The sequence below is a fragment of the Panicum hallii genome, chromosome 4 (assembly GCF_002211085.1).
Source record: "Panicum hallii strain FIL2 chromosome 4, PHallii_v3.1, whole genome shotgun sequence".
NCBI classification, from domain to species: Eukaryota; Viridiplantae; Streptophyta; class Magnoliopsida; order Poales; family Poaceae; genus Panicum; species Panicum hallii.
The window spans coordinates 4,054,336-4,319,158 of NC_038045.1; the positions used below are offsets into that span (position 1 = coordinate 4,054,336).

The window sequence follows — 264,823 nt, forward strand, 5'->3', positions numbered from 1 at the left end:
CTGAGCCAATTGTCAGTTTAGCCGCTTTCGTTGTAGTCAGTTGAGCCGCTTTCGTTGTAACTCGCCCAGAAATTTCTTTACATGTTCAATTTCTAAATCTCTTACAGATCAAGATATCCGCATGATTTGAATTCTGAAATGCTCTCGAGAGTTCTCTTGTTCTCTTCTGAGGTATGTACGCTCTCGCGCCTGTGTTTAGGTTAAATATGGTTGATGTTTTGCGCCAGTTTGCCGTCCAACAGGTAGCTTACGTGAGAGTTTCCAGCTGTAACCTGGATCCGTCACCTTCGACGACGTCCCTTTTTTGATTCCACGGACTCGTGACAGCTGGGGACGCCCGGTCACCGCCTCGCAACGGCGTTCACCGCATCACGCCACCGTGCTCTCCACCTAAAATTCCACGCCCTGCGCTGCGATCCACTGATCCTGTATAGGCGCGCCACGTCACCCGTAAAACAAATTATCATTTCGTCGGCTAGTTACGGACTTCGTCGCACGCTAAACTGCACGACCAATGCGGCCGTGCCATCGACCCGGATAAGATGGCCATGCGGCTGCCTCGCTGCGCACGGCGCACCGGTGCACGCGCCGCGCCGATGGGGCTCTCCTGTGCGACGAATCTGGCCAGTGCGAAGCCTGACTCCGGCGTCGACCGGTCGCCGGAGCTGAGGTAGCCGCCGATGACCAACTGTACAGTGCACCGATCGCACTAGCCATCAAGATTAGAATGGTTTGAGTCGTTTTCAGATTCCAAAGTTCTTTCTCGACCTTTTTTTTGTTTCTTTTACTATGTTTTCTTTCATTCCCAGCTTCGTTTTCTAGCGGTAAGTTTGTTCCAATCATCTCGGCGATTTTCGATGAAATCCTTTTTCTTCTCGTATACTTTACTCCCAATCGTTCGGGAACATCTAAGTATCTAACACTACACCTGGGACTCTGGGACTGGGAAGAAGTTAAGGTTGTGCTAGGAAGACTCTGAAAGGATCGCTCGATCATGGCGTCACCTCGTCGAGCTGCTCTCTGCCTCGCTCTATGCCTTCTCGTCCTACCGCGCCCGCCGGCGGCCGCGGCGCAGATCACCAACCTGACGGCCGGGACGGCCCTGGCGCCGCCAGGATACATCACCAGCCCGTCGGGCGTCTTCGCGTTCGGCTTCCGCGCGCTCGACTCCGACCCCACGCAGTTCATCCTCGCCACGTGGTTCCGCCTCGACGGCGGCGCCGCCAACGGTAGCAGCGGAAACAGCAGCTCCCCCACCCCGCCGCAGAACGTGGTGTGGTTCGCCAAGAAGGCGGACACCGGCGCGACGCCGCTCGCCACGGCGCGGTCCGCGCTCAGCGTCACGCCCGACGGGCAGCTCGCGCTCATGGACGGCGCCAACGGGAGCAGCAGCGTGCTGTGGTCGCCGCCCGCGAACTCCAGCGTGAAGCGCGCCTCGGTCCTCGAGCTGCTCGACTCCGGCGACCTCCGGCTCATCGCGGACGGAGGCGGCGTGCTGTGGCAGAGCTTCGCGCACCCGAGGGACACGCTCCTGCTGGGCCAGTCCGTCGCCTGGGACGCCGGGGCCACCGGGAAGCTCGTGTCCAAGCGCGCCGACGCGGAGTTCACCACCGGACGGTTCAGCCTGGGCGTCCAGGCGGACGGCAACGTCGTCCTCTACGTGGACCTCCGCGACGGCAACGACCCCGACAACTCGTACTGGCAGGCGCACACCAACGGCGGCGGCGGCGGCACGGTCGTCTCCTTCGACGAGCCAGGACGCCTGTACTACACCCTCCGCAACGGCACCGTCCAGAACCTCGTGCCGCCCATGCCCAACTCCACCCTCGGCAAGTACTACCAGTTCGCGAGGATGAACCCCGATGGCATCGTCCGTGTCTACGCCCGCCCGAAGAACGGCGGCGGGAACGCGTCGTGGACCGTCTCCGGCGCGTTCCCCAGCAACGGCTGCAGCCGGAGGACGTCCGGGCTCCAGGGCCTGTGCGGCCCGGGGTCTTACTGCGTCGAGACCAAGGACCGGCTCAGCTGCGAGTGCCCGAGCGGGTACACCTACATCGACCCGCAGCACCGGGACACCGGCTGCGCGCCGGAGTTCGCGCCGCAGAGCTGCGGCGCGGAGGACGGCGACCCGGCCGCGTTCGCGCTCGTGGAGGTGCCGAACACTACCTGGGAGACGTCGTTGCACTACGAGGAGCTCTCGCCGGCCACGGCAGATCAGTGCCGGGACTACTGCCTCAACGACTGCTTCTGCGCCGCCGCCCTGATCACCGGCGGGACAAAGTGTATCGAGATGGCGGCGCTGACGAACGGGCGGCAGGCGAACGACCCTGCGACCAAGGCGCTGATCAAAGTGCGGACGACCAAGACTCCCGCCGCCTCCTCGCCGGGAACGCGAACCATACTGCACTACAGGATCATCGCCGGCTGCTTGGCGTTTCTATCGCTGGCAACCATCGGTGGGCTCCTGGCCCAGCACCACCTCAACAGGAAGAACACGGCGAGGCAGCGGCTGCTGGGCGTGAGAGCCTTCAGCTGGAAAGAGCTCTACCGCGCCACCAACGGCTTCGAGAAGCTGCTGGGCAGAGGGAGCTTCGGCGAGGTGTACCAGGGCGTGCTGAAATCTCCGGGGATGACGACGCAGCCCATCGCGGTGAAGAGGCTCGTCGCCTCGAACGAGTACAGCGAGCGGGAGTTCGCGAACGAGGTGCAGTCGCTGGGGCAGATCCACCACCGGAACCTTGTCCGCATGGTCGGGTACTGCAAAGAAGGCCGGCACCGGATGCTGGTGCTCGAGTTCATGCCGGGCGGGTCGCTCCGCGGCGCCCTCTTCAAGCCCGGGGCGCGGCCGCCATGGCGGTGGCGCGCCGAGGCCGCGCTCGGCATCGCCCGGGGGATCGAGTACCTCCACGACGGGTGCGCGTCCCCGATCATCCACTGCGACATCAAGCCCGACAACATCCTCCTCGACGGCGAGTGCGCGCCCAGGATCACCGACTTCGGCATCTCCAAGCTCCTCGGCGGGGAGCGGGTACACGCGACAGTGACCAACGTGAGGGGCACCCGCGGGTACATCGCGCCCGAGTGGCTCCGCGGCGAGGCGCGCGTGGACACCAAGGCGGACGTGTACAGCTTCGGCGTCGTGTTGCTGGAGATGATCTGCTGCCGGCGGTGCCAGGAGCCGGTGCCGGACCACCGGGGCGCCGGCGACGAGACGGTCACGCTGTTCGGGTGGGCGGGGCAGTTGGTGGGCGCGCGGAGGACCGAGCTGATGCTGCGTGGGGATGACGACGACGCCGCCGCCGCGGAGGAGGACCTGGCGAGGGTGGAGCGGTACGCGCGCGTGGCGCTCTGGTGCATGGAGCCCAACCCGGCGCTCCGGCCGACCATGCACCAGGTGGCGCGGACGCTGGAGGGCGCGGTGGACGCCGAGGCGCCGCCGGACCCTCCCGGCTGTTACCTGGAGTCCTCGCCATTGATCCCGATTGCTGACAAGAAACAATGAAGCGATCTCAGGCAAATGCTGCTTAATTGTGTTTGGGTTTTGTGAACAAACTGTAGTTTTGCTAGGGTGATCAGCAGTTCACCGCATGTATATTCAGCCAAATTTGCGGTTTTCAAATTTGAAGAAGTCACTGAAAATCCCCTTTGTTCAACCAAACTCGGGTTTTTCAAATGAAAAATCTAAGCTCTGAACCGAGTCTAGAGGATTTATGCCATTTTGCAACAGCGCTCACTGAACCCAACAACAGTAGACCATCAAACCACGAGGCTCTCATCCAAACAATCCGTTATTTGCACTCTGAATATACACGATGCTCTACCTGTGGGTGAGATGTTTCTTGAGATCAAGATAAGAAATTAACCTGTACTAACATTGATCTGAGCTTAATGATGCAAAGAAACATGTATGTGGGCCATGCTAGTTACCAGACATACGGACATGCATGCCCTGCTAGTTTTACACCTCCATATTCTCCAACATAGTTCTCTGATAGTTTCAAGTTTTTAGTGATTTCTTGTTCAGCCAAGGGTAGGGCCGTTCTTCTGTACATATCTCAGAACGCGCTGCGGGGGAATCCCATTCTCAAGCCAAGCAATTGATGCAAGATGAATCCTTGCTGCGTTCCGCTGCTCGGCGCGTGCTGCGGCCTGCTGCTACTCGCCGCGCGTTGGGGACCTGCCCCCAGCGGTGCAACTGCGACGCCGAGAGCAGGGCCGGCTCTAGGTCAAGAAGAGGGAACTAACTTTTAGTTACAAAATTACAGTATATAGTACGAATAATAAAAAATACTTTGCAATATATGTGTAGCTCATAAACATATAACAATAGTGTAATAAAAAATTAAAAATAATAACCATTATGAGGCTTGTGATGGACTTTCAAAGATTTATTATTTTAAATAGAAAATTATATATAATAATTATCTATACGATCTTGGAACCCTCAGCTAAATAAACCTTCGGCGGTCGCACTGCCTGCCCCCCTCTCCCCTGAGCCGGCCCTGGCCGAGAGGAGCACGGCCATCGTGCAGGCTGTTCGACAGGAGATACGCTGCCAGATGCGGTCGTATGGAGGGGACGCCTTTTGTGTGGCCTCGTGATCGCCTACTCCTGGCTTTGGTTCAAGACCCCTGAATCTGAAAAGACTTTGAAGGTAAGATGGGTCGGTTTCACTGGTTCCAAATCCGAACAAGCGTCGTCTGACGCAAACAAGGACTAGTGTTTGTTCTTGCTGAGACTATCCATCTTTTGCTTGGAGAGAGAGAGAGAGAGAGAGAGAGAGAGAGAGAGAGAGAGAGAGAGAGAGAGACAGGTGTTTGTCTCATGTCTGAACTTCAGTTCGTCTATGATGGAAATATGTTTACAATCCACTATTGAATGTTTGTGGACTATGCTTGCATCTCATGGAATCTAGTGATCCGGAGCCGTATTTGCAGGTTGATAAGGCAGTTAGTATTTGCATCTGTTATGGAGTATCAAAATCTAGAATAATGTGAATGAGTTACGTAATCTCATGCAAGTACATGCGCGGTCAGTTCCATCGCCATGGTACCTTATGTCGTCTTCAGGTCGCCTTAGTCGTTCATTTTGATCTCCAGCAGTTAACTTATTGATTCGATTTATGGATGCTTCGCCGTCAACAGTGGATGCTTTGCCGCAGTTGCTTGTCTGTTTTGACAGATACTTTGCTATATCATGATTTCTCTGTTGGTGGATGCTTTGCCACCCTCTTGCTGTTTGGGTGGATGTTTTGCCGCCGTTGATTGTGTCGTGTGGTGGATGGCTGTCATGGTGATGATTGTCTTTAGCAGGTCCAATTGTTTATCATCGTATTAGTGGTTTCGTGAGGCTGAGCATGTTCTCTCTTTCTCTGTTTTTCTTGCTTGATTGTTTTTCTAGGTCGCATGCCACAAGCTTAGTGGTGCTTTGTAACTCGGCACTAGAGGGTTCTCGTAGTTGCGTCGCTGTAACTCTCCTCCGAAAAACATGCTCACGTTCACGAAAAAAAAGTATATGCGCTGTCAGCTTTATGCCACTTTGCAACAGCGCTCAATGAACCCAACAACAGTAGAACAGCAAGCCACGAGGCCCCTTATCTAAACATTCCACGCCGCCGTGAGAGCGAGCAGGGGCTGCGCCATCGCCGTCGTCAGGAGCTCGATGTACCGTCCCGGCCGGCGCCGCCGATCGCGCCCAGGAACGCGACCAGCGTGAGCAGGAGCGATGCCATGGCCGCCGTGAGCAGCTCGACGTACAGCGCCGTGGCCGCGGGACGCGCCCACGTGCGCCGCGCCTCCGCGAGCAGGGCGGCGGCAGAGAGCCGGGTGCGGCGACGGCCGCCGTGGCGCGTGTCAGAGGCCCAGGCGGCGACGTACGCCGCGAGGACCGAGGACGCCACGGACGCCAGGTACCCCACCAGCTCGACGCGCCGCACCGAGGGGTCGTCGTCCCCCTCGCGCGTTGCCAGGACCCTTGAGATCAACCCCAGAGCGAGGCGGCAGAACGCGAGCACGAGCAGCGCGACGGTGACCGCCGTGCGCCTCGTCGTCTCGTCTGCCATGGCGACAGCGTAGCACGCGAGAGTGGGGTTCTGGCGTCGTGCGCCACGGTCTTCAGGACATTGTGGTGGTGGACGGCCGGGTCCTAGGCGCCGCGCCAATTGTTTGGCGGGAACGGCTGTACACCGTGACCCTGAACGCCAGGTGCGACTAGTTCACCGGCAGAAATTAACAGCGTGCTGCCGCTGTTGCTGCTTCAACCGGACTGGAACGAGTAAACAATTTACGACAGTCCAGCACGGCCATTTAGAGGGACAAAATGGTCCAAGGGCCCATACCGCGAAAGACAAACTCGACGATCTGGGCCGCGAATTACTGGGCCCGACGGCTCGCATGGGCCTGGCGGCGCGTCACCTGCAGCTCGGCCTGTGGAAGCGCCAAAAGCGACCCAAGGATAATGAGCCCACGAATTTGTGATGACACGAGGGAGAGAGGGGAAAAAGCTTCAGCACCATCGCGAGCTTGTGATGCTGCTGATTAGGGATTCTGGACTCTTCTCCCCGGAAGGAATTAGCACGGTAGTACCTTCCATTTTGTCCAGGGAGGCACACGGTAATGATGCAGCGCGATCTAAAATCCTAGGTTTCTGGTGTGAATGAGCGTGGCCTTTCGCTAATGAGCTAGCTCTGGGGCCGAGATCGAGCTCCATTTTCTCGGTGCCAAATTGGGTTTTCTCCAACAAGTTGCGTGCAAGCGATGGGCTAGGGAACATGCCAAGTGGTCGGCTGGCAGAGTGGTAGAGCAGCCTTGGCCCTTGGCGAGTGGAGTCACGTCAGGCGGTCAGGGTCAGGGACGAGGCCCATGCCATGCCGATGCGGCCATGGCCGTCCCATGTGGCTGGCTGTGGCCGGCGGCCGGCCACGGCCACTGGCTGCAGGCGCGCCACGAACCGGACACGTGAACGCTGGGCCGTATTTTTTGGCACACCGCCCTCTGGCCCGGCCCCGTACAATAATACGCGACGATCCAGCACCGCGCTGCCCCCCCGCCGGGCCCTCCTGTATTCATGCTCCATCTCCGTTCCCCACCGTACACGTACTGGCTGTCACGTGCCATGGTATACTGCGACGACGTACGGGACCATCGCCATCCGGTACGGTGTACGCGTACACGCGCCTACCCCGTATAATTCTACGTGCCTTTCTTGGATGACCTGTTGCTGGTAGGGTAGGGTGACCTACTTGTACAGTTGTTCTTGTACCTTAACGCGGCCATCATCATGGCGCCATGTTTATGAGAAAGGATAGCGATCACTGTCCGGAGATGGCAAGGCGTGGTGCGATTGTGTAGTGGTAGATGTCGTGTCGAGTGCCGACCTTGATGATCCGATGTGATTGATGCAGGATAAGCTAGTGTCGTGGCGTGGTGGTGCGTAACGTGCGCGCCACTGTGTTCTTTTGCAGCGAGATATAGTAAAGTAATGTAGTCGCAATAAATAAATAAATAAAAAAGATTACCACGTGCCAATTTTTTTTTAAAAAATACTACAGAACGAGCCAAGAACCCTGCAAGGCTGCAGGCTAACAATGCATGGTTGGTGGATCAAATCTGGCATCTCGATAAGCGCGGGATAATTACCAAATGGCGATTAGGGCACCACAGCGTGGGCACCGATGCTCAAAAAATTCTGACTGCATGATAGGTAACTGGGCATCGATCTTCGGTTCGGAGGCCGCAGCGTAGGTAGGTGCATGCCTGCGGGACCCACAGGTTCACTAAATAAAATCAATGATGGCTGCTTCCCTCGACTGAACAGTACCCGGTGATACGAACAGCGATGCTCTCGTACTTCACCCACGGTCATAAAATAGTTTTTTACCAATGAAGTATCGAGGAAAGAAGAGTCCCGGTGCCAGCATTTTCTGTCCAAGCATCACCCCGTGCGGTCTTTGGTGCTCGTGCCCTTGCTTGTCGTCAGAGGTTGACGGTTACAGGAGCTCAGCTGAAGAGAGACTAGCCCAACGTCAGGCTTGGGAACACACGCTCGATGACGGCTCGGCAAGCAGATGACGCTCCGCAAAGTTGCCGATCTAGCGCGCGGGCACGTCCATGTGAGCGCCATGTATGTGAGGCAGCGATCTGCCGGCCTTTCTCGGGGCACGCCGCGGCTTAAGGAAAGGGGACGAACCGCCGCTGCCGGCGCCCGGCCGCCGCCATCATCGTCCCCTTGTTCCCCGGAACTTTCCGGCGCAGAGCCACCATCTTCGTTCCAATTATTCCGATCCATTGCATTGCACATATGCCGACGCCTACCGGTTACCATGCTGATAAAGCCTTGTCTCTCCGGCGGAAAAGGATTAGTGTATGTCGCTATTAATTAATAAGCTTATTAATGTGTGGTGGTCAAATTGCCAATGCGTCGTCCTCTAGATGCTGCTCGACTGCAGATGCCGGTAGAGAAGCCAAGAGAGTAGCTAGCTGCAGCCCGCGATAGACGGCCGGATAGATGAGCATCTCTGCGCCTGCGTATCCGCAGAGCGCCCGGTCACATGCGCGTCAACCGCATCCCGATCCGCGGCCGCTGGCCCGCGCGCGCGCGCGCGCGGCGGCGAGCGCTGCCAAGTGCCCGGCCAGCGCGCGCTGACGCGACATGTGCCGCCATGTGCGCCTTGTCCGGCCCGATCCTCCAGCGCCCACCCCAGGCCCTCTCAGCTCCCCCCTCCAGGCTCCAGCGCCCGCAAACTCGCCTGACCACGACACGGAGCTAGCGACGGAAACCTTTCGCTGCCACCGGTCGGTTCGCGCACATGCGCGCGTACGCATCAGCTCTCGACGGACGACGACAAACTCCGTGGGCGTCTCGTTTTCGCCGTGCATGCTGTCACCGATTACATCCGGTCAGCTCATCCCGTGCACACAGATGTAGCCTGCATGAGCAGCATCGTGCTGTGCATGCATGTTACCTGTCACTGTACGATGGATTTGGCTGGCTGCTGGCGATGTTTAGGGCACATTGATCTTGCGGTTCATCAGACATTCATGCATGCATCTGCTAATCCGATTCTCCGACAGAGGCTATTAAACAAGAGGGGGCATGTTCCGTTTCGATGATCGCAGAGGTTAGCTAGACGGGATCCATGGGAGATTACTCGCATGTGCTGTCTCGGCTCCCAGCCACACGCCGTACGTGCTCCAGCGAGGCCGCACGACGCGACGTGCCGGCCGGCCGCCGAGGCACGGCCGCACAGCAGGCGGACAGCACGTATATATATAACAGCCATGGAGACCCTTCGAGCTGCTACCATCAGTCTACCAGCGTTCAGGGCTAGTCGGCTAGCACATTGCTTGCATCTCTTGCTTCTCAGGCAACAAAGCCAAGGAAGAAACATGCGAGGCCCTAGCGCTGCTAGCGCCGCGGACAAAGGCACCGTGGCCACCTTCAAGCGAGACCTGCTCAGGAACCTGCTGGTGGGCCTCCGGGCGCGCGCGGAGGCGTGCTCCTTCGACGCCATGAGCCTCCAGGAGCGGAAGCGCGCCGTCAAGTGCTCCGCCGACGAGGCCATGGCTGCAGCGCGCGAAGCAGCGCCCGGCGGCGCCCGCGCGAGGTGGACCAAGGCCGTCCTAGCGGCGGCGGCCGCCTCTTCCAGTTCCAGCCCCGGTGCCACATGCAAGGCGAGGAGGAGCAGGTGCAAGAGGGTGGTCAGGAGGTGCGTCGGCGCGAAGAGGATGGGGAGAGGCTGCTACGCTGCTGCAAAGAATGCGGCGGCGGCGAGCACCGACGTCGCGAGGAGGCTGGTGAGGAGGCGGACCATGGCGCTCAGGAAGGTGATTCCCGGAGGGGACGCCGCCAGGGACGAGGCCGCGCTGATCCGCGAGGCCATGGATTACGTCGTCCACCTGCGCGCCCAGGTCGACGTGCTCCGCCGCGTCTCGGCGGCCGTGCAGCGATCCACCATCCTCCGGTACGTACATGTGCTCTATTCGTCTTGCATTTTCTAGATCAAAAGACTAGTGTTGCATTTTGGTTTTAACTTGTTCATTGGCTTGGCATGCAGGGATCCTGCTCAAAGTACGGGAGAATCGTAGTGACTATTCTTGCTTCAGAAGATCGACAAGGGATGTGTATCGATTGGAAGGAAGATCATGGCGTCACGGGTGATCTGACGGTGATGAGAATGCAGATCTCTGAGCTCGTGCTAGTGGTCAGGAATTGATCAGGAGCTTGTCTTTGCTCCATTATTGGGAGATGAGTGTGGGGAGCTTGTAAGGTAGCTAGACAGCTACTGTTGTACGTGGAGGAAAGGGACGTGCTATTGTAGACCAACAGAGAAATGGGCGCCAATTTAGTCTCACTTGTGGCCACTCATTGCCCTGAAAAAAATTGAAAGAAAAAATGCAGAGAGGAAAACACCTAAAAGATGATTGACCAGTGGCTAATCTTTTGCCTGAATCCTCCATGCATGTGTGGTTTACGCTGAAGTTCAGTTGTTTTCAGCAATGTCGATTTTAGCTTTTGCAGAGTTTGGACAAGTTTTTCAGCGATGTTTGTTTTACATGTAGAATGATGCCGTTCTGTAATGTTGATGAAAATAAACCTCCCAGATAATGGCTGGTAATCTGGTATTCACAAATTGGCACCATGAATCGATCGAAACGATGCTAGCCACCAAGCTGCACACCGGCCATATGCTGAATTTCGTCAGTAAATCTGTATGCTTACATTCAGTAAAAGACGGGCTCTGAACTGAAGGAAACCCGTTCTGCATCCTGCGCGAGGCAAGCCCTTGCTCCCCTGCAGCCCGACGCCGCCTTGATTGTGAGCAGCTTCTCCTTGCGCTCGCCGGCTCGGCGCGGGTGGCGTCAAACTCCAACCCTGCGCCTTGAGCAGTTGAAGCCTCCCTTCACTCTGCTATCGTTTTATCATCAGCGCCAAGTCGCCACCGAGGGAGAGACCCGCTGCGGGCCTCGGCCGTGGCGCCGAGAGCACGCCGGAACGGAGTTCGTCGCTTGGATTGGATCTCACGCCGTCGAGGTTGATGCCCGCCGCCGCCGCGGGCACCTCATCGCGCCCCGTCTCCTTCTGTCTTTTCATTTGAGCGTGGGTGGGTGGATTGATCGGAGGCGGTGTCTGTCCGGGCAGAGAACGAACTGGAGCGCCAAGGCGGCGCTTCAGCGTGCTCGGAGAAGCCGGCCATGTCCCGGCGGCGGCGGTTCAAATTTATGCAGAAAGCCGCCTAAAATGGACCGCGATCCAATTTAGGGGGTTTTGTGTAAATAAGCGATCCGATTATTTACGTAAAACCCCCTGAACTGGATCGCGATTACGGATCGCGATCCGATTTAGGGGGTTTTGTGTAAAAAGGTGATCCAAATATTTACATAAACAGCCTAGAACGATTACATATGGCTGCTGTCGTCCCCTTGACCCCTTCCCGTCCGGCACCGGCGACGGCGGCCTCCTGGTCGCCCGTCCCCATGGACATGACTCCTCCTCATCCTCCTCCAGATCCCGCCCCCTTCCCCGTGGGATCCCCCCTGCTGCGTCCCTCACACACCCCGCCTCTTCGCCGCCATATGGCCAGCCCCGGTCGGCAGCATTGGCCGTCCGCCTCCGCTCCGGCCGTCGTCTGGCGCCGCAAGTACAGGGTGAAAAGCTCGTGCTGGCGCAGAGTGGAGTGCCAAGCCCATGGTACTCCCGCACTCCTGCTATGGACTGGCTGGGGCCAGGAATCTGAACGCTTGCGTCGCATGCTCATCGCTCCTTTCCGATAATTCATCCCGGAAATCGAAAAGCTCGCCAACCTGAAGAACGACTGGAAGAAGAAAGCAACCGTCAGCATCGTCTTCCTCATCGTCGTCTACTCCGTCGGTGCTGCGCATTCAGGGACAACCGGCAGGACAACTCGAGCCCGGGCTTGGAAATGAGGTGCGCGCCTGGGCGTGGCAATGTATGGCGCATGGCTGTGACATTATGATATGAGCAAGGTCAACAGGTCATGTCGGATGGAGTAGATCCAGAAAAACGAAAACGTCAATATATGCGTTAACTGACGGACATTGCAGAAAAAGGGATAGAAGCTGGGATTCCAAATGTTGGCAAGCAAACTGCATTTAGGAAAGACAACTGCTCAGCCAAAAATACTAGTTCATGCAGTGCAACATTTCCAAGGATGGGACAAAATTGACAGAACTCTTAAAATATGAATGAACATTCAGCTCATGAACTCTTATATGAACTAGATGACGGTCTGCATGTAAGAGTAACCCTGATCCACAAACCAGTATTAGCTGATACTCTTACATAGCAGTGCAAAAGTTTACAGTAACCATAAATAGCAGAAACCTCATATAAGAGGTGCTGCGAATGTCATTAGCAGTACACCATGACAGTTACAGATAGTAATCTGTACTTTTCACGGTCCAATTAAGTGTAGCACTATGGCACCGCACTTAAAACCGGGAGGCGGGGGGGGGGGGGGGGGGTACAACTGATAATCAAGGTCTACCAAAAGTCAGCATCATGCATTGGCAATTCGCAAAAGCTAGCATGACAATCTAAAAGCAAGCGCCCCTAGAAAAAGGAAGACTACAAGTTCAGTAAGTCATCGTCTGTATCACTGATAGATCAATGCCAAACTCAAAACATTTCAGAGGAGAGCTTGGAAATTGGTACCTCCCGAATCCAAGTTTTAGCCAGTGGTACCATAAACAAATTCTTCGGAAGGACATATCCCTAGATGCTAGAGAACAAATTACCATTCACCAACGCGTTGATATTTATGGGAGCATGTCACATAACTCTTGCTCCATCAGAACATTTTTACAATAAGACAGTTACTGAGTTACATGGACGTGCTGTGAAATTAAGTGGCATACATTCATCAAAACATCAATTCATAAGTCACTACCAAAAGACATCAACTGATCCTTTACCAACGAACTGGTATAACTGTGCACTGCAGTCAGAATTGCTTACTGTATCTATAGCCAAGTATGACACACTGAGAATGCAAGAGAAATTAACTAATTAACCGACAATGCAGCACATGAATAGCGGGGTACAGTTCGCCCACACTGAAATGGCAGTGGCATAGATTCATCAGAAACATCAATCTTTAGTCACTACTCACTACCAAAATACTGTAATCGATATTTACCAACAAACTAGTATAACAGCACAACGCAGTCAGAAATTGTTTATGCTGTATCTATTGCCAGGGAACTGCAGCAATGATTTGATAGTGCAAAAGGAATTAACATCCAGTATATGAATCGTGGGGTACAGTTAGTCAGAACTGAAATGTTACATGCACAAACTAATGAAAATAGAATCTAATTATTCTTGTAGGGATCCTATGCAAAATTCACCAAACCGTATCAGCCCCAAGTACACTAACAAATAAGCCTGTCCCCCTCCATCACTATAGCCTTGTGAATTCTTCTAACTTCATAACAAAAACTGGCAAACAGCTTCCCCACATTTCTCTGCACATGGCTGGAATTCCAGCAAGACTATGATGAATGACGTTGACGAGATTCCCAACTAACAAGAAGCTAAGGCATCTATGCGCATAAACCATCAAAACTTTCTGATCTCCCAAAGATAAACCTACTCATGCCCAATTCTCCACGTTCTTGAACCTCATCTGCAGCCAGGTGGAGTAGTCCGCCGTATGGGTAGTGCATCTATTTCTTCTGTTCAGAGCACAATAAGTACCAAGGCAATAATGACACCAGAATTTCTGTATTTGGCTACTTCAGCATATGTGCAACTGGTTATTGTCCCATCTACTTGGAAGATTTTCTTGTAGAGCAGATCCACTGCCGCGGCTTTTCAATATCATCACCAGTTGTCGTTGGTACATGCCAGCTTCCATCTTCAGATTCCTACATCATACGAGGGTAATAACATTGACTGTGCTGTTCAATTATCTTCATGCATGATTAGTCGTCAGAGGAATATAGAATTTGTACAAATTTAGATTCATCACCTGAATAACAATTGAATAAGGAGGCGGCAAATGAAGAGTAGGGCCATGCCCCGAGAAAGTTAGTCTGACCTGCATAGATAAAACAGAGCACATTGAAACTTTGACAGGGAAAGATAAAAGAGAGCAAAAGATCCATAGAATGTCTTAGGTTCCATAAAACTACAAAAGGGTCACTTATGACTCGCCTCAGCACTGGTGTACAATGCCTGAATTTATGAGTGAGTCTGTTGTGCTCTTCAAGTGGAACAGCTTCGAGTTCTAGACAATACAGACTTCATGGCTGTGTAGGAAACAAACCTGATGTTTCTCTTTCCACCTGGGAAAGAAACTAGTGCCAAGTAGTTGAAACAAGTGGTCTCGCATCTCATCATTTGTAACAAGCAACGATCGGCAACTGACAGCCGCATACAGCCAATACCTGCAGCAGAATAGGAAGAAATGGTTCGTGGATATGGAAAAATATATAAAAAGATCACATGTTAAAACAATATAGAGAACTGATCCTTTAAATGGGGTAACCAAACAATAGCAACCCTAAATCACTCCCTCAAGAGAGTCCACTCCCTACCATCTATGGGTACATGATCCAGCTCAGCTATTTTTACTTCATATGAATTTACTATTGCTAAGCAGAAGGGAAGAAGGTGCCCACCAATCATCATTGGAACCAGGAGGGGTAGCATACAAAGCTCCAGCTTTCCTCCAACTCTCTAGAATCTTCTGGTTGTGTGGAGCTTTTGCATTACCACCATTTACACGGTTCCTGTGCAAAATGATCAGTGGCAACTTCTTTGATTTAGTTACTCTCTGTATAGCATTTACGACAGAGTTCACCTGCAAGGAAAGAGATCCGATATTGGCAGTTAGCTCTGTCTGCCTGCCTGCCTTTGTGTCAAGAAGGATCAGATCATAGCTTTACACTGCTTGGCTGAACAGAAACCTCATACCTGGGAAAAACTGAAAGCTTTACTATTGTAAAGGCCTACATTAGCAGCATCTATAACAGCATCAAATGGTCCATGGCGACGTAGCCAGCTCTGCAGAGATGAGGTCCTCAGTTAGAAAGACAAGCTTACAACGTTGGAATGGAGGAGTATATATGTTGTAAGTAGTGGAGGAGGATGAAGAAAATGGATTGAAGAGTTGAAGACAAACCTGAAAGCCGAGGAAATCATCCCTGGTCTCACGCTTGATGGCCAGTTCGGTGAGGGAATTTGCGAAGTTGTCAGTCTCGGATGGATCAATGTCTATGCAGACAAGCCTCTCTCCGCAGCGTTGGCATGTCCCGTCCTTGTCCATCTCACTCCGATCAACGCTCCATGGCCCCTTGCCAAGCCATCCCTGGCCATGCCAGCCGCCGCCGCCCTTGATGACGCCTTCCTTGACCTTCCTGGGGTCCCACTTGTCCACCCCCGCTTCCGACGCCGCGTCGGACCGGAACCAGGCCTCGACGACCTGGGCCGTCGTGTCGCAGACCTGCCTGACGAGGGCGCGCGTCCTGTGCAGGAGCCTGTACACCTCATCGGCCCTACCCTTGTCCGCATTGACGCGGAGCAGCGCGGCGAGCTCGGGCTCCTCAGGCACGACTCCAGAGGCGTCCATGTGGGCCTCGACCTGCTGGGCCCCGTCGGCGTCTTTGGCTTCGCAGTAGGCGAAGAGGGCCGGGCCGTAGGAGCGGAGGCGCGGCGGGATGCCCGCGGTAGCCATGCGGCGGACGACGGAGAAGGCCATGGCGGGGTCGCGCGTGGCGGCGGCGAGGCGCGCGACGCTGGTGAGGGTGGCCTCGTTGGGCTGGACGCCGTCGGCCTCCATCCTGGCGAAGATGTCGAAGCCGCGCTGGGCGGCGTCGGCGGAGCTGTCGGGGTCGGAGGCGGCGGCGTTGGAGCAGAGGTAAAGCAGGCAGTTGTAGTGGTGGAGGGAGAGCGGGATGGGGGAGTCCGGGGAGAGGGCGGCGTCGTAGAGGCGGAGCGCGGTGGTGAGGTCGGCGTTGCGGGAGCACATGTCGAGCTGGTGGCGGAAGTTACCCTCGGGGGACTCGCGGGCGCGGCGGCGGCGGGCGGCCTTGCCCTCGGCTTCGCCTCCGGCACCGCCGGCGTCCTCCTGCTTCGGGATCGGGGCGGCGACCGTGGCGGTGGAGGAGTACGAGTCGCGGCGGCGGCGGGCGAAGGGGAGGTGCTGGGTGCCGCGGCGGTGGAGCGATATGAAGCGGCGGTGCTGGTGCGGCGGGGAGAAGAGGAGGGTAGCCGCCGTAGGGCGGAGGGCCCCCGCCGCCGCCGCCGCGGCGCCACGCATGGCTAAAGATGGCACGGCGGCGCGGAGGGCAGCCGAGACCGGGCGGGGATGGAAGAAGGCGCCGTGGATGGGCTTGGGGGGTTTGCTCGATTGGATTGGGTTGGGTTGGGTCTTTTGCTTCCTTGCAATTTGCAAAAGCGTTTTACCATATCTTTTTTTTTCTTTTTGAAAAACTGTTTTGCCAGATCTCTCCCACCATTATCATCTTGATTTTTGTTGGGTGCCAAAGCCAAATGGAGTGATGGATGGACTATGTAAACAGTTCATTCTTGACAAACAGCCCAATAGATCTAGAGAACCCAAAGAAATTCCTTCCGTCAGGTAGTCACAACCAGTCAACCACAAGGGACAATGCATACAAACACACCAGACAACTTTGTTCTTGGTACCAACCAATTCCATTGATGAAATGCAATAAAAAGTTTCCTCTATGCCGCCGATGTACAGTGCTAGTATGTTTGCATCACACTTCACGACACCCAAACAATGCTCATACTTTCTTTCACAGCCCCAAAGGCCTAAGCCTCAATCTAACGATAGTTTAGTCCTACGATTTATGGATGTTTGTATCCAAATGCTAATACCCCAAAGTGCCAAATCTTAGCACTAGTTTTTCCAAATGGGATACGTTAAACTTTAGCCAAGATTTAAAAATTTTAGCAAAAATAAAAGTGCTAATAGGTGCTAAAGTTTTTAGCACTCAACTTTAGCCCATCCAAATAGACCCTTACAAGGGGTTTATGTTTTAGCACATAAAAAAAACAGGTCCTTATAAGGTGTTGATGAGGTGTTCTCTCGTGCTTCATGGCTCAGTAGAACTTTACAGCTGATGAACAAAATGCTGTAAACTTTTGGTCGGTTCCTTGCAATCAAGACAGTAGCAACACACCTGTACTTCTTTCGATGAGCATCCTACTTTTTTTCGACGTTTCATCCAGCAAAATCGACAAGAATTTCCCTGCACGAATACATGAGCGTTCAGCACTGAAATTTCGAATAGAAGCGTTAAAACTCAAGCCCAGGGCAGCTGGTGGACAGACAAAGTTTTGACATATCTTGATTAGCAGGCTAGCAGCCTTCACAAATCATTTGCGCTCGAAAGCGACATAGCAGGCATCAACTACTGACGGTTGACACATAATCCGACACACTAAGGCATACGGTAACACCGAAACGCAGTTGCACAGCCTAACAACCTATACATAGCCACGCGCACCTCACTTCCAGGCCGGGTCCGAGTTGTCCTGCCGGTTGTTCCTGAACGCGCAGCACCCCACGGAGTAGATGACGATGAGGAAGATCAGGAAGACGATGTTGACGGTGGCGATCTTCTTCCAGTCGTTCTTCAGGTTTGCGAGCACGCCCGCCTTGCACGCCATGCAGTCATAGCAGAGCGCGGTCTGGTCGTTCGACCATGTGGTGCAGTCGGGGTCGTCGGTGGTAGTGTTGAAGCCATCGGGTTTGATCCAGACGGTCTCGCTCTGGTAGGTGAAGTTGCAGCCGGTTGGTGGCTTGCAGCATCCAGACTGGACATAAGATAGATTTATTAGCTGCAGAAAAAACAGTTTTCTTTATAATGAATGAAAAAAAAAAATGTAATGTTCAAGCAAAATTCAACTGGGTGGAGTAGGATATGGCTCAGGGGCTCAGGGCTGCGACGTTATAATATAGCAAGGTCAACAGGTCATCAGATTGAGTAAAATCAGAAGAATGAAAACGTCAAGGGTAAGCTATTCGTGTATGCATTTGCGAGGGAATTGTCAATTAAGAGACATTGCAAGAAAGACCTAGAAATTTAATGCAAAAAAAAGACCTAGAAACTGGCATCCCAAATGTTGGCAAACAAGCTGCATTTAAGAAAGTAGCTCAGCCAAAAATACTAATTCATGAAATGCAGCAAAAAAATATTCAAGGATGCCATTACTCATAGAACTCTTAAATCTTAATGAACATTCAGCTCACGAAGTCAAGATTGAAGTAGACACGTTGATTATATAAATTAGATGACGGTGTGCATGTAAGAGTACATCTGCTCCACAAACCAATACAGTATTAGCTGATACTCCTACATTGCAGAGTTTACAATAACTATAAATGGCAGGAACCTCATATAAGAGTTACTCTCAATGTGATTACAGTACACCATGACAATTGCAGATACTAATCTCTTACCAAGGTCAAATTAAATGTAGCACAAGTGGACTGCATTTAAAACAGAGAGGGGTCCACATGTTGTATTGATAAGCAAGGTCGATAAATGTCGGCATCATGCACTGGCAATTTGCAAAAGCTAGCATGGCACATTGGCACTCTAAAGCAAACACCCCTAGAAAAAGGAAGACTTCCAGTTCAGTAAGTCATCGTCTATCTCATTGATAGATCAATGCCAGATGTAAAACATGTCAGAATGGAACTTTTCTTAATCATCCTTGGAGAGGTACCAAGTGGTACCACAATTGTAACTTGGATTTGATGCCCCCCATGTCCAAGTTATAATCAGTGGTACCTCTTGGTACAAGGACAATAAACAAATTCTTCAGAAGAACATCATATCCCTAGTTGCATAACAAAAAATGGTCTCACCAACACAATGATATTTATGGGATTATGTAACATTGCTCTTGCTTCATCAGAACAACATACGATTAGACAGTTACTGAGTTACATGGACGTGTGAAATTCAGTGGCATAGATTCATCAGAGAAATCAATTCATCAGTCAGCATTTCTTTGCTGTATCAATGGCTAAGTAAATGTGCCACACTCAAAAAGTTGTAAAAGGAACTAACTAATTAACCGACAATGCAGCATATGAATAGTGGGGGTACCATTCGCCCAAACTGTAATGCCGGTGGCATGTATCCATTAGAAATTGCTTATACTGTATCGTGGAAAGTAACTGCAGCATCGATAAGCAAAATGCAAGAGGAATTGACAAATTAATCGACAATGCAGCACATGAAACGTAGGGTACAGTTAACTTGAACTGAAATGCCACATGCACAAACTTGTAAAAAATGGAATCTAACTATTCTTGTAAGGGTCCTACGCACAATTCACCAAACCGTACCAGCCCCATGTGCACTAACAGATAAGCCTGTCCCCCATCATTTACAAAACCTTGTGAATTCTAACAACAGAACAAAAAGTTGCAATCAGGTTCCGCACGTTCCTCCGCATGCGGCTGGAAATCCAGTATGACTATGATGACTGACGTTGACGAGATTCCCACCAAACAAGAAGCTAAGGCATCTACGTGCATAAACCGATCAAAACGATCGGATCTCCCGGAGACAAACCGTCTGAAGCCACCAAAATCTAAACTAATCACTAGGGGCAATCTAAACTTCCTCGCAGGGTGCCACCACCATCTAAATTAAAACTCAAGTCAGAAAGCATTGGCCAAAAAAATCTCCATCGGAATTTTGGTAAAATCCAACAACCCAGAGAGGAAAACTTAGAACAAGGAGAGGAAATCAGGAATCCATGTACCTGGATCGGGGAGAGGTTGCTGTTGACGAACTGGGTGACCGTCTCCTTCCTGTCCCCAAGCTTCTGGCAGACCTTGCCGTCATGGATGCAGCTCCGGATCTTGGCCCAATTCCCGGCGTTCTCGACCCTCCGCTGCAGCCAGGTGGAGTAGTCCCCGAGGCGGTACTCCTTGTACCCCCTGCCGGAGACGACCCACCCGGCGCCGCGGTTGGTGACGACGAATGCGAAGATGGTGAACGCGAAGAGGAGCACGATGAGGAGGAAGAGCGCGAGGAGGTAGAGCCAGAGGAGGCAGGACGCGCGGCAGAGCGCCCCCGCCAGGCCCGCGAGGGAGAGCGCGAGGAGGAGCACGCCCAGCGCGATGACGGGGCGCTCGAGGAACCGCTCGCAGTCGGTGGACGCGCGGTGGCTCAGCCACGCGCCGCCGCCCAGCGCGACGACGGCGAGGACCAGCACGCCCGCGTTGAGGAGGCCCAGGAGGCCGTTGCTGCACCGCACCATGGCCGAATCCGCCGCCGCCGCCGCTCCTCGGGGTTCGGGTGGGGTGGGGGTGGAAGTGAACCGCGGCGAGGGGGGGCGTGCGCTTCTGCCTGAGGCCGGAACGGATGGGTTGGGGTGGTTTTTATGGTGGTTTTCGAATTTTGGGCCTGTTTAGATCCTATGTAAAGGCAAAAATGTGTAAACGCAAAATGGTGTCTGTAAACGCAAAAAAGCTGTAAACGCAAAAAAGCCGTAAACGCAAAATTTTCGAAGGAATCTTGCCAATTTGAAGTATTAAATGAAGTCAATTTACAAAACTTTTTGTATGGATGGGCTGTAAATCGCGAGACGAATCTAATGAGCCTACTTAATCCATGTTTTGCAACAGTGATGCTACAGTAACCATCCGCTAATTATTGCTTAATCATGGATTAATTAGCACCATTAGATTCGTCTCGCGATTTACAGCCCATCTGTGCAAAAAGTTTTATAAATAGACTTCATTTAGTACTTCAAATTGGCAAGATTCCGTCGTAAAAAAATTTTGCGTTTACAGGGCCCAAATGCCAAAAAAAATACGCCGGTCCGTTTAGATGCATAAAGACAAAAACGCTGTAAAGGCAAAATAATTTTGCCTTTACGCGCCGATCTAAACAGGCCCTTTGAACTCGGAAAGGAGGCTCCCTTTTTGGCTTTCTTCCTTTTTGTCCCGTGGTCAGTTGTTTTTTCTGGGGAGATTTCCCAGGTGCGGTCTTGAGAAGCCTGTGGATTGGTTTGAGGACTCTGATTTGTGAAGCACTGAACCGTGGCAAATCTCAATAAGCAGTGTCCAAACACCCGTATAAAAAGGAAAACACTGACAGAGTCATGTACTGCAACGGAGAAACACCATGCGTGACAGTTTCGTCAGGTACGCAAATGACAAGCAGTGCAGCTAGGCAGGCACGCTTTGCGGTCCATCCTGCTCACGATGAAGTAAACGCTAGAGACAGGTTTGGTGGAATTTAAGGTTTGGAAGGTCACTGCAGCGAGCTACAGCCCAAAAGGAGCAGTGTACCCAGCCTGACTACTCTTCTGACTGGTCATGCGGGACCGTGATGTGTGGTGAGTTTTTATTTTTGGACCTGTTTAGATTGGGGCGTATAAACGCAAAAAAATTTTTTTGCAAAAGAATCTTGTCAATTTAAAGTATTAAATGAAGTCTATTTACAAAACTTTTTGCACAGATGGGTTGTAAATCGCGAGACGAATCTAATGATGCTAATTAATCCATAATTAAGCAATAATTAGCGGATGGTTACTGTAGCATCACTGTTGCAAAACATGGATTAAGTAGACCCATTAGATTCGTCTCGCGATTTACAGCCTATCCATGCAAAAAGTTTTGTAAATAGACTTCATTTAGTACTTCAAATTAGTAAAATTCCTTCAAAAATTTTGCATTTACGGTTTTTTTTACGTTTATGCGCCGGGAACTAAACAGACCCTTTTATCGGTGAGGCGGTGGCAAACGGTGAAAAGAGGATGAGCACGAACGCTCGGTTGCAAGGGTTAGCCATAGAGATTTCAGGTTGTTGTCACTGAGGACTGGGTATATTACTGACAGCGTCGCTTTCTCGTCTTTTTACCCGAGCTCCTCTGCTTCTTTTCATGGCAAGAATTTGAACCGGAGGGAATCACACACAGCTTTCACGCAAAGGATTCCTCAAGATTTGCTTCGATGCTCATCGTCGATCAGCCTGGCCCAACGGCAGCTTTCTCAGGGAACCTAATCTACTCGTCATTTGCCCATGGTGTTTGGTCCGGCTGCTTGGCACGTTGTCACGTTGCGCCTGCGCAGCAGGCCGACGAACCGGAACAGAAGAGGATTTTTGCTACCAACATGATGGGCTAGCACGCCCGTGTTCCGGCCGCAACACTGGGCCGACAGCTGCGACGATCCCGGCATCCAGCAAATATATATATATATATATATATATATATATATATGAAAAATCTATTCTAAACGTACTTGTAGCTATTCCCTTCAGAAAATATTCTGTCCCCTCTCGCATAATTTGAAAAAGCACGGCCTTGGTAATTTCAATCACTGTCTACTTTCATTTCTCATTTTTATTTGCTTGTCGAGATTTCAGATGGCCCTCCTTTAAATGTAAGACCCAAGCTATTATAAATATGGACATTCGGGTCTCCATGGAGCCGCATCAACAAGTTGCTTCTACAAGTTGGGGTGAACTCCGTCCTTCTTTTAGCTTCTACAAGTTGCTATATATTTTAGGTATAACGATCAGATGATGAGTTACGATATATCTAATTCTCTCTATCTCTATGTTGTTTCCAAGTGTAGTACTTAGCTAAGATGAAGAGTAACAGGTTCAGTAGGTATAATGATAGAAGAACAAATTCCCTTGGTGCCATGAAAATTTTGATAACTTCCCTCAATGCCATAGAAATTTTTGGATTCCCCTTAGTGCCATTGATCTAATATTTATCCCATCAATGCCATAACCATTTAGGGAGCTGTTATGCTCCAGTTAAATAGCCATGGAAAAGACTCATTTGCCCCTCCAAAAAGAGACGAAACATAATTTGGCTCGGCTCCCGTATATGCCATTCCAGGTTCATTTCACATTGAGCTCGTGTTTCATAGTCCAGGTTCATTTCACACTGAATTCAATGATCCTAAATCAAGTAAAAATGATGTATCACATAGAGATGAAAGAGGTGACATATGACTCACAAATTAATTTATGTTTTACCATAAAGACCAAATGCATGTCATATTAATCATGAAACATGATCCAAAGGATTCTCATACAAATGAGTTTATATTTTTCACCACACCATACAGACCACATGAGTACCAAATTTCTCATTACAAAAGATCACATAACCATGCCATACAGAGCAAAATAAGAGTTCTAGATAGGCCACATGAGTATCAAGTTTCTCAACACAAAATGAGCATGGCTTTGCCCTCACAGATCATTCAACTCTCATGACAGAAACAGCAAAAGGTGGGAATAGCTGAATATTCAATCCAGAATTTTCGCTTGCTTCTAGTGGATATTGCAGGGCTTTCTGGAGTCTTGCATCTGGTGCACATTGCAGGACTTTGAGGTGGCACTGGCACCATAGATTGCTTCTTACTTGTGACTGCAGCCTTTGTCTTTTTTGCTTTTGCCTTCCCTTCTCTCTTTCTCTTCCCTGTTGGTTGGGAGGGAGCAGGTGGTGGTGTTTCACTGGAAATTGCCAAAGGGAACCCAGTGGAGGGAGCATCAGCTTGGCTTGAGCCACATGCTGTCCTACAAAATTTTAATTTTGTTCTTTAAGTTGAGAAGGTAAACATGAACATATGAAAACTACACTAAAATTAAACTCACTTTTCAGTTTTCCCTGAGCTCAATTTAGTGGAGCATCCTTGGCTGCATTAGAGACAGATGTGTTAACATTTTAGAGCTGCATGGTAAATATTTATGAACTAATATTGTTGCTTTCAACTCACCTAGGAGGAAAATACATGGGTGTAGGTCCTGAGATAGCAAGTACAAGACTATTCTCAACTGATTCTTGAGTGGCTTCATTTGTTTTCTTCTTATTCTTTTTGGAGGCCCCCTGCATGAGCTACAAGAAATTATTGCAATATGTATAAATCTGTCATATTACTACAATATGGTATGAATTGGCTTACCTTTCAGCTAGTAGGGCGGCTTTGTCATCTGGGTTACCATCTTTACATGTGTACCATCAGTGTCCATATCCTTTACAAACATCACATCTATGCTGCCCTTTCTTGTGTGTTGTGCTTGTTCCGGTTTCAGTAAACCCTTTGAACCTCTCATTTTTTTCATCTACCAGCAGTGGATTTCAGATGTGATGGATGTATGAAGAAGCCATGATCTGATTGCTGCCATTGAGCCTTGTCAGTAAGGACAGGGATGAGATTTTCCTATGCTACTCTAAATTTCTCTACTGTATAATATGAGTCAACATAATTCTCCAAAGGCTGACCCATCTTAGTGATAAATGCAATGGCATGTAAACATTGAATGCCTGAAACTTCAAATTTTCTTCAAGAATGGTTTTTTTCTTGGAGGTTCACCACACACTTGTAGCCATTGCTCCCCTTCACACACACTTCTGCAACTTCATCTGAGCTTGCAAACACATCCGTATCCAAATTGAAGCTCTGTTCCTTCAACTTCTTCATGATATGTGGCAAAATAAGTCCTCCCATCTTTCTAGATACTGTCCTCCTTGTATACCACTTCTTCATAAGAAGATGTCTGATCTTATCCATGAAATCATCCAAATTCAAGCCTTTCCAACTTTTTACCCAATTATTGAAACTCTCTACTAGGTTGTTGGTGACATAATCCACCTTGCAGTGAGTTAAGAATTGGCTTCTTGTCCATATCTTACTATGGCATCGTCTTAGGTAATCCATTGCATCTGGTCTAGCTTCATCCATTGCTTTGCAATGATTGTCGAAAAAAATAAGGAGACCAAGAGTAAGCTGCTAACCATTGGTGGTCATCAAACAGCTTGCCCAACATCTGTACAAATGGCTAGACCATAAGGTGTTCCTATTGCTTCTCTCAACCTTGTCATAAACCAGATCCAATTATCATTTGTCTCAGCATCAAACACTCCAAAAGCAACTGGATACATCCAGTTGTGTCCATCTACTGTACATGCACATGCTAGCTGTCCTCTAAACTTCCTGTCAAAAAAGTGCTATATATTGCCAAATATGGTCGGCATCCCCTCAGGAAACCATCTATGCAGGGTTTCAAAGCAAAAAACATCCTGTTGAATCTAATCTTTTCTTGAATTGTGTGATGATCAATTACTACAACACTACCAGGGCATGACCTTTCCACCTCTGCCTTAAACCTATACAAGCTATCGAAGCTTCTGTCCCAATCACCAAATAATTGATTATGTGCTAGTTCTTTACCTGCATACACCCTCTTGTATGACACTTCTACTTTTCCTTAATCTTAGCCTGAAGTTCCTTTGCCCCCATCAAGAATCTCTAGAGAGCCAATCCTTCACAACATCACAAACCCAAAATTTGGTTGCATGCTTCACAACCTTGATAGAATTGCTCTGCCAAGATGAAGAGTAAAAGAACAGTTAATTTCTTTGTTAAATCAGCTGTTTCAAGCTCCCAAACCTAGTGTTGCATCAATGAACTTCAATCATTTTTCAGTCAGTGCACGTATTATCATTAGCTACTGTCTACAATAATATTGCTTATGCTAATTCAAAACTATGTACAATGAGTTTATGAGATAAGTGTTACAACAGCAAATTGCTATGCAGTAGCACAAAAATATGCATAAGCTGCAACCTTTCGTGAGCACATAAGCATCACCTATAATTCTGCATTCATTTAATCTGCGTCAATGGACAATGGTATCTCACCAGGCCACTTTTTTTTGTTGGGTGGGTAGGTTTGGGAGGGGATTCTTTTGGGAGACACTAACATACTCTTCTTGGATGGTGGGAGAATCTAAACGTCAAAAAAGACTTTATTTGTGAGGCTAATATATGAAGATTTATCGTTGCTCATTGCTATATTGAATAAATGTGACAAAAATGACCCCTCATTAATTTCTCAAGCAAAAAGAAAATGGTGAAAATGTAGAGGGGACAACAAGGGTAAACTGGAACGTTTTGGGAATGTTTGTCTCAAGTCCTTGTATCTGAGAACAAAATTTTGGTCAGTGTCAAGTACTTGAAAAGCAACGGCAGTAAAAATCTAATGTTCAATTTAATTTCCCTTTCATTAAGTGGGGCAAATTTATAGGACAGACTCCCATGATGGTCTCACACACTCTAGATAACAAGCAAAGGCAAGTCCTAGTTCAAATGAGTTGACGTAAAACTCTTGGTGACAAACAATCAGGCTGGAAGTGGTAATCTGAATTATGAGTTATAGGTGGAAAAAATTACACTAAATGATATCCAATAACTCTGATGCAAGTATGTTTGACCCTACCTTACAGGAACATCATAAATGAACAATATCAAATGACAGTGAATGGAGCCGTTAAGGTGATAGCCATGAAAATAAAGAAACAATGGGATCAATAACTATGAACAAAGGCTGGTTCCCCGCAAAAGGAACGTAATTTTCTTTGATCTTTGTTAGTTTGAACACATTACATACCTTCTTGTGAAAGGAAAGTAATAATGCAAACATGATAATCTACCTAAAGATATTAATATGCTTAGTTATTTTTCTCAAAAAGCAAATTTTCTTCACAAACTCACGATATTATATTGATTTTGTCACATTTCCAAGAAAATACAACTTAGCTGATGGCTAGAGATTGTTTTAGTGATCTGAAGTACAGAATACTCACAATGCTTCCACCAATTGCTAGGGCTACAAATGTATACTGCAAGCCCAAATAGTGTGTAATTGTGAAATGATCTAATCGCTTCAGACATTTTAAGAACAAAAAGAATTCCTCAACCATGCAAAGGGGTTTTCCTTAATGTATCTAACTTCAAAGCCATCTCTTGTGCCAAACTAATTCTTCCTCCTTCAACAAGAGCTTCCTTCAAATTACTAAACAGCTGACCAGGTGGCCTTATTCCTTTGTCCAACATCTCTTGGAAATATATACAAGCTTCTTCGAGCCTGTTCTCAAAGCATAACCCATTGATCAATGCCGAAAACATATGCATACATGGGAGGACACCTTTCTCCTTCATTTGCTTCCACACCTTTAATGCCATATCAACTCTTCCATTACTGCAGAACATGCCAACCATCATTGTATATGTATTGAGCTGAGGCTCACAGCTGTCCGACCCCATCCTATGGAATACATCATATGCCTCTTCGAATTTCTGCGATTTTATAAGATGATGAAGAATTATATCATAAGTCCGGGAATTGGGTCCAATTTTACACTTCCTCATCTCATCAACCATCTTGAAAGCATGCTGAAACTTTGAGGCTCTACAGTAAGCTCCAACAACCGCATTGCATGTAGGCACCTCCATGGGGAACCCACTTTCCTTATAAAGCTCAAAGTACTTCAAAGCTTCATCCAGTCTCTCCTCCGAACCAAGTCCATTGATAAGCATGCAGTACACATGAGGGCTCGGCATGCAACCACTCACTTCCATCTCGTGGAACACCTTGACGGCCTCATCACATTTGCCAGACTTGCAAAAGGCACTGATCAGCATTCCATACGCCACAACATCAGGCCTAATGCCTGCATCCAGCATTTCTTGGTACACTGTTTTGACCATCAACAGATCTTTCTCATGGCCCCAGCCTTCCATGAGGACTGTATAGGTCTTCAAATCAGGAACAAACCTGCCCTTCCTCTTCATCTCGTTGTAGACGGCGTGTCCCTTCTTCACTTGTTTGGATTTGCTTAATGTGTCAATCAACCAGTTGTAATCCGATAACTCAGTTTTGAGCCCAAAACTGCTCATCTTCTCGAATGTCTCCACAGCCTCCTTGACCTTCCTCGCCCGGGCATACCTCCGGACAATAAGCTTGAACGTGTCCTTAGAGAGCAAGCACCTGCAACGCATGGTCTCCACCAAGCTCCACACCAACCTGAACTGCTTGATCTTGCCAAGTGCTTCGATCAGATTGTGGAAGCTCTCGGCTGTGTACCTGAACCCCTCCTGCCTCTCTGCCCACCTGAAGAAGGCAAGTGCTAGCATGCCGGCATTGCTCAGGTTTTTTAGCACCTCGGCCACAAGCTCTGGCGACACAGCCACCCGGAGCGCATCAAGCGCTGACGCAATCCCCAATTCTGGCTGGGTTGACACGACGCGGCACACCCTCTCGGCAGCCTCTGACACGCCCACACCCGCACCTGTGCCTGGACCATCCACTGCAGTGTCGCCCGGTACCACTGTGAACCGTGGTGGCTCTGCGTCAGCTTGGTCATCCGCAGAACACCGAGCCACGCTGCAGAACCCCAAGGCGTGCGTTCCGCCGAGCACCTGGTGAGCATGGGCACCCCAAGATTTTCTTTTAGAGCAGATCCACTGCCGCGGCTTTTCAATATCATCGCCAGTTGTCGTTGGTACATGCCAGCTTCCATCTTCAGAATCCTACATCATACGAGGGTAATAACATTGACTGTACTGTTCAATTATCTTCATGCATGATTAATCGCTAGAGGAAAATAGAGTTTGTACAGATTTTGCCATTTAGATACATCACCTGAATAACAATTGAATAAGGAGGCGGCAAATGAAGAGTAGGGCCACGCCCTGAGAAGGTTAGTCTGACCTGCATAGAGTTGCGTAGTTCATTGACATTGAAACTTTGATAGGGAAAGATAAAAGAGAGCAAAAGATCCAGATAATGTCTTTGGTGTACAATGCCTGAAGTTATGAGTGATTTTTTTGCGCTCTTTAAGTGGAACAGCTTCGAGTTCTAGACAATAGATAATCCATGGCTGTGTAGGAAACAAACCTGATGTTTCTCTTTCCACCTGGGAAAGAAACTAGTGCCAAGTAGTTGAAACAAGTGGTCTCGCATCTCGTCATTTGTAACAAGCAACGATCGGCAACTGACAGCCGCATACAGCCAATACCTGCAACAGAATAGGAAGAAATGGTTTGTGGATATGGAAAAAATATATAAAAAGACCACGTGTTAAAACAATATATAGAACTGATCCTTTAAACGGGGTAAGCAAACAATAGCATACCCTAAATCACTCCCTCAAGAGAGTCCACTCACTACCATCTATGGGTACATGATCCAGCTCAACAGTTTTTACTTCATATGAATTTACTATTGCTAAGCAGAAAGGAAGAAGGTGCTCACCAATCATCATTGGAACCAGGAGGGGTAGCATACAAAGCTCCAGCTTTCCTCCAACTCTCTAGAATCTTCTGGTTGTATGGAGCTTTTGCATTACCGCCATTTACACGGTTCCAGTGCAAAATTATCAGTGGCAATTTGTTTGATTTAGTTATTCTCTGAATAGCATTTACAACAGAGTTCACCTGCAAGGAAAGAGATCCAATATTGGCAGTTAGCTCTGCCTGCCTGCCTGCCTTTGTGTCAAGAAAGGATCGGATCATAGCTTTACACTGCTTGGCTGAACAGAAGCCTCATACCTGAGAAAAACTGAAAGCTTTACTATTGTAAAGGCCTACATTAGCAGCATCTATAACAGCATCAAATGGTCCATGGCGACTTAGCCAGCTCTGCAGAGATGAGGTCCTCAGTAAGAAAGACAAGCTTACAACGTTGGAATGGAGGAGTATATATGTTGTAAGTAGTGGAGGAGGATGAAGAAAATGGATTGAAGTGTTGAAGAGGAACCTGAAAGCCGAGGAAATCATCCCTGGCCTCACGCTTGATGGCCAGTTCGGTGAGGGAATTCGCAAAGTCCATGGCGGGGTCGCGCGTGGCGGCGGCGAGGCGCGCGACGCTGGTGAGGGCGGCCTCGTTGGGCTGGACGCCGTCGGCCTCCATCCTGGCGAAGATGTTGAAGCCGCGCTGGTCGGCGTCGGCGGAGCTGTCGGGGTCGGAGGCGGCGGCGTTGGAGCATAGGTAGAGCAGGCAGTTGTAGTGGTGGAGGGACAGCGGTACGGGGGAATCCGGGGAGAGGGCGGCGTCGTAGAGGCGGAGGGCGGTGGTGAGGTCGGCGTTGCGGGAGCACATGTCGAGCTGGTGGCGGAGGTTACCCTCGGGGGACTCGCGGGCGCGGCGGCGGCGGGAGGCCTTGCCCTCGGCTTCGCCTCCGGCACCGCCGGAGTCCTCCTGCTGGGCGGCTACCGTGGCGGTGGAGTAGGAGTCGCGGCGCCGGCGGGCGAAGGGGAGGTGCTGGGTGACGCGGCGGTGGAGCGATAGGGGGCGGAGGTGCTGGTGCGGCGGGGAGAAGAGGAGGGTGGCCGCCGTGGGGCGGAGGGTCCCCGCCGCCGCCGCCGCGGCGACACGCATGGCTTAAGATGGCACGGCGGCGTAGGGGGCAGCGGGCAGCCGAGACCGGGCGGGGATGAAAGAAGGCGCCGTGGATGGGCTTGGGGTTTTGCTGGATTGGATTGGGTTGGGTCTTTTGCTTCCTTGCAATTTGTGGCTCAATCTGAATCCCAAAGCCACCAATTCTTTGAAACACACATGCTTTTGTGAGTATGTTGAATTGATTTCCCAATTATATGCTATGCTACACTAGCTCTACAAAGTCTACACAAAAAGGAACACCACCACCACGAAAAAGAGCTAAGGTACACCAACAAAATCCCTCCCGAAAACACCCCATAACTTGCTACTTTGCAAGCAGCTCTCATAGTAATGCTTCTATGTTAAATCGTATTTTTCTTCTTCAAAGGGCTTTGATGTCAGAGAAGCATAACTTGAAATGGTAGGATCTATAGGCAACTTATGCATACAAGATATGCAAAAACTGATGAGAAGTGCTGGGATTATAAAGAGTAGAGTTGGAGGATTCTGTGTCCGCAGGGCAGACTAGAAGACTTGGATCGTATGCCCACAGAATTAATGGACCGGACAAAAACAGCAGGGGAGAATCAGTGTGTGAAAGACCGGCTCGCCCGTGACCTGTTCGACTTCCAGAAGACCAATGGCGATATCTGGGACCTGGAGCTCCCCGACCACATGCAAGAGCTACTGGAGAAACATGTGTGGAAGAACTGGTGATGGTGACGGCAGTTTAGTCCTACGATTTATAAGGTGTTAGTGAGGTGTTCTCTTGTGCTTCATGACCCAGAATAACTTTTCCACTGATGAACAAGATGTTGTGAACTTTTGATCGGTTGCTTGCATCAAGAAAGTAGCAACACACCTGTACTTTTTTCAACGAGCATCCTACTTTTTGACGTTTCATCCAGCAAAATCGACAAGAATTTACCTGCACGAATCCATGTAGCGTTCAGCACTACAATTTCGAACAGAAGGGTTAATACTCAAAGCCAGAACAGCTGGTGGACAGAGAGAAATTTTCGGCATATCTTGATTAGCAGCGTTCACACATCATTCACGTTCGAGAGCAACATAGCAGGCATCAACTACTGACGGTTGACACATAATCCCCTCACACTAGACATAAGATAGCACCACGACGCAGTTACACATCCTAACAACATATACATAGCCAGGCACACCTTACTTCCAGGTCGGGTACGAGTTGTCCTGCCGGTTGTTCCTGAACGCGCAGCACCCCACAGAGTAGACGACGATGAGGAAGATCAGGAAGACGATGTTGACGGTGGCGATCTTTTTCCAGTCGTTCTTCAGGTTGGCGAGCACACCCGCCTTGCACGCCATGCAGTCATAGCAGAGCGCGGCCTGGTCGTTCGACCATGTGGTGCAGTCGGGATCGTCGGTGGTAGTGTTGAAGCCAGCGGGTTTGATCCAGACGGTCGCACTCTGGTAGGTGAAGTTGCAGCCGGTCGGTGGCTTGCAGCATCCAAAATGGACATAAGATAGATTTATTAGCTTCAGAAAAAGCAGTTTTTTTATAGTGAATGAAAATATGTAATGTTCAAGCAAAATTCAACTGGGTGGAGTAGCATATGTTTCGGGGCTGTGACATTATAATATAGCAAGGTCAACAGGCCATCGGATTGAGTAAATCAGGAGAACGAAATTGTCAATGATAAACTATTCACGTATGCATTTGCAAGGGAATTGTCAATTAAGGGACATTGCAGGAAAGACCTAGAAACTGGCATCCCAAATGTTGGCAAACAAATTGCATTAAAGAAAGGGACATTTGTGTTCTTACACCTACTTTGAAGTGTAATTATGATTTTACCCTTATTTTTTAAACTTTGTAATTTTGCCCTTTACTATTCACAGATCAATGCGATTTTACCCCTAGTCAACGGTCAAAACAGGTGCAAATATGCAAAGACCGAGGGAAAAATGGCAATGACTTGTGAAAAATAAAGGGTGAAATCACAAAGTTAAAAAATAAGGGCAAAACAACAATTGCACTTCAAAGCAGGGGCAAGAACACCAAAAAACCTTTCAGAAAATAGCACAGCCAAAAATACTAATTCATGCAATGCAGCCAAAAATATTCAAGGCCGCAAAACTGACGGAACTCTTAAATCTTAATGAACATTCAGGTAATGAAGTCAAGGTTGAAGTAGACAAATTGATTATATAAACTAGATGATGGTGTGCATGTAAGAGTACCCCTGCTCCACAAACCAATACAGTATGAGCTGATACTCCAACAGTGCAGTGCAGAAGTTTACAATAACCATAAATGGCAGGAACTTCATATAAGAGGTGCTCCAAATGTGATTAGCAGTACACCATGACAATTGCAGATAGTAATCTCTAACAAAGGTCGAATTAAGTATAGCACTAGTGAACTGCATTTAAAACAGGGAGGGGTCCACATGTTGTATTGATAAGCAAGGTCTATAAATGTCGGCATCATGCACTGGCAATTTGCAAATGCTAGCATGGCATTCTCAAGCAAACACCCCTAGAAAAAGGAAGACTGCCAGTTCAGTCATCGTCTATCACATTGATAGATCCATGCCAGACGTAAAACATTTCAGAATAGAACTTTTCTTAGCCATCCTTGGAGAGGTACCAAGTGGTACCACAATTATAACTTGGATTCGACAACCCCCATGTCCAAGTTATAATCAGCGGTGCCTCTTGGTACAATGACAATAAAAAAAATTCTTCAGAAGAACAGTGTGTCCCTAGTTGCAAAATAAAAAAAATGGTCTCACCAACACAGTGACATTTATGGGATTATGTCGCATTGTTCTTGCTACGTCAGAACAACGTACAGTTAGACAGTTACCGAGTCACATGGATGTGTGAAATTCAGTGGCATAGATTCATCAGAGACATCGATTCATCAGTCAGCATTTGCTTGCTGTATCTATGGCTAAGTGAATGCGCCAGACTCAAAGAGTTGTAAAAGGAATTAACTGACAATGCAGCATATGAATAGTGGGCAACAGTTCGCCCAAACTGTAACGCCAGTGGCATGTATCCAATAGAAACATGTACTCCTTCGTTCCTTCATTCCAAATTGTAGGTCGTTTTGGCAAATCTAGATGCATAAATTTTGCTATGTACCTAGACACAATGTTTATCTAGATGCATAGCAAAAGTTTTGTATCTAGATTTGCCAAAATACCCTATAATTTGGAAAGAGAGAGTATTCATTAGTCACTACCCAAACACTAATCGATATACCAACAAGCTGGTAACATAGGAATGTGTTATCGCCATAATTTGCAATCAGAAATTGCTTATACTGTATCGCGGAAAGTAACTGCAGTAACGATAAGCATATGAATCGTGGGGTACAGTTTACATGAACTGAAATGCCACATGCACAACCTTGTGAAAAATGGAATCTAAGTATTCTTGTAAGGCTATTCCCAGCAGCTATCGTATCTGGCACCTTATCCCGATTATGGGATCAAATTGTTACTGTTGTACCACCCAGCGGCTGTCCCATGTACGATCCCAAAATCCGAGCGCTCTCTTCCGACTCCCATTTTCGCACATTCTCTCTCCTGTTCGGATCTCAACTGCCGGTCCGTGTCTCGCCCCTGCCCAGTTCCAGATCGCGCTCGTCCGCCGCTTTGCCCCCTCCCTTGGCCGTCGTCCTCGCTCTGCTCCGCCTCCCCCGCTCGTCCGCCGCTCTGCTCCCCCTCCCCTGGCCGTCGTCCTCGCTCTGCTCCGCCTCCCCCGCTCGTCCGCCGCTCTGCTCCCCCTCCCCTGGCCGTCATCCTCGCTCTGCTCCGCCTCCCCCGCTCGTCCGCCGCTCTGCTCCCCCTCCCCTGGCCGTCATCCTCACTCTGCTCCCCCTCCCCCGCTCGTCCGCCGCTCTGCTCCCCCTCCCCTGGCCATCGTCCTCGCTCTGCTCCGCCTCCCCCGCTCGTCTGCCGCTCTGCTCCCCTCCCCTGGCCGTCGTCCTCGCTCTGCTCCCCCTCCCCCGCTCGTCCGCCGCTCTGCTCCCCCTCCCCTGGCCATCGTCCTCGCTCTGCTCCGCCTCCCCCGCTCGGGTCGTCCTCCTCGTCGTCTGCTGCTGAGATCCACCAGGCCCCGGTCGTCTTCCTCCTCCATGATATGCAGTACCCCTCCCCTCCCCTAGATGAGCAAGGCCGGAGATTGGCTACGGACTGGCTTGGATTTGGCCCAGATCCACACAATAAAACCTGTTGAAATGGATTATTTCGTCGAGTAGGCATGCATTTGTGCGTTGCTGTGTTTGCAAATATGATTCATCTACCTGTGACAAACATCGAGCAGATCATTATGTATGTGTCTTTATTAATCGTCCTGAACATCGAGCAGATGCATATACTTGCTATACATTGTGTGTCTTTATTAATTATGTATGTCTTGCTATGTTTTTAAGATGGCGAACATGTAGAATGACGCTGGTGCTGATGGAAGCCAGCCATATGCAGATGTAACATACACCCCAGGCTTTGAATTCAATGCCTGTGATTTTTCTGTTGCCGATGACCATGAGCATGAGCAGCAGGCCAACAGTTTGGTAACGTGTAATGTTAACATTGAGTTATATATATGCCAATGAGTTACAACTTGTGCATTTGATCCACTGATGTTTTCACTGATTTATATCACAGGAACCCGACCAGGCAACTGAAGCTGAGAACTCTTCACAAAGGAAGACAGAGGGAGTGGCCAAGCGAAACCAAAATTATTCTGGTAATGAGGATGAGACTTTAATTTCAGCGTACCTTAATGTTTCAAAGGATCAAGTGGTTGGCATAAATCAGCCAGCCAAGTCGTACTGGCAAATGATACTAGATTACTATAATGAGTTCAGAACGACTACTACCACTAGGACCCGGTCCTCTATTCAACATAGATGGGGTGAGATACAGAGAGACACTAACAAGTTTTGTGGATTTTATGATGAGATTGAAAGGAAAAATCAGAGTGGAAAGAGTGAGGATGACAAGGTATTCGTGTTGCTTTTAAATAATACATGCATAAAAAATTGTTGTGTGCTGAATACTTGCCTAATGTTGTATAAATTGTAGGTGAAAGATGCACTCCATATGTTTGAAGGATTGGAAAAGTCTCGATTTAAGTTTCTCCATTGCTGGATACTTCTTCGGAAGGAGCACAAGTAGCTTTGTTGGCTTGCAGAGAAGAGAGCCGAGCTAGCTGCCAATCCTACTGAAGCTGGAGATGGTACAAGTATGGATCCAATTAAAGTGATCAGCGAGGCACCAAAGTTTTCAAGGCCAATGGGTCGTGACAGGGCCAAGAGACTCCGAGGCAGCCCAGGTGTTGGTAGTTCTGCTAGTTTTACAGCTTGCCTTGAGGTGCTCCAGAAAATTCAGTCAGACCGAGCCAAATATGATGAAAGGCAGGAGATTGCTAGCAAAGATGAGGCACAGGAGATGGCTGCCCGATATGAGAGAAAACTAAGTCTTGTGCAGGAACAAGTTGATATTCAAGGAAGATGTTAGCGCTGCAGGAGAAAGACCGGGTGGACAAAATCATGTTCATGGATTTAGATAAGGTGCAGCCATGGGTGCGTGACTTCTACATTCGGGAGCAAAAAAAGATTGCAGGTTGGAACGACGAAGCTTCGGGTGCACCTCCTAGTTAGAATGCTTCGGGTGCACCATGGATTCTTGTACTAAAACTTAATTGTAGTGATGTAGTATGAGATTTGTACCAAACTTAGCTGTAATGCTGATGTATGAGAGTTGTACCAAACTTCACTGCTTCTGTTGAGAGTGGTTGTGATAAGACTATGGTGTATTGCTTCTGTTTATATAGCTGCTGCCCACAAAATATTTTACATTGCTTCTGTTTATATAGCTGCTGTCCACTGAAAGGATCGATGGACCAAGAGGGGGGGTGAATTGGGCCTTTTTCAATTTCTAAAACAAGATAAAGCAACCTTAACCTATGCAAAACTAGAAAGGCACCAATTCACCAACCGGATAACTAAACAACCTACACAAGCTAGATGAGATAAAAAGAGATAAAGCCTAGCAAGGTAGAGCTAACTAGTGATTCCTAAATCAAGCACATGAAAGAATTGCATGAAAGATAATGCTTGAAATAAGTAAAATGGACAAGGGACAACCGGATTTTTCCCGTGGTATCGATGTGTTGGCACACACCCCTAATCCACGTTGTGACACTCACAAAGAGTATTGTCACCTCCCAAGTCACCAAGACGAGGGCGCTCACTAAGAGTCTCCGTTCACCATCCCGGTGTGGTGGAGATCAAGCCACGTACAAATCTTTTCTCCGGGCTTCCACAATCCTTGGCAAGCTCCGCGTGAATCACCTCGATCACCAAGATCGCCTAGGTGATGCCAATCACCAAGAGTAACAAGCTAAGGCCTTCACTTGAGCAAGAACCAATCACTAAGAATGGATGCACACAAGCTTCTCTCTACTCAAGTCCTTAATCTTGCTTCTTGAATGATTGAATGAACAAGTGTATGAAATGTTGAAGCTCAAAGTGGCTCTTGGCTAAAGTATGTGTGTTTGGATGTTGCCTGGTGCCAAGAGTGGTAGAATGACCCATTTGAGGGGTATATATGGGCAGCTCACACGAATAGAGCCGTTGGAGAAAAAGCTGCCAGAAAACTGCGTAGCGCCGGTTAATCCGACGTCCCTCCAACAGTCATCGTCGGTTTAACCGGTGAATGTAAACTCCCCTTTTGAAAAACTAGCCGTTACTGTTTGGGAAGATTAACCGTCGTTGCATCGGTTTAACCGGTGAGTGTAATCATCCTTTGATCAACAGAAATACCAAGTCACTGGACAACTGCACCGACGTCCAATTTCAAATAACGTCGGTTTAACCGGTGAGTCTATTTGTCCACTGATCAACTGAAAACCGAGTCTCTGGACAACTGCACCGACGTCCCTTTTCAAATCACGTCGGTTTAACCGGTGTATTGACTTGTCCAGACCTGGTGACCTCGTTTAACCGACGTATAGAAAACTTGAGGCGTCGGTTAAACCGGTGAATAGGATTTTTCTGATTTTGCCTAATCTGACTTGAGTCTTGAATGAAGTCCAAATATTCTTGAGATATAAGTTGAGAACCACTTATTTGAGCTTCTAGAAACCTGAGTGACCATTGTGTGCATCCATTTTTAAATGACCATGTCCATGCTCAAGTTACTAAGCCTAAACCCCTCTTAATAGTGCGATCACTACAAAACTATAAAACCTATACTAACCTAAGTGTCCTTCTCAACCTTATGACACTTAGGACTAGAAAGATCCTTAGTCTTGACATGTTATAGAGTTGAATGCCGAGATCGCCTTTTTGAATAATGAGAATTAGGGGCCTCTTTTGACATATAACCAAATGAGCAATAATGATCTATAAAGCTGCACAAACTCATTAGTCACAATAATGGTTGTCATTAATCACCGAAACATACCTTAAGGGCCTAGATGCTTACATCCACACTTGTTGTCCAGAAAATAGTTCACATACTTGACGTCAAGAATGTTTGTTTGCTCGAAAATTTGCTAAGTGCCTTATGATCGAGTCTTTGCTTTGCATACCTTGAGAAACATGGCATATGAGAGAAAAGATGCACACATAACAAGAATTCCTGCACTTCACGCCTGAACTGGACAGTCCGGCTCGTTAGACCGGACAGTCCGGCTCGTTAGACCGGACAGTCCGGCACCACTGGGCAGTCCGGTTGCTGATGACGGACAGTCCGGTTTGTCTCCAGCATCTGAGTCAGAAGGTTTCGTCCAACCGGACTGTCCAGCCCTGTATGGCGGACTGTCCAGTTAGGCTGTAACGGCTAGTTCAGACCACGCCGTCTTTGCAACAGTTGTCCGTTGGGGATAAATTCTTGCATCTTGAGTATTGTTTCTTACCTTGCAATTTTTTACCGCATCTACTCTTGTGCAAGTTTACATTCCTAGATTCTAGCTTTGCTTGATCACCCTAGGTTGCAAACCCAACTTAGCTCAACTTAGACTAGAAATTTAATTCTCTTGCTGTACTAATTAAATTTCCCCTAGGTGCTTTATTTTTTTAGTTAAAACCGTCTATTCACCCCCTTCTAGCCGGTGTCCTTGATCCTACAATACTTCATGTCCAGAAATACAACAATTAGAGAGTACGTAAAACATTCAACTACAATTCTAGTACAATTAGAGAGAGAGTACAATTAACATTCTTCTATAATTAGAGAGTACATAAAATATTCTTCTACAATTAGAGAGTACATAAACCGTTCTACTACATTCCTAGCTTCTTCGGTAATGGTTCCGAACATGTTCTACCAAATCTAACTTGAGTTGTTCGTTGGCCAGTCGGCTTCTATGCGCCGGTGAGCATCGATCAGAGCTTCGACCTCTGGTACATTTCTATTAGGCAGCGATGTTTGGTTGTGTAGCACCCTCATAGTCCTCAATATGCAATTGGCCAACATCTTGCTCAAATTTGATTCCCATGTTGTGCAAAATGATCACATAATCAACTATAAACTTCATGTCCTCGGGTGACCAAATCTTTGAGGGCCTTTTAATGATATGGAACTTAGCTTGAAGCATACCAAACCCGTACTCAACATCTTTTCGGTAAGCAGATTGCAAATCTATAAATAATTTCTGTTTATTAGATTTTAGAATTGAAATACCACCTATAAGAGTTGCCCGGTGGGTACATTCCATCTGCTAAGTAGTACCCCAAATTATACTCTCTACCATTGACAACATAATGAACTTCAGGACCAGTCCCACTAGAAATCCTATCAAATACATGGGATCGGTGCAGCACATTTATGTCATTACAAGAACCCGGCATTCCGAAAAACCCGTGCCATATCCATAAGTCATGACTTGCCACTGCCTCTAAAATTATTGTTGGTTTCTTGAAATGACCTCGATATTGACCTTGTAGAGCCGTAGGGCAGTTCTCCCATTCCCAATGCGTACAATCTATACTTCCGAGCATTCCCGGGAATCCCCTTTGTTCTCCTACAGCAAGAAGTTTGGTAATGTCATTGTCATTTGGCTGCTTCAAGAACTCTGGACCATAGATGTCGACAATTGTATGAGTAAAGTGCTGCAAGGTTTCCATGATCGTTCTCTCACCCATGCGAATATACTCATCGAGCCGATCCACCGACCCTCCATATGCAAGTAATCTCAAAGCAGCTATAACTTTCTGAATTGGATGAAACCCAGCCTGACCGGCTGCATTGTGTCGAAGTCTGAAGTATACATTTCTTTGTTGGACACGAGCCAATATGTCATCAAACATTGCCCATCTCATCCGAAACCTGCAGGAAAACGTAACCAAAATCGTGAGCTAAACTTGGTGATTGGCAGGCAAAAGGTTAGGTAATTGGGATCAACAAACCTGCGATGGAACAAGTTTTCCCCATACACTGGATTTGCAACGAAATAATCTTCCATCAATCGTACATAACCGCTGTACCGATCGCGTGGAATGGTCCGACGACTAGGAATAGAACTAATGTATACACGTTCTTCATTCTCCTCCTCACCCATGCTCGCTAGGGTTGCCAGGCACATTATGTCATCCTCTGCAACCAAGCGTTGCCGCTCAGCAGCTCAGCGACGCGCTCTGTACCGGTGCCACATCGTCGACGACGCACGGTGGCACTGAAAAAACCGAGCAAATCAGTGACGAAAGGGGAAACTCAGGCGTGCTGCTTGATGGTACGGAAAAATCATCAGGAAAGGGGGGAAAACAAAGATGGGATTGGAAGAAAAATATCTTGCAAGGAGGCTGCCGTGAGGTCGCCGGAGTGCCGATCCGGCCGCACACCGTCACCACGCCGCCGGCAGCACCACGCCCGGCGCGGGAAGCAAACGGCCGCCTCGGCGGGGGAGCCAGCTGCGGTGCTGTTTCGGGAACCTGCTGGAGGCACGATGCGGAGATGGAAGGGGAGAAGTGGGCCGCATACTGATTCGATCGGTATTTACCGATCCGAACCCGCTCGCTGCTGGGAACAGCCTAAGGGTCCTACGCAAAATTCACCAAACCGTACCAGCCCCATGTGCACTAACAGATAAGCCTGTCCCCCATCATTTACAAAACCTTGTGAATTCTAACAACAGAACAAAATGCCATGTTCCGCACAGAATAAGTCAAAATCATTAGAGAAATATTCACCTCCTCGATCAGACCTAAGTCATTTGATCTTTTTCTCAAGTTGGGTTTCTACTTCAGCCTTATAGATTTTAAAGCAGTTAAGAGCCTCATCTTTCGTTTTCAGCAAGTACACATAGCAAAATCTAGTTGCATCGTCAATCAAGATCATGAAATATCTTTTTCCACCTTCTGTTAATACGCCATTCATCTCACAGATATCTGAATGGACGAGTTCTAGAGGTGCCAAATGTCTCTCCTCTGCTACCTTGTGAGGTTTTCGAGGTTGCTTAGACTGCACGCAACTATGGCACTTAGAACCTTTAACTATGGAAAAATTCGGAATTAAACTCATGGTGGAAAGTCGAAACATAGAGCCAAAATTCAGATGACATAAACGCGAGTGCCAAACAGATGCATCGCTCTCATTTATTCCATCTGAAATAAAGTTCACAGACTTATTGCAGTAATCTGAGACTGAAAAGCGGAACAGACCTCCGCACTCATAGCCTTTACCGATAAATTATCCACACTTAGACACGACAAATTTATTGGACTCAATCACTACTTTAAAACCATCCCTACACAAAAGGGATCCACTAACTAGATTCTTGCCGATAGTAGGGACATGCTGCACGTTCTTCAGCTGCACGATCTTTCCCGAAGTAAGTTTCAGATCGACCGTGCCAACACCATGAACAGTAGCATGCGACCCATTGCCCATCATCACGGTAGAATCCCGAGTGGTCTGGTAAGAAGAAAACAAGGTAGCATCAGAACACACATGAACATTTGCACCAGTATCAAGCCACCAACTAGTAGATTGAAACACTGAAAAAACCGAAGGTATAGAATTATACCCACTGGTTTCCACTCCAGCCATGGTGACCGTGTTCACAGTCTTCTGCTCAGGTGAAGGCTTTCTTCCTTTGCGGTGTGGGCACTTCTTTGCCCAATGATCAGTAGATCCACACACAAAACAGCCTTGACCTTCCTTAAATTTCTTCTTCTTGAAAGTAGTTGTAGGCTGCGGCTTGGTCTTCTTTCCCTTGCCCTTGCCTTTGCCATGAGACTTTTGCACCATGTTGACACTAGTCTGGCCCTCAGCAGCCTTAGATCGCCCATCCTTGGCCCGAGCTTTCTCCTCAACATCAAGAGATGCTATCAGATCAGACACTGATATCTCCATCCTCTTGTGTTTGAGTGTAGTGGCAAAATCCCTCCAGGAAGGAGGCAACTTGGCAATGATGCCACCAGCCACAAACTTGTCGGGTAGGTTGATCTTGAGGTGCTCAAGCTCCTTGGCCATGCACTGTATCTCATGATCCTGCACGACTACAGATTTCCCATCGGTCATCTTGTAGTCATGGTACTGCTCCATGATGTACAGCTCAGCGCCAGCATCTGTGCTGCCATAATCGGCTTCCAGGGCGTCCCACAACTTTTTAGCGTCTGTGTGATGTAGGTACACATCCTGTAGACGATCTACAAGTGTACCGATCACGGCGCCCACAAAAAGTGTGTTGGCCTCGGTAAAGGTCTTCTCCTGATCAGGGGTAAGAATCCCCTCAGGTTTGCCCTTAGACACCCACAGCACGTTCATGGTGGAGAGCCACAGAATCACTCTCGTTTGCCATCTTTTGAAGTGCTCGCCAGAGAACTTCTCGGGCCTCAGAGCATCAACAAATCCAGCCATGAAACTGAAATTCCTATAATAAGGTTTTTGGATTGTTGGAAAAATTAGGAGTTTCAGTTTTAAATTAATCCGAAGATAAATCATGACCACGATGAAAATTGTGTACAGAAAACGTATAGATCTAAACATGCTCATAACATGATAGAAGATAAAATATTGCAGCAGCAATATCAATCCTAACCAAATCATACTAGGTATGAAAAATATAGTTAGGAACAGAAAGTCGTACGTGTCTTGCGTGACTGGAATAACCAGGCAAAGATGACGACGTCGATGATCAGCACCTCCGCGCGCTTGACGACGCCGAGTCGCGCCCCATTGACGAGGAGGTAGGCGAGCCGTGGTGACGAGGATGCAGAGCCGATGTGGAAGCGTTCGAGCAGTCGCGCAGAGCGCTTCCCAAAAACCTTATTCGTCCTCTCCCGGTGTAGGATCGCTGAGGACGAGGTTCCGGAGACCTGCTCTCCGGATCGCCGGTGCACGCCGACGAACGGGATGAAGTAGCGTACGCGGCGGCGCAACAAGCAGGCTGAGGCGTGTTGTGCGTTGTAGGTTTTTCTCTACGCTGTTTTTCTTGTACTTGTTTCTGTGCTGGCACCCGTGCGTATTTATATGGGGAACCGCTAGGGTTTTGGCGTCCCAAAACCTAGTCAGTTACGAGTCCCAAAAATCCGCGCGTGAAATCCGTAACAGATTCAAAGTGGCAAAAAGGAAGGAAGCCGCCGGGCTTTCTACAGCCTTTTACCCGAGACTGGAGAGCCGATTCATAGGAAACAATCGGCTCTTTCACCCGAGTCTCGTAGTAGTTCGCCCGAGACCGAAGAACAATCGGCTCTTTCGCCCGCAAGAGACCGGAGAGAGCCGATCGGCAAAAAGAGGCCGCATGCCCGCAAGGGTTGGACCCGGATTTTGGCGGACCATTCACGCGCACGTGCGTGCGTGCGCGCGCCCTTCGCCCGAAGCCCGGCGAGGCGAGGCGAGGCGAGGCGAGCGAGCGCGCGCGTGTGTTCTTCCTTCTTCCTCTCACCCACACTTGCAAGAGCATGGAGAGCATCCAACTATTTAAGTTAGGTTCCCTCCACCTTCACTAGCAAGGTGGGACTAACTTGTTGCCATGCACCTATGCACTAATGGGTCTTTAAAATTTTACAGGAATTATTTGGATTTACATGGGCTAGGCCCAAATATTCCAACAGCTCAGACCCCTCTTCCACGCCAGAAGCTGATGAAACGACCACTCCCAGCGCCCCCCAGTTTTGTGTCGTCGGCGCAGCCAGCGAAGGAGACTCGACCCAGGCAAGTCTCGGCGGTTGTCTTGCTCGCGCTTCCAGCCTCGTCACCAGGTCCTCCAGCACGTTTGGGTCCTTGCACAGAACCGCCCATCTCCGCATCATCCTCGTCGCCTTGAACAGCACCATATTCACGTCCGACCACACCAAACCCTGAAAACACATAGCATTTCTTATATTCCACAAGCTCCAAAGAATAGCAGAAGTACAAATGTTATGGATGGCAGCTCCGGATCTTGGCCCAATTCCCCGCGTTCTCGACCCTCTGCTGCAGCCAGGTGGGGTAGTCCCCGAGGCGGTACTCCTTGTACCCCCTGCCGAAGACGACCCACCCGACGCCGCGGTTGGTGACGACGAAGGCGAAGATGGTGAATGCGAAGAGGAGCACGATGAGGAGGAAGAGCGCGAGGAGGTAGAGCCAAAGGAGGCAGGATGCGCGGCAGAGCGCCCCGGCGAGGCCCGCGAGGGAGAGCGCGAGGAGGAGCACGCCCAGCGCGACGACGGGCCGCTCGAGGAACAGCTCGCAGTCGGTGGAGACGCGGTGGCTGAGCCACGCGCCGCCGCCCAGCCCGACGACGGCGAGGACCAGCACGCCCGCGTTGAGGAGACCCAGGAGGCCGTTGGTGCACCGCACCATGGCCGAATCCGCCGCCGCCGCTCCTCGGGGTTGGGGTGGGATGGGGTGGAACTGCGGCGAGGGGGGGCGTGCGCTTCTGCCTGCTGCCGGAACGGATGGGCTGGGTGGTTGTTATGGTGGTTTTCGAATTTTGAACTTGGAAAGGAGGCTCCCTTTTGGCTTTCTTCCTTGTCCCGTGCTCAGTTGTTTTTTCTCGGGAGATTTCGCAGGTGGACTGGGAAAGCCTGTGGATTGCATGTATGGTTCGGGGGGCTTCTGAAATCTGAACGCAAGGTTTCTATACAAAATTTACAGAAATTTAATAGTAAAACTTCGATTTCCATAGAATTTGGGGGAAGGACTTTCGAAACGATGGGCCAAGGTATGAAACCGTCAGTTTATGTTACTACCAGTAATCATGGCCCCAGCTGTACATTGCGATGTAAATTTGGCAAGTAAATGAAGTACAAATTGCTAGGGATCTAATAATGATTTTCCTTGCAATAAACGAGACAGAAATGAGTACTGAATACTGAGATCGCATTTGCAGCGGAAAGAATGAGAGGAACGGCTGAAACTGCTGCATCACCGTCGGTACGAATTCCGGGGCAAGAAATCCATGATCAGAGCTCGAAGCTGGATTGTGGATGCAGATAGATATGAAGAAGCGGTGGCCTGACCTTTCTCCAGCTGACGAAACATTATGAAAAAGAACACTTTTGTTGCCTTGATGCCTCGGCATTCATCCGGAAGGCCGGGACTCAGGCCACCGGTTCAAAAAGAAGCTTTTGTTTGCTAATGAAGCATGGGCAAACTCCGAGGTTCATGGCTCTCTTTCCTTGTTCTGGCAGTGCCGTGATTGTGATTTGTGAAGTACTGAACCGTGGCAAATCTCAATAATGCAGATGTTCCAGGATTCTCGGGGCCCGTTTAGATCGCAAATCTTTATAACTTTTAGAACTTTTTGCTATTGTAGCGTTTTCGTTTGTATTTGACAAATTTTATCTAATCATGGACTAACTAGGCTTAAAAGATTCGTCTCATGATGTACAATTAAACTGTGCAATTAGTTATTTTTTTACATACATTTACTGCTCCATGCATGTGTCCCAAAATTGATGTGATGGAGAGAGAGTGTAAAAAGTTGGAAGTTGGAAGGGATCTAAACAAGGCCTCAGTGTTCATACGTATAGAATGGAAAACTCTGACAGTCATGTACTGCAACAGAGAAACACCATGCATGACAGTTTCGTCAGGTACGCAGATGACGAGCAGTGCAGCCAGGCCCAGGCAGGCACGCTCCTGCAGTCCTGCTGGCTGCTGCGCTGCGGTCCAGCCCGTTCGCGGTGAAGTGAACGCTAGAGACAGGTTTGGTGGAATTTAAGGTTTGGACTTTCGAAGGTCACTGCGGCGAACACCTTGACGGCCTTATCACATTTGCCAGACTTGCAAAAGGTACTGATCAGCATTCCATACGCCACAACATCGGGTCTAATGCCTGCATCCAGCATTTCTTGGTACACTGTTTTGACCATCAACAGATCTTTCTCATGGCCCCAGCCTTCCATAAGGACTGTGTAGGTCTTCAAATCAGGAACAAACCTGCCCTTTCTCTTCATCTTCTTGTAGACGGCGTGTCCCTTCTTCACTTGTTTGGATTTGCTTAATGTGTCGATCAATCAGTTGTAATCCGATAACTCAGTTTTGAGCCCACAACTGCTCATCTTCTCGAACGTCTCCACAGCCTCCTTGACCTTCCTCGCCCGGGCATACCTCCGGACAATAAGCTTGAACGTGTCCTTAGAGAGCAAGCACCTGCATCGCATGGTCTCCACCAAGCTCCACATCAGCCTGAACTGCTTGGTTTTGCCAAGTGCTTCGATCAGATTGTCGAAGCTCTCGGCCGTGTACCTGAACCCATCCCGCCTCTCTGCCCACCTGAAGAAGGCAAGCGCTAGCATGCCGGCATTGCTCAGGTTTTTTAGCACCTCGGCCACAAGCTCTGGCGACACGGCCACCCGGAGCGCATCAAGCGCTGACGCAATTCCCAATTCTGGCTGGGTTGACACGACGCGGCACACCCTCTCGGCAGCCTCTGACACGCCCACACCCGCACCTGTGCCCGGACCATTCACCGCAGTGTCGCCCGGTACCACTGTGAACCGTGGTGGCTCTACGCCAGCTTGGTCATCCGTAGAATGCCGAGCCGCGCTGCAGAACCCCAAGGCGTGCGTTCCGCCGAGCACCTGGTGAGCATGGGCAAACGGCGAGCGGCGAGGCAGTGCTGGTGACGCGGGAAGCGGAGGAGGCATTTCGTCGAACACCCCTGGGGCGTCCGTGGAGAGAGCACTGGGAGCGCCCCTCGTGGAGCTGCCGGGCGGCGGGAGGCTGGGTGGGCGAGGCGTCGCATTCTCGAATTCAGGATTTGGGCGGAGGGTTTGGGAGGATAATATCTTGGAGTGACGTGAGGGTATGGGAGGGTGATCAGGACGGGGAGGACAAGGCAACGCGAGCGTGAGACATGCGAGGATGGATGCGTTGCGCGCGGCGGATCGAAAAACACGGCAGGGGCGCATCCAAAAGAAAAATGAACAGAGGTTGGGTAGTCCTGTATTAGACCAACTCCAGCAAGGGTGCCCTTCCGGCCTACCATATTGGGGGAAAAGGGCGCGGGCCCCACGTTTATCCGCAAGTAGGCAGCCGAGCATTTCCAACGGTGGCTCGCATCCATCCTCCCATCCGGCTAGCGGTGCGGGCGGCCGTTGGTTCCCGCGGTGGCTCGCATCCGTCCCTCCTTCTCGAGCTCGCTGCAGATCCACGCCGGCGCGGCCAGTATCAGCAGGGGCAGGAGCTCCACGCCGGCCTCGGCCTCGGCCTCGAGCGCTGCCCCACCCGCCGCAGATCCATGCCGGCGCAGCCCGGAGCAGGGGGAGGAGCTCCACACCGGCGCGGTTCCGCCTCGAGCTCGCCGCCATCGAGGAGATCTTCCGCCTCGAGCTCGCCGCCTCTCCGTCGATTTGACGCCCAAGGCGGAGGAGGAGCTCGCGCGCGTGGCTGACGCGGCCAGATCCGGCGACGGCCACGGTGGATCTCGCGGCCAGGGAAGCCGGCGTTCTCCACCTCGGCCACGGCGGCGCGGCTCCACGGAGGTCCACGCCTGCGGCCTCCTCGGCAGTTCCAACGGCCAGCGGGCCCACTGCCCCACGTGTCGCAAGGAGAGAGGCGCGGCTCGGATGGGAGAGAGGATGGGAATCCCGTAGCTATGGGCAGTCGCGGGAGGCTCTCGGGAAATGGGGGGTGGGATGGGGGAGTTGCTGGAGCCATGAATAGTAGTTAAAATCCCCTATTTTCCTTTTAGGAGGCTAGATGGGGGAACTGCTGGAGTTGGTCTTACGGGAGCATGGCCGACCGACCGGACAAAGCAGAAGGCACTCGCGAAGGACTCGGAGCAATCGAGGAAATCACAGGGCTAGGGGACCTCCTATCCGGATATCTTCCGCAAGGCTGATAAGATCAGTCTCAATACAATTATTACGAGAGTTTGATAAATAAATATATTGATTAGCGTAGAAAAATGTATATATTTTTGGAAAAAAAATAGGAGGGGTGATCCCCCTACTGGATAGATATATTAAAAAGGGAAAAATACAACAGAGGACAAGCAGTCGAAAGGCCAAGAAGTCATTGACTGTAGATGCTTAGATTTTGCACCATGGATAACCAGTGCAAAGTTGGACTTAAAATGTTCAAAGATTCCTTGTAACGTCGGTCTTTTTGCATAAAAAATGAGACCATTCCGTGCCACCCAAATACTCCAGCTCATCAGGACAATTATTTCCATGAGGCTGGTGCCAACGGGGGCGGTACCGCCCCCCTATCGGCGCGGCGCAGGTGGGAGGCAGGCGAGTGGGAGAGAGAGGGCGGGATGGATCTCGCCGGGCGGGAGCAGGCGCTATCGCCCCGCTCTCGCCCGCGTTGGTAGGCGCGCGGGGGCAAGAGGCGGGCGGGAGCGAGGCGGCGTGCTGGCATCGGCGTGCGCGGGCGAGAGGGGTGGGGCGGGAGTGACGTGGCACGTTTCGATTGGTCCACGCGGACTATCTGTTGAACTAGCTGTTATTTGACCGTTTGAACTCCAAAAAATTCGAAAAAAATTGCAAAAAATTCTAAATTTCATCCCCAACCCCCCTATAAATACCCCACCCGGTTTTCACTCCTTCCACACCCCATTTGAGCTCATTTCTCTCCTCTATAATCCAAAATCTCTTCCACCATGACCGGTTGGTCTCCAGATTTCTATATCTTCACCGATCTCTTGCAGTCCGACGGATCACAAGCATCTCCCCAAGATGAGTCTTCTCCGATGCATCGCCACTCCGATGTCAATTCTTCGCCGCAACCCCGGGCATTATTCCCCCCTGCTGCATCTCCAGCTCCGGGGGCACCTCCACCGCCATATCATTATCCATACGGTCCGTACTCATACCCACCACCTCCATATGCTCCACCTCCAGGCACAAGGAGCGGGGATGAAGGTCCGTACCCACCACCTTCGTACACTCCACCTCGATATGCTCCACCTCCATATGCTCCAGCTCCATACGCTCCACCTCCATATGGTCCATACCCACCACCTCCACACGCGGCACCCACGGTTTCAAGCCCCGTCTCCATTGAGTCTCAAAATGAAGGAGCGGGAGCGACCGAACCAAAGTGTCCAAAGAGACTTGACTGGACGATTGCGGAGGAGGAAAAACTGGTAATTTAATTAGTGTTCATCTATTTAAATATCGTGTTTTTTTCAAATAACTAACAATATGTTCGGGCTAGGTACATGTTTGGGTTTATCACTCAAATGACTCTATCACCAACAACAACCAGACCGGTTTGAGTTTTTGGGGCCAAATAGCGGAGACCTTCAAATCTACCACGGAGCCGTCCCGTCGTCGCACCGCGAAGCAACTAAAGGATCATTGGAACGTGTACAACCACGAGGTGACCCTGTTTAATAGATACTACATCTAAGAAGAAAGAGTATGTCAGAGTGGAGCAGACGATGCAATGGTCATAGAGGGGGCAATGGCGAGGTACGAGAACGACCCGAAAGTGATGACAGCATTCAAGCGCCATCATTGGTGGAGAGCTGTTCACCATGAACCCAAGTGGGCAGCGAAACATGGTCCTGGTAGTGGATCCGATGTGAGTAGCAAGAGAACCCGTCTCGGAGTTTCGGGTGAGTACAGCTCTGGCGGAACAGAAGACACCGAGGAGGACAATGAGACTCATCCAATAGGCCGTGATAGGGCCAAGGCGGCTAAGCAGAAGGAGAAGGCTAAGGGGAAGGAGAAAGGGAAGGAATCCTCATCAAGCGGTGCGGTAGCAAGTAAAGCATTTGCAATGAAGAACATATAGGGTGGCTTAGTGAAGGCTAAACTATTCAAGCAATGGAACATAATGAAGTCCCGATCAACCGTGGATATGGATGAAGCAGAAAAATATACTCATTTCAAGACCGTCAAGATGGTGGAAAAAGAGCTTGGACTAGACGAGGATTCGGAGGAGGATTAGAATTTTTTTAATTATTATGTATTTTTGCTATTTTTAATTGCGATGTAATTTCCTTTTTTAACTATGGTGTAATTGGTAATTTTTTTAGTTGAATAAAATTAGTTTATTAAATTATTTTGCGTACGCGAACAAAAGAGAGTGAAATAATTAAATCTTGAAAAGAAAAGCTGTCATGGAGGAGAGAGAAGTGAGAGCTGACACTATAGCCTGTGCATTGAAGGGTTATGGTGAGAGTGGGGTGAGAGTGAGGGTGAGAGCAGACATGGCGGGGAGATATCTCCCCCATAACTGGACTCAGCCTGAAGAAAGGCAACTGTAGTCTGGTTTTGAATTCCTCCAGAATTTTGAACTGGTCCATATTCTGATTGCTTCTTAGGTTCAGTTTTGCCCAAAATTGTGTAGCAAAATTGCATTGCAAAAAAATATGGTCCAGTGTTTCAATGACTCCTGTTCCACAAAGAACACATCTGTAATCATCAAGCACCATATTTCTTCTTCTGAGTATGTCTCTGGTGCTAAGTCTATCTTTCAAGAGAAACCAAAAGAAAATTTTATGCTTTAATTGACAGCAAGATTTCCAGATCCAGCTGAAAGCAGCATGCACTTCGATGTGACCTTTCATATGCATATAGGCTTTGTTTGGAGCAAGTCTGGTCCCCATATACAAGTCCACTGATCATGTTCATCACTTGCAGGCATGCTAGAGAGTAAGTTCTGCAGTTGCACAAACTGAGAGAAAGCTTCATCAGACAAAGGAATATGAAATATGCTATGGAGGTGAGGCAACCTGCTGGCCTTTTGCAGAGTCATGCATTTGTTCCTTGCAAAGGAGTAGAGTTCAGGGAAACTGAATTTTGGGACAAAACCATTCCAAAGATCATCCCAGAGGAAGGTTGATGAGCCTGAGCGTACATTTGGGGAAGCCATTCCTTTGTAGGTGTTTAGGAGTTTCAGTAAATCACGCCACCAAAATGATCCTTTCTTTGTTGTATTGGATAACCTATCATTTCTGTAGTAGTTGTCCCACACCAAATTAAACCAAGGTAAATCATCCTTGTTGAAGAATTTGTGCAGATTTTTTAAGAGAAGGGCTTCATTTTGCACTCTTAGATCAATGACACCCAGGCCTCCTTCTATTGGTATGCAGACCATTTTCCATGCTGCTTTTGGTGGCTTCTTTGAATTGATGTCTGAGCCTCTCCATAGGCAGTGTCTTTTGTACTTGTCAATTTGTTCAATGATAGTGATTAGCACTTTCATAGAACACATCATGAATTGCTTCTTTGGTATCAAAGTGATGTACGAGCAATTTATATTCTGTAAGCAATGATCACCTTCATAAAAAGTATCCATTAATTTATAAAAGTCTATAAAAAGTATCCATTAATTTATAAAAGTCTGGAGCTATAATGTGCCAATATTTTTTAACAAAGTCAGTGTTGAAGCCATAATATATATATTATACACCATATATATTTTATAATAATATATAGTACGTGTTGGTCGAGGAATTCAATCTTTTTATATTTTACTCATCAAGCACTAATTTTAAATGGTTTCGGACCTTCAACTCAACATACGATCCCCTGGATTCCGATTAAAACTCCGATTGAGGGATAAAAAATCATTGCTTACTTTAGTAATAATAGAGATAGAGATAGAGATAGAGATAGAGATAGAGATAGAGATTTTCGTTGTTTCTTTCTTGATGAGGCGAGCCATTCTCGATCAACCATATTGGCTGGTTATGTTTCTCGGCTGTATCTTTCTATGTTGACACGCTTCATGATCATCGTCTTTCTCATGCCATGCGGTAACTAGACTGTGATCTTAGTAGATAAAAATTGTGTAAGATAGGTTACATTTTTTAAAAATGTTGGTACTAGTTTTATACTTTTATAATATAAAATAAATTACTTATAAATTTTTAAGTAAAGCTATTTTTTAATTTTAAAAAAGCAGATTGAACTTTGAAATCATTCTAAGGGTTAAATTTGTCTGGTTTAAACAATTGAACTGGCCTTGGTGTTCGGTTTACGGTTTAAACGGAACCCATGATGCCTCGTGCCAAATGTTGTGGTACACCGTACGTAAACACCAGTAGTATATATGTGAGCGAAGCAGGTTATCAACTCTATCGCGGCTGGTACACGGTATCACACCCGCACACACCCGTCCCAACACTGGAGCGAGAACAAATAGACGACGCGTTATTCCGGCCGGCGCCGCGCCGCCGTGCCTCCGTCCGCTCACGCCGGCGTGAGCCCGTGCTTGAGCGCCGCCTTCCACACGACGTCGATCCGGTCCACGTCGATGGCGCCCACCTCGTGGTGCCCCCACCCCTCCAGGCAGTGCACCACGCCGCCGGCGTGGCACGCGTGCACCACCCCGCGCTCCATCGTGTACTGCACGGTCGCATCGAGACGAAACGGTTAGCGAAAATGCAGCACGGTTTCGATTTGTTTGGTGCCGGCCGGCCGGCGTTGCGGCGGCGGCCGTTCTCGCGCTGCTCACCTCGCAGGAGCCGAGGCCCTCGACGTCCTTGGGGAGCCTCATGGCGGCGAGCTTGCCGTAGGTGCAGTCCCGGCGGAAGCCGATGATGGGCGGCACCACGAACTGGTGGAAGTGGGTGCCTGGCGGCGCCCACCGCTGCTCCCGCGGCGACAGCCACTTGCCCACGATCCATGTCTGCCACACACACAAGCAGAGAGAGTTCGCCGGCGTCAGTGCCGCACGCAGCACACTTACTCATCGGGGTTTGAGAAAAAAAGCTGCTGTCGTAACAGTGATCACTCTACCTTGCAGCTCTGCGCCGCCTGGTACTTGGTGACCTGCACGAGGTACTGCTGGGACTCGGCCGGTGCCTCCCTCTGGATCTTCAGGAACCTCTCCGTCGACAGCGTCAGCATCTGAAACCCAAAGACAGAAGATTCAGTCTTCCCTAACTAGTTTCAGATCGAACAGCACTGCAATCCGAGCTCCGTCATCAACAATTGCACGCACCAGGACCCTGATCTTCTTCCGGCAGAGGTAGAGCGCGATGGCCCTGCCGAGCTTGGACGTCGCGCCGGTGAGGAACACCTCCTTCACGTTGCTGGGGATCTCGTTGAGGATCACGGCGGCCGTCAGGGTGTTGCCGTGCACCACCCTCACCCGCAGGTTGGGGTGCTTGCTCACGAACAGTGTGCCGCCGCCATTGAGCGCCTCGTTCTGATGACGGAGGAGAAGAAAAACATGTTCAGTGAAATGTTTCGGTTGCTGCTTGTTCTGAACTGTATCCAAATTAGCAGAGAGCTGCCAATGGTGACCTTGTTGAGCGCAGCAAGGCTGATCACTTTGACGCCCATCTTGTCCGCCCTCAGGATGGCCAGCTCGATCTGCCTGTTGATCCCCTTCTTCGCCGACGGAATGAAGTACTGCAATTCCGGTCCACAGGGAAAAACAAACACAATCAGTGTGAATACAAGCTTTTTTCCTTTTTTTGCCGCCATCGATGTCGACCAACTCAAGAGAATGTTTGGAATCCAATCAGTTCAATTACAAAGCTAGGTAGCGCTAGTCGTGACCTGGAAGCCGTATCTGGGGACGCTCCAGGTCTGGTGGAGCCGGCCGCGGAGGAAGTAGAAGCTGACGGTGAAGGTCTTGGAGCAGAACCACTGGAGGAGCATGAAGGCGAAGGCGACGGGCCAGAGCGGCAGCAGTACGAGGCGGGTCGCGAACGGCAGCGAGCTGCAGGACCGGAATGCGAAGGGCACGTGCATCGACGACACCACGTCCACGACGTGCGCCAGGAACACGAAGTCCGGCACCCGATCGTTCATGCCTGCAAGCACATGGTTTCAGTTGTGCTAATAATCTGCTTACCAATTCTCTTCTCTCGATTCTCTTCTCTTACTTACTGTAAGTTACTAGTGGCAGTCAAAAAGCAAAATTTTCGGATCATCAGCAGAAGTACCTTGGTCGACCTCCTTCTGAAGCTCCCAGGACTTGGCGTTGATGGTCCCTCCGAGGGCGTCGAACAGAGGCATAAACAGGCAGAAATTGCTGTCCTTCTCCCTGTGATGCAGGCTCAAATACCTGCACAAATCATACCACATGGACGCATTGAATCACGTCAATCAGGCCCCCTAGCAGCTTCCATAAACCGGGCAAAAAAAAAGCTGCAAATTTCACATCGTTGCGAGGCCGTTTCGAGCCCATCAATGGTCTGCCCCACGCGTCCCTTAGAAGTTCGTGGACCAAGAGACCTTGTGGGCTGTCCAAAACGGCAAAACGAAGGAGCAGCAGTGGGCAAATGAAGTATGATCCATGGATCTTGATCGTCGCCTGCAAACTGATAGGACCCAGGACCGGTGGCTACCCCTACCGATCCGAGGATCATTGATTGCCCAAACATGGGCTGCTGCATGCTGATCCCTTGCCCCACCCGGTCGCCGTGGCGGCTGCCAACGCACGGCCGGCCGGCCGGCACCGCCGTAAAGCGAGCCGGCCACACGGGAGGACGGCGCGCCTCACATGCCCGGCCCGGCGGCGGCTCACCGCCGGCCCGGTGGCCGTCCCTGGCTGCCGCCGCAATCAAGAGAGACATGTGCGCGTACACGCTGATACGCCGTACGCGGCACGAACGACCATATATGCTGCGTGCCAGTGAGGCAGTGGCCCCAACAAGGCGGCACATGCCTGCGGCGTTACTACCGGACCCCCGCCGGTCGGCGTCGCACGGCCCTGTCGCCACCGCGAGCTGAAGCAGCGTGGCGTGGTGTGCACAGTGTGTCCTGCTCCGTGGTCTGTGACGACGGGGGAAGCCGTCTGGTCAGGCTGGCCTGAACGACAGTTGGAAACCGGTGTCGTCGTCGTCGTACATACAGGACTCGGTGCGGCGACATGAGCAGGAACATTCCGATCGGAACAGCTCATCTCCGATCCGCCGAGACTCAGCAGCACGTACTCGACTGGTGGGTGATGCTTGGTTTTCTAGGCTACGGCAAGCTGGCGTGAGACGACAAAGGGTTCAGACTAGCTGGCCTGAGCGTGTGATCGGTCCGGCCATGGACTGATCTCATCTCAAGAACAGTAGAGTCCTCTCCCCTTCCCCCATAAATACGGTAGTTGGCGTCCTGCCATCTCCGCCCGTCTCCTGGGCCGTGCGTGTGATCAGGTCTAGCTATAGCTAGCGCCTTTTGGCTTGTCCGGATGGCGCTGCCAATCAAGACCACGCACCGGCACCGACGACTGTTGGAGTGTTCGCACGCTCCGGCACTAGCGTACAAAGCCGCTACTACCTGCGCGTGCATCTTTGTACACGCACGAGTCCAACGTATGCGATCATGCACTGTGGCTGCAGTACACATGCTGCTCTACGTACGTATCCCAGACAAGTAGTATCTCAGATGAATTGAATGCATCATCCAGGAGAAAAAAAAATATTCTTAAAAGAAAGCTGATAAGGTTGCGTACGTGGGGGTGTAGATGAGGTATCTGAGCGCGGGGACGGCGGCGAAGGCCTTGTGGGAGACGACCTCCACGTTGCTGTACCCCATGCACCGGAGGTAGTCGAAGAGGAGGACGTGCCCGTAGACCAGGCTCACGGACCCGGCGCCGGCGGCGAAGGCGCCCGCCAGCGGGGCCCCCATCGCCGCCGTCAGGACCAGCGCCTCCAGCGGCGTGCCGAACCCGGCCGTGAGCGGCTGGGTGACGGCGGACGAGTGGTGCATGGCGTGGTACCGGCTGAAGAGCGGGCCCCGGTGGAGCGCCCTGTGGGCCCAGTAGAAGAGCGGCTCCGAGACGGTCACGTGCAGGAGCAGGGCCAGGGCCCACCCGCGCGGGTCCCACGCCCGGAGCTCCGCCACGCCCGGGGACGACGGGCTGTTGGCCACCATGGCCGCGATGAGGGTCTGCAGGATCACCATGTTATCCCTGCGAAGGCAACAATAAATCATTTCGCCAAATTAGCCCCACCGATTTATCACACGTAATATACCCCCTGTTTTCTCCTCCTTTCTTTTTTAAATAACGAGACGATGATGAGAATAAATTCTACATGGCAGAATACTAGTTGTGTAATAAATCTAATTATATTCATGGTATATGATTTTATATGCCATGCACGTATGTTTTTCTCTTCGAGGAAGAGAGGATGATGCATGATAATTCTAGGGTTGCCGTTCCATGTGCTTGTCAATCCTTCGAGCACATTAGAAGAGCATGGACTCACGCAAAGAACTAAAAAGAGCCAAAAGTTGGTTTCCATCCAAACAAAAAAAAAGATATGCAGATTCAGTCCAGACAGCAATAACAGTATCATGAAGCCTGAATGTTTCCCCGCTCACGCTGCATCGCCTTGCAATCAATTTAACGAGCACCCAAACGCGGATGTGCATTTACTGCCCCCTCGTGAATGGTCCGGTCCGGGGCCCCGGCGGCCCAACCAGTAAAGGAAACCCGGAGGAGGGTCCAGTCCAATCACGCACGAGAAGTGAGCAGATGTGGAACTGTACGCGGAGGCCATATATGGACGCCCCTGATCCGCCAGATGCAAAAACTAGAGGCGACGACGACAGCGCGTGCCCTGATAATTCCTTCTCCCTATTTCAGACACGCGTCTTTTTCGAAAATAAAAGGGAAATTGTCATGGACGCATGATTACATACTACTGTTCGTGTGAGAAGAAGAATCTCCAGCTATGTCAAGTAGCTGGGTCACGTCAGCACAATCATGTTACTGTCAGTGAAATTCCTGTGTCAGTTCCAAACGTGAGAGTTTCAATTTCGAGCGAGCGAGCTCAGGATCAAGAGCAAGAACGGCCATGGCAACAAGAAGCAGAGATCGAGCGGTGTGAGCCGGCCGGGTGCTAGCGAGCGAGGTATGCGACGGCTTACCAGTCCCACTCGGCGTCGATCTGGCGGAAGTCGACGCCGTCCTTGACGACGCGGCGGCGGCGGGTGAAGAAGAGCATGTTGCCGTAGGAGAACCAGAGCTGGAAGGTGAGCGAGCGGAGCGCCAGGAGGACCAGCAGGTGGAGGCACCACGAGCTCAGCGGCGGGCTCCCCGTCTCCCTCCACGCGTGCGCCACCTTCGCCGCCAGGGGCCCGTACAGCAGGTACTGCATGCACACGCGGACAAGATCGATCAGCTGCTGCTGATGCCTCTACCAATTAATCCAGCAAGAACATCGAGCTCGCGGCAATGGCGGCGCGACAGAAATGGATGGACAAGCCGCGCGCAGAGACCACGATGATCAGTAAGCTAGTAACAGGCAATAAGCTGGCTGCGTGCATTGATCTCCACGCGCGGCGTGGTCAGTGAGTCCTTGCCTTGTAGGAGCCGAGGCTCGCCCATGGCCAGGAAGCCAGCGGAGAACCCATGGCCGGGACGAGAGAGTCGCGGTGGTCGGGGGACAGAGAGAGGACGGGGGAGAGAGAGCTGGCCCGTTTGCGTTGGGATCTCTCTCGCCTCGAATGCGTCTTGGACGCCACCCCGTCGCTATTTATAACGAGAGAAATCCGCGGCCAAAAATTTTAAAAAAATAGCAGAGCTAATAAAAAAGAAAGGCCCAGCTGCTTCGTTCCCTTTTTCCACAAAAGTTATTTGGTAGGCAGCTGCTGAGCTACAGTGTGGTGTATCCTCGCTTTACAATTAAGTACACAGCACGGTGAACATTCAGTACTTTTTTTTGAACAGTGAACATTCAGTATCTGTTTCAACCTCAATCAGTATCTGGTCGTGGTAAACCTAGCTTCATTTTCAGAAGACGGATTTAATCAGAAGGACATCGAAAGTAACACTGTTTTGTGACTCGAGTGAGTACGTACGTACGTACTACCAATTAGCCGCTGGTGTAGTCCTATGAAAGGGGGGAAAAATCATAGCCGTGCAAAATCAACTTCTTCTTCTTCTTCTTGACTCGAGCAGTCCTGGTCATCCAGCATTGTTGCAACCGTTCAGCCCATTTCTGCTAGCGTCCAGCTAGGCGTAGAGGATTTTTTTGGTGTACGTACTGCGTGGCGGGCGTCGTGGTCCATCTGGTTCCGGGGCCGTCTGTGTTTTTGTGCGCCTGTTTAATGGAGGTTCCGGTTGATGCAATTTTCAGCACAACGTTCTTCCAGATTTGGTTGCGGTGGATAACTATAACCAGCGATCAGGAATGTATCATCTGACAACCCCAAATTAATGGGTGGACACTGGTGTGGTCCAATTCGGTACAGTTGGTCATGATTCTGCTTTTGTTTCCCCATCTTTTTTTTTCTTTTTGTTTATGGTAATGCTACTTGTTCCATGATTATTTTTGCAGGTATTGTTCCATGATATTAATAAGTTAGCTGTGGTAAATAAATATATAATTATATATATGTACTATATGCTATATCATTATAGACATTACTTGGAGTCTTAGCAATTGATGCGAAAATGCTCCATAATGTTAATCGTCGAAGAAAATGTTAGAATTCTCATGTCAATCGGTGAAATCTTGAGATTCCTAGATCAGTCACAAAAAAGAAGGAAAATATCTCATCATCCAATTTCACTATACCAAACTATAAAAAAGAAGGAGAATATTTAATAGAATTTCTCTACCAAAGTACAAAAAAGAAGGAACATATCTCACCTTCTAATTTCTCTGCCAAAGTACCTACGTCTACGACTTATCTATTTGACACATGTATCTTTATAGAATTTTATACAAAAAATATTAAATAGACATCATCAAAGAAGAGGTGTATACCGAACACTACTCATCCTGATTTCTACAAAACTCCTTAGTGCATACCTTTGAAGGGAGCTAAGCATAGACTCTAGATCCAATCTGTGATGCTAACTTGAGATGTTTTCAATTGAGTTATATTTATGCATGTCTTATCCTAATGATAATAAAATCATATAATAAATTGCATGAAGACAATGACCACTCCATTTTCCATAGAACAAGTAGTCCATACTGGCATTTTTTTTCTATTTCCATTAAATAGAATAATGATTACAAGAGATTTAAAACGGGTACATGACCAATGAGAAATCTTAGAAAAATGTCAAGGGAGAAATAACGTTTGCTAAAGGAGCAGGCGAAGAACAATCATACCAAAGTCTACCTAGGCATCAAAGATTAAAAAAATTATATTTAAGTTTTAGCTTTTATTTTAGTCAAGTATTAATTTTAAAATTGAAAAATATGTAAGAATCATTCTTCCAATAATTTCAAGATTTTTAAGTATAGCAAATAATAGAAATTTTAACAGTCAAAGTTCGTTTTTTACCGATGCGAAGTAGGCTTCTGCACTACTTCAAGAATAATGAGCATCATTTCAGGTTTACAGCAATTACTTTGGTATTATTAGTATGTATTAGCCTTCTAGTGTTTCTAATGGAACGATATGAAATTAAATTGGTCTGTGACCTGATCAGGATTCTCGATTTGGTTTTGCAGATTGCTTTGGTCACCTTCAGAACTACTGAAATTTGTGAAATTGGTGTAAAATTTCGGTCATGATCAAAATTAAAAATTTAAATACATAAAATATTCATCAAGTGTCTATACAAATATTATTCATATATCGGCTTATATCTCGATGGTCTGATCTTTCGACCATAAGTTGATTGTTTATTTTTCTAATATACCATGAACGTTAGGTTCACTCATCAATGAAAGTACAAATAATGTGAGCTCTTCAAGCACTATGCTAGAGGAGCTATAAGTTTGAGAGTGTTTATGCATGCTATATGAATATAACTTAAATTCAAAATTAGCAAAAATTTTGGTCAATAGTTACTCTTTTCGATCACCGACAAAACACAAATGAAATTCATTAAAATTATGAACCATGAGCACAATATTATATCGTGAAGGACTTGGATGATGACCAGACCCTATATGCAAAGTGAAGTTCATGTTTATATATTCTCTCTCCAATCAGACATCTCCGATATATATATATATATATATATATATATATATATATATATATATATATATATATATATGTGTGTGTGTGTGTGTGTGTGTGTGTGTGTGTGTGTGTGTGTGTGTGTGTGTGTGTGTGTAGTCCATGAAAGGTGAACAAATTACCCATATAGCTATTATGGGCATATTTGTACAAGTCTCTGCAGAAGCATTGAATGGTCACATCACATTTCACGACTTTGCTTTGCCTCAATTTAAACATTATGGTCGTATGACTAATGTGGCCAATGGTCCCACATGGCCGCCTTTGGTCCATCAGCATCAAGTCAACTTGTTCGTCCTTTGCCAACCTTTATCCATTGGCACAAACTTTACTTGTTATTTTTTTCACTAATCGTCGACCGCGTCCATCATCTGCACATTGGAAACAAAGATATATATTTCCACCGCTACCATAACACAAGAACCTCACGACCTCTTATTAACCATAACATAATCAAAGTCATTTTTAACCATAACATCCTCTGATTAACACAAGATACAAGATGAGGATTAACCATAACATCATCATTTTTCAATTTCTCAAGATGTAGTCTTGCTCTTCATATGACCAATGTGGCCAATGGTTCCACACAATTTCCTTTGGTCCATCGGCACCAAGCATACTTGTTCGTCCCTCAACATTTATCCATTGGCACAAACCTTAATTGTCATTTACCACTAATCGTTGACCACCATACCGCATGCATCATCTGCACATTGCAAGTAAAGATATATATTTCCAACGCTTCCATAACACAACAATCTCACCTTATCTGGTTAGCCATATAATATTATCAAAGTCGGTATGATTCACGTTTCCAAATCAAGGATTTCAATCAATCAATCAATCATCATCATCATCATCATCATCGTCGTCGTCGTCATCAAGATCGAGTCACATTTCAATTGGATCTCCTATACTATCAGCCAATGTTTGTTCAACGTATGGCACGGAGTTTATGTGGTTATGGTTCTTCCTATTACCTTTCGTTTGGCGCGCACACACAGGTTGTAGCTGAAGATATTTTCCATCTCACTAGGGTTTCACAGCAGGTCAGGAACCACGCTCCGTACCTCTAAAAGTCTAGAGTAAATACTGCGAGTAAACACTGCTTCGTACCTTCGTCCTGGCAAACCACATTATTGCCGTGACAAGATTCTGTAGCGATGCCCGTTCCATTGGCCATTCCGATTCATTCATTCATCAATGTCCCGGTACAGACTAAGACTGGCCTGTGGCCTGCACTGCGTAGTACCGTGCCTCGATTCAAGGCTCGCAGTCAGGCTCATGCAGGCCCGATCAAACGGGTCAGACACTTTGTAACAGAGCACAGTGTAGCAGTAATTGTGGGGTGGCCGAGCCACGACAGCTGAGTGAAACCTGCCTCGCCATGTTACTTAGGACTGACTACTCCGTGGTACTTACGCAGTTACAGTGCTGGTGATCAAACAGTAAGACTTTTACCGAGCCACTGACTCTGGCCTGGCTTGCTTGCCACAGATTCTAGGACGCTGTTGATAGGCTGAGGTAAAACTGCCATCGCAGTTTAGTCCGGGCTTCTTCAATTTTACCGCCAGCCTTATGAATTCAGAGCAACTACTACGTGCAAGAGGCAGTGCGGCCCCCTGCCACGCTGCGTCGCCTGGCCGTGGTCAGGGGCTCAGCGCGAGCTCCTGCAGCGGCAGAGCGGCCGCGGCCAGTGCCGTCGCCCCCGCGTGCCCACTGCCGACCGGCCTGGCGACGCCCCGCTGCCACCGCGTCCCGGCCGCCCGGACCTGGGGCTACAGCTACCGGCCGACCAATGAATACCCTGGCCGCCCGGCCGGCGCGCGCGGGCGGATTGGCTCGGCGTCGGCGAGCCAACCGCCGGCACGCAGCTTCCCTCGTCTCGTGTGCGGTTGGGGGTTGGATATTTCGCGTCGCCCGGCATGCGGCCGAACCCTCTGTCCCTTTCCCCTCATCCCCTGCCACCGTTTTTACTCGAGCGCAGGTGCTCGTCACCGGCTGCTCCTGCCCGGCCGGCATGGCTCCCTCCAGTCAAAACGCAGGCCGGCCCTGTCCCGACTCCTGTCCTGGCGCCCTGCCCCTCGCCATTGATTTCGTGTGGGCAGCACGCCTGACCGGCACCTGCGCTCGTACTTGCACCGGTAGCAGAGCGTGCTGCAGGCAGCAGGCAGGGGCGAGAGCGACGCGCACATGCGATGCCCGTGACTCTCCCGATGGCCGCGGGCGCCGGGGGGCGGGGGGGCCGGAGCCCGGGGGACCTGGTCAGCGAGCCCGGCCGGCGGCGGCAGAAACCCCCGCGTGAAACTTGAATTCGCTGGGGGGTGGCTGGGCTGGCCGGCCGGCGACCGCCTCACCTGCCACCCCCCCAACGAGTAACTGATCGAACGACCGCCCGTCCTGGTCGCCGGCTACCAGCCGCCATGCACGCCGTGGGCTAGCTCGGGTCTAGTCTGCCTCCCCGGTCACCGCCAGCCGCGGCTCCAGTGGTGTCGTCAATGATTCGGATCAATGGCGCAGCTTACAAGTTTGACATTCCTGTATAGGTAGGCATGGTTGGAGGTTGGCAGGCCGACTATAGCCTATAGCCTATAGGTAGCTGATGATAACCACTTGGATAAGATTCAATATTTGTTTTGAGAAAAATAGGATTCAAGATTAAACTCGAATCGACGAAGATAAACCGGTTCCTTATTTCTTTACCCTCGAATGAGAAAGCGGACTACTCACTTGTCACCCATGCGCGCGTGTCCGTGTCTGGTTGCACGACGCACGCGCGCGTCTTTGCTGGCCGTAGCGACTCTGCACGACGGTTGTGCAGGCGCTGTGCACGCTGAGGACTTGCACTGTTGCCAATCAATGTGCGGTGCGTGCCCATGGCCATCCGTGCCGGGCCCTGGGCGAACAAGCGATGCAAGCAGGTCACGTGGGTCAATGTTTTTTGAGCCGTGCGTGAGCTTGTCGGACCGACGGCAGAGGACGCCATGCACCACCGGACGCGGTCGACGCAGGCACCTGCCTGCCTGGTTCCTTCAATTTCTTTTTGCCCCAAAAATCTTCAGAGCCGCCGGAGGCCGGACACTTCCGAAACACGGGCACGTGCACGCTGAACTGACGGCGCTCGGCCGCACGAGCTGCCGGGAACCGGGCGCGTTTCATAGAGCGATCGGTGGCGTCAGCGCCCATCCATCCATGCGTCGTCGGTTGCACGGGGGGCACGCTGTTCCTGCGTGCGTGCCGTCACCGACTGCAGAAAGCACTCGGGTACGTACACGGTACACAATAACGTGAGACGCGTACGGAATCCTGGCAGGTTCGGACCCGCCACGTCGCTGTCCCAGCGCACGCTGAGCGGCATGCATGACCTTTCGCTGTTGCGCGATGCGCGCATGTGGTGATGTGCGCCCGCGGTGCGGTGCGGCCATGCGTGCCCGTCCGCGGTGCGAGCGCGGGACGGAGCCTGATCTGGCGCGGCGGTGCTGATCGTGTCCAGGTGAGAGGCAGCCAGCTGCCCAGCTCTCTCGTTCGGTCAGCGTTTCTCGCGCCGTGGGGACTGGGGAGCATGCCGGTGGCGGGCAACCGGGCCTTCAACCGAGCACGGGCCGGAACCGGACGTCGGAGGATTCGCCGCTTGTAACAAGACGACACGGCCTCCGGTCCGCAACGGCGAGCCCGTCGATCACATTCACATGCATGGTGATAATGGATTACGGTACTTATACTTTCTTCACAATCCAACTTAATCTTCAATATTTATATTAAAATTTAAAATATATAAAATTAGAATCCGACTTTTAAGACTAACTCTTAGATTATCTAGACTAAAAATCAAAACTTTTTACTACTCGTACGTACACGTCACAAACCAATCAAGGTGACACACTTCCACCGCCACTATAACTGAGCAACATCGTCATCGCCTTCGACCGGTCAAAGTCCCTACGATCGATCTACGTATGCACTGAGGACTTCAACATGTGTATCACTCACTCATCATCATCGAGACTGGTTAGTTCGATGCATGGTACGAGCTCAGGTCCGGTGTCAATGATTCGGATTAATGGTGCTTATTACAATTATTGTCATTCCTAGATAGGAAGACAACTAGACAAGCATATTTGAAGGTTGGCCAGCCGATTACAGTTAGCAGATAACCAAATTGACGGAGACAGGTGACAACTTTCTTTTTTTCCTCGAAGGAGAAAGTGGACTTCTCATCAAGTGTGTTTTGAGCTCTCAAGACATCTGATCTCGGACCGGCCACATGCATCATCAGCATGCACGCATGTCTTTTTCAGGTACACGGATAAAATTAAGCATGGCCGATGCGTACCGGTACTCCACCGCTTCAGTGTGTGTGCACGCTGACGGCTTGGCTTCATTGCCGCTGCGAATCAATGAGCCGGGGCCCTGGGCTGCGGCGCGATGTGAGCGGGGAAGCAAGCAAAAAAAAAACGATTTTTTCGGCCCACCAGCGGCAAGCGAGGCACGTGCCGAGCGAGCACCAGCCGGCGGAGGAAGCCGTGGATCGGACCCGATCGGTTGAGGCAGGGCAGCTGCCTCTATGGTTCCTTCGCTTTTCAAGGGGTTTCCCTCGCGCGCCGCTCTCGGAAACTGCTGGCCAATGGCCATGCCGCTATGCGGCTACGCCGGTGGGCGATGGCAGCGCGCACCGCCGTGCCCCACGGCGAACCGTCCGCGCCACCAGCTTCAGAGCCGCCGGCCGGGCACTCCCGGCCCACTCACGACCACCGCGCCTCGGCCTTCCCTGGTCACCACGTGCATGCCATCGTGTGCGTTTCATGCAGCAATTAGCGTTTTCCCCCCCCTTGTTTATCGAGAGGAGTAGAAATTCCATAAATGCAGCAATCGGCGTTTTCTTTTGTTTATTGAGAGGAATAGAAATTCCATTAAATGCATCAGTCAACTTTCTTATTTACCTCTACTAGGCATATATACCTGTGCGTTGCTACTTGGTATCATATAGGTTGTTCGTACGTTAATTTGTAGAAGTCTACGTGATCGAGTCGTGATGAAGAGCTGGTGTGACTCGCATATGGGATGGACCAAGGCCGATATATCGACGATAGAAGTTGGACCAAATAAAAAATTAAGTAAAAACGTTACATGCTTTAGAAATAAGTAAAGATAAGGCTATTCTCAATGGAAGTTCCATCAAAAGTTTTATGAGCATTAAATAACATACCACATCAACAGTCTTACTGACTTGACAGTGTCATTATAAGGAGAGATGAGATGGAGTTTCATGAGATGGGAGATAAATTTTATCCTCATAAAATACAGCTGGCACAGCTACCAAGTTGTCAGTTCAATTTACTCCCTTCAAGTATAGCCAAAGTTTAAATAACCACCTAAACTATAACTAGGTTCAATTTACTCTCTAAACTATTCTATTTAGTCCATTTTACTCCATAATACATTTTTTCTCCATACACAAGTTGAATTTTAATTTCAATTTTGCAGGATAGTTGTGGATATCGCAATGCATATTAAAAAAATATCATAATTTTTCATCATTATTTTTTATATAATTTTAAACTCCAATGCTTAATTTATTATTAAATATCCTAACCTATCAAAATAATAATAATAAATTATGATGTATTTTTTAAATATGTGTTATGATGCGTACTATCATCTTATAAATTTTCTAAACCTCCACATATGCATGGAGAAATGAGAAAGACAAATTTTATTAACGGGTAATTTGAAGTGAAGGGTATAGTTTGGGGGTAAAATGAAACCAACGATAGTTTAGAAGATTGTCCGAACTTTGGCTATAGTTGAGGGAAGTAATTTAGACTTTTTCCAAAACTATACCATGAAACTGACCTAATAATACTCACTCCAGACCTATCTACTCCTTCCATTCAGTTTTGATCACAATATTTCTAAAATTGAGAAATTGAGTATTGATCGTAGTATTTAGTATGCGCCTCGTGTTTCCGCGAGCAGTCCGTTTGGCTTCCTCGTCGCATTAACTCCTCCCGTCAACATGCGTGCCTCGGGACGGAGAGAAACATTAGATAAGGAGGAGAGAAAATTGATCTATTAGGCCCCGTTTGGCATGGCTTCGTCCAAAATAGTTTCACTAGCGAAGCTGAAGCTGGTGAAGCTGGAAAAATTAGCTTTATCTGACTTGTAATTTATTTTAGCACGGGCTTATAAAATAGTTTCACGTTGCGGTGTCTCAAATTACGTGAAACAGGTGAAGTTGAAGCTAAAATAAACTATACCAAATGGAGCCTATTTTTCAACGTGGGCCGTGGCAATTAATATTCGTGGGAATCGAGGAGTCTCACTGAAAAACTATTGTAGAAACATGGAAAGGATGGTTGTAGTGATTAATGGACTGATAAACATACTTATTGCCCTTGATCATTATGCCATGTGGAAATATTGTGATCATAACTTACTGGAGGGAGTATAAAGGCAACAATATTCCATGAATGCAACAATCAGCTTTTTTATAGAGAATCATACGATATTCCCTTAAATGTAGCAATCAGCTCTCTTTTTTTGGTTTATCGACAGAAATAGAAACTCCATTAAATGCAGAAGGTCGTCTTATTTCCTTTTGTTTTATCGTGGGGAATCGAAATTCCACTAAATAAATGCAGCAATCAGCTTTGGTCGCGGCGCAATCCACATGTGCCCATGCATGCCCCTCGTCCGCGGCGCGCGCGTGTGCCGGGGGAGTCGGGGAGGGAGACTGATCGACCCATCCATGATCTGATGATCAATCTAGCGCGGCGCCGGCGTGGCGGTGCTTATAGTATCCGGGTGGTGACGCAGCTAGGCACCTCTCTCTCCATCGGTCAATGTTTTTCGCGCCGTGGGGAGCACACCGGCGGCGGCATCGAACCGATCAGCGGCCGGAAGAGGACGCCGCAGGCTTCGACGCCGTCGGGTTCGCTCTTGCATTCCTTCGTGATTCCGCGATGAAAACGCGACGTGCCGGCCGCTTGCAAGGACACGACGTACGCGACCTCCGGCCGTCCAGACTGCACGTCACCTTGGAACGTTCCGAAAGCTCGGCGGCCATTACTACGCATCTGTGACTCAAACAGGACACCGGTCGCCGGAGGTTATGGACGAGGGCCCAGGCTGCCATTAGTGGCCGTTCCGCCGGTCCCTGCCGGCGGCGCGGCAAGCCAGTGACGTCCACCGCGCCACGCACGCGCGTGCGGCCACCTACCTGGCAGCTTCGCCGGATCGGGCGAAGCACCGCCGCACCGGCACGTACGCCACCCAGGGCCTGCCTGCCTGCGGTTGCGGAGCCCGCGCCGACCGGCGATACGTGGGAACTCCGAGTAATTCCGAATCGCCCGCTGGACGCGGCCGGTGCGCCGCCGCATCGGGAAGGGTTCGTTCGGCGCCCACCGGCGGTCGGCGCGCCGCTTTCAACGTGCCCGGGCACGGGGGACGCGACGCTTTCGGCTTTTTGTTGGTTTTCCGGATGCGGCTGGCGGGGTCAGGGGCGAGACGGAAATGCGGCGTTGGTGCTGGCCATTTCTGCTCCGATCGAGCTGAGATGCGGTGGAGGACGAGAGTGGTTGCCGCATGCCGGCGGTTGATGAGAGCTCTGCCGATCGGGTGCGTGGGGTATGGCATGGATTCGCTCCGGGTCGTCGTCGTCGATGCACGCCCAAGCAATGGCCTGTTTTGGAAGAAAGGACGGAGGCTACAAAGGAAGCGACTGCAAAAGTAACAGGAGAGACCTCTTTTTTTCTTTCCAAAGGAGTCCAGCTTTCTTTTCCACTCACGATGACACTTCACATTTGGTCACGAGGCCAAAAGAGCAACAGTGGCGACACACGATGGCGATTACATACACAAGCTTATTCCCTGGACCAACAACACTTCACGTTTTCAAAGTAGCCTAATGGTGCTTCTTAACCCAATCGGCGTTCCCGCCGCCAGCTCCAGCGCCGAACCTGTACCCAGCTCCAAACCCTCCGCCGCCGCCCATGCCGAGACCCCCCGGGCGGGCTCCAGGCCCAAACCCGCCTCCAAACCCTTGGCCCGCGCCAAAGCCCTGGCCAAACCCGTAACCTGAGCTGGACGTCGAGCCAGACGACGAGCTCGACCAGCTCGACGATCCGGCTCCTGAGAAGGAGCCGGAGTTAGTGCCGGAGCCGGACCAGGAGCTCGAACTCGAGCCAGCATTAGAGTTGGCACCAGAGTCGGGTCCTGAGCCGGATAATGTAGTTGAACTAGCCCCGGAGTTGGAGTTGGACCATGAGCCGGAGTTCGAGTTTGAGCCGGCGTTCGCACCGGAGAACGAGCCGGATTCGGAGCTCGAGCCTGCGCCTGCTTGAGCCACGTTGCCAGACGCAGCGTTGGATCCAGCGCTAGAGCCAGAGCCGGACCACGAGCTCGAGCCAGATGCGGCGTTGGACCCCGAGCTAGACATGGAGTTTGATCCACTGCCTGACACGCTGAATGAGCTAGAGCTTGAGCCGGTGTCTGAGTTTGCACCCGACACGGAGCCGGAGTTTGAATTGGAGCCGCTGCTCGCTCCACTCCACGTCGACGAACCCGAACCTGTAGAAAACAAGGGAAAATCCAATCAGAAGCATGCTACAATACGACAAGCAAACTGTAAGCTACACTCTGAACAATCACGTACTACTGCTAAACATTAACCTGAGGAGCCGTAGGACATTCCTGCAGAACCGGATGATGAGCTTGATCCAGCCATAGAGCTCGAACCAGAACCAGCTGCACCGAAGCCTGAGCCTGTGCTCATGCCAGACCCAGAGCCGGAGTTGGCGGATGAGCCAGAGCCACCAGCTGATCCCGAGTACGAGCCTCCAACAGTTCTCGAGCCCGACCCAGACCCATACCCACAATTCGAGCATCCACCGCTTGGGCCAACATTAGACCCACCACTAAGTCCACTTGATCCACCTAAACCAACCCCGGAACCCGAACCCAAACCAACATTGGAAGACCCACGCCCACGTGAACTGTACGAGCCTCCGCTCGATGCAGAGCCCGAGCCCGAGCCCGCACCAGAACCATAGTTTGAGCCAGAACCGGTATTACAATCTGCACCACCATTAGTTCCACCATTTGCACCAACACCGACACCGACGTTGATGGATGTGCCTAAGCCAACCGACCCGGAGCCGAAACCAGACCCCGAGCCCGAGCCCGAGCAAGATGATGTGCCCGAACCACAACCAGAGGCAGAGCCCCCATTCCCGGCTCCTCCATAGGCAGAGCCGGAGCCGGAGCCATAGCCAAACCCAGAACCCGTGCCCGACCCACGACCAGATGCGGTATACGAAGCACCATTTGGACCGGACCAGGCACCGTAACCCGATCCCTGGCCCGAGCTGGACGCCGAGGTAGCGCCACCCAACCCAAGATCAAGCCCAATGCCGAGGCCTCCGCCGGCGCCAATGCCAAGGCCCAGATTGCTCCTCACCGGCCTGCAGTTCGCAACGCCTACAGAGACTAGCACCACAAGAACAGCAAGAGCAAGGACTCTGCTCGAGGCCATTGCTGATCACTCATCAAGCTTGTGTTCCTGATGGCTGATGGTGTGCTCAGGGTGCGATCTATATTTATAGCCGCAGTTCTCGAATAATGTATATTCGCTGCACATGATGCTTACTGTAAAAGGTGGCTGGATTCCTTCACGGGCGCATGTGGAGGCGACCTAATGCTTTGGAGCTTCTCCATTGGCGGTTCGTCTTGTCCCAGGAGGTGAGGAGAGGTTTGTCTGAATCAGTGGGTGCTATTGCCAATTTTCTGCGCTAGAAAGCTCTTACACTGAGGAGAAGTTTCTAGGTTGGGCATGCTTCGTGGTGCCCGTAGACACGAAAAATGTCTACCAATTTTTGTTCGGGGTCAGTTTCTGATTAGTCTTCATGAGGAACTCAAGTAAGTTGCAAAGATTTCTTCCTTCAGAAACCTTATAAAAAATGTCCATCACTGACAATTTTTTAATAAAAATAAAAGAAAAGCAATTAAGTTGTTAAAGGCAAAAAAATAATACAATGATTTTGAAGTGTCCAAGTGCACCCCACGGAATCCAAGTAATTGCTGTCGTGTCATTGGATGCTGACGTGGAGGTCTTGATCACCACTAATGTAATCAAGGACAAAACACTTGGAGCTTAATTTTTGTCTTCAGAGCCGCCTACAGAATCAACGTACAATTCTACACCAACTCCTCATTCTTTTACAGCCACTAGCAGAATATTTTTGCTTCAGTATACATTGGACTGCAATGCTGAGCCACTCAAGCTGAATCAGACTCTTTTTCTGAGAAAAATGATATCCAAACAACTCAGTTAGGATCATGAGTCATGGCAGTCATGAAAGCTTTCAAAGATACGAAAAAAGAATACCAATAGGTTAGTGAGCTTGCAGCTTTGCAGAACAAAATTGGACCTGCTAATTCTAAGGTAGAATAATTTTGCCGGCAATCTGAAACTTTGAATGTACTCTCAATTTGCTCTCATTGACGTTTTGTTCTCCCTGCACAAATAGATGAAAGACCGGTAAATAGTAGTACCGTTCAAAATTCAGAATCTACAGGCAGAAAGCATACCTCTTGTTTAATTTTCTTCTCACTTGTTGTTTGAGCACCTCGGTATTCAATCGCGTAAGACTTGGTTTTGCAGAAAGGACAGCTGCATCGTTAGCTAAGGACCTCCAAGGGTTTAGATGGAAAATTTGAACAAGCCAGTAGTTTCATCCATGTATCATTGTCTCAACTTAAGGTTACATGTCTAAAACCCCAATCAAACTGAAAATTCTTCAGGATTAATGCCATGCAAGTGAAGCGTTGAACATCTCTGAAAATTTGAGTTCACGTCAATGGGACACCAAATGTACTACACTGTACATAGCAGAGATATCAAATCAATTGTTCAAATCATAAGTTGCAAAATAGGATACTGGACAGCTTTAGAAGTCTTGGATGGCATCAGCTGTAAGAAGCATTCTGCAGGCAGAAGAAACATGGAGCAACTTAGTGTCCAGAAGCCTTTATAAGGATGTAACACTCGTTAAGCACGAGGGAAACTGACGATGTGAATTCTTTGTGGACAAAACCATATATGCGAGTACTAGTAATAGGGCAATATCATCAGTATAGGAAAAGAAAATGGGCACGATTTTAAGATTGAACATGGTCTAAAAAAGTGCATTCACTAATGTTTTTGGCCTGAATTAGCCTCTTGGTTACTTTTAGATGCCCGTAATTTGTCAGGTGCTGATGGAAAGTGCCTCCGCAAATTAATCGAAGTATGATGATCATACGGGAATATGACAAAACATTTAAAAGAAAAAAATAACAAGTTTTGGCAGAGCTGGAAGCTGGTGCTAGCCTGCTAGGAGCCCAGGAGCCGAAATGGGCCCATGTATTCTTTACTACTAGTAAGTTGTTTAGTTCAATGTCATTGTTGCTGGAAATTTTAAATTAAGGAAAATATAAGGACGCTGCTTGCTTCCATGTTTGAACAGTTGGCAAGTGGTAACCCAACAAATACACAGCACGTATCAGTATTGTGGCGTTGCTGAATGAAAAAAATATAGGGAACATGGAAACTCACCGGTGCAGATCCCTTTGCCGCAACACTTGGATCTATTCAGACTCGGATAGAACTGCATGGACAGCAAAGACCGAGAAAAAAAAACCCCATTAGAACGAGAAACAGGGAGGAGTTCTGGTCTTCTGGAGGAGCGAGTGATCGATCGTACGTAGAAGCAAATGGGGCACTCCTCCGCTCGCCCGTCGCCGGCGTCATCGGCCGCGTCGAAGCACGGCGCGAGGTCGCCACTGCGGATGAGGCGATGCAGGCGGCCGGCGTCAAGGTCGGGCAGCTCCCGGACGAGGCGGCGCGGGCGCGTGAGCCGCTCCTCCACCGTAGGCACCAGCCGGCGACGGATCTGCACGCCCGAGACGACGTTGCCCATGCCTGCGGTGCGCTTGCGAAGGAAGCCGTGGCAGACTGGCAGGAGCCGTGGTTTATAGCCTTTGCAGCGGCCGCAGTTCAGCTGCATAGCCGATGCAGGTGTGGACGGAGACGAGGATCATGGAGTGTGGCTGGCTGCGCTTTTTGAGCTGAGGAGGCAAAGGGGAAATGGAGGGAAGGAAGCAAGGCATCCTTTTTCTTCTCCCTTTTGAAATGCGTTGGTGACCTGGTGCCCCATTATCACACTCAGGACTGAGGTGTCTAAAGCTGAAGCATCAAAGTTCAACGAAGAACGGAAGAATTACATGAGGCAAAAACTCAGAAAAGTGTAGGACCAGAAAATGGAAAACAAAAAAAAAACTAAAAATTTCCGTTGCCGGGACTCGAACCCGGGTCTCTCGGGTGAGAGCCGAGTATCCTAACCAGCTAGACTACAACGGAGCTTGCAAACCACCGGATTCAGCTCTTTTAAAACCTTGTGTCATCATTCAACGTAGCTCCTCCTGCTCTTGGTACCTGCCCGCTGAAGTGATTCCAGACATAACAGCTGAGCAGCCCAGTTCAGTTTCCAGTTTGTTCAGTACTTGCAATTTGTATCAGCGACCCGGCAGTATATTTCCCAATTCGATGTACAAAATAGATTGTTCCAAGTTCAAACACAAAAATACGAGCCTTGACCTCCTAGACCAAACTGGGCATTATCGTTTGAGGAAACATACACCATATGACTAGAAGCTACACATGAAATGGGGAATTTTTGACTTTCATCATAAGTCTGAAATCCGAATGATCTGGCATATTGGTATCTCAATGAAAAAGGAAGACTTGAGGCTGAAGGTTACTATGTTGAGTCAGGCAGCATATCTTGGCCATCCAGTTTGCTCATTTTTATGACACGCTTGCTATCTGCTTTAGCTTAAACCAAATAATGTTCTTATTCCAAGAAAAAGTAAAAAGTTCAAAATTTTGCTGCCATGAGCCCAAGGGATTTCTGCTGCTTTAAAATTACTGATGAAGAAACAAAAGAGATTCCAATACTGATTACAGGTTGTGCTTTCCTAGGTCATACAAAAAGGTCCACTGCAGCCCCTTTTCTTCAGTAAATTTGCCAAGATATCTGCAGTCCAGTTAATTTCCTATACGATGAACATATAAGAAGGGGGATAGGCTTCTACTGTAATATCACATTACGAAGCACGCAGTCACAGACAACTGAATGCCTCATCCAGAAAATGGTTCCCCCCTTCTGAGTTTTTCTAGTTACTTCAGCTGAAGGCTAACTTTCACCATTTTCAGAAGACAAAGTTACATTCTGAGTGGATAAAGTGCTTACCCAAACCTAGTAGGTTACAATAATGTTCGACAAAAGATGGTGTTAACAGAGTGCTTACTCAAACAGAAGAGCAAAACTCAATTCTTAAGCAAACTACTCTTTGTCGACATACTGAACCTTTCTATTAATGGCATCAAAATCAGTTGAAGGCAACATCTTTGAATAAAAGTTCCTCTCAAATAGTCAAATCTCAATAGTCATCAGTAGAGTACAAACTGAAGGAAATACTGATTTTTTTCCTGAATACATTGTGATTGATATTCCACAAATCAAACAGAGCTTGCTCAATCAACAAGCAGTTGTTTCCAGGCCAAGAACATCCATCCATCAGTTTTGGTCGTTAAACTTTCTAATCAACAAAAAGTGTTCAGGATCAATTATGATCCTAGCAGTATACGAATTTGACCCACAGATTATTCAGCCACCACATAACATTATAACAAAACTCTTCTATGTGGGTTAACTTACAGTAACACTAGAAATCATGGCACCAACTTGCAAGAGTAGCAACGGTGAGCAAGACACCACCACTGGCAAGCAAGGCTCTACTTCTCGTCCGAGACAACATTCTCAACATACCATTTGTAGGTTTCGACGAGGCCCTCCTTGAGGGCGATCTTGGGCTTCCACCCCATCCCTTGTATCTTGGAGCTATCCATGAGCTTCCTGGGTGTGCCGTCCGGCTTGCTGGAATCCCACACCAGCTTCCCCTGGAACCCCACCACCTCCTTCACCAGCTCCGCGAGCTCCTTGATGGTGACCTCGCTCCCACTCCCCACATTGACGTGCTCCAGCCCGGAGTACTGATCCATCAAGAAGATGACCGCGTCGGCGAGGTCATCGACGTGCAGGAATTCCCGCAGCGGCGAACCCGAGCCCCACACGACGACCTCAGGGGCGTTGGTCGTCTTGGCCTCGTGGAACCTGCGGATGAGTGCGGGCAGGACGTGCGAGTTCTCCGGGTGGAAGTTGTCGTGCGGGCCGTAGAGGTTGGTGGGCATGGCGGAGACGGCGTCGAGCCCGTGCTGGATGCGGTAGGCCTGGCACATCTTGATTCCGGCGATCTTGGCGACGGCGTACCACTCGTTGGTGGGCTCGAGCGGGCCGGAGAGGAGCGCGCCCTCGGTGATGGGCTGCGGCGCAAACTTCGGGTAGATGCAGGAGGAGCCCAGGAAGAGGAGCTTGCGGACGGAGCCGCAGCGCAGCGCGGCGTCGACGACGTTGGTCTGGATCTGGAGGTTGGCGGCGATGAAGTCGGCGGGGAAGGTGGAGTTGGCGTGGATGCCGCCGACCTTGGCGGCGGCGAGGACGACGTAGCGCGGGCGCTCGGCGGCTAAGAAGGCCTCGACGTCGGCCTGGCGGGTGAGGTCGAGCTCGGCATGGGTCCGGACGACGACGGAGGTGAAGCCGAGCGCGAGGAGGCGGCGCAGGACCGCGGACCCGACGAGGCCCCGGTGCCCGGCGACGAAGACCTTGGCGTCCTTGTCGGCGAGGAAGGAGGGGTGCGGATCTGCGGGGAGCCGCGCGAGAACGGGGTCAGAGTCAGAGGTAAGCGTCGTCGCGGGGAGACCGGGTCTCCGGAGGGGGAGAGAGCGTCGGGGGGTTTACCGGCGGCGGTGACGGTGCCCATGTCGCCGGAGGGACGGGCGGGCGGAGGCGCGGCGGCCGGAGATGGTCGGATGGAGAACCGCCGGACCGGGTACTGTGCTGCAGGTTCAGAACTTCAGGCTATTCTCAAGCACAGAGTCAGTCAGGGTAAGGCCAGTGCTCGTGGTCGTGGGCCGGGCCAGGAATTGTGGCATGCCAAGTACATCGAGCCGAGCCGTTGACCCTTTTACTTCTCATTTTTTAAGGGGGGAAAAGAGAGAATTCTTTTTTTTTCGTTTATAAGTTTCTTGAAATCGGTTGGCCCGCCAGAGGCCCAAATCAGTCGGTGCTGCTGTTTAAGTAGATTAGATCGTTCCGTCGCATCTCGTAGTGTTGGGGTTCTCATGTTTCAAGTGGAGCTTGGGATACGCATCCTGCCATACGAGAAGAGATCGGGGAGGAAGGAGGGGCACATGAGGCCGCACGATATCCAAGAGAGTGAGCAGCGTGCACGTTGCTAGTTTGCTACTTGCACTTGCACGCAATCCTTGGTCAATTGCGTAGCACGATGGCTGCACTTGATCTGAGACTGAAAGGCCAGCCCATCCGAAACCGTCCGCGGGCCAGATTGTTCGGGCCAGACGCGCCTAACAACCCCCAGGTCCGAGAAGGGAGGGGAGGGGTCCGGACCATCGCGCACACCACATTCACGGGCCGGATGATACCGGGCAGAGGCGCAACCCGCCGCTGTGGGCCGCAGTGCTGCCGCTGCTCGGCTGGGCCCGATCGAACAAGGGGCCGGGCGCTTTTGTCCCGCAAAGTCGCACGCGCTCACCGTCTCGCGTGCTGACATACATATACTCTGTGTTTGTTTGTTTTTTTTAAACCAACCATGCAAACTCCACGAGCTCACGATAGCTCAACGGCTTTGGTCGCCTAGCGTCCTTGCCAGAGCAACACACCAAAACACACAAAACCACTAGCTCAACAACATGACACAAACATCTGTTGGACACCACAAATCAGCCACTCTAACACCACCCCGATGCTAGCCGATAGCAAACCTTCACCGGATGACAAAGCCCTCACATTGATATGCCATCATCACTGCTTGCACCGTCATCGCCAACGTTGTCCTGCACCTAGATAGCCACAGTCACGCGGAGCTGGCCGCCGCAGCCCGCTGCAAGCCGCGTAGCCATCACGCCATCAGATCCGCTTGCATCACCTCTCAGCGTTGTCCTACACCAAACTAACCACTGCCAAGCAGAGTTAGCCACCGTAGTCCGCTGCAAGCCGCCAAATAAATACGTAAGTAGCTGTCTAACTATCGCCATACCAACTGTAAGAACCGTCCAATTTGCACTCGGTTTATGTGAAATCATGGATTAATTCATCAAGATGAGAGCTAGTAGTGTCCGTCTCTTGACACGCCACGTGCTAATCCACATCTAGAGGTGTTTGACCAATGCAAATTCACATAAAACGAAAGCAAATCCAGTAGTCTCGGCATATGTTCCACAACATGTCCAAGATCAAGCATACACATACCGTTTATAAATACACATATCACCAATAAACCACAAAGAGCAATTTCAGTCATTACATGAGTTCAACATTAAATATTACAAGTTCAATACATAGGGTTTAAAACATGGAATAAAATTAGTTCAAGCTTCAATTACAAACCTTTGGCTCACGAATAACATAAAAGAGACATGAAATTAAAGTTTAGCATTTCAACATGCTCTCACAAAAGATAAATTACGCAGCGGATAAAATGATAAAAGTGCAACAAAGCAATGGCATCTTGCTCAAGGGCACCATTGCAGCCACAACAACCTACTCCTCCCCCATACCGGGTTTGGTGGGGTAGAAGTGGCCGAACACAACTTCCGGCTTACCTGCAATTTAGTTTCAAAAGCAATATGAGTACAAAGGTATTCACAAGACTTACACGAATAAATCGACAAGGATTATGCAAGGGGGCTCAACAAAGGTGAGGCTTTATGGTTAAATATTTATTGCATGAGCGTGAGCTCTCTAAACTAACATCTAGCTCTCTAATCAAATTCAGTTAATCTTGCCCAACACACAACATAAATTTTAGTTGCTATGAGAAGAACAAATAAGTGATCATAAAGGTGCTATGAACCATTTCCAACATAACCGAAACTTCTCCGAAGAATTCATTAGATATACTGGGCTTGCTAAGAACTGAGAGCGCGGCAATTCAAATTGATTAATAGCCTTGCAAAGTTTTATTTCTTTACCCACATGACGTAAGGACCATGCGGCTCACCCAACCGATCACGTTGGATGAGGGGGTACTCGCATCTACCGTTCCCTACAAGCCTTGGCCATTGAGGGTACACCTACCTTACGCGGACAGTCACCTGGATCCACCGGGAACACCCATAAGTCTCTCTACATAGCCCTATGGCCACATATAGGATCAGACCTCAATGACCAAGACAAAGGAGGGAATAGGCTCATCCTTACCATAATTGGATATGTGGTAGCACGTTAAGTTGCTCAAAACCGAGGTCATCCACGGACGGTCCTTAATCAATCCAAGCGGACTATGCCTCCGAAACTTCTTTCTCTAGGTCCTACCATTCCGCTCGAACCACAAACCACTATTCCAACATAAGCTAAAGTCGTACAAGTGTGATCAAGGATTTCCAAGTGAATGTAGTGTGACTCTAATCCATTCTTTCCTTTCAAGTTATAAAAATACTTTAAGCATAGCTAAACAACTAGTCAAGTTATTTATCTAACTAGCTAACATGTGACATGGATAAGGAATAACAAATCAAGGAAGGTAAATGCATGAAAAGTCGGTACAATGATGCAATAAATAGATATAAATCCATAACCATAAATACTCAAGTGAGATAACTAAATTTAAACCAATTTAGTTGGGTAAGAAATTCATGCTTAGCTGCTTGCCTTAATTTTCTTCCGAAACTACGTACTCAACACCGGGTTCGGGCTCAACGGTGTCGGTGGACTCAACGGGATCGCTTTCTGACATTTCGGTCACTAGAATGTTAGTATAATGCCATGTTTACATGAAATGATATGCAATGAAGAGTGAATGGCACATCATGCAATGATACGCAATTACAAGCACTAACATTAAACAACCAAGCATCCTCATGCACTAAAGCAATAAAACTTTAAGCAAGAACTATCAACAAGAAATTTATACAGCAAGCATAAATTATAAAATAAATTGAGCATACAGAGGGCATAAACACAAATTCATGAGTGTTGAATTTGCAGCAAAAGTAATTTTATAGAATTATTTCTTAGTATGATAATTTTCAGCTACTCTAAACAAGTTAAATCTTAAAAGATAAGCAAATAAATTCAAACGCTTTCCAGAAAAATTACCATAAGCACTACACAGAGAAAAGAAGATAACACAAGTGGATTTACCATTTTGGCATTTTTCAGTTAAAAGTTATGTAATAAAAAATTTCAAGTTGCAAACATGAAATAAAGTTAAAACCCTAATAAACATTTGGGTTCCATCCAAACAAATTTTACCACTAGATATATCTTTTCATCAGGAATCTAACAAAGTTAAGTTTGGTATTTTTAGATCATCAGAGAAATTACCAAATATTTAAATCATTTTTACAAACACAAAACATAACTAATTTTCTGTATAAGCAACAAGCAAACCACCAAATCTATAACAAAATAAATTTCATATTTTACTCAGATCTACATAATTTCTTATGACTTTTACAAGATCATAGCCAAGCAAAACACACTAAAAACAACACTTAGATCTATCTAGCTACAACCACCCCCAGGCGCCGACAGGTGGGCCCGGGGGTCAACCAAGCCCGGCCGGGTCCGGGTCAGGGCGGATCTGGGGCTGTGGCCATCATGCGCAAGCACGCGCTCGTGACGCGCACGGCGCAACGGCCGGCAGGGGAAACGGCCGTGGAGGACCGAGGCGGGGCAGGCGCACGGCGTGTCCCCAGGGGTGGCGAGACTCACCCCGACGAGGAGGAGGTGGGGAAGCAGGGGTGATGAGGCTGCAGCGACACTGACGACGGAGAAGAAGCGGAGCTCCGGCGAGAGCCCTGCACGGCGAGGGAAAGGAGGGGGTTAGGGTGGGAATGGGTCAAGGAGGGTGAGGGGAGGCTGTAGCCTCAAGGAATCGGAGGGAAGCTCACCAGAGGGGTGAATCGACGGTGGCCAGAGTTGGGGAAGAAGAGGAGGAGGCGGCGGCATTGGAGAAAAAGGCTAGGGTTTCGACCGGTGGCCGGCTTTCGGGCTTAAAATGGGGCGAGGGCGAGGGGCAAGGGTTGCTTTTCGCGCGGGCCTGAGCCACGGTGGCCAACGGGTGGTTGCCGGCATGGAGACGTGGTCCATGGTGGCCAACCAGGACGCAAGCTCCAGCAGGAGAAGGGGAGGGTGCCACTGACGAATGGGCTCGGGGAAGGAGAAAGGAGTGAAGACGTCAGTTGAGATTCAAAATTCACAAACTAAAGCTTCCCGAGCTCCAAAAATCACCAAAATTTAACAGGTGCATGATAAAATCATCAAGAACACACTGCAACAATAATCACTCAAAATTTTGTTCTATATTAATCACAGAAAAATAAACAAATTGACAATTTTTAATCCTTCCAAGAATTTTATGACTCGGGTTAGTTGACACAAAATTGAGAAAAAATACTTTAAATTCATAATTTTATGCATAGTATTTAAATATATTATTTGCAGGCACAGTTGTAAAGCAAAAATTAAACTTACTTCACAACCAACACACAAACAAAACAAGGAATTTAATAAACTCATGCACAACACATGCACATGATGCTATGTTATGCTTTAATGATGCTTATGATGGTGTGGTTTAAATGTTAATCATGCTTAGAACATTTGGGACATGACACCAACCTCGTCTCCAAGATCCGAGCGTGAGCACCGAGTCTCATGGTGACCCAGTCGCTGTGGCAGAACCGCTTGAATTATTCCGGCTCAAGTGCGTTATTGACCGCCGCACCAACTGCAATCAGCTTAACGCACTTCAAACGGAACAATCCTTTGGTCTGTCGGGTCTCCGCCCGATACAACCACGGTTCAGCAGGATCGAAGTAGGTTTATCTCGCACGAAGGCGAGTTCACATCACAGAATAGCTCATCAACTTTTTAATTTACAACCATACAACATTATTACAACCGAGTTTCAAAGACAAGTAAACTCATACATAACTATGTTCAACTGACAAGCATAACAGCTTGTTCAACTTACAGCGGAAGAAAAAGTTTTGCGCGACTACAGACGTCGCGAAGGCAAACACCAAGCCTAGCCCAGAGCCTGGTGTCACTCCGAAGGGTCAGTGCCAGCCGGGGACGGGTCCCATTCCACGGACCAGCCAAACGGAACGGACGTTGGCCACCCAAGGTTGTCCGTGGGGTTCTCGTAGGATATACCTGAAACAATTATAGGCAAGGCTGAGTATTCTAATACTCAGCAAGGCTTACCCGGGGTTGGGTATACTTAGCCCATAATTAGACTTATGAAGGCTCTGTAAAGGTTCTGGGTTTATTTTCAGCTGAAAAGTAACAAAGAATATGAACTATTTTCAAGTTTTAGCTGTCAGATTCTAACTTGATTAGCCATTCTAGGTAAGCACCTATACTAAGCAAGCAAGGTAGAGATTATCATTCACCAAGATTATCTCTTTAACAGTTACCCTTCTTACTCAATGTGGCAGAAGTGATAAGCAATCTCAAGCTTCGTGAGAGGCGGACGATTCGAATCGAATTTAACCTTGCAAGGTAAACCTAACACACACGCTTGGGATTACCGGCAGGGCTTTCCGAAGCAACCGTTTACCTTTCATTCCGACTCGTGGGCAGGCCACCACACGCGACTTGCAGGACCGTACGCACATCACTCGTGCAGGACATACGTCTGTAGCGCGACTACAAAACCCGTATTCCTGTCTGCCATGCAGAACGTACTCCCACAGGTCGGTGCGTGAAAAGAACCAAATAGATCGAGTGGTGGGAATATACCCACTTGCCGGGCCGATCGGTTACTAGGCTTACCGCTTTACACCATTTCACGGCATGTGGCTAGTACTGTTCAACCGCTTAGCCACCACTACCAAACATTTCGGCCTTAAAACTTTTCATCGAAACAGACAGGGTAAACTTCCAGGTCATGGTACAGCACATGACCCTGTCCGTCATCCTTATAGTGACTGCGGAAATGTAAACATGTAACTCCTATATCGCGCGAGTGACAGGAAATCACTCGACTTCTACCGGTCCTATTAGCGAAGCATTTAGTCGTTAAGGACTCGGGTTCAATACATTGGACCCCTAGGGTTCATGCATTTAGGGTTTCACTTCAACTCCTAGACTTAATGCAAGATATAATATAGATAAGCATAGATTGCAGTGTAATTAAAGTAATGGGATATGTCCGGGGCTTGCCTTCTGCAGTGGGGGTAGGGGCAGGAGAGTCAGAGATTTCCGAACTCGGGTTCGGAACTTCAGTTAGTCCTTCGACGACTTGTGCAGGATCTTCTGGAAAGCCTTGGTCTTGTCCTAAGATCAGTTCGTAATCTCCGTCGTCGAGTGTCGTTGATTCTATATGAAATGCAATAAGTTAACAAGGTGAAATTTAAATTTGGGAATTCACATTTCAAATATTATAACTCATTCAATTAACACACAAACATGCATAAATAAAGAGGGTTTGGATTTGAAATACTATTTATGGTAGAATTTATTGTAATAAGAATTAAAACATTTAAATTAAATTTGAAATGAATTAAAATTTGGATTAAAAACTTTTAAATAAAAGATTATAGGAATTAATTATAAAATATCACATTAGAGACTAACAGTAGTGTTAATTTAGAAGAGGTTATATAATAGGTTTATTTAATATTTTAAATTTGAGAGTTCAAATAAAAGAAGTTAAATTTAAAACAAGTCTGAGTTTGCAACTTTACACAAGTTAACTAGAAACCACTAAACATTCATACTATACTCTAAGAAAAATAAAAGAACATGAAATAACAAGATGGAGTGTATTTTACCCCTTAACTTTAAATTTAAAACACAGGTAGAAATATTTCGTTTCAAACTAAACTCTATTAACAAAAGTCATAGAGTTTGAAATCTACTTTCTAACAAAACTAGTTTTGCTATTTTTAGATTTCTCTGTGATTTGTTATGAATTTTACAAGACAGGGAAGACTCTCACATGAAATAACAAATACCCTTTACAACCTAGTCCTCACATTTAGCAGATAACCCCCTGGAAGAAAAACAATCAAAGCAATCAAGTCCAGGGGCTATGGCCGGCGGGGAGGAGGCACATGTCCGGCCAAATTCCGGCCGGGGATGTCGCCGGCGGTGAGGGGAAAAGAGAGGGGGAGTATGAGGAGGTCCTGCGCTACCTGTGGACGGTTTTGGGGAGGCTCGGGGTGGCCGGAATCGGGCTGCCCACGGAGGGCCGGGCCGGCGGCCGGAGGCGCACGGCGGCGGGGTAATTCCGGCGAACGAAGGAGGGAGAGGGCTGGCTGGGGAGGTTCTGTAAGGCACGGGGAAGCTCACGGTGCGGTCGATTTGGGGAGGAAAAGAACGGAGGAGGGAGTTCCACGGTGACCCGAGCTCACGGCGGCGACAATAGAGGAGCGGCGGGCTCTGTACGCGCGCGAGGTGCCCCGGGCGACTCCTTTTATAGACAAATTGAGAGGAGAGGAGGGGGAACACGGACGAGCAGAGCCTTATCGGGGAATTGCTACGGGGGAGAAGAATCTCGGAGGTGCGGCGGCGGCAGGGAAACCCGTGGCGGTGCGGCAGTACCGCAGGCGCCGTGGCGCGGGGTCAAGACGCCAGCAAGGGGGGGGTGGAGCGGTGGCCGAGCAGAGGGGCGACGCGTGGACCGGGGGGCACAGGAGATGGCCGGCGGTGAACCAGGGGCGGCGCATTACGCCGGCGGCAGAAGATCAGGGGAGGCAGAGCAGAGCGCAGGGAGGAAGAAGGGGATGAACTGATTTGTGGACTGATCTGTAATTTCAGAGAAAGGCAGGGGCCTTACTGAAAAGGGCTTGCAACTTTTAAACCAATGCTCAAATGGAGATGGTCCAAAAAGCAAAAGTGCATGGTTTTTCAAACTCTACAACTTCTCTTTAAGGTTCATCTACATTTGAGCAATAGTTTTGGAAATAAACTAGACTTAGTAATAATTTCATATTTTGTGTAAATCCTTAAGTAAAATTACTTTTACACATATACCCTATGGTAATTTCATACATATTTTTGAAATTTAACCACTGATATCACTTTTTGCAAAATAACCCTTATACTTTTAAACTTTTCCCCTCATCTCCATCCAATTTGCATAAAAGGACCTTTAGTTAATATTAATTACATAAACATCCCTTCTTCCATAACATTACATGCATAAAGCATACATTTGCCATACTTTGGTCATAAAAGCCTACCCAAACTCTAAGGTGTGACCAAGCTAATTACCTGAGTGTCACAGTCGCCTCATTGAAGCCGATGAAAATGACACACAAGACCTCCAACTATCACAAGAAGTTCACACCGCGCTTTTGCTAGCCACCTCCTACCATGTCGGCCTCATGCCAACTCTGTAATCACCACTTACATATGGTCCAACCATACCATTGTCCTCAACTGCAAGCAGAAGTCAAGCGCCAACGCCCTCTTCTGACCGCCATCCGCCACCATGGACATCCTCATCCCAATTCCTCGACTTTGTCCCCACAAGCCTCGACATAATTCCGGCTTTACCACCGCCTCGCCAACATGTGTTTTTTTGTTCTTCTAGTACAGTGGAAACATCATGTGCTACCTCCTCCTCTAACTACTATCACGACTACTCAAATAGCCGAGGTGGAGACAATGAAAGCGACATCTTCATTGGTCGGCAACAATTATGCACCCTGCGGTTGTGGCTGCAGCAGTGCTGACGATGGCCCAGTCACGTCATGCGGATGCACATTTGATGAACATCCACGTCAACCCTATTCGCGTGGAAAGGTCAAGGCATTTCTAGCCCTAGATCGGATCACACTCGCACCTCGAACGGTTCACAATCGCTCACTTGCGGTACCACGTACTTGTGGTGACATAACAGTATTTTGAAGAAAATCAGAAATGGTATGGGTGCTTTTCGATGCGACGCAAGCTCTTTTATTGATATGTGTTGAGGTAGTATGTTTCTTAAAAAAGTACACGTGTTCAGATTTGATTTATGGTAGAACTAAATGTTACTTCCTCCATCCTAAATTTTCATGCTAAATTATTAGTTATTTTAACTTTTCTACGTATATAAATTTTACTATGCTATAATGTATATCTAGATGTATACAACAAAAACTATATATCTAGAAATACCAAAGCAACTAATAATTTGTAATATAGGGAGTACTATATGTTGTACGATAGAGAGAGAAGCACTTTTTGAGTTTTTTCTTTATCATGGATATTTTGAGCCGTAAACTATCAGAAACACCATTCATATGTCACCCGACACGGGTAGCGTGTAAGTAAATGACAATTTCGACCTTTAGTCTCAACCAGCCTCACAAGGTCTAAACTTAAAAAATTTAGAATGGAGGGGTATTACATAAAAGTTATTACTAATCAAAGTCACATTCCGACAACGAATCATGTCAGTGTGTCCAGAATTCTTTTTTAAAAGAAAGAATGTGTCCGGAAAATTTGAACCAGTAATATTTGAATTGGTGCATATTATGTTATGCACCATCAGCGGTAAGACAACGAGACTATTTTTGCGGAGCCCGACATGTGCGGCAACAAAAAACAAACGTGTCAATTCTAGAAACCACCGGTGCTTTTCTAGATATATAATAAAACATAGCATATATATATATATCAAAATATATGTATATATTGAAAAGCTAAAACAATCTATAATTTAAAATGAAGGGATATTTTAGAAAGAAATAGCACGTGCACACATAGGTGGTTCAACGGTCTACGCACGTGCTCATGTTATTGTGAGTGGGTTTTTAACCTTGCAATTAGTAAAAAAAAATTGGCTGCTTCCAAAATCTAGAGAACTAGAGTTTTAGACATCCATTCCTATAGAAAACGCTTCCTCTCCAGTCTGGAGAATTTTACTGATCCTTGGGGCTACTTACCACTAGGCTTATGTGTTAGGAAATACGAGTCCCTCTGCGTAGCTGCAAAGAAGACTCTGTCCCCTATTTAAGGCCAAGCCACGGCACGGCCGAACACATGCACTGATACATCTCAGCTTTCAAGCGCGAAGAATTCAGAATGCCTTCCCACGAGGCTCCACATGCTGCCACTGGCAACGATGGCTCGTCATCGTTCCTCGCCGACAAGTCCGCCAAAGTCTTCCTCGCTGGCCACAAAGGCATGCTGGGCTCCGCCGTGCACCGGCGCCTGACCGCGCTGGGCTTCACCAACGTCGTCGGCCGCTCCCGCGCGGAGCTGGACCTCACCTGCGAGGCCGCGGTGCGCAAGTTCTTCGACGCCGAGCGGATCCGCTACGTGATCCTCGCCGCGGGCAAGGTGGGCGGCCTGCACGCCAGCTCGGCCGCGCCGGTCGACTTCATGACCGAGAACCTCCGCATCACCACGAACGTCCTCGCTGCCGCCCGCCTCTGCGGCACCGTGCGCAAGCTGCTCTTCCTCGCCACCTCCGCCGTCTACCCCGTGGACGCCCCCCAGCCGATCCCGGAGTCCACGCTCCTCGCCGGCCCGCCGGCGCCGGGGAACGAGTGGTGCGTACGTGACAGCCCCTGCAAGTGTGCACGGCTGCAAGCATGAGCAGAGGTAGGACATTAACACGGGAGGAATTGCGTGCAGGTATGCCATCCCCAAGATCGTGGGCATCAAGATGTGCCAGGCCTACCGCGCCGAGCTCGGCATGGACGCCATCGTGGCGGCGCCCAACAACCTGTACGGCCCGCGAGAGCCGTTCCCGTCGGAGAGCTCCCACGTCATCCCGGCGCTCATCCGCCGCTTCCACCGCGCCAAGGCCGCCGGCGCCCCCGAGGTCGCCGTCTGGGGCTCTGGCCTCCAGCTGCGCGAGTTCACGCACGCCGACGACGCCGCGGACACCATCGTGCTGCTGATGGACAGGTACTCGGGCGCCGAGCACATCAATGTCGGGAGCGGGCGCGAGGTGACGGTGCGCGAGCTCGCGGAGATGGTGAGGGAGGTGGTGGGGTACCAGGGGCGGATCGTCTGGGACACGAGCCGGCCGGACGGCGTGATGAGGCGGCTGCTGGATAGCTCCAAGATGAGGGCGATGGGGTGGGAGCCCAAGGTGGAGCTGCGGGATGGGCTCAAGAAGCTGTACGAGGGGTACCTGCGTGGCAGCGTCGTCACCAACGTTGAAAGCATGAACAGATGAACTCGATCAAGCGTACATGGACTCCGTGTATCTGAGAGACTGTGAGACTCAACTGGTGCAGCTTGCTCTGTAATAAACTGGTTAAAATATTTGAATTGCATGGAGAGGATTATTCAATATAAGTGGCGTACACTGTATATAGAAATCTGATTTAATTCAGTGATAAAATCCCTCTGCGTCACGCTGATCACACTGTATATAGAAAAAGAACACCAAATTTAATTTAAGACAGCACTGACGAGGTAGGGACATTATGGAGGACAATCATCCATAGAATCAACCTGAGAGTTTAGTCGATCCTTGCCAGCCATAGGATATGCATCGAATCAGCTGATTTTGTCTCTTCTTCCTCGTGGCTGATCTGCATCATTCTCCTGTGTATATAGTGTCAACGTCACACGTAATCTCAACTTACCACTGTTTTCTCAGCGTCACTAGATCTTTCCCACCATTAGTACGTCTCTCTAACGACTCATTTGACACCGGATGCACTGTCATACTAAAAATTCTGATTTTATTTCACCAAGTTGTCCTCCGATTCGGTGCAGGGTGGATCTAGCATGGGGCAAGTGGGCTCAAGCCCCCCTACCCGCTGCAGCTCCACCTCAAGGAAAGAGCTGGAGGGAGAGGGAAGAGGGAAGAAAAGAAGAGGTTCGAGAAGAAGGAAAGGAAATGAGCGCTAAATTATTTTTATTGCTTCTGAACGTTAACAATCCAACTCCTTTTGTTCTCTAACCACCTCGATCACTTTGGGCAGTCCCAACGCTAAAACTAGAAACCGGTATACATAGTGATACAGTACTGGTCCCATCTTCCGATGGTCCCATCTTCCGATAGATATGGTAATTTCGATCAGTGGAGTCTCGACGTTAGCGATTCGGGCTTCTAATCAGACGTGATTCGAACCCCTGCAACCGTTACACCACTGCTCCATTGGTTATCAACCAAGTACAACTCGATTGATCTCGCCAAGAAGACTTTTCCCTGAAAACGAATCAAAGAACACAACTAAGAAAGAATAAACACGCAATCTAAAATTGTAGATATGTATGAAGCAAAGATAAATATGGAATTCAAGCTCTAAACACAAAAAGACTAATTGTCATAGTGGTGTAGAACAAGAACGAGAGTCCTGATTCATAGCAAAAGGACTCGACGTCACAGTATGTTTGTTTTTCGTTGGAAAACTAGAACTAAAACAAAACACAATCCTAATATGACGGTGGATACCGAGTTTATACCAAGAAGGATAAAGCTAGGTTCACAACATGGGCTTAAGGCCTAATACGATACAAAGGCCGTTAAGGTGTAAAATTGGTGACGCAGCAACTTGTCGTGGTCACACAGGATGATCCACTAACCTTCTAGAGCTAGGAGTGGAACCAAAAGAAAGCTTATGTGGTTAGCTTTCCAACGCATCAAAGAACGCCTCGTTTCGATGTTGTATGTGGGAGATGTTGCCGATTCTATCCAGCTTGGTGTGCTGAATCCGAACCGGAGTCCAAGTTGATGATGACATGCAACTTGACTCAAATGGCTCGTGCATATTCACCTTGATGATATCTTCATCATATAGCAACCACGAGGTATTGGAAAAATACGCAAGAAGCATATCCACACGTATGTAGACCATTTATAAATGTGCGTGTTGCAAGGCGGGCAAACAAACAACGGCTCAATCGGACCAGGCCACATGCATGCTGTCATCCAAACAAAAGGCTCACGTGCGAACTCGGCCGGGCCAGCGGGAGCCTGGTTCTCAGGAACGAGCCAGGCTCAGCAGAGAAGCAAACCAATCACACTCTAAGCATCCTTCTCACCATCATGTATCAAGATAGACCGCGTCAATTTCAGCCACACGATCGATGTGATTTCTTCAGGTCTTAGTCGACTTGCATTTCTTCTCTCTCCCTCTCTCAAAGGGTGACCCACAGTACCTCCTAGAAACACACGTAACAAGCGGATACTCCAAACGTGCATTATTAATTCCCATGATGGAACAAAGAAATCGTACTCCCTGTCACAATCTTAGACACTGGCAGGATCATTAGAACATAAATGTTGGCTAATATTCTTTGTTGTTGTATACTTGTAAAGCATAGCAAAGTATTCAAACTCAGCAGATGGCATATTATTTCTAAATAATGTTTAAAACGACTTACCAGCCCAGCCAGAAAGAAGTTCGGTACCCCGCGCTGGACGCGTGCTCCGCGTCCGCGAGCGGAGCACGCCACGGCACGGGCCGGTGCACGCCGAGATGTTCGCTCGCTCGTCGCGCGTGCCGGGCCCGCCGCCCACTCGATCCCGCGTCAACAACAAACTCGTGCCCGGTTCCTCGTCGCCATCATCATCCCCATCCACGTGGGCGCCGCGGCGAACGCCATGCTGGTCGCCACTCGCCACGACCCTCTCGAGACCCCTCGTTCACATGCACGGGTGCGGGCCGGTCACCGTCCCCCGTGCCGTGCGACGCGCCCTCCCTCCACGTCTTCCGTTGGGCAGCGGCCCGCCGAACCGTGCAACGCCCACCTCCAACCCGAAGTCCGCGACCCGCGGAAACTTCGCTCGCAAACCCCTCTCGAGTTTGAACCCCGTCGAATTCAATGCAAGCCCAAACACGAGTCAACCCGAGGTCGTTTTCGTGTCCAACACCAACACCCTCTCCGCTCCGCTCCAGGCGCCATGGATGGATCCATCCCCGACCGCTTTCTGATGCCAGTGTCATCCGCCACGTCAGCGGCGCGAGTCCACGGTCAAACCGCGACCCGGCCCAACCCTGCCCGTCTAGAACACGCGAGCCTCCCGCGTGGCCGCCATGCCACAGGCGGCAACGAAGCCGCCACAGGCCCCACCCGCGCCCCGAGCCGCAGCCGCCCGGCCGCCCGTCGCGCCAACTCGGCCAACCTCCCCACCCGCCCTCGCCGCCCGCCCACGCCACGGCCGCGGGAGCGACCAAGATGCTGGTATAAACGTGCCCGTGACGGATGCCTCCCGGCGCCAGCGTGAGCGAGTTCGAGACGGCGCCGGCCGCAGGGGGTGCGCCTCGCGGGTTGCCGAGACGGAACCGGACCGCCCGGGGGCTCTCGGAATCCGAGTGGTAACGGCGCGCTGCCCAGAGCCCCTCGCTCCCTCTACTCTACAAAAGCCCGCCCGGCGTGCGCGGCTCGGCCGCAAGCCCAAAGACAAAGAGACACGAGTTCCCCTGTCCGGCCTCCGTGCGCGCCGTCTCCCACGCACGCCAGGGTCACGGTTCGCGCGCGCGCGGGGGGAGGAGGAGGAGGCGAGATGGCGACGGAGACGGAGACGGTGACGATGACGACGAGCGCGCGGGAGGAGCGGCACGGCGGGGGCTGCTGCGTGCACGCGGCCACCGGCGTGGTGCTCTCGTCGCGGGAGGAGGGGGGCAAGGGGCGGCTGCCGCGGCTGGTGCGGTTCGAGGAGCTGCCGGACTACCTGCGCGACAACGAGTACATCCACGCGCACTACCGCTGCGAATGGTCCATCCGCGACGCGCTGCGCAGCGTCTTCGCGTGGCACAACGAGACCCTCAACGTCTGGAGGTGAGCACACCAGACACCCGCCCCCGCGGCGCCGCCACCCCTTCTCGCCCGGCCGGCCGTCGTCGCGCCGGCCGAGGCGCCTCCTCTCATCTACTCCGCTTTCTGATCTGACCCCGCCGCATTGCGGATGTGCGCTTGCAGCCACCTCGGCGGCTTCTTCCTGTTCCTCTACCTCGCCGTCGCCAAGGAGACGGGGAGGGTGGCAGCCGCCGCCGCCCGCGCCGCCCCCAGCATCGTGACGTTCGTGCTGACGTCGGCCAACGCGTCGTGGGAGACCCGCAGCGGCAACTCGGTAAGCAACGCAACGAAACCTTCAAACTTTCTTTTCCGTCTCCGACTTAAGACTTTTTCACAAACCATAGCGTAATATTAGCTCCCCGATGAGAAAGCAGCCAAGAACAGATACCCCCCAGCTGTGCAAATCATTGGCAGCTAGCTCGGCGCCACTAACCCAGCAGAATCTCCATGCGCCCACAACTGCATCCACTCCACCGCTTCTCCGGCAACCATAGTATAGTATCACACAGAGAACATATAATATATTTATAAAAAATAGGACTAGTGGTGTAGCATACAGCTAGAAAAAAAAAAGAGAGTGTAATCACAAAGCGCTGGACCGCGAGGCCCAGATCGCATCCCATGAGCTGTCGACACAGAGACTAGACTAGGCGCCAAACAGAGGGCCAGGCCACGCCCAGTTGTCCACCACGCTCCACGAATCCAGAAAAGAGGTCAGGTTGTTGTTGCATGCTGATGGCCAGCCATCTGTTGGGGCCTGGTGAGACTCAATCCCAGGCACAGCTCATGGCAATGCCTGATAACGGTTAGGTACCACGAGCCTGAATGTGAGGTCCTAGATTACATCATTATCTATGTCATCATCAGGAACAACAATCTGGCAGGAAAACGGTTGCACTGTGCGTTAGTCTCCTCTAGCTGGACGACTGTTTCCTAATCGATCGATCAATCCCCACTTACCTAACTGCATTCATCGAGCTGTTCCGTTGAGACTTTCAGCTTCCGGCCAGCTAACTGAAAACGCAATCATCGCGTCCCGGGTCTTCAGGCACCAACCTGCAGGCCTTTTGTCTCATTAAAAATCCGTGTCGTTTGTTGCACATGGCGAGATCGATCGAGTGACGCAGCATTTTTTTAAAAAAAATCACGCATGCTGCCAACAAAATTCCAGATTTGTTTCAGTGGTCTTTAAAGCTGCAAAATTTCTTCAGTAATCGCCATGGTTAACAGCTTACTAGTTGTGTAGCTGTAGTGGTTTTTTTTTAAAAAAAGATGTGTAATTGTTGATGCTAACCAACCTGATGATGTTTTTTATTTTTTATTCCAGAGCTTGGTGGCGAGCACGGACTTCTCGGCCGTGCTGGCGAGCGGGAGCAGCGGCCTCGGCCAGGCGGTGCCGAGGTGGCCGCGGACGGTGTTCCTGGCGGGCGCGATGACGTGCCTGGCGGTGAGCGCGGCAGCGCACCTGCTGGCGTGCCACTCGCGGCGCTTCACCCGCCTCTTCTGGCAGCTCGACTACGCGGGGATCGCCGTCATGATCGTCGCCTCCTTCTTCCCGCCGGTCTACTACGCCTTCCTCGGCGACGCCCGCACGCAGCTCTCCTACCTGTCCCTGATCACCGCGCTGGGCCTGCTCGTGGTGGGGCTCATGCTGTCTCCGGCGCGGTCCTCGCCGCGCCTCCGCCACCTCCGCGCCGGCCTGTTCGTGTGCATGGCGCTGTCGGGGGCGCTGCCGGCGCTGCACGCGCTGGCGCTCCACTGGGGGCACCGCGAGTGCCACCTCGCCCTGGCGCTCGAGCTCGTCATGGGGCTCGTCTACGCGGCGGGCGCCGGGTTCTACGTCAGCCGGGTGCCGGAGAGGTGGAGGCCGGGCAAGTTCGACTGCGTCGGCCACAGCCACCAGATCTTCCATGTGCTCGTGCTCGTCGGCGCGATCACGCACTACGCCGCCACGGACATCCTCATCAACTGGCGGGAGGCCTTGGCCGCCGTCGCCGCCGCCGGTGGGGCGCCGGCGTTGACATTGTGACTTCTGGTTCGCTTGCAGGGTAATGTATATGTAGGCAAAGGGCGCGCAATTGATTCATTCATTCATTCTTTGTACTCGATATGCATCAATCAAAAATATTTGATCTTGGCATTTCATATGGAAATTATATATGGAGTCGCCAACGCCCATGCCGTGACATTAATCTCGCCATCATCAACTCTACTAAGTTTTCCTATTTTCAGGAGTGCGATGAATATGAGACAAAACAGAGCAAAGTTGCAGCACTAAATGAATGAATTAGAATGATAAGATTTCATATACATTTCGAAACCGTCTTATTTTTTCGCACCAAAGGCACCAAAATCAGTGGAATGCATTTTAAAAAACAAAAACTACGGATTTCAGTGAAGATGCAGCAAGTTCTTAGAAACAGGGCGTGTCTGAAGCAGAGAGCGAACCTAATTTACCCGATCGGTCAAAGACGATGAGCTTCTGGTACTCCGGCCCGGAGATGGCCTTCTCCATTATGGCTCTCGGTGATATCATCCCAACGTTGTCAAGTAACAGCTTCACCATGTTCTTCGAGAAGCCGCTCACCAGCGCAACCCCTTTCTCCCCGCCGGTCACCGGCACGGACATGGAGTCCCTCAGGTTCCAGAGCACTATTTCCGGCACCACCGGGCCATACCCGGCCTCCGTGAACTTCCTCGTGACGCCTCGTCGAATTCCATGTCGCTGAACACGAACAGTTTCCTCACCATCCGCTCCGGGGGCAGGTTGCCGGCGACCGCGACACAGAGGAGTTTGTCGAACACCGCCTGGAAGTCGGTGTTCATGTCCCAGCGCATCTAACGGATGAAGTTCGTGTTGGAAAAAGTAGAAGTTTCAGTTTTAAATTAATCCGAAGATAAATCATGACCACGATGAAAATTGTGTACAGAAAATATATAGATCTAAACATGCTCATAACATGATAGAAGATGAAATATTGCAGCAGCAATATTAACCCTAACCAGATCATACTCGATATGAAAATCATAGTTAGGGACGAAAAGTCGTACGTGTTTTGCGTGACTGGAATAACCAGACAAAGATGCCGACGGCGATGATCAGCACCTCCGCGCGCTTGACGACGCCGAGTCGCGCCCCACTGACGAGGAGGTAGACGAGCCGTGGCGACGAGGATGCAGAGCCGATGTGGAAGCGTTCGAGCAGTCGCGCAGAGCGCTTCCCAAAAACCTTATTCGCCCTCTCCCGGTGCAGGATCGCTGAGGACGAGGTTCCGGAGACCTGCTCTCCCGATCGCCGGTGCACGCCGACGAACGGGATGAAGTAGCGTACGCGGCGGCGTAACAGGCAGGTTGAGGCGTATTGTGCGTTGTAGGTTTTCTCTACGTTATATTTTATCTGTGCCGGCACCCGCGCGTATTTATCAGGAGAACTGCTAGGGTTTTGGCGTCCCAAAACCTAGTCGGTTGCGAGTCCCAAAAAATCCGCGCGTGAAATCCGTAACAGATTCAAAGTGGCAAAAGGAAGGAAGCCGCCGGGCTTTCTACAGCCTTTACTCGAGACCGGAGAGCCGATTCATAGGAAACAATCGGCTCTTTTGCCCGAGTCTGAAGAGTCGATCATGGGAACGATCGGCTCTTTTACAGCCGTAGCAGTTCGCCCGAGTCCGAAGAACAATCGGCTCTTTCGCACGCCCGAGACCGGAGAGAGCCAATCGGCTCTTTACCGGATCGGCAAAAAGAAGCCGCACGCCCGCAAGGGTTGGACCCGGATTTGACGGACCATTCACGCGCACGTCGCGTGCGCGCGCCCTTCGCCCGGCCCGGCCCGGCCCGGCGAGGCGAGGCGAGCGAGCGCGCGCGTGTTCTTCCTTCTTCCTCTCACCCACACTTGCAAGAGCATGAAGAGCATCCAACTATTTAAGTTAGGTTCCCTCCACCTCCACTAGCAAGGTGGGACTAACTTGTTGCCATGCACCTATGCACTAATGGGCCTTTGAGATTTTACAGGAATTATTTGGATTTACATGGGCTAGGCCCAAATATTCCAACAATCCCCCACCAGATCTCAAAGTCTCATTATGATTTTTCCTCAACCCACTGTTGTTTGATATACCAGTGTTTCAATGGAGACTGTTAAGTTGAACTTCCATCTAGAACAGCAAGCTACACTCATTCACAACTTGAACAATGGACTAAGCCTTGAATTGCAAATTTTGTGCAAATGAGTTTTACTTACAGTCAAGCTGATACTTGACCTCCAGTAGACTACTTCGCGGTTGGAGCATATCGGTCGTACTCCCTGGTCTCTTCATGAGCTTAATAGAGATCACCTGAATCTCACAGACTGCGACCGTCCAACAGTCGGGCTCACATAGGTGTATTCTTTCAAGAACGTTCTGCAGGATAACGTCTTTGCTAATTAAAGCCAACAGAATACATTAAGGCCAACGCCAACCTGCCATGCAGTGATCGAGAGTATTGCATCCTTCTCGAGTGAGTATAAAATTTTACTCTCATGCTAACCTCTAGCTTGTTCTTCCCAGATCCTAATTCACGGGATCTCCGATCACATAGGTTGGGTTACCACTAGGGAATAGCTTATACAGGTCTCAGACCCATCTCCTTGGATGCATTGTCTATCACATTACGTGACAGCCCCTTGGTAAACGGATCAGCCAGATTTTTCTCAGTGTGGACATAGCCCACAGTGATAACTCCGGAGTTTCTCATTTTCCTGACTGATTTTAACCGTCTCTTGATATGTCTTGAAGACTTCATATTGTCCTTTGAACTGTCTACCTTGACAATCACAGTTTGATTATCACAGTTCATCATTATTGCCGGCAATGGTTTCTCGACAATAGGTAAGTCCATCAAGAGCTCACGAAGCCAATCGGCTTCCACTGTAGCTGTATCTAGTGCTGTGAGTTCTGCCTCCATAGTAGATCTCGTCAGGATCGTCTGTTTGCATGATCTCCATGAAACAGCAGCACCGCCAAGAGTGAAGACGTATCCACTAGTGGCATACAGCTCATCTAGATCCGATATCCAATTAGCATCACTGTATCCTTCCAGTACTGCAGGAAAACCGGAATAGTGAATCCCGTATTCCATAGTACCCACCAGGTAGTGCATTACGCGCTCAAGCGCACGCCAATGATCATCTCCCGGATTACTAGTAAACCGGCTCAACTTGCTAACAGCAAAAGAGATGTCAGGCCTCGTTGCACTCGCAAGATACATGAGTGAGCCAATTATCTGTGAATATCTCAATTGGTCTCTGCCAATTCTTTTGTTCTTTCGAAGGATCAGGCTCGGATCATAGGGAGTTGGACTAGATTTGCTATCCTTATAGCCAAACCGATTCAACATTTTCTCCACATAATGGGATTGTGAAAGAGTAATCCCATTCTCCCCCTTGATCAGCTTGATGTTGAGAATAACATCAGCTTCACCAAGATCTTTCATATCAAAGTTCTGACACAAGAAAATCTTGACCTCGTTGATTACATCAAGACTAGTGCCAAAGATCAGTATGTCATCGACATACAGACACAATATAACTCCTTGACCCCCACCATAGCGGTAATACACACATCGATCAGCCTCATTGACACTAAAGCCTGCTGATATGAGTGTCGAGTTGAATTTCTCATGCCATTGCTTAGGTGCTTGCTTCAGGCCATACAAAGATTTATACAACTTGCACACCTTGTTCTCATGACCCTCTACTACAAACCCATCAGGCTGTGTCATGTAGATTTCCTCTTCCAGCTCTCCATTTAGGAAAGCTGTCTTAACATCCATCTGATGGATGAGAAGACCATGCGAGGCAGCCAGGGAGAGTAGAACACGAATAGTGGTCAATCTCGCAACAGGTGAGTAAGTATCAAAGAAATCTTCGCCTTCTTTCTGGGTGTAACCCTTAGCCACAAGACGAGCCTTGTACTTATCAATAGTACCATCAGGCTTAAGTTTCCTTTTGAACACCCACTTGCAACCCACAGGTTTGCAACCGTACGGTCTTTCGACCAGCTCCCAAGTTCCATTGGAGAGAATGGAGTCCATCTCGCTACGTACAGCTTCTTTCCAATCATCCGCATCAGGAGATGAGAATGCCTCAGAAATTGTTTTGGGAGAATCATCTATGAGATATACAGTGAAATCATCACCAAAAGACTTCACAGTCTTTTGTCTCTTGCTCCTCCTAAGAGCATCACTGTGAATCTCCTCATGATTTGATTCAAGTGTGTGTTCATCATGCTCAGAAAAATCAACAGATTCAGGAGTTGTATTCACTGTTTTATTTAGAGGTAATGAACATATAGCATGCGTGGCTTTCATAGGAAAAATATTCTCAAAGAAAGTTGCATCACGAGACTCAAGCAGAGAATTTACAAGCATATCAGGCACCTCAGATTTAACTACTAGAAATCTATAAGCAACGCTATGATGTGCATAACCCAAAAAGACACAATCCACAGTTTTAGGTCCCAACTTGCGCTTTTTGTTGATTGGCACATTCACCTTGGCCAAACAACCCCAAGTGCGCAAGTAAGAGAGTGAAGATCTTCTCCCAATCCACTCCTCGTAAGGAGTCTTTTCCTTATTCTTCATGGGAACTCTATTCAGGACATGACATGCAGTCAATACTGCCTCCCCCCACCATGCCTTAGATAATCCAGCGGTGTCTAACATGGCATTAACCAAGTCAGACAACGTGCGATTCTTCCTTTCGGCAATCCCGTTTGATTCGGGTGAATAGGGAGGCGTCCTCTCGTGAATAATGCCATGTTCCGCACAGAATAAGTCAAAATCATTAGAGAAAAATTCACCTCCTCGATCGGACCTAAGTCGTTTGATCTTTTTCTCAAGTTGGGTTTCTACTTCAGCCTTATAGATTTTAAAGCAGTTAAGAGCCTCATCTTTCGTTTTCAGCAAGTACACATAGCAAAATCTAGCTGCATCGTCAATCAAGGTCATGAAATATCTTTTTCCACCTTCTGTTAACACGCCATTCATCTCACAGATATCTGAATGGACGAGTTCTAGAGGTGCCAAATGTCTCTCCTCTGCTACCTTGTGAGGTTTTCGAGGTTGCTTAGACTGCACGCAACTATGGCACTTAGAACCTTTAACTATGGAAAAATTCGGAATTAAACTCATGGTGGAAAGTCGAAACATAGAGCCAAAATTCAGATGACATAAACGCGAGTGCCAAACAGATGCATCGCTCTCATTAATTCCATCTGAAATAAAGTTCACAGACTTATTGCAGTAATCTGAGACTGAAAAGCGGAACAGACCTCCGCACTCATAGCCTTTACCGATAAATTGTCCACACTTAGACACGACAAATTTATTGGACTCAATCACTACTTTAAAACCATCCCTACACAAAAGGGATCCACTAACTAGATTCTTGCCGATAGTAGGGACATGCTGCACGTTCTTCAGCTGCACGATCTTTCCCGAAGTAAGTTTCAGATCGACCGTGCCAACACCATGAACAGTAGCATGCGACCCATTGCCCATCATCACGGTAGAATCCCGAGCGGTCTGGTAAGAAGAAAACAAGGTAGCATCAGAACACACATGAACATTTGCACCAGTATCAAGCCACCAACTAGTAGATTGAAACACTGAAAAAACCGAAGGTATAGAATTATATCCACTGGTTTCCACTCCAGCCATGGTGACCGTGTTCACAGTCTTCTGCTTAGGTGAAGGATTTCTTCCTTTGCGGTTCTTTGCCCAATGATCAGTAGATCCACACACAAAACAGCCTTGACCTTCCTTAAATTTCTTCTTCTTGAAAGTAGTTGTAGGCTGCGGCTTGGTTTTCTTTCCCTTGCCCTTGCCTTTGCCATGAGACTTTTGCACCATGTTGACACTAGTCTGGCCCTCAGCAGCCTTAGATCGCCCATCCTTGGCCCGAGCTTTCTCCTCAACATCAAGAGATGCTATCAGATCAGATACTGATATCTCCATCCTCTTGTGTTTGAGTGTAGTGGCAAAATCCCTCCAGGAAGGAGGCAACTTGGCAATGATGCCACCAGCCACAAACTTGTCGGGTAGGTTGATCTTGAGATGCTCAAGCTCCTTGGCCATGCACTGTATCTCATGAGCCTGCACGACTACAGATTTCCCATCGGTCATCTTGTAGTCATGGTACTGCTCCATGATGTACAGCTCAGCGCCAGCATCTGTGCCGCCATAATCGGCTTCCAGGGCGTCCCACAACTTTTTAGCGTCTGTGTGATGTAGGTACACATCCTGTAGACGATCTACAAGTGTACCGATCACAGCGCCCACAAAAAGTGTGTTGGCCTCGGTAAAGGCCTTCTCCTGATCAGGGGTAAGAATCCCCTCAGGTTTGCCCTTAGACACCCACAGCACGTTCATGGCGGAGAGCCACAGAATCACTCTCGTTTGCCATCTTTTGAAGTGCTCGCCAGAGAACTTCTCGGGCCTCAGAGCATCAACAAATCCAGCCATGAAACTGAAATTCCTATAATAAGGTTTTTGGATTGTTGGAAAAAGTAGAAGTTTCAGTTTTAAATTAATCCGAAGATAAATCATGACCACGATGGAAATTGTGTACAGAAAATATATAGATCTAAACATGCTCATAACATGATAGAAGATGAAATATTGCAGCAGCAATATTAACCCTAACCAGATCATACTCGATATGAAAATCATAGTTAGGGACGAAAAGTCGTACGTGTTTTGCGTGACTGGAATAACCAGACAAAGATGCCGACGGCGATGATCAGCACCTCCGCGCGCTTGACGACGCCGAGTCGCGCCCCACTGACGAGGAGGTAGACGAGCCGTGGCGACGAGGATGCAGAGCCGATGTGGAAGCGTTCGAGCAGTCGCGCAGAGCGCTTCCCAAAAACCTTATTCGCCCTCTCCCGGTGCAGGATCGCTGAGGACGAGGTTCCGGAGACCTGCTCTCCCGATCGCCGGTGCACGCCGACGAACGGGATGAAGTAGCGTACGCGGCGGCGTAACAGGCAGGTTGAGGCGTATTGTGCGTTGTAGGTTTTCTCTACGTTATATTTTATCTGTGCCGGCACCCGCGCGTATTTATCAGGAGAACTGCTAGGGTTTTGGCGTCCCAAAACCTAGTCGGTTGCGAGTCCCAAAAAATCCGCGCGTGAAATCCGTAACAGATTCAAAGTGGCAAAAGGAAGGAAGCCGCCGGGCTTTCTACAGCCTTTACTCGAGACCGGAGAGCCGATTCATAGGAAACAATCGGCTCTTTTGCCCGAGTCTGAAGAGTCGATCATGGGAACGATCGGCTCTTTTACAGCCGTAGCAGTTCGCCCGAGTCCGAAGAACAATCGGCTCTTTCGCACGCCCGAGACCGGAGAGAGCCAATCGGCTCTTTACCGGATCGGCAAAAAGAAGCCGCACGCCCGCAAGGGTTGGACCCGGATTTGACGGACCATTCACGCGCACGTCGCGTGCGCGCGCCCTTCGCCCGGCCCGGCCCGGCCCGGCGAGGCGAGGCGAGCGAGCGCGCGCGTGTTCTTCCTTCTTCCTCTCACCCACACTTGCAAGAGCATGAAGAGCATCCAACTATTTAAGTTAGGTTCCCTCCACCTCCACTAGCAAGGTGGGACTAACTTGTTGCCATGCACCTATGCACTAATGGGCCTTTGAGATTTTACAGGAATTATTTGGATTTACATGGGCTAGGCCCAAATATTCCAACAGTTCGTCTTCTCCCCTAGGGTCTTGCCAGTGATCAGGTGCATCTCAGCCCGCTCGCTGAAGGTGATGAGCGGGTGGTGCCACGGCTCGTCGCTAAGCTCGGAGATGAGGAGGCCGAGCGCGACGCAGATGTCCATGGGCAGGCCGGACATGCTGCCCGACACGTCGCAGATGGCGAAGCAGTTGCTGAGCTTGCCGAGCGCCCGCAGATCGTCGACCATGCGCTCCCACTGCAGGTCGGCGACGCCGTCGCCGTCGACGGAAGCGAGGATGTCGTGCGGGAGCAGGGCGCCCGCCGCGATCTTCGCCTTGCCGGCCTCGACGTCGGCGGGGTAGAGCTTGAAGCGCTCGGCGTCGTGCTTGAAGAAAAGTTCCCTGTATTTCCTCATCGCCCTGGAGGCGACGCGCGGGTACACCACGTCCCCCCACGCCCGAGCCGTGATGAAGTTCTCCGGGAGCTGGAGGGCGCGGCGCAGGGGCGCCAGCGCCTTGCGGAGGCGGTTGCGGACCTGGTAGACGTAGTGCACGTCCGCCATGTCCTCGGGGAGATCGGGCGCCGGCCCCTTGGGGAAGAGGCGGCGCGCGATGGCCTCACTAAGGAGCGTGGAGCGGTCGTAGCGGCAGTTCAGAGACGGGCACCATTTCCCGGCGAGGGAGATCTCGTCGAGCTTGCCGTCCGCGAGCTTCTGCAAGTCCCTGGCGAGGAGGTCGGCGAACATGTCCGACGTGCAGTCGTGCAGGAACCGGTAGTACGGGTCACGGCTGTACCTCTCGACGGTCCTTGCCGCGGCCTCCGCGCGTCACCTCCTCTCGATCTTCCGTTCGAGCTCCTAGAAAGCGGCGGCGCACTCCTCCGTGTCTAGGAGGAGCAGCCCCTGCGCGGCGCCGGTGAAGCGAGCCTCGACCTTCTTCCCCGGTCTCTTCGCGGAGACGGCGCCGCGGACGATGCGGTGGAGGATCTCGGGGAGGACCTTGAGGTAGCCGAGCTCCACGATGGCGGGCGCGTTGAGGGCGAGCGTGGCCGGGTGGCACTCGTGCATCCAGAGCGCGGCGGCGTAGAACCCCCTCCGGTCGGACTTGCCCGTGCTGCGCACGCCGAGGAGGTTGCACGCGAGGCGGAGCGCGGTGTTGGGCTCGGCGGCCCACGCGTCGGCGAGGAGGGAGGCGACCGTCGCGGCCGGCGTACCGGGGACCACGTGGAAGAAGAAGTCGAGGCAGGGGTCCCCTGAGGAGGCGAACGTGGGCGACGAGTTCTGCGTGAGCCGCTTCGCCGGCGGCGGCTTCGTGGCCGCGGACGCCGCCGGGATCGCGGCCGCGGCCGCGGCGCGCAGGAATTCCCCCGGTGGGCCGACGAGGCTGGAGGAGACGGCTCGCCGGCATGCCGCCATTGGTTCGCGGCTAGGGTTTAATCACGAGATTTTCCTTTAATTTTGTCGATTAGGCGATGGGCGCGGTGAGTACTGAGGAGAGGACCTGATGGTGTGGGGCCGGACGTGATTTCGAAGTTCGAACACAGACATGAAGACAGTAAACAACAAAAGAGTTACATTGCCATTTGCCAATTGTCTGTCAAGTCTCATAATCATCATCCATCCATGGTTTCACTAACTGGACTGGGCCAGTTGCATGAAGTTGATGGGAGTGGTATACTTGGCCGGCCCGTCATAGAACGCCTGGGCCGCGAGGAAAGCGGCCCGCTGGGACGGGTGCGCGCGGTCCCAGAACACGTGCTGGTCGCGGTCGGCGCAGAGCGTGGCGTTGGGGAAGCACTCGGCCTCCGCGCCGAGCCGCCCGCTCCCGCAGCACGCGGCGGCGACGTCGGTGTACCCCGACGCCCGCGGTTCGGCGAGGGCGTCCCGCGTGAAGCCGAAGGAGTCGGCGAGGGAGTAGGCGAGGCCCGGCAGCCTCGGGGCGAGCCCGGCGAGCAGGGACTCGAGGGCGTCGTTGAAGCCGGCGGCGAGCTGGTTGAGGAGCGCCGAGCACGCGCCCGCCGGGCTCAGCACCCGCACCGCCGGCACGCACCCCAGCGTCCACACGTTGATGACGGCGAACTTCCTGGCGCCCATCGAGTACAGCTCCTGCATATGCATCCGTAATTAATAAGGGAATCAAATTCATTAATGGTTCTTTAATTTTGAGAGGAAAAAAAGAAGATTGGAGCAAAGAAAATGGTTGGTGTGTATGGTCGGACCGTGACGGCGGCGGAGTAGTTGGAGAGGAGGCTGGCGTAGAGCGCGGCGGCGTCCCTCCGCTGGTCCGCGGCCGACCTGTTCCGCGCCAGCTCCGCGGCCGCGAAGACGTAGAAGTCGTTGTTGCCGGCGTTGACGAGGAAGATGGACCTCGAGAGCAGAGCGTCCACCGCGCCGGCGCCCGCCGCGGCGACCATCTTGGCCTTGGTGGCCTCGAAGTACTCCACCTGCTTCGACAATGGGATGGTGTTCCCGGCGTTCTGCGTCGATCGGTGGATGTAAATTGGTTATTACTAATTACGGTGGAGTAGTTTTCAGTTTGATCGATCATTCGATCTGAAGATGAATTGATGCAATACTTACGGTGGAGTCGAGGATTCCAGCTCCTCCGGAAGCATAGTTGACGCCATTGCTGACAGCGGTCGGCACCAGAGGGCCGGAGGAGGAGGCCGGTGCCAGCGACAGGTAGGCCGGAGGGCTCAACGCGAACCCCATGTTCTTCGCTGCAGCGCATCGATAAAATCTAGCATGCAGTTCATGTTCATAATTGTATATATGCATATATACATCATATGTACCGACCGACGTAGTCGGCGGTGTTGTAGCCGTTGCTGAACCTCCCGGTGGGGATGGAGCCCGGGAAGTCGATGCCGTTGTAGGGCCTGTTGGCCCTGGGGACGCCCGGCCCCGGCAGGTAGTTGTTGTTGCCGACGTCCACTATCGAGGACCCGAACACGAACATCGCCGGCGGCCGAGCGGCGACGCCGGTGCCGGCGGCGAGCACCGGCAGACATACCACAAGGCATAGCACAAGACGAGCCCCCATGGCCAACTACTTGTCGTCGTAGCTATACTGCTAGCCCACAGCTCTCTGTAGGACAATATATATAAGCTGATGATGCACTGGCAGTTGCCAGTAGGTGCTCCGTCAATAGAGCTTTTAATTCGCTGTGACTTAGTGACTTTGACACACTTTGTGAGTCGTCGATGGGGAAGGGCCGGCTAACCTGCGTCCAAGCACGGACGTAACGTACAGCGCCCATCGTTGAAGATGCAACAGTACTGCCAATGCTTGGAGCAGGATTAGGAAGTTCTCACCATTTGATGGAAGAGAGGAAAGTGGAAACGCCCATGCTTGCACGCATGTGCTACACGGCCGGATATGCATGCGATCGACTTTGATCAACTGCAGAGAATGCCGGGCTGGCTTGTTGGACGCCTACCATCGGTCGTTAGCGTGGCTGCTATCTCTTTTTTGTTTTGTTACTAAATTCGACATGTTGGTTAGGTGCAATTTTTCAGTACTTGACGTGGACAACAATTCTAAGATACATGGGGTCATCATTATTCCGGAGGTATTCATAAAGGTAGAATGCATATGTGGCTGTATGGATGCATATGTGCCTGTGTTAGACTATGTTTGGAAAAGGAGGTTGAATGTATCTTGTTAGTACATTATTTCTTTGCTTCCTCCATTTCCATTTTTGCGTGCACTAGGATTTGAACAAACTATTTTATTGATTGGTATAAACCCAACATCTTAATAAAAGATATATAAAATGTGTATAAAATGTGAATTCACAATGATACATATGTTATACGCTTAGCATGCACATAAAATTTGATTAATTATTATTAATCAATGTTTATCAATTTGATTTATTTGCTACCCTGCCGACTTCCTAAAAACTATATATTTTTCAAATCCTAATACTTTTTATATTTAAAATCGAAAGGAGTAATATGTTATTGTTATTTGAAAGGATCGTGGCCAAGAAGGAGACCAAAACCTTAAACTACAACTAGTATTGCCCAATCTATAAATTTAAATCCTATCAACTAGAGCACACTAGCAGTAAGAAAGACCCTAGTTAGGTAAACATAGTAACATGCTCATATTGCCTAGAGAGGATCACATTGTCGAGTATATTTTCTAGTCAAGAGAGCACACTAGCAATCAAAGATCCTACTCAACAAGCAAGCAAATAAAGGAGAAAACAAGTAAAGCTAAAGTAAATGCTTGAATGTAAAGAGAGCGCTACTACAGATTGGGCCTTTAGTCCTGGCTCTTAAAGCACTTTAGTCCCGGTTCCTCAACCAGGACTACGAATTCGGGACTAAAGGTCCCGGATCTTTAGTCTCGGGTCCAGCAACCAGGACTAAAGACCCTACCAGTCCAAAAAATTAATTGGCGCAAGCACACCCAACCCTACGGTCCAAAGAATTCAAACTCAAGTCCTCTTGCCTCGCGCATAGATTACTTACCATCCCACTTACACAGCACATGTGACTCTACACGAGATGTTTTCCTTTTAAACTAACATGGCGGAGACCCCTTTAGTCCCGGTTGGTAACCCGAACCAGGACTGACCCTATCGTCCTGATTGGAGCCTCCAACCGGGACTAAAAGGTGACCCTTTAATCCTGGGTGATGTTACCAACCGGGACAAAAGAGAGACTTTTAATCTTGGTTGGAGAGCCCTCCCGCCACCTAGCTGTTGGAACCGTGACTAATGCCTTCACTAGTTCTGGATCCAATCTCAACCGGGACTAAAGGAAAAAACTAATATGGGATTATGTAGTAGTGGAGGGACACGGAATAACCAGATTTTTTTTCCCGTGGTATCTAGGAGTTGACGCTCCCCCTAATCTACGTTGGAGCACCACTAAGGGTTGAGCTCCCTTGCATCACTAAGAAGCAAGTGTTCGTTAAGAATACTCCTCCATCTCCAGAGCGGTGAGCTTCAAACCGCGTACAATCTTCTTCTTCTTGGAGCTCCCACAAACTCCACGAGCTCACCAAAAGCCTCCTGGTCACCAAGATTGTCTAGATGCCGTCAAACATGTCAAACAGCAAGAGTAACAAGTCCTAAGAATACACTTGACCTACACTAAGCTGGCCGTAAGCTCAAGCACACTTGCCATCTCAAATGGATTATTTGTTCTTGTTTGGATCAACTCCTCAAACTCAATGATCTTTTCATGGCTTCAAGTCTTTCTCTTCTTCTCTAGAGTGGCCTCAGGTATTTAGGGTGTCAAAGGCCGCTCAAGTGACCCGGGGCAACTCAATTTATAGGCTAGAGAACCAGCCATAGCTGTTACCTACCACTTTCCTGAAAAGCTTAAAGCGTCAGAAGATCTGGTCGAAGGTGTCGGTTCAACTGGTCACTCTGAGCTTGAGTAGTAGCCGTTAAACTCTAGTTGTCCCCTTTTGCTGGCGTCATTGCACCGATGCATTGCACTGATGGGTATCGGATTATCCGGTGCTGAAGACATTTCTGAGAAAACCTTCTGGAGCCAAAATATGCTCTCTGATCAATCAAACGATGATTCGTCGGATTATCCGGTGCTAATCCAATTTCTTGAGCCCAACTGACCATTGCACCGACGCTTGAAAACCACAGCGTCGGTTGATCTTTCTGCCTTGATCGCTGTATCAATTTTCTGTTGCACCGACCCGTTGAAAATAAGGGGAGTCAGATTATCCGACGCATTGAACTTTGTTGTATCTTGTGCAAATGACTTTGAGTTGATTTTTCTTTGATTTTTTTCTTCTTTCAAATGTTGCTCTGACTTCTTTGAGGTGTCTAGAACTGAGCTTGAGCAGGTGTGTATGATTTCAAAGCCAAGCTAGGCTAGTTCAAGCTACTAACTCAAAAATCCCTCTTAATAGTATGGTCAAAGACTAAAAATTATAAAACCTGAACAAAATCAAGTTCCTTCATCTCCTTATGACACTTGATACTAGAAAGGTCCTTAATCTTCGTATCCAAATCCTTAGCATGCATTTCCATGCAAATTGAGGGGTCTCCTTTCATATTTCATATGAAACATAACCAATAAAAGATATTTTCTTCAAAACACACATTATCATTAATCTCCAAAACTTATTGTATGCATCTGTCGGCCTACATGCTTTCATTATTCATCATCAAGTATATTCATCAAAGGTCACAAGGCTATCGGTTGAGTATAGTTCGATATATATATGAAAAATTCATTCTACACGTGCTTGCACCTGCTCCTACATGTGTATCTTATGATGTAGGGCGCATCTGATCTAACGAAAGGTATGTACGAGGTGTATGTGGTCATATTAGACCATCTGTGATGGTATATACTTATTTTTAAGTATGTGACCATACATGGAGTATATGGATATACTTATTTTTTATACTAGTACTAATATATAATCATGATATATTTAAAAAATAGAGATGCTTTTGAAAATTTTCATACATATCCCTTTAAAGTATCTTAGAATTAGTATATAAACATACTTAAAGTGATAAATGAGTACGTGGATATATGTATGATGGTATACTGATAGTGAGAGTAGGTACAAGCGGGTATAGATAAAACTTATCATATATATATATATATATATATATATATAAAAGTAAGAGCGGTAGGCAATGTATCATTCGATACGCAACCGCGAGTTGTTTCTGGTGATTTGTCAATCTTTAGTTCTGCCATCATAATATCTTAGAAGTACGTATAGAGGTAAGGCGCGCGTGGGTGCATTTAAAGGAGTAGATGTACGTGCGTATGTGAGCATATGTATTGTTTTTTAAAAAATAATACGAAGATGACTCTTTCGATTATGTTATGTATGTTTGGTTGCTTGAAAGCAATGCAAATGAATATGAACTAGACCTATCACCAAGAAGATAGCAGACGCTTGACTTTGACTATTTCCATTCCCTAAATCCTGCATTAATGTTACGTCACCGTACCTATGCAACTAGTTTTAGTAGCTAGCATTTTTTTTTTTGCCAAGAATAGGCAGAGTATGTATATTTGAGAAAAAATATTGGTTAGGAATGAGCATCGTGCCACTAGGTATATACCTTTAATGCCGTTTGTGAATCGGTTAACAATTATCAGTTGTGCGTTTTTAGTGTTCTTATAAGAGCAAGCCCAATAGACAATAGTACAACTAAAAGCTTAGCTATAAGTCAAGATGTAATAATCAAGCCGCCCAATATATATACCTCACATTCTCTTTCCTATATATTCCCCCTCACATCCACCTGTCACCTGGGCCCTCCTCTGCCTAAAAGCACTTTTTACCTCCACATGTACTGGCTAGTTTGGCTATAAGCGTATTGTTACACTTGCTCTAACTTAACGAGGCAGGGGAATTTTCTTGATTTTCAGGGCAGAGGCAAGAAATAAAATTTCACGGGTTGATTAGTAGGCTAATGCACTACGATGAAAAATGGTCAAAAGTGACACAAGATCAGTGACGGGCGCAGGAGACGCGTCAGTAGTCTCCAACGTATGGACGGACAATATAGACGATTGACAAGCCATTGAGTGTTTTTTCGCCGAAATGTACGAGCTGGAACATAGTACTGAAACTGGGGGTCTTGTCTTGAACTCCTCAAGCAACTGGACCGAAACATGGAGTCAAAATGCCGAGAAGCAGTCAAGCAGAACGCTAGGCATAAGCGTCGCCAGAGACTGACACCTACTCTTGAACAAACAATGCAACTGCCAACTGCAGCCGGCGAGAGATGTTTTCTACATAGTGACAGAACACGAATGCAGGATCCTCTGTTTACAGCCTACAGCATAACAGAGATCTGATCATAAAATGTTTATTAGCTAGGGAAATTTGAATTGCCGTAGCGAACACACAAAAAAAAGTTTTAGAACGAACTGAACTAGGAGAAACAGAGCAGGCCGGAGATGGCCTTCTCCATGATGGCCCTCGGCAACACGATCCCGTCGTTGTCGAGGAACATCTTCACCATGTTCTTGGAGAAGCCGCTCACCAGCGCTACCCCTTTCTCCCCGGCGGTCACCGGCACGGACTTGGAGTCCCGCAGGTTCCAGAACACTACCTCCGGTATCGCCGCGCCGTGGCCAGCCTCCTCGAACTTCCTCGTGATCGCCTCGTGGTCTGTCTCCCACGGATTCGTCGACGCCTCGTCGCTCTTTTTGCCGGCGACGCGACGGCGGGGCCCCGTGGTGGGGGCGCCGCCGTGGATGATCCGGTGGAGGATCTCCGGTAGGTCCTTGAGGTAGCCGAACCCCGCGACGGCGCGGGCGTTGAGCGCGAGCGTCCTGGGGTGGCGCTCGTGCATCCAGAGCGCGGCGGCGTAGAACCCCTCCCGGTCGGACTTGCCCGTGCCGCGCACGCCGTGGAGGTTGCACGCGAGGTGGAGCGCGGTGAGCGGCTCGGCGGCCCACGCGTCGGCGAAGCGGGATGCCACGGACTCGGCCGGGGTGTCCGGGACGACGTGGAAGAAGAAGTCGAGGCACGGGTCCCCCGAGGAGGCGAACGTCGGCGAGTTGTTCTCCGTGCGCGTCTTCGCCGGCGGCGGCGGGGTGTCCGGCGTTTTGAACCCGGCGTCCAGCAGTTGCGCGTACTTGTCGCTGGCGCTGGCCGCGGCCGCTGCTGGTGCCCGCGCCTTGTCGACAGTGGTGGCCGCGGCCGCGACGCGGAAGAACTCTGCCGGTGGGCCGGTGAGGGTGTAGGACGCGGCCCTCCTGCACGCCGCGGCGACGGCAGCGGCAGCCGCCGCCATTTCGTAGCCCGGTAGGATTTTGGGATTTGTTTTCCCCTCGAGTCCCTACTCCCTACGTCAGCTAGGTGGAGGATGACGTTGTGGAAGGGCGGTGTATTCATCGCATCGAGGATCCGGAGGTGACGTCAGCAACATGATCGATCTGTGTAGGAGAGAGAATGTTTCGAAGGGAGCCGGGAAATCCTCAGGATTTTCCATTCGCTATCGTGGTCGCAGTCCCACTGACTTGTGGGTCCCGGTTCATGAGTTTGTTATTTTGCAATATTTGGTCAACACAACAACATTTGGGGAAGAGATACGGCAATGCTGTGTTCCCCACTGGCATCGAGAACACGGCAAAGTTTAAGCAAGAAATCAACTAGAAAAAAGTATTGTAATTGTAATGGAGAAAATGTTGATTATAGAGTATTTAGAATCCACATCGAGATATTATGGGTTGTAAAGTGTAGTTTTTAAAGATAGTATTTTGATGATATGATAATATAAATACTATTTATAGATAGAAACTATGGGACATTAAGCATTGTATGCGTGTAGAGCACGGCAGTTTGCAGCTTTTAGATCAGCTGTCTTTGGTTCGCGTGGGACTTGTGGTTCGTGGTGTTCAGAGTTTGTCGATTGACAATTAGTATTTACACGTGCCATTCTTAGCTTCAAACACAATACTTGCTAACCAGTTGAATCAAAGGCGCTGTACTAGTCGGCATGGCCCGTAAAGTAAGATTATTGTGTAATCTTTGCAGTAAAAATGTATAGTAGTAAAACGTAGATGAGATAACGAGATCAGAACAGGACAGAGTAATATATATACTACGTCACGAGATACACATGTAGAAATAGCTATAAGCGCGTGTAGAATGGATTTTTCATTTTATATATATACAGCGCCTATAGCTACTTCTACATGTGTATCTCGTGACGTAGGACGTATCTGACCCAACAAAAGATATGTAACCATACTAGACCATCTGTGATGGTATATATTTTAAGCATGTGACCAAATATGGAGTATATGGACATACTCATTTTTATATACTAGTATTAATGTATAATCGTGGTATATTTAAAATATAAAGATGCTTTTGAATTTTTCGTACATTTCCCTTTGTTAGAATTAGTATATGAACATATTCACACACATATATATATAGGATGAGTTTTTTCTACACTCACGTGTAGCTATTCTCACTATCAGTATACCACCGTGCGTATATCGGCATACTCATTTATCGCTTTGAGTATGTTCATATACTAATTCTAAAATACTTCAAAGGGATATGTACGAAAAATTTTAAAAGCATCCCTATTCTTTAAATATATCATGATTATACATCAGTATAGTATGTTCATATACTCCATGTATGGTCACATACTTAAAATATATACCATCACAGATGGTCTAGTATGATCATATACACCTCGTACGTATCTTTCGTTGGGTCAGATACATACTACATCATAAGATACACATATAGGAGTAGCTATAAGCGCGTGTAGAATGGATTTTTCATATATATATATATATATATATTCTAATATACTTCAATGGATATGTACGAAAAATTTGAAAAGCACCCCTACTTTTTTAAATATATTATGATTATATATTAGTACTAGTATATAAAATTGAGTATATACTCCATGTATGGTCACATACTTAAAGTATATACCATCACAGATGGTCTAGTATGATCATGTACATCTCGTACATACCTTTCGTTGGGTCAGATATGTTGTACATCATGAGATATACATGTAGAAGTAACTACGGACGTGTGTAGAATGGATTTTTCATATATATATATAAGTGGATTTCATACAAGCGTGTAGAAATGTATAGTAATACTATAAAATACTGCATAATTAAAATATAACTGAAAAAATAAATAGAAAGAAACATAAAAATATAGGGTGGCTACCTTACTGCAGCTGGCAGCCTCTTACCTCCCGGTTGGGGGTCCGGGTTGACGGACAACAAAGGTTTCCCACCGGTACCGGTAAGCTTTTATGTACTAGTGCTATTTTGGGTCACGGGCGTACCAGTCGACCGCTTTCGCCGCGTACTCCGCGCGCTTCTTCCTGCGCTCGACGGCCGCGTCGGGCGAGGTCTTGCGGTCCTGTTCGTTGGCGGCAGCGACGCGCGCCTCCCTCGTCTCTGGCAGCGTGGTGCGTTCCCCTTGCGCCGAGGGGCGCGCGCCTGGCGGTGGTGGACGAAGCGACGGGTGCCATCGCGGCGATAGACGACGAAGCCTCCCAGGGCGGCGAGGCGGGCCTTCTTCCCGGGGGTCCTCGTCGAGACGCCGCCGTGGATGGTGCGGTGGAGGATCTCGGGGAGGTCCTTGAGGTAGCCGAACGCCGCAACGGGGCCCGCGTTGAGGGCGAGGGTGGCGGGGTGGCAGCCGTGCATCCAGAGCGCGGCGGCGTAGAAGCCCTCGCGGTCGGACTTGCCGGTGCCGCGCACGCCACGGAGGTTGCAGGCGAGGCGGAGCGCGGTGGCCGGCTCCGCGGACCACGCGGTGGCGAGGAGGGAGGCGACGGACGCGGCGGGCGTCCCGGGCACGACGTGGAAGAAGAAGTCGAGGCTGGGGTCCCCCGAGGACACGAACATCGGCGAGTTGTTCTCCGTGCGCGCCTTCTTCGGCGCCGGCGTTGGCTTCGGTGCCGGCTTGTTGAAGTTGGCGTCCATCAGGTCGAGGGACGCGTCACCGGTCGTGGGCATGGCCGCGGCAGCCATCGTCGCCGCCGCCGCCGCCGCCGCCGCGGTGCGGAGGCTCTCCGCCGGTGAGCCGAGGAGGGTGTAGGACACGGCCATTGGGTGGTGGGATTGGGCTATGGGTTTTGGGAGATTTTCCTTTGGTCGATAACGATGCGCGTGATTTGGGGATGATCTGGTATGCATCGAGAGGGGATGGCTTCATTTTAAAGGTTGGGTTGAGGCGATTGGCGGTGGCTTGAGGGCCAAGTCGGTGCTATGAACCGATTCTATGGTTCCGGGCATGTGATTTAATTTGCTTGCTATAGTTGATCAGTTCTTCTTTTTTTTTGTGGAGAAACACAGTGACTGAACACAAATTGAAAATTGCCAATCTATTTTTACATCGATATTTGTGAGAGTTGCAGTATGGCAGTTGTTGTATTCATCGTGTCTTGCTTGCACCTGCACAAGATTTGATGGAATTTAATGTCTATGTTCGCAGCAATTGACACCAGTGGCTGCTCATGGCAAGTTCAATTCACGCTGAGTCGTTTCAAATTTTGAATTCGAATCTCCTGATGCATAGAACGTTACTATCCAAGTAATAAATAGCCCCCATACAAAGTTTGAAATATAAAAAGGGAAAATGATCATCGGAAGGAATCAGATGTAATAATAAGGTACTTCCTTTGTTACTAAATATTTGTCACCTTTGACTTTAGGACACGACAATTAACCATTGTCATCCTGTAAAAAAAATATGTAAATACCATTTTTTTTTGGGGGGGGGGGGTGGTGGGGGCAAGGATTGTTTCAGCATGCATTCATGCCAAGGTTCTTTAAGCTTGATTTATATTTTTGCATACTCACACTAATTTTTAAATCAAGATGTGTGAGTATATATGGTTTGACGGTTTACAATCAAGATGTGTTTACCTTTTTGACAAAAGAAATCCTGCACTCCCTCCTCACCATCATCCCTTTGAATGTCATGCTCACTACTCTCCACTCTCATTGTTCTTTGCATCTTTTTTTTAATCTCAAATACAATTTTTTTCCTGTCTGGTCTATTGACATTTATAACTAGCGTCCATTGAGGTTATGCTGCTCTTGGCTCTAAATAGTTGGTAATAAGAGGGTTCAGTAAAATTTTAGCCGTAGGTGATATAACCGTTATCAACTAGGCACCTATATTGAGTTCATCATTCTCAAGATCTACAAGTTCCAGTCTTGCATAGAGGTTCATGGACGAGTACTGTGTGCGCGTGTGTACTTTTGAAAAACAAGGTACAAATACCTCAAACAGGTTTGAACTACGTACTGGATATACATAACCCTCCTTTCAGTTATTAATCCAACTAGGATCATACATGCACACATATGAGTATGCATCTGTCTATTTCTACTGTGTGCGCATCCTTCTTCTTAGTAGGAAAGGACCAAATACAAAAAAAGTATTTTTGTTACAAATCTTGTATATGCCATGAAGCCTGTTTGGCTGTTACTAATTCTCGAGAATAGGGCACATTTCTTCATGAAAAAGTACATTTTACAAAAAGTAATAAAAATGTTTTTGTTATATATATTTGTATATGATGTGAAGCTTAATTTTGAGTGTAGCTCCAAATTCTCAGGAATGGTTCTTTTATACAGTACATTTCACTTTGGATTTTGTAGTATACACGTTGATCACAGTGTGATTCTGAAATATTATGCTACCAAATATACTACCTCTGTTCAGAAAGACCAGCCATACTTTATTTATCAAACTTGTTGTGACTACACCAGAACACTTTTCACACTACTGATTTTGTAGCTATACAGGTGATGGTGAAAAAATAATTGGGTCAAGGTCGTAATGTTCAAGACTGAGCCAAAACAAAATATGTCTTTATTTTCGCACGGCAGAGAGCAAGCACTAATAGTGACGTCGGAAACTTCCCCAGCAAAGTAATTGCAAAGCAAATTCAAAATGCAGAGCAACGAAATATTAGGTGTAAGCAACTATAGCAATTACCACGGCAGAAGGAAGACATTGCAAGTACAATACGCAGACTGACAAGAGACGAGGAATACGAGATGCACAATGCTCGCTCTGTTTATGGCTTGCAGCAAAACAGAGACCAGATCAAACTACTTGAAATCCGAATTTACATAGAGAACATACGTACACGAAATCAACGAGAAACAGAGTTCATTCCGTTCCTAAACAGTCCACATTATCTCCAATTCTATTGTAGGACCGACACAAAAGACAAGAAACAAGATAGAAAACAGGGTATTCAGTTCATCCAGTGAGGCAGCACGAAGTTCCTAGGACAGCATAAGCCGATCAATCGAAGACGATGAGCTTCTCATACTCCGGCCATGAGATGGCCTTATCCATGACTTCCCTCGGCGTCGAGATCTTGTCTGGCACGACCTCCTCGCCGTCAAGGAACAGCTTAATCATGTTCTTGGAGTAGCCACTCACCAGCGCCACCCCCTTCTGCTCCGAGGTCACCGGCACGGATCGTGAGTCGCGCAGGTTCCAGAACACTATCTCCGGGATCGCCTCGCCGTACCCAGCCTCCGTGAACTTCCTCGTGATCGCCTCGTAGTCTGTCTCCCACGGATTCGACGACGCCTGGTCGAACTCCATGTCGCTGAACACGAACACCTTCTTCACCATTCGCTCTGGGGGCAGCTTGCCGGCGACAGCGACGCTGAGGAGCTTGTCGAACACTGCCTGGAAGTTGGTGTTATAGCCCCAGTGCATATGACGGATGAAGCCTGACTTCTCCCAAAGGGTATTGCCAGTGATCTGATGTATCTCAGGCCGGGCGCTGAAGGTGATGACACGGTGGTGCCACGGCTCTTCGCTGAGTTCGGAGATGAGGAGACCGAGCGCGATGCAGACGTCCATGGGGAGGCCGTACATGCTGCCCGACACGTCGCACACAGCGATGCAGTTGTTGAGCTTGCCGAGCCCCCGAACATCGGAGACCATGCGCTCCCACTGCAGTGCGGCGACCTCGTCGCCGAATGACTGCAGCATCTCGTGGGGAAGAAGGGCGCCCGCCGCGATTTTCACCTTGCCGGACTTCACGTCGGCGAGGTATAGCCCGAAGCGCTCGGCGTCGTGCTTGAGGAAGAATTCCTTGTAGTTGTTCATGGCCACGGAGGCCACACGCGGGTACACAACGTCGCCCCACGCGTTCGCGGAGATGAAGATCTCGGGGAGCTTGAGGGCGCGACGGAGAGGCACGAGCGCCGCCTTGTGGAGAAGTTTGCGCACGCGGTAGGCATAGTACTCGTCCTCCAAGTCCTCGGGGAGCTCGGAGGACGAGCCCTTGGAGAAGAGGCGGCGCGCGATGGCCTCGCAAATGAGCGTGGAGCGGTCGTAGCAGCTGTCCACCGACGGGCACCACTTCGCGGCGAGCGAGATATCGTTGACCTTGCCGTCGGCGAGCTTCTTCATGTCCTCGGCGAGGAGGTCGGCGAACAAGTCCGCCGTGCAGTCGTGCAGTTGCCGGTAGGTTGGGTCACGGGAATACCTGTCGACGGCTCTGGCCGAGGCCTCCGCGCGCCTCTTCCTGCGCTCGACGGCCGCGTCGGCCGCGATCTTCCGGTCGCGCTCGTTGGCGGCAGCGACGCGCTCCTCCCTCGTGCCGAAGCGGCGTGGCTTCTTCCCCGTGCATCGAGTCGAATGCGCCTGGCGGGAACCAAAGAAGCGATGGCAGCCGCCGCGGGCACCCCGGAAGCCGACCCCGCCGCGAGCGACGAAGCCACCTCCTGAGGCGGCGAGGCGGGCCTTCTTCCCGGGGGTCCTCGTCGAGACGCCGCCGTGGATGATGCGGTGGAGGATCTCGGGGAGGTCCTTGAGGTAGCCGAACTCCGCGATGGGGCGCGCGTTGAGGGCGAGCGTGGCGGGGTGGCAGCCATGCATCCAGAGCGCGGCGGCGTAGAAGCCCTCGCGGTCGGACTTGCCCGTGCCGCGCACGCCGCGGAGGTTGCACGCGAGGCGGAGCGCGGTGACCGGCTCCGCGGACCACGCGTCGGCGAGGAGGGAGATGATGGACGACGCCGGGGTCCCGGGCACGACGTGGAAGAAGAAGTCGAGGCAGGGGTCCCCCGAGGTGACGAACGTCGGCGACGCGTTCTCCGTGCGCGCCTTCGCCGGCTGCGGGTTCGCCTTGTTGAAGTTGGCGTCGAGCAGATCGGGGAACATGTCGCCGATCGCGGGCGCGGTCGCCCTCGCCGCGGCGCGGAGGCTCTCCGCTGGCGGGCCGAGGAGGGTGTAGGACACGGCTCGCCGGCACGCTGCAGCCGCCGCCGCCGCCGCCATTGGCCTTCGGGTAGGGTTCGGGGGAAGGGAGAAGAGATTGTGTGGGGACAAGCGGGGCGGATGATGTGGGTGAAATGAGGGAGAACTATATAAAGCTAGGTGTGAGGCGGTTGCTTGCAGCTTACTTGGTGGCGAAGTCGGCGTGCTCAACCGACCTCGAGGCTATCGCTCCCGGAAATGCTTAATTAACGAAATTTAATTGAACGTTGACACAGAAAATGTCAAGGGAATTTTGAAAATTTGCTTCGATCCTTAGATGGAATTTTTGAAAATTGCTACCGCAAGTGTCTTGAATCTTTTAGGATTGGCAGCGTTACGAATGCCATGTTGCATGTGCATAACAGATGGCGTGGAATGGTTATCACTTGCAGGGCTAAATCAAATTTACAGCGCTTAGGCATTTCAGATTTCAAATAGCTTGATCATAAAAAAAGGTCATCCGGAACGTAGTTTACAGGATCGGTAAATGTAAACGCTTCGGCAGACCAAAACAAAGGTACACGATTGCCACAGGAAGAGAGCAGAATATCAATGAACTGAAGTCCACCTATTTTTCATGTGTATTTCTCTGTTACAAAACTTGCTGCCAACAGCAACTACAATTCTCGTATACATTTATCTTTGGCTACTGGATTTTATACATTTTATTACAAGGGCGATGCCGCAACATTATGCGACCATGATGATGATACACGTATATACATCTAACTTATTGTTCGACTGTCGCCTATGATCAATCAGGTCAGCACGATCAGCAGGACTTCTATCAGTCAAGTATTTGAATCAGCGGCAGGACTGTTGCCTATGCTTATGCTTTGTCTTGGAAGCCAGTTGCTGTCTGACTTACATGAAGCCGGAACACATCCTGGTAGATCCTGCATCAACCTAAAAACTTCAGCAGAAACTACTTGAGGCTTGTTCATCTCAGATCCCTTGGAACCATTCGGCTTGCGCTGGGGTCCGGATCATTTCTGCTGTTCTCTAGCTTCTTATGCTAAAGAAAGCCTATGCACAGGCGGTTTCTGTATCAGAATTTATACTTGGCTCTGGCACATCAACGGTGTAATGATATGGAGGCTAGTCCAACAGCACCGTAACTTTCAGAATGTTGCATGTACAGAGGTTCCCCTGGTATGCTAGTTGAAGAAGTATGTGGAAGTCAGAACTTCTCTCACATCAAAGTTCCCTTGTGGCGGACAGGGGGGGAATTCTAGTGTCGGAAATGACTTCTGAAACTCCTCCAGCAACTGAATCGTAAACATATTCAAAACGCAGAAAACAAAACATTAGGCACACAAAATCACCAGTGATACAGTTGAAAAATGAAGAGATTACTTAAGGTTCTATGGAGAGGACAGTTCCAATAGCATACATTTTCAAGGATTGGCATGCTGTAAAGCTCCACAAATTGTTCTCTCAAGATCTGATTCATTTGATCAACGTCACATGCATGCACCCAAAATGAGTCATGCACCCCTGAATCCAAAGTAGATAACAGAAAGCAGCATTAATAACAAATTGAACACAGAATGTAGAAATGCAAGCCTGTAAGCTTCATATGAGCTCGTAGGAGATGCTTGCGGACAAAATTCATATGCGCATAACACATGAGAATAGGCAATGATCTCTCGCAGCATTCAAAACAGACTCAAGATAAGACATTTTCTATTGGTTGTTTGGAAATCCAGCACCACCCAAAACAAGAAATTTGCATATTAAAGTTACATCAAATAAATAACTAATGGTGAAAGGCTTCAGGGCTGTCAGGTTTGGAAACCAAAGTTGCACCTAAAAAGATGGTGCAGCTTCTGCACATTTTTCAGGTCAAATTTTATTGTAGTTTCAAGACTTTATGCTAGGAATCTAACAGGCATTAAGGGAAAAAATAATTCCATCTGAAATGGGGATGAGAAGATGATTTCGGGCCTAAACCCATTTCACCAGTTTTTAGCAGTTTTAAGAATCATGCTCCCATCCTTTTCAAAAAAAAAAAATGATGCTCCCACTCACTTCTAAATTCTCATAAGTTCTCCAGGAAATCTGTCCCATGCCACATGATATGATACTGCTCAATATATGTGCCTTGCAATACAAAACAGTTTTTTATGCCAATAAGAAACAAACCTGCAAAATGAAGACCAGCCTCCTTGCAAGCAATCGCTGTCATCATCATATGTGAACTATCCAGGGAGTGCACAAAATTCGGTGGAAAAGCTGCCTTTTGCCGATGGATTGCAATCTGAAAATTATGGCATTTAAATTAGCTAAGAGAACTGAAAACAAACAGAAAGAAGTTTAACAAAATAACTTTATCTTACCGCATCACCCTCACGCCGTAAAGCCAGACATTGCAAGGAAGTTCGTATCTGTATGATAGGTGAAGCAAATCGTGTTCAAAAAATGAAAATGTAATTGACTATAAGGGCAGCTGTGGTTGAAGGCAAAAAAAGAAGTTAAATCAAGTGTGTCTGAATCTGAGCCTTGTCAAACTATAATAACATCAAACCATGCAATATTTAATCAAGTTGTTCATATGATCTTACAAAGATATGGAACCAATTTGTGTTTCAGCTTTTCTCAAGCATGTATATATTCAAAGAAAGTAATATAATTAATTCATACATGAATAAAAAGGGGGGGTGAACTAGTGATTGTGATCCTGTTGCATGCTTGGTGCCAGCGTTAGCTACCACAAGTGTCCAAGTCCAACATAGGACCCAAACAGCTTTCACCCAGCCACAGGAAGCAAGTACTAGAGGAATAAGACACGATAGCTTCTATTTTATAAAATAGAAAAATAAAGCACATTGAAATCATATATGTGTTTATTTTTCTAGATTCGTTTCCCAACATATGTAAAATCATCTTCAATCAGATTATCAAGGTTCAGGGAGGCATTATGCGCCATGCTGTTGCAAAAATCTAGTTAGTGCAAACAAAGAAAAAGAAGATTGATAACTGACCATGTAGTTCTTATATTTCTTGTAGGGCTGAACAACTGGAAGACCAACTGGACTCGTCCACTTGACTGGTTGGTTTTTTGAAGCAATCATCTATAAGGAATTGAAAGCAATAATCAATGCCCCAAATACCAAAAATGATTACATGTAGGGTGGGCAAAGTGCCACAAGTGTGAGAGAACGGATGTCTACGTCAACACATTTTAGATGATTGAAATAGAATCACTTCATAGGAGAAAAGCTGGGAGTGGAGGTATACCTTTGCACAATCACCCAGCCAGGCCATTATACCACGAGCAGATTGGAACATTTGACCCAGTGCATCCAAAGTTACCTTCATCAGAAATTCGAAAGTCACAGCACATCCTCGTCTCTCTAAAGCAATCAATATGAAATCACAAATACACCAGAATATGCTAAATACTAGTATATCGCTTACCCTAGTAGCGTAACAGGATACATCGTAGAGTAATTTGTCATCTGTGATCAGCCCTTTCTCTTGAAGTCTCTTTGTAATCTGCTGACGAGCACCAATGTATGTAACACCATAGACTGATGTCATGACTGTCTGCTTAACAAGCTTCCTATCCACCTGTAAGCTACCAATGCTCAAGTCCTCAACTGTTTGTTTGACGATATGGAGTGTTCAAGAATATTTCTTTTATAAAAATAGAGGAAGATTGGAAAGAAGGCTAACCTGATCAACTAAAACTCTTGCTAATGAAGCATTTGGATTAGTAGCAGGATCCTTCAATGAATCTCCACGTACAACATCATGTACCCTTCAGTCAATTTTGCTGACAACTGTTATTAATCCACACCCTCAATAGTATTCTAACACTAGGATAATATATTTATGCTACAAATCATCTATATGCTATAAACTACAGAGTTGATCATCCTATACACTAGTACCTGACAAGTCAATTTCTCAGACACATTCTATTTTGGCAATTTACCAAGTACAGAGGCAAGGTACTTGACTTTTGTGTATATAGAAATAATACTCAGTTTACCACAAGTTACTTCACTTTTTAGAAGCCAAATATTTAATTCAGGGATTACTTTGTTTTACACGATTTGCATTTTGCAGAACCTACATTTTACCAAAGGAGGATTTTCGAGATCTGATAAAAAAATGTTCACTTTTACATGTGAAGAATAGTTTAATTTAAAAATACAGATGAAAAACAGTATTTCAAATACATTTGGTACAGAATTGAAATAAGAACAAACAAGTTGCAAGCAAGAAGTTTTGAACTACATGAACTGTGGATTAAATAGACCTTGTTGCTTCATCGTTGTGTAAGCATTCAAAGGACATCAAGAACCAATAGCTAGGCAAAATTAACAAGCAACCATCCTGGACTGTTGTGCTCACAAGGGAACTAGCAAGAAGAAACCCACCTAGCAGCTATTTCTGAGTAGATATCTGCAGGCTTCTCTCCAGGAACAAGGTTGACAGCAACCGCGCCCATCTATTGCGGAGCATAAATTAGTCTTAGCAATAAATTATCCGAAGTTTATATCTGGGTAATTGCAGTCTAGAAGTTCATGAAATAACAAGCAATTGAGAGCTCTGTAAGTTGAGGTTTCAAACGAACAATCCAGAAAGTGTTCTCTATTGATTACTTGCAGATTTTTGGATCCAAAGAAGAAGAATAAAATTGGCAAATGGTTTGACACATTCAAGGCTGGCTCTAGCGTATCGACAGCATCAACCATGTACATATGAGGATTTCAAGGGCATCAACATGCTTATAAACCAGAGGATGATCATAAGCTTCACAAACTTAGTCCTCTCAGTTGAAAAAATGCATGCAGAAAATCATACTATTAGCTATATTCAAGAATTTGTTAGAGATAACAGAAGATTCCTGTGATTATCAAAAAGCTGTAAAAAGGGTAATCAGACCATATGACAACAGATAAGCACAAAGTGCTAATTCTACCCTAACCACATCATGAGGTGGGTAAAAAGGCTAAAGGCTTAATGAAACACAGAATGTGCAACAGAGCACAACACTTACGTAGTCCCTCCCAAGAGCGGCATAGTGTTGTAAACCATTGCATGAACCGTCCTGACAAGGAAACCAATGCAGCCAACAGTTAGTAAGTTCATGGAAATGTAGGCCATGCAGAATGCTGAGAGCATCATCAAATGCCCCTTTAGTAGAATTAGTGTGCTCCAACTGATTAACCAGACTTTCAACATAAAAGGAAGTTGAAAATGTCATATGCTAATGATATAAAGCAACTGTCTTTGAAACATGAAGCATATCAGTGATCGCCGAGTAGGCATATGACATTAACTATATTAACAAACTAGGGTACCCTTCTATTTATCTACATCATAAGTGAATAATTAATCCCAAAATCGACACAAGCATGCACCTCGTTGTCAGTGAAGCAAAGGAACATCATATAGTGCAGGAATAGTCCAAGGATATACAGCACAAACCAATACCTGATGAATAGGCAGGTGAGAGACCGCACGGTAAGGTGATGAACTTTTTAAGGCATCAGAAAGATCCATGCATGCTGCTAAACACTGAAAAGGATCCTCAGCATTAATCCACCAGCAGTTTCCATCAACAGGATTTGCTGCTGAATCAAATATATCAAGCAGTTGGTTCTCCACAAATGCTAGCTTGCCCTCATGAGAAAGCTTTTCAACACCTCCACCATATTTGTTAGCCAAATGTATCTTCAACCAGCACAATCCAGACTTTCCTAGTGGCCGCCCTTCAGCATACTCTAGAACACCTCGGCATAGATCTGAGCCTAGGTGACTCAAATGTGGATGCATAGGGTATGCACGACCACGGAAATCTAAATTGTGAGGGTAATAAAATCCATCCTCCTCTCTCATTTTACGAGCAACCTGTTTACAAAAAAAAGGAATAAATATAGCTCCAGCGATGCAGCAGCATATGAATTACACCACCAGTATCTCAAGAAGTATGACTGGTGATTTTTTATATTGAGTACCGAGAGTTTAAGTTCAGTATCACATCGCTCAGCATGCAGTTCACGGTTTGTTTTCTTTGCCTTCTTTAAACTCCATTTCCATTTCTGCACTTCATCTGGGTCCTCCAATTCTGGTCGTTCAGGTAGAGGAATCTATAAACAAAAGAGAATAAATAGAAAGAATGTTCAAAAAGGGACGTGGAAGAGAATATGAACAGACTGGGAAAGGAAACCAGCCCTCCAAATGCTAACCAAATGCAATCACTCACATTTGTCTTGTCAACCAGCCCTGCAATGCCTCCACCTCGACTCCAGATAGTCTCAACAACATCATGAACTCTACGATTGACCCTCCATTTAGTACTTCCAAGGATATCTAATGCCTGGCAACATGTTAATACTTTAGGGTTGATATTTGACTCATTCACTAGAAATTAAGCAGGCATTACAAGTACTGATCCAAGGCCCAAGGGATATAATCACGTGAAGCATGGAGTGTACTTGTAGACCTGGGAAAATGATTTTAGCTTTTGAACAAAACAAATATAATTTGATAAAGATTTATATAATTATCATGGCTCACTGCGCCTGCTATCATCAGGCTAATACTCAGTAGAGCAACAAAGAGCCGACGTGAAGTATCAATCACAAGGACAACAACATTAAGAAACATAAATGCATGTTCTGACATAGATGGGTGGTCAGCAAACCTCAAATACTTTTCGCAGCTGTTTCCTAGGAACACTCTTAATGGCATCCTTTTGGTCCTTCACACCATGTGTACGCATAATGTAAGAGGGAAGAAAAAGGTGGCCACCTTTATCATAACTGCAACAAAATACAGGCAACATGATTCAAATTACTAGCAACAAGATAGGGTAAGTTCTAGAATGAATCCAATCATGAATTGTTTCATGTTACAAGAACTTGCTGGAAAGGTCCAAAACATGAACACCAACATACCCCTTCCATTTTTTTGGAGGTACCAGCATAGGAAGGTAGGGTATATCAACATGTCTAGCCTGCAAGAAATTCAAATTCAAATAATCATCACATTCAAACAAAACAATAGTCAAGCAGAAAAAGGAGATTTGTAATGTCGTCCCCACATTTTAAAGCTTTAGACAACATTAAGCCCACAGAAAAAGCGAGCTGAACAGAACTGTTTTCCAATAAATCTTTTATTTGTCATGACCAAAAAATCTATTTGGGGTCAGAAAAATTGACATGGCTGATAATGCAAAATAAACTTACAGTGCTTTCAAACCCCTCATGCACAAGATGGTCACATTCTATCACCCAATGTTTCTTCTTTAACCTCCTGCAGGTTGAAGAGAAATGTCACGGAAGAATCATCATACATCCATAAATACATGCCTAAGCAAGCAGAGGATGTTGATGGAACAAGGCATGCTAGTGCAACCTACGCAGCACAATTGTAAAGAAGAAGCATAGCCCTACCCATTTTCTATTATAGGCTGTCGTAGTACATGCTTAAATGCAGGTCGAATATCTGGAGAGCTATCTGGTGTTTGATCAGCTGGTGATTGCACAAATGCTGAATCCAGTAATAATTCAATCAGACGAGTTCCCAACTGTAGACATGAAATAAGTATTAGAATCTTAGAATATGAGTGAAAAAGCTTGTGTTTCTGTGTGCACCGTGCAGAAAACAAACCTTCACTTGGGCTTCTGTGCCCCATTCCTCCAATTCCAACTCCTGCTGAACCAGCTTCTGCGCGTCACTCATCTTCCGCCTCCTAACTAAACTCTTAACATGTTTCCGGCATTTTGCTTGCTCCTTCTCCAATGCTGGATCATTTTCACCTTGATCTTTCTTCTTCCTACTTTTCTGAAAGAATGTTTGGACTTTGAACTGTAAAGAAAGGAAGGGAAAAATACCAGCTCTCAGTGGACTGCCAAATAAACTTCCACTACGGGACATGAATGGGAACGCAAGGAACCAAAAATAGTATTAAGTTACTCCAAATGATGTAGTCGAACTTCAGTACTTTACCAAAAGTATGGAAGCTAAACTCTAGTGCACAAGGTCAACTGACTCTACAAGAAGACAGATTCTAAATCACTTTAATAGTTCCAAATTCTTAACTCTCCTAAGCTTTTTCATGCACAGACACAAATACGCAATATGCTAGCTATCGCACACAATGTCAAGTAGGCTAAATTACCATCATTATTCAGTGATCAAATTACAGACTACAGGGCATGTATGCATGTATTGATGGATAAGGTAGGTCAAAATTCAGATCGTGGTCGCATCATAGCACAGTTCTGAGATTATATAATTGCACATTTTAGTTTAGGTTGCACATGTTACTTGGATAATGCCCTCATCAGTTCCTCTACCTCCAGTTAGCTATCCAAGCTTGATTAACCCTCTTGTTTTGTCAAATCAAAAACAATATCAGATGGAATCCTGCCCGACCACCAAAAAACACTGCAAGTGTCTACTGTCAAATTCTCTAAGGCACAGATCATCAATCAAAGGAAATGTGGCAGACAATGGTAAGTCCCACATTGATGTCTATGAGCGGCTCACGAATCATCAAAATGGTCTAGCATTGTTCCCACTCCCAGTCTCCTAAACATAGCAGTAAACAAGCCAATCACCTCGCGCTCAACAGCCTCGCCGATGCAGTGCGCGGCCTGGACGACGCGGACGCTGCCGGTGCCGTCCTTACTGGACATGAGCAGGCCCATCATCTTATGCATGACGATGACGGCGACCTTGTCGGCGGGGAGCAAGAGCAGGTACTTGGCATAGACGTGCTTGACCCGCTTCCGCCGCTGCACGTCCTGGTCCCTGGCGATGGCGTCGCGCAGGGGCTCGAACCATCCGACGAAGAGCGACTTGACGTAGGGCAGCGCGGGCGCGAGCCTGCGGTCGAGCATCTCCCGCTCGATCTCGCGGTACTCCTCAGCGGCCCGCGCCCAGGCCTCCGTCTCCGCCTTCACCTGCCGCTGCCGCAGCCGCCGGTGCTGCGCCTTCCGCGCTCGCTCCCGCTGCCTCTCCACCTCGGCGTGCCTCTCCAGCTCGAGCTCGAGCTCGAGCTCGAGCCCCGCCTCCAGCTCCTCCTCCTCCCCGCCCTGCTGGGGGATCTGGTGGTAGGTGTCGGCGGGGGAGTTGAGGAACGCGAAGAGGTCGAGCCAGTGGAAGTCGTCGGTGGCGGGGGGCGGGAGCGGCGGGAGGTCGAGCGCGCCCATCGAGGGGAGTATCCTCACGGCGGGCGGCGGCGGCGCGACGGCCGCCATGGGCGGCGGCGGCGAGAGGCGGCGGAGCAGCGCCCGCGGCGGCGGCACGCACGCGGAGAACGGGTAGAGAAGGAGCGGCATGCGCGCCTAGCGTCCTGCCTCGGGCTCTGGCTCCAATGGCGACCTCGGGTAGTCGGATTGGATTGTGGGTGGTTGGGTAGAGGGAAAGGGGCGTGAGTGGGTAGCTGGTAGGAGGGGGAGGAGGAGAGAAACCTCGGCAGAACCTTGGGGAGCGACGACGAGCGAGGAGGGCGGAGGCGATAAGGGGAAGGGGAAATATCGGAGGTAGGAGAACGTTTCCGCAGATTGTGGCCGTTGGATCGCCTTCTCAGGGTCGCATCGGACGGTGAGATGAGGCTCCGTGTCAACGAGCTGGGGCCCGTCCGGGCCATAGATGACAAGCTAGCCTTTCTGCAAACTGCGCTTAGACCAATAGGATCCTCTAATATTTAGCTCTTATGGATTCAAACAGTTAATGGACCAGCTAATAATATTCTAGCTAACTGAAATAGTGTTATGTTATCTCATTAGCTGATTGAACCTAGTTAATCCCAGCTAAAAAGTTCAAAAACCATATTACTCCCCAACCCAACCCTTCTGTTGATACAGGTAGCATGGTCTATTCAAATTAACAATTAGCAATTAATTGGTTGATTCAAACACACCTAGCTAATGACTATGACTAGTAAGCTAATCTTTAGCTAGCTAAAAATACTATTACCAATTAGCTAGCTAATTATTAGTTGGGAATGATCAAATAGCGCCTTAGTTAACAAAATTTTATCTTATACTCTAGTCCTATATGCGGTCGACGATTAGATTAACCAATCTATGCGATTTCCAATCTAGATTTGAGATAGAAGGAGAACACGCACGCTCGCATTGTTGAACGTGCGTTGCTCCGAAGATGGAGAGTTTTCTGAATTTTGTAAGCCTAGCATGTTACTGGCAAAACTCTGAGCACTGGTTAAGCACGTAAGCTCCAGCATTAGCATCAGCGTTGACTTTCTGAAATCGTAGCATTAGCATGACAACTTGAGCCATGTTCTTGGCAGACAAGTTTAGCTGACAGCAAAGACTGTTCAAATAGTGTTCCAGAAGCTTCCAAAGAAAGCATTCCTCTCAAATGTATAAAGCCAGCGTCGTGACAACTGAGGACCAACTGTGCCGTTGCCATCAGATCTCATTGTACTCGGATAGATAGCTCCATCCGCCCCGCCCCCCCCCCCCCCCCCCCCCCCCCAGGAGTTGGAGTAGTATCACGGGTATCGGAGATGCTCGTTCCATCAACTTCAACCGTATGATTGGACTATTGGACTAACTACTGCACGTCACTGAGTTACCGTCCGAGACTCCAAGAAAGCTCTGCGCAAAGCCTTCTTGGAGTTCTTTGTATTTTTGTGCTCCTTTTTACTAGCCTCGACAACTCCCGTCCTGCATCCTGACAGAAATCAGAAACTGGGATTGGTCGGTAACTCTGCACTTGCAGCAACCCACAAACACAAGTACGTACATCAGCAGATGGGCTGTCTGAACAAATTGGCTTGATGTAATTGCTGGTGTAGCCTGCTGCTGCTGGATCTAACATTGAACAGATCGGATACTCCCTGTGGCAATCTGTTCGCAGAGTGTTGCCTTCAGTTTGGGTTAATCAGTGTCTCTTTTCAAGTACATAATTCTGCAGAAAGATATATTAATCAACTCTTCTGATCAGGCACATTAAGTCCATAAGTAAACCAGTTGATCACAATATAAAATTATCGAAGTTTCTGCACAAAGATATCGAATCTCATCTCCAAAGCTGAGGTTATCATAAGTTAATAATTGATATCGGCTTCTTCAAAAAAAAATGACAACGGTTTGATTTATACTTCCTCTATAGTTTGTTAGGTACTACATCCGTTTTTTTAAATATGATGTTTTTAGAACAATTTTAATATATGATACTTAGGACAATCTAATTAATTCATGTCCAAATTTCATAAAGTACTTAAAAACTGATGGACTGCATCTCAAGCCTTTAGAACCGTGAATTGGCTGTAAGTCAGAAGTCTGAACTTGTAAAGTCAACTCAGCTCTTGAACAGAACCAAATAAAACCACAATTCAGACCCCCAAACTGTATTATTAGATTTGTATAGGATTATTTCCTTTTACTAAAATACATGCTCAGGCACGTTCGTGAAAAAAAATTTGTACATGATTATATATATGTACCTTATCAGAATATTTATCGGTTACCAATTAGCAACTGCTGCATATATAGACAAATGAACTATCATCCCTCCCTTACCGACAATACACCCATAAGTCATGACCTCCAAAGAATAGAAATACTAGAAACCGAAAAACCAATTACACAAAGCATACCATCAACCCGAACAATTGTACTGGAAGAATGGAAGAATAGGGACGCAGAAAAATACAGCCAGGAATGTCTTGAACCAACTACCCGCTACCTACAGCTCATCACGAACGGCGACGAAAAGTACAGCAAAACTACAGCGGTGTGTGTTGCGCAGGGGCCCTATGTGTTGGATGGTGATGTACAGCAGAACAGGCCTCCGTCAGGCGAGCATGTCGTACGGCCGCTCCCCATCGATGCCCGGCGGCTCCGGCGGCGTCCGGAGGATGACGTAGAGGGAGTACACGATGCCGGGGGCGTAGCCCAGTACCGTCAGCACGAGGGAGATGAAGAACTCCGACTGCAGAAACAGCAACAGAATTGGAACTTGGAAGTTAATTAACAGCTGGCACTAGTGAGGTTTCCGCCATTTCTCATCAAGCCATCGCGTGCGGAGGCGAAGAAATGCTTACGCTGCAGCAGCCGAAGCGGAAGAAGACGCCGAGCGGCGGGAGGACGACGGCGAAGATGACCTCGAGGCAGGTCGAGCAGCCGCCGGAGCTCATCCTGCCGCCGCCGCCGCCGGGATGTCTCCAGCTCGCAGGCCTCGGAAGTCAGAGGGCCCGGAGGTCAGCTTGGCTAAGCTAAGCTAGTGCGCGGGGTCTGGGGCTGCTTGCTGGTGCCTTCTTTGTACGAGGGGGCCTAAGGAATGATGCGGAATCCGACGATGGCTGCCAGGAGAAGATGCCGATGGTAGCGTGGTATACCTCTCACGTCTCACGGGGGCGAGCGAGACTACGGCAAGAGTCGTGAGCGTGCCGCCACACAGCACACATGCGGCCAGGTCAGCACGGTTAGCTGCGGATCTCGGCAGCCGGGCGCGGTATAACGGGTCGGGATCGGATCCAAACCGGCAGTCAGCTCGCTGCGTTTTTTCTCTCCATCTTTTTCTTTCGAAATATTTTTTTTTCACACTTGTTGTATAAGTACAACAAGTACGAACTTGTTGTATAAGTACTTGTTGTATAAGTAAAAGTCCGATCGCACTTGTTGTATAAGTACGAACTTCCTCTACGGAACGGCTGGGGACTCGTCTCACTGATACATGAGCTATAGTGCGATCGGACTTTTACTGTTTTACATGAGTGAAAATGAATTTCTCTACAATGATGCTGAGGAACCTTTTCTCCTGTACACATGGACGGAGACGAATAGCTAGAAAAATATAGTAATCCAGACATCGTGGACAAATCTTGAGTGCGTCTTGCCTATCCCGTCTGTTAATAAGAAAAAAAATGCACGGAAATTATACTTCCCAAGACGTGGGGATTTTGCAAGCGGGCTAGAGGGTTGACGGACTCTCTGTAATCCGGCATCTCCCCGGTGTTGACCGGGATGGAGAACCATGAACCATCCGCCAAATGCCACGCTGGCACGCCAGCATTCACAACAATGCGAATTCCCGTTTCAGAATATTCCCAGCCTTTTCCTGGTCGAGATGCGATCTGGTTTATCCCTTTTCATCTGTGAGTTCATCATCAATTTATCGTCATTATATATATTAGCCAACTGACAAAATTCGATTTACAAATCGGGGCGTTTGTTGGCAGCACGGATCGTTAACTTGCTGGATAGCAAACGCATTTCTTTATCGCCATCTTTTTTTTTTTGTTTTCTTAACGGTCGTGACAGAACGTGCAGCCTCTCGAGCTCAATATGGATCCGACATCTGAGATCCGCATGGCCGCATCGAGATTCGGGCACCGCGCACCGGACCGTGCTTCGGATCATGCCGTCATGCGGGCGTAACGTGTTTTAACTACAGGTCACATGTGAAGCATGGTAATTTTAAAATCTTTGCAAAAGCTGATTCAGATCTGGAGTTGCTTGGGTGCTCCGGGCTCGTGCTCGTGCTGTGCTGATGCATGTGATTAGGTGAAACCACGGTTCTTTACCTCCGACTCGCCGCCGATGGTTAACATGATTGATGACACCGGAGTAAAGGGCAAACAGTACGGTTGTTGGGCTGGGGAGCACCCACGGCCGGTCTCTGTGGCAACGTGGGCTCCTTACCATGTCACATAATGATGGGCCTAGCACAGGGTGATCCTTCCTGGCCTCGTTAACATGGGCCGCATGGACCAGGCCGCGGGGCTCTTGCTCAAAGAAATCCATCCATTTCCTTTCCTTTTACAAGGCGCAATTCAATATTCAAACCTTAATTTTCAACCAACGATTAGTGAAGTAGAATGCACTTTTTTGCGACATTTTGTTACATAAAAGCGATATTATTGTAAAATATTATCATTTTCATTTTATTGATACAAACGCTATACTATAAGAGAAATTATAGATCATGAATTTAATTTTCCTTTAGCTAAGTATAACGCATTCATTTTTCTCGCCTATTTTTGCCAACATTCAAATAGGATGTTCGTTTGAAGAAAAGTTTGAATCATGTTGTTGTTTGTAGCTTTACGAAATTTAATCTCTTTAATTTGCTAGATCCAGACTAACAAATCGCTTAAAACCGTTTAGTTTGGGTTTAATAATTTCAAAATGTTTGAAGCAGTGAACTCTCCGTTCTTCACGCCAGACGAAACCGCAGCCTCGCTAGGACGGCAGCAAGAAAAGCAGCCGGGCAAAGATGCGATCTGAAACGCACGGCAATTCGCGGGGACAACAATCTCATCAGGCATCACCATTCACCAACAACCGGTCACTCACCAAACTCATCCGTAGATACCATCAGGTTTGGCCCGTGCTACCCAATCATCAACATCCTTTCGATCACGGCCTGACGGAAGTGTGCCATCCATTTCTCCTCCTTCAGAAATCAGAAATGCCTTTTTCTGGTGGATCCTGGACTCACTGCAGCAGCATCAGTGCTCACCAGTCACCACCACTCGCCACCTGCAGGCTGCAGCTGCTGTCCTCCTGGTTGCGGTTTCCAAAGGGATTGCTGCAAAACCACAGCATGCAACCTTCCAGTCCAGTATACTGTAGAAAACATCGAAGCAGCCGGAATCCGCCGTCGCCTTTCGCTGTCAGAAAACTGCCGCTATTTTCTTCGGACAGCGGAGCTGAAACAGCCGGTTGTTTTCGTGGCCGATTTCCTCCGTCAGAAATGGTTTGTTTCCACGATTAGCTGGTCCAGTCGTTATCTCTTCTTTAAGAGGCGCCTCATGTCATATCCGGGGAAAAGTAGACGCGGAGCGTGAAGTCCAAGTTGTGTGCGTATAAAAGCTGGACAACTAATTTTCTCTGACGGAAACGAGCTACGATTTGGCAGACATCTAGTGCCAGCCACGCCTTACTTTAGCTTGGTTTGCGCGAGCTGGCAGCTTGAGAATTTGCACCAAAACTATGTGCGCCCATAATAAGAAGCAACTCATGGGTAAGAGTGGAGCGGTCGCCACTCACCACCCAAAACTGATGTTGATTTAAGCTACGTAAGTTGAGAGGGCTCTTCTCGAGTCACCTCCTTATCTTTTTTCCTCTAAACGTTTTGCTCCCGAACCTGTGGCTACAAAACTTGTCACAACCTGGAACTCAATGACCCTTGCTGCCTGCATCTTCAGTTCATCTTCATCCTCTCGGCTCCTCGTTCGTCTCGAAGTCTGGCACCATCGTCAGCACGCCCCATTTCCGTTCCGTTGAACAGCACGCCACCAGCCAGCCCTGTCCACGCGCTCGAAGACTTGAGTGCGGTCGACGGGTTCCGACTGGTGGGTCCGCTGGGCGCTGCTGCGGGGAAGCTCTTGCCTGGCCCACGTTGTCATAGAGTGAGTTACTGTGTAGGAAGAAATCGCCGCGTCTCCACTCTCCTGTCTCCTCCGGGTCCTTCGTCCTCCTCCCCTGGCCCGCTCGTGTCATCCTCCGATTTTCTCCCCAAATTCTTCCCGTGCACGTCTCCGGTCCCCGGATTCGCTCTTCCATCCCCCAGAAACCTGCCGTGCCTAGCCGTCGGCGACCTCACCGCCGGCGAAGGGATACGGCACCAGACACGGCCGCACCAACCCGAAGTCTTCTCTCGTCGAGAGGCGCGGTCACCTCCTAGTCCGTCTCCGCCTCCTACTGGTGCTGCACTGGCGTGGACCGGGGACTGGAGATCCATCCGGGCTCGGATTACCTCTCTCGCTGGTGAGTAGCGCTTTGCTTGGATGGGTTGTCTAGGAGTAGAGTAGGCGACCCTGTTTCCTTTGCTGTGATTGTGAGCAAATAAATCCAGTCCAGGCAGCTATATCTATACAGTTAGCTACGGATTTGGCTAACTGCGTGGTATCCTACTAATCTAGTCCAGCCACCTACGGTCCATATTGGTGCGGGTGCGTTTATTTCCTGAAAATTTGAAGGTTTAGCTGACCCACAACATCCCTCGTTAAAGCTGGCGGGATTTTTGTACAGTTATTATATTCGCATGGTCATGGTTGAATGTTTTCCCATCCGTATCTACATTAATTGCTCTCTTATTCTGAGTCGGTAGCATGAAAGGGAATGCCAAACTGTATTGTCGGATATGTATAGCTAATGTCTCTATATTCCTGATTTGGCAATCTCTTTCTGAACTTAGTTCTTTACTATGTGATCTTCCATTTCACGGGGGTTGCTGAACTTATGTTTACGGTTTTCTGTGTACTTATGGAAGCAATTGTGTCATTTTTTACTTCTTAAAATAATCTCCTTAACTTAATATTGAGCAGTAGATCTCTTTTCCATTTGACCTATGTCAGGTACATTTGGGAGAATGGGGGTTTACCTTAGCACTCCAAAAACTGAGAAGCTATCTGAAGATGGTGAAAATGATAAGCTTAAATTCGGCCTTTCATCTATGCAAGGATGGCGTGCAACTATGGAAGATTCTGTGAGTTCCTATTTATCAATTACTGTGTTGATGTTCCTGGTCTTGTAAGACTTACTTGGATACAGATGCTGAGTGTTGGACTCCAACTCAGACTTTTGTATCCAACTCAACAAAATTTTACTGCACTCATCAAATATAACTTGGAATCCAACTTGAGTGTCAAGAGTCTGATTAAGTACAAGAAATTTGCACGCAGTACAACCAGGTGTACTTATGGAAACTTAAAAGATGTTCTAGAAAGTAATAAAAAAGAAGGAAATACCAAATATTGCTATGATGAATGTAGTTTTTACCCTTGAATACTAGATAGCTGAGGGGTTACATGGCTATTAACTGCGATGGTTAGCAGAGCTACGCACCTGAGAGAACCGGCGGCTTGTGATTTTGACCTTAAAGGAACGATCGCCTCTTAGTCTCCACATGTCACTTTCCCTTAAAAATAAATTATCTGTTGAACTTAGAAACATAATTCTTGAGTTGAATGGTGAACTTTAGTTTCTGTCTTGCTAGTTGCTACTGTGCCAACACAAAATGGTCTAACTGTTTTTTTTCATTGACCTCACCATGTTCTTGGATAGACAATGCTTCATAAGTTAAACAATGTGTTTGACATTGTACTGAAAAGTTGGCTATGCTTGAACCTTAAGACTGGAAACCATGAATATGCATGATATTCCTTGTTGAGTAATAGTATTATTCATGGAGAATCTATGATTTGTTTTCTTAGCATAGTACTCATACAATTCTTTATGTGCTTTATTAGTATCTTTTGAGCGTATGGAATCTCACTGGTTTTATTAGTTATGGTCGTGTTTGATCAGTATTGACAATTTCTAAGCCTTTATGCAATTTTCCAGCACTCGGCTTTGCTAGATCTTGATAACGACACTGCCTTCTTTGGCGTTTTTGATGGACATGGAGGTAACTTAGATGCAAAAAACAGTGCCTTTTCAGTGTCTATGATTGACTACACATCATACCAAAATGGGCTGTTGACCCCTTTGTAACACCTTCTTGCCTCAGGAAAAGTAGTTGCCAAGTTCTGTGCAAAATATCTACACAGAGAAGTTCTAAACAGTGAAGCCTATGCAGCTGGCGACCTGGGTGCTGCTGTCCACAGAGCTTTCTTCAGGTATAATAACTTCTTTTGTTGTTAGCATGACTGCCTATTCACTTCTCCATTGCTAATCTGGAGAAAATGATGTGAACAGAAATTATGGTTGAATTGTTTCAGAATGGATGAGATGATGCAAGGTCAAAGAGGATGGCGGGAACTTCAAGCACTTGGAGATAAAATAAATCAGTTTACTGGCATAATAGAAGGCCTGATTTGGTCCCCTAAAGGAAGTGATTCAAACGATAGACATAATGATTGGGCTTTTGAGGAGGTACTTGTGGAACCTGCATGGATTCGCAATTGTCTATTCCTTTTGCCATGTATAGGAGAGCATGGCATCTGCCTTTTTTAAAAATTAATTTGGCACAGTCCTTAGATTTCTGTCTAAAAATTTTTCTTCACTTTTTTGTTTTGGCTAACATCACACATGCTGAAATGTGTGTAAGGTGGTTTAAAGCCGAAAAAGGATACCTATGCAAAGAAGGAAATTCATTCTTTTAACATCTAAAATTGATGGCCATGTTACCTAACAATGCTAACTCTTGAAAAGGATACCATACATAAGAAGGAAATTTATTCTTTTAACTTTGACATCTAAAATTGATGGCTGTATCGCCTAACAATGCTAACTCTTGAAAAGTGGGTTTCATTTTCCTGAACTAGGATCCTATTCTTGCTGTTGTGCTGGGAAGCGACTTTATCATTTTGAAAGTTTTCTTTAATGCCGATGCTTACTTCTTTTGTTGGAAATGAGCATTCCATCCACTAAAGCATAGCAGTCTTACAGCTATTTATTTTATCAGGGACCACATTCTGATTTTACTGGGCCAAATTGTGGGAGTACAGCCTGTGTAGCATTAGTCAGGAATAGGCAACTCATTGTGGCAAATGCTGGTGATTCGCGCTGTGTCATCTCAAGGAATGGCCAGGTCAGTTGTTCTTGTTACTCCTTGTGTTAATATTTCAACATAAAGTTTTATGTACAATCATCTCATTTATACTTCTTCCACATAACACAGGCATACAATTTGTCCAGAGACCATAAACCAGAGCTTGAGGCAGAGAGAGAAAGGATACAAAATGCAGGGGGTTACATCCAAATGGGGCGTGTAAATGGAACTTTAAACTTGTCAAGGGCTATTGGTATGCATTTTTAACTTCTTTGGTTTTTGTTAATACCTGGCACCTTACATGGATGTCTTACATACTCAAATGCTTTTTTAGGAGACATGGAATTTAAACAAAACAAGTTCTTGACCCCTGATAAGCAAATTTTGACCGCAAATCCTGACATAAACATCGTAAGTTAATTCTGCAGTTGCTCCACATTCCTCCAGCTAATCACAGTTTACTATGGGCTATTGTGTTACCATTTCCTTCTCGTTGATATAGTTCTTGTAATTTGTTCTTTTCTGCAGGTGGAGCTTTGTGATGATGATGACTTCCTTGTTTTGGCTTGTGATGGCATTTGGTAAGTTCCTCTAGATTAATATTCTCTGGCATCACATGATTATTGTTTGTGTTAGAAGTAACAGCCATATATACTCTTATGACTATCAGGGACTGCATGTCAAACCAACAGTTGGTTGATTTCATCCGTGAGCATATAAACACAGTGAGTACCAAGTTATATTTAATGTTGATATTTGGATGTCTTGTCTTTGGCTATACTCATGGAAGGAAACAAAAATTACAAAATGCAGGAGGAAAGCCTTTCTGCAGTATGTGAAAGAGTGCTTGATAGATGCCTGGCTCCATCGACCATGGGGGGCGAGGGATGCGATAACATGACAATGATCCTGGTGCAGTTCAAGAAGCCGATTACTCAGAACAAGGACGACAGTGGTGCAGAACAGTCAGCTGGAGACACAGAACCCTCCGAGGCGCAGTGAGTCACGTCTGATGATGGCACCTATCATTATTCTTCGCTGCCGGTATTTCTTCCTTCCGCACGTTCTGACCCAAGCTCTTTATGATCAGCGTGGCCGAGGAGAATGGCTCATGATGAACAGGTACGGCGAGGAAATGGCTCTTGAAGCATGGCCCCTGATGCCTGGACCTGGCTAAAACAGGTGTACAATGTTGCAATGTACATACATACCAACCATGTGTCGAATTGGCGTGAACGCTATTCTTTGCCCCATTGTTGTCTCTTGTCTGTAACCCTACCTGCTGTTGTCTTCCGGTTGTAATTTTGGCCATCTAACATCACCTAACTGTATATTTGTGGGTGGAAATGGTGTTGCAATAGCTCATTTTGTTCAAGTCAAGCGGATCCTTAGTTGTGCCCTTTTGTCACCTGCACCTGTACAGGTTCAGAACTTCAGATATTCTTGTGGCAGAATTGCCTCCTTTCCTTTCCCTTCTGAGAATATGCCCTGACGCCCTGCGCAAGTTTGATACCTGCTGCACTGAACTATCTACCAGATCTGCACCTAGTTTAGTTGGGCTACCTCAGGATTGTTCGAGACATTAGAAACGTCACTCTCGCAGGCGTTTACATCCCCAAGCTTTTCACGCGCCCGGGCGCACCGGACGGGGGCGGGGCCTCTGCAGCAGCAGCACTGTACAGGCTGTCACAGCAGGCTGGAAAAGCCGCGCACCGATCCCGAAACCCTACAGCCGCAGCCATGGAGCTCTGCTTCCGCGCCGGCGACCGCAGGCCGCGGAGTCCGTCGTCCCCCACCCGGATCTCCAGCGCCTGCGACTCGCGCTTCTCACCGCGAGGTAAGCATCCTACACCCATCCCCCCAGCTCGAGACACCCCTAGCTTCCAGATTCCGACGGTCTCCGCTCCCGCGCAGCCGGGCCGAGCCGCCACTGCTCCCGCTCCCGCCCCCGCCGTTCGAGTGGGAGGCTGTGGCGTGGCGCGAGCGGATCATCCGCGGAGAGGTGGAGCGGCGGCTAGTCGAGGAGGCGTGGCTCATCGAAGTGGAGGTCCGACGCCGGCTTCGTTTGGGGAGCGGGAGGGGTTTGACCGGTCCGTGGGACTTAGCAACCGATGCTCGTCAACAGGAGGCCCCTGCCGCCTCCGAACCCAAAGCACAAGCTCGAGCGGCGCGAGATCAAGCCAAGCGAGAGCTCCGAGGTCTGTATGCAAATGTAGGCAAATAAGAGTATTACCATTTACAGTGCCCATGCATGATGTTGAAGTAGGAGAAAAAGGACTTGTTCAAATCATTTTCCGTATTTGGCAGTTGGCACAAAAAGCCATTACTAGCTACCAACCATGAATTTGTTCTAAGTCAAACTTTATCAATTTTTCGGTCAATATCTAAAACTTTGAGAGCGTCTGTATAACTCCTTAGTGATTTAGAGGCTCCCAACACTTAATTTCAGCTATCCAACTTTAAGATCTATGACTTAGATTAGATCTAGCGTTGTGCTAACAAAAAAAATGAACTTTGAGATCTATGACTCAGGTTAAGATCTTACTTTGTGCTAAAAAAAGGTGTCATGGGAGGTTCTAGCATATTAATTTTTACTACACCATCTATTATGAAAAAATTACACCCTAAAAGTGATTGTAACTTATGTACTGTGATTTCGATGTAAACTAGCTGCAACGAGGTATAAGAAAAAATTCATGTGTTGGCGGGCTATAAAACACTTGAATTTTCCTTACCCTACACACACACACACACACACTATATCATAGCACACAAATATGCGCCATTAAAATTCATGTGTTTACTTGAGCGCAAAACTTTCCCCAAAACGGAGTCTTCTAAAACACTCAGGTGAAATTTAGCTTTCCCCAAAACTTTAAATAGGTAGATTGCACATGATTGGTATTACTAGATTCATTATGAAGACTACTTTTATAATATATATCTCTTTCTATTTAAAGTAGTATATTTTATAGATATTGCTAGTTAAAGTTGAAAAAAAACTGATTTTCAGAGGCAGTGGCGGACTGTGGCAAAAAAGCAAGGGGGGCCAAATTGCCAAAAACTGTTTATCAAGAGGCTAATAGCTGAACAAATATTAGATTTCTCATGGCCCTTTGTTGATTGCTTCAGGACTTCCATCAGGGAAGGGGGGGGGGGGGGGGGGGCAGAACCCAGTTTCGCCTCCACTGGGTTCCGCCCCTGGTCAGAGGAAGGATTGGCTAATATTCCCAAATTCCTTATCATTTTTTCCCCAATATGTTACTTCATATTGTACTTTCCGTGCCATTTTAGCTTAAAAACGCAATATACAATGTTTCTTCTGGTAATCATTTAAAGCCCAATTTGTAGTCATTTTGCTTTGGTTGTAACGTTGTGTGAAAGTATGTATAAACGTCAAATCCTTGCCATTTATTCAATACAGTATAATTTATGTCTCATAATAATCATTTGTTTTGTTTGATTTGATTGGACACCAAGCCTCGGGTCCAGATAGCAGCTATTGCGAACCTCATTTAGGTAACAGGCTGAAGAACAATGCCCTTTTAAATCACAAGAGCACTTGAACTCCGAAGTCAAATATACAATTTCGACACATCTGGTGAACTTGAACGGAAAAGATGAGTAGTCCCTTTGGAGAGCAAAGCTAGGATGGCGGTGTAACAAAGTGAAAAGACTTAATTCCTAATCCGTCATTGATACAGGCGAATATTCAGGGTTCAGAATAGGGGTTTTTAAGGAATTACCTGTGGATTTAAGTTTCGATTTGTGGCAAGAGTTGGAATCTGCTGTCATCTTAATCTGATCCCTCCTGCCCCAGCACTGGTTGCTGATGCATCTCTCCATTGATTGTCCATATATTAATTTAGTTGGTGCCCCTAAATAATTCAGTCAGGCTCTTGTTCCAGAGAAGCGGTTCATTCTACATTTAGTTTGTTATATATGAATGCTCCATTTCACTAATTCTGCCCTAAATTTTTATTTTAGATTCTTTCACCAGAAACGAAGGTTTCTGGTGTGAAGAGGAAGGCCGATGTGATTTCTGCAAGTACCGAGCCAACAGAACTACAAAACGCGACTTCTGCAACTATTGAACCAGCAGAACTACAAAATGTGATTTTTGCACATACTGAGCCAGCAAAACTACAAAATGCTGCCAGGCACTGGAGTTGCGCACTCTGTCAAGTGAGTGCAACTAGTAGGGCTAATCTGAACGAACATTATAAAGGAAGAAGGCACTTGGCCAAGCTGGTTCACTCTAGAGGCATCCAGGTGATTTATGATTGTAAAAGTGGTGCAGGCCCTAGTGATGCACCTAAGAAAATCTGCATCTTGGTCAATGGAGCAATACATGAAGTTGTTCAAAAAAGCATCGTTTTGACTTCTGCAACTAATGAGCCAACAGAACTACAAAATGTGATTCCAGGATCTACTGAACCAGATGAACTACAAAATGTGAGTTCTGCAACTACTGAGCCAACAGAACTACAAAATGTGATTCCAGGATCTACTGTACTAGATGAACTACAAAATGTGAGTTCTGCAACTACTGAGCCAACAGAACTACAAAATGTTGCCAAGTACTGGAGCTGTGCAGTCTGTCAAGTAGTGAGAGCAACTAGTAAGGCTAATCATAAAAAACATCTTAAAGGGGAAAAACATCTGAAAAAAAAGCTGGCTTTGTATGGTGCGAGTGTTGCAGCATCAGGTGCAGGCCCTAGCGGTGCACCTAAGAAAATCCACATCCTGATCGATGGAGAAATGCATGAAGTTGTTCAACAAGGCGACTTCGTATGGTGTGAGCGCTGCAGCATCAGGTGATCAACACCGCCGCCATGGCTGAGCATCCGCGGGGCAATAAGCACAGTTTATTGAATAAAGTTTGGAGGTCAATAAAGGCTGTGAGAATGAAAAACAAAAGTAAGCAAGACTCAGCTGCTGGATGTGAGGGAAAGGCAAATGAGGATGGTCCTCGGAATTCCTAGAGGAAGATAAGAAGAAAGGCGCATACATGGGCTGTGAATTTAGTGAAAATGGTCGTTTTTGAAATTCTTATGGAAATCAAGGAGGAAACAACTGACATGTCCGAAGAAGTAAATGAAAGTAGTCATATTGAAATTCCTGTGGGAATCAAGAGGGAAGGCACTGCCATGTGCCCATGAAATCAAGCAGGAAGGCACTGACAAGATCATGGGTTCAAATAAAAACTGCTCTTCTGAAAGAAACAACAGAAATGAAGAAGGCCGCACAGAAATGGCCGGGGATGCAAACGGAAATAGCTCTACAGAAATTCCAGCGGAAAAAGTAACGAAACCGTGGATGGCTGGATACAGCCACTGATTTGACAGAAACCTGTGCCAAAGGAGGAACAACACCTTGCATTGGTTCATTTTCCTATTAACATGCTTCAGCTTCCTTACTACTTAGAAAAAGCATGTTAATAGAATAATAGAGACTGTCATTGCTTGTTTTCCGCTTTCCCATCATCCCCACACCTTGCATTGGTGCTATTCTCTCGTTAACACTAGTTTTATGCTAAAACAATGCCAAACCTCATCTTCATGTTGGATCTAACAGTCTTGTGGACAATGCCATCTTGGAGAGTAGGTTTACTACTGGTGATGAAGTATAGAATGTATCTGTGTTGCGTATTCATGTCGGGTAGGTACTCTAGGTGCTCAACATATATACATGGTGCCACCGTAGATGGCTTGTGCTTCTAGGGTTTGAGTATCTGTCTGTCCAAGCAGCAGTTTGCATGAGAGTTTGTTACTCTTTGCAAGGCTCATGCACCCTGGTATAGGGTTAAAAAAAGGGTAACAGGTTAACAGAAGGGATTTGCTGCATTCTCGAATGCTGTCGTATGCGTCCCAAGTGTCGGGACATGCCCTGTGGTGACGTTGAGGAAGGTGGTGGCTTCCCAGTGCTGAGCCAGGGCCTGCGTTGAGCTTTGGAAAGAAACCGACTCTGACTGGTGTGTGTATTAGGACGGGTCGTCTCTCCTTGTAAATTGTAATCTTAGGTGTCAGGTGCGTTTTTTCTTATCTGCTTGTTTCAGGTTTGATACTCGTGAGGTTTCATCAGAACGGTGGGTTCGGGATCCTGCATCTGTTTCTGATGGCTTTTAGGTGCAGGGTGAATGGGTGATGACTCGGTAGCCGTAGCCTCTTGCGTGCTAAGACATGGAGCTCAGTGCCTCGAGAGTTTCAGATCGGAGTTGTGCCAGCTTTTGGTTAGATAGCTGTTAGTTTTGACTGCATCGTCGCTTGTTCCTCTCAATATCCAATTCTCAATGGTCATGTGCTCTTCCAAAGTTCCAAGGTCGCATCCACCCCGAGGAGGAAAAACAAGCCCAGAGGATCAGGCGCCTCATCTAATCCCAAGTTAAAACACTGAAGTTCCTCTTACAATGATAAGTGGTAGATGATGATGATTCATGTTACAACGACCTAACAGACAGCAAGCAAGAAGTCCAGAATCTGTCACCGTCACACGATCGACGACACCGTTTCAGCTACTCCGGATTACAATACAGCATCAAGCAAAAGCAAACAGCGAGGTGCTAGTTTTTAGTCCAATCTACACAAGTCGGGGTCATCATCCATCAGCGATCAGCCGAGCCGCTTCTTCTTGGCCTCCGCCTCGTCGGTCGCCTCCACCTGCGCCTTGGCCGCCATCATGTCCGCCTCCGCCGCCTCCTGCTCGCTCCTCGCCGTCACCTTCCGAACCTGAAAACGCGCGCACACAGATCAACCCTCCATGACGCGCGCAGAGCAATCGGGAGCCGAGACGAAGCGTTCGCTCTCCATGGCTGGCTAACCGTTGCTTACCAGGCCGAGGAAGGAGGCCTTGACGTGCTGCAGCCACTCGTGCACGGAGACGCCGGCCGCCGCGGCCTCCCTCTGCGCCTTGGACGCCCCCGCCGCCGTCTCCTGCTGCCTCCTCCCGCCGCCGGCGTCCTCCATCCCCGGACACGCGCGACAAGAACCGGATCACTTGAGATGGACTGATACGAGGATCGCACTCACAATTATGCGAATGCCCGCGCGGTCTCTGGATGGAGCTGCTTGCTGATAAAGACGGGCGCGGGGCGATGACGTGTTGGTTCTTCCTGAGAGCGCACCGGCGTGCGCAGCAAAGCGAAGCATCGTACGGCGGCCGGCGCCGACGCCGATGCCTCCGCCGCCGCACACGTGTCCGCGCTGGGTGACACGTGCCGGGACCGGGCCTCCGCGAAGTCAGAGGCCGGAACACGTCGGCGGTCGGCCGCATCAGGAATGACCTGGTCCGCGCCAGGATCGTGGCGAGTCGTCCATCAACCTGGGCTACGCGCTGGGCCTATCAGTTTGGGCCGATCCGGGCTGGTTGGTCATGAACAGACTACATTTGGCCCACGAAAGGACTAGCGGTCGTCCCACCAAATCAAATGACATCCCACCATTCACAATTGTTCCACACTCCCACCAGTCACCAATCAAACGATCAATTCAGATTATCAGGTCCAATAAAACTCAAATTCCACAGCCGAAAGTCAAACAGACTACTCGTCTGTAGTACTGCGCCAAAGATCAATAAATGTGCCGACTCGAGGCTTTCTGCTACCATCTTATCTTCTCGCTAGTGGCCAGGGCCCGTGCATCTCCACTTCTCCACAGGCAGCTTCCACCTGGGCAGCAATGGAGGAGAGCATGAACAGCAGCGGCAGCAACGGAGTGCGGATGTGCGTCACCGGAGGCGCCGGGTTCATCGCCTCCTGGCTCGTTAAGAAGCTCCTCGAGAGAGGCTACACCGTCCACGCCACCCTCCGGGACACCGGTTCGTACGAGCGCGCGGATTAGCCACTGATTTCGTGGTTGCTTGGGAGCTGCCCATCATCCGAAGATTTGATCGCAGGCGACGAGGAGAAGGTGGGGCTGCTGCGGCGGCTCGTCCCCGGCGCGGCGGAGTCGGGGCGGCTGGTGCTGTTCGAGGCCGACCTCTACGACGCCGCCACGTTCGCGCCGGCCATCGCGGGGTGCCGGTTCGTCTTCCTCGTCGCCACGCCGTTCCAGCACGACGCCACCAGCACCAAGGTGAGTAGCCTGCTGGCTTGGGCGCGGATGTGGAGATAATTTCTCTTCACGGTTGATTCGGCACGCAGCACAAGAGCACGGCGGAGGCGGCTCTGGACGCGGCGCGGGTGATCCTTCGGCAGTGCGCCGCCTCCAGGACGGTGAGGCGCGTGATCCACACCGGCACCATGGGGGCGTGCTCGCCGCTCAGGGAGGACTCCGCCGGGTTCAAGGACGCCATCGACGAATCCTGCTGGACGCCGCTCGACGTCGACTACCCTCTCCGGAACGCGCAATTCCATGTGCGCAACAACCAGCTCCGAACCCTGATCGAAACCAACAAAATCTCAGAGCCATAGACAACGAGTGATGTATATGACGAGCAGTACTGATCACGCCTGCAGGAGTACATCCTGTCGAAGCTGGTGTCGGAGCAGGAGCTGCTGGCCTACAACGCCGGCGAGAGCCCGGCGTTCGAGGTGGTCACCGTGCCCTGCCCCGTCGTGGCCGGCGACACGCTGCAGGGCCGCAACTCGGAGTCCCTGGAGTGCGCCGCGTCGCCGGTGACCCGGGACGAGCGCCGCTTCGGGGACCTCAGGATGCTGCAGCGGCTGATGGGGTCGGTGCCGCTGGCGCACGTGGACGACGTCTGCGACGCGCTCGTCTTCTGCATGGAGCGCCCGTCCATGGCTGGCCGGTTCCTCTGCGCCGCCGCATACCCGACTGTCGCCGACATCGTCGATCACTTCGCCGCCAAGTATCCTCACCTCGACCTCCTGAAAGAGTATGTCATCGCCGGTGATGTCACATACATGAGATGCTTTTTTCATCAAGTGCTTTTCTCATGAAAATGTATGAGCATTCCTACTGAATTGGTGTCAGGACTGAGCTTGGGTTGCTGAGCGTTCAAGCTCACAGCGACAAGCTGGGCGAGCTGGGGTTCAGATACAAGTACGGGATGGAGGAGATACTGGACGGCAGCATCGACTGCGCCGTGAGATTTGGCAGCCTCGATGCGTCCAAGCTCATCGTGCAAGGATGACAACAAATCAGGCAGTGACATCTACCGATACAGCAGATATATGTGATACATCCGAAAAATAATTCCACTGTTATGAAGCCTCGAACCAGGGCAGCCTGGGCTTGTGAAATCTTGCTCTACGGCATCTCCGGGTACAGGGTCCAGCATGCAGTGCTGTAATGCGATGCGACCACACCAACCTGAAACTGCACTTTCAAAACCAAACATTGATACAGAGGGATGTAAATGGACAGACTTTTTACTGTTTCTATCAATTTTCATCTTCAGCAAAGCCAACAGAATCATTTACATTCTTTACCTTGTTGGCTTCTTAACAAATGAATTAGATTTGGGGGATGGCTGTTTCCCCACCTAACAACTTGGGCAAACAGCAGTCCCATTCCAGCATTAATTTTGCTGTACAAGCAAAAGAGAAGCGATATAGAAGGGAAAAAAAAAAAGAAACAATCCCCACCAATCACCATTCTGATACAAATGACACGCTAAGAAATTTACAACTGCTTTCACCACTACATTCATCAACAAGTCGAGAAACTTCATCTTCAGGCTTCAGCCTAGCCTAATCCAAGGCAAACCTAAGCACGGGTCTCTTTTTTAATCCACAGAATGGTGATTCCTAAAACGAAGATAACCGGAGTATTTACTGATAGCTGATTCTGAGGAACTGTTACTTCATCCGGAAATCATGTCTAAATGTAGTCAGATTTTGAGTGAATCTGTCTCGGTTCTTAGGTTCCAAGTTCCTGTTGACATCGGTCATCAGCTTATCAAAGCATTGGGAAAGGCGTTGTTGTTGGTCGACAGCCTGCAAACAAAACCGACCTTTTGAGCATTCAACAAAAAAATATTAAAGGTTCCAATAAATCTCAGCCTTCATTATAATTATCTAGCGTTATTCAGGTCAATCAATTGAAACCATACAATGGAGAATGCTAAATACTAATGGAGAAAAAAACAGTCCACTCAATGTGACTCAAGAAACCATTATCCAAGAGTTGCTGGTTATGCAATGTGAGTATCAAGCCAAAAGAAAATCCTAAAGCTTTGATGATATCTTCATAATTTTGCCCATTACAGTTAATAAAGCCACTTAATGTTTCTGGAAACTGTTCGGAAGATTCAAAAGTCAACTAAGAACACTGTAAACAAAAAAAAATCTTGCTTGCTTGAACTATTTCAGGAACTTTATATAAGAGCATCTTCTCAGGTTTTCTGCTCCTACCACTTCACAGAACGAAATAAAATCATGTGCATCCAAAGGAAACCCATGCGATCGGTATTCCAGTGTGACCATCAATTTGGTAGTGCAGCTTATCTATGGCCGATAGTTAACCACAAAATGGATAGTCGAAAAGTACCGCCCCAGTTATAAAGAAAATATGGCTTTCAAGGTGAGTCATAAAAAAGATCTTATTGAACCGATGCAGTTAGACCAATTTAGAATCTTAACTCTTCACCTTACATTTTTTTCTAAAGAAAAAGAAAACAATGATGACAAGGTTGGTCTCAACAAGAGAAGAAAACAAAGTAACATGGAATATGAAACTTTGAGCAGAGGACAACTCTAACCTGTGATGCTAATATGTGCGCTCTCAGGTCACTGAACATCTGCACAAAAAGAAAACAAAAGGAAAGAAATCAATGATAGGAAACAAGCTTAAAAGCATAAAGTGAGAAAAATAATAAGTATTACTATTAAAAAAAAGCACCTGTTCACTAGTCATTATCAAGCTCAATATTGGCCTACTGAGACTCCACTGGTTACCAGCATCCTCAAAGAGGATGATCTCAAAAAGTGTCCTCAGTATCTATACAACAACAAAAACAGCACCTTTAGCCTCAAGCAAGTTCAGTATTTATCACAAATAAAATATTATAACTGTAAAACCTTTCATAATATAGTACATGTGATTTGGTAACACAAACCTGAGGAAACAAACTAGGGAACTCTCCAATATGCCGAGCGAGATTTAATGCAGCTGGTGACGGAGGTGTGTCACCAGCTGTAATGTTGTTGAAATAAAAGGCTGCCAGGCTGTCAATGGCAGAAGCACACTGCCAAAAGGAGATAAGCATGACGTAAATCAGCCTAAATAATACAATAGCCAATGGTTTCACCCTAAGTGCATACTATCTACTTTACTCAAAAAGTATTGAGCTAAGTGATTCAGGTAAAGAAATACTATGTGCACGCACCCTATGTCCATCACTAGTGCCATATCGTTGCAACAGGAAAAATGAACAAAAGATCGCAGAAACAAACCTGTGTTGATATCCCTGTATCTAGACCTTTTAAGCCAGACTCAAGAGAGCTGACAATATGTACGAATGTGTTTGTGTCCAAATTGAGAACAAACTTGATATGGTTGTTGAACAGAACTTCCATATATCCAAAGTATGCTTTCGACAGCTGAAAACAATAGCTCATTCTTAATATAGCTACAGATGAAACAGAAGAAATTTAAGTATTAAGGTTGTTGGACCAAGGATAAAGGCCCCCACCCCTCCCACTATAACACCTGGGTTTTATGGTCGGGTTGGTTAGGTGGGGCGTTCTAACTTGGTACCAGAGCCGAGGTCCTGGGTTCGATCCCTCCCGGCCACGCATTTCCGCTGCGCGATTTCCCCTGCGCCTCTCGTGTGCTGAGACCTACTGCGGGCTACGCCGGGCTCGCACGCTGTAGGGGGAATGTTGGACCAAGGATAAAGGCCCCCACCCCTCCCACTATAACACCTGGGTTTTATGGTCGGGTTGGTTAGGTGGGGCGTTCTAACTAAGGTGAACAAAGTCACAAAGAAGTGTGGGTTGACACAAGAACCGAATCTCCGAAACACGTCGTCCAGATTGCATGTTACAATGTGACCAAGAAATCGGAAACATACAACTTATATCTTGCATAGAGGTACCAGATGGTAATCTCCTAGGATTTGAACTAAATAAATAAATTCTTAAAAGAACTTGAGCTGTCAATCTATCATAGTTAGCACTCTGAGAAATAGAAGGAAATACACACATAGGCTACTCCTTACTATTCTGATGTTTGCTTATGTTTCAAGAACCAGATTTCAACCCAGGCTGCACCTACAGTAAGACTGCATAATAATGTAACGGTTCTGATACATGGGGCTCCATGAGCAAAACCGTCAAACACCTGACTCAACAACAGTAAGGGCAAAACCAATTGAATATTTCTGATTAGTGAACAATTATCTCTGCTAAATTGATTTGGCTCCATGTTCCTGCCCACATTCTATGTGAGAACTGACAAATTTAATGCATTGAGAAATTAGCACCAGTATTTTGATATCAATGGAAACAATGGACTAAGACAAATAATAAACAAAACTTTATACATGTACCTTTCTGAATGCCAATACATCAGATAATGGAACTGAGAGGGTCATCTTTAGAGATATATCAAGGGCATCTGCAAGTGCTCTGTCACCATAGAGCTCAAATACACCAAAATTGACATAGTTCCCACACAAAGCTGCAAGTTCCAGGAAAATGGTATTCAAAATAACAATACATAACCAGCAAGAAGATTACAAAGTCTAAAGCCCGCAAGAAATAAAACATGGTACAACTATTGTAAAAAAAACATGACATAATTGAATCATAAAGATGCAAACAAACCTAAGAATCAAATGATAGCTAACATCTAGAAGATCAGGGCTAAGTTAGATCCCAGTCTAAAGTTCCCTAGAAACTATCCAAGAACTGGTGGTGGTGGTTCCCGTTTACTGGAGTAACCGTAAAACTGTACACAGTTAGCTTAAATTCTTTGGAATCTGTTATACCTCAAGTAACTCATTGAATAAGAAACAAAAAATCATTTGGGAATAGATAACGCTGATGTCTGATTTCATCAGAAACCGGAGGAAGCAGTTGTTCCAATGTTTTTTTTTTAGTATGAACACTAATGGAACAACCAACAAGTTTCCAGTCCAAAATGATAATTCAGTAATAACATCTTTTTTTTTTGTTTGGGTTGAACATAAGAAGAAGCACATATACGTGGGTCTAACTCTGTGATTGCATGCATGCGATATGTCGACATAACAAAGTTGATTACAAGAAAAACTGAAAAGCCTCAGTAAATACTCATGTTTCACATTCATATAATCAGTAACATAGAGCCATCTAAAATATAGCCTGCACATACCAGCTGTCCCGAGGGAACCAGCAGTCAACTCACTTGCAGGATACTCCCTCCGTTTCAAATTATTAGTCGTTTTGGCTTTTCTAGATACGTAGATTTTAATATGCACCTAGACATAATATATATCTAGATGCATAATAAAAACTATACACCTAGAAAGAATTAAACGACTAATAATTTGGGATGGAGGGAGTATTAAATTAGCAAACCGAAATATAGACTCACCCCTTGAAAGAACAGTCAGAGAGATCCATATGCCTTTGTATTTACTTCCATAAATATCTGTGCCATTGGGAAGCAATAGAATTCGCGACCCGTAAGCCACAATTATCTTGCTAACCTCTCGGAACAAAAGGATTCCATTTGGTGATGCTGAATCAAATGTCAACCTTTGAGCTTTGTTCAAAACAAATTCACACATGAACTTGAGCAAGGGTGTGGTGACCTGCATTGAATGATCTTTAGGGGGTCACTGAACACAATTTAGAAACATCAGATTATGGGTAATGAAGTTAGGCTTAGGTAGCATATTTGGGCAAAAACATGCAACAGGTGCGCAAGGATATAAAGATATTTACAAAAATAAAGGGTTATACATAATAAAATCAGGCAGATACGCAGCAAAAACATGCAATATGTGCACAAGGGTGTAAAGTGATTGTAGAGAACATATTGGTAACAGACGACAACCTCTGGTTCATCTGCCCACAGTGTGATGGCTCTCAACAGAAGTGGCATGCGAGATGGATACAGCCAGTCAAATAGGAGGCCATAGGTCTTGCGGCTGGATCATATCAGCAAAGGTATAGTTAGTTTCAAAACTATAGGAGCTGTAATATCCTTACAGTGTACAACAACAGATAATACACCTGTTGGTGGCCATCGCAATGCCTCGTAGATCTCTCATCCAACCAATAAATGCACGCTTAGCAACATCATTCCAGAAAGCAGCATCAGGAGTTGCCTCCAGGTTAAATGCAACCTAAGGTCAAAAAGGAGTTAAACCAGATAAGAGTTTAAAACTATCCATGTTTCTCTCTGAAAAGAAAAGATATAAGTCAGTGCACCTGCTGAAGTGGTTCCATGAAAGTCCTGAATTTTACAGGGCTGTCTTCCATGAAGACTAAGGAGCCAAGGATGTAATAGAACGTAGTTCTACTACGGGAACATCTGTACTCTGCAAGAAATGGGAAATTCTCCTGCTGCAAGGATAATAAAATAACAAATTATTTCTAAGACTGAGTGCAGGGATAGTATAACAAAAGCTACTGGGAAGACTTTACAGAATGACTTGCGATGATGAACTTTACACTCTCCAGCTTGAGCAGCAGCTTTCCAGTCATATAGCTGACTTGGCAAAAAAAAATGAAGAATTGTCATCACCCTAATTGAGAAAAAAAGGAAAATGAAAAAATATAGCCACAACTTTACCCAGATGCAAGCTCCAGGAATAGGGACAGAGTATGATCAATAACATCCTCACACTGTAACCACAACAAAAGTCAGTAAAGCTAAAAGGTCAAAGTTAAAGCTGAAATCAGTAGATGAATAGTCACCTCAGCATAGCACTTCAGATTTGTAGCAATTTTCCCAATGATAACATTGAGTAAAACTAAATGGTCATTCAGCCCTAGAAGCTCAGACAATCTTGTATACAACTGCTGCAGCAAAGAAGCATTGGTTTATGGCATTTAACAAGCAGGTATATCGACCACACTTGGGCAAATCTTGGCAAGAAGATGTAGGAATGTGCAAAGAGGTGATGGCTTGCCAATCATTGGTAATGTTGCCAAAGTTTGGCAAGGTTGGTCTGGGCATAAACCAAAACAAGTCCGTCAAGAGAGAAAAGGAGTTTTGAATTTCCTAACCTTTGAAGAATGCATGGCTTGGTCTCCTACATATGACCTTCTGAAATTTTGCACAAAGATTAGAATAGCTCGATCAAGCCTTTGCTTACTTAATTCTTTGTATCTCTGCAAAGACAATAAAATCAGTTAATATTTTTTCCTCGAATATGCAGGAGAGCTGCAGATCTTTGCATTAAGAAGAAGAAACACAAGAGTACAATCAGTTAATATTTACATAATGAGTTTGCGCCCCACATCTGAGAACATAACACCAAGTAGAAAAAGAGGAATAACAAAACAGAAATCATGTGTAAGTTCATCACTTTCACAAGTACAGTGAGCAAGTGTTGATTAGCACCATAGCTAAAAAGTAAGCATTAATGCTCTTCTAATAATGGAGCTGGCAAAAAACTTCATTTTTAGGGGAAAATTTGCAGTTGTTATCCATGCTGTGCCATATTGCGGAACCTAGATAGTACAGGAATCTTTAATATTTATGTTAGTATCTTGCTGTTATGGCTCCAAAAGGTGCCTTAAACTAATTGCTGAATCCAAAAGTAGAAAATTAGGAGTTTTTTTAGCCAGTTGATACAGTAAGGAGCCTTGGTGAGGCCACCAAAACCAACCAACCCAATGTGGATGAACAACATAAACGTAAGCAATAGCTAGATCCGGCAAGTAAAAGAAATGTAATTCCCTACAAGTAGGTTGCCTGCTTTTGGAACAAACAAATAAGATAAAGTTCGAAAGTCATCTTGAACTATACTTTGCATCTTGAAAAATGGTGGCAGTAAGTGCTGACTGTTTAAAAATCACATTTGCATTGGTACAATTCTAATTTTGCCAGTTAATTGATAAATGAGTTTATATCATGTAATTCGCAAATACTAAAAGCTGTTGACCTGTGAAAGTTCTTCAAAAACAAAATGTTGAAAGAAGAAAGAATTGTCCAACACTAGGCATGCACTCATTCTACATCAACGAATAATACTCAGGGAATGTGAATACCATAGCTCCTCATTCATATTAAGTGAACAAATCAATTTCATCGAACCTGTGCGTGGGCCCCTGTATCAGTCATACTTATCAACTTTAACACACGGGCAGATAGTTCTGCATCAATTAATTCTTGTGATTCTTGGCTGCAGAAGAAAATGGAAAATCCCATCCATGAAAAGAATAACAAAACAAAGTAAACAAATAAGGAAAACAATATTTCTCACCTAACACCAACGGTCTGCCTAATTTTGAGAATGGCTGCAATTATGTGGACCATCCATGCAATTTGTCCTTCAATGACAGAGAGCTCATCAGCATCTCCAGGAGCGGGTAATCTTGACCTTTCCTGTAACAGGTATTTCACTTTTAATAACATCATTCCCAAAGAAAAAGATCACGCTGAACAGCATTAACATACCGTGTAAGCTTGCAGAAGAGGTTCCATGATGTTTATGATGTACAGACTACTGTTTTGGTACTGCAACTCATTGAAATAAAAGATCAATCGGGTTGTGTAATTGAAACATTATAGGAAAATATCAAGATCCGAATTCAAATAAATAGTAACGTGTTATGGGACCAAAGCCCGCAAGCAGCCCAGGAGGGTGGCGACATGCCCTAGGGCAGTCTCCACCGGACCCCAAGCCCGCACTAGGAGGCTGCCAATACTACCGATGACTAGCCCCTGAAGCCAAGTTATCTCCTATTTAGAAGGTTTATTTTTTGTAAGTGTGGAAAGATTGGATCATATCTATAAGATCACATCTATAGATTTACTTAAAGGGCCTAACCCCCTTCTGTTCTCTGCTCTTTGACCCCTTCTCATGGCCGCCGCACATCTTCTCTTCTCATTTAACTATGTTTTTCCGGTTGCTATGCAGATTGCAATTTTTTTGCTGATTTAAGCAACCAAAAAAATCCAGTTAAAAGTAGCACATACATATTCAGGGGAAATTTAATACAAAGATTCAGGAAAATCTATTATCCAGCAATTTTTCACTTTTTCTGATAAGCTGGAACAAAACCTAAATATCTTCTACAGAAAGATCTCAAATTAGTCAATTAAGGATTTAAGGTATCTTATTTCCTGCTGGAGATGATTTCAAAGATGAGATTCAGATGAATATTTCCTAAAAAAATTGTTCCTAAAAATAAGACACCAAAATTCATGAAGTAGCAGCAACCTGGAATCTGCAAAGGTAAGGAAGAAACTCCAACTGGTCCTGGAGAACTTCCACGCTATCCAAAGGATTTTCCAATGAGTTGTCAGCAAGGATGGCCTGAGATGGGTAGAAACAACAACCAATAAGAATGGCAACAATCCCTTTGTTGGATTGAAATAGTAGTAGTAGCATCTTTAGTATAAACTAATACCTGAACAGAATTAATTCTAGAAGTGATGAAACCCTCTGTGATTTTGGGAACGGTTTCATCAAGCAGACTTGGCGTTTCACCTTTCAAGTAAGGCACAGATGTCACCAGCCTTGACCAAAGACTTAGAAGATAGTAGACACTATTGCTGGCCCACTACACAACAATAACAAATAGCATAATTGTCATTAAACTTGCAGTATGATAATTGAAAGAACCAATGGCCGGCAATTAAACAATAAGAAAAGACAAACCTGCCATGACAGCAAGGATCTAGTTGTAAATTCAGCTACTAGACCAATCCATTCACCATAAAACTCAACACTCAGAAGCTCTGCCAGCTGCACAGTACAATATGTCAAAATTGGAGAGGGTTCATTCCTAGTATGAAAATATGGCAATTAGATCAATAAAACCTTTACAATCATGAAGTAATTTATCTGATACTTATTGCTACCATTGACAACGGTCAAATCATCAGGCAGCTAATGTTGTACAAAATTCTGAAGATTTTACAATGTACATGTAGAATGAAAAAAGAACAGGAAAAGAACAAATATAGAACAGTTTGATTTATACTAATTCAATGATTAATGAAGGATAGGGTACATAGTTGTAACAGAACAAATTTCTAAATAAAAGGGAGGTGCCAGTCCTAACAAAACATAATACTGTTACAAAATGTAGTGCCTTAAATTCATTCTTTTGCACTTTAAACCACTCTACAGATTTATTTAGACAGATATACACAATTCAGGGATTATTTAGGTACATTTAGGTTTTTTTTCCTATAAAAAATAACTCAATAAGAGAAGTTGGCAAAAGCTCATCAAGTGTCCATCCCTAGTTAAGAACAAAAACTTTGGCACCAAGTGTCCATCAGGCAACAAAAGTTCAGAAACAAAGGACACAGATGTTATAACACTTAACGCATTTTCTTGTACATGAGGCGGCCAAGCAATAGTACACTGCTTGTGACAAATAAGATAAGCTTGTAAACATAGTACGTCTGTTCCATCTACTCCAGTGATGCTTTTAGATGGTTATTAAATAAATAGCACAGAGCAAACAATAGCAGGCTCACCAATAAGTTAAGTATATGTTTGTACAACTAAATAACTGGTTCTCTTCACTGGCAAAACTAAAAAAAAATAGGAGAAATTAAAAAAACAAGTTTGTACCACTATTCCTTTGACATGGAATAAATCACAATAGCTACCAAACAACAACAAAGGAGAGATGAAAACAAACAGGTTTGACTATTTCCTAATGCATGCTTAAATAAAAAAAATAAAGAAATATCCTTGGTTGCCAATCAAATAAAAAGTTAAGTAGGCTCATTCTTCATATAACAGGATTGGAACCTGGTAGTTCACTTTGAAACGTCCCAAAAGACGGCAGAACTCATGGTAGTTGTCATGATCAGCAAGACCTGCAAATTGGAAGTTAAAATAAATTGCATAAAGCCGCCTATTTTGCCCGCATCAGTGCATCAACAAACTTATCTACTTGGAAAAAGGGGTAAAGCTGGCATCGAAATCAAGGTGGTACAAGCACTCATTGCACATTAAGCAACGTATAAATTTTCCATGTGATATGAGATAAATTTGGTCAATTTACTAACAACATTTTGTTGCACCCTGATGCACAGGCACCAGGTAAGATAACCTGGCAGCGCCCCTGATTGGAAAGGGTAGTAACTGCAAGCATATGAAACCAAAAGAAACCATTTCTCTGCTAGCATGTTTGTTTTTGCTTAAAACACACAATGCGATTGCAACTTGCTATGGTCAATTTAAGCTAATCAATTCCTGTTGGATTAACCAAAAAAATAGATTTTACAGGGTGTACAAGGACTTCAATAGAGACTATTGTTATTTCTTTTTCATAAACGAAAGGGTATCGATCTATTATCCGTGAAAAACGTAAGGGGAACAACACTATAATCAAACACTAACTTCACCATGAAAATGTTTAAGCGTGGTAAACCTTGGCCAGTTTGAAGTATTTCCTTTGTGCCTGACATCAGATGAGAAAGAAACTGGGACCTTGCAGGGTCCTCAACAAAAATACTGCGCCTGACAGAAGCAAGTCGCACCAGACATTCCAAAGCCTGTTGAATCAAAGAGCTTGCACATAAAAGTACAGAAGGAAAAGAAAGAGAAATATATGAAAGGTTAATGGAAGTATAACTTATGGTACTAGACTGAACCTCAGCTGAGGTGAGATCTAGTGGAAGAGGCCCAGAAAAAGAAAAAAAGAGAGAGAGGAAGCAAACTTCTGAGCCAGACTCTAGTTGATGTTAAATTCATAACCAAGGGCCTAAAGAACATACTTCTAAGAGAGTTGGGCAAACATTAAAAAATTTCGTTACTGCTGCATCTTGCATGGAAGTCAAAACTTCCATACCAGCTCTTGAGCTTGCCTATAGTAGTACACTAGTACCCACTAAATTACAAAATTTGCAGGTCGCGTTAATTACCAGGCCACCAAATATAAAGGAAAATAGTGATCGGTCTCTAAAGGGATACTAGGAATACACTGAACCACCTACTCAGCAGAATATTATACAGAAATAGCCTGGCTAACATACTAGAGAAAATGTTGTTCCTGATCCATCGTGTGCAGGTTTCTCGAGGCCACACATCGGCCATAATTCTGTGCATGTTAACGTGGACATAACAAGAAAACTCTCAAACAAAACTAGCTTGAACTATTAACAAATTACTCAAACCATTACATCAATGGATACCTCTTTAGAAACACGTGAGTCATTAACTTTGTAGTAATCAAAAAAGATCTGGACAGTGGAAGGATCTTGTAGGAGAGGCCTCCAAGATGCAGGAAGCTGCGCCAAAATAAAATATTCAATAACTAGAACGGAAGAGCTAAATTGTGGTACAATGACAGATTAATTGCTGAATATAATAAGCCATGAATCGTGGGGCCAATATACCTGCACCGTTCCAAATTCTTCAGAGCTTTCGTCCACTGGAGAACCAACAAAGTCAAATGACAAGCACTTCAATGCAAGGTCAAGAGGAACATGTCCAAAGTCATCCGGAGCTGCCGTTTAGGGGGGGGGACAGTTTAGGAATTGCAGTAGTCTACTGGAATGGAAGAAAAATATGCCCACCAAACATCTTACACATACCTTCACTCTTCAGTTGGTTTAGTGAGGTTAGTGAAATTTGGAAAATCTGTAGAAGGAACTGGTCCTTGAATGAGCTCGCAATTTTCCTATGATGTGTCATAGGCATCGCAGGGTTTGGCTATATGAATAAACCAACATATGAGCATTAAAGTACAGTTGGCATGGCAATTCAAACAGTACTGAAAATAAATGAAATCCAAATAAAAACCTCGAGCGGAGGTGAAGTTAATTACATGAACCAAAAGGCAAAATCAGTTTGGAAAATGTATACGGTACTACATTACATAGTAAACTTTAATCCATCTATCTTGTACTGAAAATGCCATGTTAAATACAAAAGAGAAGATACCACCTATGGAGCGTGTACGGACTTTAGGGTCTCACCTGGTTCATTTCTGTTACGAGATTGTTTAGTATCTTCAATCCTATGAAATAATGATCCTGAGATGCCTGAAACGATGTAGCCACAACAAAGATTAGCAAAATGTATCAGTCACGTGCAAAAGAACTTGGAACCAAAAGTATACCACCTCCGATCACAATGTTGCTTTGCTCGCATTGTCAAACTCTCAAAATATATTTACAAAACCCAATAAAACTGGAATATTACCAATGATAAATCTAAACGTGATTTGCATGTTTCCAATATAAATATTTTAAAAGTTATAGACAATCATGTCCAAAATGACAAACACTGTATAAACCCTTTCAATGACAGAATCTAGGTTACCATTTCATGTACCTTTTCAGAAAACAAATCTATTATAGTAAACAGATGCTTATGTGGAGTGTGGGTGTTGGGGGGGGGGGGGGGGGGGGGGGGGGGGGGGGGGCTCTATTCTTACTCCCTTTCTTCCTCTAGAAATGATGTCAGAAAGAATTGTTCTTTTATAAATAATGATTTACATTTTAAAGGGAACACATAGATACATCTCATCTTCTCAGACCGCCGTGCACCTATGCATACTATCGTTGTGAGAGACCATAAATTTTGGGAGATATTCTTATGTAGTTGAACTAAAGAGTGCTATGCTGGTGGAAGAACAAACCAACAGATTTTGTGAACAGTTGAAGAGAAAGATTTTATAGTTGTATGAACACAATCTAGCATGTCATCTTAATAAGTCACGTGACGCAAAACATCATTTATAGAAGAACAGAAGTGGTGGTATATATCAACTAAATGAATAAAAAAGATGAAGAAGGTATAGTATAATGAGCAGGCAGTGCGACTATTGTAGAAAGCTTAAAATAACCTCGGCAGAACTGAAAGAAAATGTTTTTGTTCTATGAGATGAGGGTTAAGACAGAATACGGGAAGCCTACTTATTATAGTAATTGTAACCATACATCAATGATAGGGTCACACAATTCCATAAATAGTCTGTATTTTCCTTGTGAGTTACATTTCTTTGAGTCCAATATGTTAAAAGTCCAAATAAGTCATTGCATTCATGTGTATAGAAACAGGAATGGTGTCTGCAGGTTAATTGTGCGCATCTTCTGAAGTTCATTGATCCCGAAAAACGGGCTTCAGTCCTCAAGCTGGCTAAGTTTCACATGATGACAAAACTCCAAAATACGTAGTCAATCAGATAATTCTTATCTCAACATTTACAGAATGCAAGATATACTTACAAGACCTAAGAAATCCGTTGCTTCCTTCACAGTCTCTCTGAATCTGTCATCATCAAACCATCCAAATTTTGTGATTCGACAAACCAGCTGAATTAGGGACACAATGACAAAGTTCTGCAATTTGGGCCCCCTTGAAGCAAGATAGTTTATGACATAACTCCCTTCATACAGATTACAAAAAAGGTTAGGCTTAAATAAGCAACAGGAAGGAACACAAAAGCATGCAAGAAAGAAACAGTCACATATTATAAACTCCAGCTGAAGCATAAAAAAATGATAAAATGGAGATAAAAACTATCTTTCCAGCAATGCCATGAACGCATAAAAAAATATTAAGGATAACATGAAAATGTAAGATTTGCATTCTTTAGCTATGTCACAAGCATAAGGAGACAAATTTTGAGGAGCAAGGAAACGACAAAAGTTGCAAGTTATATTGAACATCACCGTGAACAAGTTAAGTCTACCCTGTATGGCTGCATACCTCGTGTGTCACACAACTCAATTTTGTTTATCGTAAAGGGACATAAATGCTAAAGGCCATGCAGATGTAACCGAACAGAAGCAACACAGGTAAAATTTTATTAACATAAAGGGAAATAAATAAATGCTAAGATGCCACGTGTACGCAACAGAACAGAAGCGACAAAAACTTAACTATAATGCCATGCAATATGTTTACAGAAAGAAACATTACGTATATCGAGGCGGAGCTGCAAAGAAAGACTGCGGTCCGAAACTTGCTTCAACAAGCTTGAACTCGCCAACATCAGAGCGTATGGAGTTGAAGCATTGTCCAAAATGTATTGACACTGTGAAATGTACTCGCTGTTCTCTGAGAAGCACTTGAGGGTGCTTTCTGCATGCGCTCTCTCAGCCGAGTCTCTAGAATTATAAAGCTTTTCACACAGCACCTCTAACTGTGCTAGGCTCTCCATTGATGACATGAACACGAAGCTCCAAGTTTGCAGTTGACCAAGTATCCAAGATTAATATGCCACCAGGTTCTGAATTAATATCCAAGAATTTGCATGAATGTTTGTCACAAACCCCGAACTAATGCATTGGGTATTCGGTACAATAGGAAATTTGCAATGCACTGTAAGAGCTTAGAAGCTAAAATATGTTATTCTAGCATAGGAAGAAGGATTGTCACAGTACATTTATATTACAGGAGAGAAATGTTTGAACAAAAGAGTTTTCTCATGCACAGTCTCCTCAATGACGCTTAATCAAAGACCCAGGACCAAAGATAAAACAGCTAATGAGCGCTTATATCGCCAATACCAGCCACAATTCAGCCTGGGGGACAGTGATCTGCAATAATGGAAATGCCAAACTTAGAGACAGCCAAAACAGCAAAACAAGAGCATAACAACAATATAGTTACTTTCCGCTTCGTTTGTTAAGCGAAGCCCTTTCATGACACGTGCACGCGTATTTAGAGTCATTTATATGATGCCATAATAATCAGCTAACAAGAGCTACATGCTGCATTTGCAGGGCCATTCTATTTCGATAGCCCATGCGTACAAACACAAAATCTGCACAGTACTCCACAACATAGGACCATTTAAACCGAGCTAACAGAGTAACAGGTATGCACGACACGACACAGGAACAGAGATCATTTAAAGCGAATTATGTGCTGCAATTTCTAAGACAGCCTATTCGATGGGGCTCCCCTGCATTTCTGTGTACATAAATATAGCGTAGCAAAATAAGTATGGCAGTGGCAAAACAACCATGTAAACAGAAATGCTTGCTGCATTTGTCAAACAATTCTACTTGTTCCATAAAGGACATACAAAACATCAACAAAAGTATCACCCAGATACAAGCTCATGGTTGAATCCCCTAATCACTGAGTAACCTATCAGATAAGAGGATGTGACAAGGGTCGTCTACATCAAAATCGCGCTATTACGGATCAGGAACGGAAATGGGGGATTCCCCCGCCGGGGGTTGCTTCCCGATCCCCGTCCCCGCCCCCGCCCCCGCCACCGGGGAGAGTTTTCCCCCATCCCCATCGCCGCGCGAGGAATTATCTCCGATGGGGTTCCCGTCCCCGCTTCTGCTGCGTGCTACTGCCCTCCTCCGCCTCCGCGTACTCGCACTCCTCCACGGCCGCCTCCGCACGCTCGACGCCCCGTGACCGGCCGCTCAACGCCGCTGATTAGAGCTTGCCCGGGAGATACGTAGAGCAGCAGAGGAAGAAGGGGGCGAGCACTGTGCTGACCTGCGGATCGGACGACGAGCTTGGCGATGAGGATCACGAGCGTCGCCGCGCTAGGGGACGGACAGGACAGGACGAGGACACCGCCGGTGGCAGTTGCCTTCGGAGATCAGGAGCGGCGCAACGGCAGGTGGATCTGCTGCCAGGCGAGGCCAGCGACGGGCGGGCAGCGGTGGAAGCGAGCGGCGAGCGGCGAGCCGCGTGCGCGGATTGCGGCTGCCGATGATGATGAGGCGGCGGCAGGCGGCGGTGGAAATGTGTGGGGAGACGGACAGAGAGACGGAGAGAGAAAGCGGAGTGGTAGTAGTAGAAGAAAACGGAAGCGAAACAAACCCTCAAGTCATTCTCGCCCCCCACGATTATTTCTGCGGATTTCCAGTTGTGCCCCTAGATCAGCGGCAGCCGGCAGCCGTCACGGCAGGCACGATAACCCAATCATTTTCGGGCGCTAGGCAAAACTGCCCCGTCCCGGCACGTTCTTCTCACCCTCTTTCTTGAAGCTGGAATAAATCTTCTCTCTCGTACAGATATGCAAGCAATTCATTGAGCTTGCATCCGTCTATTTCAAGATACCTTTCTTTTTCTTGCAAGCATTTGCTATTTTGCTTATCCTTTTCGAAAAAATAATATTTTGCTTAGCGGCACGTTGAAAAAGTTTGTTAGGTCACCTGAAAATACAAAAATGAGATTCCGTGGGAGTTGCACTTTGAAATGGACGAGCTTATTAATCATACCTTTTTTTTATTTGCTTGGTGAACCTTCTCATGTCGAGGATATCTGTTATGTAATGTTTGGTGTCAGCATAAAAATATTCATAACTAGAAGTGATTGCGATGTTTTAATTTGTCATTTCAGTATGAAATTTGGGACCATTAGTAAAAAGAAGAGTATTAATTATAATCCTGCATACTGTCTTCGTATTTTAGACATTTCACGCTTCATATTTAATGTATTTTATTAGTCAGGTTGTCACATAAGAGCATCTCCAACAATACTCAATACAAGTGCTAAAAATTTCGTTTCGGGAAAAACCGTGAAAATCCGAGCTCCAGCCTATGCCTATCCCAGCTCCCAATATTCTCTCACGTCCAAAAACTACCACATCTGGAGCCATATTTCCACCGCTACGATGAGCTTCTAATAATTCCCTGCGCTCTACTACTGGTCCCACATATTCATCTCTTTGTCTTGGCTGTGCCATGCTTCTCTGTGTTCTGAGACTGGTAGCCGCACACCGCAGGGCACGCCGTCGACAACAAGCGCCCCCATTGCCGGCAACGAGCCCTGCGTCTGCGCGTGATGTCCTATGCCTGTACCCGGGATTGGATTGACATCCAAAATCCAATTGAAATCCAGCTAAACTGAGGCAGCCATCCATCCAATCCTAATAATTAGCACCTAGCATCCAATCCAGTCCAATCCAACTCCACTTAATCCAAATCCATCCAACACAATCCAAATTTCGAGCATGTCCAGCTGACTGCAAGAGTGGGAGGTACAGCGAGCCGCAAGGCCCAAACAGGCAGCCGCAAAAGCATCATGATGGAGGTTCCCCTCGGTCCCTGGCTCCTGCGAGCTCCCCACCGCCGCCACCATCAGCCATCACCGTCCTACGAGCATGCGACGCACCGGCAGGCGGCATCGCGGAGCAGGTTCTCGGCGAGGGCGGCGACCTCGATCTGGCGGTCGGCGGCGTGCGCGGCCGAGATGAGACGCGGAGAAGAGCTCGATGCCAAGGAACACGTGGAGGTTGTGTTAGTGGTCGCCGTCGTCGTGTACTTGTACCTGAGGAGATCACCGGTCATCAGATGCGCCCAGTCCGCCAACGCGGTGTCACGCGAGGTGAGGCGCTCCTCGGCCGCGGTGTGTAGCGACACCAGCAGCGCGCCCATCCTCTTATTTGTGTGCTTGGGAAGTCCAATATAAGTTGGATTATCCAGTTGTTTTTATCCATTAGAATCCAACGTTAATGGATATTAAATCAATGGATGTTCAAATTCAACTAAGTCCAAATCCAATTGAGACTATGTACTTAAATCCAATTGGGTATTGGATTAGACCCAATCCAATCCCAGGACTAGGCGCCAGGCCTCGGGATGCACGCTCGTGGCCAAAAATGAATAGATAAGAACAAGAATTAGCATGATATATTGCGGTAATGGATAGGTGCTATATTACCGTCTGAGTAGGAACCATCTTGAATTATCTACGGCTCACGGTGGCAATGACAGCGGCTTGTGCCAGGCGAATTCGAGTTCAAGATGATCCACTTACGATGAGTGGCATATTTCAAAATTTTGCAATAAAATATAGGACCACTGTTGGAGAGGGTTGTATTTTCTATGCCTAAAACTTTTTAGAAAGAACCCAATTTGAAAATATTACTACTATATTAGGTACTCTTGAATATGCTCTAAGTTAGGTTCTTAAAGTAGCCTTTTTTTCCGGATCAGCGGCTTTTTAGACCAGCGAGTGAGCATAACAGACCAGCAACTTCTAAAAAATCCCAAAACATGACTATAGTCCTACGAAAATACTTTCAGCAATTAGGGGCAATTCTACAATTAACTATCAAAAACTTATCTGCTATGGACCAAGCTACTAGGGGATCAAGTGAATTTTTATTCCTCTCTTCTACCTCTCCCCATCTCCTTCCTTTCTAATCGGACTTGCCGTGCGCGGACTCCGGGACGGTGAAGCGCATGAACAGAATGGCGGCATGCTCCACATCGAGCCTTCGAAATAAGCCAGAAGTACATCCTGTCCAAAGTCATGCCTGACCATCTCCAGAGGTACATCCTGTCGAAGCTGGTGTCGGAGAAGGAGCTGCTTACAACGCCGGCGAGAGCCCGGCGTTCGAGGTGGTCACCGACTCACCGCGCCCTGCTCCGTCGTCGCCGGCGCCACACGCTCCAGGGCGACGGCGCCAAGGTGTCACGTCGAGTCGCCGGTGACGCGCGACGAGCGCCGGTTCGGGGTGCCGAGGATGCTGCGGCAGCTGCCGGGCTCGGTGCCGCTGGCGCACGTGGACGACGTCCCCGACGCGCTCGTCTTCTGCATGGAGCGGCCGTCGTCCATGGCCGGGCGGTTCCTCTGCGCCGCCGCGTACCCGACCGTCACCGACATCGTCGATCAGTTCGCGGGCAAGTACCCGCACCTCGACCTCCTCGGAGAATGAGTCTTTGCTACTAGCATCGTATCGACTATCGAGAAGAGCTTGGCAATGCAATGCAAACAATGTGGCAACACGTTTTTCTTGGATTTTTCGGTCGAGTTGGCGTCAGGACTCGGGACACGGAGGCTGTGCCGAGCGTACACGCGCACAGCGACAGGTTGGGCGAGCTGGGGTTCAGAAACAAGTACGGGATGGGAGGAGATACTGGATGGCAGCATCGACTGCGCGGTGAGATTTAGCTTGCTCAATGCATCCAAGCTCATCGTCCAAGAATGATCACAAATCAAGCACTGCCATTTGTCAGTGCAGCGCATATGTGTTGTGTGATGTATCTGGATCCAGGTAAGCAGGAAATGCAAATGAGCGTACATGCTCCAAGCAGAAACCTGAATTTTTCTTATTTCTATTCTACTCCTGCTGTCGGGAAAAAAAGAGAGGAGAAACTAGCAGAATGGAATGGCGTGGCGTGGCAAACTCTCTCTACTATGGTCATACGGTGGTGTTTGCAGGGCCCATCTCTAAGGGCGTAAGCACCCCCAAAAGGCCAAAACCAACATGAATTGGACCGGGCCATATGCCAGCCCACTCGTCACTCGTGGCCTCTCCTCCTCCAAGCTCGTCTTGGTGGGCCAAGCAATTTCAGGCGGTGCGCTCCTGTTCGTTGTCCGCGGCGCATCGCGCATCCGCGCATGGCCCCGTGCGCACGCCGCGGCAACGCTGCCGCCCCGTCCCGGCGGCGCCACGTTCCTCGCGTCCGCGCGCTCATGCGCTGTGACCCTGGTCTCCCTCCCGCAGGCTGGGGGCTTGCTGCAACGAATCGGAGTCCGAGGTCTGCCGCGGCTGGATCGCAAGCGAAGTGACGATGGAGAGGAAGGGAAATATTGCGCCGTCGCCCGCACGTCGGCGGAACCAGCCTCATCGTTGGCCGCTGACTCTGTGCACATGTCCTTGAATGTTGACTTGCGCCGGGATGAGGTATAACCTCTGCTGTTCTTTAGGTCTTCATTCAGCCCTGGTCCGTCTGATATCAGCAGCGACATTGCCACTTTGGAGTCAGCTCTATTATTCAAGTTATTGGGAGCCACAAGTTTGCTGTATTCTAGCAGCCGCAAGGGCTGCTTGCTGCTGTAGACTACAAATATGAACGGTTTCAAGATGCATCAGGCTGAAAATGACACGAAAACGAAAATGCCACTCTCAAAACTTAACAAACTGTGGTACATGAACGTGCATTTTCAAAGCTCGAACAGATTGGCTGAGTCGTGGTCATCCGTTCAGCTCTTCTTTTTGAGGATTTTGGGAGCCGCCGGCCATGTCCCGGCCGGCTCCCATGTATATGATGAAGACGACGCGACCTGTCCCGACTCCCGAGCTCCACTCGTAGCCTCAGGCGCGCACGCCGGTGTGTTCCCGCCAGCTGCACGCGCCGGTCGACGCCATGCACCACTCCGTCGCCACCGTCCCGCTGGCGGTCACCGCCGGCATGCTATACGCGCGCGCCGCCGCCGCGTCCACCCGCCCGGGCCCGGGCCGCCTCTTTGCTTTCACCCCGGTGCTCGCCCTTCTCCTCGTGCTCCCCTTCTCCGTCCCGCTCTACGGCGCCCGGGGCCTCGCCGCCTTCTTCCTGGTCTGGCTCGGCGAGTTCAAGCTCCTCCTCCTCGCCTTCGGCCGCGGCCCGCTCGACCCGGCCCTCCGCCCCCTCCCGTTCGTGTTCACCGCCTCGCTCCCCGTCAAGCTCCGGCAGTCGCGGAGCCAAGCGGCGGACGCTGCCGTTACCACGGCGGGGACGGTCGCTCTGCCCCTCCTGTCGTCCGGCATCAAGGTCGCCGTCATGGCGTCCGTTTTCAGCCTCCTCTTCCGCTCCAAGGACACGCTGCACCCCTACGCCGCCTTCGCCCTCTACGGCGTCGTCATGTACTGCGTCCTCGACTCCCTCCTGCCGTGCCTCGCCGTGGCGGGGAGGGCGCTGGGCATGGAGATGGAGCCGCAGTTCGACCGGCCGTACCTCTCGGCCTCGCTCGGGGACTTCTGGGGCCGACGGTGGAACCTGGTGGCGTCCGCGGCGCTCCGCGCGGCGGTCCACGACCCCGTCCGGGCACGCCTCGGCGCCCCCGCCGGCGTGCTCGCCGCGTTCCTCGTGTCGGGCCTCATGCACGAGGTGGTGCTCTACTACCTCACGTTCCGGGCGCCCACGGGGCGGGTCACGGCCTTCTTCGCGCTGCACGGCGCGTGCGTCTGCGCCGAGCGGTGGTGCGCGCGCCGGTGCGTCGGGCGGGCGAGGCCGCCGCGCGTGGTGGCGACGCCGCTCGTCATGGGGTTCGTGGTGGGCACGGCGTTCTGGCTGTTCTTCCCGGCTATCTTCGGCGACGGGATGGACGACCTCTACCTCGCCGAGAACGCTGCGCTGGCGTCGTTGTTCCTTGATGCGGGGGCATGGTTGCTACGGCTGGTCGGCCTCGGCCAGTGAGCGCCCGGGGCATAGGCGTCGTCGAGACTCAAGAGGCTTGATCGCTTGGGTGCTTGGCCGGCCGACAAGTATATGAAACCAATTGTATAAGGTACTGTTGGAAATGACTTTGAGGCTTTGACTTCTGTGTACTGCGTAGTTGTGGAATTTGTATATCACGTCTAGAAAATAGTTTTGGATTTTTTTTTTGCTGAAGTGAAGCGATGCCCTCTTGCACGAATAAGAAGCTCATCCACGAAGCTCAAAACCAATCAGCCCAGTAAGTACTAAGTACTCTCGCTCTTCGTTCACTTTTTGCACGCGATGAATTTTGTTTCACAAGACAAGCCAAAAGCCAGCGAAACCAGCGAGCCGTAAATTGGCGCTGGGCAAGGCTTTTAGCCGTTGGTCTCGAGCCGTGGTCTCAGGCCGGGCCGCCGGGCCGGACCTGACTTATTTTTCTCACGTCAGTCACAGGCCTTACAATATCCGTCCAATTTTTTTGCGGGCTACATATCTAAACATAAACAGAAGATTATGGCCCAGCTATGCCAAATCGATAATTACAAGTTGGGCTGGCTTGGGCCAGGCTACACGTGACGTGGCCTCCCTTTATATAGCTCTATGCACACCAACCGCAGCGTTTGACCGACCGTAAGACGGTCAACTTTTCGCGTCCAGCTCAGGATAAGGCCCTGGCTCTCTCACTTCTCAGCAAACCGATTCAGAGACGTAGCCATGGCGGAAGAGAGGAGCAGCGGAGTGCGGGTGTGCGTCACCGGAGGCGCCGGGTTCATCGGCTCGTGGCTCGTCAAGAAACTCCTCGAGAAAGGCTACACCGTCCACGCCACCCTCCGGAACACAGGTGCGCGAGCTCCACCGTCGTTTCATGGCGGCTCGTCGCTTCGATCCACGCAGGAGGAGTGGATCGGCTCTTGTTCGTGGTTGCCTGGTTTTCGGAGATCCGAATTTGATTCATCTGGTGGCCGCGCAGGAGACGAGGAGAAGGCGGGGATGCTGCGGCGGCTGGTCCCCGGCGCGGCCGAGCGGCTGCAGCTGTTCGACGCCGACCTCTTCGACGCCGCCACCTTCGCGCCGGCGATCGCCGGGTGCCGGTTCGTCTTCCTCGTCGCCACCCCATTCGGGCTCGAAGCCGCCGGCAACAAGGTGCAGTATGTCAACTCGATCAGGCGTGCTCGACCAAACTTTTTTACTTGGGGAAATTAGAACTGACGACCATCCAAAGGGGAACCTGGACTTGGCCAGCGAAGGAATCGACGGATTCTGAACACCGAACGTTTCCACGGTTGATTTGTTGTTCGACGATACTGATTGTACCGTGCTGTCGGCTTGTCAGTACAAGAGCACGGCGGAAGCTGTCGTGGACGCGGTGCGCGCGATCCTCCGGCTGTGCGAGGAGTCCAAGACGGTGAAGCGCGTGATCCACACCGCCTCCATAACCGCCGCTTCGCCGCTGATGAAGAAGGGCTCCGGCGGCGCCGGGTACAAGGATTTCATCAGCGAATCTTGTTGGACCCCCCTTGACGTTGACTACCCTCTCCGAAGCGCGCACTTCGACGTAAGTAGTGAAAGTTCTTCTGAACGCCTGATGACAATTTTGCTGATTCTTTCCTTCAAGAAAACAACTTTGCTGATTACTGGGCATTTGCACTTTTACTTTGCCATTCCGTAGTTCCGTTTATAGTAAAAAATAGGAATTCTTCAATTACTAGTTGACGCAAACTTTATTTAGCAAAATCCTGAATTTTGTATCGACTGACAATAAGTTCCTTAATTTTTAGCCAGATCTGTATATTTTATACAATAATCAACGGCAAAAACTGGCAACCATGTGCAGAAGTACATACTGTCGAAGCTGCAGTCGGAGCAGGAACTCCTGAGCTACAACGCCGGCAAGAGCCCGGCGTTCGAGGTGGTGACCCTGCCCCTGGGCCTCGTCGCCGGCGACACGGTCCTCGGCCGCGTCCCGGAGACGACGGAGAGCGCCGTGTCGCCCGTGTCCCGCAACGAGGCCTACTCCGGGCTCCCGCGCATACTGCAGCAGCTCCTGGGCTCGCTGCCGCTGGTGCACGTCGACGACGCCTGCGACGCGCTCCTCTTCTGCATGGACCAACCCTCCGTCGCCGGCCGGTTCCTCTGCGCCGCCGCGTACCCGACCATCAACGACGTCGCCGACCACTTCGCCGAGAAGTTCCCGCACCTCGACATCCTCAGAGAGTAAAGCCTTCGCACCATCTTTTTTTTACCTGCTCGAGAAAATACAAACCAACAAGAAGGATTTAAGAAACGAACGGGATGCGGATATAGTTTCATTGATTTTCTATTTGACTTGTTCGCACGTGTGATCTGAGTATCCAACAAGATTGCTATTTTGCCTGATGTTTCCATCCATTGAATCTGCATCAGAACGGAGGCGGTGGCGAGGGTGCAACCTGAGGGGGACAAGTTGGGGGAGCTGGGATTCAGGTACAAGTACGGGATGGAGGAGATTCTTGACAGCAGCGTTGCCTGCGCGGCGAGATTGGGTTCTCTTGATGCATCCAAGCTCAACCTGCAGAAAGGATAAACCTGGAAGGCTAAGCATAGCCGTAGGATGGACTTGTGTTGTTTTTCGTTGATGTTTGTTCAATGGGCAATTATGCCTTCCTTTAAAATAAAGCACCGACCCCGTTATATGCAGGCTTCATAAATAAAACTTTTCAGGAATATTCCATATATGTTTTCTTTTAAGGACAATGAAGAGCAAACTCCTCTTAAAATAGAAATAATTGTAAAAAATTATGGCAAGTTAGACGATTTTTTTAAATCCCGTCTTTATTTTAATTCCTTAATGGTAGCCACACGCACTCACTGATCAACCAATGTAGTTGCCGCATAGCTTCAAGTGCATTTTGGTTAGCTTTAAGCTTATCAAGAGTTTCCTTAGAGTTTGGCGCATTCAGAGTGAAAATCCTAGTTTCCTCAAGTTTGGGCCTTTGGGGTGCCATTTTCCGCCTTATGTAATAATTATTGTACGATGGAGAGATTTGGTATAATTATTGTTGCAAAAGGCATTTGAAGAAATGGGGGTATCTAGGAAGATATAAAACTTGTAGGTATACAATAAATTATTAAGATGTAGATGGACATTTGAAGAAAATATATATCTTTGCTGATGGGGCAAGCTATGCTCAACCTAGTCCTGATAAGCCATTCTCTCCAAAAGCTTCTTCAGACCAAGCTATGCTCACTTCAAGTGTTTTACTATAATTATTTAATTTTCATGTCGGACAATTACGCGCACTACAACACTCTTCTTTTTTCCTTTTTAGGAAGGAAAAAAATAGATAAACCACCTCATGTGTCATGTGGAGTCTGAGCTTCAGATTCTCCGTAGCCGCTTTGTTGCAAATGCCTGTCTCTACTCAGCTTTCTTGTAAAAAACCACCCCAACGAGCACATGCTTAACGGATTCCGTCAATTGCCAATTTTTGCTGATTTAGAGCCGCAAAAGACCAAGCTAACTAACTCAAGCTTGTAAGAACAGGCTTATTCATCTTTTCACTGTAAAAAAAATCGCGCCTCAAAAAATATCTATAAAAGTATGTATAGGGATCTCTTTTGAAGATCCAACTATTAGATTTACACGACCTTTAATACAGACAAGTCTTCTGTATGTCTCCTATCCTATGCAGTACTGCAGAAGGACTCATCCCACCGACACATGGGTCCCGGTGCAGTGGGGCCCGTATGTCACGTATGTCAGTGGGAGCAAGTCGCTCTGCAGTGCTGCAGAGGAATAGCTTCCCTCTAACATAGTCACACAACATGAATCATTTGTACGGGCTGTAAATCTAAATATGAACAAAAGATTAAGGCACAACTATGTCAAAATCGAAAATTACTGGTTTGGCTAAGTTGTCAACCCGTGACGTAGTAGCCTCTCCTGCTTATTTTGAGTTATTTCTCCATGTACGCACCAAGCGCACATATTGTCCAGCTCATGTAAAATTACTCAACAGATGGTCAGTTTTCTCGCTTCACTTTACAGCGAGCCCATCCGGTCCCACCCCATCGACCATCACCATTAATCAGGATTGAGGAGGCCAGCCATGGCGGAAGAGGGGAAGAGCAGCAGCGGAGTGCGGGTGTGCGTCACCGGAGGCGCCGGGTTCATCGGCTCGTGGCTCGTCAAGAAGCTCCTCGAGAGAGGCTACACCGTCCACGCCACCCTGCGGGACACCGGTGCGCGCGGCGTGCTCCTCCGTCTCATGGCGCCTCGCTCCGATCCACCGCGTCGCGTCGGGGAATCCGCCAAAAAGCTCAAGGAGCGGAGGCTGGTCGCCGATCGGCTCCTGTGTGTGGTTGCCCGGTTCAGATATCTGATTCCGATTCGTCTGGTGGCCGCAGGGGACGAGGAGAAGGCCGGGCTGCTGCGGCGGCTGGTCCCCGCCGCGGCGGAGCGGCTGCGGTTGTTCGAGGCCGACCTCTTCGACGCCGCCACCTTCGCGCCGGCGATCGCTGGGTGCCGGTTCGTCTTCCTCGTCGCCACGCCGTACGGGCTCGAAGCCGCCAGCTCCAAGGTGAAGTTCACCAATCGTTTTGCTGTCGAACAAGTCATGACCAAACTTTTACACCTGCGGAGAGATGCCCTGCCCGAACAAAGAATTGAATTTCATACCGTTCGAAAAAAAAAGAATTGGATTTCATCAACGAAGGAATCAAAAGGATTGTGAGGAGAGAAAAGAACTAACACAGTTTCTTAAAAAAAAAAAGAACTAACACAATTATATTGTTGATAATGATCCTGCAGTATAAGACCACGGCGGAAGCAGCAGTGGCCGCGGCGCGCGTGATCCTTCGGCAGTGCGAGGAGTCGCAGACGGTGAAGCGCGTGATCCACACCGCCTCCATAGCGTCCGCCTCGCCGCTGAAGGAGGGCGGCGCCGGCGCCGGCTACAAGGATTTCATCAGCGAGTCTTGCTGGACCCCGCTCAACGTTGACTACCCTCTGCGCAGCGCGCACTTCGACGTAAGCAGTGAAGGTTCTTCCGATCCGGCGATCAGTCTGATGATAATTTTCTCCCGGATTTCTGCACCCCCCAAAGGCCAAAGCTTGATGATGGATTTTAACAACGACCAGAACCTGACGAACATCTGCAGGAGTACATACTGTCGAAGCTGCAGTCGGAGCGGGAGCTCCTGAGCTACAATGCCGGCGAGCGCCCGGCGTTCGAGGTGGTGACCCTGCCCCTGGGCCTCGTCGCGGGCGACACGGTCCTCGGCCGCGCCCCGGAGACGCTGGAGCACGCCGTGTCGCCGGTGTCCCGGAACGGGCCCTCCTTCGCGTTCCTGCGCCTGCTGCAGAGGCTGCTCGGCTCGCTGCCGCTGGTGCACGTGGACGACGCCTGCGACGCGCTCATCTTCTGCGCGGACCAACCCTCCGTCGCCGGCCGGTTCCTCTGCGCCGCCGCCTACCCGACCATCCACAACGTCGCCGCCCACTTCGCCAGCAGGTTCCCCAATCTCGACGTCCTCAGAGAGTAAGCCCGCCGTACCCGTACCTTGCTGTCACGCGCGTGGCAAGTGGCAACAGAACAAAACCGAACACGAGTTCGTATCTGGCGGCGGCGAGATGATTCTGTTTGCTGATCCGGTCGACTGCTTCAGGACGGAGGCGGTGGCGAGGGTGCAGCCTGCCGAGGACAAGCTGGGCGCGCTGGGCTTCAGGTACAGGTACGGCATGGAGGAGATCCTCGACGGCAGCGTTGCCTGCGCGGCGAGGTTGGGTTCTCTCGACGTGGCCAAGCTCAGCGTGCAGAAAGAGTGAAAAAGCAGGAAGGCTCATGCGTTTTAGGTTTTGAGTTTTTTAAGTGTTTTGCACGTTCCAAACTGCCACTGAATCTAGCAAACTTGAACAGTTGAACGTGACCTGGCTGTACCTTCATCGTGCATGTTAAATTCGGTGTTTGGCTTTTCCTATTGTGAGCGTAAGCCCTGCTTGCAGGCTTGTGTTTCGTACGGAATGTGAACTGTATCCCAAAAAATTCTACCTGCATTTTATTCCCCTTTTGGGACTAAAATCTATCTGCAAGGTGTCAAGGTGCTTGCAGCGCTTTGTCAAAAGAAAATCTGCACCGAGAACCTTCTGTGCGGATAACGTAGATCTTTCGTTGAGAGCAACGGGGGGGATTGAATCGGTCGCCATCGACGCTGACTCGGATCATCCCATCACGTGACCGTGTCTCAAGCTCTTGTAGCCCGTTGAAGATAAAAACGCCTCCGCATCAAAGATTCTAACTCTACTCTGATTAATGTAAGCTCTTGTGATTTGCCCTAAAAAAACATAAAAACGCCTCTGGCCCTATGGAAGCTTACGGGAACGGTGCAGCTACCTGCCGTGTGGAAACGCGACGCTAGGGCTGGTCCTGTCCTGCGATCGTACCGTATCGCGTCGCCTTGGTTTCACCGGACGCTGTCGTCTTCGGGACACCCGGCACGTCCGGGGAAGGGGTCGTCACCGTCCCTGAGCATTGACGAAGCTCCTGGGGAAGAAGGTGAAATTTGCACGGAGACGGAGATGCGCCCGAAATTGGGATCCAACGCGTACGTCCCAAGAAAACCAGCGAGCTTCCCGGACCCTTCGCCCGCAACGCCTTCTCGTCTTCCCGCCGGTGGCTGCCGTGGCGGTAGCTGCTGGACAGCATCGCGGTGAAAGTGAACGCCCCCCCCACCCCCCCCCCCCCCCCACAACCACTTCCTAGCTAGAAAGATATGATGGCGTGCGACCGACCGTGCGCCACCGCGCCCGGCACGTTCCCACAGTGCCGCCTCGTGACGTTTCCACCGACCGCGATCGGCGCGCCTGGCCGTATCCGCCTGGCCAAACCGGCCTCGCCAACCAACCTCCGGCAGGCAGGCAGCCAGTCGCCGCGCGTTGGCCACTTGGCCGGCCGCTTGCACGCGGCGCCAGAAGCTTCCCAGGCCGTTTTCCCCGTCCTCGGAAAACCCGTGCACCCCGGGGCTCGGATAGGAGGACCACACGCGCGGCCGCGCTGTCGATCTCAGCCGCTACCGGCCGCCCCACGCGTGCGCCAGGGGCCAGCGTGGGAAACAACGGGTCCCGCTGGCTGCCTATTCCCCCGTGATCCAAACGTGCGGAGAGGTCGCCGGCCCCGACCGTCTCCTCCCCCACCTCCCTCCATAAAGGACCCCACGCGCGGCCCCCACGGCACACGGCCAATCCGGAAGCACTTCTACTTCTCCTCCGTTCTCACGCAGCTCGGGCAAACTCGTTTGCTTGGCGCCTCGTGCACTCGTGCTCGTCCTCGCGTGCTGATCCGTCCTTGCTTCGATCCTCTCTCTTTCCCTCTCTTTCCCTCGTGAGCTCGCGGGCGGCGGCGTCGGGATGGCCGTCGGCGGAGGCGTGCGCGTGGCGTCGTCGGTGGAGGTGTGGGGACGGGGGCTGAGCAGCGGCGGCGGCGGCAGCAGGGCGGGGAGGCGCGGCGCCGCGGCGGCGACCGTCAGGTGCAGCTGCGTGGGCGAGGCGGGGCCGGCCTCAGGGGGCCTGGCGGAGGAGCACTACCGGACGCTGCGGCTGCGCCCGGGGGCTACAAGGGGCGAGGTCAAGAAGGCCTTCCGCCGCCTCGCGCTCATGGTGCGTTTCCCCGCAGATCCAGCTACCATTTTCCATGATCGCAAAAGAAAAAAAAGCTACCATTTTCCACCCTCATCGGCGTTTGATTTTTACGATTTACCGCGGCAGTAAAGCGCTAGATTCATTTCCTTTTTCATCACTCTGACGACGTGTCGATTCCTCTGACGAGTTCCTTTCCCGTGCGTCGTCCTCGTGCAGTACCACCCGGACGTCCGCAAGGAGAGCGACGGCGACGGCGGCGTCCAGTTCCAGAGGATCAACGTGGCCTATCAGGTTGGTAAAAGGCTTACTTATACTTGCCCAGAATAGCCCCCGCCCCTTTCGTCTCTGCTTCCCCCCCCCCCCCCCCCCTTCCTGCTGGTTGACCTGACGCAAATCCACTGGCTGCAGATGCTGATGAGCAACATGAGGGAGGCCGAGGAGCGGCTCGAGTACTGGCGCCTCAAGTACGGCCTCAACGACCAGGATCTCGACAGGTACAGGTACTACCTCAACGAGGACGACGACGACTGGCTCGACATGTGAAGAAGCTGAAGCAACCAGTCGATAGGCGGAGGATTTACACAGCTCGCCTATCGACATTGTTCATCTTAGCACCGGTTGATTCTTCTTGTTGCCATGGCAGAGGCAGCAGCACTGTGATCTCATCTGCTTGTGTATACTGAAGCACTGTGTACTCCTCCCCTATTTTATTGTGGGTGAAAGGATACATACTGCATGCAGACAGATTAAAGTGTACTGACATTCGTGTATCAGAACGATCTCTTCTAGCTTTTCAAAGAAAAAATGATCTGTTGTTTATATACCAAGACTTATCGATGTTCTAGTAAAAAAAAAGACTTATTGATATTAGTTATCACTGATTGCGATATTTGGAATGGTTCACTAATTCATGCTTCACAGTTCGCTGAAGGTTTTTCTGAACCTGTCTGGTTTCTGAACTATGTTGGGACGACAGCAGTGCCCTGTCCTTGTGACCACATCTGAAATGAGTACCAGATGATGCAAGGTTTTAAGTTCTGACGAACTTGCCGTGTAACTGAATCACAGGATGATTGACCCACATAATCAGATACTTCAGAACCTTTCGTGCACACTCGAAGTTCAGTGGACACGGATCATTCATCTCATCTGTTTGTTTTGCTTCAGCGTACTAATCACGTAGCTGACGTGCTCCTCCATTCATGCTTTCCAGCTGAAGATTGGCTGAACCACACAAAAGCACACGTCTCTTTTGCTTTCGTCTGAGAAATCAACTTCGCTCATTGGAAGTGATTCTGTTGAATGCTACTCCTTCCATTCGTTCCAAATTATAGGCTGTTTTGGTATTTCTAAATGCATAATTTTTGCTATGCACTTAGATATACATTATATATACATAAATAAATACTATGCATCTAGAAATGCTAAAACGATCTATAATTTGGAACTGAGGGAGTAGTAACTACTAGCCCGTTGGTTAATGTTTTTTTGCAGTTTAGGATATTAATTTGATTGCTATATTGCTCAGATTTTCAGTGCATCTATTATTGGCGGTGTTGTCACAGTTAGCCGTCGTAGATGTTGTGTTCTGCTGTCAACCACTTCAGGAGCCGTTGTTTGGCCAATCTAGGCATTCCTGTTTATCAATATAATAATCCGCAGCATCCTGCTCAGTTCGTTTAAAAAAGTGATATTCATTTGATTATCAACACATCAAAATTTGCTGATTTGGAGGATCATGCATTTGAGTAACATAATTGCCTTTCCAAAGTGAGGTTTAGGTCTGGCTAGCTCATCTAGTGATGAGACAATGGGCCTTCAGTGTTCAGTGCTGTCAACCTCTGCTTTTAATTTGCCTTGCACCAGTATGTGGTGGATGGCTAGTCAGCTTGATGTAGACAAGGAAAGAAATGCTACCTAAGATACCTTTGTTAGGGGGCGTTTGATTCCACGGGATTAAACTTTACTCCATGTCACATTAAATATTTGATTACGAGCATTAAATATATATATAGACTAATTATAAAATTAATTGTGCAAATAGAGACTAATTTACGATACGAATCTATTAAGCCTAATTAGTTCATAATTTGACATATGATGCTACGGTAAATATATACTAATGATGGATTAATTAGGCTTAATAGATTCATCTCACGAATTAGCCTCCATCTGTGTAATTAGTTTTATAGTTACCTTATATCTAGTTCTTATAATTAGCATCCGAAGATTCGATGTGACAGGAACTAAACTTTAAACTTTAGTCCCTGCAACCAAGCACCCCCTTAATCTCTCCAAACTCATCAGTGTCCTCGTAGCGCCAATAATGTATAAGTGGGGATCCATGGCTCACCATGTGCCAACAAATTATTTTTTCTTGCAAGCCATATTAATAGTCAACGTGCTTCCTGATATTTCTCACTGCTGGGTAAAGGCCTTTTTCAGACTAAAATTTCTCTAAAGCTATAGTTTGCAGTTCATTTCTGCTACGGTGCTACCAATTTCTTCGTTTATGCAGTATGCTTTGCCTGAACTATGTTTTACTTATCATAGTCTAATTTTTCCAAAGATTTGTCACGACTCTTGATTTGCATAACAACAGTGGTTGTTCTCCTTTTTTTTTTGCAATCTAGTAATGCATCTGCTATATTTTTTCCCCCGCTGGCAGCATTTAAGTTTCATGAGGAAAAAAAAACTTTTTGTGAACTTGAGCCCTAAATCTGATTTCCTGTGGTCCAACCCTACAAGATGCAACCAGAAATCTTTCTTCTTACAATCTTACCTATAACCCATCACATTTTCCGCCTTAAATTGGGGTGGGTGCACACGTGAAAGATCTCGTTTTCCTAACTCTTGTTTCCTGTGCAGAGAGTTGACATGAACATCAATTCAAATCAACACTGCAAATTGCAACTTGCTGCTAAAAAAAAGAGCCTTGGTGCTGACATCAAACAGTGAAGCATGTGCAGTTCAATGTCAACTAAGGCTGAATTCGTTTCCTAGGGTCTAAAGTTTAGAGGTGTTACATCAAAGAGAATCTTGTCATTTAGAAGTATTAAATAAAGTCTAATTATAAAATTAATTGCAGAACCCTTGGAATTCGCGAGACGAATCTAATAAGGTATATTAGTCCATGATTAGCGGATGATTACTGTAGCACCACTGTGGCAAATTGTGGATTAATTAGGCTCATTAAATTTGTCTCGCGAATTAGCACCCATCTACGCAAAAAATTTTATAAACAGATTTTATTTAATACTTCTAAATAGCAAGATTCTCTTTGATATGACGGGTCTAAACTTTAGAGGGGAGGAAACGAACACACCCTAAAGCCTCTTCGCCATCATCTGCCTGCCCTTCTCATTGTGATGTGTCATCACTCTATGGACGTCTTTTCCTTTTCCGCATGAGTAAATGCAAGATTCTAAACAAAGGGAGAACTCATACTACAACTCACTAATTTTGCCATCATCGTCTCATCAATTGTGCTCTCTCGATCACACAAGAATGCCCTATTCGACCCAAGATCGTGATCCTGACAACATGGCCTTGATTTCATGGGTTGCTAGGCTTGCGTGGTGGCTTTCGCATCTCTGGCTGCGGCCAGGGGTACGTTGTCGCACTTTGTCAATATGGTCTCCTGCAGCGGACCGCGGCGGCTAGTGTTGCTTGACAACCGTCAGTGCAGCGTGGGACAGACAACGTTTGCGGCATCGGCATCGTGGGATGACTTGCTTGCAGTGGACTGGGGCGGGTGGCTTAGCTCCGCTGGGCTACACCTGTGTGGTACGTCGTCGGAAGACGGCGCAAGCGACTACCTTAGCTTGCTGCCGGTATAGCGACGGGAGCCTCATGTGCAGGTGGAGCAACGAGACGATGTCAACCTTCGACGATGGCTTAACTGTTTGATGGAGGCTCTAGGAAGCGGGGCATCACTACCCTCCATCCTGATGGCGACTTCTGAAACGGATCCGTGATGTGGAGTGCTGTGGCGGATGTGGCAAGAACCCCACATGCGACTTCTGAAATGGATCCGTGACGTGGAGTGCTGTGGCGGACGTGGCGAGGCCCCCGCATGCGGTATTTCTTCGAGGCGACGAGAGTGAGGTGGAGTCCAACGGCGGAAGTGGCGAGACCCCTATGCGTTTGTGCTTTCATGGTGGCGACTGTGTGGCAGCCTGCGAGAGGTCCGGATCTGGCGTTTTTCACCCTACCAGGTGTAGCGTGGTGTTGTAGTGGCACTTCGGCGATGGGTCCCGCATGGCGGTGACTTTCTTGGTACGGTGCTGTCTGTGTTTCTCTAGGGTTCCTGTTGACGTGGGGTCACGACTGAATGTTTCGGCAGCGGCTTGTTGAGAGTGTGAATGCTGGTGGGCGCCGCGTTTAGACTTCGACCTTGCTGTCGTTGTCGAGTGGAGTGGTGCAGCCGCGTTGATGTCCCAACCTAACCGGTTGGCATTTTTTTGTGTTAAGAGCGGCTGTTGTTGTGTATTTGAGTTGAGTTGGCGTAGTACGACGTGAGGTGATGTTCCAATCCAACCGTTTGGTGTTATCTTTTTGTTGTTTGTCCAATCTGGATTTATTCTTCTTTTTAATATAATCGGCAGCTCTCCAACCTAGTTCGTTTTATTTTTTTAAAACAAAAAGCAGGAGCTCTGCCGCTCAATTAAGATGATAGAAAATATGTACAAGAAAGATTAGCCCAACGAGATGCAGACTCCCGAGAGTCTAACGAACCCACACGATACGGTTGAGCATAAACACGACACACTGCAATAGGTCATCATTGCCGAGTATGGAAGCAAAGATGCTAGCAGCTCCGACTTCCCATGGCAGCCCACCACAAACCACACACCGATGTTTCCAAAGTAAGCGGCTACAACCAATTATCGTTGCCAAACTCGAATCGCAAAAAGCAGCTCTGACTTCCGGTCATGAACCCACGCTTCGCTCCCAGCGGATGTAGACCCTAGTAGAGACCTAGACTACGACGGAGGGGGAGGGTCGCCACGTGTCATTGTTGCCGAGCCGCGTTCCCGACGCAGCAGCTCCGACTTCACGTTGCAAAACCCGGCTCCACGCGTCGACCAGGCGCCAAGAAGCGAGAGCATCTGCCTAGGAGACTTCGAAGCCACGACGAAATCCAAATGCAATACATTCAGGAAGGGATACACCAATGACGCCGTCATCGCACGTTTATAATGGATCGGGTTTTCACCTCTGGATATCAACGCTTGGGGAAAGCATGACGCCCCGGCGCCCAGCAACGTCGCCGTCGTCAAAACTTTCACTCAAGACCCCACTAGCGCCAATGTCGGGTAAAGGAGCCGGACTCCTCACCATCCATCACTTTCAATACCGCTGTCCCGCCGCCCCACGGAAGCCTCATTAGAGGGCAAACGACGCCCCGGCTGCAATTCCATGCAGGTAATTTGACTCTCGTTGATAAATTAGCGGAATTCACGAATTCTATATCGCATGATCGTTCTGTTCATATCTCTTAAGCAAAAGAAAACTAGTTAACATGCTACTCTGGTAGATCATCGGATTCCAATTCGACGATCGCTTAGGTCAAGATGCAGATATGAGGTTGCAAATTTTGAAAGTGCCTAGGCGGACGTCCCCGGAGGCCTGGGCCGCACGTTTCACCAAGCAGCAGCGCACACACGGCCTCCCTCCCCCTCTCTTCGACTGGGAGACTCCACGCGACACACGAGCGCGGGGGCCCATCTGCAAAAAGACCTCACCGCCCCCATCCCCGGCCAATCACCCGCCGGCGCGCCATGGCCGCCGCCGGGGACTCCGCCAAGCAGCCGCTCCTCCCCCGCGCGCACCCGCCCCACGTCGCGTCGGCGTCCTCGCCGGCCCTCCCGTCCGTGCCCCCCGGGTCCGCGGGCCGCCGCTTCCCGGGGGGGCTCGACGTCCCCAACCTGAAGAAGCGCGGCGGCGGCACGCGCAGCTGGATCCGCGTCGAGGCCGCCACGGCCTCCGTGCAGACGCTGGAGATCGACAAGGCCACCATGATGCGGCGCTGCGAGCTCCCCGCGCGGGACCTCCGCCTGCTCGACCCGCTCTTCGTCTACCCCTCCACCGTCCTGGGGCGCGAGCGCGCCATCGTCGTCAACCTCGAGCAGATCCGGTGCGTCATCACCGCCGACGAGGTGCTCCTGCTCAACTCCCTCGACAGCTACGTCCTCCAGTACGCCGCCGAGCTCCAGCGCCGCCTGCTCCAGCGCGCCGAGGGCGACGAGCTGCCCTTCGAGTTCCGCGCGCTCGAGCTCGCCCTCGAGGCCGCCTGCTCCTTCCTCGATGCACAGGTGATCATCAAAACTCCTCAATTCATGCTCTTCCTTTTTTTTTTCTCCCCGGTCTGTTTGACTCTTGCGCGATTGATTAGGATACGGTGAGATGATGCTATCCTGTGTCTGAACTGTATTCGATATTGCGCTTTAGTTTGGATAGTTGAGCGAGAGTGGGTTCACTGGTTCAGTTCACGCGATTAGTGCAAATTGAGTCTTACACGCTTCGCAACGGTGCAATTGGCTCAATGTTTTGAGCTTCAGCTCTTTAGTCTTTACAAGGGCTATAATGAGAGGTTTAGTTTTTCTGATATCATGTTGCAGGTGATTGGATCAAAATTTCAGTGATCAGTGTTGGTTCTAGTTCTTGTACGCTGAATGGAATGCCTTGATTTCACAATTGTTGCTGTGCATCAAGTAAAAGTGTTGCAGCTGATCTTTTTAATGATGATTTGAACACATTTCATAAACGAGGCAATTTTTTGTTTTAGTTATTTTATTTCTTTCAGTTGAGCAGAGATTGGCAGCTCCATTTTGTTTTCTGTTTTGGTATCTAGTATATACTGAGATGTAAAGATTGGTGTCTACTTACATTATGGTGAACAATTGTATCAGTCTGCTGCTTCTTTGATTCCAAATTCAGGTAATGTAGCACTTTAACGGAGAAAAGTTTTATAGTTGGTTGAATATCAATATACCCTATTATCCAAGTGTCTTCTGGTAATCTAGGATTGGTGTCTTTGCTAAGAGCTATGGTAGTTGGTGCGACTGTTCAAAAGTTGGATTTTGTGAATTAAGAAAAAGTTGGATGTTGCTGAAGATGGGATTTCTAATTTGGAGCATGTTAGGTAGGCATATTGACATATATATAACATTAACAAGTAATACAGATGTTTTCTGCCGTAAACTGTTTTATGTGCAGATTCTTTCCTTCCTTAGGCAGTTTCTTTGATGCTTTCTCCCCTTGATAACCAAGGAACTGATGCTTTCTCCAACAAATGTCAATAGGCTTTACTTTGTCAACATTAAGTTGTTTAATGATCATAAGCACACAAAATGGAATAATACCTTTTTTCGGCCCTTGTCTTTGAAGTACTTAAACTTAGGAATTATTCCCGTATTACCATATGAGATCGAAGAGACTTTCAGAAGTGGGTGAAGGATGGTGAACTGAATCGATACAGAAATACATATCACTTTCAACCAACTTGTCGTATTAATTAATGCATCGTGTCACATTGTTTGGTATCATAACTGGGAAATTCTAAGAAAAGATAGTCATTAATTTTCAAAATGACCTGATTCTGACAGCCCATCGTGGCAATCTAATGACAGCTGCTTGTGGTGTGCTGTGCTCTGTTGTGCGTTTGTCCTCTTCAATGTGTATGTTAATGTAGTATTTTCCATGTCTAACTGTGCTTTTGATTGAGAACCTTTCTTTTAATAATAAGTCAATGCATCCATGGATGTTGAAAGTTCATAAGTTTGCAATATTCTGTTTGTAAAAGCTGCATACATGAAAATCACATGCACACTACTGTGTCAACACCCTGCAGTAACTTTTCATGCACAAAGTTTCTTTTATGATTAATTGAATATTACTATTGGCAATTTATGTTTGTAAAAATTGCATACAAAATACAAGAAACATCCGCAGGACAAAACTGTGTCACTGCTTTACAGTAACTATCCAAGCACCTAGTAAACTCAGGTCACGACAAGTTTTTTCAGTTCATGCTGCCTGAGAAACTCATGGCTGATGTTAGGTTACAGGCTTTAGAGTTTTTGCTACAAAAATGCTCTGTTACCAGTTGCTACGATCTTATGTATTTTATGTCTTGATTGAAGAATGCTTCTCACATGGTCAAAATAACAAGGCTTGGGGTAGACTTGCCTTGTGTATAATCATGCTGATTGCCTTGACAATAATTTATATCGATGGATATGTTAATGTGCATTTTTCTGCTTCTGTACAGGCGGCAGAATTGGAAATTGAAGCATATCCACTATTAGATGAGCTGACATCTAAAATCAGTACTCTAAATTTGGAACGTGTCCGGCGACTCAAAAGTAGACTAGTTGCTTTGACCAGAAGAGTTCAGAAGGTAAATTTCATCCTAATCTCGATCAAGATTTCTTGTCTCAGATCATTAGTTTAGACCAATTTGTTGCTGTGTCTTGCAATAGGTTAGAGATGAAATAGAACAGCTAATGGATGATGATGGTGATATGGCTGAAATGTATCTCACCGAGAAAAAGTTGAGGATGGAATCATCTGTCTTTGGTGATCAGTCTTTGTTGGGCTACAATTCAGCAGGCGCTGCTGGGACGTCAGCTTCAGCTCCTGTATCTCCAGTCTCATCACCCACAGAATCGCGAAAGCTGGAGAAAGCATTCAGCTTGTGTAGAAGTAGGCATGATAGCGTGAAGAGCTCAGATAACACAACAACAGAACACATTGAAGAGTTGGAGATGTTACTGGAAGCTTATTTCGTTGTCATCGACAGTACTCTCAACAAGCTGACATCGGTACTAAGCCACATCTTCAACAAATCTCATATCTGGTTATTTTCTGTAATATAGGATATAGGTGTCAAAAGGGTCTGATCCGTTTTCCTCCTTTCAGCTTAAAGAGTACATTGATGACACGGAAGACTTTATCAACATTCAGCTGGTACATCAACATATTTCATACCCCCTTATCCAGGAATTGCACATCAGATTTATGCATTTCTCACGATTGGTTTTGAGCTAACTGATTTGCTGCAACCTCCATGTGTTCCCAGGACAATGTGCGGAACCAGCTGATCCAGTTTGAGTTGCTGCTAACGACTGCAACATTTGTTGTGGCCATTTTTGGAGTGGTCGCTGGGGTATTTGGGATGAACTTCGAGTCTACAGTTTTCAAAATACATAACGCGTTCTCGTGGGTCCTCATCATTACTGGAGTGGTCGGCGCTTTCATCTTCTTCTCGTTCCTTTGGTTCTTCAAGTACAAGAGACTGATGCCTCTGTAGAGCGTATATGCCACACATAGGACCGATGAATTAGTCGATATCTCTCAGTTTTCGACCCTGCTGAGGTACTCGATCAGAACCCTGGATTTCTGCCGTTGTAAATTGCCATTCTTTTACAGGTTTACGGCATGCCTACCGAGAATTCTGGTGAAAAATTGTAGTTCTCCTGACATGGTGGCTGCGATGTACAAGGGAATAACATTACAATTTATAGAAATAAAATATCAATCAGTTCTACATCCAAGAAGTTGCTGCACTGTGCCATCTGGATCAGTTGGTGTTTTATGTTCCTGATTCTTCTTGGGTCTAAACAAGAGATATGTTTCTTTTCCATCTGTACTTGTTCTAGTAGGTTACCAGTGCATTCCTGAGATAGACCAGACCAGTGCCTGGATACTGACCTGCAGCTACGTGGCGGTGCCACGATGTCACGGCTCTACGTGTTGCTCCCCGCGTGTCCTCTTGCCGCTTAACCTGCTGCCGTGCCACCATAAAGCTGCTTCTAGTACCTCATAACACGTTTCAGCAACATCGGCACGGAGCAAGAAACAGAAAGCTTTCCTGGTCCGCAGTGGAGAGAGAACCATCAGGGAACAGCGTCGCCCGTCCGTCATGTGGCCGGAGAAGATGAAGGCGTGGGCGTCCATGGCCGACGACCCGCTCAAGAGCGGGTCGTCGGCGTCGTCACACCCGTCGAGCCCGCTGAAGCGCTACAGCCCGACGACGCTGGCGGCCGGCGGCCTCATCGCCGTCGGCGCCCTCGGCTACCTCATGTTCGGGGGGAAGAAGAACGGGCACGACCAGCAGGCGAGCCGGGCTTAGAGAAGGCCGTCGTGATCGTCGATCAGCTAGCTAGCTTACCGAGATGTTCCGATAATAAGCTCTTACCCTCCGCCGGGTGTTCTGTACCTGTGTTTGGTGTATGTAATATAGATCACGTGTGGCTTGTTCATGTGGTGTCTTTTATCCCTGTACTAGTAAATGCGAATAATTTTCTGGAGAGTCTTCTTTTCTTGTCCTGTCGCCTGTTCGTTTGATTAGTCGGGCTTGTACAGTTCAAGCTTCAAACAGAGACGGTAGATTTAGAACACGATGCTCATGAGAGGTGCGGAGATTATGCAGCAGCTCAACCACAGTATATATGGTTCAATGCTTAATTGTTGGATTATAGCATCTGAAACCTGTTTTGTGCAGATAGGACGAACCTGCCCTGAATTTCTGACATCAAAGCACCCTCATTCAGATAACCTGCAAATACCCTGAACTCCTGAAGCACCTGAAGCAGCAGCCTACCTGTTGGCCTTGTACAAACCTGCATGCTACGTTCCTCTGCGTCCGTGTTGGAAGATGAGCAGCACCTGACGGGCTACGATCCGTCCAAAATCGAGTACGCCGCCGTGGCCATCGACCACGGCGGCACGTCGTCGGCTTCAGATGCAGGACGGAGCTCACGATCAGTTCACTTCAGCTGCTTCTGCTTCCCATGCACTTGCTGCCGATTTGTGCGAGGGCGAAGCCACTGAATCACTTCGAGGGCGTGGGGAAGTTGATCGTCCGACCAGTCCATGACCAGCTTCTTTTGCTGCTAGGTGTGCCCACGAGTACAGTGCCCCCCTTCAAGATACGTCCTTGAGCAGGCAAAGCAAACATCTGAGCAGATGACGACCTGCATTTCACCGATTTTTTTGTTCCTTAGCCTTTCAGGTAGAAGCATCTCCAATCGAAATGGATAGCAAGTAGAAAAATCAACAGGCATTGCGGCTTGTCCGAGACTTTCCGCATAATCACACAACGGCAAAAGTAAAAATTATTCAGCATTTCACCAACATAAGGTACGGTTACAACTTTAAATAGTTTGATTGTACCATCTGAAATCTTTTCTGTAAGGATACACACCTGTACCGAATTACTGGCATAAAAAAATACACTAATGTAGTGTTACATAATCAAACTGTGAATACCCTAAAACACCTGAACGAGCAGCCTACGTTTCAGCTTACACTACACTCTGAACTTCTGATGATTCCTTTCCTACTGTCTTTTAACCTCTAATATCGCAAACCGAGGAAGCAGTGTTACAGCTGTAGTCTCCAGATTTCTAGTCGATCTTGACCGAAGAGTAGATGAGCCTGGTGAACCAGAAACAGGCGTAGAAGCCGATGGTGCCGGTGAGCACGAAGAAGGCGTACGAGGCGATGAGCATGTACCCGAAGTAGAGCACGCCAGATACCGTCTTCGTGATCTCCAGCTTGGTGAAGAAGTAGAATGTGGCGTACAGGAAGAGGTACAGCGCTGATGAGCCGGCCGTCAGGTAGGACCTCCACCACCACTGGTAGTCCTCACCACAGAGCTGGAAGTAGCAGAGCACAATCGTGATCTCGGCGCAGGTCAGGATCAGGATGACGAAGACCAGGAATAGGAAACCAAAGATGTAGTAGAACTGGTGCAGCCAGATCGATGTCAGGATGAAGAAGAGCTCGATGAACACAGCGCCGAAGGGCAGGATGCCTCCGATCAGTACTGAGACGACTGGGTTCATGTACCATGGCTGCTCTGGTATTGCCCGTGGTATCTTGTTTGTCCTCACGGGGTCCTCCATGGCAGGCTTCTTGAACCCAACGTAGCTGCCGACGAAGACCAGCGGCACAGAGATCCCGAACCAGAGGAGAACCAGTGCAAACATGGTGGTGAACGGCACAGCACCAGAGGACTTCTCACCCCAGATGAGAGCATTCAGGACAAAGAATATTGCAAACACGATGCCAGGGAACATCAAGGCCGTTTTGATTGTGACGTTCTTCCATTCTGAGCCCTTGAACATCTTGTAAAGGCGCGTGGACGAGTACCCTGCAAAGAGGCCCATGAAGACCCAGAGGAGGAGCATTGCTGTCATAAGGCCTCCCCGGTTTGATGGCGAGAGTAGCCCAAGGATGGCAAACAGCAAGGTGACCAGCAGCATCCCAAAAAACTGTACACCTGTCCCGACATATACACACAGCAGGTCAGCATTGACAGGAGGCCTGAACACATCACCATGGACAAGCTTCCATCCTGTCTCCTCCTGGGCGTCCTCCTGGTCTTCTAACTGGTTGTACTTGGAGATGTCGCGGTACAGTGTCCGGAGCATGATCATGGCAACCATCCCAGAGAGGAAGAGGACTATCATCAGAGAATTGACAATTGAGAACCAGTGGATTTGGTCGTCTGCCATCAGAAGGTAGGTGTCCCAGCGTGATGCCCACTTGATAGGACTTTCCTGCATGACACACATACGAACCAAAAATATCAGAAGATTTGAAGTTTTCTCAAGGAAAAGTTGGACCATCTATCTGAAGGTTTACACTGGGGACCTTTGACATAACGCATTAAGGGTGATCATAGACAAACTATTTGAGATAAAGAGTTATTGAAACTACCTCAAAGTTAACATCATAGGTGAAAATGATCTCTTTGCTGGCCTCTACTTCTTGAGGTGAATCCGAGTCTACGACTAGATGTCTCGAGTGTGGATCACAGGTTTTAAGGGGTGTACCATTCCCCTTCCAATCGCCATCGTATTCATGCTTAATACTGCAGAAGATATGATAAAAATAATCATATAAACCTACAATGATAGTAAGAACCACACTATAGGTTCAGAAATGACAATTGAGGGATGGACATTACACCTGTATGGTTTAACCTCAAAGGCCACAATCCTAGCAATATCTGTGTTTGCATCCTTGTGATACTTCACCAGAAATGTGAAGTGGTTGTGGATGAAATGCTTCTCCTCCTTGCTCTGCATCAATGAACATTCAAATCAGAACACATCAGTATTCCTAGCTATCTAGCAGATTATCAACCCACCCCTGCATACTGTCCCTTGACGCCGACATGCACGCCTTGCTGATAGACCGTCGGCGCCTCTTGATCCAACCTTTTAATAGGTACGACCAAAGGAAGGTTGTCAAGAATCCTGCAAGCCACAAAACCGAGGTTCATTTCCCCCTTCCAGCCACCTTAAAATATATCATTTATGGGCCTTTAATCTACGTCTATGCAAGCAGAAATGGCCTCTCACATGTTTATGCGGTACTCGTCGTCGATTTTCTCCTTCAGATCCCTGGCCTCGTCTTGGTTCGGAGCAATCTTGCACACGATCTGGCACAGCTTAGGCTCCATCATCTCGAACTGCATTTCAAGGACCACAATCGAAATTTCACAAAGGCACCGAGGACCGAACTAATTAAAGCGAACAGTTACATACACGAGTGACCTTTTTCCTGAGATTATCTCAGAACTGCAGGTAGGTAGGTACTAACATATATAGTACAGGAAGTGGATGCGGAGCACTATACTTTTTCTGAACATGTGGAGCGCTAGTACTGGCCCGTAGGCTTACGGCGCTTACCACGTATAGCGAATTCTCGATGCGGTCGCCGCGGAGGACCTCGCCGAGGTTCTCGGCGCTGTCGACGATGGTGCCCGGCCTGCAGAAGGGGAGGGAGTAGTAGGAGTAGGGCAGCTGCGTCTTGATGGAGCTCAGCTGGTTCACCTTCACGGCGAGCGGGTCCTTCTGCAACCCACACACGCACACAGCCTCAGCGCGTGAGGAGGCGGACTCAAACCTCTCGAAGACATCATCAAACCAACGGGCCCGGCGAAGAGAGAGACGCGAAACAGAGAGCAGGAGGAAGAGGGGAAAAAAAAAGGGAAGCGCGGGACCTTGCGGAAGTCGGCGGGGGCGACGCCGGGGAGGTAGAACCCGCGCGCGGCGCCGGCGCCGGCGAGCACGGCGGCCGCGACGAGGAGGAGCGCCAGCGCCGGGCGGGTCGTCGGCGTCGCCATGGGTGACTGGGGATCGGGGAGGGCCGGCGGGCGAGGAGGTGGGAAGGGAAGGGGGAAGTCGTCGACGGCCTTGGGGCGCGGCCTTTGCTTGGATTTGACGGGTGTCCCCGGGGCGGCTGTGCGGGGTTTAGGTGGGAGGCTGGCAGGTGGGCCCGGAGCCCCGCGCAGTACGGCGGCGCGTGTCTCGCCTCTCTGTACTTGCCCGCGTCGTGGCCCACCGGAATCGCGGGTTCCGGATGGGGCCGGGTCCGGTTGGCACGTGGGACCCGCCGGCGGTGCGAATCACGACGCGGATGCGGGGAACCTCGTGTTAAGTACGATGGTTTACGTACACGGTACACAAGCCCAGCGCAGGAGCGGATCCGCCCCCTACCCTATGGCAGTCTACGGAGTTTCCAACAATTTTTAACTAAGGGAAAAAAGAGGAGAAAGAAGAAGAGAGAGATGAACCTCTAATTTTACATCCTAGATCCGCTATTAGTCCAGCCAGATTACGTTACGTTGCACCGTGCAAGTTGCGTGACAGTTTTTGCCCCCCTAAGGCTCTCCTACGCAACCATGTTACTTTTATGAAACATAAGCACACACCTCGAATTCGACGCAAGCAGAGTAGGTCGTCTACACTGATAAAATAATAATTAGCTGCGAATACGATGATTTTTACAAGATATTATCCGGGTTTAGAATCGATCCAAACAAGCTCCACAAACAAGGTGGTATTCGCAAGTGATCCGTGGGGGCATAAATTAAAGGATCGGGATAGGACATCAGAATTGCACGCACCGACCAGGGGTGGAAGAAAGAACGGTGAGCGTCAGATCAAAAGGGCTAAGATGGATCGACGGAAAGAAAACGAGTTATTTTAAAATGACCGAGGAGAAAACGAAAAGCAAATACAGTTGAGAGCGCCACTTGCCTTGGCAAATGGCAACAACCAGAATCAAAGTTCCAAACTTTACAGTCGTGAGTGTGCACACCGTACCCTCCTGCTATCCGCGCAGTGGTTAGCCGCCTCTGATCTGCTGCTACTGGGAGATCGATTGCCAGATGGTTCTTGTAGATGCCCAAAAGATCGATCGATCAGATCCTGTGTTCACGATGTGTCAGGCCTGAACATAGTCACTGCAGTAGTGGAGCGTCAGTGGCCTCAGTGGGGGACGCAAACGTGCCGCCGCCTCAGCGCCTCCCCAGGAACAGATGGGCACGGCGCACTACATTTTTCGCCGAGACACCGGCCGGTACAAGGCCATCGTCACGCCCCCGGACTCGTGGTGCTTGTGTTTGACCAGAAGCCGGCAGCGCGCTGGTTGGCGGTGGTTGCGTGTTCGCCGTACGTGCAGCGTGCCGAGCCTCGTGGTTCGGCGAGATCCGTGGCGGTTTGGCAGGGCTGCTAACTTGCCAAGTCGTCTACGAATCGAATCGGTAATGGGATAGTCCTTATCGTGACGTGGATTTTGATTTTTCGCAGCGAATGCATCCAAAACGTCGTGTCTAGAAGAAGGCAATGCAACCGATTTTACGCAAACTGGTCACGCTGCCGGTGATCTGAACTCTGAAAGAGGAAGCGTGCGCAACGGCGACGTTCAAGGAGCGGACATGGCTATGGCTGCCGCGCGCGCCGGGGTTCCAACTGATCTGCCGCTTCGTCAAGTTGGCGCTCGGAGTCGTTTTCCTAGTGTACCGCGACGCCGCGCCTGAGCCATGCGCCCATGCCGGCCTTCCATTGGCGCCCCCTCGAGATCACACGCTGGCAACGTTTTCATTTCGCGTGCCTCCGGCCGACCCGCTCCCGCCAGCCCATGTCAACGGTGGCGGCGACCGTTATTTGTGGAAGGTGCTTTAACACACAGTACAGCTCATCTAACAAGGCTATAGCTACGAGATTCATGAAGCGTCAGCCAGCACCAGCAAGATATCAGGTAAAAGTCTAGCCATGGGAATGGCCGAATGAACCAGCATGGTGTGTAGGGGATGATACATCATAAAAGGGAAGGCAGAAAAAAGAGACGTACAGGCATAACAGTTTTAAATGTAACATCAGATGGAAGTGTGTTTCATTAAGAGAGAGTAAAAATAACACATTGTAGATTGTGTCAATTGTAGCGTAAAAAAGAGAGAGTACAGCGAGATGCTCATCATGGATACTGCGATTATTCCGCAGTTCAGCAACAGAAACTGGTTAATTACTTGATTGAATACAAAGTTGTAGCCTCGTGTGGTAAGGATGCACGCATGCACCAAGTGACTGGCATCAAAGTTTTCAGTATAACTGAATTCATCCGTAAATCTCGTAAAGACCCCTGGATGAGCAACATTATTTCACTGTGTATAAACATGCTACTTTTGGCATGATGTTCACTTTCCCATCTCCAACCTCCCATTTCTCAAGCCGACAGCAGAGTGATGAAATTATAGATTCCTAGTCAATCTTCACCGAAGAGTATATGAGCCCGGTGAACCAGAGTATATGAGCCCGGTGAACCACAAGCAGGCGTAGAAGCCAATGGTGCCAGTTAGCACGAAGAAGGCGTAGGACACCATGAACATGTAGCCGAAGTAGAGCATGGCCGGGACCGCCTTTGTGAGCTGCAGCTTGGTGAAGAAATAGAATGCGGTGTACAGGAACAGGTACAGCGCCGACGATCCGGAAGCCAAGTAGGACCTCCACCACCACCGGTGATCCTCGTTGCAGAGCTGGAGATAGCAGAGAAAAATGGCGATCTCTGCGCAGGTCACTACAAGGATCACGAAGACGAGGAACGCAGCCCCGAACGTGTAGTAGAACTGGTGCTGCGTCCAGATTGCTGTCAGGATGTAGAAGAGCTCCATGAACACCGCGCCAAAGGGCAGGATGCCTCCGATCAGTGCCGAGACCGCTGGATTCATGTACCATGGCTGCTCCGGTATCGGCCGCGGTATCTTGTTTGTCCTCACCGGGTCGCCAATGGCGGGTTTCTTGAACCCGAGGAAGCTGCCGATGAAGGTTAGCGGCAAAGAGACTCCGAGCCACAGGAAAACCAGAGGGAACATGGTGGTGAATGGCACGGCCCTGGAGGATTTCTCCACCCAGAGGACAATGTTCAAGGTAAAGAATATTAGGAAGACGGCACCAGGGACTACCAAGGCCGTCTTCCATTCTGAGCCCCCCAACATCTTGTAAAGGCGTGCAGTGGAGTGCCCTGCAAAGAGGCCCATGAAAACCCAGAGCAGGAGCATGGCTGTCACGAACCCTCCACCGCTTGGAGGTGATAGGAGCCCCAGGATGGCAGCAGGGTGACAAGCAGGTCAGCAGGTCAGCATTCACAGGAGGCCTGAACGCATCGCCGTGGAGAAGCTTCCACCCAGACTCCTCCTGGGCTTCCTCCGGGTTCTCCAGCTGGTTGTACATGGAGATGTCACGGTACAGAGTCCCGAGCATGATCATGGCAACCATCACAGAGAGGAAGAGGACTGTCATAAGAGAATTCCCAATGGTAAACCAATGATTGTCAGGAGTGTTAAGGTGTGTGTCCCAGCGTGATGCCCTCTTGATACCACTTTCCTACATGAGACAGCATGTGAACAAAAAAAAAGGTCAGGAAATCTGAAGCTTTGCAATGAAAAAATGGACCATAATACTCCTTGATCTCAATAACGGGGATGGTTTCGACAAGTAGAACAATCAGAACTACCTCAAAATTAACATCATAAGTAAAAACGATCTATTTGTTCGCCTCTATTTCTTGAGGCCTATCAGAGTTCATCACTAGACGCGCTGAGTGTGGATTACAGGTTTCAAGGCGTGTCGTATTCCCCTCCAAATCACCAAAGAGTTCATGCTTAACACTACAACAGTTATAATGAATGTACAGACCAAGCATCAAATAATTGCAAAATCAAAGCAGGCATAATCATTCAAGAACTCCACAAAGAAACTCTAACACTCTGATGGATGAATACTTAACCTGAACGGTTTAACCTCAAAGCCCACAATCCTAGCGAGACCTGTGTGTGCATCTCTGTTATACTTCACCAGAAATGATAAGTGGTTGTGGATGAAATAACTGTAATCCTTCCAGTGCATCCAACACATTTTAAATCATAAGAGAATTCCACTGGCTGAACACATTGGTATTCCTGGCTAGCGAGAAGATCATCAACCCACCCCTACCAGCCACTCCTTGACACCAACAGGCATGCCTTGTAGATAGAATAGAGGTGCCTCTTTATCCAATCCGATAACTGGGATGGTCATGGGGAGGTTATCAAGAATCCTGCAAGCAACAAAAACAAAGGCTCATTCTCAGATTCTCTAATCCAATTTATCTGAATTTCTATGTAGGCTGCATCTCACATGTTTACACGGTACTCGTCATCGATTTTCTCCTTGAAATCCTTTGTGTTGGGTCAGGACGATCCTGCATGCTACCTGACAGAGCTTAGGCTCCATCATTTCGAACTGCACCGGATTCACAACCAAAACATCAGGGAGCTAATTGGTGATAGGCCGGCAAAAGCAGCTGACAGGAGGTGTAAAGGGGAACACGGAAATTCCAGTGCTACTGTACTGCTACTAACTGATTCAGACATTCAGTCCTGCAGAATTACCACGTAGGGCGAGTTCTCGATCCGTCGCCGCGGAGGCGCTCGCCGAGGCTCCCGGCGCTGTTGACGATGGTGACCGGCCTGCAGAAGGGGAGGGAGTAGTAGGAGTAGGGCACCTGCGTCTTGATGGAGCTCAGCTGTTTCACCTTCACGGCGAGCAGGTCGTGCTGCAAGCAACCACGGCTCAGCGCGTCAGGAATCAGGACCTTGAGGAAGAGGAAGAGAACAGGTCCTTGCGGGCGGGGGGGGGGGGGGGGGGGGGGGCGGGCAGGCAGGAGCAGGACCACCTTGCGGAAGTCGGCGGGGCGACGGCGGGCAGGTAGAACCCCCGGGCGGCGGCGCATGCGAGGACGAGGAGGAAGAGGAGCGCCAGGTGGGTCGTCATCGCCATTGGTGGGAGGGGGGCATCAGGACGGCGCCGGGGCGGTAGAGATTATTGGACTGGAGAAGGGGAAGAAGCACGAAGAGCAAAAGTCGCCGGCGACCACGGAGCGTCAGGTTCGGTGGCGGTGGGGGGCCCGCACGAGACTCCATGCAGATGAGGTCTCGTGTTAGTGGGAGTTTTGACTCCTGTCAGTGGCAGAGCATGATCGTGGATTTTCTACCAAGTCGTAAGAGGGTCGTGATCAAACGGTCATGCAAGGAGGGGTGTCGAAGAGCACCAGTGCACCACTGATTCTTTGACTGGAACTAGGCTTGTTGCGTGCTGGCATGTGAGGACGAGAAGGAAGAAGAGCGCCGGGTGCGCCGCCGCCATTGGTGTGGGAGGACAGTGGGAGGGGAGGTTGGGAGCGCACGGGCCCAAACTGGAGAGTGAAGGGGAGAAGCCGTCGATGACGACCGCGGCGGCGGATTATGCCATCACGCAGAGTCAGGCGGGCGGTGGGCCCCACACCGGGATGCACGAGATGAATGCTCATGGCAGTGTTCAGAGTTCAGAACACGCAAGGCTGGAGCTACCACTTGCTTGGCAACAAAGCAAATACTGTTACTGAAATGCAGCCGGTTTGTTCGAATTAGCAGCCGATCAATTTCTTAACTTTGGGTTGCAGATGAGCCAGATTGTGTGTTGGCTTTGCTCCAATGCTCCTTACTAGCTGTGGAACTGCGGAGCCTCGATCTGGACCTGGGAAAAAAGTGTCAGTTCGGCAGCATTGCGCGCCAGATCGTCTTAGAACTGAACTGAAATACCGAGGACCCCGTTGGGAGGGCTCCTCGCGAGGGTGGAGCTGGAACTGGAGCCGGCGGAGCTTGCTTTTTTGACTCCGCATGCTCCGCCTGAGCCCCGAGCAAAATAGCTTCGGCTCTTCCAGCACGACGCGCAGAAGCCCTTCAATGCTGTAGGCATTTAGTGCGACTCCGGCAGAAGCTACCGGCGGAGCCGCTGCGGAAGCCCCTCCAAACGGGGCCTGAATGCGACTTGTTACCGTGCAATGTCGGGTCCAGAATTCTGCACGGAAGAAATAATCAGATATCACTGGAGTACACAAAACACCAAAGGAGCAGTGGGGTTGGTTTGGTAAATGTCAAGACTTGACAATGTTCTGCATGGGCTGGTTGAGGCCCATATGTTAGGCCCGAGGGCCGAGGCCGATGATGAGTATCAAGGGGCTTTGGATGGGCTCTTCACTTCTAGCATAATGCAAGTCAGCAACAGGCTAGTGAAGATCATCACCTAAGACGTCAAGGGGTTGCTTGGACTTCCCCTTTTCCCTCCTTGAAACTTACGCGCCTGAACGTACATTTTTCGAAATCGTTAAGCAAGGCAAGATCAGATACGAGTGCCAACACCTATCTATATCTCAATATCTTCTGAAAAGAAACATCTATTTCTTTTCACCTACATTACCAGGTGTATCTACAAACGTTTTTTCTAGAAAAAGAAATGATGTTCTCCATGCTAAGCATATATGTATGATAGCAGCAGTCTCTAGTAGCTGCATTTTTTTCCCTGGTGATATCAATCGCTGGCAAGAGGCAACATGACAAAGCATGAGAGACTTATCCTCTAGCTAGCTAGGATCTCTTTTCTTCTGTACCATGTGTCCAAAGACTGGCGCAAATGCCTTCAGAGTAAAAAGAATGACTACCAGGCCGTAGATCCGCTTGCATGCCTGACGTGCATCAATGCATCTATCTTTCCTTCCATTATTATATCACATCATGCGCTAAGCATGTCATCAAAGTACTAATAGCAAGAGGATCATCTAATCATTGTCTGCCACCAAGAAACCCCCTCACCAGACACCAGTCCTTATCCAGCTTCCATGCTTGTGGTTTCATCATCTGATTGAGCATCAGCAACCACATGTATGCACGCATGCTAGCAAAGGAGAGCTATAGCTAGGTATGCAGCTAGTAGTAGCTATAGGCAGAAGCTTTATTTGGTCCCCTTTTTATACAGACACACATGGTTCTGTATATACTCGTAGCAGCTGACTATTGCTGTGAAGTGAAGAAGCAAAACTTGCATTTAAATTTTAAACTAATCACAAAGCGCATCTTATACACTATATATATATATATATATATATATATATATATATATATATATATATATATATCAAGTGGTGGTCATGTCCAAGCACCAACTTTTCTCAACTACAAAGTAGCATGCATATGTGTACATGCAATTCTTAACAAGGAAACACCAAACAATACCAAGTGTTCAACAAATTATATATAGCATCCGATCAACTTTTCACCAAATCAAATCGTCTACGAAGCTAGCTAGAAGTGCACCTGTGGCCTATGCTTTCATCCTTTGTTCATCCATCTCCATGCACAGATCACATTCTGTCGATGCCTTTTTCAGCATCACTAAAGCCAAACGGATTAAGCTATTGCAAATGGACAATGAATGATTCCCCTCCCGTTAGCCTTTAACCGCACACCGCTCTATCTTAAGGCCACAAGATACCCCCCAAAGTGACCGGGAGGATGAGATACCCTAGCTTGCACGCCCAATGGCGTGGTTACGTGATTCCCTTTTGGCCCTTTTGAGAGACGCTGCCGTACGTTCTTACGTGCAGCTCCATCATCTTTATCTCCTCCCTAATCCTTGGTTGTTGCTGATCTCGCGTTACTCCTGCTTGGTGATGTGAGGGCTCAGCTCCGTGCGTGCATGATAGATGATGCAAATTTATATGCATGTATGTATGTATATGTGCAATTGAATAGCTAAAGTTGAGCTTTCAAGTGGACACGTTTCTAAGTGCAAGAGGTTGCAGAGGTAGTGGGAAGGGAAAGATGGGTGGGGGCACGTACATGGCTGCCATGCCTTTGTGGCATTGTTTTTGTACTAGTTGGTAGTTGTTTGAACAGTCATAAAGGTGAGCACCTTTCTTAACTTTGGGCGTTAGTTAACACGCCTAAATCTGTACCTTTCGAGAGGCTATTATATATACCATATAGCATACTATATACATCAAGCTCAGCCTAGAGAGGAGGGAAAGAGAGATTAGCTGTGGTGCTCCATTACAGTGGACTCTAATGACTAGGGATCACTGGACATTGAAGGACAATGCATGGAAGCTTTTTGTTTAAAGAGTGCATAATCAGTTTCAACTATGAAGGGAAACCACACACTATGAATGAATCTCTTGTCCTAATTTGTGCATTCAGTAGTGATCATATCCACAATGTCATTTGATCATAAAGTGTGGCTGGCTGCATGTGTATCGAGCAGATTCTTGAGAGTCTCTATCCGCTCGATGGATTGTGAGCTATGATTTTGGGCACGACGAGGCAACGGGGTAATCCGGTAAGGCGGTAATCCCCACTGGTGGCACCGCTCCGGGTGGAGCCTTTGCCCAGCCGACATGATGGCCGGTGAGCTGGTGGGAGATCAGTAGAGGAAGCTACTAGCGTCGGCCCGTTCGGCACTGGGATTAGAAGACACGTATGTGTACAGTGATGCAGCAGGTCACTTCTCTTAATGTGCTATCTATCCATCCATCATCAGTTATTTCTAAACTATGACTAAGTGAGAATATAATATCCAAGTGCATGTTATACAAGTGTAGGCCCAATAGAATATTTTTGCATGATTACTGTTGATGTTTTAGACATGTCATCATCCGATCATCTCCACTGCTATTTTTTTCAATTGAATAATTTTACGATATGTTACATACCCGTGCGTGCTTGAACTGTAGAATTTTTTCTTCCTCTTCTTCTCATAGTATTTGTATTTCTGTAAAATAATAGGAGTGTGTTACCAACCACTGGATTGATCGATGATAAACCTTAGAAACTTATGATGTACGTATGTTATGCATAGAAATCAGTAACAATAGTATTTTATGCACTAGTTTATCAAACCATGCCCGGACGTGATAATAACTTTGAGGGGCATATATATTGGAAATTAATAAAAAAAATTAGGCTAACAATATTCAGAGGCATAAATATAGAAACTTATAAAAATTAGAAAAAATCCGATTTACATTCTTGAACTATAATAAAAAATTATATTTTCAATCTTCAACTGCAAAATCAGATAATATAGACAATCCAACTGTCAAAACTAGATAAATTTAGCCTTTTCGGTGGTTTCAAATATGATTTTTTTATTTTATAAAAATTAAAAATATTCAAATTTAAAATAATAAATTCGTAATTAATTTATTTTAAATAAAAAAATACGAAATTGGTATCCAAAGTTTTCTAAAAATATGATCTATCTATTGGCATTCTTTTTGTCAGTTATTTGGATCTAATTTTTTTATGTTCATAGTATTTGGTTGACTGTAGTTATACCTATTATTTTAATAAAAATAAGATTCAAATAAAGTGACAATAGATAGGTTACATTTTAGACAAAATTGATACTGGTTTTATATTTTTTTAGTTTAAAATAAATTATTTTTGATTTTTTAGATCTAACTAGAATTTTTATTTTTTAAAAGAAATACAAAACCACCCAAATGGTCAAACTTATCCGGTTTCGACGGTTAGATGATCCTTGTTATCCGGTTTTATAGTTGAAGGTTAAAAATCGGACTTTTGCGATAGTTTAAGGGTATAAACCAAACTTTTCCTAAAAAAGTTTATGGCTCATAGCTAATGATCAAAGTGATTTACCTCTCACTCGTCTGCTAAATATTCTACGGTAACTTTAGTTAGTAATCATCCTATATTTTTATTTGCATTCATAGTAATTTTTTTCACTCTGCATCGCATCTCCATATATGTTGGAGCATGTTAAATAGTTAGTTTGAGGTATGTGTTTAATATAAAAATTGGTATCCTCATTGCTTTCTCTATGCGTATATACCTGATTTATATGGTGACATACGTCATGCCTCCTACGTCAAATGATTTCTCGCCCTCCTATGATATACTAGGATCTACCCGCGTCTCTATGCAAGCGGACTTGTACACGAGTCTGCAAATAAACCCGCCGACAAGCCCACTTGCGTTCCATTTGACACCCACACGCCCACCAGCTTACCACAGCACAAGGCAGCTGTCAGCTGACCACTCCATCTCCATGCATGCAAACATTTCCACCCCTCTCCCTCTCTCTGTAAAAACGATAGATGTTACGCGTACAGTGCTGAGGTCCAAGTAAAAAATATCTGCCGGCCCTGCTCCTGCTGCTCTCTCGAAGCCTGAGGTCGAGGCCGAGAGACGAGCCAGAACCCAAGCGACCCCCTCCTCCTGTCCTCCATGTCCATGTGCGGCACATGAAGCGGAGGACGAACCGGTCAAACACGGAGGCCATGGCCAAATCCACCCTCCAGCTCGGCGTCCTCCTCCTCCCTGCACTGCAGCCACAGCGCTGGCGCTCACCTGAGGGCGCCTGGGCTTTGCCGCCGCGCCGCTGTCCATCACGTCGGCCGGCCGGTCATGTTCACACACACTGTTGCCCCTGTAAGAACTGGGATGGAGTAGGGACGGCGGCACAGTGCCGGCCTACCTCTCACCTCTGCTCGCCCCTCTGCCGTGGCTGGCTTTATCTTGGCCCGGAAAAGGTGGTGGTCGAGACAAGATAGTACCAGCACAGCCTGCTGTGGGCTGTGGGATCGTGCATGGAGGAAGAGTACGGCAGCATGCAACAGTTCCCATTTCTGCAATCCTGCTCCCTCTGCTAAAAAAAACCTGCTCCCAAAATGTTTTGCTGTAGTTTCATGCTTCCAGCACAAACAGGAAAAAAAACTATCCTGATGAGCAATCTGCTACTAGCTAGAGCTAGGAGTAGAAGAGAGCACTGTTCATCGCACCATTGCATACAGATTACCAGGAGTAGAAACTGCTGTGGACGGGAACACCAAAAGGGGGCGGGCGCGTACGTGCACGAGGCAGACGAATCTGGCTTTTTCCGCGGCACCAAAGATCTCTTGTCGGCCCCAAAAGGCCAGGGGCATCCATGGACGCCCCAGCCGCCACACGATGATGGGGGTTGGGGGCTGGATCGGATGCGAGCGAATCTGTCGGTCTGAATCTCTTGGCGTTCGTGGTAAGATCACGCTACCTGCTAGTAACATTTTGGCACGGGTGCAAAAGATGGGGATCCTACCTGCTGGCTTGTGTACAGTGTGGACGATTCAGCGCCGTCCACTCTTGGTAGGACTGAGGAGTGTGGCCGAACGTAACTCTTGTTTTGGATGGAATGGTGCCTGAAAGTATGTTGCTGGTGAAGCTTTTAGGCATCGACGTGGTCTGATAAACGTAGCTTTGACAGGTTTCTTGTTACGATGGACTTGTAACAGACTACGTTTTTAGATATCCGAACCACTTATCAAAGCGCATCTTGGTCTTTCTAATATCCAAACTCAAGACAAATGAAGGGTAATGTACAATACAATTTTAGAATATCTAAAAAGACAAGAGTTATTTGAAGCTTGTTCAGTTCTTAATTATTCTATGGTCCTTGTCCGTTATCCTAGAAAGTGTAACAGAGTAGTGCATGTTATGGCTGCGTAAAGTTGTAATGTCGTCATTACTGTCCTACTTCAAGAAGGTACGCGGTTTAGCTTGGAGAACCTGATGACCAGCGATATTACTAAGTAATTGAGTTAATGGAATGCATGTTCCTTTCGAAAAAAATCCTGGCACAGGACCAAAATTTCAAAAGTTCCATTGTCTAGTCTGAAGCAGCCAGGTTGATAAAAAACTTGTTTGGATCTTGTTGGCCACTGAGTTTCCCTTTCTATCCATCCCCAAAAGTTGTTCCAACCTGAATTGGATCTCCTACTAGTCTACTTTACTGTAAGTACGCATGCCCGTTTCCACAATGAGTATGTTCTATGTACATGCAGCTACAGCTTTCTTCTTGTCTCAAAAAAAAAAAGCTACAGCTTTGTTCCAAATGCACTGTACCCAGTTACGTGACCGACTTCATCATTCATTCAATCACCTTTGTGGCAAGAACCGCGTCCACTACTCACCGGCTCCGGCGGCTCTGGCGCAAGTACAAGCACGGCACGGCGCTGCGTCCACGAGCCGAGATCTTCGTCTATCTCCTCGCTGTCGCGGCGAGAGGGAAAAGACACGGGCACGGGCGCAGGCGGCAAGGGCACGTGAAGATGAATTCGTGCAGCGTCCGGCGGGCGGTGGCGCGACGAGCGCGCCGGCCCCGCGCGCTCAGGCAAGTGGCTGGGCGCAGCCGGGCGCCGGTGTCAGCAGCAGGGATCCGGCCGGGGCCGGCGACGGAGAAAAGTTGCCGCGCGACGACGGCGACGGGGACGGCGGAGCAGGGGCCGGGGCGCCGAGCTAGCCGCCAAGCGCCACGCGACGACGACGCGATCCCGACGGGATCGACGGTGACCCGGCCGGCCGCGGGTGGTGCACGCGACGCGAGCGCCGTACGCCGTCCGTCCGTCGTCCATGCATGCCGGTACGGTACAGTCGCCATCCTTAAAACCACGCCCGTTTTTCTACTCCTCGAACGTCTCCTCCTATCTCACGTCCCTGCACCCATCGGTCTATCAGTCCATCGTCTACAGTGATCACTGCAGCCACCAGCAGCCATCGCCGCCTCTCTCTCTCTCTCTCTCTCTCTCTCTCTCTCTCTCTGCGCACGGTTCCCGAGGCAAGTGGTAGGGGGGAGGAGATAGAGGGGGATGTACTGTGGCTGACACCGCGTTATCTCATCGCATCCATGTCACTGCAGCTGGTTCGAGCGTGTGGTGGGTTTAATTGGCTGGGGACAAGCAGCGTGTCAGCACGGGTTCATACAGTGTACAGGGCGCAGGAGTCTCCTTGTCCGCTCTGGCTGGTTGCTACTGCTGCAGAGGCCTTTTGCTTTCTCACGGTTGATGAGGCCATTGGGCGTAGGCCATGGTTTTGACCGTGATTACCCTCATTAGCAACACTGATGTGGTCTACTGTCAGACATGCCTGCCTGATGCCTCCATTGTTTGATACTGAGCCAATGTAGCCATAGACTCGTATAGACACCAATGACCACATATGCCGTGTCAGCTTCACTAGCAAGGTAACCACATGCAAATTGTACATGATAGTTTGGACATAGCTTTAATAAAGCCCATCATCGCGACACACTTAATATGACACATAGTACATGCCGACATATGGTTTATTGATGTTCTTTGTCATCAATGTACTTCATATGGACAGACCACCAATGGCTTGTTGCAACATACAGTATCCTCGTCTTGCTGCATTATGGACGTTGTGACCTCTTCCCAATAGAAACAACTAGATGTTGGACTGCGCAAATAGCGCGAGTAGCTAGTTTTTTCATTTTATATATATATATATATATATATATATATATATATATATATATATATATATATATATATTACATTTTACTTAAAATATATGTAAATAACTTTTACAATGATACCATTATAATTGGTTTTCATATGATCTAAATTGATGATCATCTATACATTTTCTCATTTGCCATATTCTGTTAAGTATTTTTGAAACACTATCTAGTATTTTTGGAACATAAATTCAGGATATACCAACATATTTTTCTATTTTTCAGGATATACACTATATAGTGCCTCATGTTTATATTATATGGAATATCTTTTGGCAAGAATATATATAGTTTTCTAATTTTTTGATTGGGGATACAATTTTTTCCTTAAGAGTTTTCATGACCGGCTCACAAAATTATCCTCACATTTTCAAAGAAGACCTAGATAAGTAGTTCAATGTATAAAGTGGAAATAAACAATCTTCTTTCTTTTCTTTGTTCTCTAATCTCCAATACCTAAAGTCCCATGTATGCATACTCCCATAATATCTTATTTATGTACGTTTTTTGGCAATACATGTCATGAACTGGGTTTACATATTTATTGTTGCAGCTAGTAAGGTATAACCTTCTCCTTCTCCTTTGTGCTTGCCCTCTCTCTCCTGAAGGCTATTTTAATTTTCAATGCCGGTTCCATTAATCATATGGTGCGAACCGGCAATAAAAGTCTATCACCGCCGGTTTGAACTAAACCGGCGGAGATAGTCCATTTGAAATGTGAATATCTATAGTAGTGAACTCCTCGAATGCCAAGTCCCTATAGTATAGGCAAATGTAGGATGACAAATACAAAATTCATGACAACCGGTAGGCCACGTGTCCTCAAAGCTCGATCCTCGTCGAAACCTGTTGTAGCTATACACTGATGTATGAGCACAACTGCCCATGAGTACTCCTTACTGAAGAAATTTTCTTTTCCCTTGGAAAGACTTTACTGAAGAATATTGTCTCAGTGGTTTGGAAACATTGCCCATCCCGCCGTGGATTCCTTCCAGCTTCCAGTTGTGATGGAGGATTGCACATGAGGCAAACTGACCATCTCCGACGACATCACCCTGTGTGGCGACCAACCTCTGATAGGCGGGGCCCAGCTCTCCACATGTACTGCAGATGCAGCCACGCAGTGAAAAAATTGGCGGCCAAGCGCGGTGGACGTTTTCTTCAACCTCAGCAATTGCAAACACTTCTTTTATTTTCCACGCCATACATGGACTTTTTTATTTTTTTCCAAATTAGTCGTGTTTGACATGGACTCTTTGGTCATCTGCTTATTTTCTTATTTTTCTAATTTCTAATTTATTTATTTACCAATTGTATTCGAAATGGATTTTTTATCATGCTCTAATTTTTCTTAATTTTAAATTTTCAAAATTACCTATTTATTAACCGTATTTGATATGGATCCTTGAATTAATTTAGACCGTTAGATCTTTATAAAATCCAATGGTGTAAATCCTTCTCTTTTTTAGATTAACGTGGGAATTTCTAGACTCTCTCGGTGAACGTGGTAGCTTTTTTTTACACTAAATTGGTCGTGTTTGACATGACTCTTTGGTCAAATGCTAATTTTCTTATTTTTCTAATTTCTAATTTATTTATTTACCAATTGTATTTGACATGGATTTTTTATCATGCTCTAATTTTTCTTAATTTTAAAATTTCAAAATTAGCTATTTATTAACCGTATTTGATATGGATCCTTGAATTAATTTAGACCGTTAGATCTCTATAAAATCCAATGGTGTAAATCTTTCTCTTTTTTAGATTAATATGGGAATTTCTAGATCCTCTCGGTGAACGTGGTAGCTTTTTTACACTAATTTAGTCGTGTTTGACATGGACTCTTTGGTCAATTGCTAATTTTTTATTTTTCTAATTTCTAATTTAATTATTTACTCATCGTATTCGACATGGGATCTTTGGTCATGTTTTATTTTTTAAAATTTTAAAATTTCGAAATTAGCTATTTATTAACCATATTTGATATGAACTCTTAAATTAATTTAGACCGTTAGATCTTCATAAAATCCAATGGTGTAAATCTTTCTCTTTTTTTAGATTAACATGAGAATTTCTGGACCCTCTCGGAGAACGTGATGTCTTCTTTTAACACTCCATTATTAATATAATAGATAGATAGATAATCTGGAGCCTCATTTATTTCTTAATTTCTAATGGACAATATATCTTGTCGATGTTGTGATGCGGAGGCATGTACTGTCATGACAAATTCATGTTATCGTCGTTGGGTGCCATTGCTGCCAAAGATGAAGTTGGACCCTAATAACAATACCCAACTTTTGTTTTGGTTATCCGTTTTCTACACTACAATTCATGGGTATAACATTGGTATGTAAGTTGTGCAATGCCTGGCTGATTCGCGAATAAAATATCCTCAAGTTTGGACACCCTCGGGAATAACCAAGGATGCCAATTGCCACATCTGCCATTAGAAGTCATCATGTCGCATACCCCTCAAACCATTTTTTCCCTACATTTATAAAAAATATTTACCAATGGAATAATTTGTACTGAAGCCGTAAATGAAAATGTTCTGTGCAGGACAAACATGATTCATTGAAGAAACGTTTCAGTCGCGTGTGCGACGAATAACACTTCCCCGAGTGTTTAAGCTAACGATAAGCTCCGACCCTGTCCCTCGGTTAATTAAGTACCCGGTTAGTTAGGCCTAAAGATGCTTGCCGCATGCGCTCGCGATTAGATGCAAATCCAAAGGCGCGTGGAAGCGTCAAAAAGCTCCCGCGCTTTCTGCTCCACCCCCGCCTCGGCCCGGGTAAACAACGGAAAAGGAATTCGGCCGGCCGGCCGAACGAAGCGACTGACGGGTGTCGGGCGGGCGACCAGTGGGGAATCCTGGCGCCCCCGGAGCGCGGCTGGCCCGCGACGGGGGCGGCGGCCGTACGCCCCGTCCGCGGATGCATAGGCGCCGCTGGTACGGCGACAGGGGGGGAATCATACACGGGAGCGGCGGCCGCCACCGGGAACGGGGCGCGCGGCTGTACAACGCGCACGCCGGTTCTCGCCGGGCTCCATGGCTCCATGCCATGAAAAGGAGCTAAAGCCGGCGGGGTAACCGGGTGAGCGCGCGGCGCGCGTGGGTCACGCTACTGTGCTCGTGAGTGCCCGCGCGTCGTGCCGGGCGAGGAAGCCGGCCGGCCTCCCGGCGCGGCGTTGGGCTGGCTGGCTCCGCGCGCATGCGCGGAGCAATCGGCGGCGGCGGCGTTGGCGCACGTGTCCCCCGGCGTGCGCCAGCTGCGTACGCTGCGTACTGCACCTGCCTAGCAAAAGTGTTAGGGAGTACGGTAGGAGCACGGTCAAAAAGTTTATATACGAATGGATCCAAGGAACGTGAAACGTGGTACGTTATTTATTATTTAAGAATAATTTTAATATTATTAGGATAAAAATTTACCTATATTTTCGGTACAGTCCCGGTACGGGGAACGTAGCACGGTACCACGTTCCGGGGACCGTGGGAAGGAGTAGCTAGCTGCTTTTAGTTAAGTACTAAACTATTAGGGATCATGATATCATGTGATTATTATGGGCCTATTTGTATCATCCATATTGTTGTTGGATCCTCTAGCCAATGGTTAACTAGCTAAATTTAGCTAATGACTCTGTCGGTGTTTTACCACCACGCCCACCGAGGGATACTCCCGAGGTGGTGAGTTCGTAGGTAGGGTGTTGACGAGATCAGGGACTCGAAGGTCCAAGAAACACAAGGTTTAGACAGGTTCGGACGCCGAGAGCGTAATACACTACGTCCTGTGTGGTTTGTATTGCTTTTGATGGTGATTGTCCTTGAGGGGGTCACTGCCATCCTTATATAGTATGGGGGGACAGGTTTATATGGAAGTTCCAGTCGGGTACAAGCTCAGGAGTCCTACCCGAATACTTCTTGAGTAGTTTCCTACCGTGTCCGACTAGTTTCACTACTGTACGAGTAATCCTACTGCATTACGAGCAGTTACAACAGATTAGAGCGTGTGATATGTCCCATCCCGTGTCCTAGAAAAAATATATCACGTGGACAGTCCCGTATGTCCGGATCTGACAGACCGCTCAGCTAATTGGAACTATATAATCCTATTAGCTGGTTAAACCTACCTAATCCCAGCTAAAAACATAAAAGGATCTTATTATCCTCAGTTCTTCTATCAAAACCCCCTGCCCGCACTATTGGCGCAAAAAAAAAGAACAACATGGTCCATCCATATTAACAATTAACAATTAGCTGATGGATCCATGATTAACTGATTAAGCTAGCTAATATAAATTATTATTAATTAGCTATCTAATCATTAGCTGGGAAGGAACCAAACAGAACTTAAACTATCCAGCTGATCTCTAGTTTATCCAAACAGATATAACTATTTATCAGCAGACACTTTTACCTAGCCAGCTAGCAATTCTTCAGCTAGCTGCCTCCACCCAGCTATTTCTAGCTCACCATTTACTAGTTCTAACTGATTGAGACAGATCCACAATGCATGCCTATCAAATATCTTCCGTATCAGTAGTGTAGGGCATGTATTACCACACGAGTAAGTGGTGTACGTAGCAGTGATAGCACAATAGCAGCTCTTCTTGGTTACTACTCGTACTCCGTACTTAGAGACGTGCATGAATTGTAGCAAGTACGTCCGCGAGAGATCAGACTCGCGTCAGTCTCTCCTCTGTCCGGCTGGGCCCATCCCTCCCACTGCGACATCAACACATGCACGAATGCATTTACGTGGCAGGTGAAGGCGCTCACAGTGACAGCCTCACAGGCGCATAGGTCGTCAACTACTAGATGATAAAGCCAGACTGGACGCGCGCCACGTCAGCCCCACCGCCCGACATGTGGCAGCGCTCGAGTGGGTGCGCGTCCGCCCTGCAGCTACCCAGCCAGCCTATCTGATGAGCCAGTCGCGGGCCGATTCGACGGTTTGGATCGGCGCTGCTTGGCCTCTGGCAGCCCTCTCGCTGCTTGGTCACCGATCAGCAAAGTTCATGCACGCCCCTGCAGCGATGAACAGCTAGCTACGTCCACGCAGATGCGTACATGTGTCCGTCACGTACGCGGTGTGCATGCCTGCTGCCTTGTCTCTCGATCTCAAGTCATGTCGTCATGTCGGGCAAAACACCTGGCGCTGATGGGATGCATGGTTTGGGACGGCACGTGAAGCTCAGTAGTTCTGGCCTCTGGGGTATAGTGCCAGGGCCGGCCCGGGCTTGGCTGGCTATCTCCATCTCATCTCTGGTTCTGGAGAGACAGTGCGTGTAGCTAGCTCGAGTCAAGCCTAGACATGTGTGCATGCATGCAGCCGATTGACCGATACGGCATGTTCTAGTGTCCGCTCGCAAAAAGTCCATCTAGACACTAACAACCTCCCACGCAGTAGTTTAACTTTAGCAAGCAATGTTCATTGAAGCACATTACCGAAAATAAAATAAGTTGCATCATTGAACACTTGTATGAGATTTCTAGCAAAACTAACCCTGTGCTTTACTGGTTTTCTGTGTTTGACGTACGTTCTCTGTGTTTTAATTTACTCATACAAATAAATTAAATTTCTTGCATTTCGTTGTAGGACACTGTTATTAGACGAACTTTATCGGGACACTGTTAGAACTTTTTTATTTCTTCTATTTTGCGGAGTAGCAAGGACACACTAGTTCCTACAGTAAATGGTAATAAAAATTGTGCTATACCGCGTAATAAACCTCGCAACAGTTTTTTTTAGGGTTTATAGGGTTTTGAAAATCGATGGATACGAGTACGACCTTGCTTGCATGGCAATGCTAAGTACATGTAAGGAGCTAGTTTCATTTGGCAAGTATCCAACTAGCTTAATTGATGTTTATACCTTGTCGAGTCTCCTATGTTTGACAAACGCATAACTACATTGACTTTGCTCATGCATCTGCACGGAATATTCTCAAGTCTAGACCAGCACTTACGCAGAAAACACCTCAATCATATTTTACAAATAAACTGGTCCAATTTGGTCGTGACTCGCGAAAGACTATAAACCCACAACTTGGTGGACTCCAAGTAGAAGGGGAGATAGATTGTACCTAGGGACAAGCAAAATACCACACTAGAAGCCAACTAACCCAAGGGAAAGATCTGCCCTCTAAACTATGCAGCACAGGTTTGGTACACCACAAAGCAGTCAGTGCCATAGCCATGCAAGATTTGACTATTCAGTCTCTTGAGGCAACACCGCCACTAAACAAATCACACACCAATAATCAACGCATAGATCTCTCTGTCAATCAAGCTGGTGCCTTTTTGACCCTCCCTAATCCTCCTCCTCCTCCTTTCCATGTCTTTGCATGCTTCCATTAATCTATGCCCCATGAACACAAACCTCTCTCTTTTTTGGGCAAAGGTAGGGGTTAGGGAAAGGCACAAGCAACCAGGCAGGCCACCTGTCACCAGTTGGAAAGGAGCCTGCGAGGAAACTGAGCTCGTGGGGTCAAAAGGGTGGTGATGCATGCAAACTGCTCGGCAAGTTGCCAAGAAGCATGCAGTACTACCACTCGACGCGCCAATTAGGTCAATCTAGTCTTGTTCCATTGTACTACCCACGTCCTGTGAAACCCTAGTCGCTTGACAGAGCTCGGTCTAGGCTCCACACTTTGTTAACACTTTTCGTGTTCACATCCCCTCTAATCTGCTTGGGTTGCTGCCTACATGCCATCGCTTTGCTAAACAACCTGCGCTGCTCTCATGCTCTCTGGTCTAGTGATGGATGCTTGTTCAGAGCCCTTGACCGTCGAACGGGCCGAGCTAGCTGCTACTAGACGCACAATAACCTAATGCAACCATCTCGGTTTTCCTAACCAGATCGGACGGCGGCGGCGGCACGAGACGCACGGCGAGCAAATTCTAGGCAGATGGCATATATATAAATGTAAACCAAGGGGGGCATGCCAGAATTGTTAACTGTCCAAGAAACATCCCCTGTCAATATGTGGACACGACAAGCGCGTATACTAATCGGGGCTTGTTTCGTCAGGACGCTGTTCTGTTCAGGTGGCTACTTGCTGCATTGTATATGAGAGCGCCGGCATGGACGCAGACTGATTGCTCTCGTTGCTAGCTGAGTATAAAAGAAGAAGCCCCACCAGCCGGCAATCCAGAAAAAAGTCAGGGCTAAGCAACTCAGACTATGTTAATGCGCCAATTAAAGACAAAACCATGATCATTGAACATAACAGGTCTTCGATTAGTCGTTATGAGAAAATAAAGTTATTGTATGCCTCCCTCATTTCGAATGGAGACACCAGTAACTTTCCGAGGAATTTCAGGGTTTTAGGTTTAGGGTTGTGCTGTGCGTTTCTTCCTCGCAAATTTCTATGAAATTCATGCGAAACTGTATCCGTATATGCATCTCTCACGCGTGCCTGAACAGGCGGAAGGGATTATTATTGTATATGTTGAACCGAACTTGCCAGAAAGAAGGAAGTTACGGTGCTAAGTATGCTGTGGGCTCCATTTCCAGTACTCCCCTAATTCAGAAAGGTGCCTACTTATTTTTGCCATGCTGCCAGAATGCTTGATTCTAGTTCTGTGCCACATGCTAGTACCGGAAGGGATCTAGAGATGTCTGGAACAGCCAAAGATCCACACCTCTCGACCGGCACAGACGGTGTCCGATAACAGTGTGTACGTGGTACTCCATCCATCCCTAAATATAAAACCTTCAAAACCAACCTAATTATCTGTATGCTAGCAAAATCTGTATATAAAGCGCAGGCGGATATGCGTGCGTGAATATTTTTACAACTAATGTGAGTAATAGTCCTTTGCGAATCTTCTAATTAACTGACAAAGTTGTTTTTCATAATTTTCTTCCGAGGCTAGATTATGCATGTAGGCACTGCAGCTAGTTATTATTCTTCATCTATCTTCAAGCTGCAAAACTTTTTTTAGAAAAAAACAAAAAATAAAAAATGTTCATCTGCATTGGGTGTTGCTACTGTGGTATGCTTTTGAGCTCCATCATCACCCACTTAAATATACATCTGCGTGCAAAGAAGAATGATCCTGGATGGATCATATCTAGAACTGCCTCTCTTGGAATATATGTTTGGATGCCCTACAATCCGTAGGTTCCGGCCTATCCCTAATTCGTATCGCCTTATAGTAACCTTTGTTGAACTGGGCAGAATCTCACTTGTTAAAGGCTGGTGTGCTCTATTGTAAGAGGAATATATAGCTAGAGGTTTGAATATAATTGCCGCCACTAATCAACTGCTGTGAAGAGCAGCATCCATGCATGCCCTCATGCGTTATTATTATTTACTATTTTGTTGGGTGAACAGCTACTGATAAATGAACTATAGTCTTCACCGCTACTTGGATGGGGCCCATTTTCAGTTTAGCAATATAGATTAGGCTTTGTCTGAAAAATACAGATTAAATTAACCAAGGTAGTTAAATCATCCATCCCCGCATAATCAAATCCATGAGGGGTTGCTATTACAAAAAAAGCAGCCATCGTTCTTTGTTCCCTTGCGCCTCTTTGCATATAGCTGATGGCAAATTACTATTTTGCCCCGGCCCCACACAGCCCTTCTCCTCACTCGCTTCTCTCCCTGTCAACCTAGCTACCTGTATAAATTCCCACACGCCCCTTCTCGTCGTAGAGAAGCTAAGCAGCAGCTAGAACAGCAGCAAGCTAAGCTCTCCTTGAGCTGAGCTAGTTGCTACAGCGAGGAAGCTAAGCTAAGCTAAGCTAAGCTAGACACTGTCGTTGAGATCAGCAGTCGATCAGTTTAGAGCAAGGTAGAGGGATTAGTGATGGGAGCGATGGATGGAGAGAAGAAGGCGGTGCTCAGAGTGAGGGAGTTCGACATGGAGAGGGATCTGGCGGCCGCCGAGGAGCTCGAGCGCCGGTGCCAGGTCGGCCTGTGCGGCGACCCCGCCGACGGCAGCGGCGAAGGCAAGAGGAAGACGAAGAGGAAGAAGAAGAGGGGCATGTCCCTCTCCGTGGAACAGGTCGGCGACCTGCTGGCGAGGGTCCGCCACGCGCCGGAGCACGTCATGCTGGTAAGCGGCGGGCTAACCAATCGATAAACAAAAAAACAAACAATTTGTTCGCACCCCAATCTGATCGTGTGTTACTGTTCAATGTTCAAGCTGACTGAGCCAGAATTGTTTGTTAATCGATGCGCACGGATGCTTGATGATGCGTCACGGCATAGCAATCAGGCTCTTCTGTTCGCTGATGAATTGTGCGTGCGTGTGAATTGCAATGCCCAGGTTGCCGAGTATGGCGAGGAGGAGGAGATGGTCGGGATCATCAAGGCCTGCGTGAAGACGGTGACCAGAGGCGGCGCCGGCAAGAAACTTTCTTCTGCCTCCGGCCCGGAGAAGCGGCAGCCGCCGGCGTACGTGAAGGTGGCCTGCCTCCTCGGCCTCAGGGTCTCCCCGTCTCACAGGTACGGTGGCCATGGCCATCTTCTCCTTCAATTCGCTTCATTTTTTTTTTTGCCCTCGAGCTCGTTCATTTCCACCTCATGCGGCGGATGCATGCGCAAGCGCAATGCGCCAAAGCCTCCATTTTTCGGCTCGACACCAACGCACTTTCTCTGCTCGCCTAATCGCGCGCCGCGAGGTGGGCCCACGCGCGTCCAGCGCCGTGGACCCACCGCTCCGGCTGGTTGGCCGGAGTCCACTGGCGCACGGTTCTCGAGGCACGAGCCGCAGGGTTTGAACGCGGGCAAGCCGCTGACGTTAACTGCGCTCCTCTGTGCAGGCGGCTGGGGATCGCGACGGCGCTGGTGGAGCGCGCGGAGGAGTGGTGCCGCGCGCGCGGCGCGGCGCACGCGACGATGGCAACGACGACCTCCAACGCGGCGTCGCTGGCGCTGTTCACGGGCCGGTTCGGGTACGCGCCGTTCCGGCGGCCCGAGTTCCTGGGCCGCCCCGTGCACGCGCACCGCCTGGACATCCCGAGCGGGCACCGCGTGTTCCAGCTGCCGCCGCCGCTGGCGGCCGCGGCCTACGCGCGCCTGCTCGCGCCGCAGGCCACGGAGTTCCTGCCCGCCGACATGCCGGCGCTCCTCGCCCACAAGCTCACGCTGGGCACCTTCGTCGCCATCGAGAGCAACCCGGACCCGTCCCTCCCGCCGTCGTTCGCGGTGCTCAGCGTCTGGGACTCCACCCGCTCCATGCGCCTCCGCGTGCGCGGCGCGCCCGCCCTGCTCCGCGCGTCGCTCGCCGCGCTCCGGGCGCTCGACCGCGGCGCGCCGTGGATGCGCGTCCCCTCCATCCCGGACATCTTCCGCCCCTTCGGCGCCTACCTCCTCTACGGTCTCCGCATGTCCGGCCCGGCGGGCCCCGCCCTGCTCCGCTCCCTGTGCCACCACGCCCACAACGTCGCCCGCAAGAACCCGGCCTGCGCCGTCGTCGCCGCCGACGTCGCGCCCGACGACCCGGCCGCCGCCGCCGTCCCGCGCTGGCGCCGCTTCTCCTGCGACGAGGACGTCTGGTGCATCAAGAACCTCAACAAGAACGACAACAACAATGCCGCCGCCGCCGCCGACGACGACGACGACTGGGCGGCGCCGGCGCCGCCCGGCACGGTGCTGTTCGTCGACCCCCGCGAGTTTTGACGTAGCCATGGCACCGAGCCATGCACGGCAGGTGTAGGCAGGGCGCTAACCACGTCACCCCTGCCAAGTTTTGACAACTACACACGTGTACATACGCTTGGTACCGCAATGGCAATGACCTGCCTTGCCATTTGTGGTATCAACCACCAGGCTAAAGTGATGTCTGTAACGGTAGCATTTGCTTCTGGATTTAGAATAGCGACGAGGTTTGGCGAGCTAGTTTCTAATGAATCACTGTCCAATGAAGAAGAACCAGTTGACGCTTTTTTTTCCTGAACTGTGCATGGCAAATGGGTACAAGGCTGAAAGCGTCCGAAACGCACGGCCAAATGAATCCGCAAGTGTCCGGACGAAAACGGCGTGCAGCAAGGACGATGGCAAACATGTTGCTATGATTCACATGGCGAGTTGGTCCGAATGCTTCTGCACATGAACAATGCAGGCTCGAATGTGAATTGCATTAAGGTGCCTGAGGCTCTCATCAGTAGATGCAGCGTTCAATGAACCTCAGGGGTCTTGTTTTTACAGTTTTACTAGCTGTCAGACCTATCGGAGAAGGGGTAAATCAAAAGAAAGAACAAAAAAGAATTCAACTCAGGTCAATTTTAAAATCTAGCAGTCCTCATCAAATTGACCGTTTGCAGAAATATCCAGTGAGGAAAAAATAAAGGAGAAAATAAGGGTATTTCTGTCATCTTTGACTGACCAAAACAATGAATCCAAAAGAGATTGCTAGATAGATACTAAATCCCAGCAGCTCAGCTCCAACCTGATCTATATTCCAGCATAAATAAGCAACCAAATCTTCTTTACCGATCAATTCCAAGCACAAAATCAGCCAAGTATTATTCCGAGATCACCCAAATCCCTGAGCCCCACCCAAAATCAACCAAGGAGCTTTCAGTTCATCTCTCTGATGCTTCCATGATGTTGCTCTGATGCATGGTCCAGCTCACCAACACATTGCGGCCCACAACACCTCGAGAAAGTACACGCACATCCCTGCTCCAGAGTTCAGAGCCAGATGCCCAGATCTCAACATAGTACCAGCCAAACATGGCATGAGGAACTGATGAGCGCAAGACGGCTATGGTCCAGGCTCCTATGAACTTCTGACTGAAGAAAGCCATGGATGGACCTCTGCAAAAGAGCCTGGGTTCAATTTAAATGGCTTAGGAAATTGCAGCGGCAGCTGCTAGGTTAGCATGGTCCCTGAACCTGCCCGGCCAATCCATGAACCTCGGTGAAATTAAAGCCCACAAAGCATCCTGCAAGTTGTCACCTTTGATGCGGAGTTACCATTGGCCATTAGGGTTCTTTTCTGTTCTTTTGAAGGAATTAGGGTTCTTTGGTCCCCTACACAATCCTAGGAGCGGCGTACATGGCCATGGCCATCACTGATCAGTCACGCTCACTGCTCACTTTGTTCGGCGCCGCGCGCAACCCGCGGCGCAGAAAGGCACGGGAGGAAACCAGCGGGAAAGAGACGGTTGAGCGGGTTTGCAGAGCAACAGATCTCAGCACCAACAGAATAGCGCAAAAACATGGCAAAAGGCATGAAGCAAGGGACAGAGGATAGTACAATGGAGCAAAGAGAATGTTTAAACATTATTATTTTGCTTTGTGCAAAACATAACTAGAAGGCAGAAAAATTTATTTATTTATTGATGTATTATGACTATTGAAACAAATCTGACTATATTGTGCAGATGAATTATGAAGCCTATGATTGCATGACATGTCTGACGAAAAGCCTAATGAACAGCATTACCAGATTGAGGCAAATAAAACAGAAATGATGGCCTTATCAGAAAGGAACAATGCAAGAACAGTCTTTTCCAAAGGGAAAGGGGTTCTACATGACAGAAATTGCCTTTCAAATCGGCCGGCAGGTGCAAGCGGGAAGAATGTACCAACGGAAAAGAAGGGCAGTGCCAAGTGCCAACTAGAAAATCGAAGATATGTTGGAGAGGAATATGAAAAGGCGAAACAAAAGGAATATTTGAAACCTTTTATGTTGGTGAATAAGTATGTCATGGCCTGTTTATTTTTTTCAGAAAAGAAGGAACCCCTTTTGTGACCCGACAGGGACGTTCCGAGCTCCAATTATTTAAATTCAGAAGATACCCTGATTACATCAGAAGTGCACTAGCGAGATAAGCCGGCACATCCGTATCTGAACAAAGAGAAGATAACAGATCGATGTCTGCAATCGACCGGCTTATTTCTTCAGGAGCGTTGAACAAGAATCTACAGGTGTTGGTGTCTCCTCACCATTTTCAGGAGCACTGAACTAGAATCTTGAGCGTTCAGGAACGTTGAGCAAATGTCTCCATCATCCTGATACACCAGTGCGTGTTTTCTGGTCTTCAGAAAGAAACTTCAGTAGAGGAGTCCACGGAGTAGGGACTTGGTTGTTTGGGGTTCCTTTATCCAGCTTTTAGGGGATGCAAGTGAAAGATAGCTGCCCCACACCATCAGTATTGTATAATTCCATCAAGGAATTAGGTTCACAAATAACACATTTGCATGGAACTGTTTATTCCACCTTTTTCTTCCTCCCCCACTCCCTCGCTCTCTTTTATAGCTCAGCCTTACGTTATAAACTCCCAATTGGAGATAGGATTTTTTTTTTGAAAGGCAGTTGGAGATAGGATTTGGGAAAAAAATGGTTATGTTCTCATCGTTATAGAGTTAGGACATGTTTGGTAGAGCTCCTCTATTAGTGATTATTTGAGAGAAGAGGGGAGGGGTTGTAATTATGTGACTGAAAATAATTTTCTAGGATAATTTCCATGGTGAAAGGTAATTCTATTTCTAGGTTGAAAGTGAATAAGAAGAAGCTACTTTTAGTAGCTGCTAACATCTTAGTTCATCTTACTCTGAAATCAGTTCGGGAGTTCTGCACAATGACGATGACCAAACATCTTAGTTCATCTTAGATTCACAAGTGAAGTGAACTCCGTGTGTGACCAATGACGATGACAGTACATAACCTCCACAATCTGTAGCTTACCGAAAATTTTAAGAAATGGGCAAACTGTCAAAACCAATATTGTAAATATCTAAGATACCCCAGTTCTAACTTCTATGCCAATTTGTTTAATTCCAAGCAATGCTTGGCAGGTTCAAAAGTTTTTTTGCCAGATCAGATCCAAGCTTAAAAAAGGCCACCATCCTCCCTCCCCACCCTATCCTCCATTCCAGCAGCCTTCTGCAAAGCAATCTAGTTCGACGGGCACCACAGGTAACCCCTAACCCTAACAGATACGAGCACTCCTCCTTCCCTTGTTCTTTCTATTTTTTGTGCATCAATTTTGATCTTGACAAGGCTGCATTTTATAATCTCGCGTAGTCATGTTAATTAGGAGATCCCTACCAGTTTAGGTTTTCCATAAGTGCAAACTATGATTTATCAAAGTGAACCAGTGAAAGGAGTATCTGGGCAATCAGAAATCAGATGACAGCTGATAAACATAGTTCAATCATTTCATATCCAGCACAGATGACACCTGACTCTTAGTCCACTAATCCACTTCAATCAACCACCCAATACAAGGCTTCAAGTCTTAAACAGCTATAGGTAGAAATCACATAACATAAACTACAGGTAGAAGTTGAATCTACTGGCCACCCCTCAGTGCAAGCACAAGATGGAGCACCGAACCACCTTCGATGTTGTAATCCTTGGCGGTTTTGTCATCAGCAAGTTGCTTGCCAGCATAAATGAGCCTGCACATGCAACATGTTTATTAGGAGCACATCATGCTACCACAGAAAACAGGAATTTGGAGCTTATAGGAAAGTCTCAGCTCCATTTAGCTTCTGTGGGCAGAAAGAGTACCTCTGCTGAACAGGTGGGATACCCTCTTTCTCCTCAACACGCTCCTTGATCCTATCAATTGTGTCAGTGGGCTCAATGTCAATCTCAATTTCCTTACCTGTAAGTGTCTTCACCTTGATCATAGTTCCACCCCTGAGCCTCAGGACCAAATGAAGTGTTGACTCCTTCTGAATGTTGTAATCAGCTAATGTTCTCCCATCTTCCAATTGCTTACCAGCAAAAATCAGCCTTTGCTGGTCTGGGGGAATGCCCTCCTTGTCCTGAAATATATAAAGCAGTAAGTCAGAAACCCTGTTAAGTTAAAATTTTACTAGTATTATGATCAGTATTACTTAGACTTGGAATCTGATTAAGGTTCAGGCATCTGGCTTGGAATTTTTTTGGGCACATAAAAATAACCGAAACATGAGCATAGGTGTTGGAATACGACTCGGATCCAGATGTCCGACTCAGTAAAAAAAATTAAGAAAACAGACTCTGATTCAGCAGCATTCCCCCCTTAAAATACTGGTGTCTGAGACACCGAGCAACACTGCACTCAAATACACCTGCAGGAACACAGTTCCTTTTAAAAATCTAAATAGCAGAGCAACCATCCCAAAGAAACAACGCCAACTCAGCGATGGGATTGGCTTCAGGTAACAGGTAGGGTCATAACGTAATGGATTCCTGAATCAACATAAACTTGCCCTACAAAACATCTGCGGTAAATCACATAAAAAAGTAAGTTCTGTGACAGATTTAGACAGTACAAATTTCCTAAATTTAGTTACACATCACAACAATACAACGCGAGACTGGCAGTAATATGCTAGGATATAATCAGTCACGGTATGCTATTAGTTCAAACATCAAACGCCCCCATTCTGGGCGAATATCCGCATTGCGATCCACAGTCACAAAGATCCTCTTTTCCACTACGCAGGCAGGAACCACACTAAAGCCTACCAAATCGGCACGGAAACTAATACAACTACTACTAATCCTTACCAATCATGTGGAACAAGGACCCAATTACGCGACGAATCGAGAGGGCACGAACGGATTCGTAGCAATTATTGAGGGGAAGTGGGGAAGAGAGGGCGGCGGACCTGGATCTTGGCCTTGACATTGTCGATGGTGTCGCTGCTCTCGACCTCGAGCGTGATGGTCTTCCCCGTCAGCGTCTTCACAAAGATCTGCATCTCGCCGGCCGCGGTTCGCGATCTCGAGCTAGGGTTTTACGGCGGCTTCGCTCCCTCGCCCCACCCAAAGCAAGGTTCCTTGCGGGATCGGTCGATGACGATGATGATTGGGGTTGGGGAGGAGACTCGGCTCTTTTGCATATATACACCCCGCGGATTCTCGTATTCGCGTGGAGGTCCTGCGCGTCTCCGCGTCGGCGACGGGCGCATGACGTTTCCGATTCGGTTGGTGGAGGAGGGCCTCGAGACGCGATGGGCCGTGACACAAGGCCTTCTTTTTGGCGGTTGGATCAGATGGGCTTTCCTGACTTGGGCTGATGGCAAAATAGGCCTCAAAGGCCTTTTAGCGGTTGGATCAGATGGGCTTTTCTGACTTGGGCTGATGGCAAGATAGGCCTCAAAGGCCTTTTTCAGCGGTTGGATCAGATGGGCTTTTCTGACTTCGGCTGATGGCAAATAGGCCTCAAAGGCCCTTATAGCGGTTGGATCAGATGGGCTTTTCTGACTTGGGATGATGATAAGATAGGCCTCAAAGGCCTTTTGTGGCGGTTGGATCAGATGGGCTCTCCTGACTTGGGCTGATGGCAAGATAGGCCTCAAAGGCCTTTTTCAGCGGTTGGATCAGATAGGATTTTTGTTTGTTTGTTTTTTTGCCGGGTGCCAAACCAATTTAAGGTCGTATAATATGATTTCTCGAGGGGGGAAAAAAGGCCGCATCGAAACGACGAGGCCAAGATGATGAAGCGGTCAACGCTCCAAGATTATTCCGCCACGTCTGAACGGAGCGAAGAATCGGAGGAGCGATCGAGGCGGACTGCGCGTGCCGGCATGTATGGCCACGGATCCATCCAGCCAATCCTCCATGGCCGGCGCGCCTCGTTGTCTCGCCGATCATCTAGCCGCAGTTGCACGTTGACCGGCGCGCGTGTACCCACCTTACTGGATCCTCATCTCACCTGAGTAGCTGACGCAAGCCTTCAGTTCTGCTGCAGCTTCTGATTCACTGACGACTGCATGCTCTTGTCACTGCATTTTGCCAATTTACCATGCCAAAATACAACTGCATGATGTAATGATAACTGCAAAACTGTTCTTCAGATCTTGCTCACAAACTTCCTGCAGGTTTTAGGGTCACTACGTCAGGTATTCGGATGATCAAGCGTCTGCGAACATAGATTTGAAAGAGAGAAAAGATGGATCTGAATTCTATTCAAATTCAAATAATTCGAAAACATGCATACTGAGGCAGAACTGCAGAAGCAGGTGATCACTTGGACAGTTGACCCTCCAGCTCCAGTTCCCTCCAAGCCTTTTCTCACTATACTTGGGGTTCCACAGCTTCAGTTCACCGTTTCACTCTTCAGACTTCAGAGTTCAGACTAGCACCGTAGCACGAGCCATGCCTTCCTCCCCGCACCGCCGGCGCCTCCTCCTGCTCCCCTTACTCGTCGCTGCCGCCGCGCTGTGGGGACCGCTGCCGGCGGGCGCCGGCGCGGGCACCTGCAAGGCGTGGCTAGTGCAGTCCATCCCCACCGACATGCCGCACCTCCGCCGCGTCCCCGGGGTCCTCTCCACCGGTATACCTCACTCTCTCTGTGTCCCACTTGGCGCGTGCGCGCGTGTTTGGTTACTTCGTGCTCAGCAGGCGTAGATGGATGTGGGCTGTTTCCGTCGATTGGGGATTAGGCGCTCGGCCGGCGTATGCTGGAATGTGTAGGAAAAGATTCGCCTTTGATGTCATCTTTCTGGCTAGCTCCAGTACCGGATAGGCCAGATGCTCCAATTTGATTGGCTATGTGATGTGGAATGGTGAAACTTCTGATGATTGCATTCTGTGTGGCGCTCAATCTTGTTACAGTTATTCAGCTGATGGAGTGGTAGTGGGACAAATGTGGTGTGTCTCGTTTACCAGTTAGAGAATGTGAACTTGTTTGTTGCGGAAGGATGGGATTTTTAGTTTTGTATGAAAACTTTTCTTCTGTAGTCTGTAGTTCCGGTGAAGGATAGAAGATTGCTTCAACTTCGGTTTAGCTCATGCTCATACTGCAGGGAAATTTGAAATGCACGCACATTACATGGTTGGGGATTTATTTTGGTGTTCATATAATTGGTGGTGTTGATATGTGAGTTTTTTTTTGACAAATGATATGTAAGTTTGTGAAATTACAAATACTTTTTGCATGAACTTATGCAAGTACAGGAATGCAATTTGGTTACGTGCATTTTGCAGTGACTACATTTGCATAGGTTTGTTGATTTCTGTTTGTTCTTTGGATCTACAGGAGATGTACTGCAGTGGCTCTCGGGTAATGCAACCAAGAGCCTGGACATCCTTGCACAGTACTGGCAGTTCTTAGCGCAGCCAAACAATCCAAAATCGGGGGATTATGGGTACTCCGACAGTGACATGAAGAGATTTGGGGCTGATGAGGGGCACCGGGTTTACAAGGCATTGGAGAATGCTGCAGATCGTAAGATCAAAATCAGGCAAGAATTGAGTCTGATACTTGAATTATCAGTTTTTATCATGATAGTGATTATTTAATTATAAGAAGTGGATGTTGCCTAAAATGGAATGCCTACAGAAGCTGGTATCACAATGAAGTTTCATATAAGTTATCAAGCAAATGACTGAACATTTATGAATAATAAAATAGTGTGCACATGGAGAAATTTAATTTCTCTATTAATGACTGCAGCACCATTTCAGGATTGTGCAACACTCAGGATTTGTTCCTGATTTTGACCAAGAGAGCGCCGATCTGGCTGCAGGAAGACCAAATGTTCAGAATGTAACCCTTCTTTTTGAAAAGTGGTGGGGATCTGGCATTGTGCATGCAAAAGTCTGGATATCAGATAAAAAAGACGTGTATATAGGGTCAGCAAACAACGATTGGAAATCTCTTACCCAGGTATATTAGACAAAAAGGAAGTTATATTACATATTTTATTTGCAGTCTAGTGTGGAGAAACAAAGCGGTTAATCTGTTGGCACTACTTTTACTTACATTGCAGGTGAAGGAGCTTGGGATTTATTTTGCTGATTGTCCACAAATAGCAAAAACTTTGGAAGTATATTTTCAAAATCTTTGGTCACTTTCAGCTCTCAACTCAACTACTTATACCAAAGTAGCTTGGGATAAGCAGTGGCAAGTTTCTAGAAAGGTTCCATGCTGGTCACATTTCCTACAGCCAAAAGAAAGATGCAGGTTTATATCTTTCTCTGTTGTTTGCACTTATTTAGTACTTTGTGCACAAATTCCTAGAAAAATTGACTGGTATGTAAATAGGAATATATAATATCTAAAATCTATCAGTTAATCTATCTTTTCTGATTTTATCAGAGTTTTGATCTAGCTTCTGACAATGCTTTGTACATATCCTTTATACCTTGTCATTCCGCTTTAGAAGGATTCAGTGGCTGGTATTTATTTACTTGAATCCTATCTTTGGAATCAAACGCCCTAAAAACTCTCAGGCATAGCATTTTTCTATATGCCTGAATAATACATTTCTTTTTCATTCTCTGAGCAGGTCACCCATACCACCTTCTGTTGACATCCCATATACAGATGGATATCCGGCACTTGCCAATCCTGAAATGATTGATGTGCCATTTGAAACCCCAGGGTACAAGAAATCCACTCAGGAGCACTACTTGAGCTACCTTTCCTTTGCTCCACCTGAGGTAATAACATATATGCTCCACTTTTTGAATAAAAATAGCTTCTGATCCATAAATTCTTCAGTCAATGGGTGCTTTGGTTACCTATGTCTCAGTATAAATCATACCTGGCAGGCATGGTGTTGTCAAAATGCAGTCCATGAGAATATGAAAGTTTGTTTGATTTTTTCTGCATCCTCTAGTTTGCCTAAGGAAAAAAAAAGGCTTCCTCCTGCCATTCATTTCTATTTGTTTGATTCATGGTATCTCATGATAAACCTTTCTTTTAGTACATCTTTCTTATGTATATAAATAGTTCATTTTTCACTACCTTGACCTATTTCTCACCCTGTATTCGGCAAAAGTATAATTAATACAGACAATTAAACAAAACAGTAACTGACCTATCCAAGGATTAATCTACGTTTCAGGAAGTTAATTTCATCTTTCTTGTTTGATAGGTGACATTTGGCAAATTCCAAGCAGATGAGCAGGGTTGGGTTGACACCATTAAGTCTGTTAAGGTTTGTGGAATTGTAAGAATGAATACTATGGATTGGCTTGGGCAGTCACAGTATGCTACTCAAACAGTCTACTGGCCATCCTTGTCATCAGCAATCTCAGAGGTATTTACACTTCGGATCCAGCATGGTTCTAGCAAAATCTAAACTCACTTTTTTTCAAAAAGATTTTTCTTTGTTTTATCTCCAATGAGCAACAAGGCAGTGATCTAACCAAGGAATGACTGATTCTTGACAGGTAGTGTTCTCAAAGAATGCAACTGTGAGGCTTATTGTTGCCTACTGGACACACTTCATCCCAAACACAGAAAACTACTTGAAGAGCCTTCTATACTCCAACATCCTCTGTGCATCTTCAAAGTATAACCACTGTGGTGGCAAGGTCGAGATCAAATACTACATGGTTCCTGGGTACAACGAGACCGGACCTGCAATGTCGCAGGGTGGCGCTGCGACAGGTAACCGCTACCCTGGCTTCACTCGGGTGAACCATGGCAAGTACGCTGTCAGCAACGTGCGGGCGAACATTGGCACCAGCAACCTCATCTGGGATTACTTCTACACCACTGCTGGAGTGAGCTTCGGAACATACAGCCCATCCATTGTCTCGCAGCTGCAGGATATCTTTGATACAGATTGGTACTCTCCTTATACTGTGCCGGTTGAACCACTGGAAGCTTCAGCGTAGGATCAGCTCTGTTCCAGTTCAGCGTTGTCTTATTTTTTTTTTCTTTCCTCACACATAGCCAATAAAGAAAACCAGAGTCCCGGGATGGACGGCGGCAAAGAATCATCCAAGAGGGATACACCCACAACAACATCAAGATTTTTGTGCTTGTTTCATGTAGTATTGTAGTCTGCAAAATTGTTTTTCGCAGAGTAGCTGTCTCAGTGATAATTGTACCTCCCAAATGTACAGATGTAAATACTTTATAGTTTCACTGTTTTTTTTTGGGGGGTTGAGTGACTTTGGAATATACAACCATTTGTGAGGTCCAGTTTGTTTCACAATTTTCTCCAGTTTCTGTCTTCACTACTTCTCACTGACTTGCCATGCTGAAAAAGGTCTGTAACCACATGACAAGAGTTTGCTCAGGGACGTTTCATCATCTGTCCCTGAACCAGTGGAACCAATGGCAACAGCCAACAGACCTAACCAAATCCACTGACAGCAAGTCCCCAACAAATGATCTGATCACCGTTCCAAAGGGCACGCGATCGCATCCTCCCCGCTACGAGCCGACGACGAGGAAGCCGACCTCTTGTTCATTGAGGGAAAAGGTGTGTGGCCTCCATCGCCGTCGTTCTGCCGGAGGCTGCGGAAGCGGTTGGTTGGCCGGCCCGTCGGCCCGAGCGCTCGCGATCTCACTATCTCAGGTGACGCGACGCGACGCTGACAGATGAGGCCAACGCATCGCCTGCTCGATCGTCCCCGGCCTGATTGCTGCCCCTAACCACCTCCAACGACCAGGTCCCTCGCGGCGAGGATCGTTATGAAGCCACTAGTGCAGCAGTGCATGCAAGCGACCCCTTTTACTCGTCCACCGAGCGAGCTCGCTGCGGCCATGGCAGCGGCTGTGAGCTGCAAGTTGCAACCTGCTCACATGACCTATACCTTCCTAAGCATAGAAGAGGAAGAATGACAGCACACTCTATTGATAAGTTTGATGTACATATATAACCACAACAAGAGCTGCAAGCCCGGGCTCTCAGCCCATGATCTAACTGACTAGCAGTACATGCACATGCTAAGCTAAATACAAGGAGAACAGGTCAATTCAGTTACTAACACCCCCCTTAGTCTGTACTTCGTGTCTTGGATGAACACACATACTAGACCGGAAAGAATTGAGCACTTGTGTAGATAAACCTTTTGTCATGATATCGGCAAACTGCTGATCTGTGGGAACGTGAAGTATACGGAGCTGACCAAGAGCAACCTTTTCGCGAACAAAATGTATATCTAACTCAATGTGCATCTTTTATGATGAACTGGATTGCTTGCCATGTAAACTGCTAAAACATTGTCGCAATATACTATAGTAGCTTTGTCGTTGTGAATGCTGAGCTCAGAAAGCAGCTGTTATAGCCAGATACACTCTGCAACTGCATTTGCCACACCACGATATTCTGCTTCTGCACTTGTTCTTGAGACTGTAGGTTGCTGTTTTGATGACCAGGAGACAAGTGAATCGCCAAGATAAATACAAAATCCTGAAGTTGATCGTCTTGTGTCAGGGCAACCGGCCCAATCAGCGTCAGAGTAAGCTTGGATGTCAAGTGTTGCTGAATGATGCAGGTGAAGACCGAAGTGGGTAGTGCCACGAACATATCGTAATGTGCGCTTCAGAAGTAGCAGATGGGAGGTTCTCAGATCATGCATATGCGAGCATATATGCTGGACGGCGTGAGCAAGGTCTGGCCGTGTCATAGTCAGGTACTGAAGTCCACCTGCTAAGCTTCTGTACTCCCCGGGATCAGGAACTGGTGCAGTATCATCAGAAGCAAGCTTTGCAGTGGTGTCGTTCGGTGTAGAGGCTGATTTGCATTGTGACATGTTGGCACGTTCCTGGAGCTCGTCTGCATATTTTTCCTAGGAAAGGAAGAAGCCGGCCGGCGATCGTGTTACCTAGACGCCAAGGAAATAGTGAACTGGTCCCATATCCTTGGTGGCAAGCGAGGCACCAAGACGAGCAACAATGCTATGCAGGAGTGCATCAGATGAGGCCATCAAGATGATATCGTCGACGTAGAGCAGAAGAAAGGCCATCTCGGTGCCATGGCGCAGAGTGAAGAGCGAAACATCGGAGCATGTTGGCTGAAATCCAAGAGAGCGAGCAACCTCAGTGAACCGGTGAAACCATGCCCAGGGTGCTTGTTTGAGGCCACACAATGACTTGGATAGCTTGCAGATGTAGTCGGGGTGGACGGAGTCGACAAAACCAGCAGGTTGCGGCGAGAACACCTGTTCATCAAGGGTGCCGTGCAAGAACACGTTCTTGACGTCAAGTTGGTGAACCAGCCACGAGCGCGATGCGGCGACGGCGATGACGGTGCGGATGGATGCAGGTTTGACGACCGGCCTAAATGTCTCGGCGAAGTTGATGCCCGGTCATTGGGTGAAGCCACGGACCACCCATCTTGCCTTGTACCGCTCCAAGGTGCCATCGGTGCGTGTCTTGTCCCGGAACACCCATTTTGCCGGTGATGATGTTGCGTTTCGGCGGTCGAGCAACGAGCTCCCACGTGCGATTGGCCATCAGGGCGTCGATCTCCTCCTGCATGGCCGCCTTCCAGTTTGGATCTCGGAGGACTGCACGCATGGAGAAGGGGATCGGGGAGACGCTGGTGCTGGTGGCGACGTTGGCGTAGTGTGGGTTCGGTCGAAGCACGCTAGTGCGGGAACGAGTCATCATACGATGCATTGACGCGGTGGTAGATGTCGGTGCAAGTGTCAGAGTCGTAGCAGATGGCGCTGGTGCTGCTAGTAGGGGACTCAGCGCAGGTTGTTGCGAAGGACTCGGTGGAGTTTGTTGGGGAGGCGAGGGAGGTGCTGGTGAACCGGGCACGGTAGTTGGAGCGCGGCGCGGCGGCAGAACATCCGCGTCGTGCATCACGTCGAGGTGCGTGGTGACGGGTGGCACACCAGATTGCTGTTCCTGCGCAAAAGGGAACTCATGTTCCATGAAGACGACATGTCTAGAGGTGATGACACGGTGAGATGACAGATCTTAGCATCGGTATCCTTTGTGATCAGAAGGATAACCAAGGAAGACACATCGTGTGGAACGTGGAGCAAGCTTGTGAGGGGCTGTAGCCATCGTGTTTGGATAGCAGAGGCATCCAAAAACGCGGAGATGAGTGTACTCCGGAGAGACACCGTAGAGAGATTGAAAGGGGGAAATGAGGGAAGTAGTTTTGCAAGGGCGGCGATTGAGAAGATACGCGGCCGTGGCAAGTGCTTCAGCCCAGAACCTGTATGGCATGGAAGCCTGAAGAAGCAATGTGCGCGTGCAATCGTTTAGTGTTCGCAGGATCCATTCAGCCTTTACATTCTGTTGCGATGTATAGGGGCAAGAAAGTCTGAAAAGAATCCCGTGAGCCAAAAAAAAGAACGCAGCTCATGATTGTCAAATTCTCGCCCATTGTCGGATTGAAAACAGTGCACAGGGCGGCTGAACTGGTTCTGGATATAAGCACAAAAGGATGTGATGATAGGAGCAACCTTCGATTTATGGGCGTAGCGGATAAACCCAGACAAAGTGAGTATAATCATCAAGTATAGCTAAATAAAATTGGAAGCCAGAAACACTGGAAACGGGGGAGGTCCATACATCACAATGTAGCAGCTGAAAAGGAGCACTGGTGACTGTATTTGATGAACTGAAAGGCAGCCGAGTGTGTTTGCCCAAGCGACAAGCATTACAGGGACTCGAACTATCCTTATTACAAGTGAAATCAAACGAAGAAAGAACTTGAGACAAAGCTTTATTTCCTGGATGGCCTAAACGCTGATGCCAGCATGAGGCAGCGGTGGCAAGTAAGGTGCGAGCAGCTAAGGCAGTGAGAGGGTAGAGATCCCCATCACTGCTACACCGGAGAATCTCCACCTTGGTGCGCATTTTCTTGATGGAGAAGCCGCGAGGATCAAATTCCACAGAAACAAGGTTATCACAGGTTAGTTGGCGAACGGATAAAAGATTTTCAACAAGTTTCGGTGCAACCAGTATATTATTGAGATGTAAAGGATGAGATGAAGTAGCAATGGTTGAAGAGCCAGTGCAAGAAACGGGAATAGAAGATCCATTGCCAACTAGAATGCGAGAGGAGGAAGTGGAAGGGGAGAGAGATGTCAGATTACCGTGGTTGGACATGTGCGTCGATGCACCTGTGTCCATCACCCAGTTGGGTGCGGTAGAGGATCCCTGCAACGACATGTTGTTGAGGGCGCTGATCAGAGCCGCTTGATCCTAGGGGGAAGCCTGCGGCTGCGGCGGTGTAGAGGGAGCGCCGTAGTAGGCCTGAGCAGACGGAACGCTGGTGCCGGGCGGCGGCTGTGGAGCGTGTTCTGCCACGGGCCAGGCCTGGAACATGCCAGCCCATGGGTTTGCCGATGGCACCAGGAGCTGCAGCGGAGGGCCGCTCTGGTGAGGACCGGTGGACGGAGAGCCGCTGCTCTTCTTCTTAAACTTCAGCTTCTTGTCTGATCCACCAACAGACGATGGAAGGGTGGATGGGCTCCCCGGGGTCACCTGCGTGGCGAGGCCGAGAGGGGCCGGCTGTGTGGCCTTGGGCGTCGAACCACCAACGGCCTGCTGGCTGGCGAAGAAGGCGGCAGCTTGGGCCATCTTGACAGCATTGTCAAGATGATGTTCCTAAAGAAGAAGATGGGATCGAACCTTGAGGAACGGAGGCAGCTTGTTGACGGTGAGGCTGGGGATGATATGTTGCAGGCGAGGGTTCAGGCCGCACAGAAGAGTGATGACGAGATCCGGATCAGAAACCGGCGACCCGAGATCACGTAGTTGATCGGCGAGTAGTTTCACTTTGGTGCAGTAGGCCATCACGGGCAGATCGCCTTGGTAGATGTTCCTGAACTCAGCGCCAAGGTACACGGAACATGTGGCCTTGTTGTCGCGGAAGAGGCCGCGGATGGAACGCCACAGGGAGTAGGCCGTGTCCATCCCGGTTTGGACGGTGCAAAGCAGATCGGCGGAGATGGTGCAGTAGAGCCAAGAAACGATGGAGTATTCATTCTGCACCTAGTCAAATGTGCCTTGAATGTTGATGGAGTTGATGTGGTCGAGGAGGCTGAACTTGGCGAAGACGGCGAGAAAGCAGAGGCGCCACTGACCGTAGTTGCCGGCGTCGAACTCAAGAACCATGGGAACATGGGTCTTGATGTTGATCACCTGGACTTGAGATGCAGGAGCCGGAGCTGTGATGACTTCAGGGATGTCATGCTCGGGAGAGGCTGGAGGAGAAGCTGATTTAGAGGAAGAAGAAGAGCTCATGGCGATCGAGTGGAGAGGCAGTGGAAAAAACATATCGCGAGTTACATCGATACTGTGTAGAAGAGGAAGAATGACCACATACTCTATTAATAAATTTGATGTACATATATAACCAGTATAAGAGCTGCAAGCCCGGGCTCTCAGCCCATGATCTAACTAACAGTACATGCATATGCTAAGCTAAATACAAGGAGAACAAATCAATTCAGTTACTAACACTAAGCAGAGAGGAACCTGTCGCCATTGCCGACGAGGCAAGCAACATGCGTTGAGCAGCAAGAGAAATACTGGGGAGCCGTGACACGACGGAGGGTTGAAGAAGACGACCTGCAGCAGCAGTGGACTTTCTCTTGCGTGCCGTGGCCGTGAGATCAACCAACCCGGTTGTGTACGTGCGCTGGCTGTTACGTCGCGCACTGTGACTCTGTGAGCTGCCACAGTCACTGGGATGTTCGCGAATTGCGTGTCGAACGCACGCTCGCTGCCGGCGCCGTCCATGCTTTCGCGCGCCTGTCCTGCCTGGGTGTGGTTGCTTGGGCCGGGCCGGGTGGGACGATATCCTCTAATGTACTCCCAGGTCACCGACGCGTGGGTCCAAGCTCACGCATCAGTGATCCGTACGAGATTAGTACTATGAGAAATTATTAGACAGTCGCAAGATGAGAAGAGTCGAGTGCAAATAATGTAATGATAGACTGTCGTGCACCGTTCTATTCTTCTAGCCGTCCGAATTCAACGTCAAGTGGACGCGGCAATGGTAAAATGCCGTCCTAATAGCTTCATCATCTGAAATCGTAGAACAATGAAATTCACCGCCCTAATTTTTTCCCAGTATTTCACTACTTTTCAACAATGAAATTACATCAGATTTTTTTGGAGGTTTTGATATGGGATCCGCCGGTTTGGAGAGTCGCTTCTTCCTTGCAACAGCACCTAGGGCTGCGAATGAACTTGTCGCAGGCTCTCCAAACATCCAGATGAAAGCTAGCAGAAAAACAAAACAACCGTGTTCATATGGTCAGATTTGCGTTTAAATACGTGCCGTGAATCCAAAAATGCTGGCTGGTACCACAAAAATGTTTGTTACTAGCGTTTACGCGTGCTGAGTGCGTACTTGAGTGTGCGAGTCGCAGTCTGGCCTCTGGGCACCATGTGTTGGGTATCTTCATAATGAAATAGAAGCTAGGGATTCTACCAAAAGAAATCAACAAAATGACTCCATAGTAGGCGCTGAATGTTTTGCCTTCGGCTCTGGGGTCACCGTACAGTCCCGTCCGTACACGGGGGGTCACGGGAAAAGAACGGAACGGCCCGGCGGTTGCTGGCTGGCGGCTTTTCCCAACGGCTCCCTGCGCCGTGGCCGCGGGCCAGCTACCACCACGGCCGCCGTACTCTCTCGGCCGGGCCGTACTCCCTTGAACTGGTCACACCCGGGGGGCAGGGGCCACTGGGTTTGTCATGTCGCCCTGGTCGGGACCACGCGGGCGCCGGTAGTAACCGCCGGCGAGCAACGCCGCCTGCGCAGGTTTACGGTTCCGGTGAGGAGAGAACGATGAGTAAAAGCAAGTAAATTTCTTTTGTTTTTTAATGGGTTTATTAGGGGTAATTCGTACTATTCACTGCTTTGGGTGGAGAGCATGAATCGATTCGCTACGGCTAATACTTGAACAACAACATTTGTAGGCATTAAGAAGATTTCTTGAATAAAGATTGATTTTTGTTTACAAAGTACGCTATAATAAAAGAATCATTGTAAGCTACTTTCCATGCATCTCCAAAATCTAAAACGAGTCGCAAGGCAAAAGGATAAAAACGAGAGACACCGTTAGCAGAAGTTAAAACGCTCGGTGCTTTATGGTACCGCGAAATGTCCATTTATGTTTGAATTTTCTTTCATTAACCGCAGTGCAACCGCTAAAACTTTACCCCGTTAAAGAAAACCCACTGAAACATTTCGTTGGATGCTCTCCCAGATGGCCATCATTTATTTAATTTATTTTGAGAAACTAAAAAAAAATTGTATTGAACGATGCATGAACACGTGGAAAACCCACTACAAAAGAAATCAGACCAGCCGGCCGTTATACAGCATTTGCGACGACAAATGTGTAAAACAGGTGGGCCGTCCCGGAAAAGTACACCGTCAGATAGCAAGAAGCTCCCGGGCCCACTCGCAGCGGTCCAGAGGGCACAGACACAGATGCGACCAACTCTTCCCCTCCCCGCAAGCACAAAAGTTAAAACTTTCGCAATCCACCCCCTCCCGGAAATAAAAACAGGTGTCAAGTAACGGCAGAGGCAGAGCCCCAGCTAGCGAGCTAGTGCAGGGTCCCCTTCCCCCCTCACTACCAACCGCCTGCCCCCCTCCCTCCCTGCTCTCTCCTTGGATTCCACTCCCCCCTCGTCCTCGGAGCTTGTTTGCTGCAGCTGTAGCGAGTCCCGTGCGCCTCTCCATCTCCCCGCCCCTCCGCCGCTGCCGCCTAGAGCTTCCGGATTCCCCACTGCGCCTTTCCTGCCCCGGATTTCACTGTCCGCCGCCGGCCGGGCGGCTTTCCTCTGAGAGCCGGCCGCGGCGGCGGCGGCTGGGCATCTGGCTTTGCTGGGGTTCTTGGGCTCGTCCCCGCAATGCCGTAACTAACCCTGGCTGGGGTTGGGGTTCTTGGCCCGGAGCTCTCGTTGGTTTGAATTCTTGAAGGTCGAGGGAGGGAAAAAGGGCCCGGATTTCGAGGAGTTCTTAGTTCCGTGCTTTGTCTCGGGGAAGGGGAATCTTGCGTTCGTGGAGGGTTTTTAGCTCTACAAGGAGGGTGATTTTCTTTGGGTAGTTGTTTTTTTTTTTATTCTGCTCGGTTCTTGAGGAGCTCGAGCGGAGTGGAGAACTCGGTGAAGTTTGAATTTTTGGGCGGTAAAAGCTCCGGGAGCGGGGCGGAAATGGCTTCCATGGCCGGGGCGCCGAGGGTCCGGTCCCTGAACATCGCAGCGCCGGAGGTGGAGGCGAGGCCGGTGCTGGTGCCGGGGGGCAACAAGGCCAGGTCGGGCCCGGCGAACGCCCGGAAACCGTCGCCGAAGCCGCTGCGGAAGGCGGAGCCGGCGGCGGCGCGGACACCGGAGAAGCCTGCGGCCGCCGCGGCCAAGGAGGAGGAGGGCGCCAAGAGGAATGCCGTCGGTGGGGGCGGAGCTGGCGCGCCCAAGGGTGCGTCCCCTGTGCCTTCGCCGCGGCGCACGCCGCCGGGACCGCCGCCGAGGAGGAACGACGCGCCGCCGCTGCAGCCGAGCTTGCCGCTCAGCGCGTCTTGCTCCTCGGACGCCTCCGTGGAGTCGATCCGCACCCGGGTTTTCGCTGGGAAGGCGGAGAAGGGCCGGTCTTGGGCGAAGGCTGTGCCGAAGCAAGGGAAGTCTGTGGGTAAGGTGGCGGAGAGCAAGTTGGCTGGTGTGGATTTTGTTTGTCCGGTGACGCTAGAGGCTGGAGAAGGGAAGAGGAGGTGTGCGTGGGCAACTCCAACCACCGGTGAGCTTCATCCGTTCTTTAAATTGTTCTTTGTTAAAATCCGAGTTCGTTATAAGAATGGTTATCCCTGTTTCTTGATGTTTTGGTAACTGAATATGGGTAGGGTGCGTAATTTATGCCTACTTGGATTATTGGCTGATCAGGCCATTCGTGTGTTACAATTCATAATATCCTTAGCCATTCATGAAGTATACATTATATATCCTTAGCAAGGCAGGCAGTTTTTGTCATACTTGTTCATATGTTGTAGCTAAGCTACGCGAAACCCTTGTCTAGCCTTTTCCTCAAGAGCAGCTAGCATATTGCTGGGTTGCTAACCAAAATAATGATACCTCGTCTATCGTAGTCATAGCTTGTTAAACTCTAGCTGTCATGGGGTTGGAACCAACTGAGATGGTAATTCTGCCTACATGGGATAAAGTTAGCATTCCTTCTTTAAGATTACCTATATAAAGTGCAAAGAGCATATTCTCCTTTTTTTAATTGCCCTTTCATTCTTATTTCCTTCATATAACGGATTGGTTAAACCCTCTCAATTTCATATCAACATCTGTAATTGAGTATAGTACTTTCAATTCACCAACTTAACAGCCGCCCCTTGGATCAATCTGTGCTATTCTGTACCACATGTCCTTTGATTTTGATCCTGCTACAGCAACCCTCTATATCTGCTCTGAAACCATAAATTTTGGCAAAAGGAATGATTACTTTGCCAACCAGAAACAAACAGACAAGCAGTGTTAAACTGTTAATAGCTCCATCTATACCATCAAGAAAACCAAACAACCAAAGTGTATGGTACATTGCCTGCTTTATTTGACACCATCACATGCTATGGTTGTCCTGTGCCTTTTCTTGGCCTTACTGGTGAAGTGTTTCTCAAGTTACGCATTATTTTACGGCAAAGCTGATTTGTCATGTTTTGTACTGATCAGATCCTTGCTATGTCACTTTTCATGATGAGGAATGGGGGGTTCCCGTACACAATGACAGGTATGTGAACTGCAAATTGCTATATCCATCTTTGCTACTTATCTTGTGTTAAAAGGAAAATTGAACGGTTAGAGGATATTTGATCATGACTGTTTTATAGGAGATTGTTTGAGCTACTTGTACTATCTTGTGCATTGGCTGAGCTTACATGGCCTGAAATTCTCAAGAGGAGACAACTTTTTAGGTATTGATTTTGTAATGTTGAAAAGAAATAAAAGTATTCTGCATGGTTTCTTTCATAACATCCATGCTGAATCATCCAGGGAAATTTTCATGGATTTTGACCCTGTTGCTGTCTCTAAAATAAATGAGAAGAAGCTTGTGGCACCTGGAAGTGTTGCCCATTCTCTTTTGTCAGAGCAAAAGCTCCGAGCTGTCCTTGAGAATGCTCGCCAGCTACTAAAGGTTTGTAATGCCTGCTTGTTCACACCACCAATTTGGTGCCTCTGTTGGTATGTCTTTTGCCTGAAACTACAACTTTGTGCAAATTGATGCAGATTGCTGATGAATTTGGATCCTTTGATCAATATTGCTGGGGTTTTCTGAACCACAAGCATATAGTAAGCAAGTTCCGCTATCAAAGGCAAGTTCCTGTCAAGAGTCCCAAGGCAGATATAATCAGCAAAGACATGATGCGAAGGGGATTCCGTGGTGTGGGCCCAACGGTAATATATTCCTTCATGCAGGCTGCAGGGCTCACAAATGATCACCTGGTCAGTTGCTTCCGGTTCGAAGAATGCAATGCCACTCCAACTCTTAGCATGAGTGACATCGACAGGGTAAACATGAAGGCAGATCTGAAAAAAGATGAGGTGGCAACGAAAATTTGTTGTGAGGAGATTGCCACAAACGCAGAGATGCCCAGGACGATCGATGCACTTATCGTTTCATAGTACCATGTAGAAATTGGAATAACAGCGTGGCTACTGAACTTGTGTTATCTTTATGTAGACAGTGCTAGTTATCCCTGAATTGAGTAGGAATCAAAATGCTTGTGTAAAAATCATTTCTGTTGGTAATGCTACTCTGTTGTACATCTAATGGTTAGCGAAGCAAGGACGGTGACCCTTTTTTTACTAATCCAGAAACTGAGAAATTGTCGCCGTGAATCATTCAGCAGTTTTCTCCTGATCATTGCTGTTTATCAGAAAATTTGTCTGGTTGCGTAGAGGGATTTCTTTGGTGGCTCATTATGGTATGGGTTTGCATTCATCACAATTGGATTCCCTGCGGCTGCTTGCCGCAGGGCACATTTAAGCAGCTGGACCAGAGATTATTGATATGGGATTGATTTCTGGGGGGCTCAGGAACCTAACTATGGAGACAGTTATGCATTCAGAACTGCAGGACGCCTTGTGAGGAATGAGGACACGAAGCCTGGGAGGTTGCTCTGCTTCATGCCGAAGATTCAAGCTGCCTATCCATTTTAAAAACATGAAAGGTTCACTTGTGCAGTAGAACTCAGAAGTAACAAGCTGAGATTCTGGAAAAAACAAGCTCAGATTCTAGAGCATAGCTCACAAGCGGCCTACACTGAAACTGGTCCGCTCAACTTGCAGATATTGTGTTGTCGTTTGTTTGATGTGTCGTTATCGTGCTACTGTCCTCGCACTGGCAGACAGGTCGTGGCAATACAATTGTGCAGAGCATGCTTGCAGGGTATGCATTCAGGTACAACCTCATCGCACTTTCTTAATTGATTCAAAAGATCATAGCAACTATGGACAGTATTAGAACGAATGGGTATGAGCATAGGCAGGCTCTCCTCACCATATATGCCGGGTGCATCAGGTTGCCAGGTCCACAGATCATGCACCATGTTGGCAATGCGCTGCAGGGACCATCTCCATCAAATGAGGCAGCGGGCCGGAGTGGACTCGGCAATCATGGCAGTGGAGGAGATGATGGTTCAGACATCAGACAAACTGAAATGCAGGTCCGTTTCGTCAGCAAAAGCCAGGTTCGGCAGAAAACATGGCTGGGTCAAAAGTGCTTGGGGTGGGCCCCGTCCAATAACGTCTTAGATCTAGGGCAGGCTATCCATTTTGCCACTCCAGTTCAGAAATGAATCTCGTCCTACAATTCTAGGGTCCAGGATGCAGAAGAAGCAAAGCTAACATGGCAGGAGCTATTATGATTCTTATCATCTGCAGTTCACATATACAGTTAAAAGCCGTCAGGGTAAAACATTACAGCATATCCTAGAAAAATAAGATTTCAGAGTCACTTTATCCCAACCCTGATGGCCTTTCTATGTCTGGAATACCCACTGTCATTTCCTTTAGGAATTAGGACCACTACTAGATCCTAAAACACACATGCACATTTGCCCTTCCTTGAACCATGGCTAAAACTGATTCCAGATTTGAAATGTGTTGCTGCCAGTGGTTCCAGGCTCTGACATATAGAGCGCATTATTGTTCAAGCATGGAAGCCCATTAGAGGATAGCCTCCCCTTATCTGGTCCAGTCCTTCCAAGGCCAAGCTTGGGCTTTGTTTCTCTAATAATGCTATCAACAGTTTAGACGCCAGAAATCCAAACTCCAGAACAGCAGCTGCATCCACCTGAACCGGAAGAACTTTCCCGTTCATTTGGGCCATAAAAAACTCAGCAAAGCCTGGACTTGTGTAACTGCAACATGTTGGCCACTAGGCTTCATGGCAAAGACAAGACCAGAGAACCTAGAGGACAAAGGGACTCATGTAACATGCTGCTGATTTTGCCCCTGCACCAGACATCACCTAACCCTGGTTTCTTAACAAGGTGGCAAGCCAACCAACAAGGGATCCAGATCTGACCGAGTGCCAACACCTATCTGAAACGAAACAATATGGACCTAACATGCAGGTTGACGTCGATATCAAAGCACACGATATATACGAGGGTAACAGCTAAAGGGGAGAATAGTAAGTAGCGTACCTGCTCTGTTTTCCTTGAAGAAGATTGGAGCCAACTCATCGTTGTAGTGGACGATCTTCAGGGCCAACAACCTGCAGCACGTTAGTGGAATTGCAAGGTAAGTGGACAGCCACTTTCAAACAGACCTGTTGTCACGACAGCAAAAGGGAAATCCGTGTTTGGCTGATTTCTGGTCATTTGGGATAACATATCACAGAATCACTAAATAGGTATAGTATCATCAGCCTAACATTTGGCCAATTTGAACAGGAACCAAAAATGCACCAAAGCATCAGGTTGGCGTATGTTGCCATGAACCTTATGATTAAGAATGTGAAAAATAGCACAACAGACAAACTGTAGCCACAGATAAAATGTGGATGACTAGTTCCACTAGAGGACGGGCGCTGCGATTTCATTGGATGGTTATTTTTAGTTCCAAGTAACATAATGTATATTGAACCATTTTCACAGTATCATCTAAAAGATGTCAGAAACTCCATCTACAGAAATGGTTCACAGAATTCTCAGGATTTTTCAAAAATATTTGTATCCACTTTCAGTCTCAACTATACCAAAATTGTACTGATATACATACATGGTCGCTAAGAAGTTAGGAGATTAAAGACAAGAGGGCCTAATAAGCTCCAAAAGAAATGGAAAATCTATTCTACACCATGTGGTATGTACCTCTCAAGAAGTCAAAGATGGGAATCTCACCATCTCCTTATATCAAAAAAGAATATGAACTGAACCCTCTTATATCCTGAGACGTATATCATCCGCTTGTTCTACCTATAAAGAATTTGAACTAGAATCTTTTTTTTCCTCTCTCTCGACATGTATAATGAAAAGAGTATCTCATCCTTTAAGTGGCTCAAGCTGTACTTCCATCGGCTCGGATGATGAATTAGACTCCATTTTACTGACTACCCTGTCTGATTGCAAAAGATCAACTGTATCATCTTCCTCGGTGTTGCCAAGCACCCATTTTCCTGAAAGGCCATCAGCGCCATCTCTTCTCCGCTTAATCGCCAAGTACTCGAAATAAGCCGCAACCAAAGCGACGCTCAAAAACCATAAGATTAGCCCACATGTAAGTCCCTTGATGTTCTTACTGCCATACCTGTGCCCAAGGTGCTGCAAGCCGGTAAAGAGAGCCACGATACCAGCAAGGGCAGCAGACCTCCCGGTAAAATGATGCAGATACTCCCAAGCGATCCTATTTCTTGATAATGATTCTCTATTCTCCGTTCTATGCGGTCTGAGATACGCATTTATTGGCTGCACACATGCGAATGTAAACGCTACTGCGCCAATTCTAGCATGTCTGGATCTGAAAGAGAAACCTCGGAGCTCAGCAACTGCAAACAGAACGCCCAAGAGCATGACAGCTATGCCTGAATACTGCAGATAGATGTGAGCCTGGAACCAGAGATCGCCTTTCAGATGTTTCAGGTATCTCGCAGCCATGATCCCCCCTGGGAACAAAATAGCCCATGCCACAAACATCATAAACCCATGAACAGCAAGCACCGGGCGCAGGTCCTCCACTGCCTCAGCCAAACCGCTCAGCAGAAGAATCCTGATAGGACGATTGCTTGTGTCCGAGTGCATGTTCTTCAGACTCAGGGGGCCTGATGACCATTGAGCACCCATTGCCCAGATGACCTTCAGAGGAGTCGTCGGGTCGATCAAGTTCTTGCATTCCACCCTTCCACTGCACGAAGGTGTTAGCGGACGAGTGAACTCAAATATGATGGCGCCATTTTCCAATCGGCATCTCTTGTGCGTAACATTCTCGTGTGTTTCGTGCACACTCATCCCATCCTTCCCGTCGATCCAGTAAGATTTGACATGCCCCTTGCCATTGCCATCGACCCACCCGACATAAGCATAGCTGTTCACCATTGCGCTGCCGAAGCCGATTGCAAGGTAACCACTCTTCTTCTCACCTCGGGCAGCAATGTTAATGGAGTCGCCAGAGAGAGTCCAGAAGAACGTCACCTGCTGATCGTCCAGTAGAACACTGTTGTTGTACATGTCGCTGAGGCCTCCATCGACCACCTGAATTTTCCAGCCCATCTTCTGATCGTACAAGGATTGGTAGTACACCAGGTCCGGCGTGTTCCGGTCGGGCAACCAGACGAGCTCCGTCGGTGTTGCCGGCACGCCCTCCGCATTCGGTCCGCCGGCGTAGATGACCTCGGTGGTGTTCCTGGACGTGGCGTTGCCGCCGACAGGATCAGACGTGATGTACAACGGCACGTCGTGCCCGGCCTCGATGGAGAAGGTGACCGGCACGCCGCGCTCCACCTTGAGCAGGGGCGCCTCCTTCTTGTTGATGTAGAGCGCCTTGTCGGGGTTGGGTGGGTTGGGATAGTGCAGCGCCGGCCCCACCGTCACGACCAGCGGCGTCTTGCGCTCCGACGTGATCCTGGCCTGGTCCTCCTTGTCGTCGGCGTCCAACGGCCCGACGCACTCGCTGCCGGCGTGCGACAACTTGAGCTTGGCGAAGGCGAACGCCGTGCCCGCGGACGCGCCGCGGCTCAGCAGCGGCAGGTAGTAGGGCCGGAGCGAGTCCGGCGGCCGCAGCAGCCCGATCGCCCAGACCACGGTCATGTTCCGGGTGGCGTTCACGGCGACGTCGTGCTTCGAGTCCTTGGACACCAGCGGGCGCGAGAAGCGCACGAAGGAGACGCCGTCGCGGCGGTGGCCGTAGACGAGGCGCGTGTCATTGACGAGGGCGGCGGAGTCGTTGCGGCCGTAGATCGTGTCCGGGCAGACGCCCTCGACCGAGCCGTCCTCGCGGAGCAGGCACTCGCTGTTCTTGGTGACGTAGTAGTCGTCGGCGAACGGGAGGCCGTCCTCGGTGAAGCCGGCGACGACGAGGTCGGCGCCGATCACGGACGGCTTGGCCACGCCGGGCTGCGCCCACCCGAACGCCATGTAGTACTCGGACCCGACGGCCGCCTCGAGGCCGATGTCGACGGAGTTGTTCGCCTCGTGGAGCGTCCACCGCACGCGGAAGCGCGGGGAGAGCTGCGCGCAGGAGTCGAGCATGGTGGGCGCCGCGGAGGCGGAGGAGGATGAGGGATCGGAGGAGGCGTTGGCGCCGGAGAGGCGGACGAAGCCGAAGAGTGAGGAGGTGAGGGGGTCGTAGGCGGCGAGGACGGGGACGCGCGTCCAGGAGACGCCCGGGAGGAGGCGGAACACGAGGGACTCGGACCGGAACGTGCGGTCCAGCGGGTCTGCGGCCGCCGGCTCGCCGCGCGCGAGGGCGTCGAGTTCGGTCCCGTCCGCGCGCCACCACCGCGCGGAGGCCGATCCCGGGAGGAGGTCGAGCCCGGCGACGCGGAACGAGCAGCCGTCGAGCACCTCCACGCGGCCGCGGAGCTGGTGCTGCGACATGCGAAGGTCCGCGTGGTGCCCCGCCAGGCTCGTGTTCGCGCCGCACTCCGCCGCCGACGCCGCCCCGGCGAGGCAGAGGATCGCGAGGAGGTGGAGGGCCGCGGGCGCCATGGTGGGCGCGGCGCGGCGCGATCGGCGTGGATGCGCGCTCTCTCTCAGGGGAAGGGTGCGGCGAGCCGGGGCGGCGGCATGGGAGGCGGGGCGATCACGCGGCGGCGCGGAGGCGGCGGCGAGTTCGTCGGGGCGGGGAGGACGTGAAGGGGAAGGGGAGTGGTTCCTTCCGGGCGGGTTCGATTTTGTTCCGTGCGCGGTTTTTCGTTGGTGCCCGGTGGGACCCACCCGCGTTCTAGTGGGTGGTGAGTGGTGACCGAGCATGTGGCTGGCCTCGTTCTTTTTGTTGGAAAAAAAATGGTAGGCGGAGTCACCTTTAAAAAAAAAACTAGGCTGCGTGGACAGGTGGTCACAAGGTGTTTGTACTTGGGTCGCTCTTGGGTTTGCAAGGGAGAGGGAATGTTTGACTTCAGTTTTCAAGTTAATCCTGCTAAAAAAAAAGTGTTCTTGGGCCGCTCATCCTAACACTCAATTTTTCGTTCATCCTTTGTTTATCCTCTGCCCCTACTGAGAAGGCCATTCGTCTTCACATGGAAGATGAACGTCGTCTTTGATAATATTTGGTAACCTTATTACAAACTTAAGAAGATGACAACCACCAAGCAGTAAACTACATCATGTGTAGTACCAGCACCAGTACCACAGTACATTCACCACACTCGACTCGTGCTGGTACCTAGTAGTACTACGTGTACTGCATCAATTTTCTTAAGGCAGCCAGTTGTTGGAATGACGGATTGGCGGGAACTGTCCAGCTCATTTGAGCCTTGCGATAGCAGCTAAGCATACTCGCAATGTTTAGCCTAAAGGCCTCAACTGATCTGGAGTGCGATGTCTCTCCAACAGGGCTGAAAGCCAGTCGTTACTGATCATACAGCAACAGTTCATAGTTCAGTAGGTAACCATCCTGGCATCCTGAAAGTGACTCCTGAATAGTCAATCTAGGACGAGGAGGAAGCGAAATTGTGTGACTTGAACCCTTGGAGTGGTTGGATTCACGCTCACGGGCACTGAACGCCTTGCTCTGGCTGAAACAGGAGATATTGGCAATTCATTGATTCACCAGTAGCAAACTTTGACCATCACCGCGCGCGCCGAATGAGCTGGAGAAACAAGAACCGATGAATACGGTGGAAACGGTGACAGCCAGTTTCAGTATCAATTACTGAAAATTTTCAGAAGGTTAATCCATGGGCAAAGGCATTACCTGCAAAATTCAGTTCCACGTTCATCACTGCTGTTTAGCTTCTTGTTTGTGGTTCCTCGAAAGCTGGCAGATTCATTTGGTAACCTGTCAGATTCATTTGGTAACCTGTCGGCGAACGAGAAATTAAGCGACCGATGGAATAGAGTTTGTGGTAATGCATAACCGAGCAAGTCCACTGCGAACAAAGTAAGTCAGTGATACCTGGTCCAAAGCAATTCACGTTTCTCTATCCCTCTAGCAGTATTGCGCCAGTATCCTGTAGCGTCACCAATCAACGAGTTCAACGTTTGGAATGCATTGCTAGCTTCATTGATTGTAGCAGTTCGTGAGATATTTGCAATACTACGATGATCATTTTCTTTTAAACATGGAAACGCGGTATCGTTCTCCCAGATTATAAGCAACCTTTTGCCTAGGAATGAGGAATATAAAACATATATGCAATGTTAATGCTAGAATATGGGAGGAAAATAGTGGCGACAAACTGCACTGGTACTGCAGTGCTTCCAGCAATTATCTTATTTCAAATCACTAGTAGTCAGTATACACCCACTTAAATCTCTGATTTCATATATACCCTAATACACAGCATTGAGCACCCATTATATTTGCTGTTGCATACACTAATGCAAAGTACCAAGAATCACCAGCTATTCTGCATTTTATACTTCATCCAAACCTAGCAAGTAGTATCCTTTTGTTGTGTTTGTGCAGTTTGGCCCTAGGTCGTGTGCTATACCGCGAGTAGTAGTCAATCAAGTTCTTGATTCAGTGGTGTGGTTGCTTATAAACTATTTTCTTCTTAATGAAATGCATGCATAGGCACGTTCTCGCAAAAAAAAGAAGGGAGGAACAGCAAGCAGAAAAATCTTCTGAAAATTGGTTGCAGGTCACCACCAAATGTGAGGTGGTAAAACTACAATGCAAGTGACTGGACTCCTTCTGAACTGTGACATCAAAACACATATATCATTCCTAAAACAGTCCATGTATTCGGCATTTTGCACTTCATTGAAATGTGAAGTAGCACTAGAAGACTTCTATTTATTTTTTCATGCATATTAATTCAAGTATTTCTGAGAAAGGAGAAAGGGCGACCATACCATAATAATGAGTAATTTATATGTACTTCATTTGTATGTCTAAAGTTGCAACAGATTTCCCCAATACATTTTTTTTGTAGGGAAGGAGAAAGGACGCTGCTAGGAGGAAAAAAAGGACAGTTTGCAGCTGCTACAGTATGCTTGAAAACATGGCCCACCTGTGAATATGGTCATATTCTTGTGGTGAGATAGGCATTCAGCTGAAATAAATTCCAGAATGTACTTCAAAGATGGCTTATGGTTAGCCTTATTGTCCCGTGCACTTATAATAAATTTAGCTGTATATATTACTTTTCCAGCCCCGCAAAAGGAAGCTCTAAGTGCTTAGTCACTCATGTTCTTGGGGAAAAAAATTGCGTAATCACTTTTCAAAACAAAAGGGAACAAAATCACCTCACTGCTCAATTTGTTCAAATTTTGTTGAGAGAGAAAATTAGATGCACACTTGGGCATTTCACAACATTAATAACTCTGTTCAGTTAGAAAGCTGTGGCAAATTTCTATTCTTCTAGACTTGTTAAAGCCAATCATATTACTAAGTGTAAATGCCACCCTCTCAGGTTCAAAATTTAAATAAAAATAATCCCTAATAAAAACATCAACTACAGCATCACAGGGTTAAATCATAAATTCACAGCAAGCCTCAATATCACAGATAGAAGAGAAAACCTGAAACTTCAGAAAGACCGCTTTCTTTCGAATAATTCAATCGGCAGATGGTACAACCTTGTCAATGTAATCTGCAGGTACCAGGTAGTACAACCTTGGAAGAGTATCCCTGAAAGGACAATAGGACCTGAATGGCTTTTCTACACAAACATAATAATTCGCATAAACATGTGCATAAGTATCTAAGTACGAGCATATATGCCTAACCTTTATTCAATGTTTTTTTAGAAGAAACAACGTACAATAGTTTTCAGATTCATGAGAAAGTAGGAAAATGTTCCTCCATTTTTTTTTCAAAATTTGATAGTGAAATGTTTTGTTACTTATTTCAACACAGAATATAATAGTAGAAAAATTGCACAAAGCAACCCCAGAATATAAACTCATTTCAAAGTCCATGATGTAATCCTGCAATGTCCTAGTAAAATTGGCCACCATTTTGAAGTGAAGCAAGAACAAGAACACCTGTGGTTGAAGAATTGAAGAACAGCTGATTTGAACAGAAAACATCCAGTAAGGTGAATGCCACGATCCAGCTTCATTCTTTAACAGAAGCTGCTTGCATGCTTGATTCCAATTGGCAGAAACTCAACAAATGAGCAGAGCTGGTGATATACTAAATAAATTTATATGTGTTTAGGTCCTTAATTTGGATTTTGGTGTTAATGGACTAACAATTCTATTTGATGAAATTTGAGCTACATGGATGCTGTGGCATGAGCATGGATGAAGACTTCATGGACAGAGGAGGAGAAATGAGTAGATTAAAAGGCTAGATATCCATTCTATTAATAGTGGTCAATGTTCATTTATTTGACAAATCCATAGTTGCCACTTCGCTCAAACTAAAATTGCATGCAAGAGGTATAGCTTAGTTTGAGGGTGAAGGATGAGTAAACTCTGAAAATGCTGACAAGATGCAGGTGGTGGTTAAAATGATCTTTGGTGCGGTTTAGCTTGCCTCAACTCAAAGAAGTTTAGATGTTCTGGTGAGCGGAGACTTTGTGATGCAGCTTAACCAGCCACAGTGGCAGTTAAAATCGGTGAAATGGACTTCAAAAATCCAGACAGTTAATGCTTATGTTTCCTCGGAAAATTGAACGGTAGATAAACCACTAGTGGTGTTGGTTAAACTGGGTATGTGCCTAAACGTTCAATTCTGACAAGAATTAATGCAAAACTAGACGTTTGTTCTGAATGACAATCAAACCGGAGTTACAAATACCATTAGACTGAAAAAAAACTCCATTGAGCAAGGAGTAAAACCCTTGTTTAGACATCCCACAAAGAAAGAACAGCAACTTTCTAGTGCTTTGGGGAAGTTGTTGTGACAAGTTAGCATCTCTATACACCCTCTTATACTCCACAAGTCCACATTCATTTAATTTGCTTACATTTTTTGTAATTTATTTCTCATAGAATTTATATGCTTCATTCCAGTGAAAACCCTAAGAGTCATTTTGATATAAATTGGTTGGGTTTAAATATGGGTTGATCAACTTTGTTTTAGAAATCCTAATCCAAACACTTGATGGGACTTCATTGTGAGTTTTGAACGATATCATCACCTAATTAATCACAGGAGAGGTGAGACCCAACTTCAGTAGGTTAAACACATCAACAATATCATAGATGGAATTCCCGGTCACAAAATACTCTATGCAATTAGGATACATCCTTGAAAACAATTAAGTGCAAAGGAATGCACTTGCTAAATGGCGCATCCAATTCAACAGTCTGATTCAGTTCAACAATACACAAGTCACTAAAAGTAACAATAATATATCAGTGTGATGTTTCTAGATTATTTTATTAACTAGTAAAGTGAGTCAGTGATTCAAGTAAATGAAAACACACCTTAACCCCTCATATAAAGCTATTGCAACTCATATTTTCTCCATATCACTCACAATGGTATTTTTAGGTTAGGCTACATATAGTGACATCAGTGCCATACTACATCAAAAAGTTTAATCTGTTGGAGCAGGATTCTTTTTCCCATCTGTATATGTATTTGGAGTATAGTGCAGTTCAGTAAGTAAGCCAACAGAACAGCAAAAAAACCAAGATGAGCACAAGCTTAGCTTTTTGTTGTTCCACCATAGAAGGTAAGTTTTAGACATAGGTGTGCAACTGTATGCTGCTTCACATATAGTGCTACTGGTTCATCATATGCTGCTGGTTTGCAAGGAAGAAATCATGCATGCAGAGCAAGCAGCATCATAATATACTACACAGAGACAAAAATTAGAAAAAAATTAAAATTTACAAAGAGACTAAAAAGAACATTCATTCAAAGATTCGAAACTAGAGTGCATGACTGGTTTAAAAAAAAATAAATGGCCTGGTTTGAAACCAAAACCAGCATTCCACGGAATAACATAAACTACAAATTAGCTTGCATGGTCTAACATTCAATTTTTAATCATCTACCAGAACTAATTCAACACATTGCAATCGCAAACAAACTGCTATGCACTTGAATTAAGATTTAACTCATATAATGGTTCATTCTCTGCATATACCATGTATCCTCTCTCTTGAAGTGCAGAAAAGCAACAAAAAGTTGCTCCACTAGCTAGGACAAAGATTATTCAAGTTATTGCCACTTAACCTTGATTATATGCTCGAATTAACAGGTGCCCAGATAATAGTATTCTAACGCAGCCAATCCGGTTTGTACTAAAGAAGGGATGCAAAGAAAATGTGGGTTTATCTCATGAAATGGCCTCTGCATTCCAAGTTTCCAACAAATCTACTCCTAGCTAGTTTTTGCAGTAGCACATAAACTTTCAAATGAAACAATGGAACATATCAAAACTTGAAAGATCCAATATCAACAGCATATGCAGAAATGTGCCACAACTTCTTTTAGAACCACAAACGATACATTTATATCCTGAAAGAAAGCATTATGCTCAGTTAGCTACTATAAAGAAAAGTTTGTGCATACCTTGGTCGTAAGCAAAATATGCAAATTGTGTTGCCCGTTAATTCATGATGCCCAAATCCTGAAAGAAGGAAATTAAAAAAAGGGAAGAAAGAAGCAGCAGCAAATGGGTCAACAGAACATCCATGATGAAGGACCACAAGATAATGCATGGTAAAGCAGGCCACGCTGAAGCCATGAAACCAATGAAACGAAATAGCAGTGGCTCTTACCAACCATCTTCATCAGCAACCCTGTAAAGATTAGCAGGCTCCTCTCTACTCTCCCTGCATGTCTCTAAGGGACCGAGGTAGAGAGACGAGAACATGATGATATGAGTAGAGAGGGGAGATGAAAAATCATGAAGACCAAGAAGGGAGCCAGCAACAACCATGAAGGGGCATATATTTGTGCGTGACCTGTGTGTAGCTGACTAGTTGCTAGTGTGATAGGGAGAGATACAAACAAGGTACCTTGAAGCAAACCAGATCTGGCAAAAGCAAGGTGAGTCCACTGCCTTTGCCAAATATGGATCATCACATGGTGCCCTCCATGCCCCATTTTTGAGCCAACAGGAAGCTCAACAGCAGCACAGCCACCTGCATCGCCATGGCCGCAGGAGAACTCCAAGAACTCCAGGCCAAGAAGAGCCTCAGCAAGAAAGAGCACAAACAGCGCATGAGTAGTGGCTACAGTGCCCATGGGAGAAGATGAGCTGCACCACGAGAAAGGGAGGGAGGGAGAGAGATGATGCAGCTGCAGTAGTCTTTGTTCTGTTAAATCCTCACAGTGCCGCAGTGTACTGTCAGCACCTCCCCGATTCAGCTCCCAAGGCAGCAAGTCTGGAGAGTGGGGGAGAGGGAAATCCTCAAAAAAATGAACTGCGAAACCACCAATCATTTTTCAGTGTACTGCAAAACCTACCACAAGCTCGCTCGCTCCCTGCGAGGCATGGAAGCAAGTACTCTTCAAACTCCCCCTCCATGCCGTGTGGCCGTGCCATCAGTATCAGCAACTCAGCGGCAGCGGCGGCCTCCGATCCTCATCCTCTTCCTCGGTAGTAGCCCTGCGACAGCCTGACCGGAAGGGATCAGATCGAGAGCAAAAAATATGAGAAATCTATGCGTATCTCTAGAAGATAATGAGGTGACATGTCCTTGCTGCCTGCAAAAGCCGTCGCCCTCGCGCAGCATGCGTGTCGCCCATCTCCGCGTGGCACGGTTCCCGATCCACCCAGGCCAGCGACACGGCAGCCAATTCCTTCCCCCCCACCCCCCAAGTATCGGTGGTGGCGTCGTCTGTCGCCTGCCTCGCTCGCCAGTGAGCATCGTGGCGTGGCGTGGTAGCCCAGATCAGAGCGAGCCAGCCGTCGGCCCGGCGAGGACGAGAGAGAGGCTGACAGAAAGAGCAGCGAGCACGCGGCGGGGACGGCATGCGCTCCATGCCGGCCGCCGCGCCGGGTGCTCACTCTCTTCTGTCAATCTCTTCAGCGCCTTCTAATCTCACGCCCCTTCCCTCCTGTAATGACCGGATAACGAGCACAAAAGGAACATGGAGCGAGGAGCAATCGACATGGAGACGAATCGTTTGGCCGTTCTTCTCGGATCCGGTGAGCGGCGGCGGCCGTACTTGGAGCAGGAGGAGCAAGAACGGATGGAGTGGGAGGTGGGTGACGGCCTGGTAGCAGATAGGACGGTGGCTTGTACTACTACTACTACCTGGCCTCACTTAAGAAGCTAAGCTCCTGAGCTTGAGGGGAGTGATGAGGCAGCTAGCTCCGAGATTATTTATTAAGAACGCTGAACTGAGACCTGAGAGCGGCCGTCAGGATCAGCACCAGCAGCCGCCGGAGCTTGGAGCAGTGCTAATGCAGTGGCTTGGAGCAGTGACAGCGTGTGCAAACCGATCGAGCTGCCAGGGGAGCAGTAACCCACCTATTCATCTCTCGGCCCGGTCTGATGACGTTTCGGCCGTTGGTTTGCCTGCCGCCGCTTGCGGTATCGATCTGCAGCCTTGCCGCACGTCGGCCTCGACCGCGTTGGTCGGTCCGGGCAGCAACTCGTCCCTATAGGTGGAAGAGGGGATTTTTAAAAAGTAACTTTCTTCGTTTCTGTCAAATCTCATCTTTGACTAAACATAGCTTTTGACGTATTAGATTGACTGAAATGAATGATAATAATAATAGTATATTTGACACGAAAGTGAAACTGCTCCGGTCGCGGATAATATCTGACGGTTTGCATTTATCTTAAGTCAAATTATTCCGATGTGTGGTTACAAATTATATTTCATATGGATTTAAAGTAATGTACGGAGATGAATAATCAGATGATTTTTAAAAAAAAGAGAATTATTAAATTTAAGTACAGTTGGTGCTACAACAATGCTTGAATAATCAAGTAGATTTGTAAACGCATTTAATTTCGTAACAGTATGTTTTATAAATAATATTTTGTACCGATAGTACGGGTTAAAATTGTGTTTTCGAAAAACCGTGTTGATACCCCATTTAGTTTAATTTGTTTGGAAGTGAAGGGTGTAACATGAAATTATGAATAGTCCAAATTCCTTTTCCTATCTGGTGCTTTGGATAGGGCCTATCTGTTCAGATATCTTTTGACTACTACATTTTCTAAGTATTTGCTATTTCTGACTTAGTTGTAGATGTGGCAAAGCACAATAGTACTTTTTCTTATATTTGATCGCTTATACTTATTTTTTAATTTTAAAGGATGGCTATTTGAAACTGTGCTTTAGTGCTAAGCTATCGGGTAAGTTGTCCTCCTTGGAATCCAGGACATCTGATAGCAGAGTGCATCAGTGCATGTATGGCATCCCACTCCACTTGTGCAGGGCAGCGATCGTGTCAGACGACGACACCGGTGTACGATCGTGTCCCACGCACCTGATCAGCCATGAGCACTGTGCAGCACGAGAAAGGGTCGTCGCGACACTGTGCTTGGCTTGGAAAGGAGCTAGTAAACATGAACGCATGCAGATGCAGGAGACCAAAGAGCCAGGTTAACCCTCGCCTGTCGAGGTCAGGCAGAGAGAGATTCCTTACATGGAAAACAGCCACCTGCATCGGTTGCTCCATGGCGTCCTGCATGAATGGGTTTCCTTCTCAGCGGTACCACGTGACAAGATCGAAAAGGCCAGATTGCAGAATTGTTTGCATCTTTCAGCCAAGCAAGCAAAAAAATGCAAGTCCATGCTTGGTACAGTGTGGCTTTCGTTATCTGCTCTCTTCCACACTCACCTTCTACTCCCAAATCAGGATGTAAAACTCCCAAGCAACGTTCACCAGGTTATGTGAAGAACAAGTTCAGACTTGTGTTTCGGCGCACTAGTACGAGTGTGTGTGAGAGATCAATGTCCTTAATGCATCCCATTTTCAAAGCAGAGTTCAATGATCACGGCACCAGGCACCTTGGATCTACGGTTCAGTCTTTCAAAACACAAAGTTATTTTCGTTTCTCTCCAGCCTAACCTTAGAGGGTTGAGAGACCAGATATTAGGATGTGGTTGCGGTCTTTAGCCCACAAGACTACGAAAGATAGAAGCGGGCGCAAAATTCCCTTGCGCCAGACGCCCTGATGCCTGAGCTCATACGGTGCGCGCCGGCGCCCCGGGGCGGCCGGACGACGACGTACGCGCAGCGTTATCCCGTCCGAGCCGTGGTACGTGTACTCCGGCGGCCGATCGATCGGGAGCTAGTGGCAGCGGGCGTGCCAACGGCTCGCCACCTACGCGTCGCCTCGTCCGGCGCGCCGCCCCTGTCGACTCGTGGTTGGCCGCGGGCGCTGCGTCTGCGCGGGGTCCCCCCCCCAGCGAGCCGGCCCGGCCGGAGGAGCACGTACGCTGCCGTGACCGCCGACCGACGGTCAGGTCCGGGGGGCGTGCGCCGCCGGCGGCCCGGCAGGCGATAGCTAGCTGGCACTGGCGCGTACGTTCCCGTCCAGACTCCTCCACGGCGCTAGTAGAGACGGGCATCCGCGTACGTGTTGGTTTGCCACCAAGTAAACCATGTCAAAGCCATGTCCAGGGCCAACCTCTCGATCTCCATCGCGTTTGTTCGGTACGAATCCTATGAAATCTAGCGATATCTAGCAAAGTGTAGTTTAGTTTGAGGGTATATACACTCCAATTACTTCAAATCTGATTTTTGAGGTCAAACGCAAAAGCGACATGCACAGATGCAGCACGCAGGCAAAGCGAGCAGCACAGCAGGAACAGAAGTGCCTCGTTCTGAACAGTTCGCAGTAGCATTTGCTTGATTCCGCGGCTGCTGTCTGCACGAGCCACAGAGAACTAGGTGCGCGGAAAAGACAAGCTGACCAAGTGACCCTGTGGACTAGACCCACCGTGTCTTGTCCATGATCAGCAGCAACCCGAGGACGACTAGGAGAAAAATTACTGGCCTACTGCTCAAGGAAACAACTGCTCCGGAGCAGCGTTCTCATGGTTTGGCCCGTGAACACGAGGCCTAATAGTGGGTTAAAAATCCATTTTGGCAGGTCAATTAGTAGCACTGGCGGGTGCCGGCGTGTGCTGGTCTGCAGTGACAGTCCAATCCTATTGGAGCAATAATCCTACGTGCAAGTGAGATGTACAATGATCGACCCATCTAATCCTGCTATTACAAGCTTACAGCGGCCCTACCTCGATGGCTTTTTCCCCTTCTTTTGCACTAGTGGCCGTGTCCTTTTACACAACTCTCCGATTGATCCACTTGTACACATGATGCAACCAGGACAGCACACCTTCTGTCCAATTCATCTGAAGCCACACATACCCTGCAATCATGCCATGATTTTACAATGATTTCATGGGTCCTGGAGGTAGATATATAATGTGCCCCGGGCCCCGTTTAGATCGCTTCCAAATGTTATAATTTTTACACTCTCTCTCCATCACATCAATTTTGGGACATATGCATGAAGCAGTAAATGTATGTAAAAAAAATAACTAATTGCACAGTTTAATTGTACATCACGAGACGAATCTTTTAAGCCTAGTTAGACCATGATTAGATAAAATTTGTCAAATACAAACGAAAACGCTACAGTAGCAAAAAAGTTCCAAATGTTATACAAATTTGCAATCTAAACGTGGCCCCAGTCAAGACTGGTTTGTATGTTGACTTATCCCTGTCCACGTATGACCATTGTCTCTGTGTCCCATTTCCTGAACAAGACGACGACGTTGCCCATTCCTTCCTCTCTGTATATGGGTTATTGTCACGAGTTTAACAGAAACCTATTGGTACTACATGTGATGTCTGCTAATGTGTGTATATATATAGGGTGTGATAGGTTACTTGGTCTATTTTTGATCCGGCTAGAAGTTATGCAGAGCCAGCCCAAGCCAGGCTTATATAGTATTTTATAGATTCGTTTGGTTGGCTGCATATCTTGTCTTGGCCCCTGTAAGATTTTGTTTGGATGGCTGCATTGCTCCCTGATTTACACTATTGTAGCTACGCTGGGAACAAAACTTGGCCAGCCAGGCGCCGTGCAGCCTGCACAACCGGAGACGAACCTCATTTGTGTTTCCTGCTATATATGCAGGCCGTATACGACCATTTGCACAACCAAAACCTGACTAAGGGTCCCTTTGGTTCCGATTCGTGGTATCGATTCGCGTCCAAAAATCTGCGATCCCAACCAAAGACCTTCGATGCACGAAGTGATTCCGAAAAATCACCCGATTCCCGCAGGTCACTTTGGAATCGGGTGAGACACCAGATTTTCACCGATTCCCCATATATTTACCCGCCTGCCATCGATTACAACGTACCGCTTCGGTTTCTCCCCTCCCCCCCCCCATCGAATAGAAGCGGCGTGCGCCTGCAGCGAACGTTTCCCCGTGACCTTCTCTTTCCTTATCCACAAAGCTCCTCCCGCCACCCCCCCCCCGACACGCCCCCCGCCGGCCCCGCCGCGGCCCCCACGCGCCGCCCACCGCCCGCCCCCAACGCGCCCCCCGACGCGCCGCCCGCCGCCGCCCCCGACGCGCTGCCCGCCGCCCCCTGGGCCGGCCCCGACGCGCCCCCCGATGCACCCCCCAACGCGTCGCCCGCCGCGCCCCCCGACTCGCCGCCCGCCCCCATCGCGCCCCCTGCCGCGCCCCCCCGCCGCCCGCCCCCCGTGCTGGTACGCACCGCTTGCTCACCTCGCGTTGCTCCAGCTAACTCGTTCGCGTACGCACCTCTTGCTCACCTTCTCATTTGATTCCAGGGTGTTGATCCATCGATGAGCTTACTTCAGAGGATACAAATCAAGTAAGGGATCGTTGACTTGCGGATGTGGTTCTTTTTCTGCATATTTGTTGTGATGAGGTGATAGATTATGCAACTTTGTGTATTTGATAGGCTATGCTGCCGGTTTTTCTTTCTCTTAGCATGCAGCTGATTAGTATTTCACCCACAGCCCTTCTTTTTGATATCTTATGTAACCATTTAATGTATGTAACCTTTGTTATGTTAGCTAACAAAATGAGCTACCTGTTTTTGAAAGCCATTTCAGAAAAAGTTCAAAATTAAGATGCCGAGATTAACATGTACTAGTCTCAAACAGCAACTATATATTTTAATTTTTCACTAGCATCATCATAATCATGGTCTACTGGATAGAGCAAAGAATAGAAGAATAACATCATAGATACAACACATACAAGATGCCGAGATTAACATGTACTAGTCTCAAACAGCAACTATATATTTTAATTTTTCACTAGCATCATCATAATCATGGTCTACTGGATAGAGCAAAGAATAGAAGAATAACATCATAGATACAACACATACAAGTGGATAACAAGTTTATATAAAGTCATATGTCATACCTAGTTACTCATTTCCGACGCCATCTTGTATAATTGCAAAGTTCCTGTAGTTTCCTACTAAAGATGAAGGCCATGCCATGATGTAAGGATGGAAATGAAGGGCATAGAAAGTCCGCGGAAACAGCTTTTCCAGCTCCATTGTTTCAATGCATAGCGAAAGCACCATCTCTGTTGTGATCAAGTGTAACATCCCAGTTTTCATCACTATTGAAAGAAATGCAAAGTAAGGGTGTTTGCGTAATTTTATAAAAGTACAAGTACTTTTATGCAAATATTTGATTTACAAAAGTAACTTTTAAATCTACCTAGGACTAAAGTGTAAAAATGCAAGTCATGTCTATCCAACCATTATGACAAGCCTATCCCGTCATAATGACATGTCTATCCAACCATTATGACAAGCCTATCCCGTCATAATGACATGTCTATCCAACATTTATGACGAGTCTATCCCGTCATCATGACGTGTCATAAATGCTTGCATTTAGGTCCTGAATTTTATAAAGTTTTACTCTTTAGGACAAAAGCAATTCAAATCCGACTTTTGTTCCAAAAATTCATGTGTAAAAACATAAGTTTTGAGTTTTTGAATTTGAGCCCTAAAGCAATGTTGTAGAGTTCGAAAAACTCTTCAACTTTCGTGTTGGGCATTTCTTCATTTGAGTTTTGGATTGATGGGAAATTTTGCCTTACAGATGAGCCCCTGCAGTTTTCTGAAATTGCGCATAAGTCCTTGGGGAATTCGATTTCCCTTTCCCCTATGTTTTCCTTCTCCGGTTCTTTCTTTATCTTCACTAGCAACACCATCCCCCTTGATCTATAAATAGGACCCCTCCTTTCTTTTGCCATCCACCTATGAGCAAGTTACATAAGTTGTGGTAAGCTTAGTGTTGGACTAGCCACTTAAGGTTGTGCGTTCCTTCGTGACTTTGTCGCTCCAATAAGGTACGTGTTAGTCTCCTGGTTAAGCTGGAGTACTTAGTATATAGGTTGTGATTCATCTGTTGGTAGGCTCCACCTCGCCATAAATCAGGGTCGTCGCACACAGCGCCGGCCGAGATATTTTTCCGCCGCGCGAACCGCCTCACCTCATTTAAAAAGGAAGCCGACGCACCTCCCTGCCGTCCCCACCCGTGCTCGCTTTCGCTCGCGCACGCGCGACACACCGGCCCCACGACGGGACCGCGCACTGCCGCCGGCACCGCGCCGTGCCGCCCACCTCCGCGTCCCCACCTTGCCCACGCCGCTGCAGCGTCCTCGCCGGCTTTGCCGCCTCGACGCTCGCGTCTTCAGTGCTGCCACTGTGGGAGCTGTCGGCGAGCTGCCGCAGCCCACGCCGTCGCCCGTCCCTGTGCGACGCCGCTGCCTCTCCCCGCCTATAAAAGGAGCGAGGCCGTGATGAGCTCCACCATCAGCCCTAACACACCGAGCCGCTTCACTTTGCTAGCTAAACCACTTCTCCCGAGCCCAATTCACTCACGAGACGAAGCTCCAACAGTTGACCCTCTCCTCAAATCATGTACTATCTATTTCTTCTATTTTCATCTCCATTTGAGCTTATTTTATAGCTTGCTTGTGTTGTTTGCCGGTTGCGCCGTTTCCGCCGTAGATCACGGAGTGACCGAGGAGGAGCCGGCCAAGGAGTACGAAGGCCAGTACAGCGCGCCGGAGCCGGAAGACCCGTACCGCGAGCAGGAAGCCGCCGCCGTCGCCGACGCGTACGTAAGCGAAGGCAAGTTTCATTGACCCCTACGTGAGCGGTTGCATCCATGTGAGGACGTCTAGTTGTAGCTCTGGTTTAGGATCGATTACATATACCGGTGTTTGAGTGATTGAGTGTGCTCATACATGCATGTGAGTAGTTATGCATATCCAGAGTTGAGACTAGGATATGAAGGGATTTGGTTGAGGCTAGGGCAGCTGGGTATGCTGGAGCCGGCGCTACCGTGGTGGTAGACTGGCAGGTGAGTGCTACCGTGGAGGTAGGCTCGAGTTGACATGTTGAGGAATGGTTGCTGCCCTGGTGAACCATAAGGACCGAGTTGTTTTGACATCTCACCTAGCTTACCTTAGTACGACCACAGGTTCCGTTATGGGGCGGACTTAGCCTAATCCCACTGGTTAGCCTGACGGTCGCGGGGATGTTTCATGGGTATAGACCATTGTGGTCAGGGCCCGAGGGTTTGTGCGGCCGGGCTGGGGCGTGACCACGGCTGGGTGTCGGCTATGTCGATTGTCCGTGCGGGCAGTCGAGCTTGTGGGTACAGTGTACGACCTCTGCAGAGTGTAGAATCCATTCGAATGGTCCGTGTCCACGGAATGGACAGGCTACGGTGTGGTCCTGACAACTAGTGAGCTACCTAATGTGGGTTGTGTCGGGAAGAGTTGCATACTATAAGTTGCATTACTAATACTTTGTGCTTAATGTGCATCGTGCATGTCATTCCCCTCCCGTAGGTTGAGGTGGAACTTGCTGAGTACTTTTGTACTCACCCGTTTATGACTTGTTGCAGAGGATCCTGATTTCGTGCCTGAGGAAGGCGAGTAGTTCGTGCCCTATACCCAAGTCTGGAGTGGTGCCGTTGTGGTAGAAGCCCCCATGTCCGATGAAGAGTTTACCCTTGCGTTTATCATCGCAACTATTGTATTTCTAGTTTACATTATCATTGTAATCGAACGTATTAAATAAGGCTATGTATGACTGTGGCACCACTTGTGTAATGTATTTTCACCAGAGACTGTTTTCTGGTGTTTAAATACATGTTTAGCTCCGGTTGTTTAGGCCGGGGCGTTTCAAGTGGTATCAGAGCCATGCTTGGCTGTAGGACACGAACCGGTAGTAACGATGACCGTAGGAACCCTAGGATGGTCAATCTATGAGACCCTATTAGTCCTTAAAACTTTATCCTTATTATGCTAACCCTACCTTTGTAAGTTAGATGGCGGATGACTGGACCACCACCTACTGCATCAACGAAGATGGATTTCCCAGGGTGCTTTATGCTGCCACGGTGCGACTGGGTATTCCGGAACGACCGGAGTATGCGGGTCGCGAGTTCATGGAGCATGGCACCGAAAGCTGTGAGGTCACCGTCCATATTGGCGCCAGTGATAAATACTTGGAAATGCAACCCTGGAGCATCACCGCCACTGGAGCCCGTATGCCTGACACCATTCAACTTGCAGCTCGCAAGGCACTGCGGTACCTGTGCCAGATGTTCGAATGGCACTTGGGTTCCACGCCCATGAAGTACTTCCCACCGTTGGATCGTAGCCGTCCAGCTTGGGCAGCGAGGATCCGCAACCTGGAAAGTCCCGCAGGGACAGAGAAGAACCCCACAGTTGTCGCTATGTCTGGCTATTTGCTTAGCCTCGACGATTTGTGCGACCAACTGCATCAGCGTGTGAGAGATTTAATCCAGCGTGCTGAGGGAGCGGAGTCCCGTTGGCATAAGGCTAAGCTGGCCTTAGCTCAGGCAGAAGCCCGAGCGGCTGAAGCTGAAAGCCGCCTCGCTGTGGCTGAAGATAACCTTAGGGAACAGGCAGATCGCCACAGTCAACTCCTTAGGGGTGTTTACCTAGTGGACCGTGCCAAGCGCAAGGAACGCCATCCCGGGACCGCCGCGGAGCCACCAATCCTGGAGGGGATCCCACTGTACCCTTTGTCCCAACCGCGCAGGAGGATTTGCGAATCAGTGCCGCCCACGCCTCCCGCGTCTCCCCGAGATCCCGGAAACAGTGACCCCGAGGACCGTGTTGTAGGGTCCAGTAGTCGAGTCGTTCCGGCCGACCCTTAAAAGTCGAGCCGCGTTATTGTAATCCGTCATGTCATGTACCCCTGCTTGTTTGAATGAATGCTTGGTGCTTGAATGATTTGTTTGTGTTGTGTGCTATTATATATATATATATATATATATATATATATATATATGCAAAGCTACCCTAGTAATAAATTAGGAGAGCCACCTAATCGTACCTTATCCCTTCTTGACCGCAGATGTCCCGTCGTTCGAGTCGAGTCCAGGGACTCCATGCTCAGGAAGACGGTGACGAAGTCAACCCGAGAAACCAGGCCCCTTTGAACGTAGCCCCAGGAGCACCAGGAAATGGACACCCACCACCGCCACCTCCCCGTGCCCCAGCACCCATAGATCTGGCAGCCATACTGCAGCAGCAGAACCAACTCCTTCAAGTTCTTGTGACGACTCTCACAGCTCAAGCTCAAGGCAATCCTGGCAACAATAGACCTGCAATGCATCATGGCAATGGCAGCAGAATTGCAGATTTCAACCGCTTGCAGCCACCTAAGTTTGGAGGATCTGATAACCCTATTGAGGCAGATGATTGGCTGCGAGAGATTGAAATGAAGCTCGAGGTGGTTCATGCAGATGACAGAGACAAAGTTTTGCTCGCAGTACAACAGTTAAGGGGACCAGCCCTTGCTTGGTGGCAGAGTTATCGGGAAATAAATGAAAACGCTAACGAGATGGTATGGGCTGATTTTGTCAAGAGCTTCAGAGAACATCACATTCCCAGCAGTGTCATGAAGCTCAAGAGGGATGAGTTCAGAAAGCTTCGTCAAGGTGGTATGAATGTGACGGAGTATCTTCATAAGTTCACGGAGTTGTCTCGTTATGCACCAGAGGATATCAATGATGACGAGAAGAAGCAAGAAGCTTTTCTTGGTGGGCTAAGCCCGGAAATCAGGACCTTGGTTGAAGTCACCACCCACAGTAACTTTAATGCCATGATCAACAGGGCTATCACCACTGAGAGAAATAGGAAGTCAGAACTCAGTGAGCGCAAACGACGGTTTGAAAGCAAGAAACCCCAGCAGATGGAGAAGTTCCAGAAGACTCAGTATCCGGCTCACTCAGGCCAGAGGAGCCAGGGTGCAACCTCATTCAGAACGCACCCCGGTTCTTTCCAGAAGCCAGCCCAGTCAGCTCCGGTTTTGCAGACCCAGAACACCTCCCGCACCCAACCGACTGGCGGAAGTCAAGTGACCAATCCGAAGGCCTGTTTCAACTGCCGTGAAGTCGGACACTACAGGGCCAACTGTCCGTATCTCAATCAGCCGGCCCCTTCGATTTTCTCCAACTCTGTTCAAGGACCAAAGCAGCCGGCGGGAACCAACCGTACAGCACCAGCTAAAAGCCAGCAGCAGTCCTTCGGCAAGGCAAAGGTGAACCATGTGCATGCTGAAGAAGCAGAGGATGCACCAGGAGTGATTTTCGGTGAGTTTCTGGTCCAATCAGCTCTAGCCTCAGTACTCTTTGATTCTGGAGCATCACATTCCTTTATATCCTCCCACTTTGTGGAAAAGCATGATATACCTACTATAGCCCTTAAGAGGCCGTTAATGACACGTTCGCCTGGAGGTCATATACCTTGCCACTTAGGTGTCTTAGATATCCCTATAAACCTAAGTGGGGTAGTATTCCTTGCCAACCTAGTAGTCCTTACTTCCAAAGGGATAGATGTCATACTCGGTATGGACTGGCTCACCAAGCACCGAGGAAACATAGCCTGTGCTGAGAGAGCAGTGACAGTCACCAACCACCAAGGGTCAACAGTCACATGCCTAATCCAGCCTAGCCTACCAGGCACCATGGTGAACCACATTCAAGCAGAATCCCCAGAAGATGTGCCAGTAGTTCAGGAATTCGCAGATGTATTTCCGGATGAACTACCCGGTATGCCTCCAGAAAGAGATGTAGAGTTCACTATTGACTTAGTCCCTGGAACCAAGCCTATAGCAAAGAATGCCTATCGGTTAGCAGCCCCAGAGCTTGCCGAGTTGAAGAAGCAGCTTGAGGAGCTCCAACAAAAGGGATTTATTAGACCTGCTGCTTCTCCATGGGGAGCCCCAGTGCTCTTTGTGAAGAAGAAAGATGGAAGCATGAGACTTTGTGTAGACTACCGTGACCTGAATGCAGTCACCATCAAGAACAAGTACCCTCTGCCTCGGATTGATGACCTGTTTGATCAGCTGAAGGGAGCTAAGTTCTTCTCCAAGATAGATCTGAGATCAGGCTATCATCAGCTCAGAGTACGACCAGAGGACATCCCTAAGACAGCCTTCAGGACCCGTTATGGCCAGTATGAGTTCACAGTGATGCCTTTTGGTCTAACTAACGCCCCTGCCTTTTTCATGACCCTCATGAATAAGGTGTTTATGGAGGAGTTAGATCGGTTTGTCGTGGTATTCATAGACGATATACTGGTCTACTCTAAGCGTGCTGAGGAACATGGACAACATCTTAGAGTTGTGCTGGGAAAACTCAGAGAACACCAGCTATATGCCAAGTTTAGCAAGTGTGAATTCTGGATGCAGAGAGTCAGTTTCCTGGGTCACGTCTTAACAGCTGAAGGTGTTGAAGTGGACCCAGAAAAGGTCAAGGCAGTATCAGAATGGAAGCAACCAACCTCAGCCTCGGAGATTAGGAGTTTCTTGGGATTAGCCGGCTATTACCGGAGATTTATAGAAGGTTTCTCTAAGATAGCCCGGCCTATGACCGAGCTGCTCCGAAAGGACACAAAGTTTGTCTGGTCTGAAGCTTGCGAGGGAAGTTTTCAAGAGTTGAAGAGGCAACTAACTTCTGCCCCGGTGTTAGTCTTGCCAGATAATCAGAAGAGCTTTGTCATTTATTGCGACGCATCCCGACAAGGATTGGGCTGTGTGCTTATGCAAGAAGGAAGAGTTGTAGCTTATGCCTCAAGACAGTTGAGAACACATGAGCAGAACTACCCCACCCATGACTTGGAGTTAGCCGCGGTGGTGCATTCCCTCAAAATTTGGAGACATTATCTAATCGGGAACAAGTGTGAGATCTACACGGATCATAAGAGCCTGAAGTACATTTTTACCCAGTCAGATCTCAACCTTAGGCAGAGAAGATGGTTGGAGTTGATCAAAGACTATGATTTGGAAATTCATTACCACCCCGGAAAAGCTAATGTGGTGGCTGATGCGCTCAGTCGTAAAGCATATTGCCATCACCTAGTTACGCAAGCCCCAGAGCTGAGTGAAGAAATGAGGAAGTTAAACCTAAGGGTTATACGCCACTCTTGCAACCACAATCTTAGTGTTCATCCCATCCTGGATGACCAGATTAAGGAAGCTCAGATGGAGGATGAACGATTGGTATGGATTAAAGATCGCAACAGTGAAGGCAAAGCCCCAGATTTCAGGATAGATAAGGATGGAGTCTTGTGGTTCAAGAAAAGATTATGTGTGCCTAAGCAAGGTCATTTTCGCAGGACCATCTTGGATGAAGCCCATAACTCCACTTATTCCATTCACCCCGGCACTACGAAAATGTACCTGGACCTTAAGGAGAAGTATTGGTGGAATGGTATGAAGGGGGATATTGCTCGATTCGTAGCTCATTGTGATGTGTGCAAAAGGGTTAAGGCAGAGCACCAGAAACCCAGTGGATTACTCCAACCGTTGCCAATTCCAGTATGGAAGTGGGACGAAATTAGTATGGATTTTATCACCGGTCTACCAAGAACCCAGAGCGGCCATGACTCGGTTTGGGTAATTGTCGATCGACTTACTAAGGTGGCACACTTCATCCCAGTACGTACCAGTTATGGAGGGGATAAATTAGCGAAATTATATATTGAGCGTATTGTGAAGTTGCATGGAGTACCTAAGAGGATTGTGTCAGATAGAGGCACCCAGTTCACTTCGAGGTTCTGGGGCAGCTTACATGAAGCACTTGGTACAAAGTTGGACTTCAGTTCAGCATATCATCCCCAGACCGATGGCCAGACCGAAAGAATTAATCAGATCCTTGAAGACATGCTAAGAGCCTGTGTTCTTACTTATGGCAAAAATTGGGAAGATAGTTTGCCATATGCGGAGTTCTCTTACAACAACAGCTACCAGTCCAGTTTGAAGATGTCGCCGTTTGAAGCCCTCTACGGGAGGAAGTGTCGCACACCGCTCATGTGGACTGAAGTCGGTGACCGCATTATTGAGGGCCCAGATTTTATTAAGGAAGCAGAAGAAAAGATAGCGGAAATCAGAGAGAATATAAAGGCAGCTCAGTCCCGCCAGAAAAGTTATGCTGATAAAAGAAGGCGTACTCTCAGCTTCGAAGTTGGGGACTATGTGTACCTTAAAGTTTCCCCAATCCGCGGCACACGCAGATTCCAGGTACAAGGAAAGTTGGCTCCACGTTACATTGGACCTTTCCCAATTATCAAGAAAGTGGGAGCGGTAGCCTATAAGCTTCAGTTGCCAGCAGAGATGTCAGATGTACACGATGTATTCCACGTGTCCCAACTCAGAAAGTGTCTGCGAGTACCGGAAGAACAAGTGGCACCAGAAACAATCGACCTGCAGGATGATCTCAGATACCAAGAAGTACCAGTAAAAATTCTAGATATTGTGACGCGAAGAACTCGCAACTCAGCAGTCAAAATTTGTCGAGTCCAGTGGAGTGGGCATTCTGAAGCAGAAGCAACTTGGGAGAGAGAAGATGCGCTCCGAGCCGAGTTCCCCAGTCTCTTTAGTGGTGAAGCTGAATCTCGAGGACGAGATTCAACCTAAGTGGGGTAGGTTTGTAACATCCCAGTTTTCATCACTATTGAAAGAAATGCAAAGTAAGGGTGTTTGCGTAATTTTATAAAAGTACAAGTACTTTTATGCAAATATTTGATTTACAAAAGTAACTTTTAAATCTACCTAGGACTAAAGTGTAAAAATGCAAGTCATGTCTATCCAACCATTATGACAAGCCTATCCCGTCATAATGACATGTCTATCCAACCATTATGACAAGCCTATCCCGTCATAATGACATGTCTATCCAACATTTATGACGAGTCTATCCCGTCATCATGACGTGTCATAAATGCTTGCATTTAGGTCCTGAATTTTATAAAGTTTTACTCTTTAGGACAAAAGCAATTCAAATCCGACTTTTGTTCCAAAAATTCATGTGTAAAAACATAAGTTTTGAGTTTTTGAATTTGAGCCCTAAAGCAATGTTGTAGAGTTCGAAAAACTCTTCAACTTTCGTGTTGGGCATTTCTTCATTTGAGTTTTGGATTGATGGGAAATTTTGCCTTACAGATGAGCCCCTGCAGTTTTCTGAAATTGCGCATAAGTCCTTGGGGAATTCGATTTCCCTTTCCCCTATGTTTTCCTTCTCCGGTTCTTTCTTTATCTTCACTAGCAACACCATCCCCCTTGATCTATAAATAGGACCCCTCCTTTCTTTTGCCATCCACCTATGAGCAAGTTACATAAGTTGTGGTAAGCTTAGTGTTGGACTAGCCACTTAAGGTTGTGCGTTCCTTCGTGACTTTGTCGCTCCAATAAGGTACGTGTTAGTCTCCTGGTTAAGCTGGAGTACTTAGTATATAGGTTGTGATTCATCTGTTGGTAGGCTCCACCTCGCCATAAATCAGGGTCGTCGCACACAGCGCCGGCCGAGATATTTTTCCGCCGCGCGAACCGCCTCACCTCATTTAAAAAGGAAGCCGACGCACCTCCCTGCCGTCCCCACCCGTGCTCGCTTTCGCTCGCGCACGCGCGACACACCGGCCCCACGACGGGACCGCGCACTGCCGCCGGCACCGCGCCGTGCCGCCCACCTCCGCGTCCCCACCTTGCCCACGCCGCTGCAGCGTCCTCGCCGGCTTTGCCGCCTCGACGCTCGCGTCTTCAGTGCTGCCACTGTGGGAGCTGTCGGCGAGCTGCCGCAGCCCACGCCGTCGCCCGTCCCTGTGCGACGCCGCTGCCTCTCCCCGCCTATAAAAGGAGCGAGGCCGTGATGAGCTCCACCATCAGCCCTAACACACCGAGCCGCTTCACTTTGCTAGCTAAACCACTTCTCCCGAGCCCAATTCACTCACGAGACGAAGCTCCAACAGTTGACCCTCTCCTCAAATCATGTACTATCTATTTCTTCTATTTTCATCTCCATTTGAGCTTATTTTATAGCTTGCTTGTGTTGTTTGCCGGTTGCGCCGTTTCCGCCGTAGATCACGGAGTGACCGAGGAGGAGCCGGCCAAGGAGTACGAAGGCCAGTACAGCGCGCCGGAGCCGGAAGACCCGTACCGCGAGCAGGAAGCCGCCGCCGTCGCCGACGCGTACGTAAGCGAAGGCAAGTTTCATTGACCCCTACGTGAGCGGTTGCATCCATGTGAGGACGTCTAGTTGTAGCTCTGGTTTAGGATCGATTACATATACCGGTGTTTGAGTGATTGAGTGTGCTCATACATGCATGTGAGTAGTTATGCATATCCAGAGTTGAGACTAGGATATGAAGGGATTTGGTTGAGGCTAGGGCAGCTGGGTATGCTGGAGCCGGCGCTACCGTGGTGGTAGACTGGCAGGTGAGTGCTACCGTGGAGGTAGGCTCGAGTTGACATGTTGAGGAATGGTTGCTGCCCTGGTGAACCATAAGGACCGAGTTGTTTTGACATCTCACCTAGCTTACCTTAGTACGACCACAGGTTCCGTTATGGGGCGGACTTAGCCTAATCCCACTGGTTAGCCTGACGGTCGCGGGGATGTTTCATGGGTATAGACCATTGTGGTCAGGGCCCGAGGGTTTGTGCGGCCGGGCTGGGGCGTGACCACGGCTGGGTGTCGGCTATGTCGATTGTCCGTGCGGGCAGTCGAGCTTGTGGGTACAGTGTACGACCTCTGCAGAGTGTAGAATCCATTCGAATGGTCCGTGTCCACGGAATGGACAGGCTACGGTGTGGTCCTGACAACTAGTGAGCTACCTAATGTGGGTTGTGTCGGGAAGAGTTGCATACTATAAGTTGCATTACTAATACTTTGTGCTTAATGTGCATCGTGCATGTCATTCCCCTCCCGTAGGTTGAGGTGGAACTTGCTGAGTACTTTTGTACTCACCCGTTTATGACTTGTTGCAGAGGATCCTGATTTCGTGCCTGAGGAAGGCGAGTAGTTCGTGCCCTATACCCAAGTCTGGAGTGGTGCCGTTGTGGTAGAAGCCCCCATGTCCGATGAAGAGTTTACCCTTGCGTTTATCATCGCAACTATTGTATTTCTAGTTTACATTATCATTGTAATCGAACGTATTAAATAAGGCTATGTATGACTGTGGCACCACTTGTGTAATGTATTTTCACCAGAGACTGTTTTCTGGTGTTTAAATACATGTTTAGCTCCGGTTGTTTAGGCCGGGGCGTTTCATCAAGTATGCAAAGCCACCCTCTACAGTGATGACTTGCAGTCTATTGCCATTTGCTGACTCTGCCTCATAGTTGACCATGCCAACCAAAATCCATCCGTTAACACCGTCATCGCCAACTCTGTCCTTCAACACACCAATGCTGAACCCAATACAATAAACAAAGCAAGGCTCGCCATCCTGATAATGTAGCATAAAGTAGGCACAGACATTGGACCCCATTGACGAGCATTCATATGTTTTAAGACTTAAGAGCGCAGATGATTTCATCATGTAGTACAAAGAGTAGGCACTAAATGAAATCTATCAGGAATTCAGGAGCTGAAACTCTATCTGAGTAATCTGTTAGATTCAGTAAAGAGAGTGCTAGTTACTAGCTATGAATAATTTAGATGAATTGTTAGCTAAAAAGGAAACAATCTAGATGAATTGTCAACTATGGTTTAAATTTTGCTAAAATGGTAGCCGTTTCATGCAGCGATGGCTAATTTATGCTCAAATTATGTGTTATCTGCTCCTAGATACATTGAAGATGGTGATGAAATCATAAAGTACTTTGCTGCATTTCACCTTCTTTACGATTTTGCAGATTTCTTCTCCGAAAGGTGTAACTTCTGTCTTCAAAAGCCCACACAACATATATGTTGGCAACCTTGCCTGGTCTATTCACCCTCAAGATTTGAGAGAACTCTTTACCCAGTGTGGAACCGTTGTTAGTACAAGGCTGCTGACAGAACGCAAAGGAAGGAGAAACCTTTTCTTCGGCTGAAGAGCTTGAGGCCGCATTATAAGCTTGACAGAACGGTAAGGTTCTTCTCTACAGAACACTATGTTTATGATTTAGACTTTGAAAGCTAGGTTCTTCTAGAATTTCAGACCTAATGAGATGTAAATTTTGAATATTTTTGTTCATTCTTTTTATTGACACTAGTATGGCTGAGAAGGCGGTGTGGGATAAGGAAAATGTGAAGCACTTCTGTGACATATGCATGCGTGAGGTTAATGCTGGGCATAGGCCATTAGGTCATTTGAATAGAGTCGGATGGAAGAATGTTGCAGAAAAGTTTGAACAGAAAACTGGTCGGAAACTGGAACATTGGCAACTCAAGAATAAATGGGATGGTCTCAAAAAAAGTTATACTATTTTTATGGAGTTAAAAAATGCTGCCACTGGATTTGGTTGGAATGATGAAAAGCAGAATGTAGATTGTTCAGATGAATGGTGGAACGAGCATCTTGCGGTGAGTGTCACAACATTTGTCATTTTGTAGTTTTCTTGGATATTTTGTAGTAGCTAATTTAACCAATGTATTGCAGAGATGCGACGATCCAAGTAATGGAAGGAAATGCAAACATGTTCAGTTTAGAAAATGTGGTCCGGACAACTTGGAGGTGATGCACATCATGTTTGGAAGTGCACATGTTACTGGGGCATCTGCTTCCATACCTGGAGATTTGTCTGATAATTGCAGTGATGATGAAGTGCATGAGGTTGAGAGAAGCCCCTCAAATAACCATATGTCCACTATGCTCCAACAGAAAGGCAAGAAGCGTAAAGCCCCTTCTTCTACGTGAGCGGATGACAAGGAAGAGAAAAGTCCATTTTTACGTCTGTACAAACAAACCTGCAGCAAGATCGAAGACGGAGTGAACAAGATTACCACTAGTATAGAAGCTTCATCAGCTCCTTATATGACTAGCCACATTCCTACCCTTGCGGAGGCCATGAGGATGGTGAAAGAATGTGGAGTACAGGAGAGAACTGCCCTCATGCATACAGCTGCATTATTGATAATGAAACCTGAATTTAGGGAGCTCCTCACCTTGTTTGATACAAATGAAGGAAGACATGATTTGCTGCAAAGGGAGCATGAGATGAAGAAGTTGCCTTAATCATTATGTTCGTTCTTGTTATTTGAATCATTATTATTTTTTGGACCATTATATTGTTGTTCTTGTGTAAGCAAACCATTATGTTTGAGTCCTTGTATGTTCAGACCCGTATTTGTATGAATAATGATGTTCAGACCCGTATCTTGATAATCTGAAATGTGGCTTATGGTATGTACTTGTTATGCTCATGCTTGCAGAGGCCATGGAAGAATTGGCAAAGAAGGGTTACAACGGACTTCAACTTCTAGCCGAGTTGTCCAAGCAGGCTGCCACCATTGGTCATTTAGGTGACCGGTACACCGAAAGGTACTTGAATAAAAATGATTACAGAAATCCTCAACAATCTAGAATTGAGTGGGTTGAAGAGTGTCTAGTTGCACCTAGATATTTCTACAAGATGTTTAGGATGACTCCTGAGGTTTTTATGGTACTTCAAAATTTGCTTGTCGCTAACTATGGTTTGAAGTCAACAAGCAACATTTCATCTGTGGAGTCACTAGCTATGTTTTTATGGATTGTTGGAGGATCTCAATCTTTTTCTCAAGCTGAAAACCGCTTCGTTCGGTCTCTATGGACAGTTCACAATAAATTTAAGGAAGTCTTGAAATATTTGCGAAAATTAGCAAAATATAATATCACACCGAGGGATCCTACTTTTAGTACCGAGCATGTAAAGGTTAGAGAAAACCGTTTCTGGCCTCATTTTAAAGGTGCTATTGGAGCTATAGATGGGTCACATGTAGAAGTTTCGGTACCTACAGAGGATGTTGTCAACCACACATATCGGCATGGGTACACATCGCAAAATATTCTAGTAGTTTGTGATTTTGATATGAGGTTTTACTTTTATGGTTATTGGTTGGCCGGGCTCTGCACATGACACAAGGATCCTCAATCATGCCTTAACAAATTTTGGTGATAAATTTCAAAAACCACCTGCAGGTACAAATGCTAACTTTGGGTATACTTTGGTACTATTTGAAGTATAAGTCATGAAGTATATGTCATTGACTTGTGTTCTTTTTCAGGTAAATACTACCTTGTGGATTCCGGTTATCCGAACCGAACCGGATATCTTGCTCCTTACAAAGAAAGTACATATCATCTACCCGAATTTCATCTTCGCATACAGCGAGCACCTCAAGGGAAATATGAGATGTTCAATTATTTGCATTCATCCCTTTGCAATATAATTGAGCGTGCATTTGGAGTCCTTAAGCAAAAGTGGCGTATATTGAAATCGATGCCAAGTTTCTCAACTGGTACGCAGGCGCATATCATTATGGCTTGCATGGCATTGCACAATTTCATTCGTGATAGCGCGTTACAAGATGATGCGTTTGATAAATGTGATGAAGATGAGAACTATATGCCACGAGATGAGGACGACACCGAGGAACAAGAAGTGGCGCAACCACAAGTGGATGAAATTCTTGAGGAGAATGAGGTTACCATGAACACTGTTCGTGATAACATAGCTAATGCTTTGGTTAGTTGAAGATAATATTTTAGTTAGGTCGAGGTGGATCTATATATATCTTTTGTATTAATTATATATGTCAAACAATTCTAATTATGATAATTTTCTTTCCAAAACGGTCATCTACATATCCTTACAATTAATCAGCATATAAACAGTCTTATACAGTCTTAGGGGCAAAACTGACATTTCTCACAGAATCCCACAGTTAACAGCTGTTTCAGCCAAACAGCTTTCAGCTTTCCCACAGCTGATTCTAGAAATCAGATTTTCAGAAATCCACAGCTGAACCAAAACGCACCCCAACAGACCTGTTCACATTACCAAACATCCAAGCTAGGTAGACTCTTATGCAGCCTACCGATCACAACCATATATATTACATCTTATGCCGGAAGAAAAAGGAGGCCTCCGCTGTTACTGCTTCTTGCCTAATACGCAGATGACTGCCACTTGAACTCTTGCATGTCGTTAGCTCGGAGTTACGTGTTCCTCCAACTGGCAAAGGCTTCCGCAAGTAGTTCACGGTCGCCACCTGCTGCGCAGTACGCACCTGCATCTGCTCCACGCATAGTCCCCTCCTGTAGCGTTTGGGATGGAGATTCTGGCACGCTCTTCGTACGCGTCGTCCATGTCTCGTGACAAAATCGACAAGGCATGGATTAAAATTTAGTCAAAACTGATCCTGTTTGGATCAATGGAGAACTGCAAATTTGGATAGAAAAAAGAAGCCGCAAAAGTTTAGCTGTTGTATGTTTGTACTCATAAATTAGCTTAAAATGAACCGTTGTAGTACATATAGCTGAAAACAAATATCTTGGAATATATCGTGGCCAATTAAGCTGATGAGCTATGTTAGGCAAACTAAAAAAACAAAAGAATTACAGAAGAGTAGGAGTTCGGAAAATTAGCATTCTTCTATAACCATATTGATATGATATTACCAATCATAATATAGTAAAGCACTAAAGCATACAATTAATTTCCTATTCCTGATTTAGGTTTGAACAGAAAAAAAAATTGTGAAGAGTATGGCACACAGGAAAAAAATTACATTTTCCCGTGCTGAAAGCAGGAGAGATTATACGACCCCTCCATTGTCCATCATTTTACTAACATCTTAGTAGCAACTAAGGACCTGTTTTGATCTAGGGTTAACTTTTAATCAGCTAAAAATTAGTTTCAGATGATACAAATATGAGACTAAACATGGGTAAAAAGATAGCCAATCTCCTAACTAAAGTTTAGTCCATTGGCCCTCTAAACTCAGATAATGAGAACTAATTTCTGATAGCAGATAGCAAAATAACAAAATTCTTTTCTCCAAATATTATCATCTTGCAGTGCGCGTTTGGCAAGTGGTACAGGTGACTTTCTTAATAATACAACTAAAGTTTAGCTCAGGTATCCAAACATGATAGTGTTAATTTTAGCTGGCTAAAATTGAGACATGTAAACTTTAGATATGGCTAAACTTTTTTATTCCATCCAAACAGATCTTAATAATAACCTAAAATAATGAGTGAGGCTGCGATAAGATTTACTTATTGGTGCCTTATCTATGCGAATAAACTTGGAAATCAGTGAGGCTAGAGTGGGGCAAAATCGTGTCATGTCCATTTTCATACATTTCAGCTCTGATAGACACCCAAATAAACAAACATGGCAACACACGGTCAATTGCACATACTAACACCACGGGCGCAGCAAAGCGCGCGATTCATCCTAGTACCAACCGTAGACATGAGAAAGATGTGGTCCTCGAATGGACCGAAAAACGGACGGATAGATGCTACGACGACGACGATGTATCAACTACACTGACGTCACGTCATGTACGTTTCTCTTGCTCATGCGAAGATAGAGGAAGATGTGCTACCTTGTGGCTGGTGCTTGCAATGTCTTGAAATACAAAAGAGAGATTGCTCCTTCAGACCTTCACGCTGGACTGTATACATAGGCATCTCAAACATTATTGGTCCGATGTGGGAAAAGATGATGGCTCCTTTTTGCCAACACTGGAGTTTCCACTTGTAAGATAGGGTCCAGAACAGATGGAAACAAACATGAAGACAACGCCCCACCAATTGGCCATGTGAACAGCGTTTCTGACGTCAACAAGCCTAGCCGGAATCGCCTGGACCACCGGCGGCGGGGCAGGGAAACGATCTTCATCTTCACCAACCAACCAATCGCTAACCAGTGGTGAAAGGTGCATCACAAATAGTGGTGAGGGGAT

General features: G+C 48.0%; 33 protein-coding genes, 1 non-coding gene and 4 pseudogenes across 72 annotated transcripts; 16 read left to right on the forward strand and 22 right to left on the reverse strand.

Annotated features, from left to right (window-relative positions):
- Positions 1-546: 546 nt before the first annotated feature.
- On the forward strand, positions 547-3,620 carry LOC112888384 (G-type lectin S-receptor-like serine/threonine-protein kinase LECRK3). The gene has a single exon (XM_025954591.1). The coding sequence runs from the start codon at positions 995-997 to the stop codon at positions 3,500-3,502; it is 2,508 nt and encodes an 835-aa protein (XP_025810376.1). The 5' UTR covers positions 547-994; the 3' UTR covers positions 3,503-3,620.
- Positions 3,621-9,104: 5,484 nt separating this feature from the next.
- Positions 9,105-10,588, forward strand: LOC112890147 (transcription factor IBH1-like 1). Its single transcript, XM_025957021.1, has 2 exons — positions 9,105-9,961; positions 10,055-10,588. The coding sequence occupies exons 1-2, from the start codon at positions 9,153-9,155 to the stop codon at positions 10,083-10,085; spliced, it is 840 nt and encodes a 279-aa protein (XP_025812806.1). The 5' UTR covers positions 9,105-9,152; the 3' UTR covers positions 10,086-10,588.
- A 2,600-nt stretch (positions 10,589-13,188) lies between these two features.
- On the reverse strand, positions 13,189-30,299 carry LOC112889696 (proteinaceous RNase P 1, chloroplastic/mitochondrial-like). 7 transcript variants are annotated; one of them, XR_003228151.1, is made up of 10 exons: positions 29,582-30,297; positions 29,374-29,463; positions 29,078-29,259; positions 28,721-28,841; positions 28,466-28,534; positions 26,628-28,353; positions 23,945-25,365; positions 23,759-23,868; positions 23,637-23,678; positions 23,017-23,558 (listed from the first exon to the last, which is right to left on the reverse strand). XR_003228151.1 is itself a non-coding variant. In XM_025956446.1 (7 exons), exons 1-7 carry the CDS (start codon positions 30,200-30,202, stop codon positions 13,788-13,790), a joined length of 1,686 nt encoding a protein of 561 aa, XP_025812231.1. In that variant the 5' UTR covers positions 30,203-30,282; the 3' UTR covers positions 13,189-13,787. The 7 variants fall into 7 exon arrangements, 3 of the variants coding, with proteins under 3 accessions (XP_025812231.1, XP_025812230.1, XP_025812229.1); XR_003228153.1 differs by having other exon boundaries at positions 23,017-23,495; positions 23,759-23,877; XR_003228152.1 differs by having other exon boundaries at positions 23,017-23,553; positions 23,759-23,877.
- Positions 16,703-20,378, reverse strand: LOC112889698 (tetraspanin-8-like). Of its 2 annotated transcripts, XM_025956448.1 has the most exons (3): positions 19,774-20,378; positions 17,499-17,808; positions 16,703-17,240 (listed from the first exon to the last, which is right to left on the reverse strand). In XM_025956448.1, the coding sequence occupies exons 1-2, from the start codon at positions 20,272-20,274 to the stop codon at positions 17,500-17,502; spliced, it is 810 nt and encodes a 269-aa protein (XP_025812233.1). In that variant the 5' UTR covers positions 20,275-20,378; the 3' UTR covers positions 16,703-17,240; position 17,499. The 2 variants fall into 2 exon arrangements, with proteins under 2 accessions (XP_025812233.1, XP_025812232.1); XM_025956447.1 differs by lacking the exon at positions 16,703-17,240 and having other exon boundaries at positions 17,273-17,808; positions 19,774-20,377.
- Positions 30,300-40,889: 10,590 nt separating the features above from the next.
- Positions 40,890-41,685, reverse strand: LOC112888511. Of its 2 annotated transcripts, none has more exons than XM_025954737.1 (2): positions 41,232-41,685; positions 40,890-41,115 (listed from the first exon to the last, which is right to left on the reverse strand). In XM_025954737.1, exons 1-2 carry the CDS (start codon positions 41,674-41,676, stop codon positions 40,967-40,969), a joined length of 594 nt encoding a protein of 197 aa, XP_025810522.1. In that variant the 5' UTR covers positions 41,677-41,685; the 3' UTR covers positions 40,890-40,966. The 2 variants fall into 2 exon arrangements, with proteins under 2 accessions (XP_025810522.1, XP_025810523.1); XM_025954738.1 differs by having other exon boundaries at positions 41,228-41,685.
- A 1,432-nt stretch (positions 41,686-43,117) lies between these two features.
- Positions 43,118-44,035, reverse strand: LOC112888510 (tetraspanin-7-like). Of its 2 annotated transcripts, none has more exons than XM_025954736.1 (2): positions 43,685-44,035; positions 43,118-43,505 (listed from the first exon to the last, which is right to left on the reverse strand). In XM_025954736.1, the coding sequence occupies exons 1-2, from the start codon at positions 43,987-43,989 to the stop codon at positions 43,484-43,486; spliced, it is 327 nt and encodes a 108-aa protein (XP_025810521.1). In that variant the 5' UTR covers positions 43,990-44,035; the 3' UTR covers positions 43,118-43,483. The 2 variants fall into 2 exon arrangements, with proteins under 2 accessions (XP_025810521.1, XP_025810520.1); XM_025954735.1 differs by having other exon boundaries at positions 43,118-43,617; positions 43,667-44,035.
- Positions 44,036-45,207: 1,172 nt separating this feature from the next.
- Positions 45,208-46,461, reverse strand: LOC112890834 (pentatricopeptide repeat-containing protein At1g71060, mitochondrial-like). Its single transcript, XM_025957699.1, has one exon. The coding sequence runs from the start codon at positions 46,278-46,280 to the stop codon at positions 45,648-45,650; it is 633 nt and encodes a 210-aa protein (XP_025813484.1). The 5' UTR covers positions 46,281-46,461; the 3' UTR covers positions 45,208-45,647.
- Positions 46,462-51,603: 5,142 nt separating this feature from the next.
- Positions 51,604-56,975, reverse strand: LOC112889808 (protein ECERIFERUM 3-like). The gene is made up of 10 exons (XM_025956578.1): positions 56,847-56,975; positions 56,412-56,635; positions 54,991-55,449; positions 53,489-53,610; positions 53,100-53,356; positions 52,842-52,949; positions 52,537-52,743; positions 52,332-52,442; positions 52,048-52,221; positions 51,604-51,938 (listed from the first exon to the last, which is right to left on the reverse strand). The coding sequence occupies exons 1-10, from the start codon at positions 56,895-56,897 to the stop codon at positions 51,783-51,785; spliced, it is 1,869 nt and encodes a 622-aa protein (XP_025812363.1). The 5' UTR covers positions 56,898-56,975; the 3' UTR covers positions 51,604-51,782.
- Positions 56,976-67,199: 10,224 nt separating this feature from the next.
- Positions 67,200-69,032, reverse strand: LOC112889785 (fibroin heavy chain-like). Its single transcript, XM_025956555.1, has 2 exons — positions 68,145-69,032; positions 67,200-68,042 (listed from the first exon to the last, which is right to left on the reverse strand). Exons 1-2 carry the CDS (start codon positions 69,004-69,006, stop codon positions 67,378-67,380), a joined length of 1,527 nt encoding a protein of 508 aa, XP_025812340.1. The 5' UTR covers positions 69,007-69,032; the 3' UTR covers positions 67,200-67,377.
- Positions 69,033-69,438: 406 nt separating this feature from the next.
- Positions 69,439-71,438, reverse strand: LOC112890776 (protein SIP5-like). Of its 2 annotated transcripts, XM_025957632.1 has the most exons (6): positions 71,216-71,438; positions 71,068-71,119; positions 70,412-70,457; positions 70,062-70,143; positions 69,902-69,988; positions 69,439-69,772 (listed from the first exon to the last, which is right to left on the reverse strand). In XM_025957632.1, exons 1-5 carry the CDS (start codon positions 71,429-71,431, stop codon positions 69,911-69,913), a joined length of 474 nt encoding a protein of 157 aa, XP_025813417.1. In that variant the 5' UTR covers positions 71,432-71,438; the 3' UTR covers positions 69,439-69,772; positions 69,902-69,910. The 2 variants fall into 2 exon arrangements, with proteins under 2 accessions (XP_025813417.1, XP_025813416.1); XM_025957631.1 differs by lacking the exon at positions 69,439-69,772 and having other exon boundaries at positions 69,859-69,988.
- Positions 71,439-71,798: 360 nt separating this feature from the next.
- Positions 71,799-71,871, reverse strand: TRNAE-CUC. The gene has a single exon. It is a non-coding gene; the product is annotated as a tRNA-Glu (tRNA).
- Positions 71,872-72,924: 1,053 nt separating this feature from the next.
- Positions 72,925-74,532, reverse strand: LOC112889407 (probable GDP-L-fucose synthase 1). Its single transcript, XM_025956016.1, has 2 exons — positions 74,372-74,532; positions 72,925-74,273 (listed from the first exon to the last, which is right to left on the reverse strand). Exons 1-2 carry the CDS (start codon positions 74,391-74,393, stop codon positions 73,309-73,311), a joined length of 987 nt encoding a protein of 328 aa, XP_025811801.1. The 5' UTR covers positions 74,394-74,532; the 3' UTR covers positions 72,925-73,308.
- Positions 74,533-84,652: 10,120 nt separating this feature from the next.
- On the forward strand, positions 84,653-85,903 carry LOC112889732 (putative GDP-L-fucose synthase 2). The gene is made up of 2 exons (XM_025956495.1): positions 84,653-85,149; positions 85,235-85,903. The coding sequence occupies exons 1-2, from the start codon at positions 84,680-84,682 to the stop codon at positions 85,782-85,784; spliced, it is 1,020 nt and encodes a 339-aa protein (XP_025812280.1). The 5' UTR covers positions 84,653-84,679; the 3' UTR covers positions 85,785-85,903.
- A 2,733-nt stretch (positions 85,904-88,636) lies between these two features.
- LOC112889616 (heptahelical transmembrane protein ADIPOR2-like) lies at positions 88,637-91,531 on the forward strand. Its single transcript, XM_025956341.1, has 3 exons — positions 88,637-89,344; positions 89,486-89,636; positions 90,690-91,531. Exons 1-3 carry the CDS (start codon positions 89,070-89,072, stop codon positions 91,389-91,391), a joined length of 1,128 nt encoding a protein of 375 aa, XP_025812126.1. The 5' UTR covers positions 88,637-89,069; the 3' UTR covers positions 91,392-91,531.
- A 244-nt stretch (positions 91,532-91,775) lies between these two features.
- On the reverse strand, positions 91,776-100,505 carry LOC112889135 (annotated as a pseudogene).
- Positions 100,506-100,611: 106 nt separating this feature from the next.
- LOC112888655 (GDSL esterase/lipase At5g55050-like) lies at positions 100,612-102,173 on the reverse strand. Its single transcript, XM_025954929.1, has 4 exons — positions 101,860-102,173; positions 101,641-101,780; positions 101,280-101,537; positions 100,612-101,166 (listed from the first exon to the last, which is right to left on the reverse strand). Exons 1-4 carry the CDS (start codon positions 102,101-102,103, stop codon positions 100,693-100,695), a joined length of 1,116 nt encoding a protein of 371 aa, XP_025810714.1. The 5' UTR covers positions 102,104-102,173; the 3' UTR covers positions 100,612-100,692.
- A 10,447-nt stretch (positions 102,174-112,620) lies between these two features.
- Positions 112,621-114,838, reverse strand: LOC112889137. Its single transcript, XM_025955628.1, has one exon. The coding sequence runs from the start codon at positions 114,836-114,838 to the stop codon at positions 112,844-112,846; it is 1,995 nt and encodes a 664-aa protein (XP_025811413.1). The 3' UTR covers positions 112,621-112,843.
- Positions 114,839-115,355: 517 nt separating this feature from the next.
- On the reverse strand, positions 115,356-124,299 carry LOC112889374 (DNA-directed RNA polymerase 3B, chloroplastic-like). Of its 2 annotated transcripts, none has more exons than XM_025955965.1 (19): positions 123,400-124,299; positions 122,447-122,620; positions 122,230-122,363; positions 122,023-122,089; positions 121,732-121,790; positions 121,479-121,596; positions 121,038-121,151; positions 120,790-120,921; positions 120,266-120,682; positions 119,829-119,879; positions 119,206-119,276; positions 118,496-118,580; positions 118,238-118,390; positions 118,058-118,132; positions 117,802-117,891; positions 117,157-117,204; positions 116,963-117,077; positions 116,211-116,314; positions 115,356-116,085 (listed from the first exon to the last, which is right to left on the reverse strand). In XM_025955965.1, the coding sequence occupies exons 1-19, from the start codon at positions 124,120-124,122 to the stop codon at positions 115,975-115,977; spliced, it is 2,841 nt and encodes a 946-aa protein (XP_025811750.1). In that variant the 5' UTR covers positions 124,123-124,299; the 3' UTR covers positions 115,356-115,974. The 2 variants fall into 2 exon arrangements, with proteins under 2 accessions (XP_025811750.1, XP_025811749.1); XM_025955964.1 differs by having other exon boundaries at positions 122,447-122,644.
- A 1,923-nt stretch (positions 124,300-126,222) lies between these two features.
- On the reverse strand, positions 126,223-127,152 carry LOC112890032 (hydrophobic protein OSR8-like). Its single transcript, XM_025956856.1, has 2 exons — positions 126,858-127,152; positions 126,223-126,745 (listed from the first exon to the last, which is right to left on the reverse strand). The coding sequence occupies exons 1-2, from the start codon at positions 126,948-126,950 to the stop codon at positions 126,608-126,610; spliced, it is 231 nt and encodes a 76-aa protein (XP_025812641.1). The 5' UTR covers positions 126,951-127,152; the 3' UTR covers positions 126,223-126,607.
- A 2,988-nt stretch (positions 127,153-130,140) lies between these two features.
- LOC112888787 (probable protein phosphatase 2C 58) lies at positions 130,141-134,635 on the forward strand. The gene is made up of 12 exons (XM_025955114.1): positions 130,141-130,527; positions 131,118-131,248; positions 132,106-132,169; positions 132,272-132,380; positions 132,483-132,636; positions 133,169-133,294; positions 133,385-133,508; positions 133,590-133,666; positions 133,784-133,836; positions 133,926-133,980; positions 134,069-134,253; positions 134,346-134,635. Exons 2-12 carry the CDS (start codon positions 131,132-131,134, stop codon positions 134,368-134,370), a joined length of 1,089 nt encoding a protein of 362 aa, XP_025810899.1. The 5' UTR covers positions 130,141-130,527; positions 131,118-131,131; the 3' UTR covers positions 134,371-134,635.
- Positions 134,636-134,995: 360 nt separating this feature from the next.
- On the forward strand, positions 134,996-138,906 carry LOC112889138 (annotated as a pseudogene).
- Positions 138,907-139,617: 711 nt separating this feature from the next.
- On the reverse strand, positions 139,618-140,322 carry LOC112888789. Its single transcript, XM_025955117.1, has 2 exons — positions 140,086-140,322; positions 139,618-139,983 (listed from the first exon to the last, which is right to left on the reverse strand). The coding sequence occupies exons 1-2, from the start codon at positions 140,218-140,220 to the stop codon at positions 139,867-139,869; spliced, it is 252 nt and encodes an 83-aa protein (XP_025810902.1). The 5' UTR covers positions 140,221-140,322; the 3' UTR covers positions 139,618-139,866.
- Positions 140,323-140,741: 419 nt separating this feature from the next.
- Positions 140,742-142,615, forward strand: LOC112888788 (putative anthocyanidin reductase). Its single transcript, XM_025955116.1, has 5 exons — positions 140,742-141,070; positions 141,149-141,327; positions 141,396-141,608; positions 141,711-142,090; positions 142,189-142,615. The coding sequence occupies exons 1-5, from the start codon at positions 140,932-140,934 to the stop codon at positions 142,346-142,348; spliced, it is 1,071 nt and encodes a 356-aa protein (XP_025810901.1). The 5' UTR covers positions 140,742-140,931; the 3' UTR covers positions 142,349-142,615.
- On the reverse strand, positions 142,611-158,086 carry LOC112888786 (exportin-7-A). Of its 5 annotated transcripts, none has more exons than XM_025955111.1 (30): positions 157,760-158,085; positions 156,808-156,837; positions 156,218-156,527; positions 155,521-155,681; positions 154,267-154,332; positions 153,883-154,000; positions 153,685-153,794; positions 153,481-153,576; positions 152,718-152,841; positions 152,093-152,160; positions 150,983-151,069; positions 150,732-150,884; positions 150,542-150,637; positions 149,776-149,835; positions 149,582-149,703; positions 149,413-149,500; positions 148,380-148,484; positions 148,068-148,172; positions 147,943-147,995; positions 147,795-147,858; positions 147,579-147,713; positions 147,381-147,493; positions 147,202-147,295; positions 146,737-146,956; positions 145,709-145,839; positions 144,612-144,758; positions 144,275-144,403; positions 144,058-144,156; positions 143,918-143,956; positions 142,611-143,153 (listed from the first exon to the last, which is right to left on the reverse strand). In XM_025955111.1, exons 3-30 carry the CDS (start codon positions 156,465-156,467, stop codon positions 143,016-143,018), a joined length of 3,171 nt encoding a protein of 1,056 aa, XP_025810896.1. In that variant the 5' UTR covers positions 156,468-156,527; positions 156,808-156,837; positions 157,760-158,085; the 3' UTR covers positions 142,611-143,015. The 5 variants fall into 5 exon arrangements, with proteins under 5 accessions (XP_025810896.1, XP_025810895.1, XP_025810898.1 ...); XM_025955110.1 differs by having other exon boundaries at positions 156,682-156,837; XM_025955113.1 differs by having other exon boundaries at positions 147,579-147,710; positions 156,218-156,837; positions 157,760-158,086.
- Positions 158,087-160,528: 2,442 nt separating this feature from the next.
- On the forward strand, positions 160,529-161,207 carry LOC112889139 (annotated as a pseudogene).
- A 1,162-nt stretch (positions 161,208-162,369) lies between these two features.
- On the forward strand, positions 162,370-163,398 carry LOC112889140 (probable long-chain-alcohol O-fatty-acyltransferase 4). Its single transcript, XM_025955629.1, has one exon. It carries the CDS (start codon positions 162,370-162,372, stop codon positions 163,396-163,398), a length of 1,029 nt encoding a protein of 342 aa, XP_025811414.1.
- A 630-nt stretch (positions 163,399-164,028) lies between these two features.
- Positions 164,029-166,134, forward strand: LOC112889371 (putative anthocyanidin reductase). Of its 2 annotated transcripts, none has more exons than XM_025955958.1 (5): positions 164,029-164,242; positions 164,372-164,544; positions 164,735-164,956; positions 165,236-165,615; positions 165,805-166,134. In XM_025955958.1, the coding sequence occupies exons 1-5, from the start codon at positions 164,116-164,118 to the stop codon at positions 165,962-165,964; spliced, it is 1,062 nt and encodes a 353-aa protein (XP_025811743.1). In that variant the 5' UTR covers positions 164,029-164,115; the 3' UTR covers positions 165,965-166,134. The 2 variants fall into 2 exon arrangements, with proteins under 2 accessions (XP_025811743.1, XP_025811744.1); XM_025955959.1 differs by having other exon boundaries at positions 165,184-165,615; positions 165,805-165,984.
- A 1,253-nt stretch (positions 166,135-167,387) lies between these two features.
- LOC112889369 (putative anthocyanidin reductase) lies at positions 167,388-169,460 on the forward strand. 5 transcript variants are annotated; one of them, XM_025955956.1, is made up of 5 exons: positions 167,388-167,622; positions 167,788-167,960; positions 168,191-168,422; positions 168,541-168,920; positions 169,048-169,440. In XM_025955956.1, the coding sequence occupies exons 1-5, from the start codon at positions 167,490-167,492 to the stop codon at positions 169,300-169,302; spliced, it is 1,173 nt and encodes a 390-aa protein (XP_025811741.1). In that variant the 5' UTR covers positions 167,388-167,489; the 3' UTR covers positions 169,303-169,440. The 5 variants fall into 5 exon arrangements, with proteins under 5 accessions (XP_025811741.1, XP_025811742.1, XP_025811739.1 ...); XM_025955957.1 differs by having other exon boundaries at positions 168,191-168,409; XM_025955954.1 differs by having other exon boundaries at positions 167,388-167,960; positions 168,191-168,409; positions 169,048-169,460.
- Positions 169,461-170,564: 1,104 nt separating this feature from the next.
- On the forward strand, positions 170,565-171,843 carry LOC112888648 (chaperone protein dnaJ 8, chloroplastic-like). The gene is made up of 3 exons (XM_025954922.1): positions 170,565-171,034; positions 171,233-171,307; positions 171,425-171,843. Exons 1-3 carry the CDS (start codon positions 170,786-170,788, stop codon positions 171,557-171,559), a joined length of 459 nt encoding a protein of 152 aa, XP_025810707.1. The 5' UTR covers positions 170,565-170,785; the 3' UTR covers positions 171,560-171,843.
- A 4,484-nt stretch (positions 171,844-176,327) lies between these two features.
- LOC112889141 (magnesium transporter MRS2-B) lies at positions 176,328-180,579 on the forward strand. The gene is made up of 6 exons (XM_025955630.1): positions 176,328-176,334; positions 176,630-177,333; positions 179,292-179,420; positions 179,503-179,844; positions 179,942-179,989; positions 180,102-180,579. The coding sequence occupies exons 1-6, from the start codon at positions 176,328-176,330 to the stop codon at positions 180,330-180,332; spliced, it is 1,461 nt and encodes a 486-aa protein (XP_025811415.1). The 3' UTR covers positions 180,333-180,579.
- Positions 180,580-182,129: 1,550 nt separating this feature from the next.
- Positions 182,130-185,239, reverse strand: LOC112888647 (transmembrane 9 superfamily member 8-like). Its single transcript, XM_025954921.1, has 7 exons — positions 185,040-185,239; positions 184,726-184,890; positions 184,396-184,505; positions 184,182-184,290; positions 184,001-184,113; positions 183,749-183,902; positions 182,130-183,588 (listed from the first exon to the last, which is right to left on the reverse strand). Exons 1-7 carry the CDS (start codon positions 185,160-185,162, stop codon positions 182,431-182,433), a joined length of 1,932 nt encoding a protein of 643 aa, XP_025810706.1. The 5' UTR covers positions 185,163-185,239; the 3' UTR covers positions 182,130-182,430.
- Positions 185,240-187,185: 1,946 nt separating this feature from the next.
- Positions 187,186-190,272, reverse strand: LOC112890961 (annotated as a pseudogene).
- Positions 190,273-207,172: 16,900 nt separating this feature from the next.
- Positions 207,173-209,355, forward strand: LOC112890757 (probable N-acetyltransferase HLS1-like). The gene is made up of 3 exons (XM_025957610.1): positions 207,173-207,556; positions 207,770-207,948; positions 208,266-209,355. Exons 1-3 carry the CDS (start codon positions 207,308-207,310, stop codon positions 209,122-209,124), a joined length of 1,287 nt encoding a protein of 428 aa, XP_025813395.1. The 5' UTR covers positions 207,173-207,307; the 3' UTR covers positions 209,125-209,355.
- A 3,230-nt stretch (positions 209,356-212,585) lies between these two features.
- On the reverse strand, positions 212,586-214,283 carry LOC112890201 (ubiquitin-NEDD8-like protein RUB2). The gene is made up of 3 exons (XM_025957099.1): positions 214,060-214,283; positions 212,969-213,228; positions 212,586-212,856 (listed from the first exon to the last, which is right to left on the reverse strand). Exons 1-3 carry the CDS (start codon positions 214,150-214,152, stop codon positions 212,748-212,750), a joined length of 462 nt encoding a protein of 153 aa, XP_025812884.1. The 5' UTR covers positions 214,153-214,283; the 3' UTR covers positions 212,586-212,747.
- A 509-nt stretch (positions 214,284-214,792) lies between these two features.
- LOC112890199 (phospholipase D Z-like) lies at positions 214,793-219,357 on the forward strand. 2 transcript variants are annotated; one of them, XM_025957096.1, is made up of 8 exons: positions 214,793-215,415; positions 215,491-215,729; positions 216,435-216,639; positions 216,863-217,064; positions 217,168-217,361; positions 217,687-217,840; positions 218,278-218,442; positions 218,576-219,357. In XM_025957096.1, exons 2-8 carry the CDS (start codon positions 215,552-215,554, stop codon positions 219,023-219,025), a joined length of 1,548 nt encoding a protein of 515 aa, XP_025812881.1. In that variant the 5' UTR covers positions 214,793-215,415; positions 215,491-215,551; the 3' UTR covers positions 219,026-219,357. The 2 variants fall into 2 exon arrangements, with proteins under 2 accessions (XP_025812881.1, XP_025812882.1); XM_025957097.1 differs by having other exon boundaries at positions 215,517-215,729.
- Positions 219,358-225,107: 5,750 nt separating this feature from the next.
- Positions 225,108-235,461, reverse strand: LOC112890197 (cytochrome b561, DM13 and DOMON domain-containing protein At5g54830-like). 16 transcript variants are annotated; one of them, XM_025957092.1, is made up of 5 exons: positions 232,469-235,461; positions 231,770-231,840; positions 230,620-230,774; positions 229,560-229,646; positions 229,305-229,440 (listed from the first exon to the last, which is right to left on the reverse strand). In XM_025957092.1, the coding sequence occupies exon 1, from the start codon at positions 235,268-235,270 to the stop codon at positions 232,610-232,612; it is 2,661 nt and encodes an 886-aa protein (XP_025812877.1). In that variant the 5' UTR covers positions 235,271-235,461; the 3' UTR covers positions 229,305-229,440; positions 229,560-229,646; positions 230,620-230,774; positions 231,770-231,840; positions 232,469-232,609. The 16 variants fall into 16 exon arrangements, with proteins under 16 accessions (XP_025812874.1, XP_025812880.1, XP_025812875.1 ...); XM_025957086.1 differs by having other exon boundaries at positions 232,439-235,461; XM_025957093.1 differs by lacking the exon at positions 230,620-230,774.
- On the forward strand, positions 226,286-229,983 carry LOC112890200. The gene is made up of 5 exons (XM_025957098.1): positions 226,286-227,856; positions 228,792-228,849; positions 228,950-229,033; positions 229,113-229,254; positions 229,347-229,983. The coding sequence occupies exons 1-5, from the start codon at positions 227,280-227,282 to the stop codon at positions 229,740-229,742; spliced, it is 1,257 nt and encodes a 418-aa protein (XP_025812883.1). The 5' UTR covers positions 226,286-227,279; the 3' UTR covers positions 229,743-229,983.
- A 271-nt stretch (positions 235,462-235,732) lies between the features above and the next one.
- On the reverse strand, positions 235,733-237,786 carry LOC112890202. Of its 3 annotated transcripts, none has more exons than XM_025957101.1 (4): positions 237,739-237,786; positions 236,679-236,777; positions 236,478-236,582; positions 235,733-236,373 (listed from the first exon to the last, which is right to left on the reverse strand). In XM_025957101.1, the coding sequence occupies exons 1-4, from the start codon at positions 237,774-237,776 to the stop codon at positions 236,322-236,324; spliced, it is 294 nt and encodes a 97-aa protein (XP_025812886.1). In that variant the 5' UTR covers positions 237,777-237,786; the 3' UTR covers positions 235,733-236,321. The 3 variants fall into 3 exon arrangements, with proteins under 3 accessions (XP_025812886.1, XP_025812887.1, XP_025812885.1); XM_025957102.1 differs by having other exon boundaries at positions 236,679-236,781; positions 237,739-237,780; XM_025957100.1 differs by having other exon boundaries at positions 236,679-236,889; positions 237,739-237,780.
- Positions 237,787-264,823: the final 27,037 nt, after the last annotated feature.

Excerpts from the sequence above, each read along its gene's own strand:
- LOC112888384 (XM_025954591.1), top strand. The coding sequence starts at position 995 with ATGGCGTCACCTCGTCGAGCTGCTCTCTGCCTCGCTCTATGCCTTCTC.
- LOC112890147 (XM_025957021.1), top strand. The coding sequence starts at position 9,153 with ATGTGCTGTCTCGGCTCCCAGCCACACGCCGTACGTGCTCCAGCGAGG. Across the intron at positions 9,962-10,054 it reads CAGCGATCCACCATCCTCCG|GGATCCTGCTCAAAGTACGG; the intron begins GTACGTACATGT and ends CTTGGCATGCAG.
- LOC112889698 (XM_025956448.1), bottom strand. The coding sequence starts at position 20,274 with ATGGTGCGGTGCAGCAACGGCCTCCTGGGCCTCCTCAACGCGGGCGTG. Across the intron at positions 17,809-19,773 it reads GCAACCTCTCCCCGATCCAG|TCTGGATGCTGCAAGCCACC; the intron begins GTACATGGATTC and ends TCTTATGTCCAG.
- LOC112889696 (XM_025956444.1), bottom strand. The coding sequence starts at position 30,202 with ATGCGTGTCGCCGCGGCGGCGGCGGCGGGGACCCTCCGCCCCACGGCG. Across the intron at positions 29,464-29,581 it reads ATGATTTCCTCGGCTTTCAG|AGCTGGCTAAGTCGCCATGG; the intron begins GTTCCTCTTCAA and ends TCATCTCTGCAG. Across the intron at positions 29,260-29,373 it reads AAGCTTTCAGTTTTTCTCAG|GTGAACTCTGTTGTAAATGC; the intron begins GTATGAGGCTTC and ends CTTTCCTTGCAG.
- LOC112888511 (XM_025954737.1), bottom strand. The coding sequence starts at position 41,676 with ATGGCCAAGGAGCTTGAGCACCTCAAGATCAACCTACCCGACAAGTTT. Across the intron at positions 41,116-41,231 it reads CATGGCTGGAGTGGAAACCA|ACCACTCGGGATTCTACCGT; the intron begins GTGGGTATAATT and ends TCTTCTTACCAG.
- LOC112888510 (XM_025954735.1), bottom strand. The coding sequence starts at position 43,989 with ATGGTGCGGTGCACCAACGGCCTCCTGGGTCTCCTCAACGCGGGCGTG. Across the intron at positions 43,618-43,666 it reads GGGTGGGTCGTCTTCGGCAG|AGGGTCGAGAACGCGGGGAA; the intron begins GGGGTACAAGGA and ends TGGCTGCAGCAG.
- LOC112890834 (XM_025957699.1), bottom strand. The coding sequence starts at position 46,280 with ATGCCTCCTCCGCTTCCCGCGTCACCAGCACTGCCTCGCCGCTCGCCG.
- LOC112889808 (XM_025956578.1), bottom strand. The coding sequence starts at position 56,897 with ATGGGTTCTCCGCTGGCTTCCTGGCCATGGGCGAGCCTCGGCTCCTAC. Across the intron at positions 52,950-53,099 it reads TCCCCAGATACGGCTTCCAG|TACTTCATTCCGTCGGCGAA; the intron begins GTCACGACTAGC and ends CCGGAATTGCAG. Across the intron at positions 52,443-52,536 it reads GGAAGAAGATCAGGGTCCTG|ATGCTGACGCTGTCGACGGA; the intron begins GTGCGTGCAATT and ends TTTGGGTTTCAG.
- LOC112889785 (XM_025956555.1), bottom strand. The coding sequence starts at position 69,006 with ATGGCCTCGAGCAGAGTCCTTGCTCTTGCTGTTCTTGTGGTGCTAGTC. Across the intron at positions 68,043-68,144 it reads AATGTCCTACGGCTCCTCAG|GTTCGGGTTCGTCGACGTGG; the intron begins GTTAATGTTTAG and ends TGTTTTCTACAG.
- LOC112890776 (XM_025957632.1), bottom strand. The coding sequence starts at position 71,431 with ATGGGCAACGTCGTCTCGGGCGTGCAGATCCGTCGCCGGCTGGTGCCT. Across the intron at positions 71,120-71,215 it reads AGTGCCCCATTTGCTTCTAC|TTCTATCCGAGTCTGAATAG; the intron begins GTACGATCGATC and ends CTGTCCATGCAG. Across the intron at positions 70,144-70,411 it reads AAGACTTCTAAAGCTGTCCA|CTGTCCTTTCTGCAAAACCA; the intron begins GTATCCTATTTT and ends CTAACGATGCAG.
- LOC112889407 (XM_025956016.1), bottom strand. The coding sequence starts at position 74,393 with ATGGGCACCGTCACCGCCGCCG. Across the intron at positions 74,274-74,371 it reads GGGCACCGTCACCGCCGCCG|ATCCGCACCCCTCCTTCCTC; the intron begins GTAAACCCCCCG and ends GGCTCCCCGCAG.
- LOC112889732 (XM_025956495.1), top strand. The coding sequence starts at position 84,680 with ATGCCTTCCCACGAGGCTCCACATGCTGCCACTGGCAACGATGGCTCG. Across the intron at positions 85,150-85,234 it reads CCGGCGCCGGGGAACGAGTG|GTATGCCATCCCCAAGATCG; the intron begins GTGCGTACGTGA and ends AATTGCGTGCAG.
- LOC112889616 (XM_025956341.1), top strand. The coding sequence starts at position 89,070 with ATGGCGACGGAGACGGAGACGGTGACGATGACGACGAGCGCGCGGGAG. Across the intron at positions 89,345-89,485 it reads GAGACCCTCAACGTCTGGAG|CCACCTCGGCGGCTTCTTCC; the intron begins GTGAGCACACCA and ends GTGCGCTTGCAG. Across the intron at positions 89,637-90,689 it reads AGACCCGCAGCGGCAACTCG|AGCTTGGTGGCGAGCACGGA; the intron begins GTAAGCAACGCA and ends TTTTTATTCCAG.
- LOC112888655 (XM_025954929.1), bottom strand. The coding sequence starts at position 102,103 with ATGGGGGCTCGTCTTGTGCTATGCCTTGTGGTATGTCTGCCGGTGCTC. Across the intron at positions 101,781-101,859 it reads CAACACCGCCGACTACGTCG|CGAAGAACATGGGGTTCGCG; the intron begins GTCGGTACATAT and ends GATGCGCTGCAG. Across the intron at positions 101,538-101,640 it reads CTGGAATCCTCGACTCCACC|AACGCCGGGAACACCATCCC; the intron begins GTAAGTATTGCA and ends CGATCGACGCAG.
- LOC112889137 (XM_025955628.1), bottom strand. The coding sequence starts at position 114,838 with ATGGCGGCGGCGGCGGCGGCTGCAGCGTGCCGGCGAGCCGTGTCCTAC.
- LOC112889374 (XM_025955964.1), bottom strand. The coding sequence starts at position 124,122 with ATGCCGCTCCTTCTCTACCCGTTCTCCGCGTGCGTGCCGCCGCCGCGG. Across the intron at positions 122,364-122,446 it reads GCACAGAAGCCCAAGTGAAG|TTGGGAACTCGTCTGATTGA; the intron begins GTTTGTTTTCTG and ends TCATGTCTACAG. Across the intron at positions 118,133-118,237 it reads TATCCTGTTACGCTACTAGG|GTAACTTTGGATGCACTGGG; the intron begins GTAAGCGATATA and ends TTTCTGATGAAG.
- LOC112890032 (XM_025956856.1), bottom strand. The coding sequence starts at position 126,950 with ATGAGCTCCGGCGGCTGCTCGACCTGCCTCGAGGTCATCTTCGCCGTC. Across the intron at positions 126,746-126,857 it reads TCCGCTTCGGCTGCTGCAGC|TCGGAGTTCTTCATCTCCCT; the intron begins GTAAGCATTTCT and ends CTGTTTCTGCAG.
- LOC112888787 (XM_025955114.1), top strand. The coding sequence starts at position 131,132 with ATGGGGGTTTACCTTAGCACTCCAAAAACTGAGAAGCTATCTGAAGAT. Across the intron at positions 132,381-132,482 it reads GTCCACAGAGCTTTCTTCAG|AATGGATGAGATGATGCAAG; the intron begins GTATAATAACTT and ends GAATTGTTTCAG. Across the intron at positions 132,637-133,168 it reads ATGATTGGGCTTTTGAGGAG|GGACCACATTCTGATTTTAC; the intron begins GTACTTGTGGAA and ends TTATTTTATCAG.
- LOC112888789 (XM_025955117.1), bottom strand. The coding sequence starts at position 140,220 with ATGGAGGACGCCGGCGGCGGGAGGAGGCAGCAGGAGACGGCGGCGGGG. Across the intron at positions 139,984-140,085 it reads AGGCCTCCTTCCTCGGCCTG|GTTCGGAAGGTGACGGCGAG; the intron begins GTAAGCAACGGT and ends GCGCGTTTTCAG.
- LOC112888788 (XM_025955116.1), top strand. The coding sequence starts at position 140,932 with ATGGAGGAGAGCATGAACAGCAGCGGCAGCAACGGAGTGCGGATGTGC. Across the intron at positions 141,071-141,148 it reads CGCCACCCTCCGGGACACCG|GCGACGAGGAGAAGGTGGGG; the intron begins GTTCGTACGAGC and ends ATTTGATCGCAG. Across the intron at positions 141,609-141,710 it reads TCCGGAACGCGCAATTCCAT|GAGTACATCCTGTCGAAGCT; the intron begins GTGCGCAACAAC and ends TCACGCCTGCAG.
- LOC112888786 (XM_025955111.1), bottom strand. The coding sequence starts at position 156,467 with ATGTCATCAATGGAGAGCCTAGCACAGTTAGAGGTGCTGTGTGAAAAG. Across the intron at positions 148,485-149,412 it reads ATACAGGGGCCCACGCACAG|AGATACAAAGAATTAAGTAA; the intron begins GTTCGATGAAAT and ends TTGTCTTTGCAG. Across the intron at positions 143,154-143,917 it reads CGCACATATTAGCATCACAG|GCTGTCGACCAACAACAACG; the intron begins GTTAGAGTTGTC and ends TTTTGTTTGCAG.
- LOC112889140 (XM_025955629.1), top strand. The coding sequence starts at position 162,370 with ATGCACCACTCCGTCGCCACCGTCCCGCTGGCGGTCACCGCCGGCATG.
- LOC112889371 (XM_025955958.1), top strand. The coding sequence starts at position 164,116 with ATGGCGGAAGAGAGGAGCAGCGGAGTGCGGGTGTGCGTCACCGGAGGC. Across the intron at positions 164,243-164,371 it reads CGCCACCCTCCGGAACACAG|GAGACGAGGAGAAGGCGGGG; the intron begins GTGCGCGAGCTC and ends GTGGCCGCGCAG. Across the intron at positions 165,616-165,804 it reads CACCTCGACATCCTCAGAGA|AACGGAGGCGGTGGCGAGGG; the intron begins GTAAAGCCTTCG and ends AATCTGCATCAG.
- LOC112889369 (XM_025955953.1), top strand. The coding sequence starts at position 167,490 with ATGGCGGAAGAGGGGAAGAGCAGCAGCGGAGTGCGGGTGTGCGTCACC. Across the intron at positions 167,961-168,190 it reads TCGAAGCCGCCAGCTCCAAG|TATAAGACCACGGCGGAAGC; the intron begins GTGAAGTTCACC and ends ATGATCCTGCAG. Across the intron at positions 168,423-168,540 it reads CTTCGACGTAAGCAGTGAAG|GAGTACATACTGTCGAAGCT; the intron begins GTTCTTCCGATC and ends GAACATCTGCAG.
- LOC112888648 (XM_025954922.1), top strand. The coding sequence starts at position 170,786 with ATGGCCGTCGGCGGAGGCGTGCGCGTGGCGTCGTCGGTGGAGGTGTGG. Across the intron at positions 171,035-171,232 it reads TCCGCCGCCTCGCGCTCATG|TACCACCCGGACGTCCGCAA; the intron begins GTGCGTTTCCCC and ends GTCCTCGTGCAG. Across the intron at positions 171,308-171,424 it reads GGATCAACGTGGCCTATCAG|ATGCTGATGAGCAACATGAG; the intron begins GTTGGTAAAAGG and ends CACTGGCTGCAG.
- LOC112889141 (XM_025955630.1), top strand. Across the intron at positions 179,421-179,502 it reads TGACCAGAAGAGTTCAGAAG|GTTAGAGATGAAATAGAACA; the intron begins GTAAATTTCATC and ends GTCTTGCAATAG. Across the intron at positions 179,845-179,941 it reads CTCTCAACAAGCTGACATCG|CTTAAAGAGTACATTGATGA; the intron begins GTACTAAGCCAC and ends TCCTCCTTTCAG.
- LOC112888647 (XM_025954921.1), bottom strand. The coding sequence starts at position 185,162 with ATGGCGACGCCGACGACCCGCCCGGCGCTGGCGCTCCTCCTCGTCGCG. Across the intron at positions 184,114-184,181 it reads TCAAGGGACAGTATGCAGGG|AGCAAGGAGGAGAAGCATTT; the intron begins GTGGGTTGATAA and ends TCATTGATGCAG. Across the intron at positions 183,589-183,748 it reads CCTATGATGTTAACTTTGAG|GAAAGTCCTATCAAGTGGGC; the intron begins GTAGTTTCAATA and ends TGTGTCATGCAG.
- LOC112890757 (XM_025957610.1), top strand. The coding sequence starts at position 207,308 with ATGGGAGCGATGGATGGAGAGAAGAAGGCGGTGCTCAGAGTGAGGGAG. Across the intron at positions 207,557-207,769 it reads CGCCGGAGCACGTCATGCTG|GTTGCCGAGTATGGCGAGGA; the intron begins GTAAGCGGCGGG and ends TGCAATGCCCAG. Across the intron at positions 207,949-208,265 it reads AGGGTCTCCCCGTCTCACAG|GCGGCTGGGGATCGCGACGG; the intron begins GTACGGTGGCCA and ends TCCTCTGTGCAG.
- LOC112890201 (XM_025957099.1), bottom strand. The coding sequence starts at position 214,152 with ATGCAGATCTTTGTGAAGACGCTGACGGGGAAGACCATCACGCTCGAG. Across the intron at positions 213,229-214,059 it reads ATGTCAAGGCCAAGATCCAG|GACAAGGAGGGCATTCCCCC; the intron begins GTCCGCCGCCCT and ends TATATATTTCAG. Across the intron at positions 212,857-212,968 it reads ATCCCACCTGTTCAGCAGAG|GCTCATTTATGCTGGCAAGC; the intron begins GTACTCTTTCTG and ends TTGCATGTGCAG.
- LOC112890199 (XM_025957096.1), top strand. The coding sequence starts at position 215,552 with ATGCCTTCCTCCCCGCACCGCCGGCGCCTCCTCCTGCTCCCCTTACTC. Across the intron at positions 215,730-216,434 it reads CCCCGGGGTCCTCTCCACCG|GAGATGTACTGCAGTGGCTC; the intron begins GTATACCTCACT and ends TTGGATCTACAG. Across the intron at positions 217,841-218,277 it reads TTTCCTTTGCTCCACCTGAG|GTGACATTTGGCAAATTCCA; the intron begins GTAATAACATAT and ends CTTGTTTGATAG.
- LOC112890200 (XM_025957098.1), top strand. The coding sequence starts at position 227,280 with ATGGCTTCCATGGCCGGGGCGCCGAGGGTCCGGTCCCTGAACATCGCA. Across the intron at positions 229,034-229,112 it reads AAGAGGAGACAACTTTTTAG|GGAAATTTTCATGGATTTTG; the intron begins GTATTGATTTTG and ends TGAATCATCCAG. Across the intron at positions 229,255-229,346 it reads ATGCTCGCCAGCTACTAAAG|ATTGCTGATGAATTTGGATC; the intron begins GTTTGTAATGCC and ends AAATTGATGCAG.
- LOC112890197 (XM_025957089.1), bottom strand. The coding sequence starts at position 235,270 with ATGGCGCCCGCGGCCCTCCACCTCCTCGCGATCCTCTGCCTCGCCGGG.
- LOC112890202 (XM_025957100.1), bottom strand. Across the intron at positions 236,583-236,678 it reads CGTGAATTGCTTTGGACCAG|GTTACCAAATGAATCTGACA; the intron begins GTATCACTGACT and ends GTTCGCCGACAG. Across the intron at positions 236,374-236,477 it reads CGTGGAACTGAATTTTGCAG|CTCATTCGGCGCGCGCGGTG; the intron begins GTAATGCCTTTG and ends TTGTTTCTCCAG.